At 35.6% G+C, this 279,736-nt stretch overlaps 7 protein-coding genes and 5 long non-coding RNA genes across 15 annotated transcripts; 2 read left to right on the top strand and 10 right to left on the bottom strand.

Annotated features, from left to right (window-relative positions):
- Nucleotides 1-37,596: 37,596 nt before the first annotated feature.
- LOC138336536 (RING1 and YY1-binding protein-like) lies at nt 37,597-48,740 on the top strand. The gene is made up of 3 exons (XM_069286051.1): nt 37,597-37,601; nt 38,602-38,898; nt 43,324-48,740. The coding sequence occupies exons 1-3, from the start codon at nt 37,597-37,599 to the stop codon at nt 43,553-43,555; spliced, it is 534 nt and encodes a 177-aa protein (XP_069142152.1). The 3' UTR covers nt 43,556-48,740.
- A 12,954-nt stretch (nt 48,741-61,694) lies between these two features.
- Nucleotides 61,695-125,571, bottom strand: LOC138304794 (cysteine-rich DPF motif domain-containing protein 1-like). Of its 2 annotated transcripts, XR_011205637.1 has the most exons (5): nt 125,421-125,570; nt 120,532-120,640; nt 119,479-119,562; nt 113,048-113,226; nt 61,695-61,998 (listed from the first exon to the last, which is right to left on the bottom strand). XR_011205637.1 is itself a non-coding variant. In XM_069245070.1 (4 exons), exons 1-4 carry the CDS (start codon nt 125,531-125,533, stop codon nt 61,966-61,968), a joined length of 339 nt encoding a protein of 112 aa, XP_069101171.1. In that variant the 5' UTR covers nt 125,534-125,571; the 3' UTR covers nt 61,695-61,965. The 2 variants fall into 2 exon arrangements, 1 of the variants encoding a protein (XP_069101171.1); XM_069245070.1 differs by lacking the exon at nt 113,048-113,226 and having other exon boundaries at nt 125,421-125,571.
- Nucleotides 125,572-131,582: 6,011 nt separating this feature from the next.
- On the bottom strand, nt 131,583-151,174 carry LOC138304793 (ADP-ribosyl-[dinitrogen reductase] glycohydrolase-like). Its single transcript, XM_069245069.1, has 9 exons — nt 151,033-151,174; nt 145,978-146,487; nt 145,335-145,484; nt 142,676-142,819; nt 142,272-142,426; nt 141,227-141,380; nt 140,598-140,756; nt 132,934-133,064; nt 131,583-132,252 (listed from the first exon to the last, which is right to left on the bottom strand). The coding sequence occupies exons 1-9, from the start codon at nt 151,042-151,044 to the stop codon at nt 132,180-132,182; spliced, it is 1,488 nt and encodes a 495-aa protein (XP_069101170.1). The 5' UTR covers nt 151,045-151,174; the 3' UTR covers nt 131,583-132,179.
- Nucleotides 151,175-155,741: 4,567 nt separating this feature from the next.
- Nucleotides 155,742-162,870, bottom strand: LOC138336535 (zinc finger protein 91-like). Its single transcript, XM_069286050.1, has 3 exons — nt 160,629-162,870; nt 158,383-158,450; nt 155,742-158,053 (listed from the first exon to the last, which is right to left on the bottom strand). The coding sequence occupies exons 1-3, from the start codon at nt 162,800-162,802 to the stop codon at nt 155,868-155,870; spliced, it is 4,428 nt and encodes a 1,475-aa protein (XP_069142151.1). The 5' UTR covers nt 162,803-162,870; the 3' UTR covers nt 155,742-155,867.
- Nucleotides 162,871-170,966: 8,096 nt separating this feature from the next.
- Nucleotides 170,967-179,459, bottom strand: LOC138304792 (zinc finger protein 493-like). The gene is made up of 2 exons (XM_069245068.1): nt 178,731-179,459; nt 170,967-174,112 (listed from the first exon to the last, which is right to left on the bottom strand). Exon 2 carries the CDS (start codon nt 174,050-174,052, stop codon nt 171,620-171,622), a length of 2,433 nt encoding a protein of 810 aa, XP_069101169.1. The 5' UTR covers nt 174,053-174,112; nt 178,731-179,459; the 3' UTR covers nt 170,967-171,619.
- Nucleotides 179,460-189,927: 10,468 nt separating this feature from the next.
- On the top strand, nt 189,928-194,581 carry LOC138336135 (uncharacterized). Its single transcript, XR_011210396.1, has 7 exons — nt 189,928-189,966; nt 190,559-190,585; nt 191,233-191,268; nt 191,894-191,920; nt 192,393-192,419; nt 194,306-194,332; nt 194,552-194,581. It is a non-coding gene; the product is annotated as an uncharacterized lncRNA (long non-coding RNA).
- Nucleotides 194,582-204,086: 9,505 nt separating this feature from the next.
- On the bottom strand, nt 204,087-212,614 carry LOC138336698 (uncharacterized). Of its 2 annotated transcripts, none has more exons than XM_069286246.1 (6): nt 212,559-212,614; nt 208,632-208,773; nt 207,784-208,001; nt 206,914-207,061; nt 206,253-206,609; nt 204,087-204,339 (listed from the first exon to the last, which is right to left on the bottom strand). In XM_069286246.1, the coding sequence occupies exons 2-6, from the start codon at nt 208,726-208,728 to the stop codon at nt 204,242-204,244; spliced, it is 918 nt and encodes a 305-aa protein (XP_069142347.1). In that variant the 5' UTR covers nt 208,729-208,773; nt 212,559-212,614; the 3' UTR covers nt 204,087-204,241. The 2 variants fall into 2 exon arrangements, with proteins under 2 accessions (XP_069142347.1, XP_069142348.1); XM_069286247.1 differs by having other exon boundaries at nt 212,502-212,588.
- Nucleotides 212,615-215,785: 3,171 nt separating this feature from the next.
- Nucleotides 215,786-219,789, bottom strand: LOC138336557 (uncharacterized). The gene is made up of 4 exons (XM_069286069.1): nt 219,640-219,789; nt 218,789-218,894; nt 217,394-217,566; nt 215,786-216,780 (listed from the first exon to the last, which is right to left on the bottom strand). Exons 1-4 carry the CDS (start codon nt 219,689-219,691, stop codon nt 216,620-216,622), a joined length of 492 nt encoding a protein of 163 aa, XP_069142170.1. The 5' UTR covers nt 219,692-219,789; the 3' UTR covers nt 215,786-216,619.
- A 5,809-nt stretch (nt 219,790-225,598) lies between these two features.
- On the bottom strand, nt 225,599-236,414 carry LOC138336466 (uncharacterized). Of its 2 annotated transcripts, XR_011210434.1 has the most exons (6): nt 236,241-236,414; nt 235,580-235,664; nt 233,332-233,458; nt 228,031-228,124; nt 226,573-226,678; nt 225,599-226,244 (listed from the first exon to the last, which is right to left on the bottom strand). It is a non-coding gene; the product is annotated as an uncharacterized lncRNA (long non-coding RNA). The 2 variants fall into 2 exon arrangements; XR_011210433.1 differs by lacking the exons at nt 233,332-233,458; nt 235,580-235,664; nt 236,241-236,414 and adding an exon at nt 229,148-229,807.
- Nucleotides 236,415-241,222: 4,808 nt separating this feature from the next.
- Nucleotides 241,223-244,133, bottom strand: LOC138304722 (uncharacterized). The gene is made up of 2 exons (XR_011205630.1): nt 244,064-244,133; nt 241,223-243,036 (listed from the first exon to the last, which is right to left on the bottom strand). It is a non-coding gene; the product is annotated as an uncharacterized lncRNA (long non-coding RNA).
- Nucleotides 244,134-262,356: 18,223 nt separating this feature from the next.
- Nucleotides 262,357-265,274, bottom strand: LOC138304595 (uncharacterized). The gene is made up of 3 exons (XR_011205601.1): nt 264,929-265,274; nt 264,157-264,244; nt 262,357-262,702 (listed from the first exon to the last, which is right to left on the bottom strand). It is a non-coding gene; the product is annotated as an uncharacterized lncRNA (long non-coding RNA).
- Nucleotides 265,275-269,508: 4,234 nt separating this feature from the next.
- Nucleotides 269,509-270,861, bottom strand: LOC138336686 (uncharacterized). The gene is made up of 3 exons (XR_011210449.1): nt 270,727-270,861; nt 270,313-270,388; nt 269,509-269,776 (listed from the first exon to the last, which is right to left on the bottom strand). It is a non-coding gene; the product is annotated as an uncharacterized lncRNA (long non-coding RNA).
- Between the last annotated feature and the right edge of the window lie 8,875 nt (nt 270,862-279,736).

Genomic DNA, 279,736 nt, shown 5'->3' with positions numbered 1-279,736 from the left:
GGAGAGGAGGAGCAGGAGAAGGAGCAGGGGGTGGAGGAGGAGGAGGAAAGAAGGAGAAGGAGGAGGAGGAGGAGGGAGGAGAGGAGTAGGGGAGGAGGAGGAGGAGGGAGGAGCTGGAGGAGGAGGAGAAATCACAGTCCTTTATGTAGATAGCAAAAATAACATAGACACATTTGCCATCAACTAGATATACAAACAAAATTATTATACTTCCTTATTTGAGATATATTAACTGAAATTGACAATAGAAATCAATTTTCGTCACACTGACAGTATATGACAGTTCCGTTAATGAAAGAAACATCTGCGCTTACTAAATCAGACCGTTAGCGTGATTGTCACACACGTGTTCTTAGACCGTCTTATAACAGGTGATAAATGAAATGCATTTTCGTTGATATACGGAATACAAAATACTATAGAAAAGGAAATATGTTAAAAATAGCTGAAAAACAAGGAACGGCCGGATAGTGATGTACGATATTAGACAAAAGATTCACGTAATTCGTATGTACGACGATATCTTTATTCTGTTCGCAAACTTAAGTTTATATGTGCACTTTCGCGAGAAAATATGCAAACTGATACATATTCAGCATATTTATATATGTTGTGTGCTAACTGGTTTCGACAAGACAGAAACATTGATTCTGGAGCGATGTTCCAAAAGATTTTTCGAAAATAAAATTCTAAACATCTGTGATATCCTATATGAATAGGGACCTTTCTTTAATATCGAGTAACATTTAAAAGAGAATGTGTGAGTTAGGATAGAAATAAATGGCCGCTTATCCCCCAATGTGCGTGGGAAGAAGAGCTCCTACATTAAACTAAGATGAAAGCATTATTGACAAACTATGAATGAATTGGCTCTCGCTGAACAAAGTCATTTGAATGTCTTGACTCTCTGGGGTAACACTTACCATTGTTTAATATCATCTTTTGTAAATCAATTAATTTAAAGATCTTCGTCTTTGATAATATTGATACGGCCTCCCACGTTAGCACCATGGATTCCCCCAACAGGTTTCCAAACGGTACTATTCTTTTTATTTGCTTCTTGGTATGAATGGCAAATCAGCACTAAACTGGGTTGATCTATATTCTGCCTTCACCCTGAAAAGGTCAAGTATTAAAGTTGCTCTAATATATCGTATATCTAATCCTCCCGTTGGCATTAAAACAATAGATACTCTAGTCTAAAAGTCATTACATCGCCCATGTAAAAACCTGATCAGTATTATAGTTTCCCTCAATTAAAACCCGATGCTTTAAAAGGTACATTTATCGATACATATCGTCTTGAAAAAAAATAATAAAAACATCTCAGTGCGATAGAGTTCAGATGACATGAAATAAATCCTGTCATCTCGCCAACGGTAAAGAAAAAACATACATTTTATATTGTTTCCAGAGCAATTCCTTACACCCTTTGGCCAACTTGACCTTGGGAAAATTAGATCGACTAAAATTTCATATAACCTGATCACTGAAAGTCGATCATTAAATACAAATCGAGGTATTAAACATTAGGATTCCGGATTAATCTTTTTTTTCAAAACTAGCTATATATGGATCCATACAAATTTGTGTCTTTTTTTTGCCCTTAACATGCAAATTTTTTTGCTATAGTGCAGTATGAAAAACATGATTTATGCTATTAATAATTGAAATGATACATTCATTGTAGCTTCACCGACAAGGTGGGTCTAGCTCGTCATATTCCCGTATGATCATATTCCGAAATTGGATATTACATAGTTATCTGTACTTGCGGGTAGGTATTGATTGTGACGTCATGTGTATGTGAGCGTAACTTCTTACGTTTCGGAGAAAACGACGTGAATTGCGCTCACAAAAAAAAATGACGTAACAATCGATACTTACTCGCAATGGAGCTAACTCTGTAATACGGAATACATGTAATAAGAGGGCGTGGGAATGGCTGAGGATGTAGAAGGGGACTTCACAACAGGAAGAGGGTCAAGCCACAATTCGATTTATATTAATAAAATGGCAAATTACCCCCAATGGGCCCCACCACGTTTTCCAGCTCGTATACAATACTTGTACAGAATTCCGATCTCCACTTTATTTGGGGAAAAGATAATTTGAACAACTCTTAAAAAGAAGCCAACATATGAGAAACTGATGATACAGGTATCTCTAGACGCATTGATCTCATTGGTCGGTGGTTTTTAGTTTGGATCACGGGTTCATTGATGCCATTAGTCAGTAATACATTTCATATAAGTGTTTTCCAAACGCCGATATTGTCTTTTGTATAACTTGAAGATGTTGCGGTTTCGACGTGAATTTTGTGTATAAATCTTAAAATGGCAAATGTAGACGATATTCAAATCGTCTGTCACTAGTTTCGATAAATGGTCGTAATGTAGAAATGTATGCTCTTGGTCACGTTCCATCGTCGTCGGTTACCCACGTGATCAGTCTACACTGCGTTGCAAATGTACTGTATACTTGGAGTTAAGACACGTGAGTTTCCGAGAGCGATATATTGTTGGCCACATGTATACAGCGCGACACAACACAAATAATGGAGGTCATAATTTTTCCACGCAAGGTCGTAAATTGCCATAGATGGCCAGTCTTGTATGCTGCATTATATATATATATATAATATATAGGTAAAAAACTAAAATAGATGATAACTTATATATACGATTGTTTCTTGCTCTGATGAATCCTGTCTAGTCATTTTTAGAAGATATCTGAATTCATATTTCTTTGTAAAGCCACCTCCTTAAACAATCACGTAAAATTGTAGTGCCTCGTTAACAACGACTAGACCAATTCGATCAGTCGCTTTTATTTTCATTAAGCCCCAGCAGACGTTGTTCCACTTCCAGGAAACTACGATTAAATTCCCGATCATCATACGGTCAAATGCTTCCCTAAAATGTTTTTAAATTAATTGTTGTTGGTGGTTTGTGTTTATGGGGACGAATCTGTGTTTTAATAAACATAAAACAAGTTATCTTCCAACTATTTTTATTTTGCGTGGGTGAAACAAAAACGACATTTATTCTAAAGAATATCTCTCACGTAAAATGTTGGCGTATGTGTACTTTAGCAGCTAATTTAAAACCAGCAATAATAGTTTTCGCGGAGAAGAACGCCAATCGGTATATATATATATATATATATATATTTATATTCCTGAAGAGCCATCATGTGAATGTACAAGAGGAAGGTCGTTGAGTTTTATCTTATATATATATAACTTTATCTATTTTATATCGATTGCGAAACAAGTTATACAACTTATACAACTTTCTATGGACCGGATGTAAGTGCGCGAGGGGTCTTGGAGTGAAACCGGAGTGCCCGGTGAAACCCCAAGTGGTCGGCACGTGACTCCGAACCTTTTTTGAGCGTATTAGTTCATCAGTTTTAGATGCAAAATTTATTATTTACACGTAAAATGTTGACAAACACATATACACTTGCGCATCCACACATTTACACACATACAATTTGTAAAGAATCAAAACGCAGCGTTATAGACATAATATAAAGTTATGTATACAGAGAAAACATGTAAGTGTAGAAGAACAGGGAAAATACACATTCCTGTCGAGTGCCCCGACCATAGTTGCAATATTGTAGCTCAAACGACTTTTTGACAGAAAATGGTGTCGTCTTTAGAAGAAAATGGTGTCGTCTTTAGAGCTACAATTGGTGCCTATTACTGCTAATGGAGCAAAGTAATGATTATGCAAACCATTATAAAACGTTTGCTTGCATTTTTATTGTACTTGTTTGATATCGCTTACCTTCTAGGCAATATTCTCATCGAGGCATTAATATTTTTTTTTTTTTTGCATAATACATATGAAGGTTTTTCTGAAGAAAATTTATACTTATACGGCAAGTCCACAAATTGTGAATTTGACGTCTTGTGAGTGGTACGGTAGATATTAAGAATGGTAGTTATGTTTGTTTTGGACAAAAATCATATGTGAATGCATGTATACGCATAAAATAATTGGAAACCTACAAAAAATTAAAGAAAACTATGCCCGAGTGATTTTCGGAGGCAGTGCTCCACTACGACACATAGGGACCAATTCGTATCCGGCCGAAAGGTATAGTAGGCCGGGTACGTATATTCGTTCTATAATACCTTATATACATGTACATTATACGTGCCAGGTTCCTGTGGGAGAAATCCTCGTCAAATAATGAGAAACTCTGAGCTTGTGTGGCACACCACACGTATACATAATATATATTAAGTTTTAAATTTTTTATTTATTTTAAATTCTACGAGGACGATATAACACCACGTGGAACGAAACGAAGGTCCGTAATTTTTAACATAAGATATGTCATTTCTTTAACAAATCTCTAATGTGCACATCAATTACTAGAAAAGCATTGGTAAAAGAACGCCACCCTGAAGAACTTGATATGTCCAGAGATTAAATATTTAATCTCTGATATGTCTAGATCTACATGGTTTATTTATAACTCTGGTCAGACTAATCTACAACATAGAAGATATGCAAACAGTAATGAATGTCAATTTATTCAATGGGCTTAATCCGTATATGAAAACGTGATATGTATATGAAAAGGCAAATTTTCAAGAACTGTCCCGAAAACTTAACATAGACTGGCAAAATAGTTTTTTGGATTGTAAAGATGATGTGGAACAGCTGTGGTCAAAATTTAAAGAAAACTCAATCAGGGACACAGTTCCAGTACAACAAATAAAACCATCGCGCAAATTAAGTAACCACAAAAGTTGTCTAGATAAAAAGACATTGTCTAAAATAAAAAATAAGGCCAGATTATGGAACAGATGTCCACTCGGGATCAAGAAGTCTACGCAGAATATTGTAAAGTAAGGAATCAAGTAAGGTCACTCACAAGGAAGGCGGTAAAATTACGTGAGAGAAACAAATAGCACAACAAGTAAAGGACAATCCTAAAAAAGTTCTGGAGATACGCGAAATCTAAGACAACAACTAAATCCAATATTTCAAATCTGTACAAAAATAATAACAAAGAGGATATCACTACAACAGATGATGAAAAAGCAAATGTACTAGCTAATTTTTTCCAGACAGTGTTTACCCAAGATAAAGATAAATCACTACCTGATATTGAAAAGATTGATGTGGAACCGATCACTCAATTAAATATTTCACCAGAAGTCGTGCAGAAGAAGCTAATGAAGTTGAAAATTTCAAAATCACCTGGACCGGATATGATCCATCCTAGAGTTCTTAAAGAGACACGCGATATTTTATGCCATCCTCTAACATTAATATTTCAAACATCAATCGACACTGGGAAATTACCTGCGGACTGGAAATGCGCTAATATAACGACAATATTTAAGAAAGGAGATCGGAAGGAGGCTTCAAACTACAGACCAGTAAGCCTGACCAGTGTTGTTTGTAAATTATTAGAATCAATAATAAGGGATAAAATAATGAGTCACATGAAAAGAAATAAGCTATTTAGTAACGCTCAGTTTGGTTTTATAGACAGTAGATCCACGGTTCTTCAACTTATCAATGTCATGGATAAATGGACAGATATTTTGGATAAAGGAGCATGCGTGGATATTATATGCTGTGACTTTATGAAGGCTTTCGACAAAGTACCTCATGGCCGACTGTTGTTTATTTAGAAATTGACCACCATTTCATATATGTCACTCATAATCCCAATGTTATGGTTTGAAGCTCGAATTAATGTTTGAGGTTTTAAGAAAGTAATAATCGCTATTTTTGAATTTGTGAAACGTCTAAAACAATAATAAGAAGGGTGATAATATACTATACCTCCCAGAATTAAAGATCTAAACCGTCCCAAATAAAACCCCCTAAATCGAAAGGTGTACATGGGCGAATGCGAGTGTCTGCCACTTACAAAATTTCTCCGAGGGCTATAACCCAAAAAAATGCGAGAAGTGTCGGATGTCAGTGAAAGGATCGTACGACAAGGTAGTGAAAATAGATAAAATAAAATATTACGCGTATTTAGTGTAGTGTCGAGAAATTTGTGTTTTGATTGACCGTTTTCCACTTTTGAGCCCATTCCCATTTATTCATCAAAATATTCTTAATTCATGTAATGTTGAATAACGTGTTGTACGTGACACTGAACGAATTACCGTATTGCGCTGCAAATAAGCCCCCTCATGATCACTTGTCATTGCTACTGGGATCATTATGACTGAAAAAATAAATCTGCCACTCACACAGGGGCCATTAATTCCTGAATCATGGGTCCAATTAAAATTAAAGAGCCAATGGGTATTTCCCTACATATCAATACTACTGGTCATTGCCAAATCTTCAACCAAGTAATATACCTATTCTTGCCATCGCATGTGTAATTGTATGATTACACACAGATTTTCAAACAATATTTTGATGTGGACGCTTGCATCTACATGCATGTATGGTATTGTGTCTTCTATCAGAAGTCCAGATGACTTGTCACTAAGTCTTTATTCACAAAAAATTCTGCGAAAATAGCAATACAGTACACATACCACGGCGAGTATGGGTACTTGGCGAGCATTGGTCGCATGCCAGTATAAGTATGTGTTTGAAATTATATATCTTGTACCGTATTTTCCGGAGTATAAGCCGCTACTTTTTCCCCTGGAAATCGGTAGTGCGGCTTATACATCAGTGCGGCTTATCCGTGGACGAAAACCAAAATCTGACCATGTTTTTGCATGATTACGTCATGATTCACATGTGAAAATCATTAGTTTTACTCGTCAGTTTTGTTAAGTAACACATTGACCAAATCACTGTAAAAAAATGTTTAAAAGATAAAATATGCAATGAAAATATATTAAAGATGAAAATAATCAAGTATCAGATGCATGTTCATTCGTAAAATTGCTTAATTCACGGCAAATCGGCCGACTGAAGCGTGGTTGTTTAAAGTCACATCACAATGGCGGTTTAGTAAAGTTATACTAGGGCTGAAACGATTAGTAATATTTGTATTTGATTATTCGGTCACATGTAATCGATTACTAATTGATTAATCGTTTGAATTGAAGGCAACTATATTGTTTACTACTGACTACTGAAAACGTCCGCCATGTTTATCAACTAATAATAACACCTAACGTTACCGTATAATATGATAGATGACATGCCTTATATAATATAAGCCTACCAACAAATAAGAAAAGATTTATTGACAAAACAAACGTATGGTATTTTATCCCAAATTAGCTCTGAATTCCGTTCCTGTGTTGTCTTCCGTAACATCGTTTAAATCAAGTCCGCTAACCCGCTGTTTTGACGTGACCTTCACACGTACGACTAATCAACCAAATCTGGCCGCCAAGGAGCGACATGACCAAATTTTCGTCAATGAACTTTTTTATTTCCGTGACCAAAAAATAAAATAAATCAACAACTCTTATATTCAATTAGAATATGAACAAAAACTTTCTTTTTATATGATAAACACATGCAATAGTAAAATTTAAATGTTTAAGATTACTGCTCCTTCCGCTCCCGAGCGTCCCGGCGGCGATTAGGCCTCCGTGACGTAACAACATGGAGTCGATCGCTAGTGAAAATTGGCGAACAGCGTGTTGCAAGCTTTCTCATGACATCCACTTTTTCATTGATTAATGACTTTAACATCCACAGAGACGTAATTTAACAAGTATTTCTCACATCATTTATGTTTTGTTGAGTTCAAAACATGTGCATAAAGAGATGAAACTCCAGTCGGAATGGCTTACTCAGAAATCCATGATCTGTCAACGTGTTTAGTCAGCTTACAATGCACTGGCTATGCATGTTACGATTAACGATTAATAAAATCTTTAATCGATTATCAGCAATTCGCTTCATTAATCTAATCGCCTCCGATTATTCGACTAATCGTTTCAGCCCTAAGTTATACATCGAAAAAATCATTGTAAAAGTGTTTAAACGATATAATATGTGATGAAAATATAATAAAGATAAAAAAAATAACGTACCAGATACATGATCAATCGTAAAATTGTTTAATTCACGGAAAATCGGCCGACTGAAGCGTGGTTGTTTACATGCAGTCACAACAAAATGACGGACTGATTTCGTTACCGATTTACTGCAGGATTGTTACCAAGAAAATAATAATTAAAACGTCAAAAATCATCAAATATCAATCAATAAGTTAAATATATTATTTAAATATTATGTGTGTGCAAGAAATGTCCGCGGACAGCAAGAAAATGATCTTCTGAATGACTGCTATTGCTAATTACTTGCACACATGTTACACTCGGTCAATATGTGTACTTCTCGGAATCCTGTTGCTGTGCTTTCAATGAAATAATCAGCCATCAAGTTTATTTGCGTGTTTTTACATATGTTATATAGAACATTATAGCAATGTTTTAAGCATCAAGTAGTCTATAAAACAACATATTATCGATCTCTGTAGCGGCAAACACCACCAGGTCATAATCCGGAAGTTTACAAAAATAAGGCTTCAGTGAATTGCATCATGGGATACCTAGTTTACAAACAGTGGACGAACACTTTAAACGAAGTCGATTGACACAGTAACTCTTTTCACAAAGATATATTTAATACATAAAATAAATAAAAAAAGGTATATAATCCATTCCTATGCATAACGTTACCGAAGAAAGTATTTTATCGGCGTACTGAAATATGAGCGAGAGTAAGCATGAACTCAAACTTGCACATGTGTTTCACATATGTCGGTCAACAGGGGAATTTCCCAGAATCCTGTCGCTTTGATTTTAATGAAATAATTTATAATCAGCAATCAAGTTTATACACGTAAATCACATGTAATTTAGAACATTATACCGAGTGTAAAACACCGCACAGTCATATTAAAATCATTTAATCGATCTCTGTAGCGGCAAACACCACGAAATGATATCTGGAAGTTTAAAAAAATAAGGCTTCAGCGAATTGCATCATTGGATGGCAAATTGACCGAGAACACTCTAAAGTCAGTTTCAGGTTAATGATGCAAGCCTTGATAATATAGTAATCCTTTACACATCAATATAATAAATACACGAAATATATCAAAATAGAGATAAAATAAAATCATATCCATACTGAAGAAAGTATTTTAACCGGCATGCTGAAATATGAGAGAAAGTAAGCGTGGATTCGTACGGCCGCCATGTTTGTTTACACACAAGTAGGCTTACGTAATGGCAGAATAAACAACGAACAGAAACATGACCAAGTCCATTTTGCTAAAGATATTTACACCATAGTGAGTTTTTATTTGTTATATATTTACAACTTATAAGTTTACAGACAGTTTTCGTGATTATAAACATCGATAAGCATTACCGTACTTCAATAGAGATCGATCGTATCAGAAACTTGAAACACAGATGGTTACGTGGGTGCATGGGCCTAACTTTTGGGTGCGGCTTATATTACGGTGCGTCTTATACGTGTACAAAACCTGAAAAAATCGTAAAAAAGGCCTCTGCGGCTTATACACAGGTGCGGTTTATTGTCCGGAAAATACGGTATATACATGTATATATACAAAATAAACTTTAGGATGTGCTGATTAGGGCTGGGACAATACAGGTGGTGGGCAATCGATAGAGTGCTTATGGTATGATACCAAGTATCACAATTTTCATGGCACGGCATTAGTTAATTATATATATAAGGTTAGGTACAATGAGGAACTTGAATATTGAACAAAATATACAATGAAACTCTTGTGTAAAAAAGCCAATTGCTCGATCAAGACAAGCATGTGCATATATATCACCCTCAATAAATCTTGCACTGTGTCCGTTTATTGCAGTTGCATTGGCGGAGCTTTTTCCGTTTTTTGTTTGTTTGTCAAGCAAAGTATTTATTGTAATCTGATTTCTGGCAACTGTGTCTAATTTCTCAGTTTTGACTATAACACCTTCAGAACTGTTGATACGGGAGTAGAAAGTTTAATATATGCCGATATCCGAGGGTGGTGTTGTTTGAGATGTGTCCTCATGTATATTGTATTACAGGTTATATGGTATCTTTATTTTACATTTTCTGCATATCGCTTTAGTCATATCGATTGTCCTAACACCATTCACACTGATGACAGGAAAGCCAAAGAAGGTCCAAAGCTCTGACTTACTCGTTAACGGCAAGATTCCAAGCCACCCCCCCCCACCCCCACCCCTGATGATCGATTCCAAATGCAATAACTAAACATGATTGTGCTTGAAAATATTTACATATCAATTCTGAACCTAAATAAAGAACAAATTTACATACATTTGCCCTGGCAAAATATGATCATAGATCGTTATTAAACTTCAAAGGACCGATCAACTTGCAGTGTTGTTTTGACACATTGCTGGTGATGAAGCCATTCATTAACTGGGCCTAGATATGTTTTGAGAATTCTTCCGGTATTGATGATTGATGCAGCAAACTAGCTTGATAATATTTCATAGAATAATGCATATTCAAGCAGCTATGAAACAACTTAACAAGTATTTTTTGTATCCATATTACATACGAAACTTGCGGTAGTCATTGCACGCCGACTTTGCATGCTTTAATATCTAGTTCAACGAGATGCTTGATACACAAATGTCTGGCCTAGTCAAAAGAGTCTGGTTGAACGAGACTACCAATGAATGGCGGTTGTTGTAAGGAAGCATGGTTTCTCCAATCAATCGTGAACTAAGGTACGTTACGTTAATAAATAAATATATTTGAAAGTGCAAATGGTTTAATAAGATGTTTGAGTCAGTAATGATACTAAAGTAATAATCTACTGCTGCTAATGCAAATCGTATCAGCGTCGATTACCTTTGCAGATTCATACATGAAATAACAAGCCATAGGATAACGTTAACCTGTCGCCATACTGATTTCTAGTAAAAACAAAGTATCGTGTTTACATATAGCGGCAAATTTCTCTGAAAATACATTACAGAATTGAAAAATATTCAATTTTATTTTTAGAATTTCCTAGATGTTTTATTCAAATAACCAGAGGTCATGTAAAAGGTTTATTCAAATACACAGAGTTGAAAAACAAAGATAAAGAAGGAAAAAAATCGGGACTGAAGAATTTTATACAAATAACCGAAATATTGGAATAACCGTTATTCGATTAAGTGGAGTCCTCTACACATTTCCAGAAGTAGGTGCGACTTACAAACTTCCAGTTTTCTAAAAAAGGATGTGGATTGCTGATCCAGATTTCGCACGATACACCATGCGATACAACCAAGTGTATCGATGAGCATATCGTAAGGCTGCGTATCACCAAAAATCAATATATCGCCCCGACCCTAGTGCAGATCATGTTAAATACATATGGTTTGTTCTTGTTTAGAGGCAAATTAAGACAGTATGTCTTAAGTCCCGATAAATTTAATAGCTTCCGTTGATTATGACTTCCCGAAACTCGTGTCAGATGATGACATCATAATCACCGGATGGTGGGACTAATCGACAGTAAATTGTACTTTACCCACTTCATTTTGAGATCTCCAAACACCCATATCAAAGTTAAGGTAACACATTCATGGATGCATGCAGAGCCTGAACTGGATTAATACAGACCCTTCAATCCAGGACTGCCTGTGACATCTACCTGTTAGCCATGCATCAAGTACAGACCTTATAACGCGTTTGAGCCCTTCTTGAGTTGGTAAATGACCCTCAATTCCAAAGTAGTGTTTTTGTAGTTTTAGAAACTGCTACCATGTAAATGTAAAAGGAGAGAAGAAAATGTAGGAGTCAGACTGCAATTTAAACCTGTGTCCTCCAAACATTAGTCAATATATACTCTAACGCTGAGCTACCTGGTCACAGATGATCATGATTAACCCAGTCCAATCCAGCTACACTCCTCCTTCCATTTTAAAGTCTTCTCCCTCGAAGACATACAAGACCTAAAACCACAAATGATCACAGCCAGACCGGGATTCCACGCTAGACCTCCGAACACTGGCCATATGCTCCAACACAGAGCTACCTGGTCACTGCTGTTCAAACCTGTTTAATCACGCTATATAGCTTTATGACTGAAGCCATTGCTTCTGATCCATTAGATGCTTGCAGAAGCGTTGAGGATACTTTGTGTATATGTGTTGGTGCACCATGCAGTCACATGGGCGGTTATTGCGTGAAATATGGTACCAACCAATGTAATATTAAAAAGGGGAGATAATTTCTTTATAAAATCATAATCTATACTTTATTAGTATGAAGCATATGCTGTCATTTATTGTTTTTTGGCAAATTTTCATCTGTATACATTAATTATATCAAATTGCCTGTGATGGATTGATGAAATTATTTCGTAATGGACTGTCAGTTGCATGTAATGTGAATACAAAAATAAATAACGGAATCAGAAAAAGTTTTAAGAATGTAAGAAAGTTGCATGGTAAATGAAATTGAGTCATCAGGTAATTGAAATTCTGCTGATGTAGCAATTTCAGCCTCATGGCTCACAAACTTGCATGCAAGGAAGAAATATTTAGTGGTCTTTGTTTTAAAATAATTGTATTTTGGGCTTATATAGAGAGAGGTAATTGAAATAAAACATTGATTGCTGTCAGTGATGTTGATTAATTGATGTCCAGGGTCACTGAACTTTGATTTTAAATTGTTTTACATTCCTTCTTGTTTTAGTGTCATATTTAATTCAGTTTTATGCTGTAAATATGTATGTATCATGTTGTGTCTTAAACGTCAATATGTATTATTTGTATATATGTGCCCGAACAGTTAAAAAAACCCGGTTAACCAGATCAGACCAACTAAACCATTAAAGAATACCTGTTTTAAGCTTTCTGCTATATAGTACAGCATTGATGCCACCACTATCAAACTGAATTCCATTTTAAACAATCTCTTACATATTAAATTTATAATTGGATCTTTCAGTAAAACAGTCATTTCACACATAATTGTATTGCTTTTAATTAGATTGGTTGTGTTTGTTTTTAATTAGATGACAGTGATTGGTTTAAAAACTTATCGTCTGAATACTTCTTGCATATTCGGTTCCTTTTGCACATGACACATATGACACATATGCGCAATAAAGATATTCAAGGGCAGATAACTCTACAAAATAAAGATGCTCTTAGAACATTATGCAATTATTGGTTATTGTAGGTTTCAGAGAGGGAGCTAAATGTAGCATTTAGGTAAGGATGACATCATGATGTGCTCCAGACATTTCAAACTAAATCATGGTAATTGTTTAATTGATCCCCAGCCTTTACCTCGTTAGATGCGTTTGTAGATGATTTACAGGTTGTATCTGATACTAGGACATCCCCACACCTAAAGTCAGGGTTTTCCTAATCATCATCATGACCAGAATACAGACTAGGATAGCTGCACTTTTGGAAGTAAACAGTCCCAGATGAAGAGTCATGACTAAGTTTCACGGATTTATAGGGTCACAAAGTAGAAGTAGCTAATTGTCTATTAGAGAGTGTGGTTTTATAGTGCCTGTGTGTGTTATGCTTTGTCGATTCTGTATCCAATAGATGGTTTACGTGACTGGACACATCATCTATACAGGAAGTGAGAGGCTTCCTTATCTCTGATACCACCTCATCATCTCCATTAAATTTCTGTAAAGTGTGTTACGGAGTGGGCAAAGTCACTCATCCATGAAGGGACAAAGTCACTACACCATGAAGGTGTACACCATAGTAGAGCTTTACTCGTACTACACACACAGTATACAGTATGACTGATACCTTATGTCCCATAATAGAACTTGATAGGTGAATTAACTCTCAATCTTATAACTCTCAGTTCAGCAATATTTAATACAACTGTTAAAATTTTACAAAATAATCATTATAACTTGTCAGTCCTTTCAAACTATGTAATCTGTTAAGTAACTCATATTAAACAAATATACTTCTTACTAATTTGGTTAATTGGTACATGTGCATCCATTCATCAGGGGCCACAGTGTAGCCGAGTGGTTAATTAAGATGTCCCAACATATTACAAGCCCTCCACCTTGGGGTCACGAGTTTAAATCCCCTGTAGGGCAGTTACTAGGTTTTAATCGTTGGTTGATGTTTTTGCTCCTGGCACTCTGGCTTTCCTATACCTATAAACCTGGCATGTCCTTATATCAAATGACCCTGAGTGTCCATAGACCATTACACCAATCAAACTAGTCTTATCAATGGTGCAAATAAATTTTGATGTCAGGAAAAAAAAGTCATGTGAGACTTAAATTGCTATTTTGCTAACAAAGTGTTAAGAGTTTTTAAGACATTGAATATGTTTGTCTTATAAATGACTTATAAAGCTAAAAAGTCTTTCATAGTTGTTAGTGTTACAATATCACCTGCCCGTTCTCATCGGTACATTTATACCGATATGACTTCGATAACGTCATCGACCAAGTTTGAAGGCATCAGATTAACCTTTATATTCCTTGTAGAAACGAGATATTCATATCATCAGAATCAGTTATTTCTCTATTTAATGGTCATAAAAATTTCACAATTTGGTTTGCTAGAATAAATTAGTTCGCTCTAGGTTTACGTAAAAAAAAGTCCGTTAAAAAGTGCCGAAAATGCTGTTAAACTTGCCAACGTTATTCGCAAATAAACCACTCAGACAGTGAATATAAAATATCGCAGTGTTGTTATGACATATATTAATAAAAAGCTTAGATTGCAATCAAGGACAAGGTGTTTTTTGAGACTTTTTCTTATGTCTTTATTTTATCATTTTAATATATTATCGCAATTTTACTTTACCCTTCCCAATCGAAAAATCTTGATGTTACCTACAGAAGTGTAACATACCGACTTATGTTTCATTTATATTTACTGTAACGTCATGATCATGAACATTGGGTGATTGTTTATCTCAATTAAATCAAAATAAATATAATACTGCTGAAAATTACAGAGACAGAATTTTACAAAACTACTCAAAAGACTGTATGTATATATACATATGGGAGATCTAAAAATAGCATTGGCTTCATATTATGGAATGCTGAATGCGAGATTTTAGCTTGCTGAACATGGGTGATTCTGACCTCGGACGGCCAATGCAGCCTTGGGAACTCCCTTTTGATGGAATCATAATTAATTATTACCACTGAAAAAAATCTGTATGGCATCTATGAAAGTCCATCAAATTATGTATGTGTATAAGGAAATCAATCTAGAGTATTGTCCCTTGGATAAGTCTTGAGCGTCCATAGAAGTGATGCATATCAGTATGTTGATGCATTAGCAGTAATGTTCGGTTTAGATGTCGTTGATATCAGTTAAATCATAAAACATTATATATAACAGATAAATTTCAATTTGTTTACTTCAAAATAGGTGAAATAGCGGGACTAGCAGTAGGTAAATCACATGTACGTATAGTACTTGTACAGTGTACATAGTTGAGACAAAATATGTGAAATAGCGGGACTAGTGGTAGGTACCTCAAACATACCTAGTACATATACGGTTTACGACTTTACGTAGTTGAGACAAAATATATGAAATAGCGGGACTATAGTGGTAGGTACATTATACGTATGTAGTACATGTACAGTGTACGTAGTTGAGACGGGTTGGTCGTGTTAGGCCTATTTCCACGGTACGTACACATGTATGTAGATCTTATGCAGAAATAAACAAGTGCTCTGGACCCACTGAAATAGATTTAGGAATAGGATGAAGATAGAACTATTTGTAATAGATTGACAGACAAACTATTTGTAATACATGTAGATTGATACAAGTTTTGTTCGGTAAAATCAAATGCCCTTTTTGTGATGACGGGTGCATTATAATTATGTGTATATACATCGTACATATTTATGTTCGTATCTGTAGGTGTTAAATAAAACTTCCCTATAAATTGTTTGCAAAAAAATGATTAATGTTTGGATTTTAACCAGTTACTGTTGATGTATACATATACTGATTACAGTTGATCAGAGAAAATTTACGGATTATAAACCTGGATACAGTGAATAAGTTGTAATAATATGGTGATGATAAATCATTGAGGAGAATGATATTGGAAAATAGTTTAGTTGTGAAGGTTTATATTATAGGCACGTGTGATGGTGTAACATAGCCATATCATGATCATAACAGGTTGCCGAGAGAGGATGCTGCTAACCTACAGTGATGCATGAAGAAACAATTATCTACCTGTTGTATAGTCTGTAGAATAATTATCCCGCCGTGACAGTCTACTGACCCACTGAGCTCAATCACGTCATTAAACCATTACGATAATCAACTTCAGAACTTTGAGGATCCATCAGAGTAAAAACTTTAACTAGATAAATTATCATGCAAACAAATAAGTGTTGGTGTGTCAGCATCAAATGGAGGTAATTAGCTTTATTGCCTCGTCTAATGATATACATTTGTTTTTGAAGTTAAACCAATATGCTTTAATGTAATTTGTAAAGAAACGGATTCATTTTGTCGGTGTAGTATGAAAATTGATGTAAATTGCATGCAGCAGCCTACGTCATATTGTAAACACTGCATGGAGGAGTTGTATATACTATCTGCACATGTGTACCGAGTGACTTGGTTGTCGTGGTGAGTCCCTGCTGAGAGTTTTTTGTTGGAATATCGTTTGATGTGGGATGAAGTGAGATATAGATTCAAGTGTGTGATGATCAATGTGTAGAGTAGTATCGTGTGCCTGTCACAACGATCTTACTATAAAACCACAGTACCCAGATTAGCGGTTAATCGTCCTCGGTGGCTTTAGAGGCCACTCTGACGGAAGTAGGATTCAAGATGAACAACCGATGAACAACCACAGAGAGCAGACTTAATAACATAATCTTTACTGTTAAATAAGTGCAGGTCTTTTTGTGGTTAGCTGATTTTACACTTTCCTAGTGTATCACTAGACAATAACAAGTGTATATTTCAGGTGTAATATTCCCGTTGGATGTATGGGATCAATTGTCCGCGGACCAAGCCCCTGCTAGCTAGGTCACCATACATAATTAAATGGGACATTTTAATAATATAGCCAAAAGGCTACACAAATTGTAGAAGGGATTGAATATTGAAAAAAAATTGTCTGAGAAAAATATGTTTCTGCTATGGCCTGCCAGTGTTTCACTCATTAATTTGATCATCTACTTATAATTAATTTCAAGTTTTTTCAACGTAATTTTAATATCATGCATAAATTATATAATTAATGTGTATGATAATATTCCTACTCACCAAATCATATGTATACATATATAAGTTTAATTTCTAATTATCAAAAATATTTTTCTTAGCTACGTACTATATAAAAAAAATTAAAAAAACCCATTTCATATAACTGTTATAACAAATTATATTGTACATGTATAGACATTGAACATAATTATGTTGAAACATAATCATTAATTTGTTGTTTTTGATGATCGAAGAGGCAAGTTTATTTGATTGAAATTTCTCAGGACTTAATTCAAACTCAAAATATATTGGTCCCATCAATTTAAGCACTGTTTGTTCTTTTGTACTTTTGAATCATTATCAATCTAAAGCTATTCCACTAATCCTTTTTGTCTGCATATGATAATTACAACAAACTATGAATCACCAAGTCTAAAAGTGACCCGACTATAGATAATCAGCGAGTCCTTTAAATATTAAAATCTTTGAGTAAAAAAATACACATTTATAGGACGTGGTCACACAATGTCTAAAATAAAGTCATGTAGGATTGTGTCACACAATGTCTATAATAAAGTGATGTAGGATTGTGTCACACAATGTCTATAATAAAGTGATGTAGGATTGTGTCACACAATGTCTATAATAAAGTGATGTAGGATTGTGTCACACAATGTCTATAATAAAGTGATGTAGGATTGTGTCACACAATGTCTAAAATAAAGTGATGTAGGATTGTGTCACACAATGTCTAAAATAAAGTGATGTAGGATTGTGTCACACAATGTCTAAAATAAAGTGATGTAGGATTGTGTCACACAATGTCTTAAATAAAGTGATGTAGGATTGTGTCACACAATGTCTATAATAAAGTGATGTAGGATTGTGTCACACAATGTCTATAATAAAGTGATGTAGGATTGTGTCACACAATGTCTAAAATAAAGTGATTTAGGATTGTGTCATACACAATGTCTAAAATAAAGTGATGTAGGATTGTGTCACACAATGCGTCTTAAATAAAGTGATGTAGGATTGTGTCACACAATGTATATAATAAAGTGATGTAGGATTGCACATGTACATCTTTGCTGAGATATCATTACAAATTGATGTTTAAATCTTTGTTATGTCTTAATCCTATATAAACCGATACAAATAATCTTAAACATTTTCGTCAGCTTCAAATTAAGGTATTGATACTCAAATTAATTGAAATAGTCTTGGCTTAATTAATGCTGTTGGGTTTGTAAATTTACTTCTGCATTATAGTGTCAGTTTTACTGGTGTATATCCTTTGTTGCTGTAGTGCCATGATAGTCCTGAGACTTTTCAGTGGTCCTGGGGTTACCGTGCCAGATAGTTACTGACAATTTTCAGTGGTCCTGGGGTTACCGTGCCAGATAGTTACTGACAATTTTCAGTGGTCCTGGGGTTACCGTGCCAGATAGTTACTGACAATTTTCGGTGGTCCTGGGGTTACCGTGCCAGACAAGTACAACTATATAGTCCTGCTCTTTTGTGTGAAGTACTGGCAAATATATAGCCACTTATACACAATAGCCTCAGAAAAAAACAATTCCAAGTATATAAAAAAGCTCTAGTTTTGAATTGAAGAAGTTGTTATCCGCGCTGACAACGATTAGAAGCAATTGGACTTCAGTGACGTGGACACTTGACAAATTATACGACTTCCCTTGTCTGATGTTGGAGCTTGACGATTGTGCTGTTAACCTCGACTGGCGTCTGCACGTGGGTCTTTGCAGATCAGCAGAAATTTTAGCAGGGCAGACTCACTTTCAGATTATTACAGCTTATAGCAGGTCTTTGTTTTTAGGTGCTTTATTAGAAATCTGGCACAGGTTTATCATACAATACATAATTGTAGTATACCTCACAGCACTGATCACATGTCTTTCAAGTGACGCATTAATTAATATGATTTATACTTGGGTAAGGTGCTATTTCTTGACTTTGTAATTAATTTACGAGCTTTTCTTCCCCTATACTGCATCTGTTTAACCTACAGCGCGTATGGTTTCGCTGACTTACGTCTCATCATTTTCTTTCACATTGTTTCTCCATGCTGTCTCCAGTTTGTATTGTCGATAGATGTCTGCCACTGTCAAATAAAATGATGCATGCTTGTTTAATGAACATATTAGACGTTTAATATTGGCAATTTACATACAAGATTTAAAAAAAAACCCGACTGGAGCTAAGCAGTATGCCTAGTGGTTAAGCGATTGCCGTTTCCATACCATTACCCACCATTGACCAACCTCTTGAGTTTAAATTGGAAACCCAATGTGAGGCATTTTAATTTGCAATCTATTGACTAGATTGGTGTTTCTTCTCTAGGTACACTGGCTTTCATCTGACCCTTAACCTGGCTGGCTGATAGCATGCAAAAGACATAATATGCTACCTCTGTATAGAGGCACGGCCAAACTATACATATATATACATGTACATGCAGACTGCAGTTTGTGTTCCTTATATATCAAATTAGTCCCTTACAAACAGGATTCACTGTATAACAACAGCTTTGGTACACGTATACATACTAAACAATCACCTAATCAGGGTAGATATAATTAGTTAATATCGTCCTTGCATTGGTATTTATAACTATACCCTAGTTCATTATTTGGGTATATGACTTTTATCCTCAATTTCCGGCATGACATTTCATCACAACAGGAAGTAGTTATATATCAACAGCATTGAGCAAATCATCTTGATTTTACGACTGTTTAATAACTTTTATTTTAAAAATAGAAGTACATAGAGATTAAGATGGGTTTTAATTTTATTGTACACCCACCCACCTGGTGTACCGCGATCAATCCATCAGATGCTTTAGGTAACATGTCATTATATTCATATAGGGTCACTATGCTGTTCCAGATGTATCTGTACAAAGCTCTTTGATTTTCCATTGTCTTGTAAACTTTCATATACATATGTATATCAATTTTACATATGGCAATGTACATGCATGCTTAAGCAAATGAGTCTACTTAATGAAAGATATCCAAGTTTGTTTCAGAATTTTATTCTGCAGAAAAAGACAATCAGTTATAGCTGTGTGATACAGATGTATTATAGTCAATATAGCTAACTGTTATAGCTGTGTGATACAGATGTATATAGTCAGAACTGTTATGCTGTGTGATACAGATGTATTATAGTCAATATAAAGACAATCAGTTATAGCTGTGTGATACAGATGTATTATAGTCAATATAGCTAACTGTTATAGCTGTGTGATACAGATGTATTATAGTCAATATAGCTAACTGTTATAGCTGTGTGATACAGATGTTTTATAGTCAATCTAGCTAACTGTTATAGCTGTGTGATACAGATGTTTTATAGTCAATATAGCTAACTGTTATAGCTGTGTGATACAGATGTTTTATAGTCAATCTAGCTAACTGTTATAGCTGTGTGATACAGATGTTTTATAGTCAATCTAGCTAACTGTTATAGCTGTGTGATACAGATGTTTTATAGTCAATCTAGCTAACTGTTATAGCTGTGTGATACAGATGTTTTATAGTCAATCTAGCTAACTGTTATAGCTGTGTGATACAGATGTTTTATAGTCAATATAGCTAACTGTTATAGCTGTGTGATACAGATGTTTTATAGTCAATCTAGCTAACTGTTATAGCTGTGTGATACAGATGTTTTATAGTCAATCTAGCTAACTGTTATAGCTGTGTGATACAGATGTTTTATAGTCAATCTAGCTAACTGTTATAGCTGTGTGATACAGATGTTTTATAGTCAATCTAGCTAACTGTTATAGCTGTGTGATACAGATGTTTTATAGTCAATCTAGCTAACTGTTATAGCTGTGTGATACAGATGTTTTATAGTCAATCTAGCTAACTGTTATAGCTGTGTGATACAGATGTTTTATAGTCAATCTAGCTAACTGTTATAGCTGTGTGATACAGATGTTTTATAGTCAATCTAGCTAACTGTTATAGCTGTGTGATACAGATGTTTTATAGTCAATCTAGCTAACTGTTATAGCTGTGTGATACAGATGTTTTATAGTCAATCTAGCTAACTGTTATAGCTGTGTGATACAGATGTTTTATAGTCAATATATATAGCTAACTGTTATAGCTGTGTGATACAGATGTTTTATAGTCAATCTAGCTAACTGTTATAGCTGTGTGATACAGATGTTTTATAGTCAATCTAGCTAACTGTTATAGCTGTGTGATACAGATGTTTTATAGTCAATCTAGCTAACTGTTATAGCTGTGTGATACAGATGTTTTATAGTCAATCTAGCTAACTGTTATAGCTGTGTGATACAGATGTTTTATAGTCAATCTAGCTAACTGTTATAGCTGTGTGATACAGATGTTTTATAGTCAATCTAGCTAACTGTTATAGCTGTGTGATACAGATGTTTTATAGTCAATCTAGCTAACTGTTATAGCTGTGTGATACAGATGTTTTATAGTCAATCTAGCTAACTGTTATAGCTGTGTGATACAGATGTTTTATAGTCAATATAGCTAACTGTTATAGCTGTGTGATACAGATGTTTTATAGTCAATCTAGCTAACTGTTATAGCTGTGTGATACAGATGTTTTATAGTCAATCTAGCTAACTGTTATAGCTGTGTGATACAGATGTTTTATAGTCAATCTAGCTAACTGTTATAGCTGTGTGATACAGATGTTTTATAGTCAATCTAGCTAACTGTTATAGCTGTGTGATACAGATGTTTTATAGTCAATCTAGCTAATATAAATCTGTTATAGCTGTGTGATACAGATGTTTTATAGTCAATCTAGCTAACTGTTATAGCTGTGTGATACAGATGTTTTATAGTCAATCTAGCTAACTGTTATAGCTGTGTGATACAGATGTTTTATAGTCAATATAGCTAACTGTTATAGCTGTGTGATACAGATGTTTTATAGTCAATATAGCTAACTGTTATAGCTGTGTGATACAGATGTTTTATAGTCAATCTAGCTAACTGTTATAGCTGTGTGATACAGATGTTTTATAGTCAATCTAGCTAACTGTTATAGCTGTGTGATACAGATGTTTTATAGTCAATCTAGCTAACTGTTATAGCTGTGTGATACAGATGTTTTATAGTCAATCTAGCTAACTGTTATAGCTGTGTGATACAGATGTTTTATAGTCAATCTAGCTAACTGTTATAGCTGTGTGATACAGATGTTTTATAGTCAATCTAGCTAACTGTTATAGCTGTGTGATACAGATGTTTTATAGTCAATCTAGCTAACTGTTATAGCTGTGTGATACAGATGTTTTATAGTCAATCTAGCTAACTGTTATAGCTGTGTGATACAGATGTTTTATAGTCAATCTAGCTAACTGTTATAGCTGTGTGATACAGATGTTTTATAGTCAATCTAGCTAACTGTTATAGCTGTGTGATACAGATGTTTTATAGTCAATCTAGCTAACTGTTATAGCTGTGTGATACAGATGTTTTATAGTCAATGCTAACTGTTATAGCTGTGTGATACAGATGTTTTATAGTCAATATAGCTAACTGTTATAGCTGTGTGATACAGATGTTTTATAGTCAATCTAGCTAACTGTTATAGCTGTGTGATACAGATGTTTTATAGTCAATCTAGCTAACTGTTTATAGCTGTGTGATACAGATGTTTTATAGTCAATCTAGCTAACTGTTATAGCTGTGTGATACAGATGTTTTATAGTCAATATAGCTGTTAACTGTTTATAGCTGTGTGATACAGATGTTTTATAGTCAATATAGCTAACTGTTATAGCTGTGTGATACAGATGTTTTATAGTCAATATAGCTAACTGTTATAGCTGTGTGATACAGATGTTTTATAGTCAATCTAGCTAACTGTTATAGCTGTGTGATACAGATGTTTTATAGTCAATCTAGCTAACTGTTATAGCTGTGTGATACAGATGTTTTATAGTCAATATATAGCTAACTGTTATAGCTGTGTGATACAGATGTTTTATAGTCAATCTAGCTAACTGTTATAGCTGTGTGATACAGATGTTTATAGTCATTGTGTGATACAGATGTTTTATAGTCAATCTAGCTAACTGTTATAGCTGTGTGTACAGATGTTTTCAAAAGCAACTGTTATAGTGTGATACAGATGTTTTATAGTCAATCTAGCTAACTGTTATAGCTGTGTGATACAGAGTTTATAGACAATCTAGCTAACTGTTATAGCTGTGTGATACAGATGTTTTATAGTCAATCTAGCTAACTGTTATAGCTGTGTGATACAGATGTTTTATAGTCAATATAGCTAACTGTTATAGCTGTGTGATACAGATGTTTTATAGTCAATCTAGCTAACTGTTATAGCTGTGTGATACAGATGTTTTATAGTCAATCTAGCTAATATAAATCTGACTCAACCAAGGATCATGTAGCGTGACAGAAATAAGTGCAAGGTTAATTAAAACAGTAATTAAATTGCAATTATATAATTATTTCAATAAGAATGTAAAATGTGAAAAATTCCACAATACTTTGATATGAAAATTATCATTGCTTTAATGATTACATAAGTAAAATTGATTATCGAAAAATTAATTACATTGTCTAAATTTCATTACTAGCATCAGATATGATAATTAATTACATAACAAGGATGACTGTTGTATCATTAACTGCATGAACTCAAACATGAAACTTGATTGATATTCACGTTCATTTTAGCTGAGCAAGCGAACACTCATTCTTTATGTATCACTTAAATTTTATCAACAATTAATCTTTGTTCTGTTTATGATTTCTTTCTGTTTTAAATTGGTGATCTGTCAGCGTTATTTTAATCCTAAATTACAATTTAAAATTTGTCTTAAACAGAAAACTTGTGTGCCTACACATACATGACCTTAACAAAACTGGAAGTACCATTTGTAACTTCTGTAGCTTCTCTATCTGAAGGTGGTCTTGCACCATCATTCAAGGTCACACTGAGTCAAATAGACTGAAATCATGGAACAAATCTTTGTCCATAACATAGAGTCCTAGAGATCTCATATTGCATCTATTTTTGTTCAAATAGATGACCTTAATCTCCACCTAAGGAAACGGGTCAAATAGCTATATGCTAAAACCTTAAAACAATTTCTGTCGATAAGTGAGCACCTGAGAGACCTGATATTGGACTTACAATAAGTTTACACCATGCTGGGATGAAGGTCTATAAGCCTTATACTATCAGGTTTGTTCAAGTAAATGACCTTGTAACCTTAATGCAAGGTCACAGTGGTCAAATAGCCGAAAATCATTTTTTGTATGCCAATCAATAAGAGGCCTATAGGTACCGAATATTGGACATAGTATGCTAGAATGAAGGGTTGCAAAATTTGTTCAATGAATTGACCTTCATTTAAAGTTATCAGTCAATCATGGAAAAATCTTTATGGAGAATTATCACATTTAATATGCACTGTGATCACATGGTAACAGGTGAGGGATTACTGATTTTAAATTATCATTGGTATATGGTTTAAGATAAATAACTTGTACAAGTTTGGTGCCCATTCTACCATTCTTCTGTTGTAAGAGAGTTGGGACAAGGCAGACGTTCTACTGGCTGATTCTGATTTATCTTGGGAGTGGTAGATTATTGCTAGGGAAGGAAATAGTTTAGGTGGCTTGGTTAACTCTCTTAATTTATTGTGTAACTTGTTAATGTGTTTGGGAAATAATTCAACTTAATTCCAAACCTCTGCTTTCTGAGCTCTACACAAGATTGGAGAAAGATGTTGTCTATATCTAAGAAGGTGCTATCAGTTAGAATCCAGTGTAATCCACCCTTTATCCAGTGTTGTGCCTGCAGGTAGTTGAATTTAAAACCCTGTATATACGATAATAATTAATAAAAGTGATACAAAAAAGAAGGTTCTGGGGATGTGAGCTGGGGTCAGGAGAAACCACTCCCTGTACCAGTCCTTAATTAAACACAGCTGCTTGCACTAACAGGAAGATCAAGTACAAAGTGAAAATTGAAAAGCCTTACGATGTTACTCACTCTTGTATCACACATGTGGTCATAGGTAGATTATTCCCCAATACCATACCTATATTGTATCACAGTGAGGAAATTAGCCCCACGCTTCCGGCTGTTCGTCCCTTGTTAAAGAAAACCAATGACCTTGACAAAACATACAATAACCTGCGTGAGAGTGTAATAGAGAACTAGAGAGAGAGAGCATGTTTACAACTGTAGTAAGTTCCGGTGAAGCGTGTGTGTCTCTGTGTGTGAAGATGTGTGGGAGGGGTAGGTGAAATGACCAGGTATATAGTATACTAACGAGCCGACGGACGGCCCACAGGTGTATACACAGAGGCATGGGTGGGCAGTACATTTTAATTACCTGGAAGATGATTTAACAATCCTACACACTGTGCCATATACACAAATAAAAAACCGATTTCTGCCAGATCCATTATAGCGCCATTAATATTGTGATCAGATTATTGCCGCAAATTGCCGAGTGCCTTAAACAGCATGTACTTGTCACGATTATATAGCAGTAATTCTGTATTTGATGTAAGGTGGGCCCTGTTTACTGGCCCCGTCCTCCGGTTCACAAGGTCGATGTACTTCCGGGATAACTTACTTAGTGGTTCTCCGACACTTGTCTTTTATAGAAAGCTTTTGACAAGTCTGGTAAACCACATGGCCCTGTGTTCACCCAGTAGCTTATAGAGCCATCACATGAGGTGTGATATCTGACAATGGAGGTCAGCCAGGCATGATCACCCACAAAGGGCCACCATTCTAGTGTTAAAGACCCTCGGAAATGGACCCTTCCAACAGGAAGTCATTTGCCTGTATCATCTTCAATTTGCTCCCACTTGAACAAGATCCAAACACAAGTTCACTGCAAAATTTTGTCTGATTTAATTAACATTTTATTACAGCTCTTAGATGGTCTGTAGCTGGTCTTGAAACATAAATCTTATAAAATCTTGAGAAACAATACTTGGAGTTAATGTTGGCAGGTTAAGCAGGATAGTTCTTGTTGAGGGGTTTCAATATAGACTATAGCTATCCAGCAGTATATTATATACTCATATGCTATACTAGGCCATCTTCATCTGTACTGTACGTAATATGTAGTGGAAAGTGCATGTATGTAACTGTCAACATGTGAGCACAAATTGTTCTGCAATTTGATAGCTGAACAAATCAGTCTCCTTTTCATACATGATAACGTTTCAACTACTTCTAGCATTGCAAATACAATGAGACAAAAAATGAAATAGTCTTGATATCATGACAAATCATACAAAATTAGGTAATTATATCGAGCAAAATTGCATGCATGCATGGAAAATGCAGAGCTGAAAAATTGGCCTGTCTGTGTCTTCTCCAAATTTGATAAGCAAAAATTGTCTAATAAATCACAGAAATGTTGAAGAAATGAGAAAAAAATTGCATTTGATGATCGAGGCTCTTTGGGTACCCACATGTGGAATGACTAATGTTAGATGGGTCTCCTGTACAATCATGGTGGTGATTTAATACGATTAATTGCCTCTTAGTAAAGTACATCTACAATACTGTCAAACTTTAGGGGGATAGGTGGAATCGAAGGAGATTTGGGGAACAGCATTTACAAAACATAACTTGCTTTTACAACCAAATTGGAGTTGAGGATTTGGGGTAAAGTATCAAACTTCAAGTTTACAGATACGTATAGGTAGAGATGTTATTTATATGTGAAAGTAGTAAGTCTAGTGACTTAAAAAATAAGGTCATGATTTCTGATGACACATGCATGCTTCTGTGGCCCTGTTGGTAGAGCCATTGGCTGTCAATTACTGGATGTTTGGGTGATGACAATTTTTCCTGTTCTTTACATATTTAAAAATTTGTGAGATTTTAACGAATTTAAGACGTGACAGAGATTTGGCAAGCAGTATGTACTTATAATTACCATAGTAAGAAATACATAGTGTATCCACGACGTTTATCATAAATGATACTTAAGGGTTCTTTTGCAGGGTCGTTAGTAATTACTAGTACTCACAAAATATTGGTTTATGTTTTGTGATATGAAAGAGTATACATAGAGATATGGACACAACTAAGATCACGAATCTGGGCAATGGACAGAGCTATAGGTATAGTACACCTGGGGAACATATGGGGTCACAAGTCGCTACCCCTGTAAATGTTTGGCCTGGCGTACTGTACAATGGACAGAGCTATAGGTATAGTACACCTGGGGTACATATGGGGTCACATGTCGCTACCCCTGTAAATGTTTGGCCTGGCGTACTGTACAAAAACATTGTGTACACACAGCCAACTGTCGGGGGTGGCGGTCACACCTGAGAGGACCTCCGTAAACATTGATTCATATACCTGGTGACCTATCACAGTGGGTATGTTATTACACTGGTCAAATACTGGGAGGTCTTAATGTACACAAAACTCTGTCTCCCACGGGCGTTTTACTTCACATCCCGGGTAGCCCCATGCCAAGACAGGGATCTTTTTACGTCACATCCCCTAGTCCCATGCCAAGGACAAGGATCATTTTAACGTCTCACTCCCTAGCCCCACGCCAAGGACAAGGATCATTTTAACGTCTCACTCCCTAGCCCCACGCCAAGGACAGGGATCTTTTTACGTCACATCCCCTAGCCTCACGCCATGGACAGGGATCTTTTTACGTCACATCCCCAAGCCTCACGCCAAGGACAGGAATCATTTTACGTCACATCCCCTAGCCCCACGCCATGGACAGGGATCTTTTTACGTCACATCCCCTAGCCCCAACGCCAAGGACAGGGATCTTTTTACGTCACATCCCCTAGTCCCATGCCAAGGACAAGGATCATTTTAACGTCTCACTCCCTAGCCCCACGCCAAGGACAAGGATCATTTTAACGTCTCACTCCCTAGCCCCACGCCAAGGACAGGGATCTTTTTAACGTCTCACTCCCTAGCCCCAGGCCAAGGACAGGGATCTTTTTATGTCACATCCCCTATAGCCCCACGCCATGGACAGGGATCTTTTTACGTCACATCCCCTAGTCCCATGCCAAGGACAAGGATCATTTTAACGTCTCACTCCCTAGCCCCACGCCAAGGACAGGGATCATTTTACGTCACATCCCCTAGCCCCACGCCATGGACAGGGATCTTTTTACGTCACATCCCCTAGCCCCACGCCAAGGACAGGGATCTTATTAAGTCACATCCCCTAGCCTCACGCCAAGGACAGGAATCATTTTACGTCACATCCTCTAGCCCCACGCCAAGGACAGGGATCTATTTACGTCACATCCCCTAGCCCCACGCCAAGGACAGGGATCTTATTAAGTCACATCCCCTAGCCTCACGCCAAGGACAGGGATCATTTTACGTCACATCCCCTAGCCCCACGCCAAGGACAGGGATCTTATTAAGTCACATCCCCTAGCCTCACGCCAAGGACAGGAATCATTTTACGTCACATCCTCTAGCCCCACGCCAAGGACAGTGCTATATGATGCTGCTTTGTCAATGATGAGATGTACCCACTGTGATTTTAGCTGGATTGTGTTCAGTACACAACTTAACAAGAAGTCTTAAGTTGTCTCTTAGTGGGAACAGTAGTGGTTAAGGTGTCTCAGCATACTCTAAACCAATTTTCTTTTGCAGCTATTGAATTACGCAATTTCCATTTCAAAACAAGTTTGCGAAAATTAACATTCACAGATTTGAAAATTGTCTGTCATATAAAAGCACTTGAAAGAGAAACAAAGCAAAGTAAAATGTGAAAATTTAGAACGTTTCACATTCAGTGTTGGGGAAAATAGGTTTAGTTTATACGGCCAAAGACATGTGGTGTATTGTTTATTCAAAATCTGAAAAAGTTAGTGCAAATATGTGAATTGTATACTCTTTACATATAGAAACATAATTTCAACCATGTTTTAGTGACCATTTCTAGCTTCAAGATATTAAAATGATTTTATTTTATTCTGAAAATTTTGCTTTAGGCAAATAAAAAATATGTGATTTCTGTGACTATATGGTCAATTCAAAATTTGATTAGACAGTTTTGGATTTTATAAATTAGTGTGTTTTATAATGTTGAGGCCTTGTTAAAGCTTCCACAGTAAATGGTAAGCCCCTGTTGATGATGATGAATGGTGGAGCTTGGCTTGTATGTGTGTCTGTAACACTGAATCATTCCCTAGGGTCCACTATGACTAAGGCTGCACTAGGTCAGACTTAGGGAACCACACAACCCCAAAGAACTTAGTGGAACAGCGATTAGCAGAACAAAGGTCAGAGTTTTACAAGGCCTCCTCTGACCTTCACTTGTGCAATTGGAACATCCATAACGTCTGCATGATGACATGGAGATGTGTAATTGTTTTACTTTATCTAAACTGTTGGCTGATAATTGAGTACTTGTGTATCCACTGAGTACTGACGTTGGTCTCCAATAACGTGCAGCATCCCGCTGGTCTGTTTTAGGGCAGGTTGATCATCAGCACGTGGGTGGTGGCCAATTAGTACCGAAAAAATCAGAACCTTACATACATATTACGTAATTTTATATTTCAATGACATTGACCTTTATGTAATAATTTCAAGTTTGAATTTTGTTTAAAATAAATTGCTCAATTTTTGATTTAAAGAAAGTTATATATACTTCAGAAAATTTCAGTTGAAGAAAGACTTTTCAATATCTAAAAATTCAATAATCTTGTACACTATATTTAATTTAAATGGTTGTGATCTACGAGTTAAATATCTTTTAATAATTAATTATCAATCCATTCCATGAAAAATTACAAAATGCCTTAAATTTCAAAGGGAAGAATTAAAAGTGATTGACCAAGTAATTTGCAACTTCAGATTCAGCTGAAGCCTATTATGTTGTATTTAGTACCTTTTACACAGTACAGTTAGCAGAAGTAAAGATAAGTATTGCAGGCCAGTATGTTGGTGCTTAAGTGTTGTTTTGTTGATTCCAGACGGATGGCTCATGATCATCGTTCAATGAAACGATTGATTTAATTACATACATTGTTGGATAGCACTGCTCTTTTGATATCATTGTATATATGTAATACGTGTTTTGGGATCTGTGTTTAATGTCCCATACTGTTTCACGGTGGGTACGTCCACTTCACGCTTCAGACGCCAATAGTTTAGGCTCAACTATGCAGGGGATGAAAAAAATATAGCAAATACATTACTTCAGCTAGCTATATATATAGTAATCAATCAATTAGTTAGATCATTTGAATTGTTGCGTTAAAAAAAAAAATTTTAACGGAAGATCTGATTTTCATTGCCTGAATGGTTTTGTCAATTCTTTGAAATCAGTCATAATGTTACATTATATTGCTGAGAATATTTTGGGCAGAATCGTAATGAAACTGATTTCATTGGTTTTAATATATATTTGGTGGAGAATTTATATACGGAATAGTGTATTGACAAACTGATCTTAGCAGAGGTATATTTAGGCAGGTGGTCACTATAGTATCAAATACATAACATTCCAAAGCTTTGATCCACTTTGAAGTGGCAAATAAAAAATGATCTTTGGATTAATAGATGATGGGGTGGGGCCAGTAGACAATGTGCCACCTGTGTATACGGCAGGGGATATGGGCTAGTGGACCGAGGTACCCTGCTTACGTAGGTAACACTGATTCTTATATACCAACACGGGCCAAAAATACACATGCTGGCCCACAAATCCTTTTGTTTCAGCTAATGCATGCCAGAGATATCTTTACAGGACAGTTGTACGTAAATTATACTATACACGGGAAATATCCACTCGGCCAAAAATAAATAGCACATTTTTTTTCAGATTGAATCTTTATAAGGATTAGGTTAAATATCTTTCAAAGAATTAAAACATTCAAAGAAAAAATTAAAAGATCTTGAATGAAAAGAATTTGATCTCTTAAAAAAACCAAATATGTAATGTTAGTCATTTCTAACCAATTTTTGTATATGTGCTTTTATAGACAATTGTAAGTTGTCAAATCATAAGATGTGAAAATGTGTACAAATAAAGAAATCAATCAGTCATTAAAAACTGACCTAATTGATTGTACTCATATGCTTTACAATTGTGATTGTAAATAATAAGGTTTACTAGATCAGTTATGGTCAAATTGATATCTTCCATTTTCATATCTGGCAACCGCTCCAATTTCGATTTGAAAATCAAGACGATATAGAAGACTAGGAGTAATAGTAAGAACTGCCAACTCTACCCCATATCAGTGCCTTGTAGTTATAGTCCTACTTCTTGCCCATTTAAAAAAAAAGTTGATGATGGTAAATCATTTAACACTTAAGTACCTGTGTAGCATGATAAAAGTATTATAAGCAAATTGCACTTTTGGAATATGTTACATTTTTTCTGATAATTTTATTTGCAATTTTATTGCATAATATTTTACTAATTTTGCCAGTATTGATGTATGTTCTGCCCACGAACTGTTTTGTTTTCATGATAAAAATGACAAGGACATTCAACAGTTGTGACATTTGTTTTAATTCTGTAATGCACAGTTGGTACCTGGTCACAATGTCAAGGTTGTGGGCACAATACCATGGAGCAGGTCTGCAAAAAATGCTTTTATTAATGTTGCTGATATGAAATTCAAAACAATGGTATCGGTCCTGCTTTTGTAAACTTTAATAACATGCTACTGGTATTGTGTAACTGTCTGCTGTCATATAAGATTAAAGCCTTCTATGTATGGTGGATTGAAGTTGAGATAATTTTGCCACCTTTCTCTCAGATCTTGGTTGTAAATTTTCTGCCTTTATACATGTTAGAACATCCTTCAAATAATGTTGCCCAAAAAAATTAGCTAAAACTTACAGATACATCAGATCTATATCTGGAGTTTTTACAATCACATTGTTTCCCCCTTTTGGGATGAAATAATGAAATTGAAATGTTTCAGATAGTGATGATATATATTCTATTGAAAGTTCTATTGATAGTTCTATTGATAGTTCTATGATAGATAGATCTATTGATAGTTCTATTGATTCATTCTATTGATAGTTCTATTGATAGTTCTATTGATAGATCTATTGATAGATCTATTGATAGTTCTATTGATAGTTCTATTGATAGATCTATTGATAGTTCTATTGATAGTTCTATTGATAGATCTATTGATAGATCTATTGATAGTTCTATTGATAGTTCTATTGATAGTTCTATTGATAGTTCTATTGATAGTTCTATTGATAGATCTATTGATAGTTCTATTGATAGTTCTATTGATAGTTCTATTGATAGATCTATTGATAGTCTATTGATAGTTCTATTGATAGTTCTATTGATGATCTATTGATAGTTCTATTGATAGTTCTATTGATAGTTCTATTGATAGTTCTATTGATAGTTCTATTGATAGATCTATTGATAGTTCTATTGATAGTTCTATTGATAGTTCTATTGATAGTTCTATTGATAGTTCTATTGATAGTTCTATTGATAGTTCTATTGATAGTTCTATTGATAGTTCTATTGATAGTTCTATTGATAGTTCTATTGATAGTTCTATTGATAGTTCTATTGATAGTTCTATTGATAGTTCTATTGATAGATCTATTGATAGTTCTATTGATAGTTCTATTGATAGTTCTATTGATAGTTCTATTGATAGTTTGATGTCTATTGATAGTTCTATTGATAATCTATGATTCTATTGATAGTTCTATTGATAGATCTATTGGTAGTTCTATTGATAGTTCTATTGATAGTTCTATTGATAGTTCTATTGATAGATCTATTGATAGTTCTATTGATAGTTCTATTGATAGTTCTATTGATAGTTCTATTGATAGATCTATTGATAGTTCTATTGATAGTTCTATTGATAGATCTATTGATAGTTCTATTGATAGTTCTATTGATAGTTCTATTGATAGTTCTATTGATAGTTCTATTGATAGATCTATTGATAGTTCTATTGATAGTTCTAATGATAGTTCTATTGATAGATCTATTGATAGTTCTATTGATAGTTCTATTGATAGATCTATTGATAGTTCTATTGATAGATCTATTGATAGTTCTATTGATAGTTCTATTGATAGTTCTATTGATAGATCTATTGATAGTTCTATTGATAGTTCTATTGATAGTTCTATTGATAGTTCTATTGATAGATCTATTGATAGTTCTATTGATAGTTCTATTGATAGATCTATTGATAGTTCTATTGATAGATCTATTGATAGTTCTATTGATAGATCTATTGATAGATCTATTGATAGTTCTATTGATAGTTCTATTGATAGTTCTATTGATAGATCTATTGATAGTTCTATTGATAGATCTATTGATAGTTCTATTGATAGTTCTATTGATAGATCTATTGATAGATCTATTGATAGTTCTATTGATAGATCTATTGATAGTTCTATTGATAGATCTATTGATAGTTCTATTGATAGTTCTATTGGTAGTTCTATTGATAGATCTATTGATAGTATTGATAGTTCTATTGATAGATCTATTGGTAGTTCTATTGATAGTTCTATTGCTATTCAAGTGTGTGGCAATGTTATAAGTGGGGGTAATGAAACAGTAAACCACAGTTAAAAATCAATCAGAGAAATGTGACTATACTGTACACATTTGTAATTTGGTCTTCCCTACCCTTTACTGAAATGGAATTGATTTTAACATAAAACTGAATCAACACCTACATCACCTTCTATTGATAGAAACTTATAAACATTTCAATTAAAACATTTCAATAGATATACAAGAACGTTTGATTATTCTGTGAAAATGAACAAAGACATGTACTATTCATTCAAAACAGAAAAGACAAATATATCATGAAAGAAACTTATATATACATCAAATTGGAAATTTTTACATTTGGTTATTGAATGCAATAAAAATTGGATTAGACTATGGACTTGATATCACCATTGAGCGGAGAAGATGATTGGGACAAAAATTAACCTATGTAGTAGGTTTTGGACATGGTATTGTAAGTTTTGGGGCTGACGTGTTTAGGCTGTTATCGTAACTGATCTTCTCTCATTGATGTATATAAATAACCTCGGGCCAATTTGAGCCAAATATGTGGTGGGTAGCGGACACTGATTATGATCAGAATTGTCAAGACGTTTGATAGGGCTTTTTGTAGTGTTAATTCTAGACACACTTTAAGAACTATGAAATGATCAAAATAGCTTTTGATATATCTTATTTCTTCTGCGAACATACATTAGCATTTGTCTCAATTATATATGGGTCAGTTTCGTAACAGCTTAATTGACGTATTTTAACAGTACTTAGGATTAATTATGACTTTTGTCAGTCATGATGAATAATAAGCACTACTTCCTCCAGGATTTTTTCAGCTCTTGCATGATAAAAAAGCCCAAATTTCCATGAGAGAGACATTTTTTGTGCTGACCAAAGAATGTAGTCACGGGGGTGCTGATCTTATTATGACAACGATAAGCCAACACATTCGGAGATTTGATAAATCCTCTGTGATTCTATCTTTGATGGCTATCACTGGTGATAATTTCTGGTTTATCGCGATGAAATTTGTATTGTTTCTGGATCTATCTACGTCATAACAGCCGTCTTGTGTTGTGTATCTGCCTTTATTTGTAGTTACTACTTTTATATTATCTTTAATTCTACTAACAGTATTTTTTTTTCAATAGGTGATTACCTGATATCTTGTGATTAAATTAGAAGCTATTTATGTTTGCCTCATGTCCAATATTTTAATCAGATCATATTCATTTGACTATATAACAAAAACACAGATCTGTATAAGATAAGGACAAACGTGTCAAGTTTAAATGGTTTTGCAAATTTTTGTGAAAAAATTAACATTTAGTTGCTGGAATCTCACTTAAGCAGGTTGGTGGTTTTATTTCAAAGAACTTATGCTGCCATACATACACATCAAATTAAAGTATGTCATCTGCCAGAACCCACCCTACTATTTTGGCCTGTGTATCATGGATTGGAATGTTATGATGACACTGATAGATACAAATAAGACAACTTAGGTTTATTAGTCCTATATCCTTGTGTAAGGTTGGAGAAAGAAAAGTAAAAATGGGATCAACTACTTCAACAATTAAAAGAACAAACTTCTTATTTCCTTTATCACTGGTATTAGAAGTCTTTACCATTTACTAAATTTCAAGTCTTAAAAACTAAATTGACTGTCTGTCAGCTTCTGCAGCTTAAGCTAGTTAGGTGAACTGTTGTGTTTATAGGCAGGCCTCTGTAGGAAAGGTGTGGAATATCAAGGCCATTCTCTCCCTACCCAGTTGGATTGCTGCCAGATGTGGCCGGCTTCCAGAATGGGATGCAAAAATATGGACTTGATAAATTCACTAATTAAGTGATTATTATTTTTGCAGGATTGAGGTTGGTTTCTGCTTCCTGATGTCTTGGTGAGACATTTCGATCTAGACCAACAGAAAGGAAGCTTAATCATTAATTATCTCATAAAGGGAAGGGCAGTTCCAAAACAGCTTGTGAATAGTCAAACGTTTGTATGGGACACTTGTATGGTTATTTATGTATTCTTTAAGGGGCATTGCTGTTACTGAGCTGGACATTAGTCTAGGAACCTAGTAATCTAGTAGGTTGTGGGAACATTGGTCTGGTAACCAAGGTAGATTGTAGGGGACATTAGTCTGGTAACCATGGTAGATTGTAGGGGACATTAGTCTGGTAACCATGGTAGATTGTGGGGGACATTAGTCTGGTAACCAAGGTAGATTGTAGGGGACATTAGTCTGGTAACCATGGTAGATTGTGGGGGACGTTAGTCTGGTAACCAAGGTAGATTGTGGGGGATGTTAGTCTGGTAACCGAAGTAGATTGTGGGGGACGTTAGTCTGGTAACCAAGGTAGATTGTGGGGGACGTTAGTCTGGTAACCAAGGTAGATTGTGGGGGACGTTAGTCTGGTAACCAAGGTAGATTGTGGGGGACGTTAGTCTGGTAACCAAGGTAGATTGTGGGGGACGTTAGTCTGGTAACCAAGGTAGATTGTGGGGGACGTTAGTCTGGTTACCAAGGTAGGCTGTGGGGGATATTAATCTGGTAACCAAGGTAGATTGTGGGGGACGTTAGTCTGGTAACCAGGGTAGATTGTGGGGGACATTATTCTTGTAACCAGAGTAGATTGTGGGGGACATTAGTCTGGTAACCAATGAAGATTGTAGGGGACATTAGTCTGGTAACCAAGGTAGATTGTGTTGGACATTAGTCTGGTAACCATGGTAGATTGTGGGGGACATTAGCTAGGTAACTAAAGTAGATTGTGTTGGACATTAGTCTGGTAACCAAGGTAGATTGTGGGGGACATTAGTCTGGTAACCATGGTAGATTGTGGGTTGACATTAGTCTGGTAACCAAGGTAGATTGTGGGGGACATTAGTCTGGTAACCAAGGTAGATTGTGGGGGACATTAGTCTGGTAACCAATGAAGATTGTAGGGGACATTAGTCTGGTAACCAAGGTAGATTGTGGGGGACGTTAGTCTGGTAACCAAGGTAGATTGTGGGGGACATTAGCTAGGTAACTAAAGTAGATTGTGTTGGACATTAGTCTGGTAACCAAGGTAGATTGTGGGGGACATTAGTCTGGTAACCATGGTAGATTGTGGGTTGACATTAGTCTGGTAACCAATGAAGATTGTAGGGGACATTAGTCTGGTAACCAAGGTAGATTGTGGGTTGACATTAGTCTGGTAACCATGGTAGATTGTAGGGGACATTAGTCTGGTAACCATGGTAGATTGTGGGTTGACATTAGTCTGGTAACCAAGGTAGATTGTGGGGGACATTAGTCTGGTAACCATGGTAGATTGTGGGTTGACATTAGTCTGGTAACCATGGTAGATTGTGGGTTGACATTAGTCTGGTAACCAATGAAGATTGTAGGGGACATTAGTCTGGTAACCAAGGTAGATTGTAGGGGACATTAGTCTGGTAACCAAGGTAGATTGTGGGGGACATTAGTCTGGTAACCAAGGTAGATTGTGGGGAACATTAGTCTGGTTACCATGGTAGATTGTGGGGACATTAGTTTGGTAACCATGGTAGATTGTGGGGGACATTAGTCTGGTTACCATGGTAGATTGTGGGGACATTAGTTTGGTAACCATGGTAGATTGTGGGGGACATTAGTCTGGAAACCAAGGTAGATTGTGGGTTGACATTAGTCTGGTAACCATGGTAGATTGTGTGGGACATGAGTCTGGTAACTACGGTTGATAGGGGGTGAGGTGCATTTGTTAGGCTACCTTGAATTTGTCTAAGTGATTCCTCTATTACACTATGTTCAAATTCCAAAACTTGTAGCCTACAGGAAAGTTTGTTTGGGCATGCTTCAGAATGAGGTAAATCACTTATTCAAACCATGATGTCTCGACTGGCGACATATTACCTTCAAAATCCAGTCATCAATTCCTCTTATTGTAGCGGTGCTGTAATAATTGATTTAAATCGCATTGTTAAAGGCAGTCAATATCAATAAAAACACCCCGAAATTAACATGTGATCCTAGTTATGCATACTGCTAAACCTGTCATAATGAATCATGTGTGGACATCGAGAATAATTGTGGTCCACTTCGACTGACTGAACACATTTTTATGTGCATTACAGAAGGATGAGACATATAATGTTCTGCTTCTCATAGTGTTGGTGTCCCAGCATTTAATTTAGATGTCGTAACTTATTTAAAAGTAACTGCCCTGCAAAATTTGTGGAAAAAAATCTCCCAAATATATTTGTTTTTTACGACACATTTAGAGGATTAAGATGGTCTATGGATGTCCATTAGGGGAGAATAAAACGGCAGTGAGGGGAGTAGATGGAGGTGGCAATGGTATCTAAATTTTGTATCTTTAGCAACAAGGTTACAGTATCGGTATAGGTTTGGTCTTGTGTTACAACTAGGCTTAAAGGGCTGGTCAATCTGACTATTTTATTGTACATTATGTTATAGCTATTTTTCTGAAATTTAGGCAACAAATAAGAAGAAAATCGCTTGTTTATGAATGATTATTAGTGGTTTTTCGTGGTCAACATATTTCCATTAAGCCCTCCACCTCGTGGTTGTGAGTAACTATGATGGTAGGTTGATGGTTTTTCACCGAGTACTACAGATTTCAGTTTATTCTCTTCTTTCATAGAAAGTTTTCCCCTGAGAGGTCCACAGGCCCAAATTAATGAGTTAATTGAAATATGTGCTGATGTAAATAAAATGAACATGTTTGAATATTTTGAAAAGTCCAGCCATAATTGTGCTTAATGTGTTTTTTCATTGTATGCAGATATATGTATATTGTTGTAATATAGATTCTAAATTTGGAAAGTATATTTCATATTTTTCAGGAAACCACGGTTAAATTCTCAACTGGTAGCTCAGCAAGTTGCACAGCAATATGTTCCTCCACCCCCCAAGAAGGAGAAGCTGGAAAATGGAGCACTGGAGGAGGGGGAGGAAGAGGATGGTGTGGAGCGGGAAGAAGAAGAAGAAAGAGAAGAGACAGTCGACAGTGATAGTACGCAGGAGGACTACCGACTAGAGTTACCTCCCCCTCCTATAGAAACCACAACATTGAATACCATTAATATCAAAAAGGAGAAAAACCATACAAATACAACAAAAAAGAATACAAATCAACAAAGGTAAACACACTGGCTTCTGTCACTCAGCATTGCTATAGAACTATATACTTTAGATTAATGACTGCAGGCATTCAAATATGAGTTAAAATTTAAAATTTGAAAAAAAAAATCAATATGGGCGTTATAAGAAATGTTGTATGTTTACTTTTGTAGACATGTATTGATTATCATATCACTTTTTTCAGAGAAAATTTTATTGTTTTTGTCAAAAAACTTTTTTAAGTGGCCGATTTTTGTACACTGAAAGCTTTCTTTCATCGAGCAGTCGACATTGAAACTGTGACACCCAAAATTAAACCACAGACCATGTTGTAAACCACTACCATATTCTTATATTAGATTGACTTCAGTATTTAAGTGTTTTACTAAATTATAAAGACGAGTTTGAGGTCAACATGAACAGCCCACTTAAAATTTTATCCTAATTGGATCCAAATTATGCTGTAAAAAACAGATCTTTAGGGTTCCTTTGGCTACATTATAAAGGAAATGTTATATAGATCAAAGTTTAAATGAGATGATAGAAAATAAAAACTAGAAACTGTATATTGTAAATAATAATTCTGGTGTAGTTTAAGCATAATTTTGTTATGTTAATTATGTTTAAAAATTAAATAATATCTGAAAACTGGAGGTCAGAGTGCAGTGTTTGAATGAATTCATTTATCAACAAATTTGTTTACAAAGGAACATGAATTTTGAGGTTTTGTTGAGGTATATGTGGTTAACTACACTACTCACAGCTGCACATTAATCAGTATTAATAACCAGTTAATGTAATTACATTATGTCTTTTATCTGAATTAATGGCAACCTGTAAAGACACTTTCTAGCAAGATTTTTGGGCCAAATATTTTGTTACATGTAGTCACTGCCTTTCACAACATGTAGTTGGTTGGCCTGCATATTGATGCTATGATATCTTGATTTGCTTTTCATTTTATTTTCCTCCATTAATTAGTCGTATTGAATATTCATGACTGTGCCTCCTTTGAATTTTAATGATTATGTCCATTCCATTTTCTCAGGCAAAACAAGGAATCTCAAATTCCTATACTCGTCAGTCACCCTCCTTTAAATATTTATGACCTTTTTTACCCTTGTTGTAATTTTAGATTTAGGAAATATACATTCTAAACATTTTTGTAATATTTTGTTATACATAGACACTGTCTGAGGGTTATTGGTAGAAATGAATAAATGTGTAATTAGAGCTCATTTGTTTTAATAGAAGTGAGCTCGAGAGAGACAGGTGTGACTTTCTAATGAGGATTTACATGAAACAACCCCTAAAATGGAATAAAAATACAAAAGAAAAATAAAGATTAATATATTAAAATGAAAGGGACAGATCTTGATTTACAAAGGTTAACAATTATCTTACTTAAGTGAACATTTGTTGATAACATGATTAATTATAAGGTAACGAATATTGATTTACTTGCTGATGTTGATCTCAGGAAATTCCTGAAAATTAACATACTTGATAAGTCATGGGAGTGTAAACAAAACTTGATAAACAGTCAACAACAGCAGCTTCTATAACGACAAACTTGTGGTAATAACAGTTGGCTGTTAATACTTGTATTCTGTCCGTTAACAATTCGTGTTAACAGTATTTCTCAGAATACTAGAAGGATTATGTTGCATTTTTTGACCATTCGAGGATCCCCATGGGCACCAGTTTTGCGAGCATATTGCACTTTGAGACCGATGGGTCAACTAGATTGTTGACAGGTAGCCGTCTTGGGCTCTCGGTCAACAATATGGCTGTCGGGCAACCACCTTGGATGGCAGCCATCTTGGATTTTGATAGTTGAAGTTTGTTAATTATAAATTTCCGTTATAGCTCAGAAAGTACTGAGGGCTTTATCACAAATTAGATATGTAATATCCCTGTGAACTCTTGTTGTGCATATTGCATTTTTGGATTGATCAGTATGATGGCCATGGTTTTTATATACACCGCTCCCTTTAGCCTTCCCCACCAATCAATTGTAGACTTAGGCGTGGCAATTAATAGCATTATAAGGTCTGAATTAGTTGTGCTCCAGCAGAATTGAATGTATTTCTTAGCATGCTTTAGTGAGATAAAAACTATAAATCTAAATTATGTGTCCTAGTAGGGTTGGGTGCCTTCTACAGTATTGCGTCCATGAGATAGATAACCATATATATATATATGTATGTCTGAATTAATTTAGTACTTGTAAAATTAGGCACCTTTCACTAAAACTTCATTGAGAGGGCACTGTAAACCTGAATTAATTGTGTTCCTATTTTTGGAAACCACATGTAGTGCCTGTACTGTCCAAATTTTTCAATTTTGTAAAAATTTCCAGTCAGTTTAAAGTTATTCTAAAATCATTTTCATAAATTTGATGAATAGTTCAGTTTCTTATAACATATGATATATTATTCCATGGACATGAACAGAAGCATAATATCATTATAATATGGACATGAACAGAAGCATAATATCATTATTTTATGGACATGAACAGAAGCATAATATCATTATTTTATGTACATGAACAGTAAGATATTGTTATTCCATGAACGTGAACAGTAGCATAATTTTATGATTCTATTGACATGAACAGACGCATAATATTATTCTATTGACATGAACAGAAAATATAACATCATTATTCTATGGACATGAACAGTAACAAAATTTCATGAATCTATGGACATGAATTTGAACAGTAGCATAATATAAAGCTTTAGAGTACAAATAAAGTGGTCAATGAGTTTGATAACTAGCATACTGCCAAACAGCACAAAAGAAAATAAAATTTGGGTGTAGGTAAAAAAACACTAAAGGAATTGATGTGTAGCATGACATATTGAAATACGATGAATGTATTGTGGTATAAGGAAAATTTGTATGCATTGCTGTCGTTCTAAAAGTCAATGTGAAGACGACTTCCGTCATTTGGTTGGTTCTGGTAAATTGGGATGCTGTCAACATCACGAGATGTTCAGAAGGAAAGATTAGCAGGTAGTTGTCAGCGACAAACTACTCAATAAATCACATTTGATGTAGACGAAGGTGTAATTAATTAAATGTTTCTTGGTGTGACTTGGTGGACAGGTGACGGACTGGACAGACGTTCCTATACAAACTCACGTCATCATCATGGCTACCTAGGCCGCCTCTTCACATATACCAATCACCACCCTGTTATTTCCTCAATCTGTGACAAGTTCCTCAACCATATGTGTTGTTGTCAATCCAAACCGGTCAGGTTTTCAATGTCCCTGCCTTAACACACTTCTACAACACATATATCCGTGAATCAATAAAGATATTAATAATACTAATACATGTCTCTTGATTATTTTGATAAAGAATTGAGATGTTAATATTAAAATTGTATTTTGACTTAATAGAAATAATTGTGTAAATTTTTAAATGTTTACAATATGTTCTGGTAAAAAAAAAAAAAAAAATCAATTTGAAAAGTATTGAGCTCACCTTAGTATAATCTGTTTAAAATGTGACTACTGGTACGTCTTTTTCTTTAGAAAAATGTTACGATGTTCACATTCTTTAATGGACAAATGTTGGTCAATCCACTAGCACTTAGTCATCCAACATACAATTTACACATGGGTGTTAGTGTTGTGGTAAAATTTGTGGCGGTCAGTTGGAGACTCAAATCTGGGTATTAAAGCGTTCGTACATGTTGGTGTTTGCACGACTTTGGATCTGTATGGCGGGTTGCACGTTGTATCCTACAAACTTGACCACAAGCTACTTTAAAAACAAGAAACCAATGTTATACAAACTGGAGGCGGGGGTGTACGTGTTGAACAATCAAAACCCACTTGTCACATAATTAGAAAGTAGAGATATTATCTGGGACTATAAGATTATATTTGGAGGACAGTAGGAAGTTGAACCTCTGGTCACAATAGCCTGTGAGAAGTGGGCCATTTTGTCACATAAATTAACCTATATATGGCCTCAGAAGATACAGTCTGTGTTACTTATTGTAACAGTATGTACGTATTTGGTCTTTATTTGTTACATAATGGACAATTCCTTATTAGGCAATTTATCTAAGCATTAAATGACCCATTCAAAGGAATATTTCTTTGTGTTTACATTTCCAATATGAAAAACAGAAATTTTATTCAATAAGAAAATTAGAAAAAAATATTAACTGATGTGGGGATGCTGAATTTGTAGAATTGATTGAAATAATTTTAATTTTGAGCGGAAATTTTCCAATGTTATTTCACAGAAATGAATTCAAAGTTTTCTTTTGAAACTGATAGTGATTATAGATTTTGAATAATCAACCCCAAAATGAAAAATTTTCGAAGCACAAAACAAAATTTCCACTGTGAAAATTTAGCTTTAAGCCATTCACATACATTATTAATAAATCAGATATTATTCTCGTTTTTTTTCAGATCTGCCAAACTACGGAATATCGACCGAAGTAGTGCGCGCGAAATAGCTGTTACAGTGGGAACAGTGACGGTAACTATTACAGACTATCAACCCAAACGTGAACGTAAAACCTCCACAGAAACCTCCAGCAATGTGACATTGGATAGTTTTGACAATTCATCGTCGTCATCGGGCGTGAGTAACGACCCCCGGGAAGACGTGACAATTAACACAAACAACCACCAAACCTGACCTGGAGGGTTGTAACGTCATTTCATATTCTCATTCTACACAGTGGTCAGTGCTGACCACCCAAAACAGTGTGCCATGTGGATTTGTGGCAATAATGTTGTTGCCATGGTGATAGGCAATGGTATTATTGTCATTGTGATTGGCAATGATTCTGTTGCCTAGGAGATATTGCAATGGTGATTGGCAGTGATAATATTGCCAAGTTGACATTGCCATAAGCATTGTGATTGGTAATAATGCCATTGCCAAGAGGATGTTGTCATAATGATGGGCAATTGTGTATATTGCCAATATAGTGGCTTCCGTTGGTGTGTTTGCCATGTCTGGCAATTCTTCTACTTCTGTAGTCTTGTGTTATATAATTATTGACTTATGTAGTCTATTGCAAATTATTCATACTTTTGAGTTACTATGGAGAAAGAATCCATTGAAAAGGTGAAAAGGGGTGAATTTCCAAAGAGAAACATTTTTGTCTTTGATCAATCCCATTAGAAACTTGTTATTTCTGCCTTACACACATGATAAGTCCCTATTGAAGGTGATTCCAGCATGACACTTGATCTAGTAATTCCACTTTCCATTAAAACGCTTTCCTCAAACAAGCTATGATTGCAGTCAAATTCTTTTTGTGTAACAAGAAACCTGTAGATGCTGTGTACACTTTCATTTTGCTGTAAATTTTTAGATGAATTCTCAAATTTTAAAATGTTTTTGGCGATATCTTTGGGCAATATGCCATTATAGTTGCTTTTGACCATCAACACACCTTTTGAATGTTAGCATATGATGAAATATTAGAGTTTTTTTAACTGTTTGTCATTGGTTGAAGTAAAAGTTCATTCTGTGGTATACCTTTAATTCAGCCTTGTTAGATCGTTAGTGATCATTGTTAGTGAGGTATGCGTAGAAATAACATGTACAAGTCTAATGAAATTGATCATAAATATACAACTTCTGCCATCTGATATAGCAGATGTATGGAATATGTGCGACGGTTTGTGTGTGTGCGTGAGAAGCATTGATCACACCGCTGGTAAAAGTGATATTCATGTATTATTATATCAAATCATTGTGGTATTTACATCTTAATTATTAACTGCTTAATGTTAAGGTAATCGTTTTTACAGTCAATAGTTTTGTCGTTTTTGTCTCAGCTGTAACGTTATGGCATTCTTAACCAGAGGTGATTTCTGTAGAGTATATAAAAATCATCATTTTTTGCTGGAAACTTGTATATGTGACAAAATAACAACAGAAAGATGCTATCAAGCTTGTTTTCTTCTCACCTTCTATGTGAAAGAAGAACCCTTTTTAAATCTCTTATAAAAAAATCTCCCTGGACCTGCTGGATTTCCTGTTTATATAATTATACATGTGACACAGTAACATTAGGTGACTTATCCTGTTGACACAGTTACACACAGTAACTAATCTATGGTCCTGACAATCATTTTAACAGAAAATTTGTCTTGTTTTTTTTATCTGAATTTCTCTTGTTAAACATTTCATTGAAACGTTGTGCTGCTAAGCTTTGTCATTCTTACTTTATAAAACAGGTTCAGGAAGAAAACAATAAAGATGTGCACAAATACTAAGTACTGTTAGCCTACAATACATTGTCATTTAAATTTTTATAAAGATATGAATTTACAGCAACACAGTTCATTCATGATATACTTCATTACTGGGCCTTGTTTTGGTTGCTTTTAAATTTTACTTAAGTTATTAAACCTTGTAACTGCAGGTTGTGTCAACTCTACGGAAGTTCAGATGTCTTCTCTATTGCCAAGACTTCTCCCATACACAGGTCAATGTATGCTACATATGATTCTGGTAACTTGTTGATATTAAACTACATACCTGTCCAGTAAGTAGTTGCATACAGTGAATATTGGACTGGTCTCTTCAGCAACAGAGTGGACATCTTTAGAAAGCTCACTGTATACTCCTTTCAGAAGTGAGCTTTTTAAAAAAAGTGTATCTTTAATGAATGCTTATAATTAAATTTGTGTATAAGTGCTATGGAAAACTGAATGCGTATACGCAAAACACCTTAATTTATCTTTGATTTTTATGAGGACATAAGTACTTAAAATGGAACTGAATATAATCATGCTATTGACTGGACATTGCATTGTAAACAATTTCAGAAAAAAAAGGTTGGGGCGACAGTAGTTTTAATGGTATGATGTATAGAGTATATATATGTATCTAGAACATTGTGATTGGAACAATAAATAAAAAACAGTTCACCTTGTGCGGTCAGACACATGACCTTACCCTTCGTTAAGGACAGGTATCATTGACGAGGCGGCAGGCGCGAAGCTGTCGCCTTCAGTATGACTCACTACTCAGCTTAACACGGAAGTAGTGGACCACGAGGATATATGCAAATTAGAAATCTTTGTTTATGTTGGGATAAAGTGTTTTGTCATTGAACAATTTAAAAAACTTTCTGTACTCCTGGAGTAACTTAGAAGGAAGCAAGACTGCTTTTCCTGCCGTGTAGTCTTGGAGGCGGTGTTCGATAGCTTAGCAAACATCTGTGAAAAATTTCAGGAAATGATATACCTTGTTTCATAAATATTTTAACATAAATTGCCATGTATACAGCAGCGTGTAATGTCGTAAATTGACGTAATAAATTACACAACTATTTAGCCAGGTTTTATATATTACCTGTTTGAGCGAGTTCCGATGTTTTTATAGATATGTATTAATGTTCACTGGTATTGAAGAAGGATATGAATTTTTTTAAAACACGAAAATTATGAGTCAAAAGATGTCATTTGTACTGAAATGTTTGTAGTTACAAATGTAGCAAAAACAAATATGGACAAACATTCTTTAAACTATGATTTTTTTGCTAACTTTACATTGTACGTATGTTTATGTAGGTCAGAGAGACAATGGTTCTCGCCATTCCAGCTGCATGCGTTTATCCTATATCCTGACAATTGACGACCCAACTGCAGGTCATTCCAATGTCCTGGCCTATATTGTTATACCAGTAACGGAGCTTGCCAATTTTTCAAATGTATAAAAAATTTATTTATGATACAAATATTATAAGGTCAGGGTTCATTTTCATGGAGCACTTTTATTTCATTACAGTTAAAGCTGTACCAACACCTGGCTATGAGTGTTAGTCTCCAACCTGTCGTATATTATACACTAGTTCTATCCCACTATTCACAATGTTTTATCAGCTAGTCTTGTTAGCATTGTAACATATATGAAAAAGGTAAATCTTCGTGCTGAAATTAAGCTCTTCTGTAAGAATATTGAATCAGAAATGTGGCACTTTTAACGAATTAGTAGGAGGTTTTTGTTGGTTAGTTGGTCATGTTTTCAATCTGCATCGGCAACAGGAAAGCCACATTCCTGTGATGTTCAGCAGAAATTTGAAAATCATGCAGGCTATTTGAGGTAGTTGGCAAATTGGAGCATGCAGAAAAAATATACATAAATAACATCTTAAATGCATTTTATATTACTGTCTATGGATACTAAAACCATTTAAACTTTCATATACTATCAAATGAATTGTACATTATATTTAAAGTTTATTTTAGATATACAATGTATATATGTATATTTTTACATTGAAATATTCACAAAGAAGCTCTGTTGTACTTATCCAGAGAGACAAATATGTAGATAGTAAATACTAAACATGAAAAATTGCTTGGGTGATCCATTTGGCATTATTAACGGGAGACTAGCTACTAGACTTCATTGAAAATATATACCAGCACTTCTACATTCTTCAAAGTCTGTTGAGAAAAATCATAAAATCCAAAGTCGGCCAGACATTTTTAATTGATAAAAGAATGTACTACTGTCATGATCAGCTCTTGAGATAAAATCTCATTTTAACAATTATCACAAGATGCTAATCTAGTGTGTATTAGGTAGAGTTAAAAGGGAGGATTGAGCCCCGGAACCGGCTATCATCTCTCCGCTAATTTTACAACAAATGAATCGTCTCATCTCGATTCAGCTGATTCTCCCTATCAAATAAGTTCTTCTTAGTCTAGGTACATAATTAATATACATGTTAATCGTCTGGATAAAAATAAAGCAGTTATTTTTATCCAGTCTGGGTTTTGACCTTGATATTTTTGTAGGACTACCTAAATTTGCCAGCTGTATATATACTTTAGCACTTTATCGGTATTTAAGTGTTCTGATTATGATCACGTATCACAAGACTGGCTTTTTCTGCAACCAATATATGAGCACCTTTGGAAATGATAAGTAAAAAAAAAAAATTCAAAAAATATAGGAACTGAAAAATATATGCAAACACTGGTATTGTAGACTCTGAATAAAAGATTAGAATCTCTTTAGTTTGTCTGGAAGTTTAGTACATACTAAAATGCTAACATAATTTTCCAGACCAGGGCAGTAACACTCGCCCAAGTGGTTACAAAATTCTTTCAGAATAAATACAGGTGATGAAAATAGCTGATGACTAACAGTGGCCATTTCTACATACCGTGGTAGCTAGCTAAAACAATGCTGATTAACAATAAAGTATGATTTTCTCCCTTTTATTTATTTTATTTTTTGAGGGGAGATTAATCCATTATTACAGTTTTGTAAATAAAACTAAGATAAACTTGTAATATCATGACAGCTTGTTTTAACTTATATTTTGTATCTTTAGAAAGGTATGCGATATGTTCAGAATGATTTTGTGGTCTTGCACATAGAGGTTTCTTCAACTTATGTATGTCTATTAGAGAACAATGTCTGGACTTTATATGAATGCTGATTAACTTAAGTACCTTTTCCCATACTTATGATTTAAATCATGTTGTGTATGAACAATTTCAAAGATTCAATATTTACTGGCTTCCAAGCTAGGAGAAAAACTGCATTTTGTGATTTCAAAGTTTAGCTCCATTAAATGGGGACATAACTTTTCATCTCATTTTAGTTTTCAAAATTGTTCCTAGTTATGAAACATCAATGTATCTCATAATATTATTGGATATTAACTCACATGGTTAATGTTTGAAGAAAAATAATGGTTGTTCTTCTGTGAGAACAATGGATGAGAGATAAAGATAGTGAAAGTACGAGAGTGAAAGAGATTTTTGATGTAAAAAACACTGGTACCGATTTATATATATCATGTTAAGTGTGTCGGAACTATAAATAAAGCATCAGAATTAAACCTTTATCAACTTCTCTTTTATTGTGCATTCTGATAGCGAATTTTTAAGATTGTATCCGTATAGTCAGAAGTCGGATATAAACATATACTGTAATTCAACATTCTTTCATGAATGGTGTAATCTAAGTAAGTTTGCGAAGATTAAAATTTGTGGATTGATATTGAAGGGAATTCCTATCAATATAAATAGTGAAGATATTGATTTGTGGAAATAAACTTCAGAAGATTTATTGGATCACAAAATTCGTGAAAGAAAATCGCATGTAAAAGTTTGTTACAGTATTCGTACTTCCGCAATTTCTGTTTCAAGTGTCGGATCGCCAGCTGTCAATCAAACCGTGCAGGTATATGCACGTGACATACCTGCACGTGACTGCATTTGGCATGGTGTATGCTACAACATTGAATAGATACACATGAATTTGCGAGCAGAAGGTACACATACTGCCTTGCGATCAGTCAATTTATTTTCGTAGATATAAAGTTTTATGGACTAATTAGGTACAATTGTGGTAAAAATTGAACCGAGATGAATTTTAGCAAACTGGTCTTAATCTATAAGTAACTTGCATGCGAATTAAAGATTAATAGAATCTTACATGAGACTGTGAAAGATTTTGGCCGCTGGTCAACTCGCGGATTGCTTATGGTCAGCGCCAGCAGACTTGATTACCATTTCTAAGAGACTTTGAATATATAAACTTAATATATTTTTTGAAGACTCCCATGATTAATTTGATGCATGACAATCACCACTTGGATGATGAATTTATTTGTTACAGTGTTTCATAATGAAGAATTCTTTAAACATTAACTTTCCTTAAAAATACATGTATTATTACTCTAGCACTTGGCAAAGGTTCATACCTAAAAGGAAATACCAGAGGCGTTGTATGTCGTCATTAGGGCTTATCAATTTGAGTTTGTCTCTCACACCTTGTCTCTGTATGTTAACTGTTGAAGATGGGAACCAATTCTCTTAAAGTGTGCATGGTAACAAGGTTTAATTCCATCAGGCTCTGATTTCTCGAAACAAAAGTACAGACTTAAGTCAAAACTTAACTTTTTCTCCTTATATAACTCATGTTGATAAAATTGACTTAAGTCAAATTTGGACTTAAGTTTGTTTCAAGAAATCGGGGCCAGAACTCTGTTGATTTAAATGCCGGTCTGCAAATTAAAAAAAAAGGTAGTTATGGCCCTTTAATTTACCATTCAGTCACTTTTGGCTGGGAATGTCTTTGTTAGCAGATAGATCTTCTCTTTGAACAGCTTAGATTACAATATATGTCATCTGAAAGACTTTTTTTTTTTTTACACAAATTGATTACAATGTGTATTGTCACAAAGTCATATCAGAAAATATTATTAAACAATCTTCATTTGCCCATAAAGTGATAATTAACTAAAAACATTAAACTCATTTTAATGAATGAGGGGCCGCGGTGGCCGAGTGGTTAAGATGTCCCGACATATTACCACAAGCCCTCCACCTCTGGGATGCGGGTTCGAATCCTATGTGGGGCAGTTGCCAGGTACTGACCGCTGGTCGGTGGTTTTTCTCCGGGTACTCTGGCTTTCCTCCACCATCAAACCTGGCACGTCCTTACATGACCCTGGCTGTTAATAGGACGTTAAACTAAACAAACCAAACCAAACCAAACATTTTAATGATATAAATAAACAACCAGCTTTATGGGGAAAATGATGTTTTCTTTTGTCAATACACATTTTTAACATGGGGAGGTAACTCCTGTATATACACAGACCTCTTAGATATTATGACAGGTTGGGCTTTGTGTTGTAGTTCACCTCTCTAATGAAGTATATCGCTTCATTACACCCGTACCTTTGAATATGTGCAGCCTCTGTCTGGCGTTGAAAGATTCTTCCCACCTGGCCATAGGTTTAATTAACTGTATTTTAATTACCTTTTAAACAATGGGATGATGACTTATCAGTTTTTTGTTTAATTTATGCAATTCATATGAACTTTTGAGTTCATTCTTTAAACAATGCCATATATATCTGTATACAGTGTTTGTTCATAAGTTATAAACCTTAAGTAAATTTAGTATGAAATACGTTGGTAACTTGATCAAGACTTCAAAACTTCCAGGTGTTCTTTTCTATATATATTTACTTATCTTTGAGAGTTAATCTAAATCACTTAAATCTCTGAACACAGGGAACTCATTACCTGTATTTATCTAATTAAAAATCAAGATGATGAATTGATAATGAAGATCACAGGGAGATACCCATCTGTTGGAATCAATATAAACGCTTTTATCATAATGATATATATTATGTTTAATAGTGCACTAATTTTAGTCTAAATTAATATTAACAAAAAAAAATTGTATCTGCAACCTTGACATTTTGTTTTCTAACATGACGTAGAAGACATTGAAGATAGCAACAAAAACAAAAGGCTTAAAGGGCATGTGTCATACACCTTTTAAAATGACCAAAGGTGACATAAAAATCTATGAATTATATTGAAAACACTTTCCAAGCTTAGAAATCGGTCACAACGAAATGTACTGTGTAAGATTATGCCTTAACTTATCTCAGTAGATAAAAAATCTAATTAATACAAAATTAATAAAATATATATATGAAAAACATCATAACCTAATTGATGCCCCTTCTATCTGTCTGGGTCATTTATAATGAAAGGCAAGACTTATTGCTACTTAAGGGAAAAACGAAAAAGGCAGAAAAAACATGAAAGGAAGCAGACTTGTCAAATCATCATTGATAAGAATTTAAAAATACTAGACTAGGGTTTTGGCCGTCTAATAGACCATGAAAAGGCCAAAGTCAGTTATTGAATGGGACCTCCGACTATCTTGTCAATCACAGTTTAAATTTGACAGCTACATAATAAAGAATAAATACATAAAAAAGCCAATAATGTGTGTCTGTAATGTAATAATGTGTGGTTGTCATTAGGGAGAATTACTCTAATCATCGATTGCATATTAACAAAATATTCTTCTACAATCATCCCACTTTGAAAATTGACCTCTGTAGAAAATTTAAACAAATTTCATTAACAGTTGTAATCATAAAATATAAAAATGAATTTTCCTTATAAGTAACCAACAGGTCTTTGATAGAAAAAACTGAATAAAGATCTTATAAATGAAACTAGACAAAAAAAATAAATAGTTGATTTCAATTAACAGAAGCTATGATAAATACTTATTTAATTGCACAGACAAGGACAAATATGTATTATTATCTGTTGTAGCTGGTCTTTGATCTACAGCTAACCTCATTATCTAATGATAGAAGTGCGTTAAAGAGTCGTTAGATTGGATGATAAAACTTCCCAGTAACCTCAGACCCGTTTGGCCGTCTGCTTGTCAGAGATTTGATGTGATGTCTGTCTCCCGTCCAGTAGAATGTCTTACAGATCCAGACATCAGCAGACCATCTATTGCCAACAAGTTGTCTTAGATTGTAAAAATTTTATTGATCTTCAATGAAAGAAAATGCTAAATTGAATAAATTACTTTTCTCAATTGTGTGTTTATACATTTACATTACAACATTTAATTGTTTTGTTAATCTTCATAATGATATGCAATTTAAGTCAACTTTACAAAATTGATTACACGTATATTAAATGAGATATTGTATTCTGATGGTTTTGGCAGTTAAAATATTCTTCAATTTGCAATATCAAGGTTTTGTGAATCTTTTTAGATTTTGATGAATATATGCCGAGTCACAGCAAATATTAGATTACAAATTGAAATGTTAGTGTGGTCCTCTTCTGGTTAGTATCTCTCGCTCCCTCTTTGGGTTTAAAATCTGTGAAAAATTTTCCCTCTCATATGAACGATGAATAACTAATTTGTAATTATTTATCTGATTTTCACAACAAAGACTTCTGTTTTAGTACACATTAAAGATACCCAACTGCTCACAAAGCATAAATAATACTCATCATTTGAACAATAATTTGTTTTTAATCGTGTATCATCATCAGAGACCCACGGGTAATTGTGTATATGTATGACTAAGTAACACAGAAAATAATATGAAATAATTTCATTTTGCTTTTGGTGCCCGTGTAATCAGTACCTCATTCCATATAGGACAAAGTGCCATGCATTTCTTTGAGATGCAGTTGATTTTTAATGTTTTTATTTTAAAGTAAAATTGAAATTTTCTCAAACTTTTCGTTGGTGGTAATGATGTAAAGTAAGAAACTTTTCTAAGTGAAGAAAATACTGAATTGTCTCTTCCTGTTTTTGATAGAGAAAAAATACCATTCATCAGCAGTGTTGCATTTTGTTAAATAAAAAAAAATGATTGTGAGATATAGCAATATTGCAAATCTTATTAAGATGTTGTGGCCAGATAACTAGTGCTAGTCACTGGTCAGCAGTCTTTAGCTCATTTGCTCCAACAGTTATCTTTAGGTATGGTTCTGCATCCATTGTCTGTCTGTATGTCACCTTTTCTAATAAACTTTTCAATAAGCAATAAGACCAGATTGATATACACTGTATAATATTGCACCTGTAACATGTTGGGATGAAGAGCTTCCAAATTTTAAATTTAAATAAATAACCTTGACCTAACTGGACAGCAATCCACTAGACCCCTGAGAGTATGTTTTAACTTTTGAGTTTGAAGCATATGTCTATTTGTCCTATATGTCTTGACTCTTCAATTTTCTGAGAAATTGTGAATTAACTTCTGAATCTGCTAAAATTCAAGTGTCAACTGGATACCCTGTTCAAGGTCACAGGGGTTAAAAAAGGTTAAACCTTTGCAGACCTTTATTTAAAGTGAATTACTATGTTAAAACATTGAAAGATCTTAAATGCTGTCTGAGTTATTAGCCTATTAGACATGCAACAGAATCATCAGATAACAGGTGAGAAAGCAGTTGTTTTTTTTTGCATATACTTCTATTTTAATTATCTCTGGGTACTTCCACCTTCATTCAGGGGTGAGGCTGTTGGATTTTATTAGTTTAATGTCCTATTAACATGCCAGGTTTGTTGTTGGAGGAGAGCTGGAGTACCTGGAAAAAACCTTCGACCAGCGGTGGGGGAGTTAGAAAGAAGAATGATCGAATGACAGATTTTCTCACTGCCCAGTCCTGGACCATGATCTTCAGAAACCTTTTGATTGGCCTGTTGTTTTTATAGGCTTGCTCCCCTGTATCATTTATCTATAACTTAAATCTACAAACTTAATTAACTGTCATTTAATTAAAATATATTCTTTTTTCTTGCATATTTACCATTCAAATTTTTATTTTTCAGAATACAATTACGTCTGTTTTCTTTTAGTATTAAATACAGGTATAATATGAAACAGTGACCTTGAATACACTGCAATAAGTAAATGTCTTTTTGTTCCAAATTAAATATTTATCTCGTGTTAGCGTCTTGTGTGGTCCTTGAAAGATATGTTTAAACTAGAGCATATGTCAGCTAGTATTACCTGTACATATATATCTTTTGAAGAATTTGTTAATAAATAATTATTTATAGCATATCTATCAAGAGAAAGATTAAGTTTACACAGGTGTAACTGTGATTAGCATAGTTACAGTTCCATAATTAATTATTATAACGAAACCTTAAAGATGCTGCATAGCTGACAAATGGAATGTTTTTCTCTATCAAAAACAGGAGCAGACAAATTGGTATTTTTCTTCAGTTACAAAAGTTACTTATTTAAACACCATTGAAAAGTTTGAGCTTCTAATTTTACTTGAAGAGAAAAATATGAAAAACAATTATTTGCATCCCGAAAAAAATCCTTGGTACTATATCCTATACGGAATAAAGTAATGATTGTACAATAGCACCATAAGTAAAATAAATTATTTTACATTATTTTTGTATCAATTAGACATACATTTACGTGAGTAAACACCAATTATTGTTCGCATAATAAGTTTCGTTTATGCTCTGTCAGCGGTGGACCATCTTTAACTTATATGTTTTTTTTAATTATTGCTATAATAACATATAAATCAAACTTAGTTCTTATTTTACTTTTCTCTTTCTTTGTGCAAAATTAAATCTCATTTTCAAATGAGGAGACAATTATTTTATGTCTGTACAACACTAACTTTCATTTTTAAGAGATGTATTTTCTACTGAGGAGGCAACAAATTTATGTCTTTATTATGCAAGTAAAACATTTTCCTTATCACTTGTAGAAATAACTTTACATTGGTTTCACTACAGTTGATCAGTAAACCTGGATAGAGATTTCCGCACTTCCTATGAGGGTAAGATTTCTTGGCCTTGGTCGAGAGAGACTGCAACAATTGCATGTTGTCATAACAACAATGCCAGATGTCATGACAATACTGTGTTGGTGTCATGTAACTTTAGCATTCCAATGAACGCATTACTTCAATGGTGTTATGCATTAATGTAGGGTGTGTAACAGTACATTTATACATCAGAAATCATTTACCTCCTAAAGAACAAGATATATCTACTGACTTCGAAAACTTCAGTTTGAGTGAATCTAAGATAAGCTATTCGCTAAAAAGTCGTACTAATTTCATAAAAGGAAAATTAATATTCAGAGAAATTTGCACAACTAGAGACCTAGGGGAATTTACATAGGAACTTTAAAACAGATCCCTTCATTACTTTCTGAGAAATAAGTCTGTAACCATCCCCAACCATCAAAATCCAAGATGGCTGCTGCCTGTCACCCATCTTGTTGACCGCAGTCCGTCCCAAACTGCAATATGCACAACTAGGGCCCTAGGGGAGCCTACATATGCAATTGGAGACAGAACCTGTCAGTACTTCCTGAGAAATATTGGTAACAAACTTTAGTATCAAAATCCAAAATTGCTACCTGTCAGCCATATGTTGACTGATTGGTCCCAGAATTTGAGACAGATCCCTTCAGTAGTTTCTGAGAAATAGTGGTAACAAGAATTGTTAAGGGACGGAAGGACGGCCCGACAGACCACAGACAAATGGTGATTGAAATATTTATACACTGTCAAAGTGACACTGGATATCAAGATGCAATTTAATTCCGCTTTGGAGTTCAATATCAGTTGTAATGATCACCTGCAGACGTATTACATACCTGGGAAATATAAATACACTGTTTATTACAATCTGGGGTGTAAGTAGAAGGTATTTAATATCAGGAATGTTTAATCAATCTATATTAATCTGGCTAATATAATAGTTTACAGTTGTTGACTGGGGTTGAGGGCAACAGATGATTTGTTGGACCCGAAGACAAACTGTTTGTGTGAGGGTCCAACAAATCATCTGTTGCCTGAAAAACCCCAGTTGATAACTGTTTTGTTGTACCGAATTGTGACGTCACTCTGGTCCAACAGCACACTTTAACAGTTCTTTGGACCACTCGACTGAACAGTTCATTTATTGGCATTTTTGTCAATAGAGTTTATATAGGAACTATTTTATAGGAATATAACAAATTATATTAATCAGTTCATTAAAGTGAAATTAAGTCATGATAGATAAACAGAAACATCAGTATCTTAGAGTGAGTCTTGTTATATAATGTAATATCATATAATATTTTTGACATATATCTTACAAATCTGTATAGTAAAACAAAGAGATTACAAATAGTGCCGTTCAGTATTTTCCGAGAAAAAACAATATTTTAACAAGAATTGTTAACTGACATGGAAAGTATGAAAACACGGATGATGGACAGACGGACAGCTAGCTTGCATTATAACACAGAACAACTCTATAACGTCTTCACAATAATGGGAATAATTAACGTACCATGTGATACCTGCAGTAACGTTTGTACGGGACTATTGTTTCTATGGGTGATGGAATGACGTCAATAGAAGATATCCTGCACTAACGTCATTTCAGCGGAAAGACAATAAATATAGTAATGTTAGTGTTGTCTAGATGATCAATTACAATCAATGTCTAATAAAAAAAAGAACTGCTTTTGATGGAATGTATCCGTTTGTAATTTTGCCACTGATGTTAGCGCAGGATATCATCTTCTGACATCATTTCATCAATAATAGAAACAATAGTCCCTCATATTTAATGTTATCGGTTAGTCACCACAATAATACCAATGACGTCACCACTATAATACCATGACGTCACCACAATTATACCAATGACGTCACCACAATAAAACCATGACATCACCACAATTATACCAATGACGTCACCACAATAATACCAATGACGTCACCACAATAATACCATGACGTCACCACCACAATAATACCATGACGTCACCACAATAATACCAATGACGTCACCACAATAAAACCATGACATCACCACAATTATACCAATGACGTCACCACAATAATACCAATGACGTCACCACAATAATACCATGACGTCACCACAATAATACCAATGACGTCACCACAATAATACCATGACGTCACCACAATAATACCAATGACGTCACCACAATAAAACCATGACATCACCACAATTATACCAATGACGTCACCACAATAATACCATGACATCACCACAATTATACCAATGACGTCACCACAATAATACCAATGACGTCACCACAATAATACCATGACGTCACCACAATAATACCAATGACGTCACCACAATAAAACCATGACATCACCACAATTATACCAATGACGTCACCACAATAATACCATGACGTCACCACAATAATACCAATGACGTCAACACAATAATACCATGACATCACCACAATAATACCAATGACGTCACCACAATAATACCATGACGTCACCACAATAATACCATGACATCACCACAATTATACCAATGACCTCACCACAATAATACCAATGACGTCACCACAATAAAACCATGACATCACCACAATTATACCAATGACGTCACCACAATAATACCATGACGTCACCACAATACCATGACGTCACCACAACAATACCAATGACGTCACCACAATAATACCAATGACGTCACCACTATAATACCATGACGTCACCACAATTATACCAATGACGTCACCACAATAATACCATGACGTCACCACAATAATACCAATGACGTCACCACAATAATACCATGATGTCACCACAATAAAACCATGACATCACCACAATTATACCAATGACGTCACCACAATAATACCAATGACGTCACCACAATAATACCATGACATCACCACAATAATACCAATGACGTCACCACAATAATACCATGACGTCACCACAATACCATGACTTCACCACAACAATACCATGACGTCACAACAATAATACCAATGACGTCACCACAATAATACTATGACGTCATCACAATAATACCATGACGTCATCACAATAATACCAATGACGTCACCACAACAATACCATGACGTCACCACAATAATACCAATGACGTCATCACAATAATACCATGACGTCACCACAATAATACTATGACGTCATCACAATAATACCATGACGTCACCACAATAATACCAATGACGTCACCACAACAATACCATGACGTCACAATAATACCAATGACGTCACCACAATAATACCATGACGTCACCACAATAATACCATGACGTCAACACAATAATACCATGACGTCAACACAATAATACCATGACGTCACCACAATAATACCAATGACGTCACCACAATAATACCATGACGTCAACACAATAATACCATGACGTCAACACAATAATACCATAACGACACCACAATAATACCAATGACGTCACCACAATAATACTATGACGTCATCACAATAATACCAATGATGTCACCAGAATAATACCAATGACGTCACCACAATAATACCATGACGTCACCACAATAATACCAATGATGTCACCACAATAAGACCAATGACGTCACCACAATAATACCATGACGTCACCACAATAATACCAATGACGTCACCACAATAATACCATGACGTCACCACAATAATACCATGACGTCAACACAATAATACCATGACGTCACCACAATAATACCAATGACGTCACCACAATAATACCATGACGTCACCACAATAATACCATGACGTCAACACAATAATACCATAACGACACCACAATAATACCAATGACGTCACCACAATAATACTATGACGTCATCACAATAATACCAATGATGTCACCACAATAATACCAATGACGTCACCACAATAATACCAATGACGTCACCACAATAATACCAATGACGTCACCACAATAATACCAATGACGTCACCACAATAATACCATGACGTCACCACAATAATACCATGACGTCACCACAATAATACCATGATGTCACCACAATAATACTATGATGTCACCACAATAATACTATGATGTCACCACAATAAAACCATGATGTCACCACAATAATACCATGATGTCACCACAATAATACCATGACGTCAACACAATAATACCATGACGTCACCACAATAATACCAATGACGTCACCACAATAATACCATGACGTCACCACAATAATACCATGACGTCACCACAATAATACCATGACGTCACCACAATAATACCAATGACGTCACCACAATAATACCAATGACGTCACCACAACAATACCATGACGTCACAACAATAATACCATGACGTCAACACAATAATACCATGACGTCACCACTATAATACCATGACGTCACCACAATAATACTATGACGTCATCACAATAATACCAATCACGTCACAACAATAATACCAATCACGTCACAACAATAATACCAATCACGTCACAACAATAATACCATGACGTCAACACAATAATACCATGACGTCAACACAATAATACCATGACGTCACCACAATAATACCATGCGTCACCACAACAATACCATGACGTCACAATAATACCAATGACGTCACCACAATAATATTAATGACGTCACCACCAATAATACCATGACGTCACCACAATAATACCATGACGTCACAATAATACCAATGACTTCACCACAATAATACCAATGACGTCACCACAATAATACCAATGACATCACCACAATAATACCATGACGTCATCACAATAATACCATGACGTCAACACAATAATACCATGACGTCACCACAATAATACCATGACGTCACCACAATAATACCAATGACGTCACCACAATAATACCATGACGTCATCACAATAATACCATGACGTCACCACAATAATACCATAACGACACCACAATAATACCAATGACGTCACCACAATAATACCAATGACGTCACCACAATAATACCATAACGACACCACAATAATACTATGACGTCACCACAACAATACTATGACGTCATCACTATAATACCATGACGTCACCACAATAATACCATGACGTCACCACAATAATACTATGACGTCATCACTATAATACCATGACGTCACCACAATAATACCAATGATATCACCACAATAATACCAATGATATCACCACAATAATACCATGATGTCACCACAATAATACCATGATGTCACCACAATAATACTATGATGTCACCACAATAATACTATGACGTCATCACTATAATACTATGATGTAACCACAATAATACCATGACGTCACCACAATAATACTATGATGTCACCACAATAATACTATGATGTCACCACAATAAAACCATGATGTCACCACAATAATACCATGACATCAACACAATAATACTATGACGTCACCACAATAATACCATGACGTCACCACAATAATACTATGATGTCACCACAATAAAACCATGATGTCACCACAATAATACCATGACGTCACCACAATAATACCATGACGTCAACACAATAATACCATGACGTCACCACATTAAGAGGCTTGCTAAGTGTTTGATAGCTTATGAATGATTCCCCAGTGTTGGGATATCTTGTCACACTCCAAAGAGGGTAAATGATTCTTTTTCTCCAAATATATAGTATACCCTTTGTGTATCAAATATTTATATGTTAGGAATGCACACAAGGATTATTATTAACGGTTTTGAGTCATCATCCTTGTTGTAATGATAGTGTCATACTGTACAGTTCAATTTTGTTGGTGTAAAATTTTGCGAATTACTGTTTTGACATTTTTCGCAAGGGTTCATTTTTGCCATTATCTTAGAAGCCTTTACAGAATGTGTCATTTAAACAACAGGCTACAATAAATGTATGTCAAACCAGGATTTTGATAATTCGCTAGGTATTTCAAACTTTGCAAATTTGGGTGGATCCACAAAATTAGCAAAATTAAAACCCCTGTGAATATTAGCAATTATACAGTTTTATTATTTGTTGTTGAGACATCTTAATGTTGTGTCTGCATTGTCATAGAACAGAGTTTCTCACACTCATTGAGGTGACAGAGGATAAATCAAACCCTAGGGGTAAAATTCATAATTTAGTTTTCAAACACAAGACATACCTCAGTAATCTTTTTACTAAAAATAAATATATTTCTACCATAATAGGCGCTGTTATTCAACTCTCAGGGTATCAAATAAACAATGCAGCTGTTGATTAACAATTTGTTTATACCACACGTGGTATAAACTCTGTACGCATTCTGTTTGGCTGGCATGATGAACTTTGACCGAACTACGTCTTTCTCAGTGTCGATCACCTTTTGTCAACGTCATCAATAATCGAGTGACGTCATGCTATGCTGTGATATCGCCACTTGACACCAAAATTGCTGTTGGATTGAGTACTTATCCTCGTCTTATTTCTATCGGCTAAAATCGGATATTATTGTGGTAGAAACAGGTCACACGACTCGTGGTTGTTGGATATGGAATTTATTCCACACTCGTAAATTATTTTTTAAAAGTTACAAAGGACACTCGCTAAAGCTCAGGTCTTTTGTAACTTTTAAAAAATAACTCACTCGTGAGGAATAAATTCCATATCCAACAACCACTCGTTGTGTAACCTCTATATAAACAAGGACTTTTTTGTAGCCTCATAAAATTTTATTGATGATAACAAATCTCAGATTCTTTTAAACTTTATTTCACAATTCTAATCCAGATCATATAATGCACACAATTTCAATATTCCATAGTTTGCATAGACTTAAATGAAAGAAATATTTCTCTCACTTCAAGTAACTTTTGGCAAGATTTTCAGAAATTGTCACTTTCAGGCTGATTACACTACAAAGTACAAATCCAATCAAAAGAATAGACAAGAGTTCCTTCTCCTCTCAAAATTCAAGATGCTATGATAGCTCCTCATCTCTTCTGTATAATGCATATTGTCCTTTTACTATGGTACCTGGGCTGTCACTACACGGATATCCTGAAAAATATCAAGTGATTAGACAACTGGAAATATCAGGAGAACTTTTTGTTTTAAATTATCATTAAATAAGATTTTCCTTTCCTGAATAATTGCTGTTATTGCTGTAATGATATATCAAACAAGCACCTGTACAGTTACTTCAAACAGCTGGCTGTATATTTAAAACATTAACCAATTAATTACAATGTATTTAAATTTTAGAATATAAGCTACTCTCGTATAGTCCTAGGGAGCTGTACAATATCTGACCCAGTAAGCACATACCCAGTAAGTCAATCTTGAATTAGAAGCTAATGGCTAGCTAATAACCCCCATCCTTTCATGACTTTAATGTAATTTAATGAGTAGAAAACAGAGTAACATTATTGAAATTGTACAAATAGGGTGATTACATTAGGGAATACAATTTTATTAAATAAAAGTTTAAAATTCCTGGATACCATTAAGATATTGTAAAGAAATTATTAAAGTGCTATCAGAACTTTGATTTTTGATACCAATTTGAGCATGTGGGCAGCGTATAATTTGTGCACCTGCTTAGTGACAAAATCCTCAGCTAACAAGCCCACTTACTGATCAAATGAATTGATCTTATGACCATATTAGGCATTCATTGGTCTTTTATATTGACAGGTAAGTTGGACATTAACAGATGGTTAGTACATTTTTACAGTCGCATATATGAAAATAATGTTTCTTGGTTACAGGTAAGACAATCACTCAATCTACCATTGTTTCTACCAAAGTCCAGTAGGTGATATATTGCATATATAGCATACTGCTAAACTTTCACAAAATTATTACACAGAATAAGCCTTTAATCATTTTACAAACGAAATCAAAAGAAAAACCTACACAGTTTTCTTAGTGTCAGCTGTATTTAAGTCAACGTAAAAATGGCGTAAGGGCACTTACTCTATAGGGACAGGAGCACTAATTTGGTAGAATATGGTAAGTGATCTAGTGCATGTAATGAAATAAATGTTGTTTCCTGACCATCAAACTTACAAAAAATCTACAGTTTGGTCTAGACAAAATACAATTTTCAATACTTGTTTATTTTCTTAGGTCCAATATCATAGAATATGGAATAAACACAATTCTTATGCTGATTTCATTATTTCATATAAAAAATTGTGTTGATTTATGTTAATTCTTCAATCGACCATATACTCACTCCATAAGACAAATAAAGGGCAATAACTCTGGTTAAAATGACAGAAGAGAATCTTCAGGGAGACACAAGAAAATTGCATGCTTGTTTGTGTGCTGATATTTATGGACACACTATATACTGTAAACTTTTTTTTCACGGTTTCAATTCAAAAAAAATATGCAAAGATTAATATTCACGGATTGAAAATTTGAAAATTCCTATACTCGCATTTTACACATGTTTTTACAGTAAATATAAATGCTATAAATAATCTATTCAATTGGCTTACAGTATTTTATAAAGGGTTTAAACCTTAACATACAAATGGTATCATCAGGTGGATAAGCTGCTCGAGTCGTTACGATTGCTCCTCTTCCTTTCGTACATCATTACCATATGTAGATACTGTATTTGACCCAATTAGCACCCATGTCTCTATAAGAGCCCCTCCCTCTTTGAGGCCTCATATCAATTGCATGGCCATATAAGACCAAATCTATCAAAACTGTATATGCTTGCAACAATATTGTCTTATGAAGCACCTTTTCATTTTTTCAATTTTCTAAACCCCTGGGCGCTTATTGGGTTGAATACAGTATGTTTTTATGAATAATTTAATTTCATATTTCAGTGAAAGATTTTGCCTGCAGGTCAATCTGAGGCTTGCCAAGGGTTACGTATAGTATCTTTCATAAGGGATGAAGTTTCCTGACCACCAGCTTATACAAACACCAATTTGATTGATTTTTTCTTTCATTACCGTATAACTTTAGCGTAAAAAAGTGAAAATTCACTAGTTTCCTTAGCACCATCATCACAGGGACTTTGTACTGCATTAACACTGATGACATCATCGACAAAAGGCACTCCATGGATGTATTTGTTGAAGTTGCATGGTTATTTAGTATGTGCAAGTTTTAATTTCCCAATAAAAGACAGACCTATCTTATCCTTGACAACGGTGGGATAACCTTGTCAAATATGGCTGAAAATTATATATCTCTTCTTATAGATTTTATAGATTTTATGTGCGTCATTGTAGAACAGGTGATTTGTATTTGTCTATTAGATATATTGATAAAACAAATTTGATTTAAGATCAACTTTCACTCATTAGCTCTCACTATAAGCATCGATCACTAAACTTTTGATATTGATAACTAAATGAGGTACGTCATTTGCCAGGTTTTGAAAACAAATTGATTAACAGTTCAAGAGGTCTGGCTATACTCCTTTACAATATCTCTGATTAATTTGTTTCAAACTTAACGACAACAAATGACATTATTACGTAGAGTGACAGCATGTACCAGGTAGGTTTAACAAAATCCAGTAAATTTTCTTAAACTGTGAATGATGAGTTCCCACCAGATGTGTTAAAGTGATGAAAGTTTGCATAAAACCAGCTTTATCTGTTACTTTTTTACAGAATAATAACAAAATGTACGTCAAACGTAACATAATTCTAAAGTGTCGGGAATAGCAAAATTTATAGTTATCTTTCATATTTAGTTTCATTAAGATATTATTCATTAGAAATTATCAACTTTGTTGTGATGTTTGTTTCTTACCTATTGAAAATTGTAGATCAATTACTTAATTACCATTTAAATGAATTAATGAAGCGTTAACAAGTGTGTCGACTATACAGTTCAAACTAGAACTCACTAGCTAATGGCTAACTGATACCCCACTACCCCACATGTGGACCATGGCAACCAAATAACACGTCATTTTTGAGAATAGGACCACAGATTAATGCTTTAACCACTGATTCATATACAAATTTAGGTACTGTTAGTTTTGACGTTTAATTTGGTAACAATGACAACCAAATGACATCTGATGTTTCAAAACTATAACCATTGTGTTTAGCATCCATTAAAAATTCTGTATATCATATTCGACCCAATAAGCGCCCATGTCCCTATATGCCTCCCTCCTCTTTTTGAGGCCACATTTCAATTGTCCAGGCATAAGACCAAAGCGATCAAAACTGTATAGGTTTGCAATAATTTCGTCTTATCTAGCACCTTTTCATTTTTTAAAAGCCCTGCAAAGGCGCTTATTGGGTCGAATATGCTAGCAATTTTCGGCTTAATCAAATTATATGTAAATTTGGACAAATCAGAAGCCTCAGTGAGACTGTTTGTATAGATCCATAGTGACCATTGTGTTATATGAAATAATAGGCATCCATATATGTTACATCTCTTGACTAATATTGAACCAAGTCGATCCAAGGCCTCACTATAATGATTTATTTCATGACCATTTTGCAAAATCTGTGTACAGTGAGTGACCTGGTTACCATAGCAACTGATGTTTTTAAAAGAAAGTCTTACTGCACATCTACACATGGTCCCAAATTTTACTGTAAAAATTAATTAAAATTGTTCAATAGTTTAGGAGAAGTTGTTTTTCTTTGGACGAGGTTTGTGGACGACAGCCAAACAGTAAGTGGTTCTGGGGGTAGGTCACTAAGCGTGTCATAAGTGTTAACATGACCAAGAAACTGACCATTCAAATACAGAAAACCTAGCTGTAAGGGTTTCATATGACCTTCTAATTGAAGGTCAAGAACAAAGGAGTGTCAACCATGAAACTGACCGTTGAAATACAGCAAACATGTTAGGGTAACCTACGACTTTCTAATTGAATGTCAAAGACAAATGGTTTCATATCGTTTGGCCAAATGTTAAATATGGTTCCAAATTCAATATTTTTTGCATTTTGTGAAGAAAACTTTTATGACCTTAGCCTATTTAAAGACACAGTCATTGACCCTGATTCAGAGGTCATGTTGACTCAAAGGTCATGGCTGCTTATATGCATGGTAGTTTAATGCTGTACCACAAAAATGAAATTCTGAAAATTAACTCATCTCAATGAATGAGATTATATAGATTTAATCATAAACCAATTTATCAAAAGGTTGGGAATAGCCTGCAATTAAATTTGGTTATAAAGTTTATTTCGGTAGTCACATGACGTCATATATGTGCTACATTAACACTCTTGGCTAAATCCTCTTGGCTCACCCCTTTCCTGTATATTACACTTCAAACATTTTGTATGATATCTGGTCGTTATAACAAATAATAGGTGTCTGTATGTGAGAGTAATTTCAATTCGCAACAGTTTTTTAGTAAATAAAGAAATTTCAGCAGGTTACCAAACTATGACACAAAATCTACTATTTCATAGACATTTTTACAACTGCTCCAGGAAAAAGGTGGGGCTCTGTACGGGGAGGGGGTTAATATATAATGCTATCCTAAGTTTTGGAACTCCTCTTTGTGTACAATGCATTATAGCTAGAGTAACTATAATGAAAGCGGGAAAAAAAACTAGAGAAAGTTATATTCTGACGTGATCTTTATCATTTTCATATCACACATAGCATTGATGAATGTTGTTTTTAAAAGTATTCCGTGAGAAAATCTTAAATATCCAAGTATATAATTGAAAACATATGTAATAACATTGTGTGAACCAGTGCAAGTACAACATGGGACTGTAAACTGACGTCATCCTGACGTCATCAGATGCCAGCATGGTTTTGAATTGCGACAATGTATAACATTGTACTACATTGTATCTTTTGCAGCATGAGGTCTAAAATGAGATGGGCAGCATCAATTCCCATGCATATCTGAACTGCAGAAAAAATACGCATGTTAAATTTAAATTAATCTCAGTAAACCTATGAATATTACGCATGTTAAATTTAAATTAATCTCACTTTGACAGAATATGATAAAATTGCATCAGGGGCAACGACAAGAAAGAAAACAAAAGCAGTTTTTGTATTAAAGAAATGTCTCCACACTCTAAAGTGGAGGAATATGGGAACAGGACAGATCAGGATGAATAGTAGCATTATATTGTACTCCCCTCCATCACTATTTTTTGGCAGGAGCAAACAAATGAAAAAAAAAAATGATGTTAGCATTTGAAGACATTTCCCCTTTCCTCCAGGCTCCTGTATCATTACTGGTTAACCAAGACATGTCAATGTATTACAGAATGTTTGTATTGAAAAGGTAAAAAGGCCTTAGGAGCAACATTAGTACACACAGACTTTTGGCGGACGAGGAGATCGTCACACTGACACTTCTGTGAAGGTGAAGGCCACACCACATCTGTAATTCTGTGACTAACAGTCCCAGGTGTGAGGTATAAAAGACGAGGTCAGCCATTAGATGTCATCATGGATGTCCCACCTCCCCCTGACAGCCATCTTCTCTTCAACGCCCCCCATAACACCCACACACGACACTGACAACTGAGTAGGCATCAAGATTGTGGTGAAGAAGAGAGAGAGATGTGCATGGTAGTAGGTATTAGGAAGACGTTTTTGCCATCACACCCCTCCCAACCCCCAAACACCACCTCACCCCAACCTCTACCTTCATATTCCAACGCTGCAGATCTGAGAGAAAAGGCCAGAAGTTGTTAGATGTATTAATTGCTCAACCATATATTTTTGGAAATATAACATTATAAGGAGGTTATTTAATAGGAGAAAATATCGGAACAATTACAGTTGATAAAATGAATGCAAAAACAGGATCATGTGTTAAGTGTCTTTATGACAACATCCTTGGTTTTCAAAATCAAAGTGACTTTGCATTTTGTATGTTGTATGCTACAATGTTTGCTGCGACATTGAATAGGTATATGTGTGCTTTGCGAGCATGAGGCATGGCTATATGCATATACTACCTGGCGATCAGTTAATTACGCTAATCACAGTTGGATTTTGTTTGAAGGAAGTCTATTTTTCTTACCTGCTTATAAATTATCACAGGTTTTGCAACTAATGTTAACTGTATAGTGGGTAATGTTAGCGGGGCTTTGTGTTGGCAAATTGGCAGGTCCATATGAAGATTGGCGGGTCACATATATGTAGATTGGCGGGTTCATATGTAGATTGGCCGGTCCATATGTAGATTGGTCGGTCCATATGTAGATTACCAAAATTTCGACCACCAAATATTTATACCATCTATTAAAAAGACGTAATGTATTATGCAATTCACATTTGATCTCCTGTCACTCAGAAAACTCCCAAGGGTATCAAGTGAGTGGTGCATTAACGTTGGTAGTTGCTTGGCAACTACAAGCCAAATCATGTTGATCTACCTGGATGCATAAATGTCTAGTGATCCTTGTCCATGAAAGTCCATGTTCATCGAGATAGCCCTTTCACTTATTTGCCAAAACTTCCATTTTAAGATGAACAATGTTTACTCTTCCACACTCTAGCAGTCACGCAACTGTCATTTTGGATTTTAACTGTTTTGGAGGGAAATATATGTAGAAGTCATGTGACTCAATCATGAGGTCATGTGACAATTCTTGTGACTTCAAACTTATTAGCAGGAAGATGCTTAATATTTTAAAAGTTACTGTTTGTTCCCTTCAGTATTAAAAATCATTCTTGATTTCTTAATCTAAAACTTTTGAAGTTTAAAAATATGAATAACTTTATGATTGATGATCCTTAGATAACTCAAAAAGAAGAAATTAATTTTTTTACTTTCGGATTTCGCATGACTGATATTTTCATTGCTTTTTTTTTTCATTTTTAATTCATTTCCAGTAATGAGTTATTCATGACTTTGAAATACATAAGCTTTACTAATTACTCAAGATATTCATGGCCATGACATGAATCTCAAACATACTGAATCGTGTCTTTCTAGACTGTGTCTAAATTGTGGTAATATTTCATGGCTATGATTTAAGATTTTAAAAATTTCATTATCTTGGATATTTAACAAGAGGCCCAGAGGGCCTGTATCGCTCACATGGTTTGTAATGCCAAGTAATGTTCTAAATACAGGATGATTGTTTCTTTTCTGAAGGCATTTAAACTTCTTATTTCTCTATACATTGTCCGACCCTATACATTGTAGGACTCCACTCTTTCTGATCCAGGGGAGTCAGAGCCAAAATTTATACAAAACTCTGTTCCCTTTCTCCCAAGGATGTTTTTGGCCAAATTTGGTTACAATCTATGTAGAACTCTATGAGTAGTAGCGATTTAAAGGATTTACCTCTATTTCCCCTATTGGTTCCCATCCCTCTTGCCTCCATAACCTTCGGACCAGGTGAGCTCAAAACCCCAGACCCCCTCTCAATGACCATCCTCCGCAACTCAACCAACTACTACCCTCCATAACCTGACCACCTGTCAACTACTACCCTCCATAACCCGACCACCTCTCAACTACTACCCTCCATAACCTGACCGCCTGTCAACTACTACCCTCTATAACCTGACCACCTCTCAACTACTACCCTCCATAACCTGACCACCTCTCAACTTCTACCCTCCATAACCTGACCTCCTCTCAACTACTACCTTCCATAACCCGACCACTTCTCAACTACTACCCTCCATAACCTGACCATCTCTCAACTATTACCCTCCATTACCTGACCACCTCTCAACTACTACCCTCCATAACCTGACCACCTCTCAACTACTACCCTCCATAACCTGACCGCCTGTCAACTACTACCCTCCATTACCTGACCACCTCTCAACTACTACCCTCCATTACCTGACCACCTCTCAACTACTACCCTCCATTACCTGACCACCTCTCAACTACTACCCTCCATAACCCGACCACCTCTCAACTACTACCCTCCATAACCTGACCACCTCTCAACTACTACCCTCAATAACCCGACCACCTCTCAACTTCTACCCTCCATAACCTGACCACCTCTCAACTTCTACCCTCCATTACCTAACCACCTCTCAACTACTAACCTCCATAACCTGACCACCTGTCAACTACTACCCTCCATTACCTGACCACCTCTCAACTACTACCCTCCATAACCTGACCACCTCTCAACTACTACCCTCCATAACCTGACCGCCTGTCAACTACTACCCTCCATAACCTGACCACCTCTCAACTACTACCCTCCATAACCTGACCACCTCTCAACTACTACCCTCCATAACCTGACCACTAGGGCTGGGTATTGGAAGGTCTAAAACGATACGATACGTATTGACAATACACCGAAACAATACACGATACGTATTGACGATACAATACACCTCTTTTTCAAATTCAGTTGACCATAGTGTTTTGAATATTATGACAATAAAAGACAATTTTGATAAAACATTCTATCTTAATCTTAAAAAAATCTACCGAACATTTGATTTGGTTTATATCATGTGTGTTAATTAATTTCTGTCAATTCGTATTCTTAGTTATGAAAAGACATTTCTAATCAATCTAGGTGACACAGATGCATTAAACACTTCCTTTTGATTGAAATGCTCTTACTTGAATGATGTTTTAAAATGAAGTTTTTTTGGAATTTCCTATTTCTATAACAAAAGCAGAGGTTGGATTGTTAAAACGATACAGCGATATACAGCATGTTTGCGTATCGATATTTGATATGCTGCTGAAAACCGATACGTATCGGTATATCGATATATTGATCCAGCCCTACTGACCACCTGTCAACTACTACCCTCCATTACCTGACCACCTGTCAACTACTACCCTCCATTACCTGACCACCTCTCAACTACTACCCTCCATTACCTGACCACCTCTCAACTACTACCCTCAATAACCCGACCACCTCTCAACTTCTACCCTCCATAACCTGACCACCTCTCAACTTCTACCCTCCATTACCTGACCACCTCTCAACTACTAACCTCCATAACCTGACCACCTGTCAACTACTACCCTCCATTACCTGACCACCTCTCAACTACTACCCTCCATAACCTGACCACCTCTCAACTACTACCCTCCATAACCTGACCGCCTGTCAACTACTACCCTCCATAACCTGACCACCTCTCAACTACTACCCTCCATAACCTGACCACCTCTCAACTACTACCCTCCATAACCTGACCACTAGGGCTGGGTATTGGAAGGTCTAAAACGATACGATACGTATTGACAATACACCGAAACAATACACGATACGTATTGACGATACAATACACCTCTTTTTCAAATTCAGTTGACCATAGTGTTTTGAATATTATGACAATAAAAGACAATTTTGATAAAACATTCTATCTTAATCTTAAAAAAATCTACCGAACATTTGATTTGGTTTATATCATGTGTGTTAATTAATTTCTGTCAATTCGTATTCTTAGTTATGAAAAGACATTTCTAATCAATCTAGGTGACACAGATGCATTAAACACTTCCTTTTGATTGAAATGCTCTTACTTGAATGATGTTTTAAAATGAAGTTTTTTTGGAATTTCCTATTTCTATAACAAAAGCAGAAGGTTGGATTGTTAAAACGATACAGCGATATACAGCATGTTTGCGTATCGATATTCGATATGCTGCTGAAAACCGATACGTATCGGTATATCGATATATTGATCCAGCCCTACTGACCACCTGTCAACTACTACCCTCCATTACCTGACCACCTGTCAACTACTACCCTCCATTACCTGACCACCTCTCAACTACTACCCTCCATTACCTGACCACCTCTCAACTACTACCCTCAATAACCCGACCACCTCTCAACTTCTACCCTCCATAACCTGACCACCTCTCAACTTCTACCCTCCATTACCTGACCACCTCTCAACTACTAACCTCCATAACCTGACCACCTGTCAACTACTACCCTCCATTACCTGACCACCTCTCAACTACTACCCTCCATAACCTGACCACCTCTCAACTACTACCCTCCATAACCTGACCGCCTGTCAACTACTACCCTCCATAACCTGACCACCTCTCAACTACTACCCTCCATAACCTGACCACCTCTCAACTACTACCCTCCATAACCTGACCACCTGTCAACTACTACCCTCCATTACCTGACCACCTCTCAACTACTACCCTCCATTACCTGACCACCTCTCAACTACTACCCTCCATTACCTGACCACCTCTCAACTACTACCCTCCATTACCTGACCACCTCTCAACTACTACCCTCCATTACCTGACCACCTCTCAACTACTACCCTCCATAACCTGACCACCTGTCAACTACTACCCTCCATAACCTGACCACCTGTCAACTACTACCCTCCATTACCTGACCACCTCTCAACTACTACCCTCCATTACCTGACCACCTCTCAAGGACCAACCTCAATAACCTGACCAACATTTTGAATCTCTGAGCTACAGTTATTAATACATAATCTCTGAGGTTAAACGTTAGTTATAAGTCATATTTTTAACATCTCCAGCTAATTTGTAGATAACATTTGTCATATAAAGTTTGACACCCATTACATCACCTGCTAATTATGTGTCAGGCATGTGATCATATTGATGTCAAAATAGAAAATAAAACACAATGTTTAGATTGTGTAGTGTCCTCTGACAAATCACCTGGAGATTGATTATTAATGTAAGAACAACCGTGAAATTATTAAATAAAATTAAATAAAAACAATGGCTTTCCTGTCAGTATAATCCTTGAATCATAACATCCTTAATTGTCAAAAAATAAAACAACAGAAAAACAGAATTGGTATTGAGTAACCCATTTAGAACACAATCGACAGTCAGTGAAAACATATGATAGATGTGTCTACTTTATACCTCAGTTATGCCGTTGTGGATTTAAAATGAATTATACATGTACTTCATTTGACATCTAATTAGGTGAGCTTTAAAAATGATTTAAAGATAAGGATTCGATCATTATGACAGTTATCTAAAGCTATATGGATAATGTACGGTAAACAACCTAACTGATACTATACCAAATTATTTCTTTTTACACATGTACTTACAATGTACAATTTTTTCAGTTGAAAAAATAAAATGATCTTGTATAATCAAGTTGCTGTTTTAATATGAAAATTAAACTGAAATAATTATTTTTTTGTAATTAAAAAAGATATTTGTGTATCATTCTTCAAAAGTCAAACGGAATAATATAATTGGACAAGACAAAGAAACATTATACACTACATTGTCTCTATACTAAAGGATTTCATCACTCAATATACTGTTTTGTGTTTATATCTTGTGATTGTCATTATTTATATCCCTCCTGCCCCTGGGGGTCAGAGCTAAGATTCATACAAACCCTGTTCCCCTTCCCCCAAGGATGTTTCAGACCATATTTGGATCCAGTCCATGGAAAACTCTATGACTCGTAGCAATTTAAAGAATTAACCATTTACACCTATTGGGCCCTGCTCCTCCTCCTGCTCCAGGGGGTTAAAGTGCCAAGATTCATTACAAAGGATGTTTTTGGCCCTTGATCATAATCCATGCAGAACTCTATGACTAGTAGTAATTTAAGGAAATGTTGATGATGGTGGAACAAAAGACACTGCACCATGACAAAAGTTCACTGGCCCTTTAAGCCAGGTGAGCTAAAAAAAAAATTACTGGTCACATATCATTGCTCTTCTTATAGCAGGACAGGGTTATCAGGAATCGTTCAATTCTGGGAGAATTTTCTCTAAGGATGATATGGTCATGTATGGACCAAATATTTTAATGAGTGGCATGTTACCAGAAGCATACACAAGTTAATTAAATGGGAAATTTTTCATTTCCTAGAATAGATCACTTCGGTAACTGGTCCAGTAGTTTTTGGTAAAGACTGCCTGTATGTCTGGACAACAGGCAGACCACATGATGTCATGGTTGAGCGAAACGGTGGAGCATGGGCGTTTGTCTATCATCACTGACGATAACATGGGAAGGACATCAAATCTCAATCTCTGATTACTGCCGGAAGTCATATTTAGAATTTGGCTGATCACAATGTTATTGATCAATTAATGTAGTTGTCAATGTAACTGGATGTGTTGTTTAGTGACTTCAGCTACAAGTATGCTTTAGGAGGATAGCATGATTAAATGTGCATTTCCACAATCACAAGGAGACAACTGAACAAACCACAGTCTCCCAAACCACACAGTACACAAACCACAGTCTCCCAAAGTACACAAAACACAGTCTCCCAAAGTACACAAACCACAGTCTCCCAAAGTACACAAACCACAGTCTCCCAAAGTACACAAAACACAGTCTCCCAAAATACACAAACCACAGTCTCCCAAAGTACACAAACCACAGTCTCCCAAAGTACACAAACCACAGTCTCCCAAAGTACACAAACCACAGTCTCCCAAAGAACACACACCACAGTCTCCCAAAGCACACAGTACACAAACCACAGTCTCCTAAAGTACACACACCACAAACCACAGTCTCCCAAAGTACACAAACCACAGTCTCCCAAAGCACACAGTACACAAACCACAGTCTCCCAAAATACACAAACCACAGTCTTCCAATTGCAAGGCACACAAACCACAGTCTCCCAAAGTACACAAACCACAGTCTCCCAAAGCACACAAACCACAGTCTCCCAAAGCACACAAACCACAGTCTCCCAAAACACACAAACCACAGTCTCCCAAAGTACACAAACCACAGTCTCCCAAAGTACACAAACCACAGTCTCCCAAGGCACACAAACCACAGTCTCCCAAAGCACACAAACCACAGTCTCCCAAAGCACACAAACCACAGTCTCCCAAAGTACACAGTACACAAACCACCGTCTCTCCAAAGTACACAGTACACAAACCACAGTCTCCCAAAGTACACAAACCACAGTCTCCCTAAGTACACAAACCATAGTCTCCCAAAACACACAAACCACAGTCTCCCAAAGTACACAAACCACAGTCTCCCAAAGTACACAAACCACAGTCTCCCAAAGCACACAAACCACAGTCTCCCAAAGTACACAAACCACAGTCTCCCAAAGTACACAAACCACAGTCTCCCAAAGTACACAAACCACAGTCTCCCAAAGTACACAAACCACAGTCTCCCAAAGTACACAAACCACAGTCTCCCAAAGCACACAAACCACAGTCTCCCAAAGTACACAAACCACAGTCTCCCAAAGCACACAAACCACAGTCTCCCAAAGTACACAAACCACAGTCTCCCAAAAGGCACACAAACCACAGTCTCCCAAAGTACACAAACCACAGTCTCCCAAAGTACACAAAACCACAGTCTCCCAAAGTACACAAACCACAGTCTCCCAAAACACACAAACACAAACCACAGTCTCCCAAAGTACACAAACCACAGTCTCCCAAAAGCACACAAACCACAGTCTCCCAAAGCACACAAACCACAGTCTCCAAAGCACACAAACCACAGTCTCCCAAAGTACACAAACCACAGTATCCCAAAGTACACAAACCACAGTCTCCCAAAGTACACAAACCACAGTCTCCCAAAGTACACAAACCACAGTCTCCCAAAGTACACAAACCACAGTCTCCCAAAAGTACACAAACCACAGTCTCCCAAAGTACACAAACCACAGTCTCCCAAAGCACACAAACCACAGTCTCCCAAAACACAAACCACAGTCTCCCAAAGCACACAAACCACAGTCTCCAAAAGCACACAAACCACAGTCTCCCAAAGTACACAAACCACAGTCTCCCAAAGTACACAAACCACAGTCTCCCAAAGTACACAAACCACAGTCTCCCAAAGTACACAAACCACAGTCTCCCAAAGTACACAAAACCACAGTCTCCCAAAGTACACAAACCACAGTCTCCCAAAGTACACAAACCACAGTCTCCCAAAGTACACAAACCACAGTCTCCCAAAGTACACAAACCACAGTCTCCCAAAGTACACAAACCACCAAGGCACACAAACCACAGTCACCCAAAGTACACAAACCACAGTCTCCCAAAGCACACAAACCACAGTCTTACAATTGCAAGGCACACAAACCACTGTCTCCCAAAGTACACAAACCACAGTCTCCCAAAGTACACAAACCACAGTCTCCCAAAGTACACAAACCACAGTCTCCCAAAGTACACAAACCACAGTCTCCCAAAGTACACAAACCACAGTCTCCCAAAGTACACAAACCACAGTCTCCCAAAGCACACAAACCACAGTCTCCCAAAGCACACAAACCACAGTCTCCCAAAACACACAAACCACAGTCTCCCAAAACACACAAACCAGTCTCCCAAAGCACACAAACCACAGTCTCCCAAAGTACACAAACCACAGTCTCCCAAAGTACACAAACCACAGTCTCCCAAAGTACACAAACCACAGTCTCCCAAAGTACACAAACCACAGTCTCCCAAAGCACACAAACCACAGTCTCCCAAAGTACACAAACCACAGTCTCCCAAAGCACACAAACCAGTCTCCCAAAGCACACAAAACCACAGTCTCCCAAAGTACACAAACCACAGTCTCCCAAAGTACACAAACCACAGTCTCCAAGCACAAACCACAGTCTCCCAAAACACACAAACCACAGTCTCCCAAAGTACACAAACCACAGTCTCCCAAAGTACACAAACCACAGTCTCCCAAAGTACACAAAACCACAGTCTCCCAAAGCACACAAACCACAGTCTCCCAAAGTACACAAACCACAGTCTCCCAAAGTACACAGTAACAAACCACAGTCCCAAAGTAAAAGTACACAAACCACAGTCTCCCAAAGTACACAAACCACAGTCTCCCAAAGTACACAAACCACAGTCTCCCAAAGTACACAAACCACAGTCTCCCAAAGTACACAAACCACAGTCTCCCAAAGTACACAAACCACAGTCTCCCAAAGCACACAAACCACAGTCTCCCAAAGTACACAAACCACAGTCTCCCAAAGCACACAAACCACAGTCTCCCAAAGTACACAAACCACAGTCTCCCAAAGTACACAAACCACAGTCTCCCAAAGTACACAAACCACAGTCTCCCAAAGTACACAAACCACAGTCTCCCAAAGTACACAAACCACAGTCTCCCAAAACACACAAACCACAGTCTCCCAAAGTACACAAACCACAGTCTCCCAAAAGTACACAAACCACAGTCTCCCAAAGTACACAAACCACAGTCTCCCAAAGTACACAAACCACAGTCTCCCAAAGTACACAAACCACAGTCTCCCAAAACACACAAACCACAGTCTCCCAAAGTACACAAACCACAGTCTCCCAAAACACACAAACCACAGTCTCCCAAAGCACACAAACCACAGTCTTACAATTGCAAGGCACAAAAACCACAGTCTCCCAAAGTAACAAACCACAGTATCCCAAAGTACACAAACCACAGTCTCCCAAAGTACACAAACCACAGTCTCCCAAAAGTACACAAACCACAGTCTCCCAAAGTACACAAACCACAGTCTCCCAAAGTACACAAACCACAGTCTCCCAAAGTACACAAACCACAGTCTCCCAAAGCACACAAACCACAGTCTCCCAAAACACAAAACCAGTCTCCAAAAGCACACAAACCACAGTCTCCCAAAAACACACAAACCACAGTATCCCAAAGTACACAAACCACAGTCTCCCAAAGTACACAAACCACAGTCTCCCAAAGCACACAAACCACAGTCTCCCAAAGTACACAAACCACAGTCTCCCAAAACACACAAACCACAGTCTCCCAAAGTACACAAACCACAGTCTCCCAAAGCACACAAACCACAGTCTCCCAAAGTACACAAACCACAGTCTCCCAAAGGACACAAACCACAGTCTCCCAAAATACACAAACCACAGTCTCCCAAAGTACACAAACCACAGTCTCCCAAAGTACACAAACCACAGTCTCCCAAAGCACACAAACCACAGTCTTACAATTGCAAGGCACACAAACCACTGTCTCCCAAAGTATACAAACCACAGTATCCCAAAGTACACAAACCACAGTCTCCCAAAGTACACAAACCACAGTCTCCCAAAGTACACAAACCACAGTCTCCCAAAGTACACAAACCACAGTCTCCAAAGCACACAAACCAAAAGCACACAAACCACAGTCTCCCAAAGCACACAAACCAGTCTCCAAAAGTAAACAACACGTCTCCAAAGTACACAAACCACAGTCTCCCAAAGTACACAAACCACAGTCTCCCAAAGTACACAAACCACAGTCTCCCAAAGTACACAAACCACAGTCTCCCAAAGTACACAAACCACAGTCTCCCAAATCACACAAACCACAGTCTCCCAAATCACACAAACCAGTCTCCAAAAGGACACAAACCACAGTCTCCCAAAGCACACAAACCACAGTCTCCCAAAGCACACTAACCAGTCTCCAAAAGGACACAAACCACAGTCTCCCAAAGCACACAAACCACAGTCTCCCAAAGCACACAAGCACCACACATAAGACCATGTAAAAAGAGGAAGCCATCCTTTCGGGGGGTCAGAGCCAAAACTTAGACAAGCTCTGTTCCCCTTCCTCCAATGATATTTCTGGCCAAATGGCACTAGATGTAATTACTATAGTCCTAAGCAATAATTGACTAATCAAACAAATATAATTGCTATATACTCAATCTCTTGAAATGGCATATTATGGCATATCTTGTGGGACAAAATTTTCATGATTGAACTACAAATAAAAAAAAAAAAAAAGAAAAAAAAAGAATTCAGTGGTTTTTAAATTTTGCTATAGAAGTATATAGAACTCATCCATTTCTCAATTTTTTGCAGATCAAATTTTAGCGACCATTCATTACTATGCAAAATGTCCCACAAAACAGCGACAGGGTATAAAAAATATATCTCATGAAAAGCTTAAGATCCAACATGTCCATTACTATATTATAAGTCAATCATGCTGTTGTTCACGGTAAATGACAAATGTATACCACTTTTACACCCTTCCTTACAAATTATATTATTATTTCAGCACCTGATATTTTGATAGATGGAACCATTCCCAAAACTCTTAGCCACCCTCCGATCAACTGACCTCAGGTCATTTGAATATGACCCTGATCGTCATATCTCAGCTAAAGGAAGCTGAAATTCATAATCAGATGAGTTCAATGACTTGCACACCCTATAAAAGGAAAATTTACGTAAACCATTAAGTTGGGTTTTCGACTGAGTCATGATATCTTTAAAATTTGTATCAAATATTATCTAAGACTAAATCCATGGAAATAAATTTGTTGTTCCATTTAATTAGCTCCTGTACGTGGGAGATTGTTCATTATCAGTGTTTGTATGGCATTTAATGAAGCCAGATAATTCAATTTACTTTATATGTCGCAGTGCTTCGTTCACAACACGGCTGACATTAAAATTCTGCTGAAGTCAGCAGGAACATAAAGATATGTCAAGCATCAGCTTCAGATTGAGAAATTAAAACATGGACATCTTCCTGTATTGAAACAAATGATTATAATTTTTCTACATTTAATTTAAAAAGGCATTCCACAACTAAAACATCAATCATTCTTACTTTTATGTGAAATTGAATAAAAATATTTGCTTGATATACATTGGAATAACAATAGATATGAATGTAATTACACACCAGATGCATCTTCAATAGCAAAAATGCTTTAACTATAGTCTTTTGAGGGGCAATTATTACATCGTGATTCACGTGAAAAAATTGTGATTTACATGTAATACATTGTGATTCACATGTAATACATTGTGATTCACGTGTAATACATTGTGATTCACGTGTAATACATCGTGATTCACGTGTAATACATTGTGATTCACGTGTAATACATTGTGATTCACGTGTAATACATCAATATTACAGGAAATTAATTTTCTATATATGGTATTCATGGTCTAATTCTAAAACCAAAACCCTTTCCATAAATTGATGTTCAACAAAATTTTGAAAAATTTAATATTGACCCCGTTTAATATTATATGGGGATCAAAATTTTATAAGACACCGGCCAAATAATCATGTACCATATTATGCGCGATTGGTTTTAGGAATAATCCTGACTGGATCTAACATGGATTGTAAAAAAGCGGTGAGCCAATCATTAAACAGTACACGTAGTTCTTGTGGGCGTTTGGTTGAAATGTCAACTTTGAAAAGTTGTACTTTTGGTGTGTATAAAAACCATTGCCCTACAACCAATATCTTCCTTAATTAACAAGACAAACCTGCTTTTAACACATCAATATTGTCTGTTTCAAATGGGGATGAATGCGTGGGGACAGTCAAAACAGAGACTTCTGAATCCCAGGGGAACTCACTAGAGACCGTTCGGACAACTCATCAGCTGAGGTTTTCCTTCTGACCTGGCATTTATGTCTAAGAGAAACACTACCCTAGTTCCTTAGTGCCCACACAAAACATAAAACATTTCTGTTTTACTCACTTTTAAACTATTTTTTACCTCAACTTTCTTTGAGCATTCCTCCCCCCCCTTCTCCCCAATTGTAGGGAACATTCCACTAACAATTGTGTTCAAATTTTATTTTGAAAAAATCTAAACTAAAAAAAAACATATGAAAATCAAGAACTTATAAAAAATAGAAAATAAGAAAACAATAATTGGATCATAAAATTCAACAACTTATAATTAATAGATACATGGAAAATAAGAAAATAAAAATTGGATCATGAAAATCCAGAACTCATTAAAATTTTTTATTGAAAATAAGAAAATAAAAAGATCAACTTTTTTTTTTAATTATTTGCAAAGAATAGATTCTGATACTTTTCACAGATTTGTCCTTATTTAACGAAGTCATTTGCAAGAGGTTTTTGGGGCAGATCAGGAAAGCCAGAGTACAAAGAAAAAAATAGGCACACACTATGTAGTTGGATACAGTGGGCACAAGGTTTCCTCCTACATGAGTTTCCCGACAAAGTTCTTAAATAAACTGTGATAAAAATTTTGTAATAAACTTAACATTTCAAGATCGTGACATCAAACCTTCACTTCTAAACATATGACAATTAACAGCTACTTCAATTCAAATGCCATATACCAAAAATAAACCATAAAATTTTCAACATTTGATGGCTATTTTATGTAAATAAATTTTGTTTACAGTGAATGAATAAGAGGCACAAAATAATCAATAATCATTCTGTCTGCATTATTAGCTAGCTGGTAGACTTTGAGGTAATTTTTTAAAATGAAATCTAGACATATTTGAAAGATAGCAAAATTAATTCATCTTATACACAAAGTACAGTTTTAGATGTTGAATTTTGCAGGGAAGAAACTTCATGGTCTCTTCTTTGATGCAGGATTTGCATGGAGAAATACTCATTTCTCAATTTCTAACAGTTAATACAAGAAGCTATACATATCATCTTACTTTATGATCATGATATTCATTCTGTCTTGACTTAAATTACAGATATATCTAAGTTCACAGAAATTTACTTGACCATGAATTTAATGAAATTTAATAAAAAAGAAAAATATCAATATACTTTGAAAAGAACACGATACATTGCTCAGACCCTAGCATGCAAAATATTATGCGGTGCATTTGATATTAAAAAAAGATGTGTAATTATAAAGATTGCCATAATCTAAAACATTTATTTTTCTAATAGGATGATATAATTGAAATAAAACTATTAGAGGGAACATGCTATTGAAAGGAACAAACAAGAGGCCCACAGGCCCTGTATCGCTCACCTGATTTGTAATACCAAGTAATATTCTGAATAAAGGTAAATCCTTTAAATAGCTATTAGTCATAGAGTTCTGCATTGATTGAAACCAAATTTGGCCAGAAAAATTCTTCAGGGAAGGGGAACAGCGTTTGTATGAAACTTAAACCTGTCCCTCCTGCCCCCTGGGTGTCAGAGCCAAAATTTATACAAATTCTGTTCCACTTCCCAAAGGATGTTTCTGGCCAAATTTGGTTACAAACCATGCAGAACTCTTTGAATAGTAGTGATTTAAAAGATTTACCTTTATTTCCCCTTTAGGGCCCTGCCCCTCCTGCCCCACAGGGGATCAGAGCCAAATTTTATACCAACTCTGTTTCCCTTTGTTTATTGTCTTTTAACAAAAGCATACCAATGTCCCCAATTTACCTAGAAAAAGCTGTGCTGTATCGCTGGTGTCTGAGAACGGTCCAGTTATTATAACTTTTTATATGTGTATACAATAATGTATATCAAATACACCTAAGAGTTCTATAGTCATTGTCATATTTGCTGTGGTTTGTGCTTTTGAATTTAGAGTTGAGTCAATTTTTTTTACTTTGACTCTGTTTGTAAGTGTGTGAAGTGTTATCACAAACTAGTAAATGCCAAAGGAAAGTTATCGAAATTGTCATTTTATCAGGTCTTTCCTTCCTTAAAGTCCTTGGCATTACTTACAGGATATTAACAAGATCTCCTAACAAAACCTGTAACGTTGTGTCCCAGTAGTCTAATTGGACGACAAACGTGTGAACAAATTCCTGATACGTTAACCTATATATACATTTATTGGGGAAGTTAACTACGATTTTTTCAGTCCTAACCACACGAAAGAAGCAATAAGTATCAAATCACCAATGACAAGCAAACACATCCCATCCTGGCTTGACAATAACGCATAAAGTCAACCACAAAACCAATTAGTCACCATAAATGATCGGTTTTCCCACATTTTTCCAGACCCCTTGTTTCCACCCAATAGAACAACAGATCTTCCTAGACAACCTTCACCTGAGAAGTGAAAGATTTTTTTCTCCTTTCTAAGCTGGAATCTATCAAGAAGCATTAAAACAGTTGTAACAGTAATTGACTTGTGGACTCTTTGTCAAAGATCAACGATGCTTCTTACCTGCAGAGACACTTAATGTCCAATACACAAACTTTTCATCACGCTCAACGACGTCTAATTATGGCGAGGCAAAACACTTGTCCGACCATGCAGCCATCGATAAGACCACTTGACAGCCGTATAGGGTCTGCAGTCAACATTCGCAGACAGATCGTGTTCGGGCCATGAGACGTTCCAGATTATTTGTCCTAAAGCTTGGCTACGAATGTGCCTGTTGTCAAGCGAACTTAAATAGCAGTCATGAGTGGTCTTCCATAGGCCTCAAGGATCATCAAGGTTTGATAACTGTCGACATCAAAGGCACTGGGCAGTCAATGATACCTCGATATTTGTTATACCTTCACATTCAATAAATGTAATAATGATTTGGTGTCAACATTTCCCCTGAAAATTATCCAAGATTATAAATACTTAGAACAAATGAATTAGATAGCATTTAGGTAGAGAGATAGATGTCAAAAAGGGACTTCATATATAGGATATATGATACACCAGTACTTTATATCTTAATAAAATACAATACACATAAGCTTCATTTATGTTTGTGGTTTTTCTCATATTTTATAACACAAAAATGTTTTTTTAATGGTAAATAAAACCTGATTATACTGATCTATATGACGTTTGTTCAGAATAGACGTAATTTCTGTATTGATGAATTGATTATTAAAAGCAAAAAATACTCTATACTAGCGTATTTCAGAGTTATCTGCCCTTGCAGGTATTGGTATCATTTGTTAATCTGAGTATGTCATTCAATTTTAATTAAAAAAGGAAAATGAGAAAAAATTTGGTCACAAAATGATTGAGTCACAGTCGATAGCTACCAAAGGTTTTATGGAAGGCTGGGTCTAAAAAGTCATTCAGATGGTAATTGACATGCCAAGTTTATTGATGGAAGAAAGCCGGAGTATCCAGAGAAAAAGCATCGACCAGCAGTCAGTGTAACCTGGCAACTGTTCCACATGGGATTCAAACTCGCGACCCAGAAGTGGAGAGCTAATGGTACATGTAATATGTTGGGACATCTCCCATGCGCACCGCAGCCCATTTAATTTGTACTTTCTTTGATATAAAGCAAAATCTTTATATAAAGTCCCCCAGCATATTAGTTAAAGATTGTTTTAAATACATCTGTTTAAATGTACTAAATGTGAGAATGTGTTATAATCAGGTAAGATGATTACAGTTGTCAGTGTCTGTAAGACTAACAGAGAGTATTAACTCCTCCCAAACTAACGCTTTGCTTATTTTTCTCACATTTTCAGGTGTTGGAATTTAACAGTTTATAACTTCAGGTTAAAGTTATAGCGTCATTGGTGGAAGAGAACTGGAAATTAGACAGAGGAGGTGGAGGAAAGCCAGAGGACATACAAGACACATTCTTAGTAACCTGGCAACTGCCCTGGTCACATGGTATGAATGGTAAATATGTTGTGACATCTTAACCACACTACTGAAACAAGTGACATGATATTATGTAGATACCTAGAGAATTACAAGGAGGAGGAAAACTGGAGTACCAAGAGAAAAACCTGAAGTCTCTATCTAAAGTCAACAGCTTGTCCTCAATACTACTCAATCAGACCATAAATCCAATTTCCTTGTACAGAAGTTGAACACACTATACTTATAATGTTTTTGTATATTACAGAGTTATCTACTCTTGTAGGTATAGGTATTAATTGTAACGTCATGGGCTACAGGGTAACGTCATACTTTTCAAAGAAAATGACGAGAATTTCACTCATAAAATAAGGACGTCACAATGAAAACCTAGAGACCTGAAAGGGAGGCAAGTGAGTGATATTCAAATACGTAATACCCTCAAACTTTTCCAAGAATCAAAACGGTTACTAATAAGCATTGGTTGTCATAGTTTTGACAAACATCTGTATGTAACATACATTGGTAGTTCTAGCATATCCAATTGTGTGTGTTTAAACTAGCACATATGCACCATGATACATTGTATATATATATATATATATATACATAAAAAGAAAACACAACTATAAAACAGTTTTTTCCTCCCTAGCGCTTTCTCGGCTCATGCCGGTCTTCAGGGGTTTGAATTCTTTTATTTGTAAAACATGACGTCATAGTACAATGACGTCATAGTAAGATTAAACAAATAAAAGAATTCAAACCCCTGAAGACCGGCATGAGCCGAGAAAGCACTAGGGAGGAAAAAACTGTTTTTATAGTTGTGTTTTCTTTTTATGTATATGGAAACCATCACATGGACATGGTTCTTTTTTACTTATATATGCTAGAAAAAAGCAAATGCATGTTACACATCAATGATGTCAAAAATATGACAATCAATGCATATATATTCACATTTAAAGGGACAATTCAGTCTAAAGCGAACTTAAAATTTGTACATATATGGGAATACAAACCCAAAAATGGAAATTAGATCAGTCGTTTTACTGTGATATGCAAGAAAAGCCCATCGTGGTGAAATGTGTGTGGAATGTTCAAACTGCTTGCTGTCCGCCATTACACATTGTGGTCGAACAGGTATGCCGAACCCTGTCCCTTGCATGTAGAGTAATGCAACATTTGTTTAGAACTGCGCAAATCGCTCTGACAGTAGTGTGTTTACCTTATAAAGTTACTTAACGGTAAACGAACATTGTCATATGTGTGCTAATGATAACTTTTTTATTTAACCAATATATCAAATGTCCAATTCAGATCTTTTAAAAAGAGAAAATAAAGAAATATGTTTCATTCAACTTATGAAACCTGTGTTAAATTCAGAACGGGACAAAGGAACTTCATATTAGTTTTTATTTTGTGTCCTCATGTTTTTGTTAGTTTCTTCCAGAACCATTCACAATATCTTTATGTACCATGTCATGACGTAATCTTACTTTGACGTCATGTTTTACAAATAAAAGAATTCAAAACCCTCTGAAGACCGGCATGTGCTGAGAAAGCGCTAGGGAGGAAAAAAACTGTTTTATAGTTGTGTTTTCTTTTTATGTATATGGAAACCATCACATGGACATGGTTCTTTTTTACTTATATATGCTAGAACACCCAATGTATGTTACACATCAATGCATGTCAAAAATATGACAATCAATGCATATATATTCACATTTAAAGGGACAATTCAGTCTAAGCGAACATTAACATTTGTACATATATGGGAATAAACCCAGCTCTAATGGAAATTAGATCAGTCGGTTTTACTGTGATATGCCAGAAAAGCCCATCGTGGTGAAATGTGTGTGGAATGTTCAAACTTGCTTGCTGTCCGCCATTACACATTGTGGTCGAACATCTTGTATGCCGAACCCTGTCCCTTGCATGTAGAGTAATGCAACATTTGTTTAGAACTGCTCAAATCGCTCTGACAGTAGTGTGTTTACCTTATAAAGTTAATCGTCTTGCCTAAAAAATCATTTTATAACCTCCTCAGTGGTTATGTAGTTCATTTGTTTAACGTGCCTGACTTTGGCTTGGATATGGGTACAGCGTACATATTGTACTTGCTGAATTGTATTGATCAACGATTTGTACTTACAATGGTATCAATTAAAATACTAAACAATGACGTGGAAATTGTCAATATTTTATGTTATATGTTTCATAAGGAATGTAGAACAATACAGTTATGCCATAGTTTGCTTCTTGGTTATGCCCCTTTAACTAGTTATTCCAGTCATAAAAAGAAAATAGATACAAATAAAGTATGAAAATAGAACTTATATGTCTGCATGGAGAAAATGTCATTTGATGGAACAGCCAATAATTTGGCAAGAAATACAGGGTTGAACAACCAATTTCAGGTTAAGCCACTCGCCTTTCACCTAGCCGGCCGGCGTGTGATCCCGGCACGGACGTGGAAAGTTCAAGGATCACCTACCCAATCAAGTGCGTTTTCTCCAGGCAATTCTGTTTCCTCCCACAATAAGACCCCTCGGCCACTTGCATCCGGGCCATCGAGAGTGATTTACATAAGTTGTATAACTTAATTGTTTCTCAATCGATGGAAAATAATAAAGGTTAAATATTTTTGTTTTTTGTGTGGTGTGTTGCCATGGACAACAAGCTAAACAATTACAGTAGATGAATAAGTACCACTGATAAACAGGATGTACAAAAAAAAAATAACGCTTCCATCCATTTCACATATTTCAATAAGAATGTATTTTCATGTTGATAATTTAAAAATATTTTAACATTCATTGGATTCTCAAACTGATGCAAATTCAGTCTTTTTGTGTGTGACCTCTTGAACTCTAATGAAATTATTAGTACGCCAGAGTCTAATTTTTTTTTTAACTGCCAATGTTATAATATTGGAAATCATTATACAATTTAGCTTTTACCAACATATAGGTAAAGGGGAGTGGCACTGCAAATATAGTTTAATAAGTTAACCACCTACAGGCTATAGACTAAAATGATATCAGATCTTGCATGTTAAGTATATTTTACTTCCATCAAATTGAATGTATGGAGGTATAAACATCACTTTTGGGGGTCTTCTTTAACTTATTTGATGGCGAAACCACAAGTTAAAAAAAAAAAAAACAGAAAAATGAAAATAAAATATACAGAAAAAAAAAAATTGTGATCAAATTAGTAAGACTCCCAAGACGATTTGTTTGGATCAGTGAAGAGTTAAATGTACCATTGTTTCTACGACGCTTCAAACACTTAACAGAATCGAGATGTTAATCTGGTGTATAACAGGGCAAAGCATTAAGTCATAAAAATGGCTGCCGACTTTCTTTATATCAAATAAAAAACCTAACTAAATGTTAGATATCGTAAGTGACTTTGATTAAAATTGATTAAACTTTTATTGGTAACATGCATGCATTGTGCATGTTTGGATTTTTATGGAAGCTTTGTAAAAAAAAATCAAGGTTAAATTCATCGTAAGATCATGTAGTTTAGCAGACAATGCTATAGTTATACTAAAATAAATACTCCATTTACACTTTGTTACCGGTAGGAACACCCACATAAAAGGGATGGAAATAAGAACACAAATAAAAAACACATCAAAAAATTAAATTACCATGGTAGCCCATAAAATGCTTAAAGTCAAGATTTGGTTGAAAATTTAATCCGACCACCTCGGTTTTGGAAGAAAAAGTCGATTGTTGACGAAAATTCAACCTGAAGATGTATATCTTAACTACGGACATATCGGACGATGGACGCCAGACGTCCGGACATCAGCCGTACGAAGATTACGCCACGGTATACCATAAGCTCATTATCGCCCCTGGTCCTTTTGGACCAGGTGAGCTAAAAACACATCAAAAATTAAATTACCATGGTAATCCAAAATATGCAGGTTTCTTAATTAAGAAAATTTGAAAAGATTTAATCACTTTAACCACATCCCTCAACCTCGGTTTTTTTCCCATGTGGGGCAGTTGCAAGGTACTGACGCTGATTGGTGGTTTTTCTCCGGGTACCTCCACCAACAAACCTGACACGTCCTTAAATAACCCTGGCTGTTAATAGGACCTTAAACTAATCAAACCAAAAAATGTCTTTTTCAAATGGATTCACTTATTGATGGCATACTTTGTCCAATAACTTTATGAACAGTTAGTCCAAGTTTTGTTCTATTAATCGCCTCCTTCATTCGTTCAGTTCTAAACACTCTGTGTGTTTATTGGGTCAAATATGGTAATTAAGAATTAGAATTCTGATAATAATCTGATCAACAACTTGGGGTCTAACCACCTTGGTGTATATAAGCACCTTTTGATGAAATGCTTATTTCAAGCATTTAATGTTCAGTGTGACAATAGCACAATACAATAGTATCTAATTAATTCAAAAAGAATCGTCACAATTTTTATCTTATGTATGTCAGTCAGTCCTTCACTTGTAAAATCACTGTGGTAAGTAGCTGTCGTTTGTGCTACACACAAGGGAGATAACGGCAGAGGAATTACAATAAAAGCAAAATTAATCTCCCTTTTCTGGAAAAAAAATGCAATTTCATATGTTACACTTATTTCTAATCGTTAGAAGTTTTAGATTATTTTTTCATTGACCAAAAGAATTGTACGCCGATAATTATAACATAATACAAACAGAACATTTTCACGGGGAATTTTAAAAGCGGCACAGTCATTGGTCAAACTAAACTAGAAATGTATTGGTTAAGATATCAATGTACTACAACTTCATTTGTTTAAAATAAAAGCATGGAACTCAATACCTAACTTATACCTCATTAAGTTATATAAATCAAATTATACGCAATCTCAATTTTTATGGGGTTTATGAATTTATAGACAAAAACCAGACTTCATAAACCCAAAAGATATGAGAATAATGTTAAAGATAGATATTTCTCTATTGTTTATATTGCTATATAAAGCGATGTCCCTTGTTTCATAAAAATTCTAAATTTTGCATTTCATCGTTGATTGTTTTAATTACTTGACACCATAATGCTTAATTGTCATGAGTAATAAATGTATTTAATTGTTGTTTGAAATTCAGGTCAAAACAGGTTATCTATGACTATAAGAGCTGTCCAAAAGTACAATTTACATTACATTATTACATATGCATAAATATGAAGAGTAGAACTATTTATACAGGAAATTGTTCAGACAAAAGTATGGAGGCGTTGTTATAATGTTTAGCTGAGAAGCAATCAACCAATTTCTCAGTTAAATACTGTTCTTTTATTTTATTTCATGTTAAATTTTCAAACATTTTTCACAGTGTACAAAGATAGACTGACGATAACACAAACACTTCCATACATGTACACATCAAAGTGTACGTTATCACATATAGCATGGTATTATTACCCTGCATAACATATGCATAAAGCTTGCCTTCCCTGACAACCTCTGTATAAAGACCACTTGTTCAAACAAACCACTTTCTTTAAGAGCAACAAATGGTATGATTCTTAACACAACCTAACCTGTGTATATAGACCACTTGTCTACAACAAATATTTTTTAAAATTTTAACACAACCTAACCTGTGTATAGTGACCACTTGTCTACCAAAAATTATTTATTTTGAATTTTAACACAACCTAACCTGTGTATAGTGACCACTTGTCTACAGCGAATATTTTTTTCTGAATTTCAACACAACCTAACCTGTGTATAGTGACCACTTGGCTACAAAGAACATCTTATCTTTGTCCCTTATGCAGCCATTAAATTATTAACAGGTTTAACTATGCAGGAAAACTCACTTGGTTGAACACACTTGAATCAAATAAATTGGCTGTGTTGAATGCTAATGCTTTATCAAGTCCCAATTTTATCTCTTCTTTATCTTGCAAAATTTAAGTCAGAATTGATTCAAACATGTGATAGAATTGAAGGCTTGAGTTGTATCTGTATTTCAAAAGAGTTTTCCAAACTTGCTGAATTAAGTGGAGGATAGTGGTTAAAATGTCCCAATTTAACATATGACCACAAGCTCTTCACCTCCTGGTTGTGAGTTCGAATCCCATGATGGGTAGCTATAAAAATAATATCTAAACAGCCCTTTCTGTTAATTTGACATTACCAAATATAGTGAATAATTTCATGTCGGAAATTTCTGAGTCCTATTCCAATCTCATTGCATTCAGTATTGCAGCTTACATTGCAGTTTTTTGCGTCGGCATCCATGTTTTAAATCAAAACCTTATTTGTTATTTGTTGACCATTTTATTTGTTAAAACAATTTCCTATTTTCAAAGATATTTGGCCCTGCTAGCTATATATATGTATACCTCCAAGCATTTCATTGAAGTATTCTATTAATTAACAACAATTAAATTCCATGAGAGATTCTGAAAGATTGTTTTAGAGTTTAAAACCTTCTAGATTCAGAGAACACTTCAGGAAGATAAATATATCCATTAATTTTCATCAGTAATCCTTATCTTATTTTTCCTTTGACAAAAATGTTAAGTTTGAATAATTTAAACAATTACCCTTTGGGTATTCTAGAAAAGTAGTCTTTCAAAGGAAATTTCAATAGATAAATCACAGGGCTAAACCAATGGCAAATTCAACCTGACTGATATAGTATAAGTATTAAAAATCCAGTATGCCAAATTCCTATGACACATTTTAGTTTTAGAGAAAGTTGTAGCTGTTTTCTCAATAAGGGTATAATCAATAAGGAAAGAGTTTGTACATGTATAATGTTTTTGCATAGATAAATGAAAACGAACCATCGGAAGATTAACACGTATAACATTATTGTACAAACTCGAGTATCCATATTGATTATACCCTTAATGAGAAAACAGCTACAAATTTCCAACTTAATTGGACAACATCTAAATTTGGACCAATCAGAACCCTCTATATAAAATGATGGACACCAATTTGTTTCATCATTTGACCATGTTGGAACAAAATTGATCTAGTGTATAGTGACCTCACCATGACAAGTTTTTCGATAATAAAGCCTTGCTGTATATCTTTAAATGGTTTCCAAAGTAACTGTGAAATTGGTATAGTAGTTTAGGAGGAGTTTTTCCAGAGAAAATTTGGAGATGACTGACAGGTTAGATGAATCCAGTATACCCCCCCCCCCACCTTTCCCACTTGCTGTAGGTGGGGTATAATAAGCTAGTATCTATTTCCAGGTTTATTTACCTGCTAACATAAAATGCTGAGGCAGCTATATTTTGATTTTCCATTTTTAATTTAATCTTACTAGAAATTTAAAAGGAGATTATCAGCGCTAAGATTTATTCTTGTGATTGAAATGTATGATAAGCCGAAGCCAATATCCTTCTCTCAATCATTCAACTTTTTCTAAATTGTTACCAATTAAAAATTCAAAAGCTATGCAATTTATCCACCTTGACCCAAAGACCAGATCATAAAAGTCCTTATAGAAATTTTAAAAATGATGAACAAATTTGAAATGTTCTTTTTAGAACAGGGATATGGCTTCAATCAAAATTTAGAAAAACCGTTTGTTCACTATATATGTACTGATACCTTCACCGTTTAAGCCAAACTAGAGATGAAAAATGATGCGTACATATATATTAAAATTCTGAAGTGTGAAAAACTGCTTCATTCATGTTCATAAATGGCAGCATATTTTGTCTAGACAAACTCTTACAAAAGTATTTTTATCAAAAGAAAGAAAACTGTAACACTTAATTTATAATTGGAACTTACTCCAGTAACACTAACATGATTGACACGGAGCCCATTTATAAAAAAAAAATTCTTTCTTTTCTTTCTTTCTTTCTTTTTTTTTTTCTTTCTTTCTTTTTTCTTTCTTTCCTTTTTTATTTTTTTTTTTATTTTGAAAGAAAAAAATCTTTTGAAGTAGATGATATAATCAAAATATCAGATTTAAATGTCAAAGCCAGGGTGAATCAGAAACATCAATTATAAATAAATATTTTCATGTCATATCTGGAATTCATATATCTCAGGTGATAAATATAATTTTTATTAGAAGTTGATTAAAGCAACTTAGAAGTATACCGTCCTCAATACTTTATACATTTATACAACTTGGAATTTAGTGAATAGAATAAGCAAATTGTATGAAAGTAATTTGTAAACACCTATCAGAAATTTATAAAAAATATTTATCAATATGATAGGTCATTTTCAGCCCTTAATCCATGTCGTTATTACCAGGCATTTTAATTGTTACAAAGAGCTGTGAGATATCACGTATTGGGTAACGATGATATTGACAAGGTCGACTCTTATTGAGGTTTTGGGACATTAAAGTCGCAAATAAGCATTCAATCATTTTCTTTAATCTTGGAACACTTTTCATTGGGGACTTCTGTTGTATTCACGAACGTTAACAGATCCAATCTGATTCCTAATAGCTTTTTCAGTTTAACGTATTTTTTAATCACACGAAATTTGTAGGCCGCCAATTGTAAACAATGTTTCTTTTATCGGCTAAGACGGAAAGGCCGAATAGCACCACTCAACAACAAAATGCCATTTTACGGCCTTTTCATACTTCAGCTTTGTCAAGTGATTTGTTTCTATACCTTTCTTCTTGAGCAAATAGTCAGAAAGGTATTTCTCAATGAGGCTGGCTAATTAAAGATTAATGTAGAAGAGGGTTGGACCTCTATACCCAATATCTCTTTATTCGTACATCTCTTCTTCAAAAAGCTAGCTTAAATTGATATTGAAATTATGATTTTAGCAAATTGTGAGTATACTTTCCATTGTCCTGGCTAATGGCCCTATTGTGAAAGATTGGAATGCAGATTTAGCTGAAATATTACTGACCACAAATACTCATGTTCCCACTGTTTATTTTGCTTTCTAATTACTTGAGAGAAGTAATATTTTAATCCATTTGCTTTATCATCAACATAGTTTCGTACAAAAGATATTTCTAACAATTGCAGTTTGATTATTTCTCTGGAATTTTTTTGTACAAATGTAATTCATTGAAGTCTCAAAGTTAAGTCGTATCTGCATTTAATCTTGTGATTTTAATTAAAAGTGTAAATAAACCATCTGACTGAGTATAAATTCTTGAATATTGACAATATTGCAAATTAAGATACGGTGACAAAACAACATTAATTTGAAATTCTCAAATTCTGTTTTTGATATTACTGTTTACATTTTTATTTACATTTATTGTTTATGTTGACATATTTTATAGTTATAATATGACCTTTATGATCCATGCTGCACCATTAAAACTTTACTTAAAGTAAATATTAACTGGTAAACTAAAAACAAGAGGCCAAATGGGCTTGCATCTCTGTAAGTCATACAATAAGAGACATCCTTTTCTGTAAACAAAAAACAAAATAAGCAGAAGAAGATAATCTATATCCTTTGTCTTTACCCCCACCCTGGTAAATAAAAAGGTTTTTTCTCAGTTTCAAATGTGTGAAAAAATTCTTTGCATTTATTTTCAAAATGTAAATTTATTCTCCACAAACTTTGACAGCTTTCATGTCATATTTCACCTGCTCATTACTCTGAACCTCTCAGCTGAAACAGTACGTTGCTACTAAAATCTAACCAACATTTTTGCCGATTTTGTTTTAACTGATTATGACACAGTTGCCATGTTAAATTTCTAATAAGGAAAATGACTAGTAGAACAAACACCACTTTAGCCAATTATTTCTGTGTTCAAAAACTAAATAAATTCATTAAAATATCTCTTTTAATTGATCTTGAGAATTGCAACATTTAATTTACCTTTCTGAACTGATCCTAAATGTTATACACATCATTCTCAGGCGGTGAGCAGACGTCATAAAGTAGTATTACTACAGATGCATTCATCAATGATCACTTTCAGGTGTGTAGAAAAAATAGTCCGCCAAGAAAATTTGATAAATAGCAAAAATAAATTATTCTTTTTTCCTTTCTATCCATTTCTAAAATGAGCATGTTGAACTCTTAGCGTTAAGTTTACAGTGGTAGCGGTATAGATTCAAGTCGCTGCCAAAAAGACAGATTAATTTGGTAACAGCATGTTAAATGACTTCAGCATGAGAGTAGTACGTGGAGTAATCAATCGGCAATTGTTACGAAGTAATTAGTGAGGGGAGTTATGACGCAGGTGTCTGGTCACCCCGGGAGTTTGACACCTTCCCGAGCATGTCTGATGGACCACCAGCTCCACATGTGGGGTCATGGTTAAAGGGGTAATAACGAAAGGTGAGACTTGGAGTACACAATAAAGTACACTGACTGATGCATGATTCATGGGCTTTGGGAATAGCTAAAGGGAGGTAACACCCAACACGTTTTCCCTATCAGTGGAAGATCAAGTTTAATTTACACAGGGTCTCATAAAATACATACTCTCTTTTCCTTCAGCTTTGCTCAGGAAAGTTTTAAGATACAAGAGGCTCAGAGGGCCTGTGCTTCTCAGTTGCAATTTACAATGATCTACATATATAAAGGTATCTTGCATTAGAAAAAAACATTAAATTTGATAAAGTAGTCCTGGGATTGGGTAGAGTAGTCTAAAAAGTTTTAGGGTTAACATGTCTGGATTTGGTTTGGTTTATTTCCAGTTAACAGTCAGGGTAATTTAGGGATGTTGCAGCTTGAAGAGGTGCTGGAGAAAGCCAGAGAGCTAGGAGAAAAACCACTGAGCTATTTGTCAGTCAGTACATCCAAACTACCCTTAGGTATAAAGGAGTGTTTCAAACTCAGGTCATGAGATGTAGACAGAGCAGAATGAAGGTGTTTACCATTAAATAAGGTGTATCAGTTTAATTCTTTTAACCATTAAGTTTCACTGTGGTGTCAGATTAGCTATAGTTACGAAATATTTACGATATATATATTTATGATAGTCACTATTTCTATATTACAGGTATACTGGCCACATGTATGTTGGAGGTTTTTCTCCTAATACTCAACTTACTACAGTCTTTCCTCTATCATCAAAATCCTGATATTGCCTTCAATTAATATTTGATTAAAATTATATCAAACTAATAATTGTCTAGGTAGCTGTTTCTAGGATGTAATTTAGATAATAATTGATCTTAATCAACTAAAAAAAACAGCAGGAAAAATAGTCCTAAAATGTCCAATGACAAATTTAATACATGTATTTAGAAATCAAAATCAAATGTCAGGTCTATGAAAAATGTTTCCATTTCATTCGTTTCATTCCTTAAAGACAACAGTTGATGTATTGCAAGTGACATTTGACCCTTACAGCTCTCAACCTACCTCCCCAGGAAGAAAAAATACAGATATTAAAAGACAGAGGTCTTTTGTATTGCCACACTCGGGGTGACAAAGCTAATTCCCTAATTAGCTCTATGTTAAAAGACAGTTATGACGTGGAATTATTTCTAAGTACCTCAAAGGAGCACGTATCAGAGCCTGCCAGGGCGAAAAATATCCTCAGATCATGGCCCATTGCTGTCGACAGGTCGAGGTGACTTCGTTTTCTACTCACTAAACGGTCTATGAATGCAAGCAGGAAATTAAATTTACGACCTCTTGTACACTACCTACACAAATTTAAATGGTTTTGCTCTTCGTAGCCAGTGTTACCGCTTAAACGATTCTAATTTCTTTTGCCTTTGTGATGTAATTCTTTGGTCCCACAATCATTTACAACGGCACTTACAATGCTCTTTTTTTCACAACTGACCTGAATTTCCACTAATGAGCTTAACACAGGTAGATAATTACAGGTATAAAATAGAAACAGCTTGCCATTACTAGCAAATCTCTAGATATTCCATCAGACATTTTTTTTTTGGGTATATATAAAAATCGTGTTAATTAGTTAAGAGTACTTTGAGTGATTTAAGAACAAAATTAGTCTTGTAAGGTGCCGCTACTGTGCACACAAATAACATTGTCCAGACTGACAAGGTTCTACTGTACACACAAATGAAATTGTCCAGACTGACAAGGTTCTACTGTGCACACAAATGAAATTGTCCAGACTAACAAGGTTCTACTGTGCACACAAATGAAATTGTCCAGACTAACAAGGTTCTACTGTGCACACAAATGAAATTGTCCAGACTGACAAGGTTCTACTGTGCACACAAATGAAATTGTCCAGACTAACAAGAAATTGTCCAGACTGACAAGGTTCTACTGTGCACACAAATGAAATTGTCCAGACTGACAAGGTTCTACTGTGCACACAAATGAAATTGTCCAGACTGACAAGGTTCTACTGTGCACACAAATAAAATTGTCCAGACTGACAAGGTTCTACTGTGCACACAAATGAAATTGTCCAGACTGACAAGGTTCTACTGTGCACACAAATGAAATTGTCCAGACTGACAAGGTTCTACTGTGCACACAAATGAAATTGTCCAGACTGACAAGGTTCTACTGTGCACACAAATGAAATTGTCCAGACTGACAAGGTTCTACTGTACACACAAATGAAATTGTCCAGACTGACAAGGTTCTACTGTACACACAAATGAAATTGTCCAGACTGACAAGGTTCTACTGTACACACAAATGAAATTGTCCAGACTAACAAGGTTCTACTGTACACACAAATGAAATGTCCAGACTAACAAGGTTCTACTGTACACACAAACCAAAGTGTCCAGACTAACAAGGTTCTACTGTACACAAATGAAAGTGTCCAGACTAACAAGGTTCTACTGTACACACAAATCAAAGTGCCCAGACTAACAAGGTTCTACTGTGCACACAAACCAAAGTGTCCAGACTAACAAGGTTCTACTGTACACACAAATGAAATTGTCCAGACTAACAAGGTTCTACTGTGCACACAAATGAAATTGTCCAGACTGACAAGGTTCTACTGTGCACACAAATGAAATTGTCCAGACTAACAAGGTTCTACTGTGCACACAAATGAAATTGTCCAGACTGACAAGGTTACTGTCACACAAATACTGTGCACGTCACACAAATGAAATTGTCCAGACTGACAAGGTTCTACTGTGCACACAAATGAAATTGTCCAGACTGACAAGGTTCTACTGTGCACACAAAATGAAATTGTCCAGACTGAACAAGGTTCTACTGTGCACACAAATGAAATTGTCCAGACTGACAAGGTTCTACTGTGCACACAAATGAAATTGTCCAGACTGACAAGGTTCTACTGTGCACACAAATGAAATTGTCCAGACTGACAAGGTTCTACTGTGCACACAAATGAAATTGTCCAGACTGACAAGGTTCTACTGTACACACAAATGAAATTGTCCAGACTGATAAGGTTCTACTGTGCACACAAATGAAATTGTCCAGACTGACAAGGTTCTACTGTGCACACAAATGAAATTGTCCAGACTGACAAGGTTCTACTGTGCACACAAATGAAATTGTCCAGACTAACAAGGTTCTACTGTGCACACAAATGAAATTGTCCAGACTGACAAGGTTCTACTGTGCACACAAATGAAATTGTCCAGACTAACAAGGTTCTACTGTGCACACAAATGAAATTGTCCAGACTGACAAGGTTCTACTTTGCACACAAATGAAATTGTCCAGACTAACAAGGTTCTACTGTGCACACAAATGAAATTGTCCAGACTGACAAGGTTCTACTGTGCACACAAATGAAATTGTCCAGACTAACAAGGTTCTACTGTGCACACAAAAATGAAATTGTCCAGACTGACAAGGTTCTACTGTGCACACAAATGAAATTGTCCAGACTAACAAGGTTCTACTGTGCACACAAAATGAAATTGTCCAGACTAACAAGGTTCTACTGTGCACACACAAATGAAATTGTCCAGACTAACAAGGTTCTACTGTGCACACAAATGAAATTGTCCAGACTGACAAGGTTCTACTGTGCACACAAATGAAATTGTCCAGACTGACAAGGTTCTACTGTGCACACAAATGAAATTGTCCAGACTGACAAGGTTCTACTGTACACACAAATGAAATTGTCCAGACTGACAAGGTTCTACTGTACACACAAATGAAATTGTCCAGACTGACAAGGTTCTACTGTACACACAAATGAAATTGTCCAGACTGACAAGGTTCTACTGTACACACAAATGAAATTGTCCAGACTGACAAGGTTCTACTGTACACACAAATGAAATTGTCCAGACTAACAAGGTTCTACTGTACACACAAATGAAATTGTCCAGACTGACAAGGTTCTACTGTACACACAAATGAAATTGTCCAGACTGACAAGGTTCTACTGTACACACAAATGAAATTGTCCAGACTAACAAGGTTCTACTGTACACACAAATGAAATTGTCCAGACTAACAAGGTTCTACTGTGCACACAAATGAAATTGTCCAGACTGACAAGGTTCTACTGTGCACACAAAATGAAATTGTCCAGACTAACAAGGTTCTACTGTGCACACAAATGAAATTGTCCAGACTAACAAGGTTCTACTGTGCACACAAATGAAATTGTCCAGACTGACAAGGTTCTACTGTGCACACAAATGAAATTGTCCAGACTGACAAGGTTCTACTGTGCACACAAATGAAATTGTCCAGACTAACAAGGTTCTACTGTGCACACAAATAAAATTGTCCAGACTAACAAGGTTCTACTGTACACACAAATGAAATTGTCCAGACTGACAAGGTTCTACTGTGCACACAAATGAAATTGTCCAGACTGACAAGGTTCTACTGTGCACACAAATGAAATTGTCCAGACTGACAAGGTTCTACTGTGCACACAAATGAAATTGTCCAGACTGACAAGGTTCTACTGTGCACACAAATGAAATTGTCCAGACTGACAAGGTTCTACTGTGCACACAAATGAAATTGTCCAGACTGACAAGGTTCTACTGTGCACACAAATGAAATTGTCCAGACTGACAAGGTTCTACTGTACACACAAATGAAATTGTCCAGACTGACAAGGTTCTACTGTGCACACAAATGAAATTGTCCAGACTGACAAGGTTCTACTGTACACACAAATGAAATTGTCCAGACTGACAAGGTTCTACTGTACACACAAATGAAATTGTCCAGACTGACAAGGTTCTACTGTGCACACAAATGAAATTGTCCAGACTGACAAGGTTCTACTGTACACACAAATGAAATTGTCCAGACTAACAAGGTTCTACTGTGCACACAAATGAAATTGTCCAGACTGACAAGGTTCTACTGTGCACACAAATGAAATTGTCCAGACTGACAAGGTTCTACTGTGCACACAAATGAAATTGTCCAGACTGACAAGGTTCTACTGTGCACACAAATGAAATTGTCCAGACTGACAAGGTTCTACTGTGCACACAAATGAAATTGTCCAGACTGACAAGGTTCTACTGTGCACACAAATGAAATTGTCCAGACTGACAAGGTTCTACTGTGCACACAAATGAAATTGTCCAGACTGACAAGGTTCTACTGTGCACACAAATGAAATTGTCCAGACTGACAAGGTTCTACTGTACACACAAATGAAATTGTCCAGACTGACAAGGTTCTACTGTACACACAAATGAAATTGTCCAGACTGACAAGGTTCTACTGTACACACAAATGAAATTGTCCAGACTGACAAGGTTCTACTGTACACACAAATGAAATTGTCCAGACTAACAAGGTTCTACTGTACACACAAATGAAATTGTCCAGACTGACAAGGTTCTACTGTACACACAAATGAAATTGTCCAGACTGACAAGGTTCTACTGTACACACAAATGAAATTGTCCAGACTGACAAGGTTCTACTGTACACACAAATGAAATTGTCCAGACTAACAAGGTTCTACTGTACACACAAAAATCCAGACTACAAGGTTCTACTGTACACACAAATAAAGTGTCCAGACTAACAAGGTTCTACTGTACACACAAAAAGTCAAAGGTTCCACAAACTGCAGACTAACAAGGTTCTACTGTACACACAAACCAAAGTGTCCAGACTAACAAGGTTCTACTGTACACACAAACCAAAGTGTCCAGACTAACAAGTTCTACTGTACACACAAACCAAAGTGTCCAGACTAACAAGGTTCTACTGTACACACAAACCAAAGTGTCAGACTAACAAGGTTCTACTGTACACACAAACCAAAGTGTCCAGACTAACAAGGTTCTACTGTACACACAAACCAAAAGTGTCCAGACTAACAAGGTTCTACTGTACACACAAACCAAAGTGTCCAGACTAACAAGGTTCTACTGTACACACAAACCAAAGTGTCCAGACTAACAAGGTTCTACTGTACACACAAACCAAAGTGTCCAGACTAACAAGGTTCTACTGTACACACAAACCAAAGTGTCCAGACTAACAAGGTTCTACTGTACACACAAACCAAAGTGTCCAGACTAACAAGGTTCTACTGTACACACAAACCAAAGTGTCCAGACTAACAAGGTTCTACTGTACACACAAACCAAAGTGTCCAGACTAACAAGGTTCTACTGTACACACAAACCAAAGTGTCCAGACTAACAAGGTTCTACTGTACACACAAACCAAAGTGTCCAGACTAACAAGGTTCTACTGTACACACAAACCAAAGTGTCCAGACTAACTAGGTTCTACTGTACACACAAACCAAAGTGTCCAGACTAACAAGGTTCTACTGTACACACAAACCAAAGTGTCCAGACTAACAAGGTTCTACTGTACACACAAAACCAAAGTGTCCAGACTAACAAGACTAGACTAACAAGGTTCTACTGTACACACAAACCAAAGTGTCCAGACTAACAAGGTTCTACTGTACACACAAACCAAAAGTGTCCAGACAAGGTTTCTACTGTACACACAAACCAAAGTGTCCAGACTAACAAGGTTCTACTGTACACACAAACCAAAGTGTCCAGACTAACAAGGTTCTACTGTACACACAAACCAAAGTGTCCAGAAAAAGTACAAACCAATGGTTCCATGAAGCTAACAGGTTCTTAACTGTACACACAAACCAAAGTGTCAAAGATTTTGGCAGTTATTTTCATACTAACTATTCAAATTAGCAAACCCTTACTGTAACACAACAAACTTTCAAACGAATGTCCAGAGACAATAACATAGTTCTAATCTGTACACAATCAAACACTAAATGCTGGGTCCTAGTACTAACACAAAAGTTCTACTCTACTGTACACACCTGTTTCTGTAAACCAAAGTGTCTCGAGTTACTAACGAAGGATTAAGGTGACACGTCTCGTGTCTCATGTCATTTTACTACCTTGTGTGTCAAAAAAGAAACATCATCAACCTCTCTGAACAATGACCAAAGTCATAATCCCTCACCCATCAATGGACTAAGAGTCTAGATCACCTTTCACTTCCCTATCATCCTCTACCCTCTCCCCATCATCCTCTATCTCCCACATCATCCTGACATACCACTCCTACTAACCCCCCTCATTCAAACTGTAAGATCCTCTACCTCTCCCCATCATCTTCAAACTGTCTCCCATCACCTCTACTGTCATCAACCTAAAGACATCCTCTGTCCCCACCTCTACCCTCTCCCATCATCCTATCTCTTGATCATCCTTGTCCCTCACCATCATCCTCTAGAGTCACATCCTCTCCCTATCATCATCCTCTACCCTATCTCCATCCTAACAACTCTCCTGTGATCACACCTCTTTATCATTCAAACTGTGATGACCCTCATCAAACTAAATCTCCAAAACCTCTACCTCCATCATCATCCCTCTACCCCAAGGTCTACCCTAAACATCAACAATCATGATCCTTTTATAAAACCTCTCCCCATCATCATCCCATTTTACCTCTCCCATCATCATCTACTAAATCATCCTCATCAATATACCAAATACCTCTCCTAAAAAAAATGATGTCTGATCTACCCTCTCCCATCATCCTCTAATGATCCTCTACCCCATCATCATCCTCATCCCTCCCCAAATCTATCTAACCTCTGCATCATCCAAATCTACCCTCTCCCCATCATCCTACCCTCCCATCAAACTCCCTCTCCCCCCCCATCATCCTCTCAGTTCCCTCTCCAAAAATCATCTTCTCTAGTCCCTAAATTGAATCATCATCCTCTACCTCTCATCCTCAAATCTCAACATACCTCTCCCCATTCAACTACTCTCCCCAGGCACCTCTACTCCATCATCCATCAATCAACATCAACTCTCCAAAAACCTCCTCCTCTATCATCCTCCCCTCTCCCCATCATCCTCATCCCTCTCCCAAAGTCAGACTCCTCCATCAAATCATCCTCTACCTTCTGCCCCATCATCTTCTACCCTCTCCCCGATCATCTGTCTTACCTCTCCACTGCTCATCATCCCCTATCCTCTACCTCTCCCCATCATCCTCTACCCTCTCCCCATCATCCTCTACCCTCTCGTCCCATCATCCCTCTACCCTCTCCCATCATCTTCTACCCCTCTCACCCATCATCTTCTACCCTCTCCCCATCATCCCTCTACCCTCTCCGCATCATCCTCTACCCACGTCCTCATCATCTACTTCTACCCATCTTGCCCCACTCCCCCATCATCCTCTACCCTCATCACCATCACCTCTACCCTCTCCCTATCATCCTCTACCCACTCCTCATCATCCTCTACCCCTCTCCCCATCATCCTCTATACCTCTCCCCATCAATCCTCTACCCTCTCCCCATCTCCCCTATCCTCTCCCCATCATCATCCTATCCTCTACCCCACTCCCCATCATCCTCTACCCTCTCCCCATCATCCATCTACCCTCTCCTTCATCACATCTCTACCCTGTCTCCCATCATCCTCTAGCCAACTCCTCCATCATCCTCTACCTCGCTCCCCATTCATCCTCTAACCTCTCCCAATCATCTTCTACCCTCTCCCCATCATCTCTCTACCCTCTCCCCATCATCCTCTAACCCACTCTCCCCATCATCCTCTAACCTCTCCCCATCATCCTCTACACTCTCCTCCCCCATCATCCTCTAAACCCTCTCCCCATCATCCTCTACCCTCTCCCCATTCATCCTCTACACTCTCCCCTTCATCCCTCTATCCTTCCGTATCCCATCTCCTCCCTTCCCCCATCTACCTCTCACCCCTTCATCTCTACCCTCTCCCCATCATCCTCTACCCTCTTGTACCTCCCCCATCATCATCTACCCTCTCCCCATCATCCTCGAACTCTCACTCTCATCATCCTCTACCCTCCCCCATCATCATCCTCATCATCCTCCCCATCATCCTCTATCCTCTCCCCATCATCTCTACGACTACCCTCTCCCCACCTTCATCATCCTCTACCCTCTCCCATCATCCTCTATCCACTCAGGCCCCATCATCCCCTCTACCCTCTCCCCATCATCATCTACTCCTCTCCCCGATCATCCTCTACCCTCTGCCCCTATTCATCCCCTACCCTCTCCACTCCTCATCATCCTCTACCCTCTCCCCATCCTCTACCCTTCCCCATCATCCTCTACCCTCTCCCCATCATCCTCTCTACCCTCTCCCCTATCATCTCTCTACCCTCTCCCCATCATCTTCTACCCTCTCCCCATCCTCTATACTCTCCCATCATCTTCTCTACCAACTCTCATCATCCTCTACCCTCTCCCCCATCATCATCTAACCTCTCCCCATCATCCTCTACACGTCTCCCATCCCTCTACCCTCTCCCCATCATCCTTCCTCCCCCTTCATCTTCTACCCTCTCCCCATCTTCTTCCCTCTGTCAACATCATCCTCTACCCTCTCCCCATCATCCTCTACCCTCTCCCCATCATCCTCTACCCTCTCCCCATCATCCTCTACCCTCTCCCCATCATCATCTACCCTCTCCCCATCATCCCTAACCTTCACCCATCATCCTCTACCCTCTAGCCCTCTCTCATCCCTCATCCCCTTCATACCCTCTCCCCATCATCCTCTACCCCTCTCAACATCATCCACTCCCTCTCCTCATCATCTCTACCCTCTCCCATCATCATCCTCTACCCTCTCCCCATCATCCTCTATCCTCTCCCATCAATCCTCTACCCTCCTCCCCATCATCCTCTATCCACTCCCCATCATCCTCCTCTACCCTCTCCCCATCATCCTCTACCCTCTCCCCCTTCATCCTCTACCTTCTCCCACTCCCATCATCCTCTACCCTCTCCCCATCATCCTCTACCCTCTCCCCATCATCCTCTATCACCTCTCCCCTCCTCATCATCCTCTACCCTCTCCCCCATCATCTCTATCCTCTCCCCATCATCCTCTACCCTCTCCCCATCATCCTCTATCCTCTCTCCCCATCTCCTCTACCCTCTCTATCCTCTACCCCTCTCTCCTTCATCCTCTATCCTCTCCCATCATCCTCTACCCTCCTCCCATCATCCATACCCTCTCCCCTCTGAATCTACCCCCATCAACATCATCCTCTATCCTCCTCCCCATCATCCTCTACCCTCTCCCCATCATCCTCTACCCTCTCCCCCATCATCCTCTATCCTCTCCCATCAGTCCTCTACCCTCTCCCCATCATCCTCTATATAAAAAACACTCTCCCCATCATCCTCTATCCTCTCCCCATCATCCTCTACCCTCTCCCAACATCCTCTACTCCCTCTCCCCATCATCCTCTACCACTTCTCCCCATCATCCTCTACCCTCTCCCCATCATCCTCTACCCTACTCCCAACATCCTCTACCCTCTCCCCCATTCATCATCTCTCCCATCCCTCTACCCTCTCAACATCATCCTCTACCCTCTCCCCATCACTTCTACCCTCTCAACATCACAATCCATACCCTCTCCTCATCATCCTCTACCCTCTCCCCAATCATCCTCTACACCTCTCCCCATCATCCACTATCCTCTCTCCTTCATCATCTTCTACCCTCCCCATCATCCTCCTCTACCCTCTCCCCATCATCCTCTATCCTCTCCCCATCATCCTCTACCCCTCTCCCATCCTCTAACCTACCCAATACTCCCCATCATCCTCTAGCCCTCTCCCCACTCGGATCCTAAGAGGGGGGGGGGGGGCATGAAACCCTCTCCCCATCATCCTCCTAGGGAGGTGCCCTCCTCATCTCCGCCATCATCCTCTATCCAAAGGGGGGGGGGACACGTCTCCCCAATCATCCTTCTACTCCTCTCCCCTTCATCCTCAATACTCACCCCATCATCCTCTACCCACTCCCCATCATCCCTCTACCCTCTCCCCATCATCCTCATCTTATCCTCTCCCCATCATCCTCTACCCTCTCCCTATCTCCCTCTACCCCTCTCCCCATCATCTTCTACCCTCTCCCCATCATCTCCCTCTCCCCAACAGTCCTCTATACATCTCTCCCCATCATCCTCTACCCTCTCCCCATCATCCTCTACCCTCTCCCCATCATCCTCTACCCTCTCCCCATCATCCTCCATACCCTCTCCCCCATCATCCTCCTACCCCATCTCCTCTCTCCATCATCCTCTACCCTCTCCCATCATCCTCTACCCTCTCCCCATCATCCTCTACCCTCTCCCCATCATCCTCTACCCTCTCCCCATCATCCTCTATCCTCTCCCCATCATCCTCTACCCTCTCCCATCATCACTCTATCCCTCTCCCCATCATCCTCTACCCTCTCCCCATCATCCTCTACCCTCTCCCCATCATCCTCTATCCTCTCTCCCCTCTCCCATCATCTCTATCCTCTCCCATCATCCTCTACCCTCTCCCCATCATCCTCTACCCTCTCCCCATCATCCTCTACCCTCTCCACCATCATCCTCTTACCCCTCCCCATCATCCACTACCCTCTCCTCATCATCCTCTACCCTCTCCCCATCATCCTCTACCCTCTCTCCCCATCATCCTCTATCCTCTCTCCCATCATCCTCTATCTAACCCTCTCCCCATCATCCTCTACCCTCCTCCCCATCATCTTCTACCCTCTCCCCATCATCCTCTACCCTCTCCCCATCATCCTCTACCCTCTCCCCATCATCCTCTACCCTCTCCCAACATCCTCTATCCCTCTCCCCATCATCCTCTACCCTCTCCCTACATCATCCTCTATCCTCTATCCCCCATCATCCTCTTACCCTCTCCCCATCATCCTCTATCCTCTCCCCAACATCCTCTATCCCTCTCCCACATCCTCTACCCTCCCCTCATCATCCTCTAACCCTCTCCCCATCATCCTCTATCCTCTCCCCTTCATCCTCTCTACCCTCTCCCATCATCCTCTACCCTCTCCCTCCTCATCATCCTCTACCCTCTCCCCATCATCCACTACCCTCTCCTCATCATCCTCTAACCCTCTCCCCATCATCCTCTACCTCTCCCCATCATCTCCTCTACCCTCTCCCCATCATCCTCTATCCTCTCCCCATCATCCTCTCACCCTCTCCCCTTCATCCACTACCCTCTCCCCATCCATCCTCTATCCTCTCCCCATCATCCTCTAACCCTCTCCCCATCATCCTCTATCCACTCCCCATCATCCTCTACCCTCTCCCCATCATCCTCTATCCTCTCCCATCCTCTACTCCTCTACCCTCATCAATATCATCCCTACCATCTCCCCTTCATCCTCTACCCTCATCATCCTCTACCCTCTCCCCATCATCCTCTATCCTCTCCCCTTCATCCTCTAACCCTCTCCCCATCATCTTCTTATCCACTCCTCCATCATCCTCTACCTCTCCCCCTCCATCCTCTACCCTCTCCCCATCATCCTCTATCCTCTCCCCTTCATCCTCTACCCTCTCCCCTATCATCCTCTATCCTCTCCCTCTCCATATCATCCTCTACCCTCTCCCCATCATCCTCTATCCCTCTCCCCTTCATCCTCTACCCTCTCCCCATCACTCCCATCATCCTCTACCCTCTCATCCCTATCCTCTCCCATCATCCTCTACCCTCTCCCCATCATCCTCTACCCTCTCCCCATCATCCTCTAATCCTCTCCCCATCATCCTCTACCCTCTCCCCATCATCCTCTACCCTCTCCCCATCATCCTCTACCCACTCCCCATCATCCTCTACCCTCTCCCCTTCATCCTCTACCCTCTCCCCATCATCCTCTACCCTCTCCCACTTCATCACCTACTCCTCTCCCCATCATCCTCTACCCTCCCCATCATCCTCTAACCTCTCCTCATCATCCTCTACCCTCTCCCATCATCCTCTACCCTCTCCCCATCATCCTCTACCCTCTCCCCCCATCATCCTCTACCCTCTCCCCATCATCCTCTACCCTCTCCCCATCATCCTCTACCCTCTCCCCATCATCCCATCTACCCTCTCCCCATCATCCTCTACCCTCTCCCCATCATCCTCTCCTCTCCCATCATCCTCTACCCTCTCCCCATCATCCTCTATCCCTCTCCCCATCATCTTCTACCCTCTCCCCATCATCCTCTACCCTCTCCCCCATCATCCTCTATCCTCATCCTCCCCTCATCCTCTACCCTCTCCCCATCATCCTCTACCCTCTCCCCATCATCCTCTACCCTCTCCCCATCATCCTCTATCCCCTCTCCCCATCATCCTCTACCCTCTCCCCATCATCCTCTATCCTCTCCCCATCATCCTCTACCCTCTCCCCATCATCCTCTACCCTCTCCCCATCATCATCTACCCTCTCCCCATCATCCTCTACCCACTCCCCATCATCCTCTACCCTCTCCCCATCATCCTCTATCCTCTCCCCATCATCTCTACCCTCTCCCCATCATCCTCTACCCTCTCCCCATCATCCTCTACCCTCTCCCCATCATCCTCTACCCTCTCCCCATCATCCTCTACCCTCTCCCCATCATCCTCTACCTCTCCCCATCATCTCTCTACCCTCTCCCCATCATCCTCTACCCTCTCCCCATCATCCTCTACCCTCTCCCCATCATCCTCTACCTCTCCCCATCATCTCTACCCTCTCCCCATCATCCTCTACCCTCTCCCCATCATCCTCTACCCTCTCCCCATCATCCTCTACCCTCTCCCCCATCATCCTCTACCCTCTCCCCATCATCCTCTACCCTCTCCCCATCATCCTCTACCCCTCTCCCCATCATCCTCTACCCTCTCCCCATCATCCTCTACCCTCTCCCATCATCTCTACCCTCTCCCCATCATCCTCTACCCTCTCCCCATCATCCTCTACCCTCTCCCCATCATCCTCTACCCTCTCCCCATCATCCTCTATCCTCTCCCCATCATCCTCTACCCTCTCCCCATCATCCTCTACCCTCTCCCCCATCATCCTCTACCCTCTCCCCATCATCCTCTACCCTCTCCCCATCATCCTCTACCCTCTCCCCATCATCCTCTACCCTCTCCCCATCATCCTCTACCCTCTCCCCATCATCCTCTACCCTCTCCCCATCATCCTCTACCCTCTCCCCATCATCCTCTACCCTCTCCCCATCATCCTCTACCCTCTCCCCATCATCCTCTATCCTCTCCCCATCATCCTCTACCCTCTCCCCATCATCCTCTACCCTCTCCCCATCATCCTCTACCCTCTCCCCATCATCCTCTACCTCTCCCACTCCTCTACCCTCTCCCATCATCCTCTACCCTCTCCCCTCATCCTCTACCCTCTCCCCATCATCCTCTACCCTCTCCCCATCATCCTCTACCCTCTCCCCATCATCCTCTACCCTCTCCCCTTCATCCTCTACCCTCTCCATCATCCTCTATCTCCCTCATCCTCTACCCTCTCCCATCATCCTCTACCCTCTCCCCATCATCCTCTATCCTCTCCCCTCATCCTCTACCCTCTCCCCATCATCTTCTATCCACTCATCCCATCATCCTCTACCCTCTCCCCATCATCCTCTACCCTCTCCCCATCATCCTCTATCCTCTCCCCTCATCCTCTACCCTCTCCCCATCATCTCTATCCACTCCTCATCATCTCTACCCTCTCCCCTTCATCCTCTACCCTCTCCATCATCCTCTATCCTCTCCCCCTCATCCTCTATCCCTCTCCCCATCATCTCTATCCTCTCCCCATCATCCTCTACCCTCTCCCCATCATCCTCTACCCTCTCCCCATCATCCTCTACCCTCTCCCCATCATCCTCTACCCTCTCCCCATCATCCTCTACCCTCTCCCCATCATCCTCTACCCTCTCCCCATCATCCTCTATCCTCTCCCCATCATCCTCTACCCTCTCCCCATCATCCTCTACCCTCTCCCCTTCATCCTCTACCCTCTCCCCATCATCCTCTACCCTCTCCCCATCATCTCCTCTACCCTCTCCCCATCATCCTCTACCCTCTCCCTCATCCTCTACCTCTCCCCATCATCCTCTACCCTCTCCCCTTCATCCTCTACCCTCTCCCCATCATCCTCTACCCTCTCCCCATCATCCTCTACCCTCTCCCCATCATCCTCTACCCTCTCCCCATCATCCTTTATCCTCTCCCCCTCATCATCCTCTACCCTCTTCCCACTTCCCATCACCCTCCACCCCATCATCTTCTACCCTCTCTCCATCATCATCTAACCTTTCCTCATCATCCTCTACTCTCTTCCCTTCATCGTCTCCCCACATCCTCTACTCTCCCCATCATCCTCTACCTTCCCCATCATCCCTATCATCCCATATCCTCTACCTCTCCCCATCATCCTCTACCCTCTCCCCATCATCCTCTACCCTCTCCCCATCATCCTCTACCCTCTCCCCATCATCCTCTACCCTCTCCCCATCATCCTCTACCCTCTCCCCATCATCCTCTATCCTCTCCCCATCATCCTCTACCCTCTCCCCATCATCCTCTACCCTCTCCCCATCATCCTCTATCCTCACCCAATCATCCTCTACCCTCTCCCCATCATCATCTATCCTCTCTCCATCATCCTCTACCCTCTCCCCTTCATCGTCTACCCTCTCCCCATCATCCTCTACCCTCTCCCCATCATCCTCTACCCTCTCCCCATCATCCTCTACCCTCTCCCCTCTCCCCATCATCCTCTACCCTCTCCCCATCATCCTCTACCCTGTCCCCATCATCCTCTACCCTCTCATATGAAATGAACATCATAATTGAAGATACTTTTGAAATAATAATTACAACTACCTATGCTTCAGAGAATTTTAATGTCATGATTTATGCTGACAAGAAGCCCAATAGCCTTAACAGTCACCTGAGTTTGAATAGAGAATAAAACAAAAAAACATGTAAACACTATATATATTGGCCCATCAGGCTGTTGAAGTAAGTCATTATTTTTTTCAATTTTGCCTATTAATCAATCAAGAGTATTTGATTCCATCATATCTTTGACCTGGGGCCAGGCAGGACAAATTTGAATATATCAGACCCCATGTAGGGCAATGAAATTTACACTTTTTGTAGAGGGCCTTCAAACCTTTCAATTTAAGAAGATTATGTGGTTCAATCAAATCTCTGAAATCAGGAAAATTCTAACCCTTTTGGCCCTGCTCCTCTGGGCCCTGGGGGTCAGCCTGGATCAATATGGATATGATGTTAAAATATGCTATCTCAGATTCCCATGAAAATTGAGCAAATAATGCTCATAAACAAGTTTTCCCTATTTAAACTACTGTATAATAAATTTGACCCCTCCCCAGGGGAAAATCTCAGACCCCTGGACCATGAAATTCACAATTTTTGTAAATGGAATTGAAAACACAATTTTTTGTGGACATACGCCTCGTGACAGACCAACTAAGCACGATGGCGGACAAAAGGCATTGGTGATTAGAATCACTTAAAATTGAGACTTCATCTATGGTGACCTAAACATCCAAAGGAGGCCGATATTTTGTCGCGACGTCCTCAAATCCTGATATCACAGCTTTGTTTATGGATGTCATTTCTAGCCAATGATATATGTATGCTCCATGTTATAGAACACTTAATAAAGTGACAAATCCGACAGATTATATGACAAAATATGATGTGGATTTAACTTTCCTGTCATTAATCCTGACAAACAACTCATAAAGCTCAAGGATTAAAGTAGTTTAATCATTGGAACAGTTGATAACATTATATAGTTGTTGACTGAGGTTGAGGGCAACAGATGATTTGTTGGACCCGAAGACAAACTGTTGCCCGAGGCCGAAGGGTAACAGTTTGTGTGAGAGTTCAACAAATCATCTGTTGCCCGAAAACCCAGTTAATAACTGTTTTGTTTTACCCATTGTCTCAAAACAATGAGTCGATGTCACGAATTATATGTGTGACGTCACTCCGGTCCAACAGCATATTTTAACAGTCGATTTTAACAGTTCTTTGGACCGCTCGACGGAACAGTTCCTTTATTGACATTTTTGTCGATAGAGTTTGTATAGGGGTATAATATTAGCTAATGAGGTAAAATAATATAAACATCTCATCATGCTTTACCAAAGACAGCTGGTGAGGGAGGTGCTATCAAATTATACACGTTTCTTTATGGGTGGGTCAGTAAGGGTGAGGTACATTTAAACTAAACATATAGGTATGTACCTTATTCACCGGATAAAGCATGACAAAAATATTATATTTTCCAATCTATTGAGAATATTTTAAGAACACATTGACTAATTTTGTCATGAAAGTTGTGGTAAAGCTTAGTGGTGTTTTTTTTTCTTCTAATTGTTATAGGTGCATTCAGGTCATCACTCTATGGAAATTTGATTTTTTTTTTTTTTTTAGATCACAATTAATGAAGTCTCGAAATCGTATCATTCTTAAATTAACATATTTGCTTCAGTTGTGTATCTAAAATCTCAAAGTATTTATGAAAGACCATATTAGAAATAAAATTGTAAAATCTTATTAAACTGTCCATATTTTCTTAAATTCCCTTGCCCTTGCCTTTAATATTGTATTTTTTTTTTTTTTTTTTTGGAGAGCTTAAATAGATCACTTTCATCATTATCAAAGTGAAGGTTTTTCATTCTGGCTCCCCATATCACCCCTACCCCTACCTTCAAAAATAATAAAAAAAAAATGTTTTTATTAATCTTCATAATGTATCTTTACATTCTCTCCAGCTTAAGTGGTTATCATGGAAAAGGCCTTAGGTGTAGTAATTTTTACCTTGCTAAGTGTGACTTTAAAAGAAACTTAATAAACAAAATTACCGATAATTTTAGTGTGTATTTCATTTTTATGCTAAATCACCATTTAAAAAATCAAGTCCCTTAATCAAATCAGTTGATCATTTTTGGCGAATATCCCTCAAAGTGTTTGATGTATGGTGGATACAACATATTAAGACTTCATTAGCTAAACACAGGCAAATCTCAGATTAGAGTATGTTATTTAAACACCTTGTAGAGATTATTTAATCGGAGTAAAAAAAATGAACTTCAAAGAGAAACCCAACCACTTGAATGAGTCTGATGACATTTAAAGTTAGCAAAAATCTCAATGTTAAAGAAACAATCGCTTTAAATTTTACAATCAACAGTGAAATCTTATTATTGTCACTTAAAGCTAGATCTTACACAGCTCTGCATTGAACTTCATTGGAAACTTTTTACTAATGTTTTATAATTGAAAGAAAGCATCTGACAGAGATTTTGTAGCGAAGTGACATTTCCTATAAAACATCAATAGGTATTGGGAAATTTGATAGTGAATTGGCTCGAGGACGATTAACAATAAAGATACCACGCACCTTATCGGATTTGCTGTTCCATGAACTTCAATGATGCATAAAAGTCATAATTTGAAATTACTCTTGTTTGAAGGAATGCTTATATCACTAGAAATAGTTGGACGCTTGCATGATCATATAAAAACAGTTATCATAAAATATTTGTCAGACTTTTCTAAGTTTGATAATTTTCTACTTAACAGGCTATAAATGAAGGTAATGTGCCATTCGTGACAAGTCGAGGACCATACCCATATGGTAATATAACCTACCTTTCAGTGTATTAACGGCCCTGCCCCTTCAATATCGTCTCATCTATTCTTCCTCTAAATCCCTAGATTCCTGTTAACGGCAGTTTGAATCTCAAATTAGACAATGATGAATCTGTAAAAATCACCATTTCAAAGGTTTCCAGCACATCTTATTCGGTTTGATGTTTACGTAAAACTTCCTGGGAAAAGAGAAGAGAAAAATCGTAAAAATTTCATGGATACTCAGCCTAAAGGACAGAAGACATATATTTCCCCCTAAAAGATGCCGTTCAATTGTACAATCACCTGGACTTATCGCGAGACAGGTGGGTGGCTGAGAAAATAAAACTTGAGCGGCGATCATTTAGAACAATATATGGAGAACTGGACAATAACACAATATGCAGATACAGATTTTACCATCCAGACGGACAAAAACTTTGGAGCATTTCTGTTGTATAATACATTGGATAAATTTGTCCTCAATCTTTTCAGGTACATATGTAATAAGGTGTTGATCGCCCAGGACAGGTACCACCCAGACTCAAAGTTACCTCCCAAGGTCATAGAACCAATTTTGAAGAGACCAAACCACAATGCATTAAGTCTAACGTAAAGTTAAAAAATAAAACAATGGAAGTAAAAGTCTATTTTTAATGCCATAGAATAAAATCCAAGGGTAAAATTCCTGAAGTCAGAAAAGTTTCCTTAAGTCAAAGAAACAACCAAAGGTCAAACAAGTGTTAAAGGTCAAAGAGCCAAATCAAGGTTAGAATGTCTCCACAGTCATATCAATTTCTTTAACGCCAAGGTCAAATAATCTATGTCCCAGAACTGACTCTAATGTTAGATGACTTGTGATGTCACAAACTTTTCTTTAATATCTTACAAGATTATACATGTATTAGCATTTATAAGGTCATATGTTAAAAACTTAAAAGGTCTTTTAATTGTGATTTCATAAATGAGCAGTTAATGTCAAGGTCACAGAGCCAAACCAACTTCAATATCACAAATACAAAGTCACACGATTTTAGCTATAAAACCATTTCTATACCTAAAGGCCAAATATCACCAGTTACAAGTGTATATATACAGTAACTTATGTATAAATTACCTACAGGAAAATGTAAAGATCATAATTACATTGAATGCTTTATACGAGATGCTCAAATCTCAAAGTTAACTACTTTTGGTACAAAAGGATGAAATACAGAAGAGTAACAAAACTCTATCTAAAATATTTGCTTCTTTTTTTTGAAAAAATTTAAAGGTACCAAAAGGATGAAATATAGAAGAATTACAAAACTTGATATAAAATGTTTGCTTTTTTGCATGATTAAAAGAGGTCCTTAGGAGGGCACAAACTTTTTTGGCTAGATGAATTATTATGGTAAATTAAAATATATAAATGAGGATTAAAGTTCTGTATTGGTGATAGAAGCATGAAAATATTCAATATAAAAAAGATAACCATCTAATACAAAATGTATAGGTAAAAAAAAACAAAATCTTAAAATTTCTTTTGCCATAGAATTACAATGGCGTAAGAAATCTTACGACGAATCATTTATCACATATTGTTCAGACAGACCGATTACGTTGAGAATGACGCGAATGTTTGGGAGTATAAAGTCTTCCGGAGCTCAAGGTGTACTGTTCTCACAAGCTGGTATAATTCTGACCAATTGAAAACATTTAGGTCCAAAGTGTGGAATCAGATTTTAATCTTAAGGCATATACCAATAAAATCCGACAAGATTAAGGTATTTCATAACTGCATAATCGACTTATTCAAATATTCTGTTCTAAAACAGTAAATAAATGATTGCTTCCTTAAAAAGATAGCTTGAAGATTTAGTGAAATCACATTTACCTCCCTTTACGTGATAATATCACAGTTTTGATAATCCCTTGTGATTAACTACACCAGATTTACTGGCAAAATTGTCTAGCCTTGTAGGTTTCCGCTATAAGTAAGGATACAGATTTATTTCGGATGGCCGGCCCTTTAAATCAGAAAAGCTCTGAGCAAACATCTGACAGGCTATGATCGCTGTAACGCTAATCTTTCACATGGAAGTGTTCACGAAAGTATGTGAATGAAATTGCAACGTCTAAATAGTGGCTACATCCACACAACATTGAAGTGGTCTGTGAAAATCTTCAAGTGACGTCTGCAGTGTGATATAATGGGCTTAAAATTCCTCCCTACGATAACATGGTTTATCACTTCTACTTGTGATGGCTAGACCGTTTGATTGGTCGTATAGTGAAACCGGACCTCTTTGAAGACACATTTGTTATCCAAGAGGACACATTTGTCATCTAAACTAGCAAATCCAAACCAAACACACAGCTGATATTAGTTAAAAAAAAAAAAGGATATTAACTCTTCTCAAATTTAATGGTGATTACCTATAAAAATTTCATCTCACAAATGAGGAAGTCGTGAAATTTATAAAATTATTCATATTTAAATCCTTTGTCAGCAAATTTACCTTAAACTAAATATTTGTCAGTATTCATAATTCAAAGTTTGGAATTGTTGGTGGTTTAAATCTATATTCATTGTCTGTAATGGTGTAACAGAAGAGAAGAAAATTAAGCAACCAGACAGGGGCTCGAACCCAGGACCTTTGAACACTAGCTAGATGCTCTAGATACTAATTGAGCTACCTATAGTCACTGATGATCGAACCAGACAAATCCCGCTACATTCCTTCCTCCTTTTCAATGTCTTCACTCTTTCAGACATACAAGACCTGTATACCACTGTGAGTATTAAGGCGTGCACTGATCCTTCAATAAGATAGGAGAAAATGTATCAGCCACAACAGGGCTTGAACTCAGGACCTTCAAACACCAGCCTCAGGTTCTACTGATTGAGGTACCTGGCCACAACAGGGCTTGAACTCAGGACCTTCAAACACCAGCCTCAGGTTCTACTGATTGAGGTACCTGGCCACAACAGGGCTTGAACTCAGGACCTTCAAACACCAGCCTCAGGTTCTACTGATTGAGGTACCTGGCCACAACAGGGCTTGAACTCAGGACCTTCAAACACCAGCCTCAGGTTCTACTGATTGAGGTACCTGGCCACAACAGGGCTTGAACTCAGGACCTTCAAACACCAGCCTCAGGTTCTACTGATTGAGGTACCTGGCCACAACAGGGCTTGAACTCAGGACCTTCAAACACCAGCCTCAGGTTCTACTGATTGAGGTACCTGGCCACAACAGGGCTTGAACTCAGGACCTTCAAACACCAGCCTCAGGTTCTACTGATTGAGGTACCTGGCCACAACAGGGCTTGAACTCAGGACCTTCAAACACCAGCCTCAGGTTCTACTGATTGAGGTCCCTGGCCACAACAGGGCTTGAACTCAGGACCTTCAAACACCAGCCTCAGGCTCTACTGATTGAGGTTCCTGGTCACTGATGATCGACCCAGTACAATCTCACTACAATAGTATCGTATTCGACCCAATAAGCGCCCAGGGCGTATACAAATTGAAAAGAATGAAAAGGTGCTAATAGGACGAAATTGTATTGGGAATCTATACATTTTTGTGTAGTTTTGGTCTTTATTTATGCCTGGGCAATTGAAATATAGGCCTCGAAAACAGGGAGGGGTGCTTTAAGGGACATGGGCGCTTATCAGGTCGAATACGGTATTTACATGACATTGACTATATTTAGCCCTTACCCAACATTCCCTGGACATAAGTCAGATGACATCAGTAATTTCCTTACTCAATAATTTCAGGGGCCTGTACCTTTTCAATTGGGAAAATTTACATAGTGTTTTTCTTGAAATATGTATATTTTAAAGAGTTTTTCTTTATTTGGGAAAATATTTACATAAAATTGGGAAAATACAGCAAAATTTCTCTAAGGAAAGGGACCTTCATTCAACCCCAAATGTACCTAAAAAAATCACTGGACATGTATGCATATGATATGTTTCAATATTTATCCCTTTCAATTTTACCTCTTATTGATTCTATCTAGACCATTAGGGGTCAATCTAGTGGTTACCATTGACCTTTCCCCAGAGATCATTTAGTGACTAAATACCATCTATCTAGAGTACATGTGCTGCCTTGATTCTCCCATAATTGGCAAGTGACAGACAGATTTTTGAATTTTAAGGTAATATGATCACTTTGCACCTGCATGCCCCTTTGGTCGATCAGGGATCAATCAGATAGAATATTAGCTATATACTTTTTGCCATCCCATTGTGAAAACTATTTTCACCATTTGCAATGGCAATATCTAATAATAATGAAAAATGTTTTTTTGGTTTTAAGTCTCCATATAACAATAAGGTCACTTTCTGGCTAAATTTGCACTATGGAAATTTTCCCTTTTAGCTTAGTCTTTATAGCAGTGGTCCCGTTAATTGGGGTCACGGGTTCGATCCAGTCTGGTGGTATATATTATTCTCTCTCCCTACTACTTAACGGTACCTACCTATTGATTGTCATTAACTTCATACCATTGAAATAGAACCTCTTTGATATTAGTTCCATGCATATTTTACATATGAAAAGTTTATGATGCTACCATAAAAAAATTATGTATGTTTAGAATTACATTGGCAAAAAAATAGGGTTGGAAGGTCAGGATTTTTTTTTAAGTGTCTTTCACTTTAAATTAAAGGCCGAAAATTTAGGGTCTGAGATCGAAATCCCTACTTTTAAATTTTCAAAAGTGAAAAAAAAATTTAGGGTCTGGGTTAAAAACATTAGGGTCAGTCGGGTTTTTTTGGCCCGAAACAAGAAGATTTTTGGCCTAAGATTCATTAAGAAACAAAGTTGTACACAAAGAAAGACAACTCTTGTTAAGATTCCTCAAAAAAGTAGTCTTATAGTAATACAAGATTTACCTCCCTTCTTGCCACACTTTCTACCTATAAAACTGCGTGTATTCCACAAAAGGCAAAATGATTGGAAAGTCCGACCAGTTATTTTAAGCAACTATTGGATCGAATAAGTCACCAAATTCCAACCGATGATGGACTATACATTATACATGTAGTTGATTACACAACATAAACGCAACCAAGGCCTATCGTAGTATTGAGTTGATAATATAACGTCAGTCTTTTATAAATAGGGTCTTCTCAGAAAAAATGGGGACCCTTTATGTAATCGGAAAAATTAGAGTACTTTTCATTTTCCATGCTTAAAAAAACGATATGGGAATGATGTAAACGCAAACTCTGAATGGTATATATTTATTTTAATTAATTATCATAACTAAAGATGCTCCACCGCCGACAGACCAAAAATGATATTCATCATTTGAACAATAATTGGTGTTTAATCGTGTATATAATAGTCTAATTAACATAAAGAATAATATAAAATAATTTATTTTGCCTTTGGTGCATGCGCATTCAGTAGTTCATTTCATATAGGATATAGTGCCACAGAATTTTTTCGGGATGCAATTAATTATTTTTCATATTTTTAACTTGAAGTAAAATTAGAAGCTGAAACTTTTCAATGGTGGTAATGGTGTAAAGTAAGTAACTTTTGTAACTGAAGAAAAATACTAAATCGTCTGCTCTTGTTTTTAATAGTGAAAAAATACCATTTGTCAGCGGTGGAGCAACTTTAAGAAAGAAATATGTAAAACCTTTTCATTCGCGTAAACCATCTATGTACAAGTTGATACAATTATTATGTTGCGAAAATATAAGTGATCTACGTAAATTAGTAAAATTTATATTTGAGGCCATGAAAATACGATCCTGTGTCCAATAATTACTTAACCTGTAAGTTATGTAGCCTTTATATAATACACATTTTGATTTCAATGTATAGTACAATTGTAACTTGTCTGTGATAATGTACTAATTAATATGTGATTGTATATATATGTATATATGTGTGTATTTTGCACAATTCCAATAAGTTGTAAACTTCAGGAAAATAAAAGAATTGAGAATTGAGAAAATATGTATTACCTGGTAAGGTAACAATTGACAATAAGCATATGGTAATCTTCAGTAGAGTTTTTTTTTTTTTGTTACCATTGTTTGTGAGAAATCTGGAATATCATGGACTAATTTGTAACATAATCATAAATAGTATTTAAGAAAAAAAAGCATCTGTACATCATTTATCAGATTCTTCAGGTTATTGTTTTGGTAGTCTTCAAAAATTAGTATAACTATTGAGAGTGAAGTAAATCCTATATACAACAGGTGTGTGTTTATAACTATCACAATAAAATCTTTTTGTATGGATTAAGAAGGCAAATGGACTGAACATAGTAACTCTTACACACGTCAGCCATAAATATCAAAGCTTACCAACAGCTTTCAATGGGTACTGTTCATATTGGTCACTAACTTGCTGACGCAACATGTAGCATGGTGGCATGGTTAAATATTTTTGATGCTCACCAATCAATCGTTCTAGATCTGTACATGCATACCTGTTGTATTTCCCGAGGAAATTCCTCAATATTCTGACCAACACAGCCCAGACAGAATCGCTTTGAGTAAAATAAGCTGCAATTCTGAAAACAAAATCAAAATATGCAGGCGATGCTGTTACAATATGATGTCCAATGTTCAGACTTTCTACTACTAACCTAACTTCTATCTTTTAGTCACAAGGTTGAGCTAGCCGTTAACGGAAACTGAACTTAAATGTAGATCTTTGGTTTTTCTCCAGGTACTCTGGGGTTTATCATGCTCTTAAATATCTGGCACATCCTCAAATGACTCTTGACCAAAGAGAAACTAAAACAAGAGTACAGTCACTTAGCTCCTAAACACCTGAGTGCTGACCTACAATCCGCTGACCATAACTTGGTCGTACTGTCGATTGTTTTCTTAAGTACTTTTTATCAAGAAATCATGATTTATTAATGTTTCTGCATGTATTATCACTGACAAAAATTAGGGCCGCAGTGGCTGAGTAGTAAGTATTACGATATCAACCTCTGGGTTGGCAGATAGAATCTCATGTAAAACAGTTGCCATGCACTGACCATAGGCGAGTCGTTTTTCTCATGGGTTCTTCCGGCTTTCCTCCACCACATACTTTTATACCTGGCACATCCTTAAATGACCCATGCTGTTAATAAGACAATAATCAGGGCTTTTTTCCAGCATGATTTGGGGCCGAAACGGCCCTATTCCCCATGCAAAACCTCTGAATTTATAATTCCCAATTCAAGCCATAAATTTCCCAAAATCAAAGTTTCTTGAAAAACATATATCCAAAAATAGTTATATTGCATGAATTTAGTTGGTAAGGCTTTAAATATTTGTGAATTGGCTTCAGAAAAGTACATAAACTAAAATGGAAATAAAAAATCTTATTTGTTATGCTTTTCGCCTATTTTGTATTTTTCCATAATCTTGGTTTTGTCCCACATTTTCCCAAAGCAGTGAGAAAAAGCTCTGAAAATATAATCAAACCAAATCGTTGACAACTACATATGTAGAATAAAAAACAAAAACTGTTTCATGATACTTACCGGAGAACAACAGACTGACAGCTTACAATGGTGACAATGAGAGCCAAGAGTGATCATTCCACCCTCAGAAGAAAATGGGTCTTTCTTTACATAGGCCTCCTCAAGTAATCTTCAAAATATAAACAAATAACTAAAATAGTCAGATGTAGATATACACTAGTTACAATAGTTTGGGAACCAGACAGAACAATTAATCTTTTGTTAACTAATTAATCTGGTGTAGGGCCAGAGTGCAGGCTATATGAAAACGTGGAGACGACCTGGCCCGATACTCAATGGTGTCAGCAAATTTCACATTTTCATACAGCAGTGTGCTCTGGCCCTACATGAGGCATCTATGTCATAGAATTAAGGTGATCCCGTACCCATTCAAACTCGTACCCAAACAAACTCGTACCCACATTTGGCGAACCCGTACCCAAGTTTGGCAAACCTGTACCCACGGAATTTGGCAAACATGTACCCATCATAAAAGTTAAACTTCATATATTTATTTGTGATTTATTTAAAACATAATATATTGTGTTCAATCAGATGTCAACTCAACTGTGTTGTACTCAATCTGATTAAAATACAGATCCATATTATCAGTATGTTGGATAAGAGGATCTGAGAAAATCCCATTAGGGGTCATGTCCAGGTGACCTTTGGAAATGGCCAATCAAATTGCTGCTGGCAAAATTTTGACAGTGAATTTCAGGGGACGAAATAGTTTGAAAATCTGTCAGAATTATTTCCGTGTACATAGTCATCTCGCCCAAAGAGCACAACAAAGCTAATCGTATATATGTGTTGGGGCGAAATGGTGTTGTCACTTGATATAGCAACATGCAGAATATGCATTTGATCTTAATTATGGTATAAAGGTCATCCGAACATGACCCTTAACAGGATATTGTCAGATCCTTTATTGAACGGAGTGGTTATAAGGATCTATATTTCACTCAGATTGTGTTACTAACAAATGAAAAACGAAATATATATATTAAATTAACATATCATCCTCTCAAGGTGACATTTCCACAGTACCTCACAAGTTGAAATATGCATGCGCCAGTAAATTTCAAATATGTTTTAATTTATACACATGAATGCAACTTTGAGGGGAAAGAGAGAAAATAACGATGTATAAACAGCGCTGTTAAACAAAAATTTATTCTATACATCAGTTATATTTGATTATAAATATGGTTTATTTGTGATATAACAAAAATTAACGTGTGACTGTGTTTTCTCGACAAAAACCCACGTTATTTATACTGCAGCAACAATTTGACGCAATACGTTTTTTTCTCAATCTTTATTGTTTCTCTATTGAATTTCTGTTTTTCGTTCATTCAAGGATTTATAAGGCACTGGTTTTTATTTGACTTCCTCCTTTGATTAAAAACGACAATCTATTTGCTTCATTGGATTATATTTTACAAGACAGTCAAGCAAAAAGGAAATCAGCATTCAAAATGATTGAACATTTGCCGTGTTAAGTCACAACAGGCACAGAAGAAGATTTTGAATTATACTTAACTTTTACACAAAATTATTACAGATGTTATACCTTGTAAAATATATCAAAGTGCATGTGTATGTAAATATAGCATTACTGATTAATGTATTGTAGTGTATTTGTAATTTTGAAAAGTATATCGCATGTTACCAGATATTTTCTGATTTTTACCAGGTATTGGAATATATCAACGTTGACTAAAATATGCATGATTTCGGCCAGTGATATATTTATGAGAATGATTAAATCGATAAAATTGTCATGTAACAAACCCATCTTTATTTTATCAGGATTCGAGGAGAGATTGGCAGAAGAGGGACAATACAAGAGCACTTTCACATGTTGTTAGAGGTGTGTATATTTGAAAACAATCTATTAGGTCAAAATTATACAAAAGGCAGCAATCTGTAAATATATATATGTACGTAATTAGTGCCCCCCTCCCCCCTATAAGCGCCACTCCCTTTTCTGAAAAACAGTTGAAGTTGTAACAATGCCCCCATACTACTTGTGATTTGTATTCCATTTTGCATGATCTTGCAAGTCTTTTACATGTGAATCAAGACATAAGAATGCGTCTCAAAGGAATAAAAGGCACATATGGATGCTTACTGAGACAGATTAACTTGTTTTTGAGCCATCAGTATCCTGTTACATGTACCTATTGTATAATGATGTCCCTTGATTGAATTTTAGGACACTGCTCCATGATTGGTAAATAAACTGACCATGTCACCAACTGCAAACTGTGATAAGGAACACTATGTCTGTGCTTTCAAAAGAAGTTGAACTGTTGTTCCTGTCTGCATATGTTGAGAACTGAATCTGCAGCTTTCAGGGGACATAACTCAAGCCTTGTTCACTGCAGCTAATTATGGAAATATGTTTACAGAAACTATTAAGAGATGTCTTAGTTGATTGAGTGTTGCTGGTAATCATTCAACATTCAGTGTTGAAAGATTGATTTCTTCATGGATATTAGAAACAAAACATTATGATTAAATGTTGGATTTTTAGTCTGTAATCTATGATATGTATAGATAATACATTTAATATCAATGTGATAGTTTTAATGCTAATCTTTCCTTTGTCAGAACTTTTTCTGAATTTATTGTAAAAGTTTCATTATGTCATATTTGTGATTATGTCAATTTCAACTTCTCAATGAGCAGAACATCTATCTTATATATATATTAATTATGCATGCTCAAGTTCTGTTCTTTCTTTCATTTTTGAATAAATCAAATATTACAGGAATTGATGTTGTTAATCATCATTTAAGGATACAAACTTTTAATAAATTTTAAAAGATGATTTTTTATAAAAGATAATCTATAAAATGATGTTGCATCAGAGACTGGATACCAATTTGCTATTGTGCTTTGTCTGTTGTCATCATAGAGTGCCATTACATGTTTTTTTCTGATCTTGGAATGGAATTCAATTCAAACTTACATACATGTATGGGAAATAATTCATAAACAATATTTGTTATTTACTTGCTTCTATTAGATTTTTATGTGGAATTCTTATGGTTTTTAAGTTTGATTTTATTTAATTTCCTTTAAGCAGCCAGGGGCATTAAGGTATGTACCAGGTTTAGGAAATGGAGGGAAGACATAGTACATTGATAAAAATCACTGACCTCCAAACAGGTATCTTGGAAGTCATGTGACCAAAGACCTCAGCCCTGTTATCAGTGGTTGTTTTACATATATATAAAATTTACATTCATATATCCCCTTGATGCTAATAATTTAATATAAAAATTGAGATCTTTGACTAAAATAACTTAGAAACCACAAAATTTGAGCATTCCTATGTATGAAAATGCAATTGTATTGCTATGAAGTATTCAGTTATGTGAAGGGGGAATATTTGAAAGTGGTTGCTAGGGTACACAACCTTTCATAGAGTACTTTTCATCACAAAATTGTTTTAGTTATGAAAATTTATGAATGTCTCAAAGAAAAACTTTTGTCTTAATGCTATAAATATCAAATAACTTTGAATAGAATGCAAAATTGAATCCAGGTAAGACTCTTGTATAGAATACTGCTTGGTTGCTATGCAACGGTTGGTTACTAATAAAAGTTAACCAAAATATAGTTTTTCATTGAAAAACAAATATTTTATCATCTTTACATGCATAACATGTCTTTATCAGAAAAAATATACATTAGGTTACATTCAAATGTACACAACAACCCTATTTATACATTTTAGAAAAATGTTGCTAAGGAAAACGGTTGCTATGGATTTAACATCCAATAACTTTTTTCTTTGGACAATGACATGCCATTTTCTCCTCATCATTTTTTTTCTTTTATGGACAATGACATTGCCATTTTCTCATGCATTTTTATTAAGATATGGAAGCCTCTGCAAAATCATCTTGGAAAAAAGTTAATTATTCCTTCATATATTTTTATCATGTTAAAATGGACAACTCATTTTGCTATATATCAGTACTGAAAAATGAGGGAAACGTTGCCATGGAGACACTTTTTAAATCGACGCTAGGAAACAATAAATACATTGATTTATGTTTTATGTTTATTAATAGTCACAAGACATCCATACAAATACATTAAAGTAAGAACAAATGAAAAAATCTTATATTTCCATATAATTTTATTGCATTACATTTACCAAGTACATGTCCAGTTGTGCTATATTTCTGCGCAAAGGTTTGGTTAAGTCGTTGTCAAGGTAACACTTTTCAAACGAGGCTAGCCAAAAAACTAGCACAATGACACACACTTTTTTGTCCATTTTTTGACACAGCATGACCATACAATTAAAAATATCTATAAATGAAAAAAAGTTAATTACTTTCAAACGGTCGAGCCAGCTACCTTAATACCTGTAATTAAATTAAAAAAACTAACGAAACTTGATGGGTACGGGTTAGCCAGTCGCCAAATATTTTGGGTACGAGTTGGAATGGGTACAAGTTAACTATACCCCATGTCATATTTGTTTAAATATAAGTCCCAGTGTAAGGCTAGAGTATCTTGAGAAACGGAAATGATATCACTTTCTTTTCCAAAGTCAGTCAGAAGATGATATCGAACTTTTCCGCTACAACAGTAGCTAAAAGTTTTAATACAGGTATTTTGTTATGTTACTAGTATTTTGAAATAAATATACAAGAGCAAATTAAAGTTATTCATATACTAATTGATGATCAAAAAAGCACCATGAACCTCGGGACGGGCCGGCTGAGTCGGGCTGACCATGAAGTTGGCCTAACGTTACAAGTATGATCCTAAAGCATCCGTCAAAACTGGAGACCCGGTTGAAAAAACAAAATTTGTACAATTATGAATTATCGTAGCATATATCGAAAATGACAGCCCGATTAAACATTTTGTATACTTACAAAATAGATTTCACAAACGGAGGCTTTGTTCCAAAGTAATGATAACTTGATGAAAAATCACAGTTTTTACAAATGAAAGTCTTCACTTTCTCGTCACCATCATCAGCCGCCATTGCATTTTCAAGCTTCACAGTGACAATGATTTGAATAAGGACGCTTGTTTTTATTTGGCCAAACCGATTTGTCCACACTAGATCGAGTGTTACTATTTGTGACAAGATAAATTTAAGATATGTTTAAATACAGCGTATAAGGATCACATAGGAAGATCATTTTTAGGAAATCAAATATATATATATATATGTTATTGTTCAGTTGCCATATAATTAAGTTATTGCAACCAATATTATACACTGATAAAAGACAAAAATAAAATATGTCTGTTTAGGGTTACCAGGGGCGGATTTAGGTTTTGAGGTTAGAGGGGGCTAAAAATCTAATGGATGCTAACAATGGCGAATGCTCAGACCTTCCTGAAGATGATATGGAACCTGTGTACGAAAATCTTGACTGCAATATCTCAGCCCAAGAAATAATCAGTGCTATTAATAATTTGAAGTTACATAAAAGTTGTAGCGAAGACTTAATAATGAATGAAATATTCATTCATGGAAAAGATATATTATTACCATATTTGGAAAGATTGTTCAATTCTATTTTTAGATCTGGGTTTTTCCCCCGAGTCCTGGTCACAATCTTGCATAGTTCCGATTTTCAAGAAAGGATGTGTTAACGAGACAAACAATTATCGAGGTATATCTATTGTAAGTTGTTTCGGTAAATTATTTACTACTATTTTGAATAATAGAATTATGAAATGGGAGAAAGAAAATAGTATTTTAACAGATGCACAATTTGGATTCAGAAGGGGGTCTTCAACTTTAGACGCCATATTCGTATTACAAACTTTAATTAATTATAATAAGAAACTAAAAAATAAGGAAAGACTTTATTGTTGTTTTATAGATTTTCGAAAAGCATTCGATTTTATTGATAGAGGAAAGTTATGGAGTAAACTGATTAATTATGGAATTAGGGGAAAGTTTTTAAAAATCATATTTTCATTATACGAAAATGTTAAAGCCTGTGTAAAACTCGATGGCCATTTGAGTCAATGCTTCCCGAACAGAACCGGACTCTTACAAGGGGAAATATTGTCACCTGTACTTTACTCAATGTATGTTAATGATTTTGAAATGAGTTTTATTAATGATAATTGTCCTAATATTGAACTACAAATGCTTAATTTGTTCCTATTAATGTATGCTGACGACACGGTCCTATTTGCCAATAGTCCAGAAGGTTTGCAATGCATGTTAAATTCATTATTAGATTATTCTAGACGCTGGAACCTGGAGGTTAATGTCGAAAAAACGAAAATTATTGTTTTTAGAAACGGTGGTCACTTACGAAGTAATGAATCATGGAAATATGACAACATGAATGTAGAAATTGTTGACACGTTCAAATACTTAGGTATGCTTTTTAATTACAACGGCAAATTTACAAAAACACAGAAACATCTTGCAGAACAAGGTAAAAACTAAAAAGGCATTATTTGCATTAGCATCTTCCTTTAAAAATCATTGTTTGAATGTTGAAACATATTGTTCAGTTTTTGATTCACATGTAAGTAGTATTCTATGTTATGCAGCCGAAATTTGGGGACTACACAAAGCACCAGATATAGAAAGGGTACACTTGAATTTTTGTAAGAGAATTCTAAAAGTTAGAAAATCTACAAGTAATGATTTAGTATATTGTGAACTAGGTCGCTTACCAATGTATGTAGTTAGAAAACTAAGAGTGTTTAGATATTGGTTAAAGCTCAGAAATACGGATAACTTGATTGTGAAAACTTGTTTCGATGATCGCGTGAACGAAAATGACGAGTGGATAAGTAATATTAAGAATGAATTAGCATTATTAGGACTCGGTTATATGGTTGACACTTACATTCCTGACAACGTTGCTTTTCAAATAATAAAACAGAGACTAGTTGATAGCACTAAGCAAAACATCTTAGCAAAAATATCTGCCTCACCAAAAGGTTCATTATACCAACACTTGATAAACAATCATTGTGTCCAATTTTATCTACGTAAATCTATTGAGGTCAAATACAAACATGTAATAACCAAATTTAGATTATCATGTCACAACTTAAATATTGAGGTTGGTAGACACCATAACATTTTACGTAGAAATAGAATATGTATTAAGTGTAACCTAAGAGATGTAGAAGACGAATTTCATTTTATTCTGATGTGTCCTTTTTATAATGATTTAAGGTTGAAATACATCAAAAAATACTATTATAAAAGACCATCTGTTTTCAAATTAATACAGCTCCTAAGTATTAATAATGTAAGAGAATTATCCAATCTAGGTAAATATCTATATTTAGCATGCAAAAGGAGGAATTGAAAGCCTTATTAATATATATTTAGATAACAAATGTAATATATAAGTGTCCTTGTTAATTATCTTTCATTTATTAGATTTGAGTTTGAAATCTGTCAACTGTCTCGCATTGAATTCATAATATATTATTTTACTACATGAATATTATTATTATTATTATGAACCTATGTAATATTCCAATATTTGTTGATCACTCTCCTTATATGGATTGGTACGTTGCAATTGATAAATACATGTTGTTATTTTCACCTATAGGTCGAAAGGCCTACGGAATAAAATGAATGAATGGGACAAAGCAAATCAGGCGAGGGGTCTGGGGGCCGCCTAGGCCCCCAGAAGCTCTCGAATATATGGTGCAAAATCCTGCATTCTGAGGATTTCATGAACACATTTTCCAGAAAATAATTGAAGCCATTTAAGGATGTTTATTTATGGTTTTCGTGTCAAGTGTCATATTTTTTATTTGAAGTTTTGATTTATTTTTTTTTTACTTACAGAATTGCAATATCAAAATCTTAATATTTATATGGACATAAAGCGAAGAAAGGCGGGGGTCTGGGGGCCGCCTAGGCCCCCAGAAGCCCTCGAATAAATGTACACTTTTTCCAAAAAATAATTGAAGCCATGTAAAAATGTTCGTTTATTATTTTTGATGTCTAATGTCATATTTTGAATACAAAGTTACAGAATTGCACTGCCTAAAATCTGAATATCTATTCATAGAGGCACGAAGCAAAGAAAAGGATGGGGGTCTGGGGGCCGCCTAGAACGAATATACGTACCCGGTCTACTATGTCTTTAGGCCGGGTACGAATTGGACCCTATGTATCGTAGTGGAGCACTGCCTCCGAAAATCACTCGGGCACAGTTTTTCATACTTTTTTGAAGGTTTTGAAGTAATAGGGAACAATTGTAGCTCTAAAGAAGACACCATTTTCAGTCTAAAAGTCTTTTGAGCTACAATATTGCAGCTAGGGGTCGCCTATCGAAGGTTTTTATAGGACTAATGAAAGTGTATGTGAACTTTTTTTAACGATATAAGCTTTTACTTTTATACATTATCTCTCAGATTAGATAATTCATTTTCCCTAACTTACACAATCTTCATAATTCGTGTATTGGGCAATGAAAGAAAAGAAGGCTAGTGGTCTTGTCTATGGCCATACGGTGCCAGGAACCATTGCTATCATCCTGTTTTCTAATAGGGAGCCTTTTGTCATGTGCATTAATTTTTTAACATCGTTTGCCTATCTTATAACATTATCATTAAGATATGTTTTTATTGAAACAAAAAAGGAAGGCATCTGGCCATGGGGTGCACCTAGACCCTAGAAGCTCTCATTCTCTGTCGCATTCCACTTTTTTCTTTACAAACATTTTCTTAGGACAAATAAAAGGCTTCTAGAAGCATTCGGCGTCAGTAGTGATCTTGTAACTGGCGTTTTGAAAGTACGCACACATTTGTGAATTGATAGTAGGATTTAATACAGGACTTTAATGCTGATTCAAAAAATGTGTAATATATCATTTACAACCTGGAAAACGAAGGGCATGACATATAGTCAACCAACGAAGACTCATGGCCAGCTACAATTCCTTCCACCCACCCCCTCCCCATTTTCTTTTATTGCTAAGGATATCGAGATATAACCTGTCAATATTGAATATTAATGACAATAAATTATCTAATATATTGGGATTTTATCGTTTTTTTTTTTTTTTTTTTTTTTTTTTGAAAAAGTAAATACTTGAAGGGATTTACATTGTACCTTTTAAGCGATGGAGATAAAACCTTAACTTACACGAAAAAAAATATATAATTATTCCATTGCGCCTGGATACAAGTATGTTCATGCATGTATGTACCACAAAGTCGAATACATTTAGATTTTAAAATGATAACATTAAACGGTAAAGGTAGGATATGGAGCTTTCTGTCTAATTCCCACTCTATATCTAATTCCTTAATTTTTTCCCTTTCTCCCTCTTTTTTTTTCTTTCTTCCTTCTTTTCCTTCCTTCCCCTCTTTCTTTTCCCTTCTTTTTCCTTTTTCTTTTTTTTTCTCTCTCCTATTTTAGGGGGGGCGTACGCCGGGTCCGCCCCCCTTGGATCCGCGCATGGTTACATAGGCAAAAAAAAGTAGGGTCCGTCGGTCGGCAGGATTGTTTTTGAGTGTCTTTCACTCTAAAATGATGGCCAGAACCAAAGTCCGAGATCGAAATCCTGACTTTTTCATTTTTTTTTTCGTAGTAAAGTGGGGAAAAAAATTAGGGTCGGGGGTAAAAAAATTAGGGTCGGTCGGGTAACCCTAAACAGACATTTTTTCTATAAAGTGAGGGCCATCAAATACAAAATATTTTCATCACCCTGAAAAATATTTCATTTTTATGGTACAAACATTAACCAATATAGTTTTTAATTTTTAAAAGCTCACTACCTTTCTGAAATATTTTATCTTAATTTATTTATAGGAATGTAAACAAGATTGATAATTTTAAAGAGTCACAAAAGTTATTAGCAAACCGTTAATACTGACCATATATGATCACCATGCATCTCAACAATTTAATTAATATAAATTATGCATGACTTGTCTTATATATTTACCACAGTTGATCGTTTCTTATGGGTTTTTTTATATTATACATGCCTGTACAATGTATATAATTGTTTTTAAGAAACTTTGAATTTAGTAGGTTAATCTAAAATATCTTTCTGTTTAAAGTCAGCTTAGTCATTTCAATAGTTTATAGATAGAAAATGGTCGTTAATCTGGCAGCCATCTTGAATACAAAATGACAATCCCTCTACAAACACGAATTTTGATGACCTTTTACCCACATGACCTTCAGTGACCTGTAGCTAGGGTGTATAGGTTAACGTCTTTCCATTGAACTTTGTCAGATATAGGGCTTCCATATGAGTTTCTTTAAATAACAGAAATTAAATCTGAATTGTTACTCTGAGAAATAAGCTTTAGAAACAAAACAAATAAACAAAATATTTCAACAAGAAATGATTTATTTTTAGAATAATTTCTAATATTGCAAAGATAGATATAAAAGTACACATGTATATCTAATTGCACATAACATATGAATATGATTATATACTTCAAATTATAGCACTTGTTTATCTATTACAACATCTCAGTAGAAAGATTTACACTTAAAACTGTTGATTATGTTATATCACCAAGTCAAGGAGAAATATTTCAAAATAAAACTTAAATGAGTATTCAATGTAAGGGGTATACAGAAATATTATTTCTAATGATACATACAGATACATGTACATGTATATATCCAGTTTTGAGTCAAATAAATTTTTTGAAATATTCTGCATATTACAAAATTATCTGCCTTTGTAGGTAGGTATATCAAATTGCAATATCATTACAATGTACGTCATATTTTTTACGAATGTATAATGTCAATTTTTCGCAGAAAACAACGTAATATTTGCTGACAAACAAAATCAATGTCACAATCAATATCTACCCACATGGGAGATAACTTTGTAATATTCAAAAAACGTAAATAATGAGAATATGATAACAATTACTGTCAAATTCATTAACTTATCTTAATGCACATGAAACCAATTTGAGCTTTGGAAAATTCAGCAGAGCACCAGCTGATAAAACTGTTATTGAAATAAATAATAACAAATTAATGTAAACAAATAAATCCACTTCAGATTGATTTATATATAAAAAGAACAGTCTTAAAAGGAGAATGATAAACAAACACATGTTTATTATTTAATAAGTTATGCAAATGTACAATTGAGCACCGAAAGTTATCATAATCTCAAAAGAATTATCTACTACAACCTGAGTAAAAATCCAGTTAATTATACAATTGGCCAGTATTTAAGGCCAAAAATATATATATATCTGTTTAGGGTTACCTGACCAAACCTAATTTTTTTAACCCTGACCCCAATTTTTTCCCCACTTTACTAGGATTTTTTTGCAAAAGTTGGGATTTCTACCTCAATTTCTGGTTCCGGCCATAATGTTAGAGTAAAAGACACTAAAAAAAAATAAAATAAAAAAAAAACATTCTGACCTACCGACCCTATTTATTTTGACAATGTAACCCTAAACAGACATTTTCTTTGGCCTAATATATAATAGTCATGCTAATATCAAGTATATGGTGTAAGAATCATATAAACATTATTAACCTTAAACTTCAAACAACCAGGTTAGTATAACACTACATCAACCTTACAAAAAGACATAAACAACAACAATATAAATAACTTCCTGGTATATGAAACTTGAATGTTATGTTAAAATGTTTTCATTACATAATAGATGCACAGGATTTACTTTTCTTCTTGTTTTCTCCAGTATGGTGTAAAGTCTATATGATGCACCTTAGCCATCATACGAAAATACCTGTAAGTAAAGTAATATACAATACAGAATTTTTTTTTAAGATGTAAGTTGCTAAAATAAAATGTATAGAAAGCAGACTTACATCAATGACAAATTAAGGCTTGTATGGGCCCTTGAGTTCTTTACCCTAGCTGACAGAAATTCTATCAAATAATTGATTGTATTTATGCAAATACTGGTTTGAAGTCAGAAATGTACCAGTATTCTATTTCGTTAATTTACAAACATGGTATTGGTTATCATTTACGATTTATCAATAGTGATGTAATCTTGTATACATTTTAATAGACTGGTCACTAAACTCCAAGTTGTTTGGAAAACTTTTTCCGCATAGATCTATACTAGATTATCTCCCCTAGACTGGCCACCAAACCCTAAGTTGTTTGGAAAACTAGATTATCTCCCCTAGACTGGCCACCAAACCCTAAGTTGTAAAACTTTCTCAGTAGAGTCTAGATTATCTCCCCCTAGTTTGAATCTAGAGTCAGGCATGCATGTATTATGATCAAGACAAAAATGATCAAGCCAAACTTGATTGATTTTTTTTCCAATATTTTAAAGAATGGTTGTCACCGTTGCTAGTCTTCACATTTTAACAGGGGTGATTTAACCATATTCTGTTAAATCTGTCAAATTATACAGCAGTAATGGTTGTTTGGAGACTTATAACTATTTGAATACCTGTCTATGATAGCCTCTAGCCATTCCTTGTGGAGAAGTTTCTGGGTCCAACATTCAGGTATTCCATCTACACCCAGTTTACACCCCAACATTGCCCCAGCCACACAGGCATTAGAGTCGGCATCACCACCCTGGGGACAAACAATACATTCTAATTAAAGCACAGCATCATCACCCTGGGGACAAACAATACATTCTAATTAAAGCACAGCATCATCACCCTGGGGACAAACAATACATTCTAATTAAAGCACAGCATCATCACCCTGGGGACAAACAATACATTTTAAATTAAAGCACAGCATCATCACCCTGGGGACAAACAATACATTCTAATTAAAGCACAGCATCATCACCCTGGGGACAAACAATACATTTTAAATTAAAGCACAGCATCATCACCCTGGGGACAAACAATACATTCTAATTAAAGCACAGCATCTTCACCCTGGGGACAAACAATACATTCTAATTAAAGCACAGCATCATCACCCTGGGGACAAACAATACATTCTAATTAAAGCACAGCATCATCACCCTGGGGACAAACAATACATTCTAATTAAAGCACAGCATCATCACCCTGGGGACAAACAATACATTCTAATTAAAGCACAGCATCATCACCCTGGGGACAAACAATACATTCTAATTAAAGCACAGCTCATCACCCTGGGGACAAACAATACATTTTAAAAAAGCACAGCATCATCACCCTGGGGACAAACAATACATTCTAATTAAAGCACAGCATCATCATCACCCTGGGGACAAACAATACATTTTAATTAAAGCACAGCATCATCACCCTGGGGACAAACAATACATTCTAATTAAAGCACAGCATCATCACCCTGGGGACAAACAATACATTCTAATTAAAGCACAGCATCATCACCCTGGGGACAAACAATACATTCTAATTAAAGCACAGCATCATCACCCTGGGGACAAACAATACATTCTAATTTAAAGCACAGCATCATCACCCTGGGGACAAACAATACATTCTAATTAAAGCACAGCATCATCACCCTGGGGACAAACAATACATTTTAAATTAAAGCACAGCATCATCACCCTGGGGACAAACAATACATTCTAATTAAAGCACAGCATCATCACCCTGGGGACAAACAATACATTTTAAATTAAAGCACAGCATCATCACCCTGGGGACAAACAATACATTCTAATTAAAGCACAGCATCATCACCCTGGGGACAAACAATACATTTTAAATTAAAGCACAGCATCATCACCCTGGGGACAAACAATACATTCTAATTAAAGCACAGCATCATCACCCTGGGGACAAACAATACATTTTAATTAAAGCACAGCATCATCACCCTGGGGACAAACAATACATTCTAATTAAAGCACAGCATCATCACCCTGGGGACAAACAATACATTCTAATTAAAGCACAGCATCATCACCCTGGGGACAAACAATACATTCTAATTAAAGCACAGCATCATCACCCTGGGGACAAACAATACATTCTAATTAAAGCACAGCATCATCACCCTGGGGACAAACAATACATTCTAATTAAAGCACAGCATCATCACCCTGGGGACAAACAATACATTTTATTAAAGCACAGCATCATCACCCTGGGGACAAACAATACATTTTAATTAAAGCACAGCATCATCACCCTGGGGACAAACAATACATTCTAATTAAAGCACAGCATCATCACCCTGGGGACAAACAATACATTCTAATTAAAGCACAGCATCATCACCCTGGGGACAAACAATACATTTTAATTAAAGCACAGCATCATCACCCTGGGGACAAACAATACATTCTAATTAAAGCACAGCATCATCACCCTGGGGACAAACAATACATTCTAATTAAAGCACAGCATCATCACCCTGGGGACAAACAATACATTTTAAATTAAAGCACAGCATCATCACCCTGGGGACAAACAATACATTTTAAATTAAAGCACAGCATCATCACCCTGGGGACAAACAATACATTCTAATTAAAGCACAGCATCATCACCCTGGGGACAAACAATACATTCTAATTAAAGCACAGCATCATCACCCTGGGGACAAACAATACATTCTAATTAAAGCACAGCATCATCACCCTGGGGACAAACAATACATTCTAATTAAAGCACAGCATCATCACCCTGGGGACAAACAATACATTTTAAATTAAAGCACAGCATCATCACCCTGGGGACAAACAATACATTCTAATTAAAGCACACATCTCACCTGCAAACAATACATTCAATTAAAGCACACATCACCCTGGGGACAAACAATACATTCTAATTAAAGCACAGCATCATCACCCTGGGGACAAACAATACATTCTAATTAAAGCACAGCATCATCACCCTGGGGACAAACAATACATTCTAATTAAAGCACAGCATCATCACCCTGGGGACAAACAATACATTCTAATTAAAGCACAGCATCATCACCCTGGGGACAAACAATACATTCTAATTAAAGCACAGCATCATCACCCTGGGGACAAACAATACATTTAATTAAAGCACAGCATCATCACCCTGGGGACAAACAATACATTCTAATTAAAGCACAGCATCATCACCCCTGGGGACAAACAATACATTTTAAATTAAAGCACAGCATCATCACCCTGGGGACAAACAATACATTCTAATTAAAGCACAGCATCATCACCCTGGGGACAAACAATACATTCTAATTAAAGCACAGCATCATCACCCTGGGGACAAACAATACATTTTAATTAAAGCACAGCATCATCACCCTGGGGACAAACAATACATTCTAATTAAAGCACAGCATCATCACCCTGGGGACAAACAATACATTCTAATTAAAGCACAGCATCATCACCCTGGGGACAAACAATACATTCTAATTAAAGCACAGCATCATCACCCTGGGGACAAACAATACATTTTAATTAAAGCACAGCATCATCACCCTGGGGACAAACAATACATTCTAATTAAAGCACAGCATCATCACCCTGGGGACAAACAATACATTCTAATTAAAGCACAGCATCATCACCCTGGGGACAAACAATACATTCTAATTAAAGCACAGCATCATCACCCTGGGGACAAACAATACATTTTAAATAAAAGCACAGCATCATCACCCTGGGGACAAACAATACATTTTAAATTAAAGCACAGCATCTTCACCCTGGGGACAAACAATACATTCTAATTAAAGCACAGCATCATCACCCTGGGGACAAACAATACATTCTAATTAAAGCACAGCATCATCACCCTGGGGACAAACAATACATTTTAATTAAAGCACAGCATCATCACCCTGGGGACAAACAATACATTCTAATTAAAGCACAGCATCATCACCCTGGGGACAAACAATACATTTTAAATTAAAGCACAGCATCATCACCCTGGGGACAAACAATACATTCTAATTAAAGCACAGCATCATCACCCTGGGGACAAACAATACATTTTAAATTAAAGCACAGCATCATCACCCTGGGGACAAACAATACATTTTAAATTAAAGCACAGCATCATCACCCTGGGGACAAACAATACATTCTAATTAAAGCACAGCATCATCACCCTGGGGACAAACAATACATTCTAATTAAAGCACAGCATCATCACCCTGGGGACAAACAATACATTCTAATTAAAGCACAGCATCTTCACCCTGGGGACAAACAATACATTCTAATTAAAGCACAGCATCATCACCCTGGGGACAAACAATACATTCTAATTAAAGCACAGCATCATCACCCTGGGGACAAACAATACATTCTAATTAAAGCACAGCATCTCACCCTGGGGACAAACAATACATTCTAATTAAAGCACAGCATCATCACCCTGGGGACAAACAATACATTCTAATTAAAGCACAGCATCATCACCCTGGGGACAAACAATACATTCTAATTAAAGCACAGCATCATCACCCTGGGGACAAACAATACATTCTAATTAAAGCACAGCATCATCACCCTGGGGACAAACAATACATTCTAATTAAAGCACAGCATCATCACCCTGGGGACAAACAATACATTCTAATTAAAGCACAGCATCATCACCCTGGGGACAAACAATACATTCTAATTAAAGCACAGCATCATCACCCTGGGGACAAACAATACATTCTAATTAAAGCACAGCATCATCACCCTGGGGACAAACAATACATTCTAATTAAAGCACAGCATCATCACCCTGGGGACAAACAATACATTCTAATTAAAGCACAGCATCATCACCCTGGGGACAAACAATACATTCTAATTAAAGCACAGCATCATCACCCTGGGGACAAACAATACATTCTAATTAAAGCACAGCATCATCACCCTGGGGACAAACAATACATTCTAATTAAAGCACAGCATCATCACCCTGGGGACAAACAATACATTCTAATTAAAGCACAGCATCATCACCCTGGGGACAAACAATACATTCTAATTAAAGCACAGCATCATCACCCTGGGGACAAACAATAACATTCTAATTAAAGCACAGCATCATCACCCTGGGGACAAACAATACATTCTAATTAAAGCACAGCATCATCACCCTGGGGACAAACAATACATTCTAATTAAAGCACAGCATCATCACCCTGGGGACAAACAATACATTCTAATTAAAGCACAGCATCATCACCCTGGGGACAAACAATACATTCTAATTAAAGCACAGCATCATCACCCTGGGGACAAACAATACATTCTAAATTAAAGCACAGCATCATCACCCTGGGGACAAACAATACATTCTAATTAAAGCACAGCATCATCACCCTGGGGACAAACAATACATTCTAATTAAAGCACAGCATCATCACCCTGGGGACAAACAATACATTCTAATTAAAGCACAGCATCATCACCCTGGGGACAAACAATACATTTTAAATTAAAGCACAGCATCATCACCCTGGGGACAAACAATACATTCTAATTAAAGCACAGCATCATCACCCTGGGACAAACATATAACCCTCCTGGGGACAAACAATACATTCTAATTAAAGCACAGCATCATCACCCTGGGGACAAACAATACATTTAATTAAAGCACAGCATCATCACCCTGGGGACAAACAATACATTCTAATTAAAGCACAGCATCATCACCCTGGGGACAAACAATACATTCTAATTAAAGCACAGCATCATCACCCTGGGGACAAACAATACATTCTAATTAAAGCACAGCATCATCACCCTGGGGACAAACAATACATTCTAATTAAAGCACAGCATCATCACCCTGGGGACAAACAATACATTCTAAATAAAGCACAGCATCATCACCCTGGGGACAAACAATACATTCTAATTAAAGCACAGCATCATCACCCTGGGGACAAACAATACATTTTAATTAAAGCACAGCATCATCACCCTGGGGACAAACAATACATTCTAATTAAAGCACAGCATCATCACCCTGGGGACAAACAATACATTCTAATTAAAGCACAGCATCATCACCCTGGGGACAAACAATACATTCTAATTAAAGCACAGCATCATCACCCTGGGGACAAACAATACATTCTAATTAAAGCACAGCATCATCACCCTGGGGACAAACAATACATTTTAAATTAAAGCACAGCATCATCACCCTGGGGACAAACAATACATTCTAAATTAAAGCACAGCATCATCACCCTGGGGACAAACAATACATTCTAATTAAAGCACAGCATCATCACCCTGGGGACAAACAATACATTCTAATTAAAGCACAGCATCATCACCCTGGGGACAAACAATACATTCTAATTAAAGCACAGCATCATCACCCTGGGGACAAACAATACTTTACATTCTGGGAAAACAATACATTTAATAAAGCACAGCATCATCACCCTGGGGACAAACAATAACATTCATAATTAAACACAGCATCATCACCCTGGGGACAAACAATACATTTAATTAAAGCACAGCATCATCACCCTGGGGACAAACAATACATTCTAATTAAAGCACAGCATCATCACCCTGGGGACAAACAATACATTCTAATTAAAGCACAGCATCATCACCCTGGGGACAAACAATACTTCTAATTAAAGCACAGCATCATCACCCTGGGGACAAACAATACATTCTAATTAAAGCACAGCATCATCACCCTGGGGACAAACAATACATTCTAAATTAAAGCACAGCATCATCACCCTGGGGACAAACAATACATTCTAATTAAAGCACAGCATCATCACCCTGGGGACAAACAATACATTCTAATTAAAGCACAGCATCATCACCCTGGGGACAAACAATACATTCTAATTAAAGCACAGCATCATCACCCTGGGGACAAACAATACATTCTAATTAAAGCACAGCATCATCACCCTGGGGACAAACAATACATTCTAATTAAAGCACAGCATCATCACCCTGGGGACAAACAATACATTTTAAATTAAAGCACAGCATCATCACCCTGGGGACAAACAATACATTCTAAATTAAAGCACAGCATCATCACCCTGGGGACAAACAATACATTTTAAATTAAAGCACAGCATCATCACCCTGGGGACAAACAATACATTCTAATTAAAGCACAGCATCATCACCCTGGGGACAAACAATACATTTTAAATTAAAGCACAGCATCATCACCCTGGGGACAAACAATACATTTTAATTAAAGCACAGCATCATCACCCTGGGGACAAACAATACATTCTAATTAAAGCACAGCATCATCACCTTTGGGACAAGCAATACAATTTTAATTAAAGGAAAACAGAAACAAAATCCAAGACTCAGTGTGGCCACTTTCTTCAATTCAGCTCTGAAATCTTTCGGATACAATAAATATTATGACCTTTTTTGGCACATACAAGTGCATAGATGGAGGGTTTTGTACATAAACACATTTTAATAGGAGCATAGCATGTATAAGCTTGCATGTGAAGGATTTTGCATGCAAAATTCAAGTATGAACATCAAAGCTCTTTTTTTTAATTAATAACCAATTTGATTTCAATTATGTTTGCCAATGATGTATTAGAACTTAAGTACAGAGAGTTTATGAGGTCACCAGACACTAGAGACACTAGTGGGATGATATCAGGTCCTCGATGGAACTGAGTGATAAAAAGGATCTGTATTTTAGATTGGGTTTGATCTCTCTCGCATTATCATATGGAAATATGTATCTCGTAAAAATAATTGAAATAGGTTTAATGTACTGCATTCCCCGTTATTAGTGCCCCTCCCCCCATAAGCGTCCCTCCCCTTTTCTGGGGTAGAGCTGATGAGTAAATAAAACGCCCTCATCCCATGAATTTAACAATGTTTTACAACATGCGATGCCTATAACATCAACATTGTATCCCATATTACATTAACTTACAAGTCTTTTACATGTAAATCCCGATATACAGTGTAATAATCTATCTCAAAGAAAAAAAACCACATATATATACATGTTTACTGTAACAGATTACTTTATCATAAATACATAAAGATTTCAAATATGGCTGAATAACAACTTAGATATTCGTTCATTAATAAGCACCCCCTTGTTACAATTATTTAAGCGCCCTGGGCGCTAATTACGGTGAATACGGAACATGAGATAAACATTGTGAAGATTTTGCACGCTTGTATCATACCTGCATCACTATCTTGGTAATTGCTTTCCTGAAGTTGTCTTGTTTTAACGCCCAGAAAGCTGATCCCATAGATTTGTAGGTGTATCCTATTTTGCCGCTTTCATCCAATTTTAACTCCTTTAGTTTTGTACACTTTAGATAGGTCTTCAGTTCTTTTTTCTGAAACAAATAAGACATTGAATACTGTAAGCCCATACATGTAAAGTAGATAAAATATGATAATTAATAAGAAAACCAAAAAAATCTAATTGTAAAAGAAAGCAAAAATTAGGAAAATTAAAAGAAGAAAATTCTTCAGTGCATCTACTGGTATTAGATCTACTAGAGGAGATACTTGTCTCACTATTCAATGACAAAACAGTAGTAGTTAGTAATGAGAACCTAATGTAACAGGGAGAGAATAGTGTGTCGCCAGCCAGACTCGAACCAGCGACCTCAGACTTACTGGTCCGCCGCTATATCGACTGAGCTAAAGGGAAATTGAGTCTAGCATGAAGCTAGAAGGTGGCAGTCTCAGAGTCATGCTATACAGGTATTAAATTCTTGTTGCTTCACTCCATTTATATAAACAGAACAAAAGGAAGGGAAGTAACTCTGAGGAATCGGAATGTCTTTCCTTAGTTTGTTACCTCTTTCTCAGTTTCCAGACACTTTGAAGCATGGTCATAACTTTCATTGATGATTTCTTTGATGTTATAGTTTCCTTTCTTGTCGAGATGTTTTGGTTGTCTTTGTAACATCAGGGCTATGGCCACACAAACAGCTACAGCTGACGCCCAACATCTGATCAAGGACAAAAATGAAATGCTATTAATATTTGTCTTATTTTCACTTAAACCTCAAGACAAACATTCAATTGTAACTTGACAGCATGAATAAGAGTACCTATTCAGAAAATTAACTCATTCACCCCTGGAGACACATTTAGACCCTTCTAAATCAAAGACTAGACCAGTCCATTATCAAATTTCAGGGGTAAATGAGTTAATGTCATTGCCTCTATATGAAATGGGAAGCAATAGTACAGGATGTGATGGAATTGGTTTGGGTTGTTTAAAATCAAGATTTAGGTAAATAGGCCACTTCCTTTCTCAACATAAACTTGGCTACCAAGGATTTGGGCAAGGTGAAATGGAAATTTTATACTCCCATATTGCAAGGGGTATAAAAGATACCTGCACAGAACATCTCCTTTTAGCTATCGCTATGGTTACTGTACCCCTCCTTTCCTTGGGTCACTGTGTGTGGTTTAGCTATCGCTATGGTTACTGTACCCTTCCTTTCCTCGGGTCACCATGTGTGGTTTAGCTATCGCTATGGTTACTGTACCCTTCCTTACCTCGGGTCACCATGTGTGGTTTTAGCTATCGCTATGGTTACTGTACCCATCCTTACCTCGGGTCACTGTGTGTGGTTTTAGCTATCGCTATGGTTACTGTACCCTTCCTTACCTCGGGTCACCATGTGTGGTTTTAGCTATCGCTATGGTTATTGTACCCTTCCTTACCTCTGGTCAACATGTGTGGTTTTAGCTATCGCTATGGTTACTGTACCCTTCCTTACCTCGGGTCACCATGTGTGGTTTTAGCTATTGCTATGGTTACTGTACCCTTCCTTACCTCTGGTCACAGTGTGCGGTTTAGCTATCGCTATGGTTACTGTACCCTTCCTTACCTCGGGTCACCATGTGTGGTTTTAGCTATCGCTATGGCGTTCTGCACCACCAGATCTATATCAGCGTACATATGGACCCCTAAGATGCTCGTCCTCATCACAGCTCCATTGGCAGCCATTTTTTTACCGTTCGCCGTCCACACCAGGTCTGCTGCCTGTCAATTCAATATCACACACAAAAATTTACAGAAATTCCTGACCGGTCATCAAGTACTATAGTAAAACCTGCCTTAACGACAACCTCTGTATGATGACCACTGGCTTAATAAGACCATCGTCTTGTGATTTCAAATGACAAATTTCATGATAAACGTAATTGATAAAGGCCACTGATAGCTGTAACGACTATTTTTCATTGACACATATATTTTTTTCTACCAGTGATACAAAAACAGAAAACTCACAGCATGAGGATCATTCACATAATTTGGGTTATTGAGAACTGTTGAAGTTGTCTTCCCTTGGCCCATTCCAACAAAATCCCCTAACTCAGGAAATCCTTTCCTACACCAACCCTTGATCCGTCTTCCATAATCAAAAATATCAACCTGTTCAAACAAAGGAATATACATGATATATAGATATAACATAGAGAGTTGTCAACCTGTTCAAACAAAGGAATACATTAAGTAAAAATTAGAAAATAGAGAGTTATAATGACAATTTTGCATTAATTATTTGTTGGACTGTAATGAATCTGCCTTTCCAGAGTTATCAGCCCTTACAGGTTAAGGTATCTTAGAGTTATTTGCCCTTACGTGTTAATGTATCTTAGAGTTATCTGCCATTTCATGTTAAGGTATCTTAGAGTTATCTACCCTGACTTGTTGAAGTATCTTAGAGTTATCTGCCCCTAAAGGTTGAGGTTTCTCAGAGTTATCTGCCCTTACAAGTTAAAGTATCTTAGACTTATCTGCCCTTATATGTTAAAGTATCTTAGAGTTATCTACCCTGACATGTTGAGGTATCTTAGAGTTATCTGCCATTAAAGGTTAAGGTTTCTCAGAGTTATCTGCCCTTACATGTTTAAGTATCTTAGAGTTATCTGCCCTAATATGTTAAAGTATTAAAGAGTTATCTGCCCTTACATGTTAAGGTATCTCAGAGTTATCTGCCCTTAAATGTTAAAGTATCTTAGAGTTATCTGTCCTTATATGTTAAAGTATCTTAGAGTTATCTGCCCTTACATGTTTAGGTATCTTAGAGTTATTTGCCCTTAAAATATCTTAGATTTATCTGCCCTTTCATGTTAAGGTATCTGAGAGTTATCTGCCCTTAAATGTTAAAGTATCTTAGAGTTATCTGCCCTTGTATGTTAAGGTATCTTAGAGTTATCTGCCCTTACATGTTAAAGTATCTTAGAGTTATCTGCCCTTACATGTTAAGGTATCTTAGAGTTATCTGCCCTTACATGTTAAGGTATCTTAGAGTTATCTGCCCTTATATGTTAAGGCATTGAGTGTGAAGTCATTAATTATTAGTCAAACTCATGTCTTCTTTTCTGAAAAATATGACATTATACTGACAGCCATAAGATGCGACAATCAAAACCTACATACCCACAAGGGCAGATAATCCTGTATTAGGATGCCCAACTAGGCTTGGATACCGTTAAGAAACCGTACGATACCATATCAGTATCAATAAAATGATACAGGTATTTTAATGATACCAATATTAATTAACACTGACACTTTTGAAGAAATACACTGGTGATCTAACACGATACATATCAATTTTAATTGCTTTAACATTATTATATTTACACTTGCTAGACTTGGTCACTATACGCTAATACTAGCCGATTTTGTTTACCATAACTGCATGGTAACATTGAACTTTGAACTTGCGTAAGGAAATGTTCTGTGCAACGTAAAAGGACTACTTTTTTAAAAAAGAAACACATGGCTTTGTTTACATTTTGACGCAACATTACGTGTATATTGTTGTTTTTCATAGAATTTTGGAAAAATGTAAACAATATATACATGTTTTATATTTATATATGATTCAAACAATTTTTAAATTAACAATTGTATAAAGAAACGGAAAAATATCCCGACCAGGGCGACGTGCTTTCATTTTTGTTAAAAATGATGGGTGACAAATGTAAACATTACCTCTGTGCCTATGTTCGTCCTACGATCGAGTCTTTGGGGTGGACGGGTGTGAGACCCTCTGATAGAGGTCAGTTATAAACATATCCTCTTGTCTTTGTTCTTAGAGTATTTAATCAAGTGTATTATAAAACATGCACCGCTAATGATCCATCGAACACAAGTGAAATTGTTTCATCTGTCGATGGCGATATGGATCTAAGCGTAGATTATACAATCACATGGCTTCCAAGGATGTAATATCGTCAAGTCAGACGACATCTCAAACACATGGAGCTACTTGAAAATCGGTGTTTTGACAACTTCGGCAAACTAAAGTGTGTAAGCGTGCGTCAGCTTCGCCTCGCTGCACAATAACGGTCACCGAGTTCACACATGTGGCCGTGTACAAATTCTTTATGTTATTACGCTATATATATTAACTTTTAACAAAATTGAATATATATTTAAAGTTCTGATCTGATTAAATAAAATTATCTCTGAAATTTACTTTGTTTGTCATGTTTATTTTCACTAAAATATTGAACTTTTTTGTCGTCGCGGATGAATAATTCTACCTTACGTGAAGCGTCATCATTCGCTGTTCAATTGAGTAAGCTCCTCCCACTTTTGACCGACTTTTATTGAATAATTACGTCACTTTCAAATGATGATTTTATTGCATAAAATATAAATAAAAAGTCGTGTGAGTGTAAATATAGGGATTGGATTTCGTTTTTATGTTAACCATGCTTGTGTGGAGCAATTCCTCTAAGAATATATTCAATATGGGACGCTAACGCGTCCCATATTGAATATATTCTTAGAGGAATTGCTCCATACAAGCATGGTTAACATAAAAACGAAATCCAATCCCTATATTATACACAAGTTGGTGTGCAAATTAGACTTAAGAATTAATAACAGAAGCTGTCTTAAGAAAATCAGTTATCATTTATATAATTACCTTTCCTCGTGTCTCGATAAGAGACAGCAGTATGAGAATCATCTGGTCTGTATCGTCTGTCCAATCACCGACTTTCCATCGCGTGCGATGACCATCACACACAATTTCCTTATGGTAGTATTCTAATTCGCTCTTCACCGTTTTGTAATACTAGGGATGACAAAAAATGTCAAATAATATTTCAAAATGTCACTGAAAATAAAATGGATTGCCTTGAAACTACTGTTCTATTTTAGACAATTTCACACAAATTCCTTCAAACAAATTTTTCGTTCGTACACTCTTTTTCAGAAATGATTTTATTACCATATACGTCCTTAGACATGTATTATTGCATGTACATTCCAATATTTTCATAAAGAACTGTTCTAGCATCTGAAATAGACGCGTCCAAAGCTTGGTGGGTTTAGAGATAAGCATGCAAGCTTAAATCATAGAAGAAGAATATTTCAAGTCTTTTAAAAATACATATTACACTTTTAAATATGCATATTTCAAGGAAGAAATACTGTACTATTTTCCTCTGAATTCAAAGGAAGCCTCTGAAATTATTGAGCATGAATATCTGCTAATGAACTCTTCCAAGTTCAGATAACCACACATAAAAAGTGAATAAGATTGAGCAATTTTGAGACTATCCTACCGTGTCACATTCCTTCTTTGTTAGAAACTCTGTCAGTAGTCCAATAGCATCCCCTGAACATTGTCCAAAGATTGTTCCCAAAATTCTTTGTACTGTATCGTTGGTAACAGCAAATGCCTCTGCACCAACAGAGAGAAAAACTTCATCGTCACTTCCTGATGCTACTGTGGTGCATGCAACTGTAAGTGAAGCTGTAGCGCCATCTATTGGAGAATTTGTAGCGTCATCTATTGTTGAGGGTGTAGCGTCATCTTTTGGTGAGGATGTAGCGCCATCTTTTGGAGAATTTGTAACGCCATCTATTGGTGAGGGTGTAGCGCCATCTTTTGGTGAGGATGTAGCGCCATCTATTGGTGAGGATGTAGCGCCATCTTCTGGAGAAACTGTAGCACCATCTACTGGAGAATCGGTAGCGCCACCTATTGGTGAGGATGTAGCATCATCTGTTGCTGGATTTCTGTCTAGATCGCCATTTAATGATATTTCTCCATCGAGCGGTGATTTTTCAGTCTGTGAATCAACAATCGAGGAATAATTAATAATTAATCATCCATCGAGCGGTGATTTTTCAGTCTGTGAATCAATAATCGAGGAATAATTAATAATTAATCATTTCTCTACCTACAGTACTATCTGGCAGTGAAGAATGTCCATCAACACCATCTATCTACATAAATATAAACAAAATGTACATATTTATTATTTTGGCAAACAATTTTACAAACTGATTTTATTTAATATTTCTTTGTACATGTACTACACATACGTACCAGGATAATGCTTTAAACTTAATTGCATTTTTTTTTATTTCATCTTTAGAGAAAGACATATCTATGCTGTATCTTACACGGAAACACATGTACAACACACAAAAGAAAATATAGAATATATACCATATATTGCAGATTTTTCTATTTATTCAGTAGAAAGTACATGCATTGCATCTTTTTTACTTGTTTAACAATAACCATTCCTGGTAATTAATATAGCTACATGTATACTATAGGTGCATTAGGGAAAAAAATGATTTCTGTAATTTGGGAGGATGGCGCTATCTGAATTAATTTAAATAATAATTCTTGTTTTGTTACCTTCCAGTGTGTAATTTCTTATCACGGTTATTAGTATCAGCCTGCTTTTTTTTTATATCACAATAACATTACAGTGAATGGGAATAATTCACGTACCATGTGATACCCGATAATGTTTGTGCGGGACTATTGGTTGTATCGTTTTCTGTTGTTTCAGCGGGAATATAACAAAGAGCATGAATTACCACACAAACGTTATCGGGTAATGCGTGGTAAGTGAATTACCGCACAAACGTTATCAGGTATCACGTAGTACGTGAATTACCGCACAAACGTTATGGGGTAATGCGTGGTAAGTGAATTACCGCACAAACGTTATCAGGTATCACGTAGTACGTGAATTACCACACAAACGTTATCGGGTAATGCGTGGTAAGTGAATTACCGCACAAACGTTATCAGGTATCACGTAGTACGTGAATTACCATACAAACGTTATCAGGGTATCACGTAGTACGTGAATTACCATACAAACGTTATCGGGTATCACGTGGTACGTGAATTATTCCCATTATCTTCCCTTGCCCACCACATGATCAACACATTCATTCTATAAAATCACTGCTTGTCACCCTTATATCGGGGGTTTCAATATCAGGCAGTACACACTGCTTGTCACCCTTATATCAGGGGTTTACAGGCAGTACACACTGCTTGTCACCCTTATATCAGGGGTTTACAGGCAGTACACACTGCTTGTCACCCTTATATCAGGGGTTTACAGGCAGTACACACTGCTTGTCACCCTTATATCAGGGGTTTACAGGCAGTACACACTGCTTGTCACCCTTATATCAGGGTTTACAGGCAGTACACACTGCTTGTCACCCTTATATCAGGGGTTTACAGGCAGTACACACTGCTTGTCACCCTTATATCAGGGTTTACAGGCAGTACACACTGCTTGTCACCCTTACATCAGGGGTTTACAGGCAGTACACACTGCTTGTCACCCTTACATCAGGGGTTTACAGGCAGTACACACTGCTTGTCACCCTTACATCAGGGGTTTACAGGCAGTACACACTGCTTGTCACCCTTACATCAGGGGTTTACAGGCAGTACACACTGCTTGTCACCCTTACATCAGGGGTTTACAGGCAGTACACACTGCTTGTCACCCTTATATCAGGGGTTTACAGGCAGTACACACTGCTTGTCACCCTTATATCAGGGGTTTACAGGCAGTACACACTGCTTGTCACCCTTATATCAGGGTTTACAGGCAGTACAACTGCTTGTCACCTTATCAGGGTTACAGGCAGTACACACTGCTTGTCACCCTTATATCAGGGGTTACAGGCAGTACACACTGCTTGTCACCCTTACATCAGGGGTTTACAGGCAGTACACACTGCTTGTCACCCTTATATCAGGGGTTTACAGGCAGTACACACTGCTTGTCACCCTTACATCAGGGGTTTACAGGCAGTACACACTGCTTGTCACCCTTACATCAGGGGTTTACAGGCAGTACACACTGCTTGTCACCCTTACATCAGGGGTTTACAGGCAGTACACACTGCTTGTCACCCTTACATCAGGGGTTTACAGGCAGTACACACTGCTTGTCACCCTTATATCAGGGTTTATCAGGGGTGTCACCCTTATATCAGGGGTTACAGGCAGTACACACTGCTTGTCACCCTTATATCAGGGGTTTACAGCTTGTCACCTTAGTTTACAGCAGTACACACTGCTTGTCACCCTTATATAAGGGGTTTACGCTAACGCTTTCACTAACGGTTTACAGCAACACACTGCTTGTCACCCTTATATCAGGGGTTTACAGGCAGTACACACTGCTTGTCACCCTTATATCAGGGGTTTACAGGCAGTACACACTGCTTGTCACCCTTATATCAGGGTTTACAGGCAGTACACACTGCTTGTCACCCTTATATCAGGGGTTTACAGGCAGTACACACTGGCTTGTCACCTTATATCAGGGGTTTACAGGCAGTACACACTGCTTGTCACCTTATATCAGGGTTACAGGCAGTACACACTGCTTGTCACCCTTATATCAGGGGTTTACAGGCAGTACACACTGCTTGTCACCCTTATACAGGGTTACACTACACACTGCTTGTCACCCTTATATCAGGGGTTTACAGGCAGTACACAGTATAGTATGGCTGTAGTACCACCTGATTTGGGCCACAGGGACCTGGCACGAAAAAATTTAACCAATATAGTATACATATATATATTATAGTATCAAGGGTATGAACTCGGCGGTCGAGAAAAACGAACCTATTTTCTTAAACCGTGATTATTTTAATAAATGGGTTCTATACAACATTGACGGATATCTTACCTTAAAGAGAAATAATTTATCTTTCCATTGAGTGCTTGATGAACAAAATTGGCCAAGTATTGACGAAGTTATGGCTTGATGAATCGGGAAATTTGCTAAAAATATGCTAGGTAGACATTTCCCTGTCCGGTCGAAATGTCGTCTCGGCTCTAATGGGTACCTCAAAAACCAAGCCAAAATCACAAAATCTACGCTTGTGGTGGTAAACAGTACCCATAACTGTGTTCATCCACAATCTCCTTTGGAGGTGTCATGACCCATACTTTGTAGAAACTCCATTTAAACATCGTGTAGCTCACTTACTTTAACCGTCACCGCCATGTTCATTTTTCTCTCGGAACGCTTCTCGACTTTACATATCGTGACTACATTATGCAAATTATGTAATGTTGTGCTTGTGTGTAAACTCGAGAAGCGTTCCGAGAGAAAAATGAACATGGCGGTGACGGTTAAAGTAAGTGAGCTACACGATGTTTAAATGGAGTTTCTACAAAGTACGGGTCATGACACCTCCAAAGGAGATTGTGGATGAACACAGTTATGGGTACTGTTTACCACCACAAGCGTAGATTTTGTGATTTTGGCTTGGTTTTTGAGGTACCCATTAGAGCCGAGACGACATTAATTTCGACCGGACAGGGAAATGTCTACCTAGCATATTTTTAGCAAATTTCCCGATTCATCAAGCCATAACTTCGTCAATACTTGGCCAATTTTGTTCATCAAGCACTCAATGGAAAGATAAATTATTTCTCTTTAAGGTAAGATATCCTTCAATGTTGTATAGAACCCATTTATTAAAATAATCACGGTTTTAAGAAAATAGGTTCGTTTTTCTCGACCGCCGAGTTCATACCCTTGATACTATAATATATATATATGTATACTGTTAGTTAAAAAAATCGTGCCAGGTCCCTGTGATTTGGGCTTAATTAAATTAGATAGCTAGTTTACAGATGGTATAGAAAAGTAACCCTTGAAATTGCAATTGTACCACCTCTCCTGAAAAATAATGAAACCTCTGTTTATTATTGCCCTTTGTCTACCTCAATAATTATATTTGACAATCTAAATTATCTCCCCTTGTCATCAACCTCGATTATCTCCCCTAGGCCTAAACCGATGTACATCGGGTCAAAATTGAACTGAACATGTACATGTACACTTGTTCTCTATATATTAATGCATTTATGGTGATATAGTAAACCCTGTAGTATTGAGAAATTTGGTGGTTGAAACCGTAAGATTTGATAGTTAATAGTATTGTATTCCCGTTTTTCTGCTCCTCTTACTTATTCATGTAATTGCCACAGGAACTAGTAGACGTTCTGTCAATAATATCACAGGAGTTTGACGTTCTGTCAATAATATATAGTATACATATATAAAAAAATATCCCTATATACTATATAAAAAGTGTTTTTATATAGTATCTAGGGGTATTTTTTATATGTATACTATGTATTATTGACAGAACGTCAAACTCCTGTGTAATATTACAAATACAGAAGTATGTATGCGCGCACCTTTGCGCATTACTTCATTAACAGATTAAGCCTAGATGCTCATCACCCACTGACCAGTGTACATGTTCTCTACCAATCTTAATTAGGACTTATCTTGTGGCAATTAATCACATTTTACCTGTTTGTCCATATTGCTGAGAATTCAGATTTCTATCGCCTCCACAGCCGGCTCCTCCACATCTCATGGCTACTTCCTCTTCGTTCTGCCATATTTATAGTTTACACATGTGTAGATTATTTATATCCATGCGTCACTGAGCTATAAATATACCTTATCAGCCACATCTAAGGGGAGGCAACTCGTATACACAATACACACTTACAACTGTAGTGTGGTTGTGGGACGGGAGTGGTATTTGAACATTTGTCATTGTGCTGCAATTTATTAATTCTCACCTAAAAATGGATACATACATGAACTTAAGGGTGTACACTTCTGAGAAGTCAAAATTTTCTTGTATTAATTTTTTTCTCATATAGATTTTTGGAAATAGGAGTTCAAGCCATAAAAGAAAATGGAAGAAAATATTGTCACTCAAAGATACCTAGTTGACAAAATATTGGATTTTATGGGAATTTTGCCGTTTTGACCATGTACACAAGAGATTAAAGCCATAATTTCCCTAATGAGGTGTTTGATATGTATGGATGTTTGTAGAATTTACGTTCCATTAGTCTTCTTTAGAAATATACCAGTTTTGATTATTAAGACTGATATTTTTTCTCAGAATAACAACATACGCTGCCCCTACCCCTTTAATTTGAGCTACAAAATGCACCTTTTTTGCCAAAGTTAACTCGTTATAGAAAAAGTTCTGGTATTAAACTTTTGTTAATATTTTGCATATCAACAAGGAATGGGTTGTTCTTTCTAAATCAGGTAGAAAAATGAGGGGTTCGTGTGCTTACTTTTTTGTCCCATTTGAATACCTGTTATTTTTCAGTATTTTAGATTAAAATTCAAAAGTGCTCATATTACCATTAAACGTAAAAATAAAGTGACAAAAGTGTATCATTTCACACATTAATGCTCAATATTTTAATTACTACGAACCCAGTAAAGATTTACAGCAAAACCTAGCTCGATACAGCTAAAAATACTGGCGCAGTGATGATTTGAGTAAAAACAATTTCAGTAAAAAATGGTAAAACTGTGGCTCTACTCAAAGCGAAAAAAGACACAATTTCAAAATGGCTGTCGAATAGGCCATTTCTTAAAATCCCCGTATAAAAAATCTTCTAAAAATAGATATGAATTTTTTTGACAAAATTTGCAACTGGCAACTTGCTACAGATATTGATAGATTGTATTTGAAAATCTCATAACTTCTTTGATCTATGTCGAAACCTCAAAAGAATACATCCTTAACTAACGATTTAAATTACACGTAAAACCGAATGTTTATCAAAGTTTGCTGAATTTATCAGAGATACATATATGTATTGTAGCCACATCAAGGTCTTGGATCACTAACAACATTAACAGAAGTTCATTGTTGTAATTGAAAAAAAAACCGATATTGATAGTGGCTACATAAAATTTTATACAGTCCCTCACAAAAGACCAACATTCCAAATTGGAAAGCTCCCAAATTATTTGGTAAAGTTTAAAGTTGAAATAATTTGTGTATAATTCATATATACTTTATAACGATTTACATACATGTACGTGTTTGTATAAATATTCAACATAACCAATCCTTATAATTCATTTTAAATTTTTGGACTATTTTGTCTATGAAATCTACGCCGTCATCTCAACCAATCATATGCGACGTTACAAACGGCGACGCCTTTTTTTCCCATTATGGGCTGATAAAGTACATTTTAAGCCAATGAATATACTGGTTAAAAGCGAAATTGAATTATTTTAGTGCACAAGATAGGTTTTGATTCGTTCTAGGATGGGTAGGGAGGAGCACTTGGATGAAATGGCCCCAGACCAGAATTATAATTTGCACTAAAATGTTTATACAAGAGGAAAATAAAACTTACATACTTTAAAAATCTTGTAACTGATTCAAATATATTAAAAGCAACTATTCAAGTAGACCAGAACAGTAAATTCAAGAATACCAAAATGCCTGGTCGTTTCCAAGATGTTTTCATTTTAATAAGACTACAATGCGAAGTTCGGGAAAATTCCGAATAAAATGCTTAAACTACTTAGAGAGCCCCACAACTGACTATGTCCTGTTTCACAAGAAAACATGGGAAATGTGTTTTAAAAAATCCATCAATAAAATAGATACTGTACTGCATTTACATGCTAGAAAATAAGAATACATCTGCAAAAGCGAAGTCAGGATTATTTTTTTTAACAACATACCTACAATTTCCTTATGTACTACACATTCCTCAACCCGGACATGTCATTGTGGTTTGAGGCCAAACTAGTTAACATAAATGCTCTCGAGGCCAGGTACCAGGCATCCTCAATACTCCAGGGGTTCCGATCACTTACGATCTCTACACCCATGGACTATGTCATTGTAAAACTGGAGGCAGGTAATTTCGTCATTTGATGTACATCAAAATAGCCGTATAACGGTACACTGTGGTTGACTGTGTGGATTTGATATTGGGCGTCGCTCTCTCTGTAGTCTTCAAAAGAAATATTTTCAGGCCTGTGATTGATTCAGCTGTTTTCCGCTGAGCTGCCTCCAGTTTTACTATGAGATAGTCCAGGGGTGTAGAGATCGAAGTGATCGGAACCCCTGGAGTATCGGGGATAGGTACCAAGTCAAACCGTATGTAGCAATATATTCCTTGTTTACACATGTTATGTGATTTGAGGATTGTCGCACAATGTTATTTCCCAGATTGATTTTTACAAAGATTCATTTTCATTAATTTCCTGTTTTGATAGAGAAGTTGCGCAAGAATTCGACACATGAAAATATATCCACATTTACTTTAGAGCATTTTGGTTCAGGTAAGTAATCGTCAGAAACAGAAGTGAAATTTGTATCAAATATCTTGGATATGCACGCAAAAAACATACTTTTTAAAAGCACTTATAAACACATAAAAGATAAGAGTGGTTTCCTCAAGATATTTATTAACGGGAAACAGCAAAAACATTTTTCGGGCTAGAAAGACCCTCAAATAATTACCACACATACATCCTTCTTTGCGCAAGTTTACACTTGATACATCCTCGATACTCAAGGGGTTCCGATCATTTACGATCTCTACACCCCTGGACTATCTCATAGTGAAATTGAAGGCAGCTCAGCGGAAAACATTTGACCAATCACAGGCTAGCAAAGAATTCCTTTGAAGACTACGAAGAGAGCGACGCCTAACATCAAAGCCACATAATCAACCACAGTGTACCGTTATACGGCTCTTTTGATGTACATCAAAGGACTAAATTACCTGTTCTGCTCTGTTGCCTTCAGTTTTATCACGAGATAGTCCAGGGGTGTAGAGATCGTAAGTGATCGGAACCCCTGGAGTATCGAGGATGCACTTGATAGTGCGTGACCACACCCATAAGATAATCATTCTACAGATCAACGATAAAGGACTACATGGAACTGTTTGAAATGGTGAGATTTCTCTGTTAGAGAAGTTATCCACTAAGGGACAACCATATCTACTACGAGCCATGATAATCAAGAGGCATCCACACAAGTCAAGACAGGCTTCCTTTTGATACAGTTTTCAGCCAAATTTTCAGCCAAAGCTGACATAGATATCCCATACAAAGCTATTCTATGTATGTGTCTTCAAGTGTCTCTGTAAGCTGTTCGTTTGATTAAACGACTTACCACAGATATAACATTTAAATGGTTTATCTCCTGTATGTGTCCTTAAGTGTCTTTGTACTTTGAATGAATTAGAAAATCCCTTACCACAGACATCACATTTGTATGGCTTCTCGCCTGTGTGTGTATTACGATGTCTCTTTAAGGAACCTAACGCACTAAAAACCTTATTACAAACACCGCATTGAAATGCATTCTTTTCTGAATGTGTCTTGAGGTGTCTCTTAAAGGTAGATGGTCACTGAACGCCTTACCACAGACATCACATTTGTATGGCTTCTCTCCTGTATGAGATCTGACATGTATCTCCAAGGTATTTAAAGTGCGTAGCCGCTTACCACATATATCACATTTGTATGGTTTTTCTGATTGTGTATGTGTCTTTAGGTGTGTTTGTAGGGTGCATGGTCTACCGAAGGCTTTCCCACATACATGGCATTGACATGGCCTCTCCCCTGTATGTATTCGTCTGTGTAGGATGAGTTTACTTGATGTATTGAACGCATTGTCACATAGGTCGCATTTGTATGGTTTTTCTGATTGTGTATGTGTCTTTAGGTGTGTTTGTAGGGTGCATGGTCTACCGAAGGCTTTCCCACATACATGGCATTGACATGGCCTCTCCCCTGTATGTATTCGTCTGTGTAGGATGAGTTTACTTGATGTATTGAACGCATTGTCACATAGGTCGCATTTGTATGGCTTCTCTTCTGTATGAAGCTCCAAGTGTTTTAGCATGTCATCCAAATGGCAAAACACCTTACCACAGACATGGCATTCTTGTAGATTCTCCTCTTGACATGTGGCAGTGCCTCCAAGACTCTGGTCACCATCGACTTTACCCAATCCAGAATTATTCGTTTGGCATGACATCTCATCAAACTTTGTAGCGTTCACTGATAATAGGTTACTATCTCCTGCATTACCTAAATCTTCTTCGTTGCAGATTTCGGATTTGCTTAATTTCCTTCTTTTATGGCTTAAGAGGCGATGTCTTTTAAGGATATCTGTTCTTGCAAACAGTTCACCACAGACATCACACGTATATGGCTTCTCTCCTGTATGAATCATGCGGTGTCTTTTCATGTTATTTGAATTTGTAAACGCCTTACCACAAACATCACATTTGAAGGGTTTCTCTCCAGTATGTATCATGCGGTGTTTCTTCAGCGTACCTGATTTACTGAATACTGCACCGCATATCACATGCATACTGCTTCTTTTTCGCATGTATCAAGAAGTGCGTTTTAAGATTATACAAATCTCTGAATTTTCTACCACATAGATGGCATTTGTTTTGTTTCTCTCCTTTATGTTTTCTTTTGTGTGGCTGAATGTAATGGCTTCTAAACATTTTACCACCTTCATCAGGCCTGTATGTTTTATCTCGTGTTTGAGTCCTTAGTCCTGTCTTCATATAATGCGACTTTTTAAACACACCATCACCATCCCCAGTTTCGATTTGCTTCTCTTTTGTCTGATAGGACGTCTCGTCGATATTTGTTTTATTTATTACTTGCTCATCATTTGTCATATTGAACTCTTCATTAGAGTCATCTAATCCGTTAGACTTCTTTTCTGTATGTTTTCTGCGATGTCTTTGAAGACTATCTATTCTTGTAAACGGCTTACCGCAGACACCGCACGTGAATGGCTTCTCTCCTGTATGTATCTTGATGTGTCTTTTTAAGTTATAAGTCTCACTGAATGCTTTCCCACAGAACTCACACTTTACGTCACCTGTACATGTATTACCTAACTTGTTGCTGCAGTTATCCACTTGGTTACACTCCCGCCCCGTATGTCCTCTGATGTGAACCTGAAGTTGATCACTTCGGCTAAATTGTTTACCACAAATGTCACATGCGACAGACTTTTCTTTTGTATGAATCTTTAGACAATCGTATGTCTTCTCTTCTGTTTGTGTCATGGAGTGTGCATCTTTTGTATCGACGTGTCTTTGTTCGCCACTTGTAAAACTGATCTCTTCCGATTCGTCAGAACTCTCTTCTGTGTGTGTTTTATGATGTGCCTGAAGGATAGCATTCCTTCTAAAGGTCTTACCACACACGTCACACTCGTATGGTTTATCTTCGGTCTGTTTAAGAAGGCTACCAGCTGACTCAACAAGTCCATTCTTACGGAGGCCACTTGTGAGTGGATTCGTCCCTGTATGTGTAACGATTGGGTTCTGAAGACTACCCGACTCATGGACGTCACTTGTGAGTGGATGCTCTCCTGTATGTGTAACGATTAGGTTCTGAAGACTACCTGAGTCATGTACATCACTCGGGTGTGGATTCTCTCCTGTATGAGTAACGATTAGGTTCTGAAGACTACCTGAGTCATGTACATCACTCGGGTGTGGATTCTCTCCTGTATGTGTAACGATTGGGTTCTGAAGACTACCTGACTCATGGACGTCACTTGTGAGTGGATTCTCTCCTGTATGTGTAACGATTGGGTTCTGAAGACTACCCGACTCATGGACGTCACTTGTGAGTGGATGCTCTCCTGTATGTGTAACGATTGGGTTCTGAAGACTACCCGACTCATGGACGTCACTTGTGAGTGGATGCTCTCCTGTATGTGTAACGATTGGGTTCTGAAGACTACCCGACTCATGGACATCACTTGGGTGTGGATTCTCTCCTGTATGTGTAACGATTGGGTTCTGAAGACTACCCGACTCATGGACGTTACTTGTGAGTGGATTCTCTCCTGTATGTGTAACGATTGGGTTCTGAAGACTACCCGACTCATGGACGTCACTTGTGAGTGGATTCTCTCCTGTATGTGTAACGATTGGGTTCTGAAGACTACCCGACTCATGGACGTCACTTGTGAGTGGATGCTCTCCTGTATGTGTAACGATTGGGTTCTGAAGACTACCCGACTCATGGACGTCACTCGGGTGTGGATTCTCTCCTGTATGTGTAACGATTGGGTTCTGAAGACTACCCGACTCATGGACATCACTTGGGTGTGGATTCTCTCCTGTATGTGTAACGATTGGGTTCTGAAGACTACCCGACTCATGGACATCACTTGGGTGTGGATTCTCTCCGTTATGCATATTGTCATTGAACTCACTTGATCTACTGGTCACTGTTTTATATGGCTGCTCATCTACATGCGTTCTAATTGGTGTTCTGATGTCATTTGTAAAATTACAATTTTGTTCAATGACAGCGTTCGATCCTTGTATTTTAAATATTTGGAGATGTGTCGATTGGTCCCCTGGTTCAGTTAACTCCTCCTTGATATAATCTGGACACATACTGCCTGTCCGGAGATACCTTTTTACTGTTTGAGCCACACTAAACTCTGTACGTGTAATCGATGACATTTTCCTAGTCTTCTGTTCTTATGACCTCTGAGCAGCCTACTTCTATTTTATTCTTTCACCTGAAAGGACAAAACATAGAAAGTAATATTAAGTTTTATTTTTTGCGATACACTGTAGAAACATTAAGGTTACTATAAATGTTTTCATTTTCGTGAGACACAGATTTTCGCGTATGCGAGGGCTCAAACGCGAATTCAAATATTTAACAAGTAATTGTATAAAAGATTATTGACATTGTGAAGATATTTTACTGCTCTTGATCGCGAATTAATGTTTTTGTGAATATGTTGAAACTAACGAATACACAAATACAGTATGAGCGAATATAAAGTTATGATCAATATACTTCTAAACTTGACAAAAAATACATCCAGGCCACGATATAATTCCGAGTAACGTGGTAGAGAGTTAATTCTAAAAAAAAACAAATATCACAAAAAATAACTGTTATCAGAAGCAGGATACGTGATGCAAGATGGACAAACTACTGTAGATAAAAGTTACTTAAAATGCCTGAACGAGAACATCTGAATAAAGAATATTCTAAGACAAACTGTGCTAATTATCAACGATTATAGTAAACTACTTTGTGTCCCCGTAAACTAAATTCCTGGTCTTTTCTGTTTCAAACATATTCGCAAGTACATAAACTTTTAAAATTAATGAAAATTCCTTTAAATAACATTCTTTTATCAATGTATACATTTTATACGTTTCATTTACTAAATATATAAATCACCTTCGAGGAAGATTTGTATCCCGCAAAAACAAAGTGGACAGCAGGATGTGAAAGGCCACAAATTACTCGTGTGGATCAAGTAAATTACTTTAAATACTTACTTTTTAGAAGAATGAACCAGTTTTATGAAGAAAAAAAAATCTTACAAGAATCGACCAGTTTTATGAAGGTTTTTTCTTAAAAGAATCGACCAGTTTTATAAAGATTTTTTCTTAAAAGAATCTAACAGTTTTATTTGAGATTTTTCTAAAAGAATCGACCAGTTTTATGAAGATTTTTCTCAGAAGAATCGACCAGTTTTATGACGATTTTGTGCACATGCAAGATATGAAATCATAACTCCACCACAAAGGACCTGTTACACCTACCATTGAATTTTGCCCACGAACCAATTGCATTTTTCAGGTGCATTTTGTAATACTATGCCAGAGATCCTGTAAGATACATTCAAAAAATTCAATAGACCCATGGGGCCTGTGTTACGGACGAATTAATGTTGCCTTCGTTTTTTTTGGTCCAAAACTAACTACATCAAATTAATGTTCAACTTCGTATAAAGATATCTGAAAAGTATATATTTCTAGAAATTTTGACTGAATATGCGAGGCTTAATAAAATAAATAAACTTTTTACAGAGTGTTGAATCTAAAAAAACGGCCAAATTTGAAAGCCTTTATTTAGCAATATCAAATTTTCAACGAAGTGGTACACCCACTTCCTGTTCTTGTACAACAAAAATATTTTGTGAATACATGGCCTATAATGTCAACAAAAGATAATGACAATTTAAGAAAATTCTGAAACTGATAAAGTTGTCATCTAAAGATAAAACTGTTGGAAGGTCTATTTTTAGAAACTTCAAGCAAATACTATAACTTGGAATTTTTAATAATTAGGAAAACAAAATTATTTTCAAATATATTCACGATTACATCACTGAAGATTCATCTAATGTTCAAAACAATTTGTATTGATAATATAGTGAAATAACAGCATATGGATGCCTCAACCAGAAAATGTAAGGAAATTCTATGGGGGATTTTTAAACTTTTTAAATTTTTTATTTCAATGGCTCCCTCACTTCCGGTTATTGTACAACTACATATTTTTGTGATTTGCAAAGTACATAATATCAAGTGACCATAGTGAAAATTATGCAAATATCGAATTTCATTTACAAAAATGTATGTCTTAGAGAACAAAAAAGAGACAAATTGATTGGTAAGAATAAGTTTATTTACAAAACTAAGTACTAGTAGACAAATTAATAATCTCGAGTAGTTAATGGTTATATTGATTTGGTATAGTTTAAAATTTTAGTACATCTTTTCTATGACAGGGGTCACATTGTTATGAGCTACCAAGTTTGTTTAAATGAACGACCTTAGCAATGACACTAACCTTCATTCAAGGTCACAGGTGTCAAATAGGCTTTAATTTTTTTTTAAATGACTTTAAATTGTGAGCTTTTCTTTATAAAACTGATGAAGTCGCTCCCGTACCACCTCAACCCCCACCCCATACACACACACACCATCACACACACACACGTTTACCTTCACTTAAATTTTAAAGTGACATCAAATGTTATCTCCCCTTGGATAGTCACTTAATTTCGCCTAATACTCCGGCAGGTTTCTCTTACTAATATCATAAAACAAAACCTACATTGTTGTTTATGTGATAGGTATTAGTCTAAGATTTCTCTCAGATAATCGGGATGTTTCTAGACCTACAACCACTGCGAATATTCAACTGCAAGTACAATAGAGCATTTCAACTGTGAATCTCGAAAAAAAGTCGTTGGCCGTTGGTCGACATTTAGTCATTCAGTGTCATAATCTCATTTGGACGGCTTCTCTCTAGAATGTGTCTCGAGATGCCTTTGTAGGTTGCCTGCCTTTACAAATACCCTATCACAGTCCCCACATGGGTGGGAGGATTTCTCGTCCGTGTGTGTCTTCAGGTGTGACTTCAGAGAAACACTAAATCCTTTACCACAGACATCACATGTGTGTAACTTTTCTCCTGTGTGCGTCCTCATGTGTCTCCTCAGGTTACTTGAACAATTGAACCCCACACTGCAGACCTTGCATTTATAAGGCTTCTCGTCTGTATGACTCTTAAGGTGCCTTTTTAGATTGCTTGCGTTACTAAACTTCCTACGACATACATTACATTGGTGAGGTTGCTCTCCGTTATGTACCGTCTTGATGTGTATCTGTAGGTAACTGGAATCACTTAATCCCTTACCACAGATATCACATGTGCATGGTTTTGTTCCTGTATGTGACGTGAGATGCCTCTTCAGATTACTCAGATCACTAAATCCCTTTCCACACATATCGCACTGGTATGGTTTCTCACCTGTATGTGTCCTGAGGTGGGATTTAAGAGCATCAGCTACGCTAAATCTGCTTCCACAAACTTCACACTTGTAGGGCTTCTCTCCTGTGTGCGTCTTCAGGTGTCTCTTTAGGTTACTTGAAATTTTAAACCCCATACCACATACATCACATTTATAAGGTTTCTCGCCTGTATGCGTCCTGACATGCCGTTGAAGATTACTTGCAATACTAAAGCTTTTATGACATACAGTACATTCGTATGGTTTGTCTCCTGTATGTGTCCTTTTGTGGTTCATTAGAACACCTGAACTGTTGAATCCTTTACCGCACACATCACATTTGTAGGGCTTCTCGCCGTTGTGTGTCCTAATATGTCGGTGTAAGTTACCTGACATACTAAACTCTTTACCACAAATGTTGCATTTGTAAGGCGTTTCCCCTGTATGTGTTCTCATATGGTCTCGTCTGTCGCCTATCAGTCTAAACGCCTTACCACAGACATCGCATTTGTACGGCCTTTTACCAGTATGTACACTGAAGTGTCTCTTTCGTACATCGGCCGTGGTAAACCCTTTACCACAGACTTCACATTTGAAAGGCTTCTCTCCTGTATGTGAACTGATATGGCCTCGTAGTTCCGATTCGGTAACAAAACCTTTGCCACAAACATCGCATTTGTATGGCTTCACTACAGAATGTATCGTGCGAAAGTGTTTTGTTTTCGCATATGGATCACTAAATGCTTTACCACATACTTCACATTTGTAAGGCTTCTCTCCTGTATGAGTTAGAAGATGTGTCTTCAGGTGACCTGGCCGACCAAACCCCTTACCACAGACATCACATATGTGTGGCTTCTCGCCTGTATGTATCTTGAGGTGCTTCTTAAGGTTATTTGAACCACTAAACGATTGATGACATACTTGACAACGGTATGGCCTTTCCCCCGTATGTATCTTTTTGTGTGTAAATAGGTTACTCGCCTGACTAAACCCCTTACCACAGACATCACACATGTATGGTTTCTCGTTTGTATGTGTTCTCATGTGTACAGTCAAGCTAAATGACCGAACAAATCCCTTACCACAGACATCACACTTGTGTGGTATATCGTCTGTGTGTGTTATCAGATGATCCTTCAAGTTCTCTGACCGACTATAACTCTTACCACAGACGTCACACTTGAATGGCTTCTCTCCCGTATGTGTCCTGATATGTCTCTGCAGTTGTGAATTACAACTTAACTCCTTATCACATACATCACATACGTATCGCTTTCGTTTTTTATGTGATTTGATTGGCCTCTTCAGGTGACATGTTGGTTTCCGACAGACATCACATGTATATGAATCCCTCGCATGTCGTGTCTTCAGTTGTGTCTTCAGGATGTCGGAATCACTACATGTTTTACCACAGACACCACAATTGCGAGGTTTCGCTTTTGTTCGTATCTTGATGTGTCTTTTCTGTGTCTCTATGCCATTCAATACTTCCCCACTGCCATCACAATTGCGAGGTTTCGCTTTTGTTTGTATCTTGATGTGTCTTTTCTGTGTCGCTGTGTCATTCGATCTATCCCCACTGCCATCACACCTGTCTGCATTTTCCTCACTGCGTCTGTTGTTATGTGCCTTGAGTGTCTGAGCTACACTAAACTGGGTACGTGTTACTACAGACATCACACAAGAATAGATAGGTAAACTGTCTTTTAGTATTAGCTGATTTTTCGGAATGGTCGTCTGATATGTTCACCTAAAACGAAAAACAAAATGGACTATCTATTGACAATTAACGCTCATGGATCGTGAACAAGTCTATTGACAGTTAACGCTCATGGATTGTGGACAAGCATAAAGATATCTGTTAACAGTTAACGCTTGTGGATCGTGGACTAGCATAAAGCTATCTGTTAACAGTTAACGCTTGTGGATCGTGGACTAGCATAAAGCTATCTACTGACAGTTAACGCTCATGGATCGTGGACTAGCATAAAGATATCTACTGACAGTTAACGCTCATGGATCGTGGACAAGCATAAAGCTATCTACTGACAGTTAACGCTCATGGATCGTGGACAAGCATAAAGATATCTACTGACAGTTAACGCTCATGGATCGTGGACTAGCATAAAGCTATCTACTGACAGTTAACGCTCATGGATCGTGGACAAGCATAAAGATATCTGTTAACAATTAACGCTCATGGATCGTGAACAAGTCTATTGACAGTTAACGCTCATGGATTGTGGACAAGCATAAAGATATCTGTTAACAGTTAACGCTTGTGGATCGTGGACTAGCATAAAGCTATCTGTTAACAGTTAACGCTTGTGGATCGTGGACTAGCATAAAGCTATCTACTGACAGTTAACGCTCATGGATCGTGGACTAGCATAAAGATATCTACTGACAGTTAACGCTCATGGATCGTGGACAAGCATAAAGCTATCTACTGACAGTTAACGCTCATGGATCGTGGACAAGCATAAAGATATCTACTGACAGTTAACGCTCATGGATCGTGGACTAGCATAAAGCTATCTACTGACAGTTAACGCTCATGGATCGTCGTGGACAAGCATAAAGATATCTGTTAACAGTTAACGCTCATGGATCGTGGACAAGCATAAAGATATCTATTGACAGTTAACGCTCATGGATCGTGGACAAGCATAAAGAACCCACGTGTAATCTGAAATTTTCCATGGAATGGCTTTACCGTATATCATCACTAGTAGTGTGTACTTTCTTTCTTGGTTTGGAATTTTGATATGATTTCTCGGATATTAATGTTTATGTTTAGCCGATGAAGCAATAGTGACAATAATAACAAAAAGTAGAATTCGCTGATTTTACAGTCGTGGTTTCCAACCAAGGACGTAGATGACGAGGATTAATCACTCAGGGTTTTAGACGAATACGTCGCGAGCGCGTTTATGTTTGTGCAATGACCGTGACGTTGGGCGACGGTTGATTTTACTTTCAGTTACTGCAGTTTAACTGCTATTGAAAGCGTACGTTTAATGAATGATGCTGAGCTCTGCTTATATTTTCCGTCTTTGGTTTGAAATCGAACTAAAATGCTAATACATTTGTAAATGTGAATTCAGTTTTCAGTCAGGCATGTCTGAAGTAATACAATGCTAGAGGCACAGCGAGCGTTTGGGGAAAAACTGACTTTCACTAACATTAGCGCAGCTGGAGAAAGTCCCTGTATCTTAAATGATTTTAAAGTAATTTATTCTCAGTGTTATTCAAAGTTAAGGAAATATGATGGATATGAAGTATTGAAGATAAAGCTGACATAGAAAGTTTACTTTTCATTTATTTATATTTAAGAATAAATATTAAAAAAAATGCCAAATATCCGTGCTGTTTGGGATAAGAAACGGCTGATGATTTCCCTCCTTGATTAAAAGATGGTAATGTACTGGCCATTGTTTTTCAGCTGTGCCAACAATGACACCCAATTTAAACAACATCTATATATGATACACATACAACTCAGATCGGATTAATGCGCTCCCGGTATTTGTTTTTAAAAAATGTGTCTAATTACTTTCCCAGAGTCTTAGCAGGGGCGTAGGAAGCTAAAAATGCTTATTTGAAAGAAAAAAGGGTCCTCCTGCACATTTTCCATACTTCATTCTAGAAAATTTTCCGCTGCGCGGCGCATTTCCTAAAACGTTCAAGCACATAATGTCAAACCTTAAATAGTAAAAATTCAATACACACGAACTAGACTAAAAATGTCCATCACGGGATTCTATGTATTATTAAAAAAATGCTCTTAAAAGATCAATTTGTTTATATGTCTTAGCGAGACAATTAATTCATTTTTTATGTTACACAACAATGTGCCGATGGTATGAAGCCAGTATATATTCAGATCGAGTAGGATTGCATAATTTTATGACGACACAATTATCATTTCTAAATGCAGGTAGCTTTAAATCGAAAAATTACCATGTTAAGAACGCTTTATAATCATTAAAATACATTGTAAAACTCATCTCGGTCAATCTAAAATGCATCGTAAAACTCGTCTCAGCCATTCTAAATCGTATTTTTTTCCCGGGGAGACCTTTGGGCGCTCGAATTCATCAAAATGCATCGTATATTGATGCATTGAAACGGTGTTTTTTTTCCGGGGGAGACCCCCGGACCCCCATCCCCCATAACACTAAAATCTCGCGCTTTCGGGCGCTCGCAAAATCATCAAAATACATTGTAAAACTCATCTCAGCCATTCTAAATTACAGTATTTTTTCTCAGGGTTCACCCTCAGTTATATCTAAATCTTTTTTCGTTTATTATAATTATTTTGCTTGGTGTACATTTCTTATATATATAATGAAATAAGTGTATCATGGTCTATAGAAAGTAATGTTATAACACAGTATGGACTAATGCTGCGCTGTTTGTTAGCAAGAATATTTTTAATTATTTTGGAAATTTATATTAGTTACACTCTTCTGGCGTTCTTACATCCTTATTTTCTAAAACAAAATCAAGAAACAAACTTATATGATTACTGATTCAATATTTATTTAACGGAATAAAGAGCTTTATGTTGCATTGACTTACAGGTAAAGTGTTGAATACTAGCAATGTCTACATTTTGTATTTCACATGTTTTGTAAAAAAATAAATATATAACAGAGAATGAATAACTTTATCGTTTTCACATTGAGTTACATGTATCTTTCAAAGTATGCCTGACTATGCGTGGGTACTACCAGAACTTTGATTTGCGTTGTCACACGAGGATTTTGCCGATGTTTGATAAATGTACCATTTGATAAATTCTACACCGAATTTAACTTGAACACAATGGGTGAAAATATTTGGCGGTAATAAGAAGGTACCCTTACATACTTATGTTTTGTGTGAAATATAATAATTATTGTTTTAGCTCAATATACATTATAGCAGTAACCATTTCTCCTATAGTTATTCCTTATTAACATAATTTGTATATCAATGCATTTGTATTTTAACTTATTTCTTTTGAATATTAATAAGTTACGTTTTACTGATGCAAATATCACAACTTTTTAAATACACCTTTATCTAATCCTTGTCATAATTCTATTGACTGCAATATGATATAATTGTGGAAGAAACTGATCACACAAGTAGTGGTTGTTGAGTATGGTATTTATTCCACACTCGTAAGTTATTTTTTTAAACTTTCAACTTACTCGTGTGAAATAATGCCCATACCCAGCAACCATTCGATCAATGTGTGTGTCACCTCTATTTTCATATCAGACATACATGACAGACATAGATTAACTTAATTATCATAATACTGTAATTTTATTATCTTCACACGCACATGTTATTATGCTATTACAGTATTTTGAGTCGCACATGGATGCCCTTATTTGCTTAGCTAAAAGATCCACCTTATGGTAAAGGGATGGGTGTTTTCACGATGAAATGAAAACTAAATAGTGGTCATGACCAATTGGTATGTTGTGTACATGTATGTCGAAATTCTTTATGATATATTTAATAAAAGTTGAAAATATTGATTGGGTCATCTTCCAGCATTCATATGACATCTTTAAATGGAATTGCTAGGGTATTATGTACAAATTAATATAGCAATCTACTCATGGCCTTTTCTAACAAACAAATAAACTTACCAGGGTGAATTTTCTCCGGTACGATACTCCAAATGGCGTGGTAAGCGTAGGAGCTATGTAGCTGTTGTTGTACAAATTTTGTATTTGTGTATGGTACGGTTCAGTGATAAGATAATATCGCGGAAAGGACATATATCTATAGAACGACAAGATGTAGTCAGTATGGAATGTGACCTCAAACGGTGTGTGTGTGTTGGGGATGTATGAATTCACATCAATGAACACCTTTATGGCCTTTGCTTTTCGCCTACCAATTTTAGGTCAGACCGTTCAGTTTTCCATTCCACTTCTTGTGTTATATCTCTGAAGCAATCCCCATATTTGTTGAAAATAGAGAAATGTCTTACACACATACTATTAACATGTTATTTGTACCATGGAATGAAATATAGTGTGGTATAGATAAACCATGCAAAAATATATCACGGCACATAAACAGGTTAAATACATCACTTGCGAACATGATAATAGTATACCATGGTACATGCAGAAAAAGGTAAAATTACTTCATTTTGTTGTACCTTAGAAGTGTAACATATCGTGGATGTGGTACCCAAATAAGTAAATTATAACCAAATTTGCCTCGTTCATGTATTTAAATATAATCTGTTACGTCGAATGGTATTTGTAGCTATTTAATGAATAACCTATTGTTTGAGATAGCATTGTTAGCTTGGCTGTGTATAATTCATTAGCACGCAGTGCTATCAATGCTGTGGAAGTTAAACCATTTTTCATAAATGTCAACTTGTCATAGTTAACTTCCTCTTAATTTACATTTTCAAGGTCAAAACCTCAGGTCTTTCACTATAGAATTACCGGAGTATTTGATGAACTATATATCACCATAATCTGTATCTGCAGATGCGTTTCATGCCAGTCTAAACTTAAGGTTGTTAATTGCTTTCAATATGAACGTTTTCGTAACTTTTAAATACAATGTAATATGTCTGCCATTTGTCTCTGCCTTCACTGCTTTCTTTTCTCTTAGATTCACCTGCTTATAATTATTTGATGGTTTATTTTCTTATTTTTTTTTTGCCGTATCCCATTTATTTCTTCTTTTCTTTAATCCCCCCTCCCCGAAAATATACATTGTAGATATTTAAAAAAGGGAAAAAAGAAAACAATGTAATAATATGCGATCTGAAAAGCTGCTTTATGATAAATTCTTGATAGTAATGAAATATGTTAGTACCTTTTTTACCTAAAAATTGACATTTTCAATACATACTCAACATACATGTAATTAAAATGATATAAACTGTTTGGAACTGTCTGCTTATTTAAATTAAAAGAAATTATGGATAAAAAATAAGTGGTATAACTGACTAAATAGCTAACAGCCATGTTTTTTGGGTTTTTTTTTTTATTTCTATCACGTAAACAAATCATCTTAAATACAATAAAAAGTATTTTTTGAAGAATGTAATTACAAACTAATTTTGTTTATAGTCAAATATTAGTATTTTCTTTTCCCCGGAGGATGTTAATATTGCCTCATTACAAAAATAAAATGACTATTTATAATAATTCATCATTTTTTTCTCCATTTTATCACTAAAGTTGGACTCCACATGTATTTAATTTTGTACCCCTAATACAATGTATTACAAATTTAGGCAGACATTACTCTTTAAAAGTTGTCATTTGTGTGATTTTCCCAGTTTTCTTAATCTTGTAATAATTCATTATGATAAAAATTATTTCTCCAAATTTTGATTTTCATATACATTTTTTCTGCTATATTACAGAGGATCACTAATCTAACAAGATATCCCAGAGGGATCTTGGCGCCGACCAAAAAATTATTTATATTTGACAATGGAAAGAGGGATCTTTTCTCTGCTTTTCCAACTTCAACTACAAACTACATAATGAATTTGAGAATGATCCCTTTAGTACTTTTTGAGAAATAGCGGTAACAAACTTCAACTATCAAATTACATGATGGCAACCTGTCGGCCATCTTGTTAACCAACCGGTCCCAAAATGGAATAATATACACAGGAAGGACCCAAGGAGAACCTACATGTGAAATCTGAGACCGATTCCATCAGTACTGTCTGAGAAATACCTGTCGGCCATCTTGATGATCGATCGGTTCCAAAATACAATATGCACAACTTGGGTCCTTTGGGAACCTATATATGAAATTTGAGAAAGATCCCTTGAGCAGTTTCTGAGACATAGAGGTAAGAAGAATTGTTAATGGACGGAAGGGCGGACGGTTGGACCACGGACGAAAGGCCAAACGCCAAAAGCAGGCTAATTTCACACTAAATAGATTGTGAGAGGAAACAAAGTCACTTATGATATGGAACGCTGCTTTGTGGTATGGAAAAAAGGCGCAATGGCCTTAACGGTCATCTGACTATTAGCACAATACAACACATCATAGAATATAGAAGTGGTAAACAATGAAGGCAATACAAAAGAACTCTTTTAATAGAATAATTTCAGGTTCTGATATAATTGATGAATTAGACCTTGAATAAAGATTTTAGCCTATTTGACCCCTTTGACCTAGAATGTCGGTCAAGGTAATTCATTTGAACACACATGATAGCCCTTCATCCCAGCATGTCACAGGCCCAATATCAGAGCTCTAGGCCTCTCAGTTATTCACAAGAAGTCGCTTAAGATTTTATTGAGCTTATATAACCCATGTTTCCTTGAATGAAGGCCAAGGTAATTCATTTGAACAAACTTGGTAGCCCTTCATCCCAGCATGCCATATGCCAAATATCAGAAACCTAGGCCTCTCAGTTATTCGCTTAAAGTTCTTAGCCTATTTGACCCCTGTGATAGCCCTTTATGCCAACATGTTGCAGGCCCAATATGAGTACTCTAATGAAAAGTTTAGGCACGGCGCACGGCGCACGGCGCACGACGACGGACGAAGCATGATTGGTCCTAAAAAAGAAGAAACTGGCTTTGTCTTGTTGCTAGAAAAATCTTTAACCCTGGCAATATTGTATTGCTTATGTAAGAGCACAGCAAATTTCTCAACTTTCTGTTATATCTTAATAATTAATTTTTCTTTGTTTTCATACCAAATCTGCCTTTCTGATTGGCGAATATTTTTTTTGCATACCACTATGAAAAAAAAATCCGAGAATGGCGCGAAACCCCGACGTTATCGTGACGTCACAATATAAACATTGACGTTGCGTATTGATTCGGAAAAAAGAATCCTTTGAAAAAACACTATAATGTTGCATTTAAACATACTTCATTTTATCAAATAGAGTATAAAATTAATTATAAGTATTGATGTCACTATTTTTTTTTAATTTTATCGGGGTATGAGAAAAAATAGTTTGCAAACTTTTGTGAGAATCCGCTACAGAAAATCATTTTACATCTTGTTACCTATGTCGTATAAAGTCTGAAATCTAGCAAACTTTTGTCATCAAAAGATATAGAATCAATCAGAAATACTTGTTATGGTAACAGTGGAACACAGAAATTGTCAAAACATGCATTACTTTTCGTTAAACAGACAATACATTTGAATTATTAATAAATGCAGATACATTGTATCTAATAATCTTGCCGGATATTCATTATTTTGTCGGTAGAAACCATAGAATTTCTAAAAGAACTGGAAAGACATGGAAAGAACATTTTTTTTATTTACAAATCAAAACGAACAAGCAAGATAAATTAAGTTATTTATCAAGAAAGAATGGTTGTGTTCGGATCTTGTGGATTCTAAGGACATGCTTTGTTTTGTATTATTTAATAGACTGATTTAACTATATGATTACAATTATTCTATTTACATACCAATATAAAGGAGAATGTAAACTATTTATCAAGAAACAAACTAATGCTGTTATCGATACCATTGTGGATTTTAACTTTGATTTCTTTGCTTTATAGACAGCTTAATTATTGACTTAGCTATCCCATCACAGCATGATGAAGAGTTATCTGCCCTTGCAGGCAGGTGTTGAATGTGACGTAATGTGCTTGCGAGCGACACGCCATATTTTTCGGAGTAAACGCAGGCAGGTGTTGAATGTGACGTAATGTGCTTGCGAGCGACACGCCATATTTTTCGGAGTAAACGACGTGAGTTTTGCTCACAAAATAGTGACATCACAATAGATACCTTCCTGTAAGGGAGATAACTCAGTAGCATACAAAGCCGGAATACTCCAAGGCAACGTTGCTTTTCCCAGATATAAGATTATACAATTCTGCGCTACCTTTGTCTTGTGTGTAACCTTACAATTCATGTTTAGAATATATTCGGCATATAAAAGAACAAAATTCTAAACAGATATCACATTGTATGTGACTTGCCAATATAATTATGTAATCTGTACATATATACATCATTTGATGAGACTCATCTTCTTTATCAGTCCGGAGGTTATTTCTCCTGGAACTTTGACGTCATAACTTCCTTACCATGTATATCATACTTGTGTAACAGAGTGTAATATCATCGATGTGCATATTGCTGTACTAACGGGTGTCTGTTTGTCATACGGGTTCTTGTGTCTGGTTGAGTCCAAAATGAGTATGCTATCTGTGTGCTGATTGGCTGGCGTGAACATACATTATATGTGACCAGGCAGGAGAATGGGTAAGTGAGTTGATTGTTGTGTCGTGTACTTGACTGTTAGTTTTCCTATTTTGTTAATAAATACTTAATTGTTTGTCTGTCTCTGTTTCTTATTAGCTAATTTACAATCCTTCGGACCTGAAGGATGGGAGAAATAGTTATCCTCCTGCTACATTTTTGGCGAACTTGCCAGGATCACTTGCACATCTTTTCTTTTATCCTTGTGGTAGGTCTTCGAATAATAACTAACCATTTCAAATGGCATCACTTGGGTTTTTTACGCCCATGTGTCATGAGGTGTCTCCGTAGATTACCTGACGAAGTGAACTGTTTCCCACACACATCACATGGGAACGGCGTCTCCCCAGTATGGGTTATGTGATGCCTCTTGAGAGAACCTGCTTCAGTAAACCTCATACCACAGGTATCACATTTGTATGGTTTCTCTCCAGTATGTGTCATCAGATGTCTCTTCAGATTACCAGATATAGAGAACGCTTTACCACACTTGTCACATTTGTGTGCCTTTTCTCCTTCGTGGGTGGTCTTGATATGAATCTGTAGATAATTTCGATCACTTAAATTCTTACCGCAGATTTCGCATTTGTACAGCTTATCTCCGGTATGAGTATTGTAATGCCTTTTTAGGTTACAAGCCTCACTAAATCTCATACCACAAATTTCACATTTGTGTGGTTTCTCTCCGGTATGTGTCCTAAGATGTTTCTTAAAATTACTTGCTGAACTGCACTTCACACCGCAAGTTTCACATTTATATGGCTTCTCTCCCGTATGAGTTCTAAGGTGTATCGCCCGACAACTTGACTGAGAAAACGCTTTACCACACACATCACATTTGTAGGGTTTTTCTCCTGTGTGTACCCTAATATGTCTCTTAAGTTGATCTGAATTACTTAGTCCCTTACCACAGATATCGCACTTGTATGGTTTTTCGCTAAGGTGTATCTGGCGATGTTTTCGTAGCGTACTTGACCGACCGAACCCCTTACCACAGACATCACATTTGTGTGTTTTCGCCAGGGGGACCCCTGAATGTGCCCTAACATGTTCCTTCAGGGATTGAGGCGCGCTAAATTCTTTACTACACACGTCACATTTATAAGGCTTCTCTCCTGTATGTATCCGAGTGTGTTGCTTAAGATTGCCTGAATCTGTGAACCCCTTACCACAGAAATCACATTTATGTGGCTTATCGCCTGTGTGTCTCCTTTGGTGAGCCCGTCGATTACTAAAAGTAGAAAACTTTTTACCACAGACATTGCATTCGTATGGACGTTCTCCTTTATGCGTTGCCCTAATGTGTGCCTGCAAATGTGAAACAAACATATGTCCCAAACCGCAGATTTCACATTTGGGCGGTTTTTCTCCTGAGTGGCTCTTGCGATGCTGTTGCAGATTGCTGACCTCCTTACCACAGATATCACACTGGTATGGTTTCTCTCCTGTATGTGTCATGTGGTGTTTCGTTAAAGAATCATTCCCAACGAATCCTTTTCCACAGATATCACATTTATGTGTCTTTTCTCCTGTATGTACCTTGACGTGTCTATTGAGGTTACTTGAATGTCTAAACAGCATACCACAGACATCACATTTATATGGCTTCTCGTCTGTGTGTATCCTTTGGTGTTTTCGAAAATAACTTGAAGAACTAAACCGCCCGCCACAGATGTCACAGCTGTATGGTTTATCCCCTGTATGTATTCTTTTATGGACAACCATATCACTCGAAGTACTAAACCCTTTACCGCATACGTCACATTTGTATGGCTTCTCTCCTGTATGTACCCTGTTATGTTGTATTAGGCTGTATGACGCGGTAAACTGTTTACCACAAAGTTTGCATTTGTATGGCTTTTGTCCTGTATGTATCCTCATATGTCTATGTGTATCTTTTTTCGTTATAAACGCCTTCCCACAAACATCACATTTATATGGCTTCTCTCCTGTATGTGTCATGATGTGTCTTTTAAGGTCAGACAACGTACCAATCTCCTTACCACATACATCGCATTTGTACGATGACTTCTCTCCTGTATGTGTCCTTGCGTGTCTCTGTAGGTTACCTGCCTGACTAAATACCTTACCACATACATTGCATTTGTATGGCTTCTCTCCTGTATGTGTCCTTGCGTGCTTCTGTAGGTTACCTGCCACACTAAACCCTTTACCACAAATATCGCATTTGAATGGTGACTCTTCTCTACGCCGTTGTGTCCTGAGGCGTTTCTGTTGTTTACTTGAGTCACATAATTCCCTACCACCAACAGCGCATGCGTCTTGTTTCTCTTTTGTTGGTGTCTTGAGTTGCCAATTCTGGTGACCTTGCCGTGCGTCATCCTTCCTACAGACATCACATTTGTATGGCTCATTTCCCTCGTGTGACTTGGGGTGTGTGGTAAATGTGTCTGACACACTACATGTTTTACCACAGACCTCACATATGTGAGATTTCACATTTGTGTGTGTCTCTGCGTGTGTCTCGGCGTGTGTCTCGGCGTGTGTCTCTAGTGCACTAGAATCACTAAATGTTCCACCGCAGACCTCACATATAAGAGGCTTCACATCACTTGACTCACTAAAGCCCTCAGCACATTTGAAATGTTCTTCCTCTCTTTTTGTATGTGTCTTCAGTGTCAGTTCTATACTGAACTCTGTTTGTGTTATAACAGACATCACGTGACCAGATAGTACTTTATCATCAGCCGTTTGAAGTCATACGTCTTATTCTTGCACCTGAAACAAAATTGGGGATTTTTGTTTAATCCAATTTAACAGAACATACAATTTTATGTATTTTATAATTCAATTTATCTGTAATAAGCAGTTTCATTGCCGTAAAACTATGTTTTCATTTCATAACGTAAACAATGGTCTCGTACATATGTAGTTTGTAACGTCACCTCTGATTGGTTGACACACTGGCGTATTGATTTCACAGAAAATAAGTCTACCAAAAATTGACAGGATAAGATTGAAATTAGATTTAAGAAGTATCATGTATCCTTGATACTCCAGGAGTTCCGATCACATGCGATCTCTACACTCCTGGATTATATCATAGTAAAACTGGAGGCAACAGAAAAGAACATGTAATGTAGTCCTTTGATGTAAATCAAAAGGGACTGTGGTTGATTATGTGGCTTTGAAGTTGGGCGTCGCTCTCACTCTGTAGTCTTCAAAGAAAATCTTTGCATGCTTGTGATTGGTTCAGATTTTTGCCCTGAGCTGCCTTCAGTTTTACTATGAGATTGTCCAGGGGTGTAGAGATCGTAAGTGATCGGAACCCTTGGAGTATCGAGGATGAAATAATAATATAAAAACATAATCTAGTCACACCCTAGATATGATATAGAAAATGAAAAAAAGGATGAATAGTATTGTTGTGATGGCGTCTCAGACCAATGGTTATGATATTGATGACACACAAAATATTATTGAATATCGATTTTCAAATATACACATATTTTATTCTGACTGTAGGAAACTAAACATATCTCCTCTGCTGTCAGCTCAATTGTAAAAGTTACAACCAACAGTACATACACAATTTGTACATTAAATTAAATTGTTGGGAAAATTACTAATATGAGTTCTGTTTATTCATCAAGTTATCTGTAGATAGCTGCTTTGTTTTACAGAAATCAGACATTGGATATGATAATTTAATTAGGTATGGAAATTGTTAATTGTATACGGTTTTTGTTTTAAATTATCAATAATTAATATTAATAATTATTAATATGATAAATTAAATGTAAGAATTCGATCCCAATTACGGGTCTTTATGAGAGACTTTGATGGATTTTTTGTGGTTATATACAAGAGGTTGGTTCTTCCAATGTTCAAAAGATCTGACTGTGTGTGATGTTTCGGCCTCCGATGGCAGGCTGTTCAATACGAGATCCACGGTTCGGTGAAGGAACGAATACTTCCGAATACTCAGGCGTGTTCTTTTTTATATATAATTTAAGTTTGTGTCCTTTGGTAATGTTGTTCTGGTATGGTGTTTTGAAATTAGAGAACTCGGGATCACATTTCTCTGTCATGATTTTGTATAGCTCTATTACATATGTATATCTCCTCTGGCTCTTCTATATGCCAATGTTGGTAGTTTCAGACGTTGTATTCTCTCAGGTAACGCTAGATTTACCATTCTAGTTATAGCTTGGTAGTTCTTCTTTGTACATTTTCAACTGATTCTATGTGTTAACTGAGACGTGGGCTCCAGACCTGGTTAGCAAACTCTAAGTGTGGTCTTACTAGTCCTTCATATAGGGCCGTGAATGTTGTCAGATCCGTGTATTCTAGTCCACCCTATGATCCCATTATGAAATTGGCCATGTCGATTTTTTCCAGATATATGAACATTAAATGTTAATTTATTTTCAATGGTAACTCCAATATATTTCTTGTGTTTTGCATAAGGAAGTTCCATTCCATCATCTAGATTTTACGTGAAGTTGACAATATCGCTTTTGTCGATTCGCAAAACTTTACACTTGTCTGGGTGGAAGAACAAAAGCCACTTTCATCAAGTCTTCCCTGTAGACCCTCGCAATCCTCTATATTAAATATAGCACAGTAGAATTTGGTGTAATCTGCAAAAAGAATGTGTGTGTTTCTGTACCTGTTATGTTTGGGAGGTCATTTACGTACAAGACAAATAGATCTGGTCCTAGGACGGATCCTTGTGGAATACCGCTCCTCACCTCTTTCCAGCATGAAGTGTCTGCATTCATTGTTACGTGTTCTTTGCAATTGAGAAGGAGGGCCTTAATCCAGATTGTAATTTTACAGGTAAATTCGTACATGCTCATTTTATGGACGAGTCGGTGGTGGACCATTTCAAAATGCTTTCATGAAATCACAATAAATCACATCAATGCATCCTCCTGCATCCAGGATGTCCATCTAGATGTCGATTACTTGAATTAGTTCCAAAACGATAGATCTCCCTTGAATAAATTCGAATTATTTCTTACTGAATAATTTATTAGTTTGCATGTTTGTCTTATGATTGTTTCTAATACTTTGCAATATAACACGTTAATCTGATAAGTCTATCATTACTGGTCGATTTATGATATCCCTTTTTGAAGATGGCTGTAACGTTAGTTTGCGTCCATTCTTCCTGAACGGCTCCAGTTTCAATTGAGATGTTGAAGATAATTGACAGTGGTAGACAAATAACAAGAGCTTAATTCCTTTATGGCTCGTGGATGAATGTTATCTGGGCCTGTTGATTTTGACCTGTTTTCAATCTGTGCCAATGTTTTAAATACAATATTGGGGTTTATCATTACATTTATTTCTTTATCTTTTATATGTTCTCCTCAGAATGTGTTTCCTTAGTAAATACACAGGCACGTTGATGCTCATCGGTACTAATAAGTCACAATTGTGCAATGTGTACATCCAGAGATTAAGATTACTTAATCATATACAAATAGCAATGTCTGCAATGGCCGCACATCTATATAGAGTCGAGACCGGACGGAAGCAACCCGACAGGACAGAAAAAAACCCAGTCCCTCCTCCTTCCCCACCCTCATAAAATAAACGAATACTTGAATAAAGAATTCTGAAGAAATTTATATTCATTTTTATCTGTATTTTTTGTTTTAACAAATTTAACTTTTTCACACTCAAACAGGGCAGATATGAACGTCACCGTTGCGTTCCGCCTCGGTGCATATATGGTACCAATATCCGGTGTATGACTATACACGGCTATAATTCATGGGCATAAAGATTACTTTATCAGCCCATGAAGGAAAAAATGGCGTCGCCGTTTGTTACGTTGCTTCTGATTGGCTGAGATGACGGCGTAATGATTTCATAGACAAACGAGTCCCAAAATGAATTTTGAATATTGAAGAGATTATCTTTAGTAAATTGAATTATAAGAATTAATTTGAATAGATTTTTTATGTTGTGGAAACATAACACAAAAATCTGAGTGTAATGTAACGACTTGTTTTGCTACGAACGTAATCATAGGCATAGAGTAAGAATGATACAATTAATTGGTTTTGCTCTGGGTTCGACTGCCGCGTTAGCTTGCAGATTTCTATGTCTCGCTACAATATTCAATGGTACTAGTGAGTATGGACAATGGACGACATTAAATTCATTTTACAGTTTATTAATATTTAACATGTGTAAAGGCGACAACAAGAAAATACCCGCGTGGCTCAATGGGAAGTAGTGTGTAATGGACAGTTTTGCTGCTAATATTCTCACGTTTTCGCTATCAGAATTAACTCCTACCCATCAATGAAAGACCGAGCACGTGGCGCTACACACCGGGCCGATTATCGATAGTTCAATCTCCAATTTCACAAACACCGTTCTCCAGCGAAGATTCTCAAAATATCTCCTTAACGGGTACTATCGAAACCCGTCTAAAAGCGAGATATGCCAAGTCCAACATTGCACAATTTCACAAGTATTTCAAACTCAAAAATATCGACTGACAGCGAAAAATACACACACAGTAATGTTAATGCATTTCCATACTATACGATAATAGCAAATTAGGGAAAGGATGGGCGACAAATATATAAAAATTACATAGGATTCAAAAACACAACCCTCACCTCTCAAGGCCCGGTAGAAAACTGAAAGTTTCGGCGCTTTCCCGAGATCTCGTGCCCAGCAAATTCCCGCCAAATTCTCGGTTAATATAATTTCCGGAAAATATAGCAACGAAGCGCACCGCAGCTTCGTTACAGTACTCTTATCATAAACCGCTTATCGGTTTATTTATAGTACACTCAGATTTTTGTGTTATATCTCCATAACATAAAAAATCTATTCAAGTTAATCCTTAAATTCTGATATAGCGATCGACAATGTTCACTGTTTACAGAATGTGAGCAGCAAAATGTTCTCGTGTCGTGTCATATTGTAAGATGTTTTGACATATTTATGATAAAGAATCATGTCACCAAACTTCCTCATTTATTATAATCTTCATAAATATCGACCAAGTAGTCGGAATCCTGGAGCGTATAGCAATTTGGTTTCCGACGTTATAACCACCCGTACACATACGAGGAGTCCATTGTATTACATGGTAATACAGTATATAACAGGGTACTACCGAGACATTTTGTTACCCTTGGAGTAACGAGGATGGGCAGGGAAGGTGACTTTATGGGAATATACATGTACGAGAGAACGTTTAAGCCATATTATACGTAGAAGTTGATGTATGTTTACATATGTATACACGTGTGGAGAATCATGACGTGGTCATTCCAATTCGATTTAAATCTCTCTGTCTCGGGAGTTATCTGCATATTACACGTGTTGCACACGCCCCAAAACAAAAAATAAAAACACTTACCGTTATACATGTGAGTTGTTGTTAGCATCTGTCAACATTAAACACGTGTATAGAGGGATGGATTTACTTGTACACATGTGTACATGTACGTCTCGTACCACGGAGCACATGGATGTTCTAGTGTCACGCTCTATATACAGTGTATACTCTCGTCAGTTGATAAGCCGGGAAGGATTTGTTATTTATTATCTCAAGAAGTGTCAATCTCTTTCTAAAGGGTCACCGAGACTGCCATGACGTCACCCTGGTCAGAAGAGTATAATAGTCGTTCTGACAATGACTGTTACTGCATACTTCTAACCTCTCACAAATAAAAAGTGTGGACAATACATGTCATGCTACCACAGTTGAGTCCGCAATAACCCCCTTTCATGGCCAATCAGGATTATTTGACCATGAACGGGGCTAAATCCTCCATTCATGGTCAATCAGAATTATTACGTGTGCAGTCGACCATGGTAACAAATGTTGTAAGAGAGGGGAGATAATCATTACTCACCTTGTTCTAATGATTAGATTAATCAATGTTTTTGTTGTAAATATTATATAATTTTATGTCGATCACTTGGAAGACGAGTGTCTGGCTCAAAGTGTTAAAATAAGTAAAGACAATTATTAAATTATTGTTATTATAAACTAACACATGCTGAAAAGATTTTTAAAAATACACTCATGCACTTCGCTCGGGTGTAATAAATCCCTTATTACTCAAAAGTCATGCAGGAACCTTTACATACTCTTTTTAGCGGACATTGAATTAAAATAATATATCAAACACGTGTTTGTTTTTTTTCTTCATTTTTCGGTACGAAAGCAAGAGAGGACCAAAATATGTCAAAGTAAAATTGAAGGCAATCCAGAAAAAAAACACCGGCCAGTCACAGAGGGAGAGAGAGAGAGAGAGAGTGTGTGTGAGAGAGAGGGAGAGTGTGTGTGTGAGAGAGAGAGAGAGAGAGAGGGGGGAGAGAGAGAGGGGGGGAGAGAGAAGTGTGTGTGTGAGAGAGAGAGAGTGTGTGTGTGTGTGAGAGAGAGAGAGAGGAGAGAGAGAGGGGGGGGGGGAGAGAGAGAGAGAGAGGTGACATAAATTTCCATTCTTTAATAAATTGTGTGGTTTTTTTTATATGTTATATTCCAGAGTATTGAAGATGCCCAGGCCCAAGAAGCTCTGAAATACATGTTTTTTGTAACCTCGTAGCAAATGTTGACTTTAATTGGTAAATGAAGTTTTTTTTCTAGATAACCGACAAAATGTCACATCAATTTGGTAGGGGAGTGATAATCGTTTGGGTGTTTAAGACATGTACTAAATCCATATCAAGAAAAGTATAGCTTTTATAAAAGTAATGCAAGCTTTTATAAAAGTAATGCATCAACAATTTAGCCCGTTTACACTGATACTGTTTTGTTGTTGTTTTTGTTGCCATGTAAAGAAAAAAAAATATAATAGAAAAAAGAAATGCGTTTTAGGATATTTTGTTTACTGATAAATATATCTGCCGTAGGTCAATTGTGTTTCAAATGACATTAACTGATATTTCAAGCTTCACGTCAAGTCTTTGTGTTCATTGATTTTTTTTTTTCAGTGGACATATATGCCTTAAAGCATGTCTTAATTCAAAAAGATGATTGATACATCTATTAAATCTTGATGGGCCAATTTTTAAACTTGAGCGACATTTTAAATTAATACCATGAGGGGTTTTAATTTTAATAAAAAATCTCCTTTGGTTGTGTTTTGTTTCTTTAGTTTCATCTTAAAATTACATGTATACATGATACATTTGATATTTATACACGTTGATTTGTCTTTTGCACGTTTATTATGGCGATAAATACATGTTCTAGGATAATTACCAATTTTATTATTGATCACTATTAGCAACTTTTATTAATACTTTTAAGACTCAATCCTAAACAAATTGGAGTCGGATAAATCTGTTCAATGATTATTTACCGAGATAAATACAAAAACTGTAAGAAAAGTCGATCTGTTTCTGTCTTTATTAATATATGCCACATTTTCGATATATCAGACGTTTTAATAATGTAATGTTTGTGTTCTTTTGGGATGTCTATTTTATATGTCATTTATTTAAAGATGCTCCAACACCGACAGAGCATAAATGATACCCATCATTTGAACAATAATTGGTGTTCAATCGTGTATATATACATGTATGTCTAATTAACACAAAATAATAATAGAAAATAATTTTTATTCTGCTTTTGGTGCATGCACAGTCAGAATTTCATTCCATATAGAACATACATATATAGTGCCACGGAATTTTTTCGGGATGCAATTAATTAGTTTTAATATTTTCATCTTGTTGGCACTTTTGTAATCATCCTCGATACTCCATGGGTTACGATCACTTACGTTCTCTACACCCATGGACTATCTCATTGTTAAACTGGAGGCAACAGAACATTACACAACAGGTAATTTTAGTTCTTTGATGCACATCAAAAGAGCCGTATAACGGCACACTGTGGTGGACTGTGTAGCTTTGAATTTGGGCGTCGCTCTCTCTTTTTGCTGGCATGTGAGTGGTTCAGATTTTCCCCTTTGAGTTGCCTTCAGTTTTTCTATGAGATATTCCAGGGTGTAGAGATCGGAACCCCTGGAGTATCGAGGATCGCTTTGTAATATAAGCAAGTCTGATAGAAATAGGCAGGATTCTTAGAAGAAAGAATATGAACTACAATTAAATATTTTTCAAATCAGTCTGTACTTCTATTTACCAATTTCAGTTTCAGAGAGATTTTGTTGCTATTATATACATCAAATTAATTGGACAACATCCATTAACCAATTAAATGGTTCAAGGATTTCATTACACGAGACAAACAGCTTTTGGCAAGGTCAAAACACTAAAAATGATTAGCAATAAACAGCGAGAGAAAAAAAACCTCCTGTAATGACTGTATTTAGAGAGGGCATTGGATTGTTTGTGTGTTAAAATAATATAAACTAGAAGTGCAAAAAGGTCATGTTTGCCGAGGATTTATCATATCTTAAAATCACATCTCAAAACATATCTATGCCACAGGGTGTCCGATTATTACATATTTATGTAGTATATATGCTGCTGACGACAAAAGATCAATAATGTGATAAAATGTAAATAATTAACCGGCATCGATAAACAACCCAATATTATGGAATAGTGCCAACAAGCACCCATATAAATAGCAAATGATTTTGCGTTAAATATGACATTGTTCTGAAGCAGATAACAAGTCGTTGTTTCTCTTACAGTTTAGATAGTAAAGGCGACGTTGTACGTCACACCGAATTTGCAAGATGAGGTTGGCATGTTTTGTCTTCGCTGTCCTTGTATGCTTTGCGATTTTTATCGACGTCAGGTCCTCGGCAATCAGAGACGGGAGATTAGTAAGTACATAGAATATCCTAATTCAAAAGCGATATATCAATAATAAGTTATTAGGAATTTGGTAGAAATATTGGATTTCTTTTTGAAGCTAACTGATTACCGAAAGACATTCACAACAAATGTCTATGCTATTTGACATCTTCAACATTTACTCTTGACATGTTACAACATAGTCAATTTTAGAATATTCCGCGTAACCCAGTAGTCACATAACATTGTAGCAATGTTGTATTTTAGTTGGACTTGCAGTTTAGTTGTGAGGAGGTTGCATGTGAAAGTTTCCCTGACGTCTTTTTCTAATGTTATAGCAACGTTGTATTATGGTCAGTCTGAAACGTTGCAGAGTAGTTGTGTTGCATGTGAAAGTTTTCCTGACGTCTTTTCCCAATGTTATAGCAACGTTGTATTATTCCGAATTTGCATATTACATAGTTATCTGCACTTGCGGGTAGGTATTGATTGTGACGTTATGTGTTTGCGAGCGTAACGTCAAACGTTTCGGAGAAAACGACGTGAATTGCGCTCACAAAATAATGATGTAACAATCGATACCTACCCGCAAGGGAGCTAACTCTGTAATATGCAAAGACGGAATGGTCAGACTGTAACGTTGCAGATTGGTTGTTAGGAGGTTGCATGTGAAAGTTTTCCTGACGTCTTTTTCTAATGTTGTAGCAACGTTGTATTATGGTCAGACTGTAACGTTGCAGATTAGTTGTCAGGAGGTTGCATGTGAAAGTTTTCCTGACGTCTTTTTCTAATGTTGTAGCAACGTTGTATTATGGTCAGACTGTAACGTTGCAGATTAGTTGTCAGGAGGTTGCATGTGAAAGTTTTCCTGAAGTCTTTTTCTAATGTTGTAGCAACGTTGTATTATGGTCAGACTGTAACGTTGCAGATTAGTTGTCAGGAGGTTGCATGTGAAAGTTTTCCTGAAGTCTTTTTCTAATGTTGTAGCAACGTTGTATTAAGGTCAGACTGTAACGTTGCAGAGCAGTTGTCAGGGGGTTGCATGTGAAAGTTTTCCTGACGTCTTTTTCTAATGTTGTAGCAACGTTGTGCTTTGGTTACATTGCAATGTTGCAGTCAGTAATTGATAAATAACAAAAACAAAGACTACAATGGAAATTCAACAAATACAATTGAACAACCTTTTGAAACACACAATTAACATTAAATAATATGTGAAATTCTTTCTAGGAAATAATAAAGCAGATAAAGTGTAGACTTTGATAATCATAACACTGCCTACAGTAAATTAGAAATAAAAATCAATGATTTAGGAAGTATGTTTATGAACTAAATTGGATGTGATTCACTATTGCATTACCAAACTTTGCTTGTTAAAGTAAAGCTTAGTGAAGTAACAAAGGAGTAGGCACAATTAAACAATTTGCAATAAGAATAGAAATAAAAATAGAGGAACTATGTTGTAGTAATTCACATTTTAAGTTTGCACTGAAAGAACTAATTCAATGTTAGTAAATTTGAAGAAATTAACTGATGCTTATTTGGTCAAATATATATGACAAAAGTCCAAATCATCTAAATTTCCACTGGTTTCCTTGGGTTTTCTTTCCTCCACCAACTTCTGGCGCATATTTAAGTGTGTTCCTTATACAGTTTTCTGCATTGACATCATCGCAGGCCATTGTTTGTTCAATAGCATCTGAAATAATACAAGGTGTCATACATGTTAAAATCTTTTCCTAAACCCATAAAATTTAATACATGTAAATGATTTCATGGTGTAGTGATTATAAAAGTCTTTTTGGGCCAAAGCTTTTACAGCAGATATTAAAATTTCAATGCTCACCTGTGGTGTTAAATGAATTTCAGTTGTATGTCTAATCTGTGATATGAATTTGATCGGTCAACGGTTTGTCTAGGACAGGGCTTTACCTTCGGACAGTCACCCGCGGAGTATTCCTAAAAACATGAAATGTTGAACTTACACACTGCATTAATTGGTTGTGTTTTATATATTAAATATTGAAATGGTTTTTATGCTGTTTAAGTCCATTATTGGTTATATCATTAAACTTTCCGAATACAATGAAGAAATAGGATATATCAGCCAAGAGGAGATGATCATGACATTATTAGATACCCCTAAAATACAGAAGATGTCAAGATTTTGGGAGAAGACCAGATACCAAACTTTGTACATATTAAAATTTACCAGGTACATGGTTTCAGAGCCTTCTATGTATTAATAAACAAAATAAACAGAGATGAAACAGTTAAGAGGCACCTTTATTGAGCACAAAATATACTGATAGAGATATACAATGTGGTCAAGCTGCTGACTGCAGCATGGAGAAAATCAAAGACACTAACAGTGAACACATGCAATGTATAAAATGTTTGTCACTGTAGAAGCAGTCTAGATATGAAATAAAATTTTATCACATAATCCGCCTGATATCCAGTGATTTCGCCCGTGTATTTTTTTGCCCTGGTTTTTTGTATATGCCACTAGTGTAATATGACCTGAAGCGATTTTTATTGGCTGGAAATTCATAGTGACGTCAGACAGAAACAATAAAATGACGTCAGGAAAAATGACGTGACTTCAGGATTACGAGGACGACGGGACAAAATGGCGGCCTTTGCTGGATTTTCGGAATACGTTTTGACGTGAAATTCTTATGCAGGTATTTGTAGTTATGTGATGAAAAGTATCTTAAATTTTTTTCATTTCATATGAGATTTTATGTAACTCGTCTCGAAGTTTTGATTTTTTCTCGTCAAGGCTCGCAAAAATTAATAACTTCTTAGACTCGTTTCATAAAATCTCATATGAAATGAACACGCATGTATGATCCTATATATATCTTAAATCATCGACCTGTAATAAAATTATGTTTTGTCGTTGTTGAAGTTTCTTTGTTGGAAGTTGTCGTTGATGAATAATGATGATGAAGGTGTTGACTTTTAGTTGCATGGTTTTATTTGTTTCCATATGCATAATTAATGTATTGGATAAAGGACCATATAGCCCTATACATCCTGACGAGAATTACAATAATATTTCTCCGTATACCAAACAACAACTTCATAAATTTATATCCATGTTTCCGAGTGTTGGTGTCTGTAGAGCTTTCCTTTGGAGTGTGTCGTGTTTCTTGTGAAGTGTCTGTAGTGTATTTAAAGAATATCCCGAGTTTCCTCTACATGTATATTCGATACCAGGAAGCAGGAATGGCGTTAACATCACGACTACAAAGTGATATCAGGCAATGATTGAATAACAACTTCTTAGATAAGAATTAACCTCCTATATGAACTTGATCGGTCAACCGTGTTGTCCAGGACAGGGCTTTACCTTCGGACAGTCATCCGCGGAGTATTCCTGAAGACATAAACTGTCCAAAAATCTCCTTTTGTTGTGTTTTGTTCCTTTTGTTTCATTTTTTACTTGTATGCATGATACATTTGATATTTATACACGTAGATTTGTCTATTACATGTTTATTATAGCGATAAAATACATGTTCTAGGATAATTTTAAAATATTCCACGTAATTATGGTTATCTAATAATGTCATAACAGTTTTTTCTGATGATGTTTCAATCTCGTCGAAGCCTCATTTAAACTGGAGAGAATAAGTTAACCAAAAAATTTGAAAGATCTCCTTTGAGCGCTTAATTCTAGTTTAGGTCATTATATTGATCAGATACTTTCACAAATGCTTTTCCATTATTATAATAATAGTATTTTATTTCATCCGTTATATCAATATTGACACAGGTTAGGCCTAAACAGATAAACCTCGCTATATTAGATATTCTATATTTTGTGCATATGGATGATCTATAGCAAATATGAAAATGGGAAATTAGCAGATTACATTATACATTGGATTTATTTAAAAATTATACACTTGCAATGCACTAGAATTGAGCAGAGTCTGCAAGATAAAAGAAATTCAAGCGAATAGTCGGGCGAAGGAAACCCTCTAAACGCGTTCTTTGGCCTTCCAAAAGTCCTTGCATACGATAATGATGGTCAAGTTCTGCTTACGGTGTCCAGTTTTGACCATTGAAATTATTATTATTTTTATTATTGGAATTATACAGAGCGATTTTGTTGGGAGATTGAATTTTTCTATTTCATAACAAATTATACTGCATATATTAACAACATTTTTACCGACTTTAGCCGTTCTTTGTCTAATTATTCGCTTTTAAAAAATACAATTAATTGAGTTCAAGTACAAACAAATAAATAGGATTAGTATTCAGAGATACAATTAAAAATCTTGACAATTTTGTTCAATTAGATATTGAGAAGGGAGAAATAAAACAAATGATATATATATGACAGAGGTCTATATCTATTTAACTGAACTCACTCTTAACTACAGATGGACGTTGTACATGGCGAAAGTTCAGATGGAGCATTGACGGGTAAGTTGAGTTTTTTACATGCTGAAGCCCAGTGAACGATAGTGGTTCTGATTACAAGTGATGCTTTCCTTTTATGGTTACTTATATATTAGTAATTTGTAGAAGTTTAAAAGTATTGTTTATTGGTGTTTTGTTACAATTCAACACTTCTCAAAGTCACTGTACATGTATTTAAGGATGTACTCCTCTGAGAAGTCAAAATTTTCTTGTATTAAACTTTTTTTCTCATATGGATTTTTGGAAATAGGAGTTCATGCCATAAAAGAAAATAGAAGAAAAAACATATGTCCGTGTGCTCTTTTTTGAGCTATTGTCACTCAAAGATACCTAATTGACAAAATATTGGATTTTATGGGAATTTTGCCGTTTTGACCATATACACAATAGATTAAAGCCATAATTTCCGAATGAGGTGTTTGATATGTATAAATGTTTGTAGAATTTATTTTCTAGTAGTCTTCTTTAAAAATATACCAGTTTTGATCAATAAGACTACATTTTTTTCTCAGAATAACAACATATGCTACCCCTACCCCTTAATTTTGAGCTTCAAAATGCACCATTTTCAGCAATTTTTGCCAAATTTAGCCCTTTATAGAAAAAGTTCTGGTATTAAACTTTTGTTAATATTTTGCATATCAACAGGGAAAGGGTTGTTCTTTCTAAATCAGGCAGAAAAATGGGGGGTCCGTGTGCTTACTTTTTTGCCCCATTTCAATATTTGTTATTTTTCAGTATTTTCGAATAAAAAATAATTGTGCTCAAATCACCATTAAATGTAAAAATAAAGAGACAAACGTGTATCATATCACACATTAATGCTCAATATTTTAATTACCACGAACCCAGTAAAGATTTACAGCAAAAATTACCTCGATACAGCTAAAAATACTGGCGCAGTGATGATTTAAGTAAAAACAATTTCAGTAAAAAATGGTAAAACTGTGGCTCTACTCAAAGCGAAAAAAGACACAATTTCAAAATGGCCGCCAAATGGGCCATTTCTTAAAATCCCCATATAAAAAAATCTACTAAAGCTAGAAATGTAATTTTTTGATAAAATTTGCAACTGGTAACTTCCTTCAGATATTGATAGATTTTATTTGAAAATCTCATAACTTCTTTGATCTATGTCGAAACGAGACTTTAACGGGACTGAAACCTCAGAAGAATACAACCTTAAGGATTACCTTGAATATATTTTTATGTTATTGAGATATAACACAAAAATCTCAGTGTACTCTAATGAAACCGGTTCACTATTTTTGTGTTATATCTCCATAAAATCAAACATATATTCAAATTAATCCTTATAATTCAGTACTATAGATACTCTAAGTGGAATATCAAATTCAGTTTGGGACTCCTTTTTTCTATTAAATCGTTACGCCATTGTCTCAGGAAATCAGAAGCGATGTTACATACGGTGACGTCATGTTTTCCTCTATAGGCTGATACATGTATAGTAAAGTAAATTCAAATTAAATGGAAATGCTTGTTTCAAGCACAATTTAATTATTTACACGAACTTCGCGTAATTCCACAAGAGAGCTGAAATGTGAATTCAATTGTTTCGCAACTATATAAAAGTCAATTACAAAATTATAGTTACCAGTCATTGGACGCAAACCAAAGTATTTGCGAATTTATCGATATTAGCAAAGTCATGAATTGCAGTATGCGTGACAATAAAATGGTTTACACTACTTAAACCGAAAGTATATAGCCCCGAAAGGCAGTTATCTTACTGTGAATACTTCACGTTTCCTTATCTTTCACTGGACAATAAAACATAAATGACGCGGCAAAATGAATTTTCATGGATAACAGATTTGCTCAAAAAGTTTCAAATTTTCAGCCTTGGTTAGAACTAATTAACAGCATTAAATGACAGCTACATTTCTTTACAACTACCATTTCGAAATTCTTCTCATAGCTCCCACATCAAACCAAATCAAATGCATCATCATATATTAAAAAGCCAAACATCTTTTACTCTATATAGATGTTTTCAAGAGGTTTTCAAATGTACTGACGTTTTAGCACTCATGAATTACTCGCCATTTATGATACCATAAATCAAGTATGTAGACATGAGTCTAAACAGAATCAAAAGGCTTGTGGTTATATGGGTGACAAAACGGTAAGCATATTCACTACGATTGGTTTGGTAAGAAATAACCCGATACATAATATTACTTGTTGTTTCCATAAACAAATTGAAAATAATATGTATAAATGCGTGTACCAGTTTAAACACTCGTTTTTTATTTTCTTATTTTCAGATTCTGATATGTTCAGAAAACGAAGAAGCGCTGAAAGTGAGTATTCATTAGGTGATGACGACAAATGGGAGTTTTCAAATCTGATTGGCCAACTGTTTGTCGCATTCTTAGAATTCTAAATGGTGACCAATTTCAACGAACTTTGATCAATGGATTTGCTACGGGATAATGCATTTACGTAAAGTTTGAGGAACCATTTAAGAAACTTCCTCGAATACCCCCATTCGTCGAACTGATCATACGGTCCCGACCGTGTCCCTATATATTACATGTATTAAAACCCCGGATACCCAACAGCTATTCGTCGAATATACCCCTTATTAATCTAAAAGAAATATATTCCCGTTTCATCAAATATAGTATGTATTCATGTATTCGTCGAACAGGTGTTCGGCCCTTGAAAATTTATCTATAGTCGATCGTGACCAAGATCGGATGAGTCGAATACCCTGTTTTCCTCGAACTATTGATCTGGACCCTTGCAGTTAGAGTTATAGGGGTTAACTGTATATGTATATGAATTTATACCAGTTCTAAATCTGCATTTTTTTGTGTGTTTATCTTTAGGTGACGAGAGCTCCAGTAGCAGTGCAGGTAATGATATTTTAATAACAATGAAGCCATATCGCCATCATTTAGATACAAAACTGATACTTTGATACAAGTATGAAACGGCTGTATAATTTTATATATATTCTGTAGTAATCTATCTAAAACTCTAAGAAAAAAATAATAAAATTTGAAACAATATAATAACGCGTATTTTATATATATACAGCATCACAAGCCCTCCACCTCGCGAGTTCGAATCGCCTGTGGGTCATTTGCCAGGCACTGCGATTTCTGCGATTACTCCACCAATAAACCTGGCGCTTCCTTACATGACCTTTACTGTTAATATGACGTTAAACTAATAATACCCTGAACCCAACTTGTTCAAATGAAGAAGACAGATGTGAAATATTTACCTTTGTGATGACATACACACACGACTCGTCCAATTTATAATTAACCCCAACACACATTACATGTTATGTTTATAAACAAAGTGAAAATGATATGTATAAATTAGTACCAGTTAAAACATGCGTTTCGTATTTTCAGATTCGGATATGATCAGAGAACGAAGAAGCACTGATAGTGAGTATTAACTAGGCGATGCCGATTATCATATTTCTATTCTATCCCCCGCTTTCACACCGACGGGGATCTTTATCTGGGTGTGTTCACACGCTGTCACACTTTTGTTTCCTCCGTCTAAAAACCGATATGACGGCAGTGTTCAGTAAACACATCACGGGTTACATGAGAAAAAGTTTTCCTACTGATGTTACCATGTATAATGTTTAGTTGGGAACCTTCAATCCTGATTGGTCGGTTCTTTTTTGCACTCCATTAGACTTTTAAATATTGACCAATTTCAACGACATTTAACTTTTGGCTGCGTTACGGATAAATGCATTGAAATATTATTGTTGACAATCGGTACATGTATATTATTTCTCTAAAGTATAATTCTGTGTAATTGGAAAGGTTTTGATTATAGCAATACAATAACACTTTACATTGTTTGTAATACAGCTTGAAGGAACCATTTAGGAAAAAGAAAATCGAAAAGCAAAACATAAATGATGTGATTTATTATGAGAGATCGAATGGCATTGATGTTATATATGCATATAAATTAATACCAGTTCTAAATCAGAAATTTCAATTTTGTATTTATCTCTAGGTGACTCGAGCTCCAGTAGCAGTGAAGGTAATAATATTGTAATAAAAATGAAGCCATATCGCCATCATTTAGATACAAAACTGATATTTTGATACAAGTATGAAACGCAGAAGTCTTGGCTCTATACTTTTTGTAATTGTATATATTGTGTAATAATCCATTTGAGTAAATTATGCTCTATCTTAATAAAACAAATCTAAGAAAAGATTCACAAAATTGAAACAATATAACAACGCGTATTACAAAGCTGTGTATATCATGTTTGTTCAAATGAAAGGGCCGCGTTGGCCGAATGGAGCAAAGATGTCTCGACATATTATCACAAGCCCTCCACCTTAAACTCGTGAGTTCGAATCCCATGTGGGGCAGTTGCCATGTACTGACCGCTGGTCGGTGGGTTTTCTCCGGGTACTCCATTTTTCCTCCACCAATAAACTTGAAACGTCCTTGCATGACCTTTACTGTTAATATGACGTTAAACTAATAATACCCTGAACCCAACTTGTTCAAATGAAGAAGACAGATGTGAAATATTTACCTTTGTGATGACATGCACACACGACTCGTCCTATTTATAATTAACCCTAACATACATTACAAGTTATGTTTATAAACAAAGTGAAAATCATATGTATAAATTAGTACCAGTTAAAACATGCGTTTCGTATTTTCAGATTCGGATATGATCAGAGAACGAAGAAGCACTGATAGTGAGTATTAACTAGGCGATGCCGATTATCATATTTCTATTCTATCCCCCGCTTTCTCACCAACGGGAAACTTCATCTGGGAATGTTCATACTTCTGTCACGCGTTTGTTTGCGTTCTCTCTAAAAATGTCAATATTGACCGATATGTAGGCAATGTCCAGTAGACATATCACGGGTTATACGAAAAAAGTTCTTAATTACCTTACACTGGTATATTTTTTATGCAAAGACATAATAATTGGAAACCTTCAATCCTGATTGGTTGGTTCTTTTTCGCACTCTTAAGACTTTAAATGTTAACCAATTTCAACATTTAACCAGTGGCTGCGTTACGGATAAATGCATTGAAATATTGTTTTCGACAATCAGTATATTAACTCTCTTAAGTATAATTTGGTGTAATAATTATTGTGAATGTTGTGATTATAGCAAGAAAAAATACACTTGTACATTGTTTGTAATACAGCTTGAAGGAACCATTTAGGAAAAAGAAAATAGAAAATAGAAAGGAAAAAAAACATTAATGGTGTGATTTATTATGAAAGATTGAATGGTATTGTTGTTATATATCTATATAAATCTATACCAGTTCTAACTTAAATTTCAATTTTGTATCTATTTTTAGGTGACTCGAGCTACAGTAGCAGTGCAGGTAATGATATTTTAATAAAAATGTTAACCAATTTCTACGAACTTTGATCAATGGATTTGCTACGGGATATTGCATTGTAATAAAGTTTGAGAGACCATTTAGAAAACTTCCTCGAATACTTTCCCCTTCGTCGAACTGATCGCACGGTCCTGACAGTGTCCCTATATTGCATCTATTAAAACCCCAGATAGTTCGAACATCTTTTTGTTGATAACCCCCTATTCCTCGAACAGAAATAAATCCTCGTTTCTTTAAATAAATAGTATTAAACCATGTATTCGTCGAACAGGTGTTCGGCCCTTGAGAAATTTATCGATAGTCGATCGTGACCAAGATCGGATGAGTCGAATACCCTGTATTCCTCGAACTATTGATCTGGACCCTTGCAGTTAGAGTTATAGGGGTTAACTGTATATGTATATGAATTTATACCAGTTCTAAATCTACATTTTTTTTTTTTGTTTATCTTTAGGTGACGAGAGCTCCAGTAGCAGTGCAGGTAATGATATTTTAATAACAATGAAGCCATATCGCCATCATTTAGATACAAAACTGATACTTTGATACCAGTATGAAAAGTGTCGGCTCTATACTTTTTTTATATATATATATATTGTGTAGTACTCCATTTGAAAGTCTAAGAAAAGATTCACAAAATTCAAACAATAACAACGCGTATTTCATAGAGTTGTTAAGATGTCTCGAAATATTACCACAAGCCCTCCAACTCTAGGTCGCGAGTTCGAATCCCATATGGGTCAGTTGCCTGATACTGACCGCTGGTCGGTAGTTTTTCTGCGATTACTGTGGCTTTCCTCCACCAATAAACCTGGCACGTCCTTACATGACCTTTACTGTTAATATGGCGTATAAACTAATCGAACCCAAAACCCACCTTGTTTCAATGAAGAAGACATTTGAAATATTTACCTATTGGATGACATACACACACGACTCATTCTATTTATTATTAGTATAACATACATGTTTATGAGCAAAGGGAAATGATACATGTATATATATATATTATTCCGAATTTGCATATTACAGAGTTATCTGCACTTGTGGGTAGGTATTGATTGTGACGTCATGTGTTTAAGAGCGTAGCGTCATATGTTTCGGAGAAAACAATGTGAATTGCACTCACAAAATAATGACGTAACAATTGATACCTACCCGCAAGGGAGCTAACTCTGTAATATGCAAAGACGGAATAAATTTGTACGAGTGATTATTAGTTAGATGATGACAAATATCGTATTTCTATTCTATCCCCGGATTTCACACCAACAGGGATCTTCATCTGGGTTTGTTCATACGTCAGTCACGTTTTTATTTCCTCTCTCTAAAAGCCGTCAATATTGACCGATATGAAGGCAATGTTTAGTAGACATATCACGGGATACACGAGAAAAAAATCATCCTGACGTTGCCGTGGTTAACTTTTACACAAAGTCATAATAATTGTGAACCCTCAGTCCTGATTGGTCGGTTCTTTTTCGCACTCTTAAGGCTTATAAATGTTGCCCAATTTCAATGACCTTTATTCAGTGGATTTGTTACGGGATATGCATTGAAATACCTATGTTGACAATCACATAGGAAAAAATCAGTACGTGATTTCTGTTCAATATAATCTTGTGTCATTTTTAAGTATGTGATTATAGCAAAACAAATATATTGTTTGTAATAAATCTTGAATAAATTATTTAGAAGTCGCTGTTTATAAGTGTATTAGCAATTTTAGTATATCTTTTGCACGATTTCCAAAGAAGCATTTTAAAATTCGATGAAGCTAAATCTGTTACATAACCGCGAAGCAAAATGTGACATATATGTATTGTACTACGTTCCTTATGAAATATATAACAAGAAAGGTTGACGAATTTCACGACATTGTTAAGTATTTTGATTGATACTGTTGAAATTCCAAATCGTTGATTAGTACGATTAAGTATGTATAGCATGTATGCTCTACCCATACCCGAGCCAAAGTCATGTTAAGCAAGTGCAATATTATACATAACCGCTGAGGAGTAGGTGAAATGTGTAATGGCGAACAGCAAGCGAGTTTGAACATTTCACATACATTTCACTACAGTGGGCTTTTCTGGCATGTGACAGTAAAACCAACTAATCTAATTTCCATTTGAACTGGTTTGTTTCCGATATATGTACAAATTTTAATGTTTTCTTAGACTGAATTATCCCTTTAAAATAATTTTGACTTGTATGTCCATGTATAACCATTTAAGAAACCAGGAAGGACAAAGCCTTCAGGATCTTATTTATTATGAAATATATTCAATATCAGTCACTTTGCATATGTATGTAGATTAATACTTGTTGTAAATAAGATTTTTCGATTTTGCATTCAACGTTTAGATGATGAGAGCTCCGATACCAGTGAAGGTAACTATATTTAATGAAATCCACGAGAAATGCACGTAAAAGTAAGATATCGGCCAATTCGACAATCAAATCCACGACAAATACATGTAAAAGCAAGATATCAGCTAGTTTTACAAAACGATGTAGGTATATTTTTCCTTTATTTTATCTGACAAATAGTTCAACCCTACATTGTATATGGCTGCCTATGTTATAATTATGATCGTTCTGTCGTTATAGGGTCAAACGAAAGCATGTAAGAACAAAACGGTAAGTAAGTAATTACAGTTTGGAATTTGTTTGGAATTTGTATGACTTCACTTTCGTCTATTGATGATTTTGTATACAGGCTACACCAAGACGAATGTTTCATCTCTATATATTTGTATTTCATTACGTAATTTAATGCAGTTGTCTTCTTTGAGGCTAGCTGATCAAAATTTCTTTTAAATTAAACGCTATCTATAAGCTAAGTTGTAAAAGTTAAATCATAAAATAAAATATAAGTGATGCTATGAAATTTGTACTTTAAATCATTTATGATGAAATTCACCCAGGATGGTGATTTAGTTTTAAATATGTCCAGTGTGTATGTACATTGCTACATATAACATTTAGTTTTGATAAAATTGGTTCATGGTCACATTTTCATTGTTCGTGAAAAGGGTCCTTTGAAATAAAACCCCACATGATTGCAATGATGTGAATACATTGTCATTGTCAATCTTATTCTACTATTTTGAATGCTTACGCATTGAATAGTGAGTCATGTTTTGCGTTTTCTTTTCAGCAGAATCCGTACACCAACACATACAGCTGTCAAACTTGGTATGGAAAGGTTGAAAACATAAAAAAAAGACACGGATCTTATCATTGTTGGCCAGTCGTGATGTTTGAGAGATCGCAAGTTGGGAAGTCTCGAAATTGCAATAAAAAACGTTATATTTCATTTATATAATTCAATGCATGATCATGAAATCTAGAGAAAATATGCTTGTAAAATACACCAAAATATATTCTGTGCTTTGACCATTCTGTTATTTTTTTTTTATTCAATTACAGTTTGTATGCCTTTTTCTGAACATTTCTTTCCTTGATCGAAAATTGTATTGCTTAGATGCAGATTCACTTGAAGTCGCCAGATATTTGTAGCTTGGAAGGTTAAATGCCGCATAAATGGGGTTTTAACATTTAAACCATGATGTCGATATATGCCTTCATAGAAGTGCTAAAAGTATAAGATACGAAATAACGAAATAACTCATCCGCAATTTTCCATGGGTTACTATCACTGTCGTTATATCCACCCCTGAAGTATCGAGGATGGTACAAGTAAGAACTCAAATCCCCCTTTAATTAAACAAAGAAAAAAGAACCGGCAGCATTTGAACAGCTTTTGATACTTAAAACTTCAATACAAAGTTCGTGAATTAAAGTGTTATAAAATCTTACCGAAGTTTTACTTAGTAGTACAGGTATAGTGGACAGACCGTGAAGGGACACCTAATACCTTGTGTTTAAACCAGCATCGTCGGATAACGAAATTTCTAATACTTGGCATTGAACTGCAAATATACGGCCTCGGATAAATACTTTGCAACCATGGTTTCCGATTGCTTACCAGTGATTTCAGATTCTATATTTCCCTTCGGATCCCTGACTACCAATGCAATATTAGAGTAGAATAAGTCGCCCTAGACTATGGATTAAAACTAAGTGATAATGACAACATTGTGGATATGCGCAATTAAATTGGAAAACGATAGAATTAAAGATACAAAAAATAAGGTTAAGATTAATCGCTGCTGACATTGTACATATCTGCCTGTATCATTTATCGTTCAATCACTGAATTTTGGATACAAAGAAAGTGTGAATACATCCCGTATCATGATGTGATCAGAAATGTAACACACTAGTAGTCATCATCATTACGTGATTCATATCCTTTTCACGTCGTGTTTTGACATATCCATGCCGGGTTTTTTTTCGACCTGTCGTTTGTGGTTTTAGCACCAATAATAGTCTAAACGTTTGTAAAAGCAGGAGTTCATCTGCAATTACTGACATAAAATAAAAGTTCAAGGTTCAAGTAATGTCACTTTCATCCATTACTTAATATGTCAATGTAAAAAGGATCTATGTTCAGATCCCGCATCGGTAAAATAAAGACGTACTCAAGTAAAACTTACATGCTCATCTAAAACGCATTATGTGCTCATGTAGAAGAAAAGAGTGTCCACACTACGTAAACATACGCGTGTATTTTTACTCTACGGACTGTCCGTGCACAATAAAACAAATCTCATTCTTCACAAAACGGTTTACATAAACATGTTAAGAAAATAAATATTTTTATCCTACATAAAAATACTTCTGGTCATGAACAAGATATTTACGTGAGCACGTAAAGGATTTATTTGGCCGCTTTTAAAAGTAAGTAAAGAAAAAAATATTTCACTCTATATTATAAGAGATCCCAAAAGGTTCTTGGCGCCCACCTAAGAATGATATATATGTTTGTCTGACAATTGAAAGCGGGATCTTGCCTTTGCTTTTCAAACTTTGATCATCAAAATCCAAGAAGGAGGCCAGTCGGACGGCCATATCTAAGATCGATCAATCCAGAAATGAGCAACCTAGTTGCCTAGGGGAACCTACATATGAAATTTGAGACAGATCCCTTCAGTACTTTCCGAAAAATAGCGTAAACAAACTTCAAATACCAAAATCCAAGATGGCAGCCGGTTGGTCATCTTGTTCACCGATCGTTCCCAAAACGCGGTATGCACAACTAGGGCCCTAGAGAAACATATATATTAAATATGAGACAGATCCCTTCAGTACTTTCTGAGAAATAGCGGTAACAAACTTTTAACAATCAAGATCCAAGATGGCTGCTTGGTCCCAAAATGCGATGTGCGCAACTAAGGCCCTAGGGGAACCTACAAATGAAATTTGAAAAAAACTTAAGCACTTCCTGAGAAATAGCAGTAACAAATCGAACGGAAGGATGGATCACGGACGAAAGGCGATTAGAACAGTCCATCATCTGATGATAAGGTCAAGGCCATTTTTCAACAAAATTAGTTGCCCTTAATTCCAGCATGTCACAGGCCCAATATCAGGTCTCTAGACCTCTTAGTTTTTCAAAAGAGGTCGTTTAAATATTTTAGCTATTTTGACCCATGTGACATTCAAAGCAAAACAAGGTCATTCATTTGAACTTGGTAGCACTTCATGCCAGCATGCCACGGGCCTAATATCAGGTCTGGTCATTAGGCCTCATACTTATTCAAAAGAAGTTGTTTGAATATTTAACCATTTTGACCACTGTGACCTTGAATGAAGGTCAAGGACATTCAATTGAACAAACTTCGTAGCACTTCATGCCAGTATGTCACAGGCCCAATAGCATAATTATCCATAAGAAGTTATTCAAAAGGTTTTAGCCCTTTTTACCCATGTTACCTTGAATGGTGGTCAAGGGCATTCATTTGAACAAACTTGGTAACTCCTCATGCTAGCATGTCATATGCCCAATATCCTGTCTATAAGTTATTCACAAGAAGTTGTTTAAAGATTTTAGCCTTTTTGACCCCCGATATGGAATGAAGGTCAAGGAAATTCATTGGAACAAGTTGGTAGCCCTTTATTCCAGCATGTCACAGGCTCGATATCAAATCTTTAGGCCTCTTAGTTATTGACAAGAAGTTATTTAAAAACAATTGGTCTTCCTGACCCTTCGTTACAGATGACCTAATTACAATGAGGTTGAGGCTAGGTTCACACTTGAGTAGTACATTGTTGTCATTATGGGTTGTAACAGTCACTCAAACAACATCGTTTTTTCTTCACATTTTATTTCTGATTTTGACAATAATACACTTAAATCTGTTGTGTAGATATATATTTAAAATGTCATACTTCATTGTATGAAACAATAACATGTATTTAATAAAAAAAATGTGATTTTATTAATTCATATAAAGAAAACAGGTTACCTATAAACCGTAGGCTTATAAACATTCTGTGTAAAATAGCTCAACAACATTGGGTTATTATGACAAAGCCAGACCCAGGGTATATATAAATAGGAAATGGACACTTACCGATAAGACCGGACATCGATCTAAACTTATCATGATAAAACTTTTTTAAGAAAAGAGGTTTAACATTTATCTAAACGTTTTAATGTTAAACTGCAAATCAGATTGTAATACATTTTTTTCACATATTCAACCGTGATTTAATTTGCAACTAAAGATAAAATATTAACTTTTATAATATTATATTAGTTGTATCCTAGCCTGTTAATTGAAATACATACTGGGACCCAACCAGTAGTCATGTCGATACTACTGTGCGTCCAGTTTTTCGAATGTCTGGAGCTGTTAACGCATACTTCATGATGATGTTTTGTTTATGTGGAAATAATATGTTTTGGGACATGCAATTCCTAAATCACGACCACTGTTCCTTCACGACCACCGGTAGGGTCCCAGTATACATAAACTTTTATTACAGTAACGACATTTACTGTAGTTTTTAAGTTTTATACAGGATATGTAAGATTTCTTGGTTATATATAATACCGAATATTTAAAATTGGCACATAAAACATATTAAAGCATTCAATCAATCTAATATGAGAAACATATCAGCACTGCACACAGACATCAAATAACATCAATAGGAAGTCGTTATTGTATCTAAAGTCACCTGTTTACATTATCGTCACTGTAAACGATGTAGTTGTTTTCAGACAATACTTGTATGAACTTGGATCGGTATTGCTAATATTAAATTCAATAGCATTGGGTAAATTAATACAAATAATTAGCCAGAATACCGATTAAAGGACAGATTTTTTTTATTAGTTTACCTGTAAAATGATTTTAAGTAATACTTGCAGTTCATAGAGACTAGCACAATAACCAGATGTACTTTTTGTTAAGTTTCTATCAAAGGCAGAATATTTTCCTTCGCAATTTGAATAATAACCAATATTTCTTTGATTAAAAGACCATCAATTTGTTCATGTGGACGGATAACTGTATTGCTGACAAACTCAAACCTTTGAAATGAAAATGACGTGTAGAACCATAATCGTGATCGTTTGAGAGTTGTGAAGTTGTCGTCGATAAAAAAGCAAACCCCTTAGCCTCATCTACCTTGGTTATTGTTGAAAGCAATACAAAACGTGTTGTGTATTGGTAATAATACATGGTTTATAATACATTGTACCATAACCGCCGGGTATTTAGAAATATTGATCCTGGTTAACAAGAACAGGCAACGCCTTCACCACCAAACTTAACATATACATGTATATATAGTAAAGATTCAACAGTTCACATAAAGTCTCTAGTTTTTTGCTTTGTTTTTTTGTATGTGTATACATTAGAAACATATTTACATTGTACATAGAGATTGGAAACTCCTTCTTTATCTATGTTGACAGGCAGAGGGACCTCCAGTTTACGGGCATTTTCCCTTGGCTAACTTCTTTTAAGTGTAGTTTTTTTAAACATGATATTTCTGCATCAATACTAAGGTTATACATTATATCATGTTTTGATATGACCAATTGTCCCGATTAATATGATTTAATATTATTATTGAAAGTTGGAAAATTACCAATTTTACCTGGTTTTTCGAAAATCAGTTATTCATAACCGGAAATGCATTTTGTTTTGTTAGTATGTAAGATAAAATATTATTTTTTCTTTCCAAAATCGTACTCAAACCATCTGAAAATTACTGAACTTTTGTAAAATATCAAAGTTATTCTCCTGTATATAATTATTTAAAGGTATATCTAAAAAACCCTAAGCACATACAGAGGTACCTGACTGCCGATCATGAAAATGGCAGAGTTGCCAATCTCTATGTATATATATGTTTCTGGTATATACAGTGTATATATATATATATATATATATATATATAAAGCTAGTATACTGTACAGGTGAATGTTTATACTCGTAGACAAATCACAGATAAATGGTAACAAGACGATAAATACTGACATCTTTTCAACAATTAGAGAATTAAAAACTAACAAAGTTTGAGAGAGAAAAAAAGGGACAAAATCAGCATTATACACTATTCAATATCATAATGATACTTCATGCTGAATAGAGTCACACTATAAACATGCAGTGTAAAATCTTAACAATATACATGTAAGTGCAAAATCTTAATTTCAACTTCAATGAACATGATTAGGGATCTTAACTGCTCTATACTCTAATACATTGTGTAAGCTTGCCAAAGTGAAATAAAGGGAGGTAATAAATCAGAATGCAGGAGGTTAACCCAACAATGTGGTTAACGTAAGTAATGCTTACATGTTATAACAAGACAGAATAAATAACCTTGTACGTCAGAATTAAGGATCAGAACACTTAATATAAACAATAAGTATTAGTTGATAAAACTAATGTTCTAGACAAGTAAGTTATCATCCATGAAAATCATTAAGGATGTATATATTTTGTGTTAGTGTACTTCAACCACAAGGCGCCATAATATCACAATCCATCAGAGTTAGCTCCCTTGCAGGTAGGTATCCATTGAGACGTTATTATTTTGTGAGCACAATTCACGTCATTTTCTCCGAAAATTGTGTCACAATCATTACCTACCTGCATGTGCAGATAAATGTAATATGTAAATGCAGAATACACAACATGTAAAGATCTGGTTAAAATATAAAGTTTTGGATAGTTTATTTTGTAAAACAAAGCATGTACCAAGACTTTAAATATCATACTGTTGGTGACATGGTTTTGGTAAAATTGTGACTGAATGTCACACCATAGCTCACATATACCTACCTTATGATAAAAGGAGGTCTAATATGAGGTAAGGTAAATTAATACATAGGGTAAGTTTCGTTACATACAGTAAAACCTGTCATATCGTCCATCTCTGTACAACAGACACCTGCTAAATAAGACCTCTCACAAATAATCAGTTTCACCACAATGATGAAACCTGTATACAATGAATGCCTGGCTATAACGACCTCTGTCTATTAGGTGGTATTATACACAGGTCTGACTGTACATATATCACATGTATTTATACACAGGTCTGACTGTACATATATCACATGTATTTATAGACAGGACTGTACATGTATCACATGTATTTATAGACAGGTCTGACTGTACATATATCACATGTACTTATAGACAGGTCTGACTGTACATATATCACATGTATTTATACACAGGTCTGACTGTACATATATCACATGTATTTATAGACAGGTCTGACTGTACATATATCACATGTATTTATAGACAGGTCTGACTGTACATATATCACATGTACTTATAGACAGGTCTACTGTACATATATCACATGTATTATAGACAGGTCTGACTGTACATATATCACATGTATTTATAGACAGGTCTGACTGTACATATATCACATGTATTTATAGACAGGTCTGACTGTACATATATCACATGTATTTATAGACAGGTCTGACTGTACATATATCACATGTATTTATAGACAGGTCTGACTGTACATATATCACATGTATTTATAGACAGGTCTGACTGTACATATATCACATGTATTTATAGACAGGTCTGACTGTACATATATATCACATGTATTTATACACAGGTCTGGCTGTACATATATCACATGTATTTATAGACAGGTCTGACTGTACTGACTGTACATATATCACATGTATTTATAGACAGGTCTGACTGTACATATATCACATGTACTTATAGACAGGTCTGACTGTACATATATCACATGTACTTATAGACAGGTCTGACTGTACATATATCACATGTACTTATAGACAGGTCTGACTGTACATATATCACATGTACTTATAGACAGGTCTGACTGTACATATATCACAGTGATGTACACTTATTAGACAGGTCTGACTGTACATATATCACATGTATTTATAGACAGGTCTGACTGTACATATATCACATGTACTTATAGACAGGTCTGACTGTACATATATCACATGTATTTATAGACAGGTCTGTACATATATCACATGTACATATAGATAGGACTGTACATATATCACATGTATTTATACACAGGTCTAACTGTACATATATCACATGTATTTATAGATAGGTCTGACTGTACATATATCACATGTACTTATAGACAGGTCTGACTGTACATATATCACATGTACTTATAGACAGGTCTGACTGTACATATATCACATGTATTATAGACAGTCTGACTGTACATATATCACATGTACTTATAGACAGGTCTGACTGTACATATATCACATGTATTTATAGACAGGTCTGACTGTACATATATCACATGTATTATAGACAGGTCTGACTGTACATATATCACATGTATTTATAGACAGGTCTGACTGTACATATATCACATGTATTTATAGATAGGTCTGACTGTACATATATCACATGTATTTATAGATAGGTCTGACTGTACATATATCACATGTATTTATAGACAGGTCTGACTGTACATATATCACATGTATTTATAGACAGGTCTGACTGTACATATATCACATGTATTTATAGACAGGTCTGACTGTACATATATCACATGTACTTATAGACAGGTCTGACTGTACATATATCACATGTATTTATACACAGGTCTGACTGTACATATATCACATGTACTTATAGACAGGTCTGACTGTACTATATCACATATACATGTACATATAGACAGGTCTGACTGTACATATATCACATGTACTTATAGACAGGTCTGACTGTACATATATCACATGTACTTATAGACAGGTCTGACTGTACATATATCACATGTATTTATAGACAGGTCTGACTGTACATATATCACATGTATTATAGACAGGTCTGACTGTACATATATCACATGTACTTTATAGACAGGTCTGACTGTACATATATCACATGTATTTATCGACAGGTCTGACTGTACATATATCACATGTACTTATAGACAGGTCTGACTGTACATATATCACATGTATTTATAGACAGGTCTGACTGTACATATATCACATGTATTTATAGACAGGTCTGACTGTACATATATCACATGTATTTATAGACAGGTCTGACTGTACATATATCACATGTATTTATAGACAGGTCTGACTGTACATATATCACATGTATTTATAGACAGGTCTGACTGTACATATATCACATGTACTTATAGACAGGTCTGACTGTACATATATCACATGTATTTATAGACAGGTCTGACTGTACATATATCACATATATAGACAGGTCTGACATGTACATATATCACACATAGACAGGTCTGACTGTACATATATCACATGTTTTATACACAGGTCTGACTGTACATATATCACATGTATTTATAACAGGTCTGACTGATGTACATATATCACATGTATTATAGACAGGTATGACTGTACATATATCACATGTACATATAGACAGGTCTGACTGTACATATATCACATGTACTTAGACAGGTCTGACTGTACATATATCACATGTATTTATAGACAGGTCTGACTGTACATATATCACATGTATTTATAGACAGGTCTGACTGTACATATATCACATGTATTTATAGACAGGTATGACTGTACATATATCACATGTACTTATAGACAGGTATGACTGTACATATATCACATGTATTTATACACAGGTCTGACTGTACATACATATATCACATGTATTTATACACAGGTCTGACTGTACATATATCACATGTATTTATAGACAGGTATGACTGTACATATATCACATGTATTTATAGACAGGTCTGACTGTACATATATCACATGTATTTATAGACAGGTCTGACTGTACATATATCACATGTATTTATAGACAGGTCTGACTGTACATATATCACATGTACTTATAGACAGGTATGACTGTACATGTATTTTCATGTGTTAGTGGTGTTGGTCTGGGTTTTGGTGTCGACGATATCATCATAGCTGGGTGGAGCCGAGTCAGGGTATTGCTTGAAGTTTGTCTGGTCATCTGTAAAAAGAAATGGTGAAATTTTTGATTATGATGTCTGACATAAGCTATACATTCAATTGGATAGTATATGTAGTATCTGGATGGCTCAGGTACATGTATTCATATTCAACCGATATTGCATATTTTTCTTCTGATGCTTGATTATTTACACTGTATAAACTAAGTAATACAAATAGATGTAACAAGATATACACAGAGAAACTACATATACAATCAACATAGGGTCAAACAACTTCAATAATCAAAATCCAAAAATATCAACTGATGACCATGATGCTTTCTATTTAATCCCAGATTGTGATATGCTTTACTACGGAATAAGTCAACTTGCACCTGAAAGTTAATTTAAAGAAAGAGCTTTCAATATATATTAAGATGGAGTATAATGGCATTTATAAATATACTTTCAGTATAACTAGAGGAACCTTCAAGTGAAATGTGAGAATGAAAGATCCCTTCAGAACAATCTGAGAAATAGTGATAACAAAAATTGTTTACAGAGGGGCGGATGGACGAATAGATGGATAGACAGACAAACAGATGGTGGAAAAGCATCTTGAATAGCCTAATGAAATAGCACAATGAAATAACAACTCCAATATGATATAACAAATACTTCAAAAGCTATGCATGCATTTTATTATTATGTAGCTCTTATAGTGCACCAAGGAAACTGTCATACCAAAATAGATGAGTATCAAGCTGTTTTTTCCTATTGGTGAATATGTTTTCTTTGTTTAACGTCCTAATAACAACCAGGGTCATCTTAACCTTTTAAGGACATGCCAGGTTTAGGAGAAAGAGAAGAAAAGTCAAGATTATAATCTTGAATGAAGGTCAAGGTACTCATTTGAACAAACTTGGTAGTTCTTTATCCAAGCATGCTATAAGTGAAATTACAGGACTTTAAAGGTCTCCAAGATTTGGATAAGTTGTTTGAATGGAAAGTTTGACGCCGGACATGTACAGCCGATGGATGGACGACGGACCCGCACCACAGCATAAGCTCACTTGCCCTTTAGACAGGTGTGCTAACAATGTGTAGCATAAACACCGGTACCTCTTTCCATGAACTTAACAATGGTTTTTTCAGCATGTGATACCTCTACCATCAGCATTGTATCCCATATTACAGGAACCTACAAGTAATTTACATGTGAATCACTACATAATAATGTGTCGTGAGTTAGGTGCATTATTGCAGCCCATATTCCTTAGTGAAGAATGTGCATGCAAATGAAACACACCTTGCTGTCAATTAATATATAAAAATTATATGAACTTGTAACAATTTGTATGCCGTTTTTCAAGATTACTTGGAGGAGAAAAAACAACACCAACCAAAGGGTCAGTGACTGACAACTGTCCACATGTGTCCTTAACTAGCTACTAGAGTGCTCTTCAGTGACTGACAACTGTCCACATGTGTCCTTAACTAGCTACTAGAGTGCTCTTCAGTGACTGACAACTGGCCACATGTGTCCCTAACTAGCTACTAGAGTGCTCTTCATGATCAGTGACTGACAACTGTCCACATGTGTCCTTAACTAGCTACTTGAGTGCTCTTCAGTGACTGACAACTGTCCACATGTGTGACTGACAACTGTCCACATGTGTCCCTAACTAGCTACTAGAGTGCTCTTCAGTGACTGACAACTGTCCACATGTGTCCCTAACTAGCTACTAGAGTGCTCTTCAGTGACTGACAACTGTCCACATGTGTCCCTAACTAGCTACTAGAGTGCTCTTAGTTATATTGATAACCTAAGATGAAGTTACCACATCAAACAAATACAAGCTATAAAATTCCTTGTGCAAATCTATGTTAACATTGAAGTTTCATTTCGTTGTTTTGCCATGTGGCATATTGAGCCAGTTAGCTAAATGAATTTTAATTTAAAATAACTTACTTTGAATTTCTGAGTAAGCTGGTGGGTGAATTGGCTGCTGAGTTGGGTACACATGAGAAGGCCCTCTGTAACCAGTCTGTGCACCTGTAGAGGGTAATGTTCCTGGATTGTTTCGTGACGATCGGTTCAGAGAAACCATTTCTTCGCCTTGTTCATTGTCAATCTCTCCAGCCCGCCTTATTACAAGGCCGTCTCTACCAATGAACTGCCCATCTCTACCAAAAGTTCCTTGTCTAGATCTTCGTCGACGATTAATGATGACCGACGCCATCAGGGCAACCATAATAGCGGACCCGATACCTCCCATCAGCCTGTACATTACCTGTGGTAGTCGTTCTGTCGGCACCGGTCTTGCACCTGCAACAAAGAAGTCAGTATATTTGGAATGACAGCAAGTTTGATACTTAAAGGCCCACTACCTTTCCACGGACCATGGACGAAAGGCGATTTGAATAGTCCACCATCTGATGATGGTGGGCTTAAAATGGGAATGCAAAAAAAAAAATGATAATTTTGTAGAGAAGCAAAAGTTATTAACTTACCCTTTCTTAATAATTTAATTTAAATTAATTAAATGCTAATTTTCATAACCCGGGTTGTTTTATGTTTCCTGCTGTCGTCATGTTTAATATTGACATGTTAAATAATCTACAGTACTCACGTTTGCTTGGGATATATGGTGTTTGAGTTATTTTCAGGTACACACGAGAATTAGACTTCCTTGTACTGGTAGAAAACTGCAATGCTAGTGTATATCTTTTTTGGGCACAATAGGTTATATTTCCTTTATTATCAGAAGCTGTGAAGTACTGGAAATAAAACAATGAAATATAACTAATTTTTATTTTAATATCAAATGTCAGTTCTTGTAATATATATATGAATAACATTTTATTTATGGAGTGAGACATGTACATGTATACATAAGTATTAAGAGACCCAATGGAGCCTAAAGGTTACCTGTGGGTTAATACCTGACTATCACTTTAAAATGTTTGAACACTATTACCTTGGTAAATGCATATATCGTCTATAAATACTGGCATCAAGATAGGCCATTTTTATACTTTAACAGTTTTATTTGTATCTAAACCAGATCTATGAATTAAGAATGCTGCAGTGGTTTAATAAGCAAAAGGGGATAACTACAATAATAATAACATGTATCAAGTTGTTGACTACATCAAAGAAGCAGAAATAATTAGAAATTGTAAGTTTCCTATGAACATGTATTTCAACAAGTCAATTGACCTTGAAAGATCGAGTGCTTCATCAAGCATGCTGCATGCATGCTTGAGATGTTTTATTTGAAGGTTTTCACCCATTTGACAAGGTCAAGGTCATTCATCTGAACAAACTCGGTAGCCATTCATCCCAGTATACTAAAGACCCAATATCAGGTGTCTTGGGCTCTTAATGCCTATTTGACCCATGCGACCTTAAATGAAGCGGTTATATTTATAATTTTTATGGTAATTTCCATAGTTAGAACACAAATATATATAGTTATATGTATATCAGTAGAGCTCACCTTAGTGTCTTCATTGTAAGACGTCCCTGACAGAAAAGTCAGAATAAATCGCTTATCCTTTACATCATATCTCCATGCGTTAGCACATAATGTGTTTTCATAACTTGGATCATTTTCTATGTAGATGGTGCAGTCAATTTTAAGAACATCTCCTTTCCATCGTATATCATGTGACCCAGATCTCAGTCTGATGTAGGTACCACAACTATCCTTTGTGACTGTAAAAAAAAACAATCATCTATTAAAATATATCTCTTTATTTTTTTTTCTATTCTTTTGGTCATTTCTTGAATGGTTCAATTTGAAGGAATTTCAAAAAAAATAAAAATAGCACCAGTGTTTTCCCATCAGGATTTTTTCCTGCTGGTCCTAAGGACAAGCTGACCCTAAAAGTTAATGGTCCTGACTGAAGTTACTGGTCCTTACAAAGTTACAATTCATCCTTGTAGTTAGTTTATATAATTGCTAGCAAAGTAACAGTTTTACTAACAATATATATCTGCATATCCGGATTAGTATGGTAGGCTCTCAACAAAGTTGACTGAAAACCAGAATATTACCAAAATTTGTTTTGTACAGGTTGATCTTCAACCTTTCTGCAATTCTACTGCCATTTTTGTTTTGTATACATGTATCTTCTATCTGGACCAAAAGTTGGCGGTTAAAGGACCAGCTACATGGAAAAATTGTCTGCCCGACTACTAAAGGTGCCAGTCACGGGCAGAAGGACAGGCATTAATTTCGAAAGCTGAATTGCACTGATATGTTTTTTTTAGCAATATTTTAGAATTTTACTTTGTTTATTATAAACGTTACAGTATTTAATTATTTACTGATGAATACTTTACCTGTAGTGCTATCACCTCCCCTGACTAATGGGACGAGAACAAACAACAGAATGGCCAGAAAGTTTGGCTCCAGACACTGTACTGCAGAGCCCCACATGTTGGTCAGTAATGAGTAAACCAGCAATCAAATTTATGACACCATCTGAAACACAAGACTGTGCATAATAATCTGTATTTGTGTATGTATACCATTCATTATAGTATATTATACTATAGTACTGTATTCGCTGTAATTAGCACCCTTCCCCAAATAATTAAGTGTCTCTCCCCTTTTCTGAAGAAGACTCAGGAGTTGAAGTTGCCCCTTTCATTGGATTTAACAATGTGTACATAGTATAAACGCCCCTTTCCATGGATTTAACAAGGGCCCAATGGGCATGAATCGCTCACCTGCTATCTGGTAATCATGGTTCATACTTAACAAATAGGAGTCTCAATAAGAATTTATATCATGCCCCAGCACATCACAGGCCCAATATCAGGTCTGTGCGCTTCATGGTTATTAAATAGAAGTTGATTAAAGATTTTAGCCTATTTGACCCCTGTGACCGCGAATGAAAGTCAAGGTCATAAATTTGAACAAACTTGGCAGCTCTTCAACCTAGCATGTCACAGGCACAATATCAGGACTCTTGGCCTTTTGTTTATTAAGAAGAAGTTGTTTAAAATTTTTAGCCTATTTGAACCCTGTGACCTTGAATGAAGGTCAAGGTCATATATATATGCGAACAAAATAACTAGCCCTTCATCCTAGTATGTCACAGGCCCAATATCAGGTCACTAAGCCCCTTAGGAATTAAGAAGAGGTAAAGAGTTTAGCCTACTTGACCCCTGTGACCTTAAATGCAGTCAAGGTCATTCATTTGAACAAACTTTGTAGCCCTATATACCAGCATGTCACAGGCCAAATATCAGGTCCCTAGAATTCTTGGTTATTAAGAAGAAGTCATCTAAAGATTTTAGCCTATTTGACCCCTGTGACCTTGAATGAAGGCCAAGGTAATTCACTTGTACAAATTTGGTAGCCCTTCCTCCCTGCATGTCACAGGCCAAATATCAGGTCTCTAGGTTTCAAATATAAGTTATTAAGAAGAAGTTGTTTGAAAATGTTAGCCTATTTGACCCCTGTGACCTTCAATGAAGGTCAAGGTCATTCATTTTAACATACTTGGTAGCTCTACATCCCAGCATGCCACATGCCAAATATCATGTTTCTAGGCCTAGGCCTATTGGTTATTAAAAAGAAGTCAGTTGAAAATTTTCACTTATTTGACCCCTGTGACCTTGAATGAAGGTCAAGGTCATTCATTTGAACAAACTTGGTAGTTCTTTTTCCCAGCATGCTATTAAAGAAATTTCAGGACTTTATAGGTCTCCAAGATTTGGATAAGTTGTTTAAATGGAAAATTTGATGCCGGACAGCCGGCGGACGGACGACGGACCCCGCACCACAGCATAAACTCACTTGCCCTTTGGGCAGGTGTGCTAACAATGTGTAGCATAAACACCGGTACCCCTTTCCATGGATTTAACAATGGTTTTTTTCAGCATTTGATACCTCTACCATCAGCATTGTATCTCATATTACAGGAACCTACGAGTAATTTACATGTGAATCACTACATAATAATGTGTCGTGAGTTACCGTATTCGACCCAATAAGCGCTCTCGTGTCCCTATAAGCGCCTTTCCCCTTTCAATTGCCCGGGCATAAATAAAGACAAAAACTTCACAAAACTGTAAGGGTTTGCAATAACTTCGTCTTATTAGCACCTTTTCATTTTTTTTAACGCCCTGGGCGCTTATTGGGTCAAATACAGTAGGTGCATTATTGCAGCCCATATTCCTTAGTGAAGAATGTGCATGCAAATGAAACACACATTGCTGTCAATTAATATATATAAATGATCTAACTTGTAACAAGTTGTATTCCGTTTTTGTAAATTAAAGCGTTATGCCCCTTAATATGCGGGAGTCCCTTGATCAGAGGGTAGATATTGATTCAATCCAATAATATTAGATCTTGTCATTGAGAAACTTCTGATGTGTCCAGAATGACGTTAAGATTCAAAAGTGTCTCAATGTGCTACATCTCTAACATGGATGGAGATGGTCTTGATCATGACATCATTATTTTGTAAGAGAATTAAACTTGATCGCATTAACATTTACGCTCATAAATTTGATTATAATATCACAATCAATATCTCCATATCCTAACAAAAGACGGAATATGTATACATTGTAGGTTTGAGTCAAGACAAGCGTTAGACATTTAAAAATCTTAAATCAATTTAATATTCTTAGAGCAATAATTTAGTACACATACTTTTGTCCATTCTCTGTGTACAAAATAGTACAGTGTATTTCTTTGTAACAATTAATTTTTTAACAAGAGATCCCAGAGGGATCTTGGCGCCCACCAAAGAAGGATCTATGTCTGACAATGGAAAGAGGGATCTTTTCTCTGCTTTTCAAACTTTTGCAAACATACTACATATAAAATTTGAGACAGATCGCTTCAGTACTCTCTGAGAAATAGCAGTAACAAACTTCAACTATCAAAATCCAAGATGGCAGCCTGGTGGCCATTTTGTTGACCGATCGATCCAAAAACGCAGTATGTACAACTAGAGCCCTAGGGGAACCTACATATGAAATTTGAGAAAGATCCCTTCAGTACTTTGTGAGAAATAGCGATAACAATCTTTAACTATCAAAATCCAAGATGGCTGCCTGGCGGCCATTTTGTTGACTGATCGATCCAAAAACGCAATATGCACAACTAGGGCCCTGGGGGAACATACATATGAAATTTGAGAAATATCCCTTCAGTACTTTCTGAGAAATAGCGATAACAAACTTTAAGTATCAAAATCCAAGATGGCTGCCTGGCGGCCATCTTGTTGACCGATTGGTCCCAAAATGCAATATGCACAACTAGGGCCCTAGGGGAACCCACATATGAAATTTGAGACAGATCCCTTCTGTACTTTATGAGAAATAGCGATAACAAACTTTAAGTATCAAAATCCAAGATGGCTGCCTGGTGGCCATCTTGTTGACCGATTGGTCCCAAAATGCAATATGCACAACAAGGGCCCTAGGGGAACCTACATATGAAATGTGAGACAGATCCCTTAAGTACTTTCTGAGAAATAGCGATAACAAGAATTGTTAACGGACGGACGGACGGACGGACGGAAGGACGGACGGACGGACGGAAGGACGGACGACGGACCACGGACAAAAGGCGATTTGAATAGCCCACCATCTGATGATTTTGTAACAATTTATTTTTTAAAAAGCGCATCAATTACATGCTGTGCTCTCATTTTTGCCTAAAATTATACAGTATATCTTTCATCATCAATCCCCAATTGAGAAGACAGAAATTGTATTCAAATTACCAGTGAATATAAGATATTCCGTACATGAATAAAAAATATATAAAAAATTGGGCTCCGTTATTCCCATGAAATTTACTTTGCTCACATTGTTACAATGCATGGGTTACTAAATGGTTGCTAATACATCTGACCCTTGCCTTCAGTCATAGTATATATATATGTGTGTGTACATGAAGGATTAGAATATAGGCCTAGTCCCTAACGTTAGCCTGTACCCACAGGGCCATGTATAGTTTCTATATAAAAAATAGCCAGAAATACATATAAAACATTCATTCCTGGCTATTTTATTTAGAAACACATTCCTGGCTATTTTATATAGAAACTATACATGGCCCTGTGCTGTAGTTACCCAATCAGCTGATGACCTAGCAGATCAGCTGGACTAGTTCTCTGTGCTTCACATTTCCATTTTCTTATATTCTATATAAGTTTATGTTACACAAAATAACTGACTCACACAATAACAACTGTTTCCCTGTACGATATAACTATAATAAAAGAATATTTGTCAAACCTCGCAATTTGAGCGTTGTTTACTATCCAACCGGATGTTGCAGCATAACGGGAAATAACTCTAGATCTGTTCAAGGATCGACGATTTATCCAAAAACACACAAAAATACAAATAAACCTAAAACTACCCCAAAACACCCTTTGCTCATATGGTAAGTTTTATTTATAGGCATACAATACTCTTGGAAAGACATAAAATAGATTTTTATGTGGTTTTGTAACTTTTAACAGTACGGTGTTCGGTGCCCTTGATCTCAATTCAAAGGGGAGCAACTCTTACAACGAATCCGTCCTTTATCACACATCTTATCTGTCTGTATCATACCCCACAGTCTTGTTAAAGACGCTCCACCGCCGACAAAGCATAAATGATAGGCGGACAGCAAAACAGCGATTACGGAGGGAATCTTGCATTTATTTGGTTTTGTAACCTCATCTAGACCATCAATGCACATTTTTCTGATGTCATTGTTGTTTTAAGTAAATAAAAAAAAATGTTTCGGAAAGGTAATGAGCCTTTAAATGGCTTACAAAATATCAGATATAATTATACACTGATAGACTTTACAATGACAATGACACAGAAATGTTATCACATTTGAGGTAAGCATAGTCACACGGAGTAAAACAGTAAGTTAATATTGAACACTAGTATATCACACTGGTGTTACTGTAGAGTATTAAGACACTGCAAGAGTGTAATATACACATATGCCAATATGACAAAAAGTAAAAATTGACAAAATAAACACTAACATAGTGTATATTAAAAGCAATTTCAATCAAAGAGAGATGTAAAAAGTTAAGCTAAAGATAACAGATAAATTAATGTGTTGAAAAAAACCATGTTTCACTCGTACAATGGATAGTGACTATGACTGGAAGAAAATATATCAAAGGGGACAACTCAACTGGTCGGGTTAGAACACGTTTATATCAGTTATATTAGTATCTGCCTTACATAAGCCTTCGCTTTTTGGCATCCTTTAGATTTATTAGTTAGATGTTTTATCTTACTGTGGTAAGTCTAATTTTAGAAAATTAATTCTACTTATATGCAGAGTTGCAGACGATGCACCCATAGTGCCTTATTTTGATATATCAATGCATGTTAATTGGTGATTGTTTGGTTGATAGCCTGTTCAGTTGGTGGCATAGCAGTTTGGGCTGAACTTTATGTTGATGTTGTTCCAATGCCTATTCAGAACTGCCTTAAAACTATTCAGTGTCTTGGAATTTACAATGTCGTTTGGAAGACTATTCCAGTCGTCGACAACTCTAACAGCAAAAAAGTGTTTTCTGAGGTTGAGTCGTGGTCTTTGTTTCTCCAGTTTCATTGTCTGACCCCTCATCCTCAGTTCTCTGGATCTCCTGACAATTTTGCCCCCTCTCTGACTCAGATGGTCTAGTCCAGACATAATTCTATACATCTGTATTACACCTAGTTACATGTAAAAAATCAAGTTTGTATTTAATTAAAATGTCTCTGACAGGGGAAATATAATAATTTTCAATAAAACGAACAGCTCTCTCTTGCATCTTTTCCATTTTCCTGGTGTAAGAGAGATTACAAAAAAAGCCAAGCTAGCGGACAGTAGTTAAAATTTGACAATATAAAAGACTTAAAAATGGTAATTTTACCTTTCTTAGTAAGATTATTTCCCAGTCTCTTTAAAACTGGAAGTTGCTTAGATGCATTTCCGATAAGCGTGTAATATATAAATCAAAGTTTAAGAGAAAATCAATATCAACACCCAGCAGCTTCACACTGTTTTCACATAAAATTTCCATACCTACAACTGTACAACATTAAAAGATTTTTAAGCTCTGCTGGTCGTGTTACCAAAACAAATTGACTGAAACTTTTCTGGGTTTGCCTTCATGCCGTTTTATTTCAACCAATCAACAAGTGTTTTGCTCTCTCTTTCTAAACAAAGGTAAAAATGTCGTCCATTAAAATGTTAAAAAATAAGGATCCCACAATTGACCCTTGGGGGACTCCTTTCTTGACTTCTGTCCATTTGCTGCATCCTGCCACCTGGCGATTTTTCGCGATTTTCGTTTAAATGTGAGAAATATTAACGCTGTTGTTTATGTTGTGACGAAAGGAGGCCTTTTAATGTGATTTTGTCATATTTAGTTAAACAAACGAATTCGGAATAATACGGCCCATCTCAGTAAAGAAATGTATAGAAAGTAAACCACTTTATATAAAATACTTCTGGGTGTTAAATAACTGACTCACGTACAAATATGAAAAGAAATTATCTCTTTTTCAAAATATAAAATATGATTTTTGGATTATTTAAATGAAATCAACGAATAACAGAAATTATTCCAACAAAAACAAAAAACGCCTTACTTTATATAAATATAATTATAATCGATCTAGTCGTGCACTTAAACGTTAGATGACCAAAAGCGTTCCTGACTATATTTCTGCAGTTGTAAAGTTGCCGGTAACGTCTTGCAGTTATTTTACGGCTGAAAACTACTCCACTAAAATAGCATTGCAAAATTGTTTCCAAATATAAACACTGTATTTGTTGGCTATATACTGGCTAGTAAATCGCAATGAAAAGGAATACACAACAACCCGTCAATCGATAAATACAATGAGTCGGGTAAGTGGCGTTAGTTACCATGTTGAAATGGCCTCTGTCCAGTCTATGCTTAAATTTAGATCTCATAATAATTTTATGATGAAATCCCAAGATATTTTGCATCTATTTAAGCATTTTTCTCAATATCGTTTGGGGTAATGACGTCATAGGTGACGTCATGATGATAATGTAATGCCATACCCTCATAGGGTTATGTCTATAACTGTGTGTTGGGTCATATGAGGTTTTCTCATACCAGTATATTTGTACCTGCATTGTGGTCTATTCACATGGCTATAAACGTTCTTGCTGGTGAGACACTTGTTACTTTATTCTTGTAAAACTGTCAATTCTAACGATTTTTTACCTGCTGTGGTATTCTTTCTCTTTCTCTCAATAAACCATTCAAGTTATCGTCACCATAGTGACGTCACCAGACTGATGAGGAACGACTGCGTATGCATTTGTTTATCACTCATCTTTACCTTAAATCTTAACATCGTCGGGACCTAGCGAATAAAATCAAGTTTCAGTATTATACAAATGTTTGTGTTGTCGCATGCGTATTATTGAAATATAACATCTTTTTCATCCTTTTTATTGCCATAACAAAACATACCTTACGTTGTATTAAAATCATATTTATTTAACGACGTGTTGAAATAGTACAAATGAATTTTTGTATAAGACAGGTATTGGTAATCCTAGGATATAATAAGATAGAAAATTCTATATGGTATATTAATTTGATGTTTGATTTGCATTCTTGTTTCGGGTGCGATCACAAATAGAACGAAACAACACAGTTTTCAAGAAACACAAATGTATGATAGCGATATATATATGTAGGACCCACATTATATATATGTATATAATACGCCATGACACCAAATACATCCTGTAATTAAGGAACAACATCCTGTTATTACAGGAACAACATCCTGTTATTACAAGAACAACATCCTGTTATTACAGGAACAACATCCTGTTATTACAGGAACAACATCCTGTTATTACAGGAACAACATCCTGTTATTACAGGAACAACATCCTGTTATTACAGGAACAACATCCTGTTATTACAGGAACAACATCCTGTTATTACAGGAACAACATCCTGTTATTACAGGAACAACATCCTGTTATTACAGGAACAACATCCTGTTATTACAGGAACAACATCCTGTTATTACAGGAACAACATCCTGTTATTACAGGAACAACATCCTGTTATTACAGGAACAACATCCTGTTATTACAGGAACAACATCCTGTTCTTACAGGAACAGAGACAAGCAAATTTATTTATTAAATCCTACAGGTATATCGCAATGGTGATATAGTTGATGTGCTCCTCAATGTCTGGGAGAACGGTTTGAGTTATGACATGGTTGATTGGTTCCTCGGCATTGTGGAGGACGCTTGGCTGTTGCTGCAGCTGGCACGGTTGATTTATCCCTTAATACTTGGGAGGCCCCTGTGGATAGTTCGGGTTGGTAATCCCTCCACGAGCCCCATCCTGTACTATCTGTTCATACGCAGGTGGCGCCACTGGACTGGTCATTTGCTGAGACTGGGGGAAGCTCATGTATGGGGTAGCCACAAGGTTGTTAGACGCATCTGTCAACAAATATTATTTCACTGTTATTAAAACATTTTCATTATATATTAGTCGTATTCCTTATTTTAATCATCTCACATAATCAATATATGGTAATAGGTGTATATTATACTTTGAAAGACAGAATAGTTTCAGCCCTCAAATGCAAGTCTGGATTTCATTTTGTATGCATGAAGAGGTCTGGCTATCTGATTCGTGACAGTCGTATTAGTAATCGATTCGTTAAAAAAAACAGCATTCGGAGCGTTAAGATAGTCCGAAATTATCTTAATTCAGTTTCCTTTACTTAATTTTCTTGGCTCTTTTTCAGAGTGGTGCAATTAACAATTACGTGTATGCATGTGCAATTATTATTATTTTTATTTATTTATTGGTTTTATTATTTTGTATTATTATTATTTTTATTTATTTATTGGTTTTATTTTTTTTGTATTATTTTCTTAAAAAAATATTTTTCTTTAAAGGAAAACGAAAAATAGATTCTGAGGTTGAATTGCGGAAATGGAGATGCACAATATGTTATTCACGACTTGCGAATTACCATACACACGTGTATTACCATGGTCACTGTGACACAGTAGTTCTCTGGGTACGAGTATATGTTATACTTACTTGTACTGGCCACTGTTACCACAGTAGGTCTCTGGACACTGCGGCCATACACTCCACCCGCACTCCTCCGGGAGGCCGCACAGCATATCCTTAGAAGTGTGATGAAGATAGAGAGTAGAATGATGGCACCCACAATACTTCCTACTGTGGCTCCAGCGATACTGCCATCAGACCTATAAAGACATTACCAGACAATACATCACATCCAACCATCTTCAGACAATACGATATCAAAAGACAATACAACAACATCAGACGATACAAAATTATCAGACGATACATTATCAGACAATATGACATTATCAGACAGTATGACATCATCACACAATACGACTGTCATCAGACAGTATGACATTATCAGACAATATGACGTCATCAGACAATATGACATTATCAGACAATATGACATCATCAGACAGTATGACATTATCAGACAATATGACATTATCAGACAATATGACATTATCAGACATTATGACATTATCAGACAATATGACATTATCAGATAATATGACATTATCAGACAATATGACATCATCAGACAGTATGGCATTATCAGACAATATGACATTATCAGACAGTATGACATTATCAGACAATATGACATCATCAGACAGTATGACATTATCAGACAATATGACATCATCAGACAGTATGACATTATCAGACATTATGACATCATCAGACAATACAACATCAGCCAATACAACGCGCGTCATTTGAAATATCTGTAAAAAATGCAGTTTACACATCAGTAAACAACAATCAATGAAAAAATCATTCCTTATATTAACATTTCGACCGATTATTGCATTTAAATTAAGTGTTCGAATGAAATAAACTTTTTTTTTTCAATGTTATACGATTGTTGGAACAGCCGGTCAATTGATGGATTCCCGGAACAGTTGGCTTCAATTTGGTGGGACATGTCAAATTCGGAGAGTACACAAAATGTAATTCCACATTAACTTTATCCTTTTTTATCCCATTTACACAATATCTGTTAAATATTTTATTTGCGATTTTAATTTAAGATTTACATTATATTCAAATATGCAATATATTGAAGATTTGTCATACAGATACAATAGGCCTAACCGGATGCGCATTCACACTACTTGCGAAAGTCAGTGTTCCGGTGTGTGTATTCTTGCGCGGCAACGACTGCGTTTACGCAAGTGTAAACGATTTCGCAGTTGGTAAGGTTATATAGCAAAGAGAAAACAGAAATGTAAATATAAAACTATATTCTTCAGTTCAGAATGAATGGACACATTTATTTTTTACAAATGAGTCAATTTATTTATTTAATGGGGATATTACAACACATAGACAAGGGAAGGATATGTCATCATTTTATGTTATGTATATTGTAGAATGGACGATCATACATACCAATAATCATCGCAACACTCATCGCCACAACAGCCTGAGTAACAGATGATGCTGTCCTCTTCCTCTAGGATGTCGTCCCAATACCAACAGACCTCAGCCTGGGTACCTTACAACACACACGATACCATCAGTGTCATATATACTATCTATTATTAAACTCCGTCCAAACAATTAACACCTCTGTTTTGTAATTCTCAGTGATTTAATACACACTCTTATAATAGTTTATATATCGATGCGAGCTGAACACTACTTTCAATATATATCGTTGCGAAAAAAAATGATACCCCTATAAAATAGTTTCTATATAAACTCTTGACAAAAATGTCAATAAATGAACTGTTCCGTCGAGCGGTCTATAGAACTGTTTAAATCGACTGTTAAAATGTGCTGTCGGACCGGAGTGACGCCAACCTACATTTCGTGACGTCAATGCATTGTTTTGAGCCAATTGGTATAAAAAACAGTTACCGACTGGGTTTTTGAGCAACAGATGAATTGTTGCCCTCAACCCCAGTCAACAACTGTATACTGTGGTTTAAAGTCAAACCATTAAGAACTAGATAATTGAAATACATATAATAGATAATAGATGACAGACCTATGGCAGAGACGTAAAATGTGATATATAGAATATATATGAATAACGGTTATACACATGTTGTATTTCATCTCATGAGGCTTCATCCTCGTAAAAATATTAAAGTTACATCCTATTCGATGAAATATAACTGTTATTAATCATGAAATAAAGATCCTCAATATTTCAATGGTATTGAGAGGGACGCATGGGATTAACATTTAATTCCTTAAAATCCTGAAAATGTTCACGTAAAATTGTATATACTTACCAGCAAGAACGCTGACAAAAAGGAGTAGGTATGTTATGGTCGCCATTGTCATTGTCCAATTGTAGTATAGATTGTGTAAGCATACATGAGGTTAGTAGGATGGGTGATACACACACCTTTACAGATAGTAATTACAACTGCAGCTTACCTCACCAAAGACCTGTCATACTCTACATCTGGGCTCGTTATCAATGCAGAATACAAAAAGGTTATTTTATTCATCAGGCATCACACAGAAACATATAAACAGGGACATTTCTTTCATTGTTTTCGTTACTATACAGATTAATAAAGATGACAAAACTTGAGTTAGAAGATTCTATCCCATCACTATCAGTACAACAACGTTATCCGTGTACCCATTTGTACTTTGACTGAGGTGATAGGAGATGTATAGATATGATATCATACCATATAATTCTCTGTGTAATGTTATCGTATACGTGATACCACACGAGTAGTGGTATTATTTGGAAAAACCATGTGATGACTGGTGTTACATGACATCCATAAAGACGAATGGTTAACAAACAAACTCGGCCTACACTGGCTACTTCTATGATCCATAAAGACGAATGGTGAAGTAACAAACTCGGCCTACACTGGCTACTTCTATGATAAATACATGTAATATCTCACATTGTTCTTTACGGCAGGATAGTTCCATCAATGTTCATTAACATAACATTGAAACATTTAAAACATTTCATTTAAACATTGATGTCAATATTTTTCAATTTCATCGAGCTATGAAAATTCACGTATCGGATACCCAGAAAACTTCCATTTAAAAAGACAATTCTGTTAACCACGAAGCAAAATATGGGATAGATGTATTGTTCTACATTCCTTATGAACCATATACTGAAGAATATAGACAAATTCCACGACATCGTTAAGTATTGTAATTGATACTGTTGAAATTTCAAATGGTATAGCAATACGATTAAGCAGGTACAGTATGTACGCTGTACTCATATCTGAGCCAAATATTTAAACAAATGCAATGCATAACAACCGAGGAGTTGATGCAATTGTTTTATACAGAAACATACGCCTTATAAGGTAACTAAACACACTAATGTAAGAGTAATTTCAGTAGTTCTAGGCAACGTTTCTTTACTTCACTTGCAACTTTTCAACATTTAACATACATTTTACCACAGTGGACTCTTTTACCATCTCACAGTGAAACCAACTAATCTGACTTCCATTAAAACTTGTTTGTTTCCGATATATGAGCAAATTTTAATGTACTCAATTAATGTTCAAATATATTTACAAAATCTCAAAATAATAATTACTATTATGATTTACTATCGAATACTTGAACTCGTTCTTAGAAACAATGTTTGTCGGACAAGTAAGTTACACTCAAACCATAGAATACTTGAGGTGTCAACTAAATAGTAAAAAATATGATTTTTGCAGTTTAAACTCTTTTCTTTGTGTAAGTTGAAAGTTTTTATATAATTATTGGACTGAAATTTAATAAGTGCATTCTTTGTAGTTCTTAAACATCTGCTTACTGATATAATTGCTAAATTGTTAGTTGCCTGTGACAATAAAATCTCCTATATGTATAATAACTAACTATTCGAGTGACATTCTAGTATCAAATTATTTATAATGATTCACAATGATGTCATTACACATGTGTCTTACAATATTTATGACATGGCCGTATGACATGGCTGAACGGGCCAGTTATGTGATAAAGATATATATATTTTCTGTTGGTCAGGGTCGTCTTTACATGCGACAAATGTTCTTATTTGCTCTAAATATAGCATTAGGTAAAAGGCGTCAATTATGTTTGTTTAATCATGCAAATGCATGCTTCGCTCTTCTTAATTGTGTTCACAGAAAATAATCTGACTCACAATCTCTGTTTTGTTCGAGCGAAATCATGAGACATGGATCCACGTTCTGCTCACTATGACGTCAACCGTATCATTCCCATCCTTACTCAGATTACAGGAATATATACGACAGACACGCAATAATCGTGTGTTTTCAGTTGAGAGGGTAGTTTTCCAGAGATCATAATATAAAATATATTCTTAAATATTCCAGTTTAACATGGAAATTACGGAAGTATTGTTTATTTTAAATTCATTATTGAAAATGCGGAAAAAGAAATTATGAGAAATATCTTAAATATCTTATCGCCACCGCTTCCAATACTATCCCTTCTGTAAGGCAGAGCAAGCGTATCATGGCAGAAGATGGTTTTTTATCAACAATCTCTGTGTTACTTTGAGCTATTATTATCTGTCACTATTTCACATGCGTACATGTAATAGTAGCAGGATATAAGAACAATGAAACTACGTATTAAGGTACATGTTTAGTGTAAATATGTTGTCTGATATTTTTGGCATGGCGATACATTACTACCTTGGCTCAGTTGAGGTAATTTGATAAATTGTCCGGATGCAGCATGGTTATGTGTTTATACAAGACTGGTTCGTTCACATTCCATATGAAAATTACACTATTCAAATACGCAATCATTTAAAGGTTGTTTTGTATCACAAATGACTGGGTGTTTTGCATAACAAATCTATGTTCGACCACAGGTTTACGACGCGCAAAAAAAAAAAAAAAACAAACAAAAAAATCTAAAAATACTGTATTTTTAGAATTTTATTTTCACGCGTCGTAAACCTGTGGCTCGACATATATGTTATCTTCTGCGGTGTATATTTTGGGATCTACTACAGTGATACTATAAATTGGTGTGCAAGATTCAGGCAGTTATTGATATGATTGATGACAATATTTCTTTATTGGTTGATATGTTGACAAATTCATATTGACAGAACACATTCAATAAAAACCCGAAAGAAACAGTTATCTTTATTTAATAACAACAGGAGATACTAATACGATAGCAATACCACTTATATACCGTAAACAAACTTCATCTTTGCACCGAATTTGATTTAATGTTAATTTTTCAGTCCTAACTACTTTTTCATGGCGATGTAATTATGCGCTTTGCAGTTGAATATGGTGTTTTTCACGAATTGAAATCGCCCTCGAAATAAATAGAACGCAAAAATAAGCTTATTAACAATAATAACAGCCAGAAATAAGCTAGCTGGCACGTCTCATTCAATACTAATCTTGATATCAATGTATGACGATATGTACATCGCCATACTATGCTAACTATGATGTTACATTGTAATACTATATTGCTATCGGGAGGGGCCGCGGTGGCCGAGTGGTTAAGATGTCTCGACATATTACCACAAACCCTCCACCTCTGGGATGCGGGTTCGAATCCCATGTGGGGCAGTTGCCAGGTACTGACCGTTGGCCGGTGGTTTTTCTTCGGATACTCCGGCTTTTCTCCACCAAGAAACCTGGCACGTCCTTACATGACCCTGGCTGTTAATAGGACGTAAAAATAAACAAACAAAAACTATGATGTTGAATTTGATTTAATAATTTAATTTTCAACATTCATTCATACGTATATATATTATAATTTTAATTATAAACAAATATATATCATAGCAAATGATATAAAAATACATTTTTTACATGCATATACAATGCAGATCATATAATTTCAATTATAAGAGCCATTCAATATATGAATTATCAAGAGACGGTGAATACAGAAAATCAATAATCTGCTTAGAATATACATTAATAAGTAATAATGTATTAGTAAAAGATATAAGTTTTAACGCATTTTTAATATTTATAGTGTCTTATAAATAAGCATTAGAATTCATAAAAATAAATATACATGTATTTATCACTAATCTACTTAGCATAAGACAGTAAAGGAAACTTATTTGAACTGAAATTGTCAAATATATACATATTTCATTTTATTTTAATCTACGGCAAATCCATATCAACCCCATGTTGAATAGATCACCAAAATGATACTTCGCTAATATGGAAATAAAGTACGAATACAAACATAGGGAAAAAAACAGGAATCTGTTCATATTCTGATTATCATAATATTGTAGAAATATAATTGTCAGAGACCGACATTGTATTTTTTGTCAACATTCTTCCGTATAGAGTCACGTCCATACAGCGTTTTTGCAATCATACTTCCATACAACGTTTCTGTCATCATACTTCCATACAACGTTTTTGTGATCACAACTTCCATACAACGTTTTTGTAATTATACTTCCATACAACGTTTTTGTATTATATTGTTTGTAATCATACTTCATCATATATAAGATTTTTCTCATTGCATACTTCCATAACGTTTTTGTAATTATACTTCCATATAGAGTTTTTGTCATCATACTTCCATATAAAGGTTTTGTCATCATAACTTCCATATAGATTTTTTTGTAATAATAACTCCATAAATACTCCATAGAGAGTTTTTGTAATCATAACTCCATATAGACTCCATATAGAGTTTTTGTAATCATAACTCTATAAATACTCCATAGAGAGTTTTTGTAATCATAACTCCATATAGACTCCATATAGAGTTTTTGTTATCATAACTCTATAAAAACTCCATAGAGAGTTTTTGTAATCATAACTCCATATAGACCCCATATAGAGTTTTTGTAATCATAACTCAATAAATACCCCATATAGAGTTTTTGTAATCATAACTCCATATAGACTCCATATAGAGTTTTTTGTAATCATAACTCCATAAATCTTTCATAGAGAGTTTTTGTAATCATAACTCTATAAAGACCCCATATAGAGTTTAGTAATCATAACTCTATAAAGACCCCATATATAGTTTTTGTAATCATAACTCCAAAAAGACTCCATAGAGAGTTTTTGTAATCATAACTCCATAAATACTCCATATATAGTTTTTGTAATCATAACTCTATAAAGACCCCATATATAGTTTTTGTAATCATAACTCTATAAAGACCCCATATATAGTTTTTGTAATCATAACTCCATAAATACTCCATAGAGAGTTTTTGTAATCATAACTCTATAAAGACCCCATATATAGTTTTTGTAATCATAACTCCATAAATACTCCATAAATAGTTTTTGTAATCATAACTCCATAAATACTCCATAGAAAGTTTTTGTAATCATAACTCCATAAATACTCCATAGAGAGTTTTTGTAATCATAACTCTATAAAGACCCCATATATAGTTTTTGTAATCATAACTCCATAAATACTCCATAGAGAGTTTTTGTAATCATAACTCTATAAAGACACCATATATAGTTTTTGTAATCATAACTCCATAAATACTCCATAGAGAGTTTTTGTAATCATAACTCCAAAAAGACCCCATATAGAGTTTTTGTAATCATAACTCCAAAAAGACCCCATATATAGTTTTTGTAATCATAACTCCATATAGACCCCATATAGAGTTTTTGTAATCATAACTCCATAAATACTCCATATATAGTTTTTGTAATCATAACTCCAAAAAGACCCCATATAGAGTTTTTGTAATCATAACTCCATATAGACTCCATATAGAGTTTTGTAATCATAACTCCATATAGACCCCATATAGAGTTTAGTAATCATAACTCTATAAAGACCCCATATATAGTTTTTGTAATCATAACTCCAAAAAGACTCCATAGAGAGTTTTTGTAATCATAACTCCATAAATACTCCATATATAGTTTTTGTAATCATAACTCTATAAAGACCCCATATATAGTTTTTGTAATCATAACTCTATAAAGACCCCATATATAGTTTTTGTAATCATAACTCCATAAATACTCCATAGAGAGTTTTTGTAATCATAACTCTATAAAGACCCCATATATAGTTTTCGTAATCATAACTCCATAACTCCATAAATTTTGTAATCATAACTCCATAAATACTCCATAGAGTTTTTGTAATCATAACTCTATAATAGTTTTTTACATAACTCCATAAATCTCATAGAGAGTTTTTGTAATCATAACTCTAAAAGACTCCCATAACTCATATAGACTCCATTAGAGTTTTTGTAATCATAACTCCAAAAAGACCCCATATATAGTTTTTGTAATCATAACTCCATATAGACCCCATATAGAGTTTTTGTAATCATAACTCCATAAATACTCCATATATAGTTTTTGTAATCATAACTCCGTAAAAATTCCTTATAGAGTTTTTGTAATCATAACTCTATATAGACTCCATATAGAGTTTTGTAATCATAACTCCATATAGACTCCATATAGAGTTTTTGTAATCATAACTCCGTAAAAACTCCATATATAGTTTTTGTAATCATAACTCCATATAGACTCCATATAGAGCTTTTGTCATCATACTTACTTACAAAGTGAATGAATGAATTATAAATTTAAAACCGGTACTATTACTACACTTTGCCACCAAAATAGTTTACAACCAAACACCTTTGTCTGATTAAATAATGGCAAGGAGAAGGAACACATAGTATCTCATTAGCTTATCACATAATACAATATGATAATCATACGCAATGGTCGATTATCCGTAAGGTTATCACAGGTTTTGGAAATATTTCAATCATGGTATTATTTTCGAATTCCTCCGCAACCCTTTTCCCTAAACGTCTAGTAAATTCATAAAGCATATATGAGTATATTCCGGAGCTGTGGAGCATTATATCCTGCACCTGAAATAATGGAAACATTTATTGAATGAACGCATAACACATGTGATGTATTTGTTTAATTTTCTTTTTAAAACGTACCTTTATTATTCATTACATAATTATATTATTGATAGTCTTTTAAATGATCTTTGTTTGATCGCTTCGATAATTCGGTTTATTCATTGTATGAACATTAAGCAAATTAATATAGAAAGTGTATTTATTAAGGCCTATCTGTTTATCAAAGTTTTGTGCATGAAATATTGGTTTGTATCCTAAATACTTCTATTTTTTTCGCGATGCGTAATGTCTCTAAATAAAAGTGAATATAATTTTAAATCATACATACGGCTCAATCTTATATGTTTCTGAATCGAAGAGGTAAGTAGCCTAATGCAAATGCTATCCCCAATCCAACGCTTCCGGCAATCAGAATTCCAATTATTCCACCAAAGCTACAACAAACAACATGATTATAATTAAAACACTTTACGCATCTATCGGCAAAGTTACAACAAGCAATATCATTTTATTACACAATCCGCCTGATATCATGTGATTTCGCACGTGTACTATTTTTGCATATATATGTCACTAGTGTAATGTGACCTGGAGCGATTTTCTTAGGATAGAAATTTGTTTTGATGTATAATTAATGGAAGTGTGGGTTGTTGTTGTTATGTGATAGAAAGTATCTTAAACGTGTATTCATTTCATTTAAGATTTTATAAAACGCGTCTCGAATATCTAATTAAGATAAAATAAAAACTCTTCTTTTTATACTCGTTTCATAAAACATATGAAATGAACACTCATTTAAGATCCCATATCTAATAAATATACCAAAGAAAGATAACCAAACAACATTATTATCAAGTGTACAGCAGTGGAATGAAACGACTCAGTTATTATCACGTGTAAAATTTAAAAGAATACGATCCAGTCGTTGATACATACTAAATCCGAATAAACTACAATATTTGATATCAACGGTCATGCTAACGACATATATGTAAAATGTTACTTATATATACATTGAGTTGCAATGAAGTTAACTTTTAAAATGTAGACATTTCGCTGGATTATCCAAAAAAAATTTACATGAAAATAATAATGACACATATTTGAATCGACGTATGCGTGTACCTACCTACACGATCACGGGATACTTGGTTAATGAAACAACTGACTCTTCAGCTCAATTTTGAGCTTCTTAATAACAAAATTTAATACCGAATAAGTGGTTGCATTATATATCCGTTCCAATAAACTCGGGTAAATTACAATTATTTATGTCAATATACCTGAAAAATACTTGTACCCAAAATTCAACAGAAATTCACATGAAAAATACCGAGCTGAACACTTGGTAAATTCCATGAGTTTCAGGTTTAATTAACCATAACATATCTTCATTTGAATTGAAATCAAATCTTTCACTACAAATTTGTGGAAAATTCAGTGATTTTAGTTTGACTTGTCCTGCATTGAATTTGATTTTTTTCATGTGAACTTTTTAGATAAAATTGACATAAGTATACACGAAAACAGTAAGATAAACATTGAGGCAAGAGCAGTCCACTTAATTATTCTGACGGAAGCGTTGTTATATACATGTATATATATTACACTGACGTATTTTAGATCAAGTCAATGACCTTTTATGGATTTTACAATATTAATGTTATACACTGTACATGATTGCAGTTTGTCTGGGAAAAATTGCCAGGCCAGGTTGGATGCACATTTTCGAGATCCCACGTTATCATCGAAAATAACTATTGATACCATTAATTAGCCGTTATACTTAGTGCTTGCTGATCCCGTAGATCCACCGCCGTAGTAAGAAGGTCTGTAGTTTGAACCTCCCCCTCCTCTACCTCCTCGGCGACACTCAGCACCTAAAATTAAAAATATAGAGGAATCCTCATTTATGTACGACGGTAAAATAAATTATAATTTTGTTGGTTAATAATGCCACGTATCTTAAACAAGTTTATCAGCTCTGTGTGAAATCATCCCCTTCCATCGACCCCAACACCTTTTGATCTCTGTTTCCCTTCCATTGATAAAACCGCATTCTCGTAAGTTTATAAAGAGGAACAATCCCTTTACAGTTGATTAATTTAAGATATTCTAAACGTAACTACAGCCCCTAAAATGGCCCGAGACACGGATCCCCGATTTTCAATATTTATTGGTTTTTAGACTATAAACTATATTTACATCTGAATTGTGGAAATTTGACAAGGTACGTGCCTTCCAAAATTTTATTTGCTTCGTCAAATATTCATATTGAAAAGGATAACTAATAGATAAAAAGTAGCCAAAATGGTACAGATAAGAAAGGCATGTTCGAAAATCCAACAAGTTCAATAAATATGCGTCAATGATTGAATAATGAAAGCGATGCTACTATGTTTGAGTATGATCCATGTAAATGTAGTGACAAGTCATTGCAGAACCTTAGATGTGATCGTTGCGTGAATGATATCACTTTCGGAATTTGCAATGAGACCGCGAGACTTTCGCCATGACAGTGTATGGTAATTTACTTTCCGAACATCCATACATTACATTATAGTAAATATGACTAATTTGACACTATTTTCATTTAACAACGTGCTGACTTTAATACATGGTAACTTTAGCAGATAATAGCTGGTTTCAGCGATTGTTTGTTTGTTTTTGTGTATCCGCTACCACTTCCGCTAACATACACATGCTCTTATTCAACGTTGTAAACTGACCCCGGACAAATTTTAACACAGGTCCATTTTCAACGTTACACCGAAATTACACCATTTAAAAGTATATCTGGCTCATTAAATAATATCGTTGAAAATTAAGAAACGATGTTAACATCCATGTATTGATTATTGTTAAACGTCATATTATACATTTTAACAAAATGCTGAACCTACCCGCCAGAAGGACGATCATCAAAACAACTAGGAAGCAAAGCTTATTCGTGGCCATGATGTCAGTAGTATTCCTGGGATGTCGTTGTATTGGACAAGGTAATTTTAAAATTTCCGAAACGCAGAAACTAGACTACGATCTCCTAACCCAAATACACAAGGTATATATTACAAATATGTACCCTGCTACCGTCCTCCTAATTCACTTTGTTCTCTCAAGCATGTCCTTTGGAATATAAATATATGGCAGTGTATGTGTACCGAGGTAAACCACGACGAATTACATAGGTTATAATTAGAGCATGTCTAGGTATGTGTTTTGTTGTTTAATCCCCCACTGTTGTGATACAATGTACTGTGGTAGGTGCTATCGTACCGATAAGTTATAATACAACGTTTTCAAAACATCTCCAATATTAACATATCAATGTATTGGCAATAACTGCTGGAGATATTGGGTGGTTAAAACATAATGATTTGATTGCATCACGTTATCATTCATCGTTAAAATGTATCTACATGGTATGATTTGTTTATAATGTCTCCACTTCACATATTTTCATACCTGTATATACGAAATTATCAAGTCATTTATATAACATGTGGAATAATTAGCATAAGTGAAGTAAATACTTGCGTATTTATAATTGATCTTCTATTAATTTATAACACATTCGAAAATATTTAATGCATGATAGAATAATAATCATTTCTCCGACAGTAGAATCATGTACATGTAGGTTTAAAATGAGTTCCCAAAATTGAATTAAAAAGGACTCATGAGATCAACGATAAATGTTTAATACATATATAAGAAAAAAATAAATGTTAAACATATAAAGATACATTTGTTTAATTAATGGAATGTTGAAAAGGTTTCTATATTGTTCACGGATCAACGAACATTCCTAGTAATACAAGACTCATACATATGTGGGTATATTCTACCCGAGGGTCACAAAATGTTGTAAAACCCGAGGCTTGCCGACGGTTTTACAACATTTTCCCGAGGGTAGAATATCCCTATCCTTCATATCCACGTATGAAAGAGTATTTTTCTCTCATACCTCGACGTTTATTGCAATTTTATTACTTGATGTTCCACCATTTTGAAATCAATTAAAAAGAAAACGGGACTGTAAGTCAATTCTCCATATATGAAAATTGAGTGATATTTTCAACTCAATTCCTGTTGTTTCTATCTTTTAAAGTAAATCCATCATAGTTTCTGGAAAAAAAATGTTAAAATTTTCCCTAAAAATAGTAATGTTGTTAACGCTGTGACGTCATGAGGCTTTATTGCATGGGTAGGCATGCGATACGGCTTCATGCGACATGAATGTATTGCCCTAGATCAGCCAGTTTACACGTGTAGGTATGAGATAAATTGATATAGTGGTTAAGTGATAATTATATTTGTAAATGTATCAATATACATGTGATTCATAATCGCTATACTGAAGACATATATTTATATGGACAGTTACTACATTAAGGTACAATATATTTTTCAAAATTACATACAAATCTATAGTTTTAATGCTATTGTGATACATTAAGACACGATGATACACAAGGGACATTATAGTACCGCCTTTGTACAACAAGAGACCCATGGGTCTTAACGGTCACCTGATATTTGATACAAATTAGTTGTTTAATTTACTGATGTCTTTTGTTCATGAATTAGGAACATATATATCTAATAGGTCTACATAAAAACAACATTAAGGTTGGTGCATATTTACTCCACATTACTGTGTTCACAAGGTTCAATAATTATTATTGCAAAGGGCAATAACTCCTTAAATAAGTTGAGTCGAATCAAGCTTATTTTCAAACTTGGTTGCGATTTTTCCAATGATAGTCTACATGGAAAATTTAATCAAGCTCAGTGCAAATTTACTCAAGTTTTCATGTTCACAAGATTCAATAATTATAATTGCAAAGCGCAATAACGACCGTAAGTTACGATCTAATCAAGTCGATTTTCGAAATTGTCCGATATCTTTCCAATCTTAGTCTAAATACAAAGTTTCATGAAGCTGAGTGCATATTTATTCAATTTATCGTATTCACAAGGTCCAATAATAATTATTAGTGCAAAGGGCAATAACTCCGTAACTTATCGTCGGATCAAGCTGATTTTTGAACTTTTTCGGGATATTTCTAATGTTTAGTCTACATACAAAAATTCATTAAGCTCGGTTCATATTTACTCAAGTTATCATGTTCACAAGGTTCAATCATTATTATTGCAAAGGGCAATAATTTCGTAAGTTTCAATCGAATCATTCTGATTTTCAAACTCCTTTGAGATCGTTTCAATGTTAGTCTACCTAACAGTTTCATTAAGCTTAGTTTATATTTACTAAAGTAATTGCGTTCACAATGTCCGATAATAATTATTAGTGCAAAGGGCAATAACTCCATAAATTACAGTCAAATCATGCTGATTTTCGAACTTGTCCGAGATCTTTCCAATGTGAGTCTACATACAAAGTTTTATTAAGCTTGGTTTAATTTTACTCAAGTAATGCGTTCACAATGTTCAATAGTTATTATTAGTGCAAAGGGCAATAACTCCGTAAATTACTGTCGAATCATGCTGATTTTCGAACTCGTCCGAGATCTTTCCAAAGTTAGTCTAAATACAAAGTTTCATTAGTTTGGTTTATATTTACTAAAGTTATCGCGTTCACAAGGTCCAATAATAATTATTAGTGCAAAGGGCAATAACTCCGTAAATTACTGCCATGCTGATTTTCGAGCTCGTCCGAAATCTTTCAAATGTCATACGACGCACGACGCACGACGAAGGACAAAAGAATATCGCAATAGGCCACCATGAACAATGGTCAGGTTTCCTAAAAAGTTCTTAGATTAAAATAGATCACCCAAGACCGATACTTCTTCACTAGGCATTGTTCTTCACTCCAGCTTACACGTAAATATAGACATTTAGCACAAGTCTATATTTACATATGCCCCTATATAGTCAACGGGAGGGGAGTTGCGTTCAAATTAGCGTAAACGCAATGACGTATGAATACAAACGCAGTGCAGGTTCGGACTACTTCTAGTTCACGCTTCGATAAGATTTTGTGTCATAAGTTGACGGATTTTAAAATAACAATGAAGAGTTTTTATTAGATCCAATTAAATATGTATTTGACATCAAAACAAAACATGTGTTCAAGCATTGTAACGGTAATAAACTACAAAATGAATCGCTGGTCGGGGCTACAACCGGGGGGCTTTCCTCAGGAATGTTCGGGGAATCCCATAGTTACGTCAGATGTACATGTGTGTACGGTCACTCATCTCACCTAAATATACAGAACATCTGATTGTCGGTGAACAATTCTGGGAGCGTCTAAGCGAACAATAGGTTAACAGATCATATACAGGTTTCCAGAAAAAAACCCATTACAGGTAGCCTATCCGAAACAGTATCATCAGCTTAAATGGCCCCGTCTTTGCATTCAAAATAGGCCTACACACACGCAAACACTTGTCTATCCTCCGTACAATAAAATAAAAATCATGACTATGAAGAATTTAGTGTATATCGCGTTCTTAGACCGATACATACATGACAAACATTCAGCAGCTCAACGGTCATACCATCAATAGGCTTTATCACAGTCACTTTCCTCGGTTGAAAATCAAATATGGCGGCTCGCTCCACTTCGGACCGCATCACTACCCTGACAACGATACATACCGGTAGTCGTTCCGCCTTGGTTATCTCAATTTTTATTCGAAATGGACATCATTAATATATATTATCAAATTGAAAAAAAAAATATATGTTGAAAATAATTGAAAGGTGTCATTGTTGTATTTCAAACCCAACTGCAGCTATAACATTCAACAATCGGAACTATATCTTCGGTCATCCTGACTACCGTAGTTACTCAACTTAGCAACCATCACCGTTTTAAATTTTACGTAAAAGTAGATTTATTTATGTAAATATATAGATTGAACAGTGTTTTGATTGCGTTAAAGGTGGTATGAACGCAATGGGATACAGACATTTTCTACATGTAGCGCTAACGCGCTACATTGAATATGTCTGTATCCCATTGCGTTCATACCACCTTTAACGCAATCAAAACACTGTTCAATCTCTATTTGATTGCAAATCGAAGCAAGCAACATATTTCTTTCACGATATTTACACGTTCAGCAAGCTGGATTCCTTATCAGAACAGCAGCAGAAACGCTCAATTGCCAAGTCTCAGCAAACGCACCCCGAATCCAATGAGCAAACTGGCGCTCACCATTCCAACCATAGCTCCAGGGTGTCTGCAAAACAGAATCATATGTCATGCACTGTTATTATTTATATTAGGACAATGTGTTTATGTTGATAGATCTACCTGTCAATTTCATACGTAGAAAGTAACGTAAGTAATCAATACCAAGACAGAAAATTCATATTTGCTTATTTATCCCTCCACGAAATCCTCAATGCTACATGTATACACGTATATATTGACGCACAAACAAACTACTGTATGGGTTCTGTAATTCGCGGGAATTCACTTCGCTATATTCACGGCCAAGCTAGCACCCGCGAAATTAGAATACCGCGAATAAAATAAAAAGAATGATATGTTAGAAATCCTGTATTACTTCTATTAGAAATTGACAAATAGGAGAATATTAAAGTGGAGATAGCAAAACTTTCTTCTCGCGAAATTAAATAACTATACAGAATAGTGAACTCAGAACTGTACTTTTACATGACCACTCACATACAGTATAGTAAACTCAGAACTGTACTTTTACATGACCACTCACATACAGTATAGTAACTGAGAACTGCACTTTTACATGACCACTCACATACAGTATAGTGAACTTAGAACTGTATGTTTACATGACCACTCACATACAGTATAGTAAACTTAGAACTGTACTTTTACATGACCACTCACATACAGTATAGTAAACTTAGAACTGTATGTTTACATGACCACTCACATACAGTATAGTAAACTTAGAACTGTATGTTTACATGACCACTCACATACAGTATAGTAAACTTAGAATTATATTTTTACATGACCACTTACATACAGTATAGTGAATTTGAACTGATTTTTTACATGACCACTCACATACAGTAAAGTGAACTCAGAACTGTACTTTTACATGACCACTCACATACAGTATAGTGAACTTAGAACTGCACTTTTAAATGACCACTCACATACAGTATAGTGAACTCAGAACTGTACTTTTACATGACCACTCACATACTGTATATTGAACTTAAAACTGATTTTTTACATGACCACTCACATACAGTATAGTAAACTTAGAACTGTATGTTTACATGACCACTCACATACAGTATAGTAAACTTAGAACTGTATTTTTACATGACCACTCACATACAGTATAGTAAACTTAGAACTGTATGTTTACATGACCACTCACATACAGTATAGTAAACTTAGAACTGTATGTTTACATGACCACTCACATACAGTATATTGAACTTAAAACTGTATTTTTACATGACCACTCACATACAGTATAGTAAACTTAGAACTGTATGTTTACATGACCACTCACATACAGTATATTGAACTTAGAACTGTATTTTTACATGACCACTCACATACAGTATAGTAAACTTAGAACTGTATTTTTACATGACCACTCACATACAGTATAGTAAACTTAGAACTGTATTTTTACATGACCACTCACATACAGTATAGTAAACTTAGAACTGTATTTTTACATGACCACTCACATACAGTATAGTAAACTTAGAACTGTATTTTTACATGACCACTCACATACAGTATAGTAAACTTAGAACTGTATGTTTACATGACCACTCACATACAGTATAGTAAACTTAGAACTGTATGTTTACATGACCACTCACATTCAACAGTGAAATAGTCATTTAATTAAAGTTTTTATCAAATCCAATTTACTCAGTTTATGTGCCATATCAAGTCGGAAAATTTGACCTGTTGTTTTTATACTTCAGAAATATATTGAAACCCATCGTTTTGATGAAATTAAACCATTAAATTTCACAGATAACTATGTCTAATACCCTGTAATTGTTAGTGACAATACAACAGGTTAAAATATTGATATCACTGTATATTGGTTTTTGCCAAATTAAGACTTTCCATTGTAAATTAATTAGCGAATTAATTAATTCTCAAAATTATGCTCACTTTTGCTGCATAATACATTACAAATTCTTTTTAATTACAAACAATATCTCACATCTGACTTTATCGACGATTTAATTATAAGTCTGTAATGTTTACGTTGGATGAAAACCCTTTTCTTGGCACTAAACTGACCAATATAAAATGAAAATATTTTTTTATTTCACGCGTATTCGTATGGATTTTTGAGATTCTGCCATTAAGTAAGAAGACTGCTTACAACATAATAGATGACCCTGCACCGGAACGAGGAGGAGACATGCCTCTTTTTACACCAGCCCTGAATGAAACTCTGGCATCGCTGCCTGTTAGACAAAGAACAAATAAGATAAAACTTCAATCACCATGTATTTACGAAAGGATGAATACAATCAAACCATATTAAAATTCAATTTCTATTTCTAATAGAATTGCAGGGCTTACAATGGCCATTCGTATTGAGTACAATCATGTACTACATTTAATTAGGATATCTATCCAACAGTTGTCTTTATCCTGTAATGCTAGCAATAAGATTCTTATCTTGATTATCATCCGTTGCTTTTCAGAATTGCTCATTTCTATAATTATGATTAAAATGGTGATATCATATCTTAACTACATTGGTCGCTATGTTTTGTAAGTTAGCATTCGCTGTCAACTTGTGAGCTAATTATCTAATTATCTCCTGACACGAAGCCAATTTAAAATGTGTTGTGAACTCTTCAGCACTACAGTACATGTATTGTAAGCCCTTTATTAACTAGACATGTTTTGTTTTAATGAAAATAATTTAAACCAAACATTTAAATTGGACTTGATGTTACTAAATGATACTAATCAGGTGATACGAGATAGAGATGTGCTTTTGATATTAATACAGATCTAAAGATTATACTTACCAATAACGAGCATAGACGTCACCAATACCAAGCAAATAAAAACACTTCCCTTATTCATACTTGTGCTGCAATGGAAACAGGCGCACCACTCTGATCAGCAAGCAGGCTTAAGAGAAAAAGACTAAATGCCTTAACGAAGTGGTCGTGCCACTTTTATAATCTAATTATGATGTGATCATGAATGACTCCTCTGATTCTGGGAATTGGAAATTTTAGTTATATTTGGAACCATGCTAAAAACCAAGTTAAATAAAGAAAATTTCATAGTGGTTAAATATAATATATATTTATTAAAATATGGATTTGTAATTAGACAATTAATTTAAACTACAAATCAGGGTGCATGCCTATTATCTATTATCGTGACGATTTTATTATCGTAATTCAAATTTTTTATGAAAATATTCAAAAAATCTGAAAATATATACACAAAATGATTTAATGCAAACCCTATGAGTTGTAAAATCACGATATTATGCTGTTCACGTTACCAGGCTCTAACAGTCATAAGAAAAGGACCTACATGTTAATACATTACTTTTGAGTCGAATTCCGGATGAGTCGAATTATTTTCGTTGGTCCGTTTAATTTCGAAATAACGAGTTTCGACTTTACAAAGCAATGCAGAAACATCCGTATTCAGTAGTAAAGGAAAACTCGGGGAGATCATCGTCTATGGCTATAAAGCATATTTAAAATTTAGAATAATTTATTTATGTTTACAATATTTTTTCAGTTTGCTTTTTGCGCAGTTGTTGGGAAGATGTCAAAATATATAAGATCGTTGTAATCAACTTGATAATGTTGTTACTCGTTTAAGTGATAGATATGAATGGTAAGCTAACAACTGGCTATCGAACTCATTTACCATTAGTAACAATTGGTTACAAATGACCTTTAACACCACATATGATTTGTCCTGTAATACTACTCAGATGATGTTTAATATTTAAGCATTAAACTGTCGGTCTATGAAATCTATAGTCTATATAGATGCCAGAGCTTTGCAGACAATCTTCATAATGCACGCTATATAGATCATATATTACATATGAAGATAGTTTAATACTTCTATTGTCATTATTAGTTCATCTTGGGGGTATCTACATTATAATTGTTTATGTTTGAGCAGGAAAACCTTTCATTAACGACGATATAACTCCACATGATGGAACAGCCACGGTGATCAGGTGACGTTACCACGTCAACATTAGTGACGTCATGATTTTGAGTGTCAGTTACACCCTCATAGACTTCACTTTGGCTTGGTTGGTTTATATAGTAGAAGAGGCTATCAGAGAGTTAGATTTAGTATGCAAACAAATAAAAATCATATAATAATTATATATTTATGAGATAAAATATATGGGGTTGTATGCTTTTTTTAGGAATTTGTTTTGAAAATAAGAATGGCTACATTTGCATTACGATGACACTTAACTTCTAACTTCTTATTCAACACTCACTTTGCTTTCCATTTTGTTATTATTGTTTTTGGAACTATAGGCCTTCATAACTAATAGGTTATCATGAAACACTCTTAACTTATAATCTCACAGGTAATTCATTCACGAGTAATTTTTGGAGAAAATACTGCTTTCAGATTATTTTTATTTTGTTGTCAAATGTTCATGAATTTAACATATGGAAACTTCCGTACGTTTTGTCAAGAAGTAAAGATGACGTAAGAAAATGTTGAAGTTGAACTTTGGAATTTAATGATGATAACTTTGACTTGACGGATGGCCATTCTGGAGTGTCCAAAATATAGCCGATGTGTTCCGTACAAAGTCGGAGACCTAACTGACTTACAAATAAAATATTTCATGCTTAAATAATGTACATACAATAAAATTACAGAATTATGATTGACAGATATCGCTCATTGGCAGATTAATCAGCCGTGGTCAGTGTCCTTTAGGCAATTAGGATGGCCGTGACATTAATCCGGTTACGTAATAGAATGGAACTTAAAATCTTTCAGAAAAGGTATCAAAGTAAATTGCCAGAGGATATACACAGTTATCACACATATGGGGTTTTATCTCAAATGTCACAAACGTAAATATGATCAAGAATATAACCTTAGGAATGTCAAATTACACACAATAGTATTAACTGATAATTGATGTTAAAATTTAGCAACTATTAACGCAAGTTCAAAGCACTTTAAAATTTATCACAAAATTCTTTGTGATAAATTCATTTTGAATTAACGCATATTCATCGTTGTCCACTGTTTATTTAGTACTGTTTATATTACCCAAGGACGTTGTCAGGAGGAAGACAACACATATAAATAGTTCCAGCTAATCCAATCTTAATAGGAAATCCGTTATGTATGAAGACAACACAGCGATTTGCCTACATTTTTTTTTATCAAATTGGGACACACTCATTATTTTCTTTTCACGATGAATGAAATTTTATGACGTTATTTGTATAGCTCTATATAATATCTAAGACCATTAAGATATCATATCTATGTCTTCACGCATATTTAACACCCCTAGTACCGTCTTCTATTGTTTATTAGTATTTAAATATAGTGTCGAGCAATGTGTTACAGGCGGCTATATCTAGTGTACCGGTATTTACTAAAAAAAAATATTTTAAGTGCTTATTTAATTACTGATAGAAACCGTTTTACTAAAATGAAAGTCCTTCATTATAATCATTGTTTTTGTTATCAAAAACGTGGAATATAGAAAAAAATAAAAATCAAAGTGCCAAGGCCACTCATAGATGCTGTGAACGAACAACTTAAACAAAGGAATAAAGAAATTGGTTTTGCATTTAGATATTGAATTTAGTAGTGTACAAGTGTACAGTGTTAAATTATGGAGTTAAACAAAATATATTTACGGTATATCGTATTTATTTTATGATATGTAAAGTTGATTAAAGAACAATAAGTTGAATAACTCATTTTCCTGAAGTAAATTTTATATTAAAATTTTTAAATTATTTCTGAAATAACGATTTCAACACCAATAAAATTGGTCAGAATCTGAGTATCATTTTTTTAAGATTCTTTATTAATTACTAAAATTATCAATTTCATCAATATCTCTTCAAACATTTAAGAGTATTTTCGAAAAAAATATAACATTAGAAATACATGTATTACCATTTCCGGGTATGTTTTGGTTCCCTTTCTAAAAAAAATAACATGGGTTGCTTTGACGACTTTTGACTAATAAATTACGGCCAGATACTTTTGCCAAATAAAAAGTACATTATTTCGTTACTTATAACACTCAGATTTATTTTAAATTCACAAGAACGCTAGTCGTTAACATAAAAAACTTCATGTAATGCATCAGACTTAAGCAAGTCTTCGAAAGACGCAGTAACTGGTTGGCGACATATTATCGCGAAGAACATATTATCGTGATTTTTGCTTTGCCGACTTTTGAATAATAAGAAATCATGGCCAGATTTTTAAGCCAAATAAAACGTACATTATTTGGTTTACTTATAACACTCAGATTTCTTTTTAATTTATAAGAACGATAACGTCAAGAAAACTTGATGCAATGCATCGGACTTTAGCAAGTCTTCGTAAGGCTACCGTACTTTAAACGACAATACACACTTTTAGTTGCTCGTACATATATAGATCTATATTATCATTATATTTTGTAAGTTTATGTTGATAAATTTTGTACTTTTCCCTTTCAATATAACGCAGTTGTCGATAAACAAAAGGCACAACTCCCAGTGACCTTTTAACTTTTACTGCGCAATGATATCACCAGATATAGTTCGTCAATGCAACCGAATTAAAACAAAACTCTATAACCGTTATAAGAACTTTCTTTTGCAATTATTTTCCTAACGTTTCATTACATAAATCGATCAGTAGCATGAATTACGTAAAATTGAAATAGACATACACAATCCAAAATCGACCGAAATCTGCCGCGGAGGAAAGCGTTGTTCGTGATTTTTGTGAATGCTGTTTCACAGCATCAAAAAAAATAAGATAGAAAAACAATAAACTCAATGACAACTTAAGAAACGTGGCAACCGTTATTGAATCTATTAAAATTTTAAAAATATGACAGCCTGGTTCTAGTTAAGCTATTGAACTGGAAACGGGCAACTTGCTACATTGAAAATAATGTATAATCTGTTTTGTTTGCTATTCTGTTATCATCAAGTACAGCTGTCTATAAGCTCTGATAGTCAATCCTCCATTTAGTACATAGATGAAGGTCGCCTTTGGGTGTTGTTACCGTGAATTGTAAATTACTGCCAAATAACTATTAGATTGTAGTAGATAAATCTAACAATCCTAATGCAGTAATGAAATTACAGTTATATTTCAGAAAGTGAGGTGGAAACTTTTTTTATTTTTCATGAATGCGAAGCACGAGTGAAAAACATCAAAGTTTCCACCTCACGATAAAAAATATTACTGGTATTTAATAAGAAGCAAGGGATATTCTATTTATTGCATTTGTTTCTCGCTTCCATTAACAGAAGACAATCACTACTATTTCCGCCAAAGGTTATTCCGCCTTTGTTATTTGCCCTTGCGATTATTATGTCGTATTTTTGTGAGAATAAGGTCATATTGCGACGCAAAAATATGAAGCACAAATTAATGAGGTAATAATCAAAATAATATTTTCACTGTTATGATACATTCCGATTGGTCAAAGCGAGTTAAAAATATCAAAAAATTGATAATTTCACTGGAGAGAAGTATATCGCGTTTATGTTCACCGTGATATTTCACCATGAAAAATGTAATAAATCGTACTAAGCTTTTAAACACTGAAGCGTCCTCACGGCACATATGGAACCTATGTTCTGTAAAAGTACATATTTTAGTGGTAACATTATTTTTCTAGTACCATTTAGTGTTTTCGCGCGAATACATTGCTGAAATAAGATTCCGCTAATATTGTTTACTGTTCGAATACATAACTACAATGTACGGCAAACATGTTACAAACAATCAACAAAAATGATACAGTTTACAAGTATTTTATCAAAGACTTAAATCAACAAAAATTATAAAATTTCCAAAAACCTGAGACGTATTCAGAAGCATACGTAGTTATTTTGAGCTTTTGTGTCAAGCCAATATATACTGATACTTTTCATATAGATAGAATAAAATGTCTTTTGTGATTAAATTTGAAAATGCTTTGGTCCGGAAAAGGGATGATTCTGTAACCGTTTATAAAAAAGTCCCAGGTTGAGGTGGTAGCTAGGTTAGTGGAGGTTGGTGTGATCAGGAGGTGGCTGACACGGTAAAACAGCTAAGTGGAGGTTGGTGTGATCAGGAGGTGGCTGACACGGTAAAACAGCTAAGTGGAGGTTGGTGTGATCAGGAGGTGGCTGACACGGTAAAACAGCTAAGTGGAGGTTGGTGTGATCAGGAGGTGGCTGACATGGCAAAACAGCTAAGTGGAGTTTGGTGTGATCAGGAGGTGGCTGACACGGTAAAACAGCTAAGTGCAGGTTGGTGTGATCAGGAGGTGGCTGACACGGTAAAACAGCTAAGTGCAGGTTGGTGTGATCTGACGGAGGTGGCTGACATGGTAAAACAGCTAAGTGCAGGTTGGTGTGATCAGGAGGTGGCTGACATGGTAAAACAGCTAAGTGGAGGTTGGTGTGATCAGGAGGTGGCTGACATGGTAAAACAGCTAAGTGGAGGTTGGTGTGATCAGGAGGTGGCTGACATGGTAAAACAGCTAAGTGGAGGTTGGTGTGATCAGAAGGTGGCTGACATGGTAAAACAGCTAAGTGGAGGTTGGTGTGATCAGGAGGTGGCTGACACGGTAAAACAGCTAAGGTGGCTGACATGGTAAAACAGCTAAGTGGAGGTTGGTGTGATCAGGAGGTGGCTGACATGGTAAAACAGCTAAGTGGAGGTTGGTGTGATCAGGAGGTGGCTGACACGGTAAAACAGCTAAGTGGAGGTTGGTGTGATCAGGAGGTGGCTGACACGGTAAAACAGCTAAGTGGAGGTTGGTGTGATCAGGAGGTGGCTGACATGGTAAAACAGCTAAGTGGAGGTTGGTGTGATCAGGAGGTGGCTGACATGGTAAAACAGCTAAGTGGAGGTTGGTGTGATCAGGAGGTGGCTGACACGGTAAAACAGCTAAGTGCAGGTTGGTGTGATATGGAGGTGGCTGACACGGTAAAACAGCTAAGTGGAGGTTGGTGTGATCAGGAGGTGGCTGACACGGTAAAACAGCTAAGTGGAGGTTGGTGTGATCAGGAGGTGGCTGACACGGTAAAACAGCTAAGGTGGCTGACATGGTAAAACAGCTAAGTGGAGGTTGGTGTGATCAGGAGGTGGCTGACACGGTAAAACAGCTAAGTGGAGGTTGGTGTGATCAGGAGGTGGCTGACACGGTAAAACAGCTAAGTGGAGGTTGGTGTGATCAGGAGGTGGCTGACACGGTAAAACAGCTAAGTGGAGGTTGGTGTGATCAGGAGGTGGCTGACACGGTAAAACAGCTAAGTGGAGGTTGGTGTGATCAGGAGGTGGCTGACACGGTAAAACAGCTAAGTGGAGGTTGGTGTGATCAGGAGGTGGCTGACACGGTAAAACAGCTAAGTGGAGGTTGGTGTGATCAGGAGGTGGCTGACACGGTAAAACAGCTAAGTGGAGGTTGGTGTGATCAGGAGGTGGCTGACACGGTAAAACAGCTAAGTGGAGGTTGGTGTGATCAGGAGGTGGCTGACACGGTAAAACAGCTAAGTGGAGTAACGTGCTGTCAAGCCTATCAGTAGGGCGACGCTCACCACCCCAAAGGTTTTGACAGGAGCCCTACGAAAAACAAAAAAATTATATCGTACGGGATTTGTACAGGTATTCTGAAAGTGATATGGGAACAACATTTTCCCTACTGACACAATGATATTTTATTACAAAAACAATAGATTTGGAAGCTCAAGGAGGCCTCTCAGTTATACTTAAAGTAGATTTTCCAATCTTGTTATAGAATATTTCATCTTTTAATGGATTGTCTTCTCGTTTAAAAATGTTCCTGTATTTTAAAATTTCTGTTGCAAAGAGACACACACATATGAAGCATTTTGCTTGCTACATGACATATCGTAACGATCTAAGCACAATACATACGTATGTTTATTTTCATCCTCGATACTCAAGGGGTTCCGATTACTTACGATCTCTACACCCCTGGACTATCTCATAGCGAAATTGAAGGCAGCTCAGCGAAAAAATATTTGACCAATCACAGGCCAGCAAAGATTTCCTTTGAAGACTACAGAGAGAGCGACGCCTAACATCAAAGCCACACATGACAATCACAGTGTACCGTTATACGGCTCTTTTGATGTACATCAAATGACTACATTACCTGTTCTGTACTGTTGCCTCCAGTTTTACTATGAGATACATGTAGTCCAGGGGTGTAGAGATCGTAAGTGATCGGAACCCCTGGAGTATCGAGGATGGTTAATTTACGACATCAAACAGACTATGTATCAAGATGAAGCACACAGTCGTTTATATGAGTTAAGTTACACTTCACTAGATAGGTGTATGTCGAAGTTCAGCAGACTTCACTAGATAGGTGTATGTCGAAGTTCAGCAGACTTCACTAGATAGGTGTATGTCGAAGTTCAGCAGACTTCACTAGATAGGTGTATGTCGAAGTTCAGCAGACTTCACTAGATAGGTGTATGTCGAAGTTCAGCAGACTTCACTAGATAGGTGTATGTCGAAGTTCAGCAGACTAAAGAGACAATTATTCTTAACACTATTATGTTTATGTTATAAATTGAGAGAGGGCTTTGTGTTACGAAATTTAACATAATAAATTACTTACACGTTGAATGACGCAGGTCCGGCATTAGAAGGACCATCTTTTTTAGGAGGCGGTTTGGCATCACTATCTGTAAGAAAAACCCCACATATTTCACATAGTATATTGAAATAACCATGAATTGAAGCTTAGCAACGTGCTTAGACATTGTCGACTTTATTCAATCTCTAAATAAAGCAAGCTTAACTTATTGCCGAATTATGAATAACAAAATTATTCAGCAGGTTTTTGCCCAATTTAGTCCAATACAAAACAAATTGTCCTCATTTCCTTCCTGTCCAATTTTGAATAACACACAAAGTGAAATTCGTCTTATTAGGTAGTCGAATAGATATTAGCAATAATGAAATCAATAACATTGGTTTGTCAAGAATTAAGTTAAAAGTCACTTACCTGCACACACAACAGAGCCACCACAACAAGTACACAGAGTATGGTTTTCATTGGTGCTGTAGTCAAGCTAGTCCAATAATAAGTGAACTGGGGTTGACCATGGCAGTTTTTATAAAGCCTGATGACGTCAGTGTGTCGTCAGAACTACATATTCCAGGAACTGGGAATTATCAACTTATTTGGAACATAATGAAAGATAATTGCAATGTAAAATGCTTATACGTATGTAATTCGATAAATTCAACATAATTCTATAGTCTTTGATGCACAATTAATTACAATAACAGTAATATCAGAATGGTCATCTTTATAGTAGATTGTCTGTTTCATAACATTAAGGAAAATTTATTGGGAAATTGAATTCTACATTGTTTATTGGGAAATTGAATTCTATTGTATGATTAGTAAAGTAGATAAAGTAAGAAGAGAAGTAATTGTTCAGGATTATATTAATGGTGGGGTTAAGAATGATTGATATCCAAACTTTTATAGATTCTCTTAAATTAGGTTGGATAAGAAGATTATTCCAATGTTCATCAAAATGGCAAGCCATTATGAAAACTTATGTCAATATAGATTTGCTGATTCAAACTGGCTCAGACTATATGAAAAATGTGAACATAAATGTAAAAACAAGGTCTGGTTAGCTGTTTTGAAAGCCTGTAAAAATGTATTTGGCTAAGGAAAGGGATTTGAATAATCAGGATGTTTATCTGAAGACCCCACTATGGTATAATGACAAAATTCTTATTGACAGAAAGTCAATTTTCATTAGAGACTGGTATAAAAAGGGAGTTATAAATATAAAGGATTTAATAAAAGACTATGATTCTGGTAGATTTTATACTTTTGAAGAATTCACTCAAAAATATCGCATAGAGACTAACTTCCTTCAGTATCACAGTGTTATATTAGCAGTAAAACAATTTAATCTCAATCCAGGTTTTCCAAAAACAGAAATACCTTGTCCATTTATTCCAATATATTATGAGCAAATGTTTAGCAAATCTAAAGGTTCCAAAGTGTTTTATAATAGTCTGATAAAAACCAATATTGTACCATCAGGACAAAAGAAATGGAATTCAATTTTCGATTTGAGTAATATATCATGGAAAAATGTTTTTAAGCTTCCATTTATGATTACAAGAAATTTCAGTGGTTTCAATATAGAGTTAATCATAGTATTCTGGCAACTAATTCTTTTTTTATTTAAAGCTCGAATTGTTCAGTCGCCTATGTGTACAGTTTGCAACTCGGAATATGAAACTATTACACACTTGCTTTGGGAATGTCAAGAGGTGCAAAAACTTCTTGTGAGTCTTGAAACTCTTTTAGACACTCTTTTTATTCCTTTTAGTTTCAATAAAGAATCTTTCCTTTTTGGACTTCTCCTTCAAAATGTAAATAGTAGAATTGATAATGAAATACTCATTATAGTGAAACACTATATATAAGAAATGCGTTGTCTTCACAAATCTTTAAATTTAAATTCTCTAATTAATGTTATTCAAGACTATCATAATGTTCAAAAATGTTTGGCTTATAACAAAGGTAACGTTTATGTAGTGAAATTTCGAAAGGAATGGCGAAAATGGGAAAAACTTGTTCTGCTATAATTAATGCATATTTAATTTATTATCTTTCTCCTCTCTGTTTATCTCTCTCATATGTTCTGACATATTTTGTCTCCTGGGCTTTGGAACAAAATTTGAAACAATATTTGCGTTTTTACTTATATTTTAATAGTATATAATGACAATAATTTATCCATCCCCCATCTCTCTCTTTTTCTTTATCTTTTTTTTTTATCTTTATGTCTATCTATATATCTGTGCCTGTCTCTATTGTAGGTCTTTCTGTCTGTTTTTGTATCATATGTTTATATGTTCATGTGTGTATGTGGGTGTGCAATGCGTGTGTGATGGTGTGTGAAAAGGTGTACATGTTGTGTACCAAGTATGTATATATATAAGGTATATATTTCTTCCTATAAAAACATTGACGAATGATAGTGAGTGAGTGAGTTACATGTCAATATATGTCCATATATTTATAAAATTGAAAAAAAAAATTATAAAAAAAATGTTATGCCGAAATGTTTTGTTGTCTGGCTCAAGTCCAGAATCGTTGATAATGAGTAATGCTACAAATGCCCAGTTTCATTCCTCAACTAAAACTTCCGCATAGAAAAACAAAATTAAGGAAAAATCTTGAGGTAAGGAGCCTTCGTTAAATGCTGTAATGCTTTCCTGTCGAGAATTTTAGGTTAAGGAATTCCTTTGATTTAAGGAATGTTCACGAAAATTGGCCCAGAGAACATCAATTATCTAAATTTCTACTTAAATGCTGCATGTTCAAGCTGTTAGGACATAAATAATATAGTCAAGGGCGCGTGTAACACTGGTATACAATCTGATCTAGTTACTAAATAATCAACAAACCAGTGTCGATAATATTCCTCTGAGATAGATCATAAGCGTTATAATTAACCCATGATTACTTTCGTGGAAACACATACCTATGCTTAATTAGAATTACCTATTTCAACAGCGTTAGCCTTGGCTATTCACCAATAATCTAAATGATATCGTGGTTACTAAACCCAAAGCCTATTTTAAATTGAAATTCTCGGAATATTCAGCCTTAATTTCTGGTAACTCTTTTCGAACACAAAACAGTAATATTAATTGCTTTTTCAAAGACCTTCTCAGATTTTTTTACAGTCAATTTGTCAAATAGGTTTTCGTCGAGTGCCAGAGAGATAGACATCGGCTCATAGAGTTGTTAAGATGTCCTGTGATATTGCCAAAAGGCCACCACCTCTGGGTCACGAGTTTGCAACTCATGTGAGACAGTTGCCAATTACGTCTTGAAATATCTCTTCAGTGACACGTGAAAATTGTGATACGGACAAACAACGATGATCATTGTCACATACAATAACAAAATCTACTAAACAGTCCTTATGCAATCGCTGTTCATTGTCATACAGTTTCTCTAGCTGCATTCAATTGAAAGTGTATGTTATTTCCATTGGGGGCCAGTTCAATGAAAATGGATATTGTCATACATTTCTTTTGTGGATGGACTGATGAATATACCTAACAGTCATGTGATATTTTACTGAAAATACGAGATTTGGAAAATTATTTTAAAAAAATCAGGATATTTATATTTATTTACTATATTTCTATTATGTTGATCTAGCACGAGCAGTATGAACTTATCTTAAGGTAAAATCACTTCGATGTAGAATGTCATAACTAACTAAACGATCACGGAAACCGACCTCAATGAGCATCAAAAGTTAGAATAATAAGATGTTAAAGGCCCACTACCTTTCCAAACCACAAATTGAAAGTTTCCTAAAAAAATCAAAGTAATGAAAGTACTAAGAGCTTAAGGCAAGTGAAGAAAGTTAAACATAAAAAACAATATTAGCTTCCCAAAAAGCTAAGAAGCTACCATACAGTATTATTTATTAGGAAGCAATGCTAGGAAAGCTTGACGAATTGTTCTTTTTACAGTTAGCTGCCATATATAGTTCTTACGATAATTCATTTTTGAAGAATGATAATTCAAATGCCTTCACATTCAATGTAAAAGATTATCAACTTCATGTTATTCATGAAAGGGCCACTAGGCTACCTTTCCGAAACAAAAAAAATAAAATGTCTTTTTATAACAACTATATTACATTAAATTGAAGTTTTGCCGTGTGGGCCAGAAATGGTCAACTAACGCGTTGTAATTATGACGACGCTAGGAACATAATACGACCTGCGTTATGAAACTTAACGTTTTATTTATTTCAATAAAATTGTTCAGAAAGTGTAGTGGGCCTTTTCCTTATGCTAACAAGTTTTCCGTCAATTATACTCTATACTGATATACATTTACATGTACTTGGACAAGTTGGTAAAATACATAGTATACCATAGAAACAAGCATAGCGTTTCGGTTAAAACTGTACTTTACTTAAGCGTATACAGTTCCACAAATATCCCCTAAGTAAAGCCTAACTTTGTTTCAGCATCTCCCATGTACGGACAGTTTTTACAAGTAGGTCATGATCATCTAGCGTACAGTACTAGGCTATATATAGATGCTCCACGCGCTCTCGTCAATGTTTCTATTCACTACGTGTAGCGACACCTTGTGTGATTTCTGAGAATAATGTCCGACAACCAGAAAAAAACATTCGGACTTCTCTGGGTTTATCTAATGATAATTTGTTTGCATTAATTTCCCCACTGGTACCCCTTACACACATGAAATCTTCAACAACAAGTAACCAATCAACACACGTAAATCGTTTTGGCCCGCCAATCAAAGTGAACAGACTATTTATAACCATGTGAAATCCCAACAACATGGCAGGCTAAGCAACCGATAATAATCTGGGATGGTAGCAATAATGAAAATCACTGGAACCTACAACTTAAAAAATGTGTTCCTATCCAAATATTCTCCCCAGAGGAAGTAAAAGTGTAATTAACATTATTTGATTATTGATCTTGAGGACAAGGTCATGGAGACATACAGCTAAAAGCTATTTGCTAGAAAATGACAACAATGAAAACAAGCTAACTTTACCTTAAGACTCAAATAAAGAACGAAGTGAAATCTGACACATGTATATTCCTATATGGTGTATGATGACAGATAATGATATTGCTTTTCACAGGTTTCATGGCTTTTTTTCTTAAATGTTGTTTACATATAGCATTGATAAGGAACTATATGCAATATCTAAAATTTACATGTAAAACTTTCTGGATGAACTCAGTGGTATAGATCCACTACAGAAGGAAAGGCAGATACAAAAAAAAATATAAAGATAAGAAATTAAATGCAAGTAATAATAAAAGGATCATAGGTCGTAATGATCATCTGACTATTGGCACAATACAACATTTAAAAAAAAAGTAATTGCAATAATTAAGGCAATAAAAAGAACTCTTTAATTTGATTATTTGACCTTTAATGATGGTTCAAGGTTATTCATTTGATCACAAAATTGGTTAGCCAGTTCATCCCAGCAGGTTACATACCCAATATCAGGTTCAGTATGGCCTCTTAGTCTATTCACAATCAAAGTTGTTTTAATAGCTATATCGCTTACTTGACTCTTGTGAACACTAAAATTGGCAAGTCAAGGTCATGGAACGTTGTAGACCCATCATCAATAGCTTGTCACACAGGCCCCAATATTCAGTTCTCTGGGCCTCTTTAGTTAGTTAGAAGGTATGTTATATTATAGGATTTTTAGAATATTTTGAAACAAGTGGCCACAATATGGTAACATCATTTTGAACACAACTGGGGTAACCCTTCTGCCTAGGATGACGCAGATCACAATTATCAGTATACCCGTGGCCACATTACTGATATTGTGACAGAAATCGTTGTGAGTGAATAAATTTCTATGACTCGACGACGGTAGGTGCATGATGACTTTTGGTTTGTGCTGTTGTATCGCAATGTGTCTGTCGATGGATATATACATTTTCATGATACTGGGTTCAACGTTAACTCGGATACGTATCTACGATTTTGTGATTGGGACACTTTCGAATGTAGTGTGGTGTTTGTTGTAATATTTTAATTTTTTGCTCACACTCAATACTATAGGTCGCGTGTTTTATAGACATGAATACTTGAAATAAGTCCTAGCAAGTGGACTTATCAGGTAACAGGCTGCTATTCAACTTGGTTCATGTTCTGCTCATTTCGTGTGTGATTTCAACCACATTTTGTTTATATACAAACGTTTGGCGGTAATTGCTACCAAGGGGAGATTATACACTATGTTCATTTTGTATTGTTTGGAGTTTAGCACGATATCTATTATAAATTGTTCTCAGATGCAAGCTGATGGCTCCTCCTAGGGTTGGAAAATACATTGTTGCATTCCATGGTGAAGCTTTATTTACTTTTTCTATCTTGGGCATGTTCTTCCTTCATGGTCTCGAATGTCCTTAAATATTTTTCTAAAGGTTTTTTGTCTTTTTTATGTTTTGGGGGCTGCTTCTACAATGCATTCTGGGATAACACAGGGGTTGAATTTCGTTTAGTCAAAATTATTTGTAGGGTTTTTTTTATTAAGAGCCTTTTGTGTTCATTTATTATTATTTTTTATTTTACTCGATACGTGATACATGTCCTATCCTGAACGTTATGCTTTGTTGTTATGCTTTTGACATCTGCACTGTGCGCTAATTTTGTCTTGTATATTCATCATTAGAGGTTTTGTAAAACCACTACGGTCAAAGTTTGGACAGGATTTGTAAATCTTGAATCTGACGACATAGTTGTCCTGAGCTTAATTTATCTGCCATTGACAGCTAAATTGTATATACCCGGTATGATTTCAATGCTTCTTCAAATATTCTGCCATTTCTTCCATCATTTTGACGGCTAGTAGTCTGATAATGTAATTATTGGGTCTTGTTTTTTCAAAAATTGTTACATTTATATTGTAATAACTTTCTATACTTAAATCGTTTTTGTGTCCTCCATTCTAACCGATGTATATGTATTAAGTAATTACCTCTCAGTTACAAGGAAGTACTATTTAAGCATCTCATTGTGGTTCTGTTTTACTCACTAAGGATGACTACTTTCATATGCTTACGACAGAACGCCTTGTTCACGAGCAAACTTTGTTGCCAATTTTTATTTCCCTTGATCGGAAGATCTGATTCATGAATGGCGCACAAGTTTACTTTCACTATCGGTATGCTGTATTTTGATAAAACAGATAGGCTTCCGATATGATAGATCTACGTCATTCCTTTTGTAAATTCCTGTTGCGCATATGTGAGGTAAAACAACATAGGCCTACTGGGCTCTGTAAGCTTAAGCTTGTTACATTTACGATTGTATGATGTCACCGATTGATATTAAATTGATTATCCAATACCATTATTGAAGAATAAATCTCTCACATATCATTATGATTTACATTGAGATGTGCTCCATCTGAAGATCGCCCCAAACAACATCAGTAAATTGTACCACTAACTCACGAAGTTGATACTTCCACATAGTAATACATGAATGTCGAGTACCCGGTACGGATCGGACACTTAAATTTTCGGGTATCCGAGGACAAAATTTAGTACCCATATACCAGCCCTACTTTATACATACTGAAACCCTGTCAATTCCTTTATTTAGTGTTATCCTAGACCAGAAGTTAATCTTTTGCTAATGACTGGCGAGAATTTAGGTCATCGATCGCTATCATTCATGCAAATATTATTCTCACTATTTTCCATTAATAGAAAACGACATTACAGTTTTGGACACATTTTTGAAACTACATGTATAGCATTTAAGGAAATACCACTGTTTTTTCATGCAATCATAATTACACTATGACAGCTTATTTGCTTTAGAAAGCGGATTTTTTTAGCCCGGCGTTGTAGTACTTTTTCACGCTAGGTGGTGTCGTAGTCGAAAAGGTATTTCCGGTTTCGCAGGCAGTGACAATACGCTGTAAGGCTTTTAGCCTTAAGCTTATTTCAGCTCTAAGCTTGTTTTCCCATTCCAAAATGTGTTTTGTAATGTGTATCAATTTATGAATAAAATATTGTTTAAACTAATTCTAGGCTACATTAGACCAACATTTTCTATTAGGGGGGGATCCCTCTCTTTTTCCCACCTCACTTATGCGATATATCTTTTTATAGTACACATGTGTTTACACAAGGGTTAGTGTAATTACAAGGTGTTTTGTCCATCAATTATTTTACTTGTGATGTAAATTATGACATTTATCGATATTTTTAGGGGATAAAAACTGAAAATTTCATTGTTTTCCCGGCATTTCACAAAAATGAGAAGACGTAACGTTATTATTATGATTTAATCGTATTCAGCATGGTTCAATCATATTTAAAAATATGTTTATTTGCCTCTGTTGTTGTCTGGTTCTCTATCTATGCGCATATATGCGAATGTGTCATTTTGGCCATTTTTTGTGATTTTTTTTAAAGGGGATGGCGTCTCTCTCTTTTTCAGACCTCATTGATGCGATTTATGTTTTTATAGTACACATATGTTTACAAAAGGGTTGGTTCAATTCGAAATGACTGTTACAAGGTGATTTGTCCATCATTATTTTTACTTGTGAAAAAAATTATGACATTTATCGATTTTTTTAGGGAAAAAAAGCTAAAAAGGTCATTGTTTTCCCGTCATTTCACAAAAATAAGAAGACGTAACGCCATTATTATGATTTAATCGTATTCAGCATGTTTCAATCATATAAAAAATGTGTTTATTTGTCTCTGAATGTTGTCTGGTTCTCTATCTATGCGCATATATACGAATGTGTCATTTTGGCCAATTTTGATACCTGAAATCCAAGATGGCCGCCATATGACCCCCATGGGACATTAGTTGTCAATGGCAACAAGCATAAAATGAAACTAGACATCATACCGGTCCCAAAAAACCATGTTTCGAAAAACTGCCAGAGGGGTACATGGGAACCTACTTCTTCTCCTCCCCCACTAAAAAGGAAAGGCAGATACTAAAAAATTATCAAGATAAGAAATTAAATGCAAGTAATAATGAAAGGATCATGGGTCGTAATGATCATCTGACTATTGGCACAATACAACATTTAAAAAAAAGTAATTGCAATAATTAAGGCAATAAAAAGAACTCTTTAATTTGATTATTTGACCTTTAATGAAGGTCAAGGTCATTCATTTGATCAAACTTGGTAGCCGTTCATCCCAGCATGTTACAGACCCAATATCAGGTCAGTAGACCTCTTAGTTATTCACAACAAGTTGTTTTAAATATTTATGCATACTTGACTCTTGTGACCTAAAATGGCAGTCAAGGTCATTGAACGTTGTAGCCCTTCATCCTAGCATGTCACAGGCCCAATATTAGTTCTCTGGGCCTCTTAGTTATTCGCAAGATGTTATAAAAAGATTTTAGACTACTTGACCCCAGTGGCCAAAATGGTAAATCATTTGAACAAACTGGGTAACCCTTCTTCCTAGCATGACGCAGACCAAATATCAGTACCCTGGGCCTTTCTGATATTGAGAAGAAATCGTTTGAGTGAAAAATTTATGCACGACGACGGAAGGTGCATGATGACTATAGGTTAGTGCTGTGTATCGCAATGTATCTGACGATGCAATACATATCATGATACAGGGTTCACGATACGATACGTATCACGATATTTTGATAGACACTTCGAATGTAGTGGTGTTGTTGTAAATGTGTTGTTAGATTGGTTGTATTTCCGGAAAATTTTATTTTTTGCTTACACTCACTACAATAGACGCGAGTTTTATAGACAGAAACTTGAAATAAGACCAGCAAGTGGACTTATAGGTCACAGGCGCTAACACAAGTTTAGTGTTATGCTCTTCGTGTGATTCCACAATTTTGTTACTAACAAACGTTTGGCTGACATTGACCAAGGGAGATAATCCAATGTTCAATTTTTATTGTTAGGTATCGCGATACAAATAAATTGTACACGATGCATTGATGCACCACCAAGGGATGCAATACATTGATGCATCCATGTGAATCTTTAAACATTTACTATAGGTCATCCTTACCCTTCAGGTCAGATGACCTAACTAAAAACTAAGGGTTAATTGTCTTAAAAAGAATTGGTTGCTGCATCAAAATCAAAAGTGAACTGTGTTTAATTACGTTTATTCAAAAATACTTGAATAAAATAACATAGCAAAATATAACAAAATATTATTTTTATTTTACTCTATAGTGATACATGTCCATCTGAACGTATGCATTTTGATATGCTTTTTACATACTGCAGTCCGCTGTTCAATTATGTCAAATTTACTTACATCATGCATGTTTTGTAATTATGTCATGTTCATCATTAGAAATGTTTGCAAACTAGATCTGAATTGGACAAATTGTCCAAAGCTTTATATATCTGCCATTGCAGCTAATATAGCCCGGTATTATTTCACTGCTTCTTGATAATCTCATTCTTCAACATGAGTCTGCTGTGTATGATAGCAAATATTGGGTCTTGTTATTTCAAAATTTAACAAAATTGCAATAATTTCAATAAAAAGTTATAGAGTCTCTAACATGAATTCTGTTAAGTTCATGTCAGTTGTGGAGTCTTGTATACAAGTAATTTGAAATATATCAGCACATAATATTAATTTATCAATATTTTAAGCTCATGTTTCCAGTTTTTAAATTAGAGATAATAATTGTCTTAATAAAATCTCTAAAAATGTCCCCGTCAAAATACATGTAGGAAACGTGTATTCCCGGCCGGTATCCGTCAAAATAGGAAACATACTAACCGATGTCTTTGTAAACGTAAAATTCAGTTACAAGAAGTACAAAATGGCACTCTTTTGTTCTGTTTTACTCACAAAGGATGACACTTCATCTGCTTACGACATGTTCACGAGCAACATTGTTGCAATTTTTATTTCCCATGATCGAAGATCTGATCATGAATGGCACACAAGTTTACTTTCACTATCGGTATGCTGTATATGATAACACCAGAGGCTATCCGAATGAAGACTACGTCACTCTTTTGTACTTCCTGTTGCGCATATGTGAGGTAAAACAACATAGGCCTACTGGGCTCTGTAAGCTTAAGCTTGTTACATTACGATTGTATGATGTCACCGATTGATATTAAATTGATTATCCAATACCATTATTGAAGAATAAATCTCTCACATATCATTATGATTAGATTGAGATGTGCTCCATCTGAAGATCGCCCCAAACAACATCAGTAAATTGTACCACTAACTCACGAAGTTGATACTTCCACATAGGAATACATGAATGTCGAGTACCCGGGTACGGATCGGACACTTAAATTCGGGTATCCGAGGACAAAATTTAGTACCCATACCAGCCCTACTTATACATACTGAAATCCTGTCAATTCCTTTATTTAGTGTTACCTAGACCAGAAGTTAATCTTTTGCTAATGACTGGCGAGAATTTAGGTCATCGATCGCTATCATTCATGCAAATATTATTCTCACTATTTTCCATTAATAGAAAACGACATTACAGTTTTGGACACATTTTTGAAACTACATGTATAGCATTTAAGGAAATACCACTGTTTTTTCATGCAATCATAATTACACTATGACAGCTTATTTGCTTTAGAAAGCGGATTTTTTTAGCCCGGCGTTGTAGTACTTTTTCACGCTAGGTGGTGTCGTAGTCGAAAAGGTATTTCCGGTTTCGCAGGCAGTGACAATACGCTGTAAGGCTTTTAGCCTTAAGCTTATTTCAGCTCTAAGCTTGTTTTCCCATTCCAAAATGTGTTTTGTAATGTGTATCAATTTATGAATAAAATATTGTTTAAACTAATTCTAGGCTACATTAGACCAACATTTTCTATACCATTACTCCAAGGGAAGATTTTAAAAAGAGATGTGCGATTCACTTGATCTCCTCCAATCAGCCAAATTGTGATAAATACATTTATGCTTAATTATTACTACCGATAGAAAAGTCAATTCAACACATTCATATAAATTTAGTATTTAATTAAAGTAATTTTGTGGGAAAAAGATGAAATAGAAGATCATCGTTATTTGATCTTTATGCTTTCTACTAATTTATTTACATACACTAGGCCTATTATACAATATTACTTTGAACTATATATACAATGTATTTTTTTTTATTTTTATTTTTTTTTTGATGACTAAATAACGGAACTGTTTTCACTGGGACCTTTTGAACCAAGGCCTGCTGTTTGACCGTACACCGCCCAAAAGAGAGCGACTGAATCATTCTCAAAAATGAGGCAATTAATCGAATTCCTAGTTGTAATTTATATTCAAAATCAAAGAAACCAACATCTATAACCCATGTACAGTAGATATAGATGCAGTCGAGGAATAAATACCTCTTATCCTCTTATCGCCAACTGATTACGTCGAAGCGTGTTACCATGGGCGCCGCCATTTTTTTTATTTTTTTTTACCGAAAGTAGGCCAAAATGGTTACTACTTAGGTCCGAGTTTAGTTTCGGAGAAAATGACGAGGTGATCCGATTTGGTCAAACAACGGCCCCGGACATTTAGTTCCAACAGAATCATCAAAACGTTTGATATATAGGTGTTTCGATATAAAGAAAGGACCACATAATATATTTGTGTATGCACATAATATATTGGTGTATGCACATAATATAATGACCAAAGCACATAATATGAAGACACCCACATAATATAATGGCCAAAGCACATAATATAAAGACAAACCCACATCATATAAAGACAAAACTACATCATATAAAGACAAAACTACATCATATAAAGTCAAAACTACATCATATAAAGACAAAACCACATCATATAAAGACAAAACCACATCATATAAAGACAAACACATAATAATAAAGACAAATCCACATCATATAAAGACAAAACTACATCATATAAAGACAAAACTACATCATATAAAACAAAACTACATCATATAAAGACAAAACCACATAATATAAGACAAACACATAATATAAAGACAAACCACATCATATAAAGACAAAACCACATCATATAAAGACAAAACCACATCATATAACGACAAAACCACACCATATAAGACAAAACCACATCATATAAAGACAAAACCACATCATATAAAGACAAAACACATCATATAAAGACAAAACAACACAATATAATGACAAAACCACACAATATAAGACAAAACCACATCATATAAAGACAAAACCACATCATATAACGACAAAACCACACAATATAACGACAAAACCACACAATATAACGACAAAACTACATCATATAAAGACAAAACCACACAATATAACGACAATACCACAAAATATATTAAAGATTTACAGCATAAGAGAGCTATGGCTTTCAATATGTCCGGACATCCGATACCGATTATTTTCTTGTGTGGCCCACATATTTACCGACTTGGCTTTCTGATGAATGACACTGTCATAACCACATAGGAACTGAGGAATAAGCATGTAGATCTTTACGTATACGTGACACATGTACAATGTGTATACGAGTACATTGTAAGTATGCTGGACAATGCGAAGTTTTCTCACACAAAAATACGAAACCTACCTGATATGCAGTAACAAAATCGTGAATAGTATTTATGTATTTTATATCAATATCTCTAAAACTAAACAGAGATACATATAAGTTACATGACGTGTGATATTCTGCTATACAGTGACACAAAGCACTACAAGGACCTGTCTGTACATTGTCAATAGCCCCAGAGGGGTGGCTGTGGTTGTGTTAGCTTTTTCCTATGCATATACACAGTACTGGTAATTCGATATCATAGAAACGATGCAAAGTTATAAAAAGTAATCATTTCCATCAATATCTTAAATTAAGTTCATTAAATGGATAAAAATTTAAATAACATTGATAAAATATACACATTAATATTTTATGGATTGGAATACTAGATTAACTTCAAATACTGACTATGAAATTTTATCTTTATTTTAGATATATACATTTTGTTTTACATTTGATTAGAATATTAAGTACACATTTCAAGTATCAATGGCAAATATATTAATTATAATTGATAATTAATATAAAAATCATTTTTTGGTGAATATAAATTGGAATTGTCCTCCAGGAGAAGGTCAATCAATTAACCACTACAGTTTAGAAAAATAGTCTACTGTCATGTAAGTAAAGCTGAAATGAAAACTAAAGGAATCTATTTTTAAAATATATTAGGGGATCCAGACACAAACGCGAAGTTCTACATTTTTACATGTATGTCACACAAATGTAGGAAATTTGATTTTACAATTTCAATTTTAAAAGGGATCAGATAAATTTAACATAACCCTGTAATGAGACTCAGCATTTTGAGTAACATGTACTAAAAGTGAAATACATTATTTGGAATTTTGTTTTCACACGGGTATGACTACACAAAGTCCACACATAAGACATGGCATACATGCATGTAGACACTGCAGTGTGTCTACAATCTGAATAAGACATGATATATACAACGGACATGTATATGAAGATACTGCAATATGGTCAAGACATATGCCATATATATGAGGAGACTGCAGTGTACATGTATCTACAATATGGGGAAGACATACAATTCAATATACAAGTATATAAACTGCAGGGTATATACAATTCAATATACAAGTATATAAACTGCAGGGTATATACAATTCAATATACAAGTATATAAACTGCAGGGTATATACAATTCAATATACAAGTATATAAACTGCAGGGTATATACAATTCAATATACAAGTATATAAACTGCAGGGGTAGTACAATTCAATATACAAGTATATAAACTGCAGTGGTATATACAATTCAATATACAAGTATATAAACTGCAGGGTATATACAATTCAATATACAAGTATATAAACTGCAGGGTATATACAATTCAATATATCACAAGTATATAAACTGCAGGGTATATACAATTCAATATCAAGTATACAAACTGCAGGGTATATACAATTCAATATACAAGTATATAAACTGCAGGGTATATACAATTCAAATATACAAGTATATAAACTGCAAGGTATATACAATTCAATATACAAGTATATAAACCTGCAGGGTATATATACAATTCAATATACAAGTATATAAAACTTGCAGGTAAAAATATATACATTTACATGTAGTATATAAACTGCAGGGTATATATACAATTCAAGTTTGTAGACACTGCATACAGTGTATATAGGGTAAATATATTCAAGTTTGTAGACACTGCATACAGTGTAATATGGTAAATATTCAAGTTTGTAGACACTGCATACAGTGTAATAGGTAAATATTCAAGTTTGTAGACACTGCATACAGTGTGAATAGGGTAAATATACAAGTTTGTAGACACTGCATACAGTGTAATAGGGTAAATATACAAGTTTGTAGACACTGCATACAGTGTAATAGGGTAAATATTCATGTTTGTAGACACGCATACAGTGTAATAGGTAAATATACATGTTTGTAGACACACCGCATACAGTGTAATAGGTAAATATACAAGTTTGTAGACACTGCATACAGTGTAATAGGTAAATATACAAGTTTGTAGACACTGCATACAGTGTAATAGAGTAAATATACATGTTTGTAGACACCGCATACAGTGTAATAGGGTAAATATATCAAGTTTGTAGACACTGCATACAGTGTAATAGGGTAAATATACAAGTTGTAGACACTGCATACAGTGTAATAGGGTAAATATTCAAGTTTGTAGACACTGCATACAGTGTGATAGGGTAAATATTCAAGTTTGTAGACACTGCATACAGTGTAATAGAGTAAATATTCAAGTTTGTAGACACTGCATACAGTGTAATAGGGTAAATATTCAAGTTTGTAGACACTGCATACAGTGTAATAGGGTAAATATTCAAGTTTGTAGACACTGCATACAGTGTAATATGGTAAATATACAAGTTTGTAGACACTGCATACAGTGTGATAGAGTAAATATTCAAGTTTGTAGACACTGCATACAGTGTAATAGGGTAAATATTCAAGTTTGTAGACACTGCATACAGTGTAATAGGGTAAATATTCAAGTTTGTAGACACTGCATACAGTGTAATATGGTAAATATACAAGTTTGTAGACACTGCATACAGTGTGATAGAGTAAATATTCAAGTTTGTAGACACTGCATACAGTGTAAAAGGGTAAGTTTTATTAATATTCAAGTCTGTAGACACTGCATACAGTGTGATAGAGTAAATATACAAGTTTGTAGACACTGCATACAGTGTAATAGGGTAAATATTCAAGTCTGTAGACAAGGCATACAGTGTGATAGAGTAAATATTCAAGTTTGTAGACACTGCATGTAATGTATCTGTAATATTAAACATAATACACAAGTATTTCATGGTATCTAAAATGTGGACAAGGTATATCACACATATACACACGTATATGCACCTGCAGTTTGTTTGTTAATGTATGCATGTATATTTGGGGAAAAGTGAGGGTTCCTACCATATGCAATGTATATACAAACTTGTCGTTATGGTTATGAAGCAATAGGACCGGACATAGAACACGCAGATAATAAATGGTTAATAGAGATTGTTTATATTTCTATCAATATATGATATGTACATGCAAAGTATCATGAGTGCATGTACAAGTAAAATACACAATTTTTGTCCATGTCAGCACACTTGTCTACTAGTCTTTTACTCTGAATTGATTTATTCTGTTGATGGATATTGGTGTGGATAAATCAAAGAAACTGACACTATATAAATGGATAAATAGTTGCCTTTATGACTAAAATTACTGCAGTATACGTATGTCTTGCACTGCATTTTTTCGCTAAGTACATATATATTTAGACATCTTATGTAAACACCTTAATTTGGGAGAAAACACGCATACCTATTTGTAAGTCGGCTTGCTACGATGACAAAGGAAATGATTGATATAAAATAATGTTATAATTGTGATTGTTAGCGTTCCAAAAATGAATTGATCTGAGTATGAATATAAATATTTAATGCTGTAAACAATAACATGCCAAACAAACAATTTTGCAACACAACACATTTTTGTCGATGTTTTATTCGACTGAAACCCATGGAAATGGTTCCATCAGCGCAAAATTGCATTTTTCCGTAGTTTATATTTTGGTTGCCATGGTAATATTTTTAAGCCAAAAATCAATCATTTGATACCAATTCTGCCCATATCCTCTTTTGAAAATAATATGAAAGTAAAAATATTACTAAGCCTGTTACATGCATTAGACTTTCTGTAGTTGAAGCAAGACAGGTGAAACACTAATTAAACATTTTCAAAAATCATCGGTTTTTAATGTTGTTGGTTACCATGGTAACATTAAAAATTAAATTGAAATTATGGCATTCAATAAAATTTTCAACCCTTCTGTCAAAATATATTTGATGGTCAGGTTTATAAATGGACATCTACATAACTTTAGTTGTCTTAAGAGTGACAAATGTAAGAAACTTTAACATTTTTGTCAAAATTTCAAAATTTCGGTTCCCATGGTAACTTAATTAATGTGAACCCATTATTTTTCTTACAAAATCTGAAAAGGTCGTGATCTGAAGTTTCTAAATATTATATATGGGTTAATTACCAAAATTGATGATGCAAAAGGGTGAAAAATCACTTTGAAAGAAAATGTCGATTTTTTGGGAGTTAAGGGGTTAAGCTTGGTTTAAATTTACTCAAGTAATGCGTTCACAATGTCCAATAGTTATAAATAGTGCAAAGGGCAATAACTCCGTTAATTTCCGTTGAATCATGCTGATTTTCGAAGTTGACACAATGCTAGTCTACACACAAAGTTTCATTAAGCTCGGTTTATATTTACTCAAGTTTTCGCGTTCACAATGTCCAATAATAATCTTCAATGCAAAGGGCAATAACTCAGTAAATTACGATCAAATCATGCTGATTTTCTAACTCGTCCGAGATCTTTCCAATGTTAGTCTGAATACAAAGTTTCATTAGCTCGGTTTATATTTACTAAAGTTATCGAGTTCACAAGGTCCAATAATAATTATTAGTGCAAAGGGCAATAACTCCGTAAATTACAGTCAACTCATGCTGATTTTCGAACTTATCCGAGATCTTTCCAATGTTAGTCAACATACAAAGTTTCATTAAGCTTGGTTTAAATTTACTCAAGTAAAGTAAGGGCAATAACTCCGTATATTACCTTTGAATCATGCTGATTTTCAGCGCAAAGGGCAAGAACTCCGTAAATAACTGTCGAATCATGCTGATTTTCGAACTCGTCCGAGAACTTTCTTACGTCGCACGACGCACGACAGACGACGCACGACGCACGACGACGGAAAAAAGACTATCACAATAAAACGACGGAAAAAAGACTATCACAATAGGTCACCTATGGTCAGGTGTCCTAAAAAGTGCGTAAATTAACATAGATCACCCAAGACCGATACTTCTTTCACTAGGCATTGTTCTTCACTCCATCTTACACGTAAATATAGACATTTAGCACAAGTCTTTGATTGCAAATCGAAGCAAGCAACATATCTCTTTCACAATATTTACACGTTCAGCAAGCTGGACTCCTTATAAGAACACTAGCAGAAGCGCTCAATTGCCAAGTCTCAGCAAACGCACCCCGATTCCAATGAGCAAACTGGCGCTCACCATTCCAACCATAGCTCCACGGTTTCTGCAAAACAGAATCATATTTTATGCACTGTTATTATTTATATTAGGACAATATATTTATGTAGATAGATCTACCTGTCAATTCCATACGTAGAAAGTAACGTAAGTAATTAATACCATGACAGAAAAGTCCCATTTGCCTCTTTATTCCACGAAATCCGCAATGCTATAAACGTATTTCTTTCATACATACGGGTGTAATACTGGTTGGTCTAGGGCAATACACTCATGTCGCCTGAGGCTGTATTGTATGGCTACCTATGCAATAAAGCCTCGTGACGTCACGGCGTCAACAAAATCTCTATTTCCTCGGTAAAATTTTAACATTTTTTTCCACAAATTTGACTGGTTTTACTATAAAAGATGCAAACAACGGAATTTGTGTTGAAAATATCACGTAATTTTTCATGTATGGAAAATTGACTTCCAGTTGTGGATTTCTTCGAATTTATTTCAAAATGGTGGGATATTATAGTTGTAAAATTACAATAAAACGTCGAGGTATGAAAGAAAAATACTCTTTCATAAGTGGATATGAAGGATAGGGATATTCTACCCTCGGGATCACAAAATGTTGTAAAACCCTCTGCAAGCATCGGGTTTTACTACATTTTGTGACCCTCTGGTATAATATCCCTATCCTTCATATCCACATATGAAAGAGTCTTATAATATTGACGCACAAACAAACTACTGTATGGGTTCTGTAATTCGCGGGGGAATTAGCTTCGCTATATTCATGATCAAGCTAGCACCCGCGAAATTAAACACCCGCGAATAATATGGATAGAATGATATGTTAGACAACCTGTATTATTTCTATTAGAAATTGACAAATAGGAGAATATTTCTCCCAGCAAACTAAGTTAGTATAGAAAGTGGAGATCGCAAAAACTTCCCGTGAATTACTATACAATATATAGTAAACATCTAACTGTATTTTTACATGACCACCCATGCACATTCAACAGTGAAATAGCCCATTTAAATTAAAGTTTTGATCAAGTTACTTTTTTAAGTACCATATCAAGTCGAAAAATTTAAATCATAGAAATCATTAAATGTCACAGATATATATGCCTGATACCATGTAGTTATTGGGGACAATACAAACTTTACAATATGTAAAAATACTGACAGCACTGTATATATATATATGTATATTGATAAGTCTTTCCATTGTAAATTAATTAGCGAATTAAATAATTATCAAAATTAAGCTCACGTTTGCTACGTAACACGTTATTGATTCTTGATTCGCCATTACAAACAGTATCCCACATCTCACTTTATCAAAGATTTAATTATGAGTCTGTTCATGCTTACCTAGGATGAAAACACTTTTCTTGCCACTAAAATGATTTATGGGACCGTAATTGTAAAATGAAAATTTTATTTAACGCGTATTCGTATAAATTTTTGGTATTCTGCCATTATGTGAAGAGAACTACATACAACATGAGGGATGATCCAGCACCGGAACGGGGAGGAGCCATGCCTTTGTATGCATAAAACCTGACGGGAGGAACTCTTGCACCGCTGCCTGTTAGACACAGAACAAATAAGATAAACATCCACCAACATACCTTTACCAAAGGATGAATAAAACTAAATTTCTAATAAATTGTTATTTTTTCATATATTTATCATTTTAAAATTTAATAGAAATAGATAATTAAGGTAAATTAGGTTTTGACCTTATTTGAAGGGCTTACAATGGTCATTCGTATTGAGTACAATAGTTTACTACATTAAATAGGATATCTATCCAATAGTTGTCTTTATCCTGCAATGCTAGCAATAAGATTCTTATCTTGATTATCATCCGTTGCTTTTCAGAATTGCTCATTTCGACTATGTTTGTTTGAAATGGTGATATCATATATAAACTACATTGCTCGCTAACATACTAACATTGCTAAGTTAACATACGCTGTCCACTTGTGAGCTAATTATCTATGAAATGATTCTTTCCGATACACAGACTAAAGCTAGGCATTAGGCTGCCAACACCCTCACACGAAGCCAATCTAAAATGTGTTGTGAACTCTTCAGCACTACAGTACATGTATTGTAAGCCCTTTATTGACTAGAAATGTTTTGTTTTAATGTAAATAATTTAAACCAAAAATTTAAATTGGACTTGATGTACTAAATGATACTAATTAGGTGCTACGAGATAGAGATGTGCTTTTGATAATAATACAGATCTAAAGATTATACTTACAGATAACAAGCACAGACATCACCAAAACAAGCAAATAAAAACACTCCCCTTGCCCATGCTTGTGCTGGAAACTGGCACACCACCCTGATCAGCAAGCAGGCTTAAGGGAAAAAGACTTAATGCCTTGATTAAGTGGTCGTGCCAGTGTTATTAACTAATTATGACGTCATCATGAATGAATTTTGGGAATTGGAAACTTTAGTTATATTTGGAACCATGCTAAAAACCAAGTAAAAGTAAACCACGAGACAATACTATGAGGCAATAGTGCCCTCTCAACCAGGCCATAATGGGTTTAGTACATCACCCTCACATGAGACCCGTTCTAATGTCATCGTATCAAAAGCACGTCAAGCGACACTTCGCACTATTGCAAATAGTACCCATATGTGTAGCAAATCAGAATCCAGTTTTCTGTCACGTGATGTACTAATGGTTTAAATATGGATTTGTAATTAGACAATTAATTTAAACAACAATGCAATGCAGAAATTTAAACATTCATATTCAGTAGTAAAATAAAATCTGGAGAGATCATCTGTGGCTATAAAGCATTTTTTAAATTCAGAACAATTTATTTATGTTTACCATGTTTTGTCATTTTGCTTTTTGCGCAAAAGTTGGGAAGATGTCAAAAAATGTAAGATCGTTGTAATCAACTTAATATGTTGTTACTCATTTAGGGATAGATATTAATGGTAAGCTAACAAATGGCTATCGAACTCGTTTCACATTAGTAACAAGTCTTTTTGGTTACAAATGACCTTTAATACCCCACATGGTTTGTCCTGTAGTACTATTTAGGTGATGATTACTATTGAAGCATTAAACTGTCTTCCTATGAAATCTATGGTATATATAGATGCCAGAGCGTTGCAGACAATCTTCATAATGCGCGCTAGCGCGTTATGAGATTATTTTCTGCAATGCTATGACATATATATATATATATTTAGTACATCACATGATAATTACTAGGAATGCGATTGGATAAAAGCCATGATGTATTTTGCGACAGTTCCCTGTCCTTTTTTACTACGGGAGACTATACCTGACTACGGGAACTATACCAAAGTATAGTCCCCCGGGAATGAGCACGCGACCAAATATATGACGTCATAATGAATGTCATGTGACGTACTAAATCTATTATGGCCCTTTCCCTCGGGAACAGTTCTCCTTTAGTGTTGTCTGGCGAGGTATAGTCCCTCGTCTTCGACTATGCCTCGGGGACTATACCTCGCCAGACAATACTATAGGAGAATAGTTCCCTCTAGAAAAGGCCATAATAGAATAGATTCCATAGGAAGATAGTTTAATACGTATATTTACATTATAAATTCATTTTGGGTGTCTCTGCATTAAAATTGTTTATGTTTTGAGCAGGAAAACCGTTCATTAACGGCGATACATACTCCACAAGATGGAACAGCCACGGTGATCAGGTGACGTTACCACGTCAACATTAGTAACGTCATGATAGTCACATTTTGGGTGTCAGTTATAACCTCATATACTTCATTTGGTTAGTTTATATAGTAGGTTCGAATAGTTGATTTACGATATTTGGATGGTATACGTGTAATGTGTAAGTGCAGATCTGAGAAGATATTTGTTATGTTTAGACATAAGATGCAAATCAATGTCCAAACATCAGCATGTGTTCATGTGGTTTAAATTGTATTTGTTCCAAATGCCATGTAACCCCATTTAAAGTGTTTGAAAATAAAACTGAGGTAAAAATATGCGAATACTATTTAACGACAAACCTGCAATTTGAAGAAATAACATGTTCATCTGTAATCGGTGTCCATACAAATAAGTTTATGATACCCGTTATTTCGCGGGATTGGTCTGTTTACGATGTCACGGGACATGGCTATGACTCGTGAAAATGTGAGAAATAGATATACAATGTGTATCATTATGTATAAATCACGAAATCATGACATTCATGAACCAGTAATTATACATATTTATGAGATGAAAATATATGGGGTTGTATGCATGTGCTTATAACATATTTTAGGTATTTGTTTTGAAATAAGAATGGCTACATTTGTATTACGATGATACTAATAAACTTCCAATCCAACACCAGCTTCCATATAGCTATTGGTTGTATTTGGAACTAAACATAACTGATATGTTGTCAACCACTCTTAACTTATAATACCAATTTACAGGAAATTCATTCACGAGTAATTCGGGAGAAAAGACTGCTTTCAGATTATTTTTATTTTGTTGTCAATTGTTCGTAAATTTATTTTGAATTAACGCATATTCATCGTTGTCCACTGTGTATTTAGTACTGTTTATATTACCCAAGGACGTTGTCAGAAGGAACACAACACATATAAATAGCTCCAGCTAATCCAATCTTCATAGGAAATCCGTTGTATATATTTAGCAATTGACCTATATTTGATTAAATTGGCACACCCTCATTATTTTCATTTCACGATGAATGGAATTGTATGACGTTATTCGTATAGCTCTATAGAATATTAAAGACTAGTAAGACTCATATCTATTATTTTGATCATAACCTCTCCCCCTTGTATTCACGCTATTGTTTATAATTATATTTTAACATTTTGCCACAGTGACTCCCATTACTCTGATGATAATCGTGATCTGCATTATGAGCCAATAAATGCAGCCTAGAATTGGTGTAGTAATATCTACATAAATGGATGCGGGTCTTGTTTACTATTACCATGTTAGTCCGCGCGGGAAAATTGACATTGTACTTGAATGAACCAGTTTGGTTATGACGCTTATAAAAAAATCTTTAAAATGTCCAGATAACGGGCGCTATTCTATTTATCTGCCACCCAGATTGCATTTATATCTCCAATAAATTTATATCTCCAATAAATGCAATCTAACAATCCTTTAATTATTAATTAAAGTGTCAATGCAACTTCAAACAAAATGTAACATCTCATACTTCCGTTAAATGATAATATTTTTGAATATATTGTTGAATTCTTTCACGTTTATTTTATTTATGAAAACTGTTATAACTACATAGTTATACACGCTCATTTACTCAGAAACGTCGCAACCCTTATTGAATCTATATATTCAAAGTATTACAGCCTGGTTCTTGTAAAGCTATTGAACTGGAAACGGACTGCTTGATATATTGAAAATAATATATGATCTGTTTTGTTTACTGTTCTGTATGTTTAAGTCGCCTTTGAGTGTTGGTATCGTGAATTGTAAATTACTGCCCAATAACTATTTGATTTTTTTTGTAATAGGAAAATCTAACTATCCTTATAGCAGTAATGAAATTAACCTCTTGATAAATACCAGTTATATTTCAGAAAGTGGGGTGGAAACTTTGATATTTTTCACGAATGCTAAGCACGAATGAAAAACGTCAAAGAGTCCACCTCACGAGAGAAATATTACTGGTATTCATCAACAAGCAAGAGATATTCAATTGATTACATTTGTTTCTCGCTTCCATTAACAGAAGACCATCACTACTATTTCCACCGAAGGTTATTCCGCCATTGTTATTTGCGATTATCATGTCGTATTTTTGTGAGAATAACATCATATTTCTACCCAAAAATACGACGTCATTTTTGCGCACAAGCTAATGACGTAAAAATCAAAATAATATTTTCACTGTCAATGCTGTATTCCGATTGGTCAAAAGCGAGTGAAAATATCAAAATTAATATTCTCACTGGAGTGAAGTATATCGCGTTTATGTTCACCGTAAAACCATATATTTCACCGTGAAAAAAATGTAATAAATCGTACTAAGCATTTAGATATTGAAGCGTCCGGTCATGGCACATATGGAACCTACATATCGTAAGCGTACATATTTTAGTGGTAACAATATTTTTCTAGTATCATTTTAGAGTTTTTCGCTCGAATACATTGCTGAAATAACATTCCGCTAATATTGTTTACTGTCCGAAGACATTACTAAAATGTACGGCAAACATGTTACAAAAAATGTACAAAAATGATACAGTTTACAAGTATTTTAATCAAAGACTTTAATCAACAAAAATTATAAAATTTTCAAAAACCTGAGACGTTTTCAGAAGCATACTTAGTTATTTGGAGGTTTTGTGTCACGCCAATATATACTAATTTGTTTTGTCATTTTGTTATATATTACAGGTGTATTACATTAATCCCACATCACTTGTTTCCCTTGTATAAAATAGTTATAATGTTGTAAGTACAATTAAAGGACATAACTTTTGAAATGTGAAAACATTTTTAAGGGAAATATTTACTTCTTTGCTAACTTAATGCATTGAGACTTTTTAATTCCATGTTTGTAGTGAAAATAATAACAATATTGTGTAAACAAGAAAACATAGCACAACAAGTCACTCGCACACAAATAAAAAACTATAGACATGCACATCTTAATGCATCAAGATCCACATTATACATACGTGTGGTTGATTTGAATCACTACTTAAACATATATCCTTCCAGTTCATCACCATTTGATCTTTTCTATACATCCATTTTTAATTTATAGGTTTTTTCAGCATCATATTTTTTATACAAAATCTCACGCAAACTTTCCATATTTCTGCTGTGTTTTAGACTTGTTTACGGTCCGATCACGGTATTCCCATGACAGATCAAAATCTCTTTTGTGATTAAATTCAAATATACTTTGGTCTGGAAAAGGGATGATTCTGTAACCGTTTATAAGTTCCAGCTTGAGTTGGTATATTAGTGGAGGTTGGTGTGATCAGGAGGTGGCAGACACGGTAAAACAGCTAAGTGGAGTAACGTGCTGCCAAGCCCATCAGTAGGGCGACGCTCACCACTCCAAAGGTTTTGACAGGAGCCCTACGAAAAACGAAAAATTATATCGTACGGGATTTGTACAGGTATTCTGAAAGTGATATGGGAACAACATTTTCCCTACTGACACAATGATATGTTATTATAAAAAACAATAGATTACGAAGATCAAGGAGGCCTCTCAGTTGCACTTTTAGTAGATTTTCCAATCGTGTTATAGAATATTTCATCTTTTAATGGATTGTCTTCTCGTTTAATACATGTTCCTGTATTTTAAAATTTCTGTTGCAAAGAGACACACACATATGAAACATTTTGCTTGCTCCAGGAAATATTGTAACGATGTAATGCATATACGTATGCTTAATTACGACATCAAACAGACAATGTATCACGATGAATCATGTGAAGCATTTATGTTTATATGAGTGACGTTGCACTCCACAAGATAGGTTTATGTTGACGTACAACAAAAATAAGGGACTATTGCTCTTTAGCAGTATTGTGTATTTTTTTCGTATTTATTTCATAAATTAATAGAGGGCATTGTTTTCCGAAATTTACCATAACAAATTACTTACACGTTGAATGACGCAGGTCCAGAATTAGAATCACTATCTTTATTAGGGGGCTTATGAGGGGGTTTGGCATCACTATCTGTAAAATAGAATACATATTTCACGTAGTTTAATGAAAGAACTATGGATGGCAACTTATCAGCGTACTTGGTCATAATCGACTTACATGTATTAAATATCTTATTATAGCAAAAGCGCTTAATTTATTGCCGAATTATGAATAACAAAATTATTCAGCAGGTTTTTGCCCAATTTAGTCCAATACAAAACAAATTGTCCTGATTTCCTTCCTGTCCAATTTTGAATGACACACAAAGTGAAATTCGTCTTATCAGGTAGTCGAATGAAGTTAAAGATATTTGCAATAATGAAATCAATAACATTGGTTTGTCAAGAATTTAGTTAAAAGTCGCTTACCTGCACAGAACAGAGCCACCACCACAAGTACACAGAGTATGGTTTTCATTGGTGCTGTAGTCAAGCTAGTCCAATAATAAGTGAACTGGGGCCGACCATGGCAGTTTTTATAAGCCTTGATGACGTCAGTGTGTCGTCAGAACTACATATTCCAAGAATTGGAAATTATCAACTTATTTGGAACATAATGAAAGATAATTGCAATGTACATTTTCATATTATTTGTAAGATTGAAGTCCATTTGTGCTTATACATATGTAATTCGATAAATATCCCAGTGTCATTAGCAAGAAATCAAAGTAACGGGAATCAATGCTAAATGAATACACAGACACTGGTTTGAATTCCATGTATATACGACAAATGGATCAAAACAGTATTTAAAGTGTTATTCACTGTATAAGTAACTAAAGTAGTAATTATTACCGGGTAAGTATAACTAACGATACGTAACAACGCGAGGCTTCATGACATGCATGGTGGTGAAAAACCCAGGAATGACCAGTGCGGCGTCGCGATGTCAAAATGTAAAACACTGATTTGACCTCTTGTTACACACGTAAGTGTGTCAGAGCGTAATAAAGAAATCTGAATCTGAATCGATGTTATGCCGAAAAGTTTTGTTGTCTGTTTCAAGTCCAGAATCGTTGATGATGAATAATGCTACAAGAGTCCAGTTTCATTCCTTAAGTTAAATTCCCCCATAGAAAAACATTACAAAATTTAAGGAAAATTCTTAAGTTAAGGAGCCTTCCTCAAATTCTGTAATGCTTTCTCATGGAGAATTTTGTGTTAAGGGATTCCTTAAATTTAAGGAATGTTCACGAAACTTGGCCCAGAGAACATCAGTTATCTAAAATTTCTACTTTAATGTTGCATGTGCAAGCTGTTAGAACATAAATGATATAGTCATGTACGCGTGTAACGATAATATATTCCTCTGAGATAGATCATTAACGTTATATTTTACCGATGAATATTTTCGTGGAAACACATACCTATGCTTAATTAGAATTACCTATTTCAATAGCGCTAGATTACCAGTAATTGTTGTTTCTAAACCCAAAGCCTATTTTAAATTCAAATTCTCGGAATTTTCACCATTAATTTCTTGTAACTCTTATCACACACAAATCAGTAACAATAATTGCTTTTTCAAAGACCTTCTCGGAATTTTTTTCCTAGTCAAGTTGTCAGATAGACATCGGCTCAGAGTTGTTGTCCTGTGATACTGCCAATAGGCCACCACCTCTGGGTCAGGAGTTTGCAACCCAACACTTGGCTGTTAATACACATGCAATATCTCTTCAGTGAAATATTGCTTGTGTAAAAACTAATCCTACCACACATTTAGGGTTGATATCCCTCTATTACAATACATTCAACCTCATGTCTATCGTCCGGCGAAATAAATGATCACACTTACATTTATGTGTATGAAGATAACGTGTTGATACGGACAAACAACAATGATCATTGTCTCCTACAATAACAAAATCTACTTAACAGTCCTTATGCAATCGCTGTTCATTGTTATAGTTCCTCTAGCTGTATTCAATTAAAAGTGTATGTTATTTCCACAGGGGGGTGGGTGGGTGGGGCGCAGTTCAATGAACTTGAATGTTTTTTTTGTATTTGGTGGATGGACTGATGAATATATCTAAAAGTCATATGATTTTTTTCCAGAAAATTTTCTAGATTTGAAAAATTATCAAAAAATCGGGATATTTACTATATTTCCATTTCTGTTGATCCAGCACGAGCAGTATGAACTTATTTTAAAGTAAAATTACTTCGATGTAGAATGTCATGGCTTAAAGGGCCCTAAACGATCACGGAAACTGGCCTCAATGGGCATTAAAAGTTAGAATAACGAGATGTTAAAGGCCCACTAACTTTCCAAACCACAAATTGAAAGTTTCTTTAAAACAAAATAACATAATGAAATGTGTATCGATGACCTAAGATTAGGTTACAATCTCAAACAAATGCAAGAATTTGATTTCCTACGTAATCTGTATTAACAGTGTAGATTCATTTCGCTGTTTTGTCGTCTGGTACAATGATATTCAATTAACATGTGGTGGTAAGGAGGACGGCGGAAAACATAGGACGACCCGCATTATGAAATTTAACATTTAATCAAATTAGGTGATGATAAGTGTAGTAAATTTATAACTTTTGTCACTCTACAAAATTATCAATCTCGTTTTACATTCCCATTTTAAAAATTAAAAGCCGTTTCAGAGAGGTAGTGGGCCTTTAAAATTTTGCCAGTCAATCACTAATTTCTCATTATAACACAATGTCATTCTAATTTTCGGATATTCGTCATCGTGAAAATGTCATACTAAATTCAGAGGGAAATTCCTATCGTAATTATACTTCTCTTTATGGAATTCTTGTGTATTTGAATTCTATAAATGTTAAATAAAAAAATTATTTTCGACATTCCTTTCATCTAAAATTATCTAAATTGTCATTTGGAACAGCACCAAAGCTTTGTGTTTCCATAGCAAAGTCGATCTAGTTTCCATTACAGTTTACAAATCTTTAAATTTAGCAAAACCCTAAAGAATTGTTATAGATTTTCTCTCTGAATAATTGATCATCGGTCATATTTCACCGATATATATCTGATTAGCCTTTTAACGCATCTTTTAACATGATAAGAGTACATTTAATTGTCAGGTAATTTGTGTTTGATCTCGCCCAATAACGTCACTACCAGAGCCTTTATGATGACAACTATTATACATTGTTTCATAGATACATTCTCTATCAAAGTCACTCTAAAGTATAACACATGTAGATACTAGATACATATCGCAACAAGTACTTCACAACACAATTGTTTTATTGGGTCGTCTACACCCAACAGATCTATGATATAGATAACGATTGTCGACCTACTTCATTAGATGTTTTGACACACGTGTGTTATGTTCTATTAATTAGGAACAAATGGATCATATTCAGTCATTTCTCGGAAGTGTTTAGCAGGTTAGGAAATATAGATTTGGGGTCTCTCGGCTTCTTGAGTTGTTTTTTATTACAAACAAGAGGCCCAGAGGGCCTGTATCGCTCACCTGGTTTGTAATGCCAAGTAATGTTCTGAATACAAGTTCATTGTTTATTTTCTGAAGGAATTTGAATATTAACCTCTAATTCCTCTATTGGGCCCCACATTTTCTGCTCCAGGGGGTCAAAGCCAAAATTTATACGAATTCTGTGAACCCCAAGGATTTGGGTGGTACAATCCATGCAGAACTCTAGGACAAGTAGCGATTTTTTGGATTTACCTCTATTTCCCTTATCGGGCCCCGCCCCTCATGCCCCCCGGGGGTCAAAGCCAAAATTTATACAAGTTCTGTTCCCCTTCCCCCAAGGATGTTTCTGGCCAAATTTGGTTACAATCCATACAGAACTCTAGGACAAGTAGCTATTTATAGGATTTACCTCTATTTCCCCTATTGGGCCCCGCCCCTCCTGCCCCCTTGGGGACAGAGCCAAAATTTATACAAGTTCTGTTCCCCTTCCCCTAAGGATGTTTCTGGCCAAATTTGGTTACAATCCATGCAGAACTCTAGGACAAGTAGCTATTTATAGGATTTACCTCTATTTCCCCTATTGGGCCCCGCCCCTCCTGCCCCCGGGGGGTCAGAGCCAAAATTTATACAAGTTCTGTTCCCCTTCCCCCAAGGATGTTTCTGGCCAAATTTGGTTACAATCCATGCAGAACTCTATGACAAGTAGCGATTTTTAGGATTTACCTCTATTTCCTCTATAGGGCCCCGCCCCTCCTGCCCCCGGGGAGTCAAAGCCAAAATTTATACAAGTTCTGTTCCCCTTCCCCCAAGGATGTTTGTGGCCAAATTTGGTTACAATCCATGCAGAACTCTATGACAAGTAGCGATTTATAGGATTTACCTCTATTTCCCCTATTGGACCCTGCCCCTCCTGCCCCCGGGGGTCAGAGCCAAAATTTATACAAGTTCTGTTCCCCTTCCCCCAAGGATGTTTGTGGCTAAATTTGGTTTCAATCCATCCAGAACTCTATGACTAGTAGCGATTTAAAGGAAATGTTGACGGACGGACGGACGGATGGACGGACGACGGACCGACGGACGACGAAATGATAACAATAGGTAACCATTATTTTGGTCAAGTGGCCTAAACTGTATCACTACACATACATCAGGCACACATCAGAGCAAGAATACAATTATATATAACTTTATTAGCATATCTCAAGTATATATATATCTGACATCACACAGTACACTTATACTTACATTAATATATTATCTTGTATGTTACACATTGTTAATTGTACATATCACAGAATGTGTTGACCTTGGCAATAAAAGCAAGCCAAATTGTCATTCATTTACAGAGAGCAATCAACATGTCTTGATCGTACACAGTACACATTATGTAGATACTAATATTCGCAAGATTGGATTTATCTAAATACACGAATTCAACCAAAGACAGCACCTTGGTTTTACGTGTTTTTTTTAAAAATATGATTCCCAAAATTTAAACTCAGCGAAAAAGTTCCAAACTGTATATCGAGGAATTTTACACTCACAAAATTTAACAACTGTAAGGTATTCACCGACAGGAAATAAGATTAAAGGTATATTTATATACAAAATTATATAATTTGTTGACGTACAAGGAGGCTGTCATTTTTGCAATGCTGTGTTTATCAGCTTTGTGAGTCTCGTATAATGTTTCTTTGTAAAAATCTTATATTTCATATTATATCATAAATACAGGGAAACTTTTTTGTTCAAAAAAAATATCAGGATTTCTAAAATGTTGTTAAAGAAACATCTGATTTATTTTAATTACATTTCATATAATGTAATAAAGTATTTAACTAACGTGAATATTGCTCCTTTAATAAAAGACAATCTAAACTTTAAACATTTCAAGAAGGTGGGCAAACTGTTACAAATACGATGTATAAAACACAAAATTAACAGCACATAGCGAGATACAACATAAATTTCACCTCTAAAATGCGGATATGAAATCAATATGAACTGCCTCCATTGGATGGGTGTAAATATATCACAAGGATGCAGCCAAGATAAATTGTACAAAAGTGTTAACATTAATGTAGTTTATATATCTCCATGAAGAATATAATAAGGTGCATTTGACAAAATATATTTCAAGTGAAGTAATTATGATTTTTCATAATATCATTTTTGTCAGACAAGTATCAAATAAGACAAATTCACTCCAAATCTGAAATGGCCTTAAAATTTCAAGCAGGATTAATCTGCAATGCATAGACTATAATTCCTACTCTGGGAGTTAAAGGACGATTAGCTCAAAGATTACGTCCCATATGATGGATATTTTCAAAATTCTACAAAATTAAGTTCAATATTATTACTACACAGGTTTTTGTATAGTATTTTTGTATGCAATACAAATACTTTTTAGTTATACTTTTTTAGTTAATTATAGTTTTACCTTAAGTTATTCCTACACAGTATGTAATGACTTGAACTCAGTCTGTGGTGGGATGATGGACCCCCTCTTATATCACTTGAGCATCACAACCCTGTCATATTTACCACGAGTTATGTCCCCTTAACCATCTACATCCATTTAAATGTAGAGTTATGCATGTTATATACAGTTATATACAAAACTTGACACTGTTTCTAATATGTTGGCACAATTGTTACAAATACTGACAATTAATGTATTTACTATATTAATGTATACATCATGTATTGTCTGTGGCACAGTTTTCATTGTATTTCAACACTTCTGCAAAAATAATTTCTAAAATTGAGTGTAAATAATATAAATATTAATCAAAAAGAAGACAGCAGTAGTTCATTACATATAGCACTTGATTGAGCAATGAAATATACATGATTCTAGAAATATACATTATTATAGTTTCTAATATTACTTCTTCAGATACCATTTATAACATAACATGTATTAAAAAAACGCTCCTGAATACATTCTTCAAAACCACTTCTACACTGATAGCATGGCTATTGAGAAGATATTCAAATACAAACTGTTTAATTGTGATGGTCAAAAATGTATAAACATTCCAAGTACTGGTCCAGTTGTACAGTAAACTAGTTATAAGAAATCTCTGGGGACTGTGGAAAATACTGTGTTAAATATACATTGTCTTATACAGATATTACAACTTTTAGGAAGCGTGATAGCTAGCTAGGCTTAATGTGCAATGGAAAATACTATGTTATAACTTGTTGTTGTGCTTACATATCATTATAACTGTGTATTTTACTTTCTATAATTATTACATTGACACTAAATATAGTCACTTGAATGTGATAATGACAAAACAAATGTCAGCAGTACTGAGGAGACAATTGTTGGAGGAGTTTGATATGGTGAATACATTAATGATATCATTCATTAATTTCACCTAGTGTTTGGCATTATGAAATATTTGTAAAGAGAAAATACAAATTGTAACATTTTTAAAGAATTTTTGTTTTTGTTTTAAATAAACTATACCAAATACAGTGGAACTCGGTTAATACGAACTCGAAGGACCGGGATACAATTTCGAGTTATCCGAGTATTCAAATTAAGTGAGTTCTCATGTGTACTGAGGATCTCTTTACTTGGTATATATATAGACTAGTTCCATGTCGTAAAACGATGTGAACAAGAGAGATGTCAAAATCGCCGATGGTGGTTGCAAAATTATAACAAGAAAACTTAGATATAAATTTTGAAATGCCTTTCTACGGCAGATTTATGAAAAATTGTCGAATTATCCGAGTTTGTATCAACTAAGATCCACTGTACTAAGAAGTGTCTTATCCTGTGATAAACTTGTATATTTTAATAAGATAATGTAATCTTTTGGATATTTTCTCAACTATCATATTACACATCAAAATACTTAAATCTGTTTGACAGGATATGATCAACACGTGTGAAAATTTAACAGGTACTTAAAAATAATTTTAATCATACTTTTATCTCCACTTGCATTATACAAAATGTATACGTGCATGGCAGATGAGTAGAATGCTATAAACCATTCTATCAAAGAGAAAAAGATATGAATGGGTTTTTTGTAAAACAGAGGAAGCCAAAGCACAGAGAAATAAGGTAAACAATAGCTACATGCCTGATCAATTTTTAACACATGATCTTTCACAATGACAATTTTATTGACATTAATAATGGTTTAATTACTGGCAACTGACTGTGACACTCTGGGGACAATTTGCAATGAGGAAACATATCATCAAAACACGAACCACCTCAATATGAAAACCTGTTACATCACTGGCTCATAAGGTAAATATACATCATATGCCCTATAACTTTATTACAACCTCTTAATATAGGAAATTGAAAATAGAAAATCACAACCCTAGAAAATTTAATAAACTGTAAATCTATAATCCATCAAAAGGATTAACATTTTCCAAGTCATGCATCAAAATCAAAAATAATACATCACAATTCAAAAGGTTTGGATAACACAAATTCTATTTCATCTTCAAAAATGTTTTTAACAAAATTTAATATTTGAATTATAATAAGCTCTAATTAGGAAATCGAAAATAGAAAATCACAACCCTAGAAAATTTAATAAACTGTAAATCTATAATCCATCAAAAGGATTAACATTTTCCAAGTCATGCATCAAAATCAAAAATAATACATCACAATTCAAAAGGTTTGGATAACACAAATTCTATTTCATCTTCAAAAATGTTTTTTAACAAAATTTAATATTTGAATTATAATAAGCATATTGTTGTATATTCACTTGCACCAAGAAATTTAGCAAATCCCACATCAATATTTTATCAAAATATATACTGGTACATGTACTGATGACACATAGATTCAGGATTATAGATGTTTATTTCATTTACTTCTCCGATTCCTGCTACAGATCATATAATGAACAAAAAGATAGTTATTCTCAAAGTAAAAGAAAGATTAAAAAAAAAAGAGTTTTATACAATGTATTTCCCTTATTTAGCCCTACCCCCTTGTCCCTCAGGGGCCAGACCCATGGTTACACATATGTTCTCTTTTTCATATAAGAATGTTTTTGACCAAAATTGTTATCAATCAACTCATTTCAAGACAATATTGATAGACAATGGACAGACGGATGGATGGACGAACATTCAAACATAGCATAAAGTCATGAGGCCTTTTGGCCAGCAGGTGAATTAAAACTTGTTCATACAAAATCCAATTGTACGTCTTAACACAAAATAATACCTTGTGTGAGCAAGTCATTCCTGACCGTTGTTCTGACGTTATGGGTGACTAAAGCCAGGGAAAAAGTATGACGAATGTAGAAATCTTAAAGGTTTTTTTTATACAAAGCACCAATAAATATAGAAATTACTATGGAAACATGAACCAGGGAGGATTTACGGTTATCAAAATGCTGGACTTTTTCTCTAATATGCATACATGTACAGGTAATAGAGAAACAGCTACAGTCAAGGGAGATAATCTCAACTGTTATAATTTTACCATATACAGTATACCGTCTTTGCATATTACAGAGTTGTCTACCTTACGGGTAGGTATCCATTGTGATGTCACGTCATTATTTTGTGGGCACATTTCATGTCGTTTTCTGCGCAGACTATGATGTTACGCTCCCAAACACATGATGTAACAAGCAATACCTACCCCCATGGCCAGATAACTCTGTAATTTGCAAATAAAATGTACAGAATATTTGAAAAAAAATTTCATTCAAATGTCTTGGCTATATGTTCTAATATGTGGTTATGACATTGGTCACACAGAAGATGAATTATATGTTGTTTATTTTTAACAAAGTTCAAAGTTTTAACAAAAACCTGAATTTTGTTTTCAATAAATTATAAATTATCAGTGATGACTAAAATTTCAGGTGACTTGTTTTGGTAAGCATAAAGAGAATGGCGACTTCAAGTGCTTGCTAAAAATTAGGGCAACAGACAATTATGAAAATGTTGTT

The sequence above is a fragment of the Argopecten irradians genome, chromosome 12 (assembly GCF_041381155.1).
Source record: "Argopecten irradians isolate NY chromosome 12, Ai_NY, whole genome shotgun sequence".
NCBI classification, from domain to species: domain Eukaryota; kingdom Metazoa; phylum Mollusca; class Bivalvia; order Pectinida; family Pectinidae; genus Argopecten; species Argopecten irradians.
Note: the sequence above shows the minus strand (reverse complement) of the source record. Positions and strands in the feature narration are given on the sequence as shown.

What these genes read in the sequence shown, in the direction of transcription:
- LOC138304793 (XM_069245069.1), bottom strand. An exon ending in CAAAGAAGGAATGTGACACG is followed by an intron (nt 145,485 to 145,977) that starts GTAGGATAGTCT and finishes TGTCATCCCTAG; the next exon opens with TATTACAAAACGGTGAAGAG. An exon ending in ACCACACATGGTGACCCGAG is followed by an intron (nt 141,381 to 142,271) that starts GTAAGGAAGGGT and finishes GTCCTTGATCAG; the next exon opens with ATGTTGGGCGTCAGCTGTAG.
- LOC138336557 (XM_069286069.1), bottom strand. Translation starts at nt 219,691, where the DNA reads ATGACAATGGCGACCATAACATACCTACTCCTTTTTGTCAGCGTTCTT. An exon ending in TTTTGTCAGCGTTCTTGCTG is followed by an intron (nt 218,895 to 219,639) that starts GTAAGTATATAC and finishes GTGTGTTGTAAG; the next exon opens with GTACCCAGGCTGAGGTCTGT. An exon ending in GAGTGTTGCGATGATTATTG is followed by an intron (nt 217,567 to 218,788) that starts GTATGTATGATC and finishes ATGTCTTTATAG; the next exon opens with GTCTGATGGCAGTATCGCTG.
- LOC138304792 (XM_069245068.1), bottom strand. Translation starts at nt 174,052, where the DNA reads ATGTCTGTTATAACACAAACAGAGTTCAGTATAGAACTGACACTGAAG.
- LOC138336698 (XM_069286246.1), bottom strand. Translation starts at nt 208,728, where the DNA reads ATGTGGGGCTCTGCAGTACAGTGTCTGGAGCCAAACTTTCTGGCCATT. An exon ending in CTTACAATGAAGACACTAAG is followed by an intron (nt 207,062 to 207,783) that starts GTGAGCTCTACT and finishes TTTTATTTCCAG; the next exon opens with TACTTCACAGCTTCTGATAA. An exon ending in ACCATATATCCCAAGCAAAC is followed by an intron (nt 206,610 to 206,913) that starts GTGAGTACTGTA and finishes TCTTTGTTGCAG; the next exon opens with GTGCAAGACCGGTGCCGACA.
- LOC138336535 (XM_069286050.1), bottom strand. Translation starts at nt 162,802, where the DNA reads ATGTCTGTAGTAACACGTACCCAGTTTAGTGTAGCTCAGACACTCAAG. An exon ending in ACACATTCTAGAGAGAAGCC is followed by an intron (nt 158,451 to 160,628) that starts GTCCAAATGAGA and finishes GTTTTTTTTTAG; the next exon opens with AATTAACTCTCTACCACGTT. An exon ending in ATTTTTTGTCAAGTTTAGAA is followed by an intron (nt 158,054 to 158,382) that starts GTATATTGATCA and finishes AGAGGTCATAAG; the next exon opens with AACAGAAGACTAGGAAAATG.
- LOC138336536 (XM_069286051.1), top strand. An exon ending in AAGAATACAAATCAACAAAG is followed by an intron (nt 38,899 to 43,323) that starts GTAAACACACTG and finishes GTTTTTTTTCAG; the next exon opens with ATCTGCCAAACTACGGAATA.
- LOC138304794 (XM_069245070.1), bottom strand. Translation starts at nt 125,533, where the DNA reads ATGGCGGCTGATGATGGTGACGAGAAAGTGAAGACTTTCATTTGTAAA. An exon ending in CCGTTTGTGAAATCTATTTT is followed by an intron (nt 120,641 to 125,420) that starts GTAAGTATACAA and finishes TATATTTTGAAG; the next exon opens with ATTACTTGAGGAGGCCTATG. An exon ending in TGTCAGTCTGTTGTTCTCCG is followed by an intron (nt 119,563 to 120,531) that starts GTAAGTATCATG and finishes TTTTGTTTTCAG; the next exon opens with AATTGCAGCTTATTTTACTC.